The following is a 244,689-nucleotide window of genomic DNA, read 5'->3' as shown; positions in this document are numbered from 1 at the left end:
AGTCCAACTTGGAACTAAGCCATTTTTAGTGGAGGCCAGGGGAAAATGCTCTAGATGCACATCTTTGTAATGTTTTCTTTTTTTTTTAACATTAATCTTTCAAAAAATAAAAGCTTGGTTAGCTGTTGAGCACAAAGGGATAAAACTCTGACTGTGACCCTAACAACCTGTGATTGATTAGTGACCTTGGCGCCGGGGATCTGGCTGGAAAGGATAGCAGTGAGGCACAGCTGGTAGTGTGCTTATCTTAAGATGAAGGTAACTTGGTCTACAGACCTCTCAACCAATCCGGGACAAATTTCACCAGAATCAGGGACAAGTCAAGAAAAAATCAGGGATAATCAGGGACACTTTTAAAATATTAGTGCTATTAACTTGAAACATTGACAGAACCAGAGCATATGAATTAATACACATTTTCTGAAGTAAAAGAAGTCTATAACTTAATTATTGTCATTATTCATTAAGTGTAATTCACCACCTTTCCTCCAAAAGTCACTAGTTTTAGAAGGGATTAAGAGGGACAGAGCTAAAATTTGAGTCAAAATCAGGGACGTCCCTGAAAATCAGGGACAGTTGAGAGGTATGCTACTTACATCTAACAAAGCCAGACATCATGGTAAAGGTCTGACATCTAACAAAGCCAGACATCATCTTAAAAGTCTGACATCTAACAAATTCAGACATCATGGTAAAGGTCTGACATCTAACCAAGCCAGACATCATCTTAAAGGTCTGACATCTAACAAAGTCAGACATCATGGTAAAGGTCTGACATCTAACAAAGTCAGACATCATGGTAAAGGTCTGACATCTAACAAAGTCAGACATCATGGTAAAGGTCTGACATCTAACAAAGCCAGACATCATCTTAAAGGTCTGACATCTAACAAAGCCAGACATCATCTTAAAGGTCTGACATCTAACAAAGCCAGACATCATGGTAAAGGTCTGACATCTAACAAAGCCAGACATCATCTTAAAGGTTTGACATTTAGCAAAGCCAGACATCATCTTAAAGGTTTGACATCTAACCAAGCCAGACATCATAGTAAAGGTCTGACATCTAACAAAGCCAGACATCATCTTAAAGGTCTGACATCTAACAAAGCCAGACATCATCTTAAAGGTCTGACATCTAACAAAGTCAGACATCATGGTAAAGGTCTGACATCTAACAAATTCAGACATCATGGTAAAGATCTGACATCTAACAAAGCCAGACATCATGGTAATGGTCTGACATCTAACAAATTCAGACATCATGGTGAAGTGCTGACATCTAACAAAGCCAGACATCATAGTAAAGGTCTGACATCTAACAAAGCCAGACATCATGGTAAAGGTCTGACATCTAACAAAGCCAGACATCATCTTAAAAGTCTGACATCTAACAAATTCAGACATCATGTTAAAGGTTGCATCAGTGGTTGAGATACTGTCCCACCAACCAGTTTATTAGCATTGTGTTTGGAGTTAAAGGCATGTGAACATATTCATGAACCAGTACTATGGGACCCCACACTTTAAAGTTGCTGAAGGGGTGGGAACTGGACCATTCATTATTTCCTGAAAAATGGCTGCATTCCATCAGCTGTGGCCAACAGTGAAAAAAATGAGCCAACCTAGTATGGGAGGACTGATTTAAAAAAAAAAACATAAAAGTAATTACTTCAGTAAAATAAGTCTGAAAGAAGATTCAGTATTTATTAGATTGGAAAGCTGTAGTACTATTTTTCTGCCGAAGTCTCTCTCTTTCTGATGAACTAATTGTCTTTGGTTCCTCTCCAGTACATGTAGAAAGTAAGATTTTCTAAAGCATTTTGCTGCCTAGTCAGTGGATTTCTCAATTATGACTCAGCTGATATAATTAATTAATGTACAAATCCATTCCTATGGAGTAAGCTTCTAGTGCTGTTCTAACATAGAATGCTGACTGTTGAAGATTAACATTGCATGCTCAAATCTAACAATAACTGAACTACTGTCATCTGACTTATGTTATATAGTGCAACAATTTTTCAGTATGACACAAATGATGTGTTTATTTATTTAAAATGAATAGGCTCAAATTGTCCTTATTTTTCTCAACAAGTGTCCAGTTGACAATAATCAGATTTATTTGGAGACAGGTTAAAGTGTCATATTTTCTTTTCCATTGTTTCTCAAATTCCCTGATGAAGAGTTATTGTAATATTCTGAAATGGAAAAAATGTGGTATAGACATTTTTAAATACTAACAACAATTTATCCACTATTAAGATATACATTTTCCACCTTCTTCACTTATCTCACTCTTCTAATAATTTCAAAATTACATGGCAATGATTTTTAAAAATCATTACCAGAATAGACTCCTAAGTGGCTAAATATCCTGTTTGCCTGTTCTGAAAGATTTTTATAATATTCTTTCATGTGATGTAATGAAGTGTAATACTTTCAGCCTGTTAGATAACTACATATCAAGAAATTTTGAAAGTGGGCTAGTATAAATTCATATTGCTGGTGTTTATCAATATTACTTAAATCCATTGACTGGGCAGCAAAATGCTTTAGAAAATCTTACTTTTTTGAAAACATAAAGGTATGACAAAATAAAAGAATTTTAGTGGTAACCATTTCAAAAATTGAATGATTTCAAAGCCTGAAATCATTTGAATGGTAAAGTTATTGGGATTACTAAAAGATTAAATAGAAGCTTTTTTAAGTTATGACATTAGAAGTAATATAAATACTAATCAGATTTAATGGAATTTTAGAAGTGAGTGCCAAACATTCTTAGTCATATACAATTTCCATATTAATACTATTGTTACTCTAAAATATTTAAATTACGTGTGACAAATTTTTGCAAGGACAGAAGATTAGACTCCAGAACAATATGTCAAGTAGAGGTAGATAAACTACACTGCAATCACATATTAAGACTTCAAATATCTAAAATCACTTATTGGTACACATGTTTCTAAGACTAAGAACCAACATTTTTATACACTTTCTAGGGTTATTAAGTCATAGAAAATTATAGACTGTTGATATTAGAGATTTAAGGGCATTAAAGTAGACTCCTACCTTCATGGATACCATACATTCCCAGTTTATCTTATTTCTGTTTTGGCATCACAAAAGGGTTGCATGTTTTGGTCCTTGGTATTATAACAGTAATTGCAAGATTAATGCTGCTATCAGATGTTACTAGAGACAAAATAGTAGATGAATATGAGAAATATTGTTATTGTTACTGTTTAGAGTCAGGAAGTCAGAATATAAATCCTGGAATCAGTATATGGCTCCAGTGATTAGGTAACGGGAACAAAATCTGCATGACCAGCTTAACTTAATAACTCTGTTTTGAATTATAATAATAATTAATTAAAAGGATGTAGGGCATAGTCTATTATAATTTTTAAGGAAATTAATATTGTTGGCCTGTATTTTGTTTAATTAAAGTAAAGAATTTGTCTATGTGATATATGTCATTTGCTAGTTTCTTATTTAAAAAGATTATTGTTAAAACATGCTTGATAATTTATGACAATGCTTAATAAAAACATTATACTTAAAAGGGATGGGCGACGTAAAAGGTAGGGATATGAATAAGTGTCAGGGTGGATAAGGGGTTAGACAGGGGATACATGTCACTGGCAGAATGAGAAGACAGTAGGTAGGGGACTTCAAACACTGGAAAGTTGGGAGAAAGGAGAGATGAGTGGTAAGATAAAATGAGGTGCTAATCATAGGCAAGACTGGAGAAGGAGGGCAGGTGAACCATTTTCTATACAAAATGAGAAGACAGATACACATGCTATTGAAAGAAAGTGAGGGGTAGGGATGCCTTCAGTCAAGGACTGGCCAGACTAGCATAAGCGGGGGACTTCATTCATAGTCACATAGGATGGTGTAAGAGGCAGAAGGCTCTGGTCAGCAATGAAATAAAATATGGAGTGCATGACAAGCCTGCATATAGTCTATTTTGATCAGTACACTACCCTGGTAAACCAAACTTAAATAAAATAAAAAATGGAGTGGTCCATTTACTACTTGCCAAAGGGCAGTAGACTGTTCACCAATTGGGAACTGACACATTTGAAAGGGTTGTAGGCAAATTACTCTAATCACCAATAAAATCAATTATGGTTGTGGATACAGAACTGTGGTAAGTCATCATCTTTATAAACCCCCTTTTCCCCATTTTCTACAAGGGGTTGGGGTGTCATTTCAAATATCACCATCTCTCTCGATTCAGCACCACTCTTCTACCTTCATTGACAATCATGTCTGACTGTCGCTGGTTTTCTCTCCTACAATCCAGCCATCTCTTTGCTGGATACCCTCTTCTCCTCTTGCTTTCTTCTTGACTGTCACAAATCTTCTTCACCAGATTCTCTTCTGCTTTACTGCACATGTGACCAAACCACTGTAATCTGTTTTCTTTGACTTTGTCTGCAATTGGAGCTACTTTGGCTTGTGTTCTGTTGTCTTCATTTTCCATAAGAGTGCATCCTACCACCTGTCTCAGTCACTTCATCCTCATCACCTCTAGCTTCCTCAACTGCTCTTTACTGCCCAGGTTTCTGTACCAAATAGCAGCACTGATCACATTACTATTTGGTACACCTTACTTTTCAGCTTCTTTGGCATTCTTCTGTCATATACAACCCCTAACATGGTGTACCAGTTGTCTGCAGCCCCTCTGATTGTAGCTTTGACCTCCTCTCTCAGACGTCCCTTCTCTTGAACCAATCTTTCCCCAGATTCTTGAAGCTGTTACCTTGTTCCACTATTTTTGCATTTTTTTCAGTTCTCAGCTTCTTCTGATTTCCCCCATTTGTTTATCAGCAGTGTAATGAATTAGATGACAGAGGGATTTTCCATTACTGTTGTGTATAGAGCAGCACACTGTTTACCAGCATGGGGGATGCATAGTGGTCAGGATCAAGGATTACTACAATTAGAGAGAGAGAGAGAGAGAGTGTGTGTGTGTGTGTGTGTGTGTGTGTGTGTGTGTGTGTGTGTGTGTGTGTGTGTGTGTGTGTGTGTCAGTGCAGGCTGGGGATGAGGGTTGGATGCTTTAGGAAGCTGGTTTATACATTATATATTTTTTTCAGGTCGCTTCATCTGGACTTTTGCTAGAGTCAGTGAGTACATTTGTGAGTTACATTTGGCAATCATTTGCTTATACTTCATAGTACTTTCCACATACTTGAGTCTAGTGGTGATGAAGGTATGTATAGGTTAAGATGGGAAAGATCTCTGAATCAAAGTTCTACATGACATAAGTTGCACTGGTGTAGTCAATGAGCTGAAGATTTTTACTAGGCAGAAGGTATTTATGAATTTAACCATTTTAAAGATTAGCAAGGTAAAAGCAGCATTCATTTTGTCAAGGGCTTTTAACCAAGACATCAAAACGTACACAGTGACAATTAGGGCATTTTTCAAAACATGTCTCTGTTAAACTGCAAGTCTGTCGGATAATAATTCAGCTGTATTGTTAATCTGTGCACTAACCAACAAGTACCATATCTCTGCAGTGGTGTCATGGCATAGATAGAAATGGTTTTGTGTGTGTGTGTGTGTGTGTGTGTGTGTGTGTGTGTGTGTGTGTGTCTATGTCTGTACATTTCCGTGTTTACAAATATTTGTCTTTGTGATCACATCTGCGCATGCTCACACATCTCTATGCACGTATGTCTGTGTTTGTGTGATCATGTGTTTATGTATGTGTGCCTGTGCATGTGTATGTTTGTGTGCGTGTCTGTCTGCATGTGTGTACACGAGTGTTTGCTTGTGCTTATGTGTGTCTGTGTGTATGAATGTGCATATGTGCTTTCCTCTGTATGATCTTGAATTATCCATTTATGTGTATGTCTGTGTGTGTGTGTGTGAGAGAGACCGAGAGAGCATTCCTCTGAATGATTTTCTAATATCCCTTCCTTAACATATGTATATAGTAATTTTCAAAGCATTTTCATGTTTGCATTCCTCTGGTTTTAAAGGTTAATAACACAATTAAAATAATTCTACTCTTATTTGGAACAGATTTCGATTTTATATATACCAGTATGTTCATGCTATGATATTTGCTATTGATGAAATCAACAACAGTCCAAGCCTGCTATCAAACACTACCCTTGGATTTGAGATTTACGATTCCTGTGGGATTTCTACAAGGGCCATTGAGGGAGCCATGAGGTTAATGACTGGATTGTATCAGCAAATCCCAAATTACCGCTGTGAAATGCAGAAGTCCTTGGCTGCTGTAATAGGTGATGCTGCATCAAGGAACTCTATTCCCATAGCCCAACTCTTGGGGCTTTTTGGGCAGCCTCAGGTAAGAGAGACCAAAGGTATGTAACAAATCATGATGGGATTTCATCTTCTATACCCCAGACAGATGTCCTGTCACCAACCTAATACTAAACTTATGCACCAACCCCCCCCCCCCCGAAGAACTGCGTTCATGAAATCAACAGTAGTACTCATTGAAAAATCTAAAAATCATTATGGTGACTCCTTCTTATTCTAACTCTTATCCTGTCAATAATTTGCTATCCTAGTGAAATCATATCGGGCAATAACAAATTAAAAAGCAATCAAAGAGCAGCATTAATCAAGTGGGTATTCAAAAACACCTTTCACCACTACTACTACAATACACCTCCTTCTTTAAAGACCACAGTAAAATTACTGTAGAAAAGAATCTCCACGAGTTACAGTTCTTTTACATATTTTCAAACCTGCTCACACCTAATACCAGAAAAGGACTTACAAATAACTTCCTTTTGCCAAAGTCAGAGTACAGTCTTCCTGTAAGAGTTCTCTGCTCAACACTTGAATACTGTCACCATAAATAAGATCTGTAGGTTTATCTAAAACTCGCTGGCTACCTGTGACAGATGTAGCCACCTTACTTCTTGATAAAGAATTATTTAGATCCCACCCTTTATGTTGTAAACTACCTATTAAACCATCCACTTACACTTTATGTAACGACAAGGATACACTCACACTTATAAGATCCTGATCTGGACAGTAAATAAGAGTTTTTCAGCCTTAGAAACATTCCCTAAAACTGGGCCTGACTGTTGGACTGTTGGACTCAACTACTTGTTAAAATAAGAAACAAGAAAGCACTTTTACAATTACACTCCAACCTCAAAGAATATCTCTTTGCTGAACAAGAATGTAAATGTGCACATTTTGCAAGGATAATAGTTAATGTATAAAAGCAAACTAAAATAAAATAAAATAAAAGTATATTCAGTATTTCCACAAAATATTTACTTCTGCTGGACCATAACAAACTGCGGCCAGTTCTTGGAGAAATGGAGATACCAGGTCACTGAATTTGTCTCCTGAGGAATCGGTATGCAGAAGAAGTAACTGTTAGAACCAAATATGGAAAAACTAACTGGTTTAGTATTAGGGAAGGAGTGGGATAAGAATGTGCATTTTTCTACTTATTTAATTTGTGCACTTAATGTATCATGACAAATTCAGAGTTAGATGAATCAGATGCAGGAATTAGTATTACTGAGAGAAATATTAGCAACCTCAGATACACAGGTGATACGTCTCTGATGTTTGAAGTGAGGAAAGGTTGAAGAGCACCTTGATGAAAGTGTAAGTAAAAAGCATAAAAGCTGGCTTGTTGCTCAACATTAAAAAATAAAACAAAAATGATGTCATTTGTTACTATCTATTCTTTGCAAATAGATGAGGAAAAAGAAGAGACAGTAACAGATTTTATTATCCTGTACTCAAAGATCTCTACAGATTGTGTATGAGCTATGAAATTAAAAGTTGCCTACTTCTTGGAAGGAAAGCCATGGCAGATCTGGACAAGATTTTGCTAGTGGTATGGTATGGTATAGAGAGATTAAACCCTTACAATGGTCCAGGGTACAAGGATTTGATTAATGACTTTGTCACATGATGACACTGTCAGTAGAGGCTGGACATACCATCCTTGGGGGATGGGTAGGGTGAAGCAGGGTATATGGATGCCATAGGATATATGGATGCCATAGTTTTGCAAAAGAGGGATAGCATTGCAGTGGGCATTCTGATGGTGGGCTTTCAGCTCACCAAGCCAATGCCATATATGCCCTTTCATTGTTGGGTGCACAGTTGCATTCACTTGTAGGGAAATATATTTTGAGAACTCATAGTAATGCAGGTAGACTGCCCACCCAAGGGTGAGAATAGGGTGGGACTAGGAGTATACACAAATGCTCTTATTACCCTGATGTCTGCAAGAGCATATTCTCTCAAAAGTCTGATCAAATGATGAACTCTGCAGACTGTTGTTGTCCTAGGGGAACTGGAGAATTCCCACTACTAGAGAAGGAATGGGCTTAAGTCCGATGGGGCGAAGGTGATTGATATTTATCCTAGAATAAACTCTGGATATGATTTTAAAGAACAAGTATGGTTTTCCTAATAGTAATATATGGCTGTGTGAGCAGAGACGTAAGGGTGTGTTCTGGAAAAATATTTTTGAAATATAGCACTGGAGAATACCTTTGGGGAGTCCATGGACTGCAAGATGAACAAATCAGACAATACTTAAGGAAATAAGTCCTGTCTATTCATTGGAACATCTGATATTAAAACTAAAACTTAAATATTTTAGTAACATAATACAAAGCAGGATTCTCCAGCTCATTAGCATCTATATGAGGCATTGAATCATTGAACGTCTCCTTTCATGGCCTGCATATACATTTAATCAAGAAACTATCATCCTAGGTGACTTTACCCTTGACTGACTTTCCTGCTGCTCAGACTCCCCTACTAATTTTATTAACCTGTACAATTTCTCACAAGTTGCAAACTGTCCCACTGGCACTGACAAACACTCCAGAAAAGAGTCACTACTGAACTGGATATTAATAAACAAGTCAATCCTGAGTGACCAAGCCGGCTGCCTTCCTCAATCTTAATGACCATGCCGCTACATTTCTACTTAGAAAAAGAATTCAAACTCAGTCTGAAAATTCCTTCAAATACATCTGCAGTAAGAAATGTTTCTCACCTGAACTATTTGATCTATTACTAAAACATTATGATTGGTTCCCTTTACAAAGCCTAAACCTGGACCTTGCAGTTGAATTTTTTAAAGACAAATTTCTTGAAATACTTAATAGCCTAAAAGGTGGAACCACTGTTACCATCATTGACTGGATCTTAGTGTCTCCTCATAACCTTATCTCATATGCTGGCACCTTTCTTGACTCTCTCAGCAACCATGAAACAGCAGTTCTAGTTTATGCAAATAAGTTTACTGATGCTACATTATGGTTGGAAGTAAGAACCAAAGTGGGACATATGATTGGATGGTCTTGACTATACTGCCAAATAGCAGTTTCCATCTATGCAAATAAGCTTACTAAGGCTATATTGTGATTGGAAATAATAACCAATGTGAAGTATATGATTGGTTGTCAACAGAACAGTAATTCTGAACCCTTAGTAGAACATAAAAGCATCTTGATTGGATATAATATCATTAGTTAGACAAATGATTGGCTAACATCAAAGCACCAGTTAAAAGATCTTGTTCTCCTTAGCTCATGCAAATAAGTTCACTGATGCTACATTGTGATTGGAAGTAAAAACCAATGGAAAAAGGAAGTGACTATAGCCTCATTATGATTGGTTTTTCAATGCTATTTAAACCATTGTTGGTCTTTACATTACATGAACAGGGCTTCCAGGTTGTGCACGGAAGAAACTACATACAATGTGGAGTGTTCCACACTAAAAACAAATATCTGAGAAAGAGGCTACAAGGATAAAAATTTATCTAGTAAGCCAAACCTGCAGACCAATGTTTGTAATAAAGTACGTCCTTATTGTCTTCAAAGAAATGAAAAAATAGAAGCTAATAAACCAAATGAATGTGTATTTAGTCAAACCAGGAAGGATAATGTCAATTGTGTTTTGACTTATAGTACAGACCATGTGCAAATCTATAATATCATTAAACAATTTTGGCCGATCCTCACTGAAAATGAAAAAAATCAAAAGCATTGTAGGCGATCAACCGAGATATGTATTTAAAAATAAGAATAATTTGAAACAACTCCTATGCAATAATGATGGTCTCAAGAAGAAGACACCCGCTATGAGGGAAGGCACCCACAAATGTGGGAGATGTAAAGCTTGCCAGTTCATTAATCGAACTATCTCATTTGTGCATCCGAACACGAATGAAATGTATTACTTCAGGGCAGCAGCCACTTGCAATACACAACATCTTATATATCTTGCAACCTGAAGCAACTGCCCACCTTTTCATGTGGGTAAAACTGGCCAACAATTTAAAATAGTATTTTGCGCCATATGGGGGATATCTCTAATAGAGACCCTCACAACAGCCTTGCAAACCATATAGCTTTCTATCAGTCACATAAGTTCACATTTAAAGCCATAGAGACAATTTGATTCAATCCCAGACAAGGCGATGTCATGAACTGAATAGAACTATGTGAAGTTAAATGGATTACAAATTTGAGAAGTACACGTCCTCCATGTTGGAACAATATGATCCCTTTAAAACCAATTCTGAAAAACAGACATCTCACAATCAATAAGTAATTTTAATGCATTGTTTAATAGTTTTAATGCTTTTAAAATGAAGGTTTGTTTCTGATTTTAGTCATTCAACATTGTCTTTTGTGTTATGTTTCATACCATAGCTATGGACTTATTGGTTGCAACTAGTGACATTGTTTTTTAATAGATGTGGGTATAGTGAATACTTAATATTACTTAGTCTCTATTTAAGGTCTGACCTATATGAAATAGCATAGACATGTAGTATGTCTTTCTTCAGTTTCAATTCAAATAATTGGTAAGCTGATATAACTTATGCAAGCCCGAAATCCAATGGTCTTTTCATTATTATTAAGATAATCATGGACACTCTTTTGATGTCATAAGGTTGTTTTATTCACAGGTTCATAGGTTCATAGGTTCATACTAGGCTATCTGCCCTAGGGCATTTATAAGCCTAGCCAGAGTGTGTTTGGCTTTCACCATCCATTTTAAATTAATTTTGCTATGCCCTTTTTCGAGGTTAGTATACTGTGCCTTTGTCTAACAGTGACACAGAAGTGATACCCGGGGTAAACCTACGATCTCCCATCCATTCCTCTTGAGGAGAGTCAATGAGGGACTATGCCGAACCTGGACTGGGATTTTATTCCAGAGTGAAGGGAGCCTCTGGGTTATGAATCTGTCCCTCCAGCATGTCCTATTTATTTCAGTGCTGAGGTTCAAGTCTCTTGAACGCGTAGCTCGATGGGATTTGGATTTTCTGAGGTGCAGCATGTCCATTAATTCCGGGTTGGACATGGCTTTATATGTCAGGCACAGATCGCTTCTGAGCAGGTGGTATGCCACTGAGTAGAGCTGGAGTTTCTTTAACCGGGCAGCATATGGCATCTGTTTGAGCCCTTTGATCCTCTTGGTGAGGTACTTTTGGGGTCTTTCCAGTTGCTGCAGGTGTCTGGTAAGGTACATCCCAAAAGGGGCATTGTACTCAATTATGGGCCTGATGAGGGATGAGTAAAGAGGCAAAATGACCTTCCCTGATATAGATGTGAATCCCTTCATGATTAAGTGGGCTATATAAAATGTTTTTCTAACCACTTTGGCCACGTGGTTGTCAAATGAGAGATTGCTATCAACTTGGGTCCCCAGGTCCCTAATTACTTCTTCTGTACTTAATGGATTACCACCTATGTGGTAATTTGTGGGCACTTTGTTTTTGCCAAAGGGATGACTATACACTTTTGGCGTTTAGCTTGAGGCCATGGCTCTGGCACCAGTTGTCTGTTTCTATGAGGCCCTTTTGGAGGATGCTTGTGTCAGCTGGAGAGTCTATTATGGCACCCAGTTTGCAGTCATCTGCGAACTTGGTCAGCCACAGTCCTTCCGTGTTGGCCTGTACCTCTGAGAAATATATACTGAACAAGAGAGGTCCCAGGACTGAACCTTGTGGGACGCCACTTGTAACTGGTTTGGAGTCTGACATGGTTCCAGCAATTCTAACCATGTGGGTTCTGTCCTTGAGCCAGTTTGCAACCCATCTAGTGACATAGGGGTTTATATTTAAGCTTGTGAGCTTATCTATAATGCCCGAGTGGGGTATTGTATCTAAGGCTTTTGCGAGGTTCAGGTAGGCTGTGTGGACCACCTTCCCCTCATCAATAGCCTTGGTGACTGTTTCAAAGAAATTGACCAGGTTTAAGAGGCAGGATCTGCCCTTAACAAAGCCAAACTGGGTAGGATCCAGTGTCTGTAGGTCCCCAATATCTTTATTTATGAGGTCCATGATGATCCTTTCCATAGCTTTGCAGACAAAGCTAGTCAGGCTTATGGGGCAATAGTTTCCAGGATCCATTGAGGCACCACCTTTGTGGAGAGGGACCACTGTTGCTGTACGCCACTCTTTGGGTATATATCCTGCAGTAAGGCTGAGATTGAACAGTAGTTTTATGTTTGGGTTTAGCTCTTCTTGGAGTTCATGTAGGACACAGCCCGGGACACCGTCTGGACCCATTGATGCTGTGTTTTTTACTTTGGAGAGGGTGGCTCTTACTTGAACATCTGAGATGTCAGAGGGGCAGCACTCTGCTGGAATAGATATTTTCCCTTTTGGTGGGGGGGGGGAGAAGTTTGCGCTGAACCTGTCAGCTAGGATGTTGGCAATGTCTGTGGGTTCGGTGTATTTTTGGTCATTTTGGACTAATTCTGAGCATATCTGGGAATTCCCACCCAGGTTCCTAACATAACTAAAGAAAGCCTTGTGATTATCCTTACTGGCCTGTGCAATTTTTCTCTCGAAGCTGGCCTTAGACAATTTTATGGTACCCATAGTTTTTTGCTAATACTGATCAGAGATGCCTTCCCTTTTTGGGATTTTGCTGTATCATGTAGTAGCTTCCTCCTTCTATTGTATAGTTTGTTTATGGCTGGGGTCCACCAGACAGGACGTCTGCCTTTGGAGGATTGGGTCTTGGTTTTATCTGGGATTGCATGATCCATGCATTCCTGTAGGTGTTCATAGAATGCGTTTACAAAGGATTCTGTGGTCTGGGCCATATTTTCCACAGGCCCAGGGGCTTTGAAGGATTCCACCTCAGTTTTGAGGAGTGTGAAATTTGCTTTAGAAAAGTTTTTCACTGTGGTTTTCTGGGCAGGGGGTGGGGTCGGGATGTGAATATCCAGTGAGATTAGTTTATGGTCTGATCTTACCAGTGAGGGATACACTTCTGGTCTGGAGCATAGAGTCCCCATGTTGGTGATGATCAGGTCCAGTATGTTTTCCCCCCTTGTGGGAGTGGTAACAAGTTGTTCCATAGCATTTGAGTTTATAAATTCTAGGAACCTTTGGGCTAGGGTGTTGGAGCTAGAGTAATGCTCCCAGTCTATGTTTGGGTAGTTGAAGTCACCCAATATAATGGTGTTTGGAGAGACCTTCATATTTTCCAGTGTTCTCAGGAAGGCCGAGTGGGAAATTTTTGTTTACGAGCAGATTCACTGAGAATGCTTTCTCTGTTGCCGTGAAAGCTGTCAGATTGCTTGTGATTGTTAAATTTCTTGTAAAGTTACAGTTGAGTTTTTATATATATATATATATATATATATATATATATATATATAAATATATATATATATATATATATATATATATATATATATATAAATATATATATATATATATATATATATATATATATATATATATATATATATATATATATATATATATATATATATAAATATATTTTTTTTCTCCCCAAGATACTCATCTACTGATAAGATTTCAAGCTTTAAATAAATAGCTAAAATGTGCAGAAGGTATTAGAGATATCCCTGCAGCCGCGAAAGTGGGTGGACCCCCTTTTTTGCTAACCTTGGCAACCAATGATGTTTGTTTGTAGGTGAGCTATTTTGCAGTTTGGTTTTTCCAATGCAAAAGCTTACCTGAATAAGTCTCCTTTGAGACATCTTTGTTATCTTTCTGCAGCTGTGAATGCGGGCAGACATTCTAACAAATTCAGTCTTGTTTGACCAATGAGCGTTTTAAAATAAGTCATCCTTTTCTTAATAAGTCTTTTGACCAAAATGGTGAGCAATATATTTTCACGTATATCTGGCTTGCTACTTCCCCCTTTTTTTTTTTTTTTTTCAAACTGACATGAAAGAACACTCAGACTTTCATGTTGTCATACAATTTTAATTTTAATAATAATAAAATAAACTTAATAATAATAATTTTAATTGGCAACAAGCAACTCTCTGAGCTGGATATATGTTTAGTTAACTTACTTTGCAACTGAAGCTTTTTTTATGTTTTTGGATATCTTAACTTTATATATTTAGTTTTATTTAAATTGGATACTAAGTTTCTACGCAATTTAAAAACATTGTGCTAGTACTTACTAACTAACTATGAGTGTTTAGTTATGCAAAGTAAGAATGTAACTTAATATTTTAAGGTGTAAAGCTTGCTTTTAATGAAAATACTGGAAGCTTTGCTTCAGATATTGATATTTGCAGTAGAAATAAGGAGAACAGGATGAAACTATATTTATCAAGTACTTACTAAGTCTTGACATGGGTATTAACTTTACTGACATACAAGGATTCGTAGTAATTCTGACTATAGTATCAAACCGCAGTTCTCGTTTATGCAAATACGTTTACTAATGCTACTTTGTGGTTGGAAGTAAGAACCAAAGTGGGAGATATGATTGGATGGTCTTGGCTATAGTGCCAAATAGCAGTTTCAATCTATGCAAATAAGCTTACTAAGGCTGTATTGCGATTGGAAAACCAATGTGAAGTATATGATTGGTTTTCAACAGAATAGTAATTCTGAACCATTGGTAGAACATAGAAGCATCTTGATTGGATATAATACCATTAGTTAGACAAATGATTGGCTAACATCAAAGCACCAATTACAAGATCTTGTTCTCCTTAGCTCATGCAAATAAGTTCATTGATGCTGCATTGGGATTGGAAGTAAAAACCAAAGGAAAAAGGAAGAGACTAAAGCCTCATTATGATTGGTTTTTCAATGTTATTTAAACCATTGTTAGACTTTACATTACACGATCTGAAGAAGGCAGTTTATGCTGAAAACGCTCATCGTATTTTACTTGTTTTATCAATAAAAGCTCATTTTCTTCTTAATCAAGTGGAACTTGCTCGTTCTCTGCTGTGGTGGCATCTGCAGGATTTTGCTTCTTTTGTTTTCCCAGCCTGAGATGCTTCAATGTGAGTGGGATATATATTCCCATTTTACTTGGTTTTGTTACCTACTCATCACACATGGCGGAGAGTGCTTCTGAAATCAGAAATAGCACAAGCATGCATGAAAATAACAGGAATACCAGATTATCTGAATTTTTATGTGAATCTGACAACCCATTAATACAACTTACTTTAACAATGTATTTTACAACAGTGAATAGGGCAATTGAGACTCCTGCCCACTTTGAGACTATTTTGCATGACGTGGAGGAAGATGCATTTTGATTAAAGAAGCTACAATGGCAACGCTTCCATTTTGAAGCATGTATACATCACAAGGTAGTCCCAAGAGGCATGAAAGTGAAATGCCTCCCTAGTTATGGTGATCACTACCCTGACTGGGTCTATATTACATTCTCAAAAGCCGACAATGTCGAATCTGACATTGTCGACATGAGAATAGCGAAACTGCAGAACATCGAACAAGTAAACGGAAATCTCTGTAAGGGAAGAATTCTGTTTACTTCAATGTAGAGTGGTCTCGGAGTTGGTATATTTAAGTAACGGGGGTGTGGGGATGCAGTAGGGCTTGCCCCCTACCTACACTGTTTAGTTTTTTTTTGTTATTTTTATTTTTTTTTCTGAACATTCGATGTTTTAACAGTTCAGTCACTAAAAGTTGACCTTTAGTGATTTGATCTTTTAAATATTCAATGATCTAATATAGACCCACCCTGACTTACTAGCCAAATGGCAATCTATTAACCTGGAAATCAGCTTTAATTATATGCGTCTCTTGATTGATTACTTTAAACCGGAGGAAATTTCAGCCTCTGACTTAATAAAGATCAAGCAGTCACAACTGGAAGAGATGGAACTTAATGAAGCCTGCTTTCAGAAGCTGGAATCTTTATAACATAATTTAGCTTTGTATGAGAACAAACTCAAAGCACAAAAGACTAAGATACTACAGAGAGATTTCCAGGGCTTCGCAAATGGAAATGTTTTTGAATGGCCACGAAGTAATAGTCTCCCCGGTTGACTCCAATAGGGATACCAACAAATGATGTGACACATTGAGGGTATCTACCAGTGTTGATAACTTACAACTTTTGACTTTTGAAACTTCAGAATTAAATAAACAGAACAATACCACAATGGCTGTTACAACGCCTAGTAATACAACCAGTGCACTACAGAAGAGTCAACCGAACCTCAGTTCTGACCATATAAATGGTGCTAGACCAAAGGAAGGCTCTTTAGGTAATTCTTTAGTCTTCCACCCTTTTCCTATTCCCATCACAGGGAATCTGCAGAAATGTGGCAGGACACCCAAGTCAAGAAAGAAAACGCAAGAAAATGAACTGGTAAATGAAACAGTTAATGCTTTAGTCATCAACATGTCTCATTTTCCACTCAGTCAAGATCATATCAAAGTGTTAGAGAAAGGATTGACTTTTGTTCCCTCTCTCCGTTCAGATCTCCATGAGTTTGTTGCTGATATCAAACTCTTTGGTAGGAATGTGAGCTTGAGAAATATATTCCCTGAAAGTAATGCTGATGGTACACAGAGATTTAAGAAACCTAGTACTTTTGTGCCTATGAACCATCCTTCACTGGATCTACTTATGCATTTATGTGAAAATTAAGTCCTTAAACTCAGCATAAATTGAAACAAACAGAAGCATTTTCATAATCTAACAACTAATGAGTATCAAGCTCTGATGGAATTGAGAGTTAATGTAGACATTGTCATAAAACCAGCCAATAAGGGTGGAGCTACAGTGGTAATGGATGCCTCTTGGTATAGTAACAGAATGAAAGAAATGTTAAGTGACCATAAAACATATGCAATTGTCACCCCAAAACTTTTGGAACAGAGAGTGAAATATGTGCATGGTGCATTGAATGATCTCCTATTACAGAGACATATCAGTGAGGACCTCTTTAATTTTCTTAACCTCAAACCCAATGATACCAGCAATAAGTGGCATCCCCAAGATCCATAAAGATCCTGTTAATCCACTGCTAAGACCCATAGTAGCAGGTCAAGGTTGGGTAACTGAACCTCTATCCATATATGGAGGAGCTCTCTGATCACATAGCCCAGGCTGGTATGACCCTGTCGCTGAGTAGCATCCTGCCCTCACCAAGAATGATACCATGGTATAGAGAAAAAAATTATCAATTTCAACAATTGGCTAAGCTTCTGGTATCATTCAAAGGGGATCCAGTGTCTGTCAGCCTGGGATGACATGCTCTACAAACCACGCTGCTTTGCTAGAGATGGCTTGCACCTGTCACCCTTAGGCTTTCGAATACTGGCCAAGGCTCTTGCCACCCCCATTGTGCCTTTTTTATGCAAGGCTCAAAAGACAAACCCACTGCCATAAATAGCACAAGTAACAAAAAACTGAGGGTAATGCTGCTCAATGCCAGAAGTCTAAACCTCAAAATGCACGCACTCGAGGCACTCCTCAGTATGGAGAAAATCGATATATGTGCAGTAACAGAAACCTGGTTTAAGGCTCCAGAGAGCACCCCAGCACTACCAGGCTACAACTCATACCATACAGTTTGGCCACAAAACCCAGACTGAAATACAAAAGGCGGGGAAGTATCCATATTTATCAAGGATACCCACACCTCCAGGTTAATGGCCCAGCACAATGCTTCAGAGATCATCCACGTGCAACTAACAATGGGCAAAACTGCTATTCAAATTATAGTTTGCTCCAGATCACCCCCCATGTCCCAGGACCCCCACTCCACATCCTGGAAACAGTGGGAAACATAAAGGTCCTACCAAACACCCTGATATTGAGTGATTTCAATTATCCAAACATTAACTGGGAGAACTACTCATGTACGAACTCCCTGGCCCAACATTTCCTAGAATTTATAAACTCAAATGCCCTGGATCAACTGGTTAACACCCCCTGAGAGGTGACAACATATTGGACCTGGTCATCACCAACATGAGCGACCAGTGTTCCACACCGGAGGTCAACCCCTCACTGGTTAGATCTGACCATAAACTAATCACTCTGGATATCCACATTCCGCCACCACCCCCAGTCAAAGAAACCACCATGAAAAACTTTTCAAAAGCAAACTTCATGTTACTTAAGACTGAGGTGGGAAATTTCAAAGCCCCCATGCTAAAGGGTAACGCTGTCCAAGCTGCAAAATCCTTTACTAATGCACTCTACGGGTACCAACAAGAATGCATGGATCATGCTATCCCAAACAAAACCAAGAGTCACTCCTCCAAGAAAAGGAAACCAGTCTGGTGGACCCCTGCCATAAACAAGCTATACAATAGGAAGAAACTAGTACAGAAAAGAGTAAAATCCCAAGAAGGGAAGACATCCCTGATCAGTATCAGCAAGAAACTACGTTCCCTCATAAAATCATCCAAGGCTAACTTCGAAAGAAAAATTGGCATTCTTTAGCTATGTCAAGAATCTAAGTGGCAATTGTCAGATCTGCTCGGAGTTAGTGCAGAATGGCACAAAATACACCTAACTGACTGATATAGCCAACATCCTGGCAGACAGGTTTAGTGCAAACTTCACCCCCTCTCACCCCCAAAAGGGCCCATAACTATACCAGAAGAATGTAGTGCCCTGAAACCACAGACACTCAGGTTAAAACAGCCCTCTCCAAAGCCAAAAACATAGCATCAATGGGACCGGACGGTGTCCCAGGCTGCATCCTACATGAGCTCAAAGATGAACTAACCCCTCACCTAAACACACTGTTTAAACTCAGCCTCTCCACAGGCTACATGCCCACAGAGTGGCGCACAGCAATGGTTATTCTGGTCCACAAAGGTGGAGCCACAACAGACCCCAGGAACTATCGCCCTATAAGCCTGACTAGCTTGGTCTGCAAAGCTATGGAGCACATCATCATGGATCTCATTAACAGAGACATTGGAAACCTCCAAACACTGGACCCAACCCAGTTCGGCTTTGTTAAGGGCAGATCATGCCTCCTAAACCTGGTGGACTTCCTTAATACAGTTACCAAGGCTATAGATGAGGGAAAGGTGGTACACACAGCATACCTAGACCTCGCAAAGGCTTTTACATCATTCCCCACTCAGGTATTATAGACAAGCTCACCAGCCTGAACATAAACCCCTACGTCATGAGATGGGTTGCCAACTGGCTCAAAGACAGAACCCACATGGTAAGAGTTGCAGGAGCTAGGTCCGACTCTAAACCAGTTACAAGTGGCATTCCCCAGGGCTCAGTCCTAGGACCCCTCCTGTTTGGCATATACTTCTCAGAGGTACAGGCAAGCACAGGAGGACTATGGCTCACCAAGTTCACAGACGACTGCAAACTAGGGGCTATAATTGACTCTCTGGCTGACACAGACATCCTCCAAAAGGTTTTCACTGAGACAGATACCTGGTGTCAAAACCATGGTCTCAAGCTAAATGCCAAAAAGTGCATAGTCATCCCCTTTGGAAAAAACAAAGTACCCACAAACTACCACATAGATGGTAGCCCCCTAAATACAGAAGACATAATAAGGGATCTGGGGATCCAAGTAGATAGTAACCTCTCCTTTGATAATCACATTGCCAAAGTGGTTAGAAAATCCTTCTATGTGGCCCACCTAATCACAAAGGGGTTTGCATCCAGATTGAAAGAGGTCATTGGGCCCCTCTATGCATCACTCATCAGACCCATCATAGAGTACAATGCCCCATTTGGGATGTACCTTACAAGACACATGCAACAACTGCAAAGACCACAGAAGTTCTTCACCAAGAGGATCACTGGCCTCAAGCAGATGCCCTATGCAGCTCGACTGAAAAAACTCCAGCTGTACTCGGTTGCATACCGCCTACTCAGAGGTGATCTCTGCCTGACATACAAGGCCATGTCCAACCCAGAATTGATGGACATGGTCCACCTAAAGAAAACCATATCCCCTCAAGCCACATGCTCCAGGGATCTAAACCTAACCACAACAATAAATATGATGCACTGGAGGGATAGATTCCTGTCCCAGAGACTTCCCATGCTCTGGAACAAGATTCCAATCTACATTAGGCAGAGCTCCTCACTAACCCTCTTCAAGAGAAACCTTGATGAGTTGATGGGAAACAGAAAATTTACCCCAGGGATCACTTCAATGGCTATGCTGGACAAAGGCACAGGGAACTAATCTAAGGGGGCGGCGAAAGCCAGCACATTCTGGCTAGGCTTATAAATGCCTTCAGGCAGATGGCCTAGTACCTACCAATGAACCTATGTAGAAAATGAACTTAAACAACTACTGACCACAGTTGACACGGTACTAAAGGATTCAGGAGATTTTCTAACTTCTCTTAACACAAGCATAAAAGACCTCACTAATTTTTCAGACCTGATCTTGGTTACCATGGATGTAGTCAATCTTTTTACTGTCATCCCACATGAATATGGCATAGAGGCCATTAGAACCCTAGGAATGTATAGAGACCAAAATGTGGAGGTAGTTTGCTACCTCCTTGAACTGATTTTGGAGAATAATTTCTTCATGTATGGGAATTTGTGCTATAGGCAAACATGGGGTGTAGCGATGGGCACCCCATGTGTGAATAGTTATTCGAACCTGGTTCTTGCTCAGTGGGAGATGAATCATGTCCATAATATCAGCAATCTATGGCACTGATGTATAGTGTATTATGGTCGCTTTGTTGATGAGATTTTCCTTCTTTGGCGAAGGAGTGAACAGGACTTAGCTGACTTCAATAATTTTTTGAATTCCATAACAACATTTCTGAGGTTCACTGTCGAATCTGCCAAGTATGAGAAGTTTTTTGGATATCACACTAACTTTAGATAGTGGCAAAGGTGTGCACATTAGAATCCACCATAAGTCAACTTGGTGGAACCATTACTTGCACCGATTCAGCATTCATCCCAGACATGTTTTTAAAAACATTATGGAAAATCAAATGAGCATGGCTTCCAGGTTGTACACGGAAGAAACTACATAGAATATGGAGTGTACCACACTAAAAACAAATGTCAGAGAAAGAGGCTGCAAGGATAAAGATTTATCTAGTAAGCCAGACCTGCAGACCAGTGTTTGTAATAAACTACGTTCTTATTTTCTTCAAAGTAATGAGAAAATAATAAACCAAATGAATGCGTATTTAGTCAAACCAGGAAGGATAAGGTCAATTGTGTCTTGACTTATAGTATGGACCATGTGCAAATCTGTAATAATGTTAAACAATTTTGTCTGATCCTCACTGAAAATGAAAAAAATCAAAAGCATTGTAGGCGATCAACCGAGATATGTCTTTAAAAATAAGAATAATTTGAAACAACTCCTATGCAATAAAGATGGTCTCAAGAAGAAGACACCTGCTATGAGTGAAGGCACCCACAAGTGTGGGAGATGTAAAGCTTGCCAGTTCATTAATTGAGCTACCTCATTTGTGCATCCAAACACGAATCAAACGTATTACTTCAGAGCAGCAGCCACTTGCAATACACAGCATCTTGTATATCTTGCAACCTGCAGCAACTGCCCATCTTTTTATGTGGGTAAAACTGACCAACAATTTAAAAATAGAATTTTGTGCCATATGAGGGATATCTCTAATAGAGACCCTCACAGCAGCCTTGAAAACCATATAGCTTTCTATCCGTCATGTAAGTTCACATTTAAAGCCATAGAGATGGTTCCATTCAGTCCCAGACAAAGAGATGTCATGAATCGAACAGAACTTTGTGAAGTTAAATGTATTACAAATTTGAGAAGTACACGTCCTCCAGGTTTGAACAATATGATCCCTTTAAAACTAATTCTGAAAAACAGACGTCTCACAATCAATAAGTAATTTTAATGCATTGTTTAATAGTTTTAATGCTTTCAAAATGAAGGTTTGTTTTTGATGTTTAGTCATTCAACATTGTCTTTTGTGCCATGTTTCACACCATAGCTATGGACTTATTGGTTGCAACTAGTGATGCTGTTTTTTAATAGATGTGGGTATAGGTTATAGTGAATACTTAATAGTACTTGGTCTCTATTTAAGGTCTGACCTATATGAAATAGCATAGACATGTAGTATGTCTTTCTTCAGTTTTAATTCAAATAATTGGTAAGCTGGTATAACTTATGCAAGCCCGAAATCCAATGGTCTTTTCATTATTATTAAGGTAATCATGGACACTCTTAAGATGTCATAAGTTTGTTTTATTAAGAAGTAACAAATATTTTTGTTTACGAGCAGATTCACTGAGAATGCTTTCTCTGTTGCTGTGAAAGCTGGCGGATTGCTTGTGATTGTTAAATTTCTTGTAAAGTTACAGTTGAGTTTATATATATATATATTTTTTTTCTTCTTCTACTCCCCAAGATACTCATCAACTAATAAGGCTTCAAGCTTTAAATAAACAGTTAAAATGTGCAAGAAGGTATTAGAGATATCCCTACAGCTGTGAAAGCGGGCAGATTCCCTTTTTTACTAATTTTGGCATCCAATGATATTTGTTTGTAGGTGAACTATTTTGCAGTTTAGTTTTTCCAATGTGATAGCTTACCTGAATAAGTCTCCTTTGAATCATCTTTGTTACCTTTCTGCAGCTGCGAATGCAGTCAGACATTCTAACAAACTCAGTCTTGTTTGACCAATGAGCGTTTTAAAATAAGTCATCCTTTTCTTAATGAGTCTTTTGACCGGAATGGTCAGCAATATATTTTCACATATATGTGGTTTGTTACTCCCTTTTTTTTTTTTCTCAAACTGACATGAAAGAACACTCGGACTTTCATGTTGTAATACAATTTTAATTTTAATAATAATAAAATAAACTTAATAATAATAATTTTAATTGGCAACAAGCAACTCTCTGAGCTGGATATATGTTTAGTTAACATACTTTGCAACTGAAGCATTTTTTTTATGTCTTTGGATATCTTAACTTTATATATTTAGTTTTATTTCCATTGGATACTAAGTTTCTATGCAGTTTAGAAAGTATTGTGCTAGTACTTACTAACTAACTATAAGTGTTTAGTTATATAAGGTAAGAATGTAACTTAATATTTTAAAGTGTAAAGCTTGCTTTTATGAAACTACTGGAAGCTTTGCTTCAGATCTATTGATATTTGCAGTAGAAACTAAGGAGAACAGGATGAAACTATATTTATCAAGTACTTATTAAGTCTTGACATAGGTATTAACTTTACTGACATACAAGGATTCTTAGTGATTCTGACTATAGTATAAAACAGCAGTACTAGTTTATGCAAATAGGTTTACTGATGCTACATTGTGGTTGGAAATAAGAACCAAAGTGGGACATATGATTGGTTGTATAGTGCCAAATAGCAGTTTCAATCTATGCAAATAAGCTTACTAAGGCTGTATTGCAATTGGAAATAACAACCAATGTGAAATATATGACTGGTTGTCAACAGAACAGTAATAATGAACCCTTAGTAGAACATAGAAGCATTTTGATTGGATATAATACCATTAGTTAGATAAATGATTGGCTAACATCAAAGCACTATTTACAAGATCTTGTTCTCCTTAGCTCATGCAAATAAGTTCACTGATGCTACATTGTGAGTGGAAGTAAAAATCAAAGGAAAAAGGAAGCGACTAAAGCCTCAATATGATTGGTTTTTCAATGTTATTTAAATCATTGTTGGTTTTTACATTACACGAAGAAGGCAGTTTATGCCGAAAGCGCTCATCGTATTTTATTTGTTTTATCAATAAAAGCTCATTTTCTTCTTAATCAAGTGGAACTTCCTCATTCTCTGCTGTGGTGATGTCTAGAGGATTTTGCTTCTCTTCTACTATGTACAATCTCGAAACCTCTCCAATTTCAACTCACAAATATTCATAAACTGCCTAAAAGTAACATATTGGTCACCCTTAAAAACCTTGCCTCTCAACCATGCCATTGATTACTTTAATAAAACCTTCCTGAACCTTCTTAACAATCTTGCTCCACTAAAAACTAAAAAGTTAAAACTTCATCCTCCCCTTGGTTAACCAAAGAAACTAAACAAATCATGCACCTAAGAAACATAAAGTGGAAACTTTGCCTTAAAAATAATTACCCCATGTTCTAACAGAAGTCAAACAACTCCGTAACACTGCAAAAATGCTAATAATCAGGGATAAAAAATCATACTATAATAAACTTCAATCAGAAAACTTATCCAACCCAAGAAAATTCTGGGACTCTATCTCTTCCCTTCTCCACCCAGGTAATAAAGATAATCCATCCCGTAACCTAAACCTTACTAATCTAGAAAATGCCTCTAACTTCAATACCTTCTTCATAGAATCCATAGCTAAACTCACCACCAGATACTCTCACCACTCTCAACCTCCTCTCCCAACCATCACCTCTACATCTTCACACAATATGACTACCCCTACTCCTACTTTTAACTTCTCTTCTGTCTCTCTATAAGCAAAATAAAGAAGCTCCTCCTTCAACTCAAACCATGCTCACCTGCCCCAGATAACCTACCCACAACTTTCCTCAAATTGTCTGCAGACAGCATTGCCCATCCCATCTCTATCTTAATAAACTCATCTATACTAGAATCATATGTCCCCTCACTATGAGACACACTTTTATCATTTCAGTCCATAAAGGAGGCAAAAACACTGACACTTCTAATTTGCAACCCATAGCTATCATATCCCCACTATCAAAAATCATGGAGAAATGTATTCAATCCCAAATGATCCTCTATGACCAAAAACAACCTATTAACCCCTACAAAACATGGTTTCCATCCTGGGCATAGTAACATCACTGCCCTCCTCTCCTTTCTAGACTCCATAAACCTTACTTGTGATTCTTGCAAAATAGTTTCTACTCTGTTCCTTGACTACTCCAAAGCCTTTGATACTGTTTCTCACCCCTTACCCCAACTCTCCTCAATCAACCTCTCCCCCCCACCATCACCTGGTTCACCAGCTGCCTGTCTGAAAGACAGCAAGCCGTCAAATGGAAAAACTCACTCTCTTCCTTTCTACACACCCCTACTGGAGTTCCCCAGTGTTCTATCCTAGACCTCCTCCTCTTTAATATCTTCATTAATAACTTCCACCAGTCTCTCTTCGATGCCACACTAATTCAATATGTCGATGATGATTCGACCATTATTTGTACAGTAGACAACCCCTCTGACCTACTTCTCAAAACTCAGTTATCCTTCTCTAATACTGAATCATGAATGCATAGTAATCACCTCACCTTAAATGCCAATAAAACAAAGTTAATGATCTTCTCCCCATCCAAAAACACCAATATAGACAAAAACTCTTTTACAGTGACTGCTCAGAAAAACAGCCCCGTAGAAATAGTATCACATACCAAACTGCTCGGTGTCATAATTGATGAAAATCTAAAATTTGACATCCATATCCAAACTAATATAAAAATCTCACCAAAAACTAGGTTTCCTGTATAGACACAATCATTACCTTACCTCCTCCACCAGACATACTCTTACCTCTACTTACCTTCTTCCCTCTCTAATGTACAGTGCCCCCCTATTCACTAATCTTCAGCTAGGCTTACAGGCCAAGTTGGAAGCCTGTTACAATAAAATCTCCAAATTTGCCACCAACTCCAGAAACTCATCGCATCACTGTCTCTCTCTCTCCAGTCCCTGAAATGGCTTGAACTTCCTAACTACCTCAAACTCCTTAGACTTACTACTGTTCACAAGCTCATATTCAAACCTTGCTGTCGTTCTCTGTCCATCTCTTTAACCCCCTACATTCCCAACTGCTCTCTAAGATCAGAAAACCACAATCTTCTAAACATATATAAGCCTTGTCGACCCCCAGGCCACCTACTATTATCCTGCTCCCTAGCTAAATTCTGGGATTCTCTCCCTACCACCCTTCAAAATACTTAGAGCCACTCAAACTTCAAAACTCTTCTCCAATCTCACCTCCTTTCAAAGTGGGAATGTTCCTGTACCCCTACCACATAAACTCTTTAACACCATCTCCCATGCACTATATACCTCATCCTTCTATCACTGTGCTCTCTTACCCTTTGCCTCTACTTCCTCTCCTACCCTATACCTCATAAACTTCCCCCAACCCACTCCCTTTCTCCACTACATACCACCTTTTACCTCTCCCACCTCACCTTCTTCTCTCTGTCCTCTCCTCATATTTCTAACTTCAAAAAAAAATTTTTTTTTATCTGTACATAAATGTTTTACTTACTTTTTTTTCATCTGAAATACTTGTACTTTTAATATGTTTAGACTACATGAATCTCACTTTTGTAAATCATTACCTAGGATTAGAAATGTTATGATTTTTTTTAACAAATTGTATATTATCTCTGTATTTGTCACTGTTCTACTACTTTATTTACTTTTGTATAACTATTGTAAAATTGTCTATATCCTGTGGAGTTTTTCTCCCTGGCTCTTCAATGAAAATGGGCTCTTCCAGGCCCAGTGGACTATCCTGGTCATCAAACTGTAATAAATAAATAATAAGATAAAATAGTCTAGCCCCCACCAGGAAAATATGCCCCAAATCCAAACAACTACCATGGCTTTCCCCATGATGCTAAATAACTGATTAAATAAAGGAACAGAGCCAGAGTCCTATACCTATCAACCAAAAACAAATCCAACCTCACCTCTTATCAGCAATTAAGAAAGCAAACTAAAAAAAAATTAGCAGTGATAAAAAACACTACTTTAAAACCTCTCAACAAATGTTCCTACACAACTCACAAAAATTCTGGAAAACAGTTAACTACCTCCTCACCCCCAGTAAATCCTCCAATCCCTCTCCTTCTACAGCTAGTACCTCTGAACCCTTAGCCTCTCAGTTCAACTCACATATTATTAACTCCATCTCCTCACTCCTTGACAACCACAAACAACAGCCTCTTACACTCTCCTCCTTTGGCTCAAATTCCACTAACTCCTTCTTTAAACCAATTCAAACATCCTACATTAAAAAGCTCCTAAGTAAACTAAAACCTTGCTAGTCACAGCTAGATCACAACTTCTCCCTACACTTCACTACTGCTCTCACATATTCACCAACTTACACAAGGCCGACCTGCATAACCTTGAATCCCGCTACAACACAAAAGTACAAAAAATAAACAATAAACAAAATAAATAAATAAACAAAAAATACAAAACAAAGTTTGCCACTAATCATCCCCATAAAGCCTATCATTGTTCCGTTCTTCTGCAACTTAACTGGCTAGAACTTCCAAACCTGCTAACCTTAAACCAACTTACCCTCACCCATAAAATCATTCATAACCCTCATAGCTGCCCCGTAATTTCAACTCTTCTTCAACTACAGGTACACTGCAGGTCCCTTAGGTCTTCCAACAGGCCACTGCTCAAAATAACACAATCACATAACTTCCATGAAGATTCTCTCTACTCTAACAAAATACCCAAGTCCTAGAATGCTCTTCTGCTAAGCATACAATGCACCCCCTGCTACTCTTCATTTAAAACAAAAAGAAAAGAATATCTTAAAAGCAACTGGCTTTGCCTGTATAACCCCCTGGATAACTCCTCTCGCCTACTAATTTCCTCTACTATGCTCATATCACCTTTTAAGCACAATTGCTATTTTTTATTTATTTATTCTTTTTTTTGTTAAATGTTGCAATTGATTTTTTTCCCTCACTACTTATTGCACTGTAAATTATATATCACGGTATATACATGCCTTGTCAGTTAGGTCTGATAATTGCCTGTTTCAGTCTTTCTGTTTTTACTTGGTTATCTAGATCCCTGTGGTTTACATTTCTAATTTTGTAGCTATAATGTAGGAATATTATCTAATCTTTTGTTTATTGCATATATTTTTTATTGTATTTTTTATTCTTTCTGATGTCATTCCTGTATTTTTTATCTGTTTTGTTTTTTCTGGCACTTTTCTACCTGGGTCTCGATTGGTATGAGGCCCGACCTTAACAATTTTTAAGCATCCGCTGTTTATGTTGCTATGGTCAGGTCTGCTGCTCTGCAGTAAAATCTGCATGTACTGACTAGCAAATTACTGCAGCAGAGCTAAAGATCTGTTTCTGCCTGCTTTCCATACCCTTAACGTTTCCCTAACTTATTGTAAAAAAACTTAGAAAATTGCTAGAATAACAGCATGTGTTCACTTGCATAATGTGAAGGGTACAAACTCTGAAACTCAAATTTATATCATTATTTGGTGACTTCAGCCCTCTGTGGCTTGTCTAAAAGCCACAGATTTTATGAGGAACATGCCAAAAATATAAAGCAATAATCTGGTTGTTCTGTGAAAATCTAGACAGTAGAGAGGCATTAAAAGTAAATGTAACTGTGAGGGACAACATTACACTGCCCTTCTGACAAGGGTTTCACAATTTTGAAAGCCAACAAAACACTTAGAGATTTTTTTCCCTTTAATTGATAAAACATAGAGTGGATAAAGCTCCGTGCACTACAAAGAATTATGATCATCTCACCAATTATAACCCTGTGCTATGTGGTCTTGAGATGGATGTCAAGATTCACTGGAGCTGCTCTTCTTCTTAAACAATGCCTTTGTGTAAAAACAATAATCCAGTCCTTTGTGAGGGTAATATGGAATTTACCTATGATGGGTTTTGTTTAATTATGCTGGCTTCTCCCTTGTGATCAAACCAAGACAACTGTGGGTAAATCCTTCATTACCCACATCTAGTCATGATTACTGCTAAGTTAGAGTTCCATTGACTTAACTGTATGACTCCACTGAATTCAGAGAAATGGCTAAAAATGTGTGTGGTCTGGCCTACTTACCCAGTTAAGAAACTGTTACATCAATAAATGAAATAAATTGCTTGTAATTTATAAATATCTGCTCTGTAACTGTAACGTTCTGATGTGTGTTTGTGTGTGTAAAAAAAAAAAACAATAATGGGGTTGATACCAACACAGCCCTTATTATACCCTGCAAGGTGTCTACTCAACCCTTAGAGACCAAAGATTTACAGGCAGGCCATGATTTAGACAAACTGCTGGTGGGGTTACTGTTATCAATACATGGTCCAAAGTGTACTTACAGACCTGTCAGGCTGACTGCATGTTACAGAGAGATAAGGCCCTCAATGTGACTAAGATGACTTGGGTTCAGCTAATAACCACTAAGCTGGGTGCACTAGCTAGGGAGGGTGAGAGTGAATAATCACCATCTGCTTACCTGCTGTGGGGAGTGGAAGCAGTGCACTGTACTGCAATACCGATATTCACTGGAGACATAACAAAGGATCAGGTCTTCGACCCTTAGCTGTTTATGTTGTAGCTGGTGTGAAGCATGCATGGCAACGAGGATGCATAAGCATCTAGTATTATAAAACATTCATTAGGGATGCTACATTAAGAATGGCAGTTAGGTTGTACGTGTAACCTATAATGATGGTTTTAATGATGGTCTCCCAGTGCTATGGCTGGCTCTTGCCCCCTTGAAACAAATGGACTAAGTGGTCAATGGAAGGAGTAGTGGTTTACAGGCAAAGGGAAATAGAATATGAGGGAAAATATAGACCTGATGGCACTCTAGATAGATAGATAGACAGATATGTTTTTTAACTTCAAATTTTGCAATTTATTATTTACAATATTAAGAAGCTGTTTATTCTTTCATGCTGGTGAATTGTTGTTTGAACTGTATAAAATCCCTAATTGGTTATTTATAAATGTAACCATGTTAGCTACCCACCTCAGCTCAGTCTACAGCCTGCACTCACACAAGGCCAGTTAGGAAGTGCTCACTTATTTTATTTTATTTTACATTTTGTTGGCCAGGTTAGTTCCACTAGGCAAATTCAATTTTCAGGCAAGACCTGTGGTGGTATTCATTCTAACAAAGAGAACCTTTTCCATGAAACCAGGGAAATCCCTCCATTCTTTGTGGGTTAGGGTAATTTAATGTATGCCACAAGATGGCTGACAAAAGCAATACTTGAGAACAGCAGACAATGAGGCAACAGGATGAGTTGGAGAATACTGTGACTGAAATGAATGACTTAGAAAAAAAAGGATTAATGTTTTGGTGGATTTCTTAAATAAAAGAAAACCTTATAGACCCTTTTTATAGTGCAGCTACTTTTTTGGATAAGCTTATTGAGAGAAAGCTTCCACTGGGAGCTGTGCATTCACAAATTAATCAACTTGTATATGCCACAACATCATGTAATGTTCCCAGTGTAAGAGTAATATTAATCTGTTCCATTTAATATATTTACTGTCTCATCAAAACTATTGCTAGCATGATTATTAATATAGAGCAAAATGAAATATAAGGAGTTAACTTAGAAGTAGTACAAATGCTGAAAAATAGTTTAATTAGATATTGGCATCCATGCATAAAGGAGTATGTTATTGAGAAACAGAGTTTGTAAAAATAGCTGTGTGCAGATGGTGTTTGGAAAATGATTAAACAGAATGTCACTGAGAAAAAAATATGTAAAATCAAGGACTGGAACATCAACAAGATAATGCAAAGAACGCAAAGTTTCCAGATAATGTAAAGAACACAAAGTTTCCAGATAATGCAAGAACACAGAGTTTCCAAGGACCACAAAGTTTCCAAGGACCAAGGACAATCATAAATTAGAAGAAACAAAGAGAGACTGTTATACATCAGACTTTGGGGGAAAAAAATCAGACTCTGTATAAATATGAGTGTGGAAAAATAAACTTAGGGAATTTGCCATAGAGAGCTGAAAGCATTATTTCACATGCTGTGGACCTGAACATACTATTCTAACAGTAAAGTTGCTAACTGAAACAATTGGTCTCTGTGTATTTATTGTCCTTAGTACAATGCAGTAGCTAAGTAGTTGGTCACAGTAAATAGCTAACTACTGTGATATGCATGTGTACAGATGCAAGTAACAGCAAAAAAAAAAAAAAAAAAAACAAAAACAAATGGAGAATAGAATTTTTCACCCAGCTCTCAAGGTTCATGATATGAACATGCTGACTTGAGTGAGGCATTGAGGGAAGGCTACTAGGAAGCAGAAAAGTTATATGGTGGCAATGGAGAGTCAACAGTAAATTGTTCCTGTAACTGCAACACAAATAAGACACCTAATGATATGGATAAGAACATGAAAAGAAGGACTTGTAGATAGATTCTGATATGGGATATGATGATAAAGACATTTGGCTTTAATCAGCACTAAATTTGCTCCATAATTCACATGATAAATAAGGCCTTTTAGATGTCATTTTTGAAATACTTTAATTGGCATCAAGGTTTATTGCTTTTGATAGAATGTACAACAGATATTCATAGATGTATTATTTAATGAAAGACTGTAGCCAAAAGAATTGATGTTGAGAATAAATAAAACAGTGGAACTCTATTTAAAACACTTGTGAGGCATGGTTTATGAAGTCAAGAAAGTTGATAAAAAATATGTTGTAAATAGAGACATTAATTGTAAGTGCATGATGAAGAACAGATATGATTGTGGTGTGTATACATGCAAAGGAGGGGTTTCCATTGTTTGAGGACCATAAGTAATCAGTAAAATATTGAGGTGTCTGCTAGAAGTGTTCATATGATATATGCAAGTGATACACTTGCTTTATGCCATTTGATAGAATAGGCAAGTGCTACAGTTCACACACCACAGATATATGTGCTTCAGGGAGCAAACTCCAACCAAGTAGAATGAAAGAAGCACCAGCAGCCATAAGAGTGGCAAAACACCAAAACCTTTAATGTTAACAACGCAAACCACAGTTCCCAAGTACTCCACACAGAACACTTAACTGTCTCACCATGTTTTTCGTTCAAACTGAACTTCATCAGATGCAGATAAACACAATTAATTAACCCCATCCTTAAATATAAATTTAAATACCTTTACACCAATCACAACCCTAAATAAAGCATATCTCATGAATATTAATGCTTTCTTTCAAATTTAAAAACTACATACATAAGACTTACTCATTATATTAAAAAATCTAAAATACATAATAAAATATACGAATGTAAAAAACATAGCATTTCTATGACCTGATGTGCAAAATTTAATATACAAACTTTAAAACTGAGAACTAAAAACTGTTAAACAAAGCATTTTCATTCATAAAAACTACATAAGAAATCTTAAAACATGGAAATAGTACCATTTAGTGGATGAATTAAAATCAATTTCAGTATATATAATCAATGAAAGCTAGTGTAAAATATCAATATATTATTGTACAAAATGTTAAACAATTTTTCAGATACAATAAAAAATATTTCAATAACCCTAAAATATTGTTAAATGAAGAAGGTAGACCACCACCACGAACAAAGTTGAAGCTTTATTTCATATAAAATCCAAAAAGAGTAAGCGCTTTTGCGTGCTGCCAATGCACGCTTCTTCAGACAAATTCAAAACATTGTAGTAAACCATACCTTTATATATCTAACGGCAACAGTATTTAATCAATTAATCAATTAGTTAATTATACCATTAAATTTTTAAATCATCAAATTATTTAAAGCTATATAGTGTAGACTACATTCTGTGATATTTAGTCAGTAAAAAAAAAAAATATATAAACATATAGACAACAAATTTTAATATTCATTTCGTTATATAAAAAATAGCGTTTCTCACTAACATCTCTCAATACTAATGCTGTATGTGAAATCGATGTATAAATACATCTTCTTGAGAAAAGAAGATGAAAATAAGATAGAATGCTATTCATTATATATAAATTCTCCTTATGTTAATTATGTAATCTGCCCAATTGTGTTCAGGATGTTTACCGTATCAGTAATAGAAACTAAATATATGGCAGACGAGGGATATCTCGGAACGACCCGGTGTATTGTATGTTATATAAGGAATTAAAACTACTATTAAAACTGCTATTACAATATATATGTATCTATTAAAACGTATGTGCATACATATAATATATATTTAATGTCATTATTATTATTTATTGAATAAATATTAAATAATCAATTAAAAACTAATTATAATATAAATATAAATATAAATATCAAATAAATATAATTTATATATATATGCAATAAATAAATAGTATATAACATCTATAAATATTGTAGAAAAAATACTCAGAATAATAGAAAAATGTAAAAAACTAGTAACTATAGCAATTTGAATAGAACATATGCTATATAAAAATATACAAATGAAGAAATATATGAAAAATATATATTAAAATACTGCATCACATTATGCTGAAATACTCATTTCCTATATATTGGATATGAAGTGGCAAAATGAAGCCTAAATATAGATATACAAACATCATAGAACCAAAAAATGCATAAAAATTCATTTACCACTCATTCTGAAAATTCATTTCTAAAAACATAAACCTTATTGCTCATAATAAGACCTGCAGAATAATAGATAGAAAGGATGGATGAATATGTAGGACACTTCAACAAATATTCATAGTACTATGTAAAATGTATCTAGATACTATGTCTAGATTAGACATATACGGACATCTCAAAAGATGCCATATAGAATGTATGATGTTAATTGAGAGCACATTATGATATTCATGTATATGTGTATCTGCTCACAAATATAATATACAGAGCTCATGATTATACAATGCAATGTACATGAATTGGACAAATCAATGATATTTCCTTTTCTTCAGATGTGATCTAATACTAATGTAACTATTAAGGCCAGGATGCTTTTGTGCTCTGATCCTGAATATCCAATCTAACTCTAAGTTCTCTAGGTCATTAAAATTATCACCTCTTCTTATGTTAGGCATTCTTTTTTGTAATACCCTGAAAACAAAGGTATGATTCGGACATTCAGAGATATGTTTAGATAGAGCATTTTTATGATCCTTCTTTTTTATAGCATATAAATGCTCTTGTATCCTGTCCCTAAGTCTTCTTGTTGTCATGCCCACATAAAAAGCCGGGCATAACTCACAGGTCGCTAAGTAGATTACATTGGTGTCATCACAACTAGCTGGACAACTAATATCAATATCTTGTAGTAATTCAGGATGTAGAAACTTCTTGTTAGTAGATATCCATTTGCATGAAGTGCATCCTCCACAAGGGACAGTGCCCATGGTGGCTATATTATTACTTGCACTATTAAACTTTTCATTACATAGAATTCTTTTTAAGTTCTGCATATTTTTATATATGTAAAGGATGCTCTACTTCCTATTAGTCTCTTTATTTCCTCATTAGTAATTAATATTGACCAGTTTTTGCTGATAATATCAGTAATATGTTTGCTGTCACTAGTGTAACTAATAATGCATCTTATTTGCTTATGCTCTTGATGTTCTAGATACCTATTACCATCCTTGTGTTGAAATGTAACCCTTGGTTTATAACTATCATCATTCATGAATTTTTCTTTTACACATGCTATATCATATTGATTATAACCTCTATCCAAGAGTAGTGATTCTAGTTTGTGAAAATTATTGTTGCGTTCAAGTTTATCCTGGCAAATCCTGTTTATCCTTGTAAACTGCCCTTTTATAATGTTGGAAAAAGTGAATCTGGGGTGCATACTATCGTGTACTAGTAGCGTGTTTTTCCAACACTCTTTTCTATAGAGAGATGTAACTAGTCTACCTTTATTCTCTTTTCTGATATTGAGGTCTAAAAAATTAACATTGGAATAAGAATATTCCATTGAAAATCTGAGGAAATCTGTGGTTTTCTCTAAATCTTTGACAAAAGCTTTAAGTTCCTCAGGGGTTCCATCCCAAATTAATAATATGTCATCAACAAACCTAAAATACGCCAAAACTTTGTGATATGCCATGTGTGAAAAAAGACATGTGGTCTCCCATTTATATACGACCAAATTAGCATATGAGTTAGCGCAGGGGGTGCCCATGGCCACCCCCCACTGTTGTAGATAATAAGAACTATTAAACATCATAGCATTCTTGGTAAGCACTATCTCTAGTAATGCATTTATTAAAATCTGTTCACTATTGTTATAAGTCCCACATTTATTCAATATATATCTTATGGCCTCTAAACCATATGTGTTGGGTATGGCCGTAAAAAGACTCTGCACATCTAGTGTAACTAGTAAGTGTTTATTAGAGATCTGTTTCTGTATATTATTAAGCTGCTGAATCAATTGATATGAGTCTTTTAAAATTGTAGTGATGCTATTCACTATAGGTTTTAACTTCTTTTCAATAAATATCGAAATATTTTCCGTGACCCACTGATGTCCTACTACTATGGGACGTAGGGGTGGTGGTGTTATGCCCTTGTGCATCTTAGGTAACCCCTTGATGTAGGGTATCAGTGGGTGTTCTATTAGCAAAAATAAATAAAACTCATGACTAATTTGTCTAGTGACCATCATGTCATAGATGTCATGGTGTACCTCGTATATTAATTTATCTATTGTCTTTTTATCTATCTCCTTATATGTAAGATCATCATTTAGAAGAGTAGCCATATATTCTATATAGTCTACTTTATTTAGTATAACAATCCCCCCTCCCATATCTGCAGGTCGAATCGTCACAGTTCTATCCTTAGATAGAGTATTCATTGCTAGCCTTTCTTCCTTAGAAATATTATGGAAGAGTGCCTTTGTACCTTTTTCATGACTTGCATAGTATTTATATAGATCGTTTTCACATGCTTTAATAAAGCATTCTATGCACGGGTGTAAGGCAGGTGAAAAGGTGCTTTTTCTTTTATAGCATTCAAAGCCATTCACTCTCTCATTCAAACTATTACTATTCTGAGTAGTTTGTTTAAAAAATAGCGCCAAGGCTATATTGCGAGTAAAATAACGCAACTCTGTTAACAAAGTAGAAACATTACTGACTTGAGCTGGTATGAAGCTCAATCCCTTATTTAACAGTTTGTAGTCCGTTTCCGTCAATCGTTTTTCGTTCAAACTGAACTTCATCAGATGCAGATAAACACAATTAATTAACCCCATCCTTAAATATAAATTTAAATACTTTTACACCAATCACAACCCTAAATAAAGCATATCTCATGAATATTAATGCTTTCTTTCAAATTTAAAAACTACATACATAAGACTTACTCATTATATTAAAAAATCTAAAATACATAATAAAATATACGAATGTAAAAAACATAGCATTTCTATGACCTGATGTGCAAAATTTAATATACAAACTTTAAAACTGAGAACTAAAAACTGTTAAACAAAGCATTTTCATTCATAAAAACTACATAAGAAATCTTAAAACATGGAAATAGTACCATTTAGTGGATGAATTAAAATCAATTTCAGTATATATAATCAATGAAAGCTAGTGTAAAATATCAATATATTATTGTACAAAATGTTAAACAATTTCTCAGATACAATCAAAAATATTTCAATAACCCTAAAATATTGTGAGTTCATCAATTTGAACCCCATCAAAGCCTAGCCAACCTTAATTTCAATATAGAGACTATAGAGACATTTTCTTTCAGTCCCAGGGGTCTACAGGCTTCCAAAACCAATTGACAATATAATTCTCTCACTTCAGTTTTGTTTTCCCAATCCACCCAACAAATGTCATGTGGGATACATTCAAGAACAAAAAATAGAAAAAAGGATTCTTTGCAAACTTTTGTGTATTTAAATAAAGCATTATTAGGGTCTTGCTTATGAATATCATTATGTACCATGGTATACCCTTCTTTTTAGAGCCATCTCTGTTTTCCCCACATAAAAGGAAGGGTATTTCCTGCAAACTGCCAAATAAATGACTCCTTTAGTATCACAGTTAACAAAAGAGTTACAGGTCAAAAGTATATTCCTGGTTGTAGAAACACACTTTCACCATTAAAACATTACTACATTGTGCACATTTTCCACATTTATATGTGCCATGTTTTGTCCATGCTCTACCCTTTCCACAACATTCCTTTCCAAAATTTCTTTAATATTTTTGTCCTTCCTATAGGAAAAAATAACTGGCTGTTGGAAAATATTAGTAAGGTCCAAAAAATTAGAAAATAAATTCCAGTTCTTATTAATTATTTCTTAAATCACCCCTGAATCACTGTTATAATTTAAAATGAAAGCGCCACTAAACTTTTCTTTGTTCCAAACAGACAGGAACAGGCAACATCAGAAGCCTTCACATTCAGGCTATCCATAAGGTGTGGCAAGTACAATAGCATAAAGGATTACATTTGTATAGTTTACTTTCAATCAGAAACTAGTTCAGGCTGAAAGAGTTTATATTTTACTACCAGAAACTTCCTAGGCTTGGTCTAAAATGGGTCCCAAGTGTCCTTTCTTTACAGGCAACTAGGTAAAGCCTAAAAGAAAATAATTTCCATTGGTCTGACACTGGGAATGCCTTCTATGGCTGCCGACAGGGGTGCTTTAAGGCTAACCCTGCCAGAGACATCTGATCGAGGGAATGGAAGGCATTCCCTTGCAAGATGAGACTGAAATTTTATGTTGTATCCATCTATGGACTGCCTGAATTATGGGGTTTTGAAGTGAAACAGCCTTCTGGTGGGACAGGGGGAGGGAATGAAGGGAGTGTGTACTCAGAATGGGAGGCACCCTTTGGCTGAGAGGGGAACTACTGTTTTTGCCCAGTTACCTGCTTTAGCTATATTGCCCACATTTTCAACCTTAGAAAGGCCTCTTGCATAAATTGATAGGTATGTAAATGTTTCTCGTAAGAGCCTAGTGCTTCACAGAAAAGACCCTTTATATTTTATCAGAAATCAGTTTTGTTATATAATCGCTTTATTTTTCCTCCAACTTTGCATATTGTGTGAGATGGCAGACCAAACAATACCCTTTTCTGGGGGAAAAACTGAACAAGCTGCCCATAGATATTCTTCAGCAAGGGCTGAAGTGTTCAAAATTCCCACATCAGTTTGTGTGTATGTCTATGTGAGATCGCATGCTAGCAGACTTCTCTTTTTTCCCCACTGTTGTGCTATCTCAAAATTAGTATATATTAAGGTGCAGAGGATTGGTAACATACAGCTCCCCTGGTATTAATTTTGTTTAATAATTTGAAGGAGCATACTGTTAATGAGTGGAGTCTGATAATGTTTGCTCTGATGTAGGTTTCTTTCATGGAAACATATTAACTCCATTCTTTTTCTAATAAACATTTATTTAGCTAGTTATTATTTTCATTTATTAACTGGGGTAGTGCACTAATTCATATGAAACTTTTTGAGATTCAGCTTGAAAGTACTTTTTAATTAAGCAACTTAGAGTCACTTGGCTGTGTTTCACCTCTTATTAAGCAGTCCTGAGCTATTAAGTTATTCCCAGTTTCTTATGAGTATCACTGAATCTTGGTGTATATCCATTTTGAATATTTTGAATTTCATCTCACTCGATGCTATTTATAATTTTTTATTTGCTTTTAATGTGGTGGGTGGTCTGGTTATAACCGGGCCACACACAAAACAATTTGAAGATTGCATTTGGTTACATGACAGCACCACAATAAGGAGAATATAAATTCAGACAAATTATTAAAATAGAAAAAAATATATTTACAACTCTTTATAAAGCATTTGTTATGAGATTAGGAAATGTTTACTGAACACTTTCTTTTATTCAGTAAGGGCAAAGAAGAGTATAGCATATGTAAGGGTTCAAGCCTCTTGATCCAGAGATCTAAGTAGGTAGTTGTAACTTTTAGCTATTAATCTTTTGGCATGAGGGGGACAGTATTCTGTATGCAGAAAGTAAAAGTAATATAAATGTTACTGATGTGTGTTCATATTGTGCTTATACTTTTTTTCTAACTTAAATGTTGTCTGATGTAAATCTGAATTATAATTTGTTGAGCTTATCTTTCTGCGCCTCGACTGAAAGTGGATCTTTGCTCACTTGGATTAGTCCAGTTAACTAATAGAAATTAATAAATAAATAATAAGTAAAAGGTCAAAAGCGAAAGAAGTAAGATGTCCTTCCTGTAACTGGTAACCTCTGTATCTTGTAAACTACAAGGCAGTGATGTTTCTTACTATCTTGAAGAAAATATCTCAACCTATCATATTTACTGTAGTTTGGAGCATAGAAGTGTTGTGGGAGGAGCTAAGTGTAACAGGTGAAGGACAGTGTAGGAATCATAACATTAAAACTTAGTACTTTCCTAGTGCATGGAGGAAGTAAGTTAGTAAATTATAACTGTCTTTTAACAGCGTCAGCATGGGGCTTAAAGGAAAAGGTCTACTCTAATCATCTGTGCTGCATCATATACCCAGCTAGATTACTGAATGTATCAGGTAGCTGTACTAGAACAATATCTTTGAGCCATTAAAAGGTTTCAAAGGTCATTAACAAAGATTCTTTTAAACTGATTGAAACTAATTATTTGTCTACTAGCAAAGCCTGTCAGAATCTATTTGAAGGTTGCCTAATTGAGTAGAAGTCCTCTGTGTTGAGGAGCCAATGCAAAAAGACAATTGGGGTATAAAACATGATTTGTTTCTCTTATGACAATAGATACACCCCTCAAATTCATGTGTGTGTGTGTGTGTGTGTGTGTGTGTGTGTGTGTGTGTGTGTGTGTGTGCACCATTCAATATGTAAGCAGTGCTGGGGTCCTAACCATATTAAGGTATTTTGGGAGATCTTGTTCTGTTTGAACTCTGATTAGTGGTAGCTCTACTGCATCATGGGTGGAAGGGACAAAGTAGTATCTGGTAGCAGCCATGCCTGCGTTATATGAAACTCCTTTCTGTGAATGTACTTTCCAATCATACAATAGAAATATAAGGAGGCTTTTTAATTTGTTTGTGCTAGTATGTTGCTTAATATTGTCTGCGGACCATGCTAGAAGGAGAGGGGGATTTTTGTAGCTGCTATTTTGCAGGTTGTTTATCCAGCACTGGAATACCATACTTTATTCCATTGGACTCAGCATGTGTAACACTGTTGCCTGGTTTGTGGATGACATACAGCTGCAGGGTGGGCGCGTTAGCGAAGCAGGCTAACACAAGTTGCCTCATGTGCTCCTGCTCCATTACATTAGACAAGCTTATGAACTGATTTTATATATATATATATATATATATATATATATATATATATATAAACTGCATATAACTGTAGCTTGTTTCCTAATCTGACCTTAATATTTATCTAGTTCTCCTAAGGTAACCTCCTTTTGCTGCAACTGCTGTTGTATTAATTAACTTAAGAAGGTCACATTTCTTCATTGCTTATAACCCTTTTTGTATAACTCCTTAAAAGAACCCTACTGGAAATTTGAGACTGTTCAATACAACTCCCAAAAATCTAAAAAAAAAATCAAGTTAAACACAGCCCCTTATTGACCCTATTTAAGCATAACTTGGATGATTGGATGGGAAACTACAAATTCACCCCAGGGGGTTCACCTGTGTCCTTCTTGGATAAGGGCAGTTGGTACTGATTTAAGTCAGCTTGTAATCATTGACCATATTTCTAGGCCCTATAAGGAACAACTGTTGAACTTGGCTAGGCTTGTATGGGCCCTACAGCCATTAGCCTAGTAACCTCCTATGATTCTATGATCCTATGAAAATGTGTGATCAGGAGAAGAAATGTTTGCAGGCAGGCAATGCTCCTTGTAACTCTTGATGTAAAAAACTGCACCTTTTATACCCATACTACTTAGATATACTAACTCCAAGATCTTGCTCTATGTCAGATAAAAGGAAATCCTCTGCAATACGGTTATTTCAAAGTTAAATATATATTTCCTTGTAATTGCACTTAAATTATTTTTAAACAAATGTTGTTAAAAGAATTATTCTTTATCAAGCAAAAGAACATTATATATATATATATATATATATATATATATATATATATATATAGGCGGATAGATACTGATAATCTTACATTTTATTGTACATTTCCAAAAAATATTAGAACCTTGTATATCTAATATTAATTTTTTTACTAATTTATAAATATTTTTGGTTCCTATTAACCTCATTCAACTGGCCATGTTCCCCAGTGCCCCATCTCCACAAGAGATCCACCAAATCATCTCCTAGCCCCAGACCTACTGTGGTGTTGTTGGGTTTGGTTGTGGATCCTAAGGGTGTTCCGGGGGCTTGGACATCTTTGCATCCATCTTTGGGTTTATATGCCTGACCACTCCTTTCTCCACCTCCCATATCTGTCCAAAGGCAACCCTCTTGTTTGGACTATACCTCTCCTTAGGGAGCATCATCGATGAACACCCTCTCACACAGAATAGGCACACCCATTCCTCCCTATCCGCCACTCCATAAGTCATCCAAGCTGCTAATCAGATCCAGGTCACCCAAGAATTAAAGCAAAAAAATAATTATATATTTTAAGATAATGGAATTATCGATACACAATACTTTTAAAATTATTTAATTTTGTTCATCTGTCATTTATTAATTCACAATTATAAAATCCATGTTTCCAATTTGCCTTTAATTGTTCTCCACCACATACTTTTTATATTTTATATACTTTAAACATCTAGTAAAAGACCTATGGTGTAGTAAAAGATCTAGGAAGAAAGGTTTATGCAAATATTTTACAGAATAATGAAGATGCATTTTTGGGATTTTAATGTTAAGATTTTATTATCAGTATCGAGATTTGGAAATTCCTCTTGATGTATATCATTCCAATAATTATCAACTATCTTATATGTGCATATTAACATTAATTTATAAAGTTTAGGTAAGAGAAATTTAACTTGACTTTCTCAAGTATGGCTGACATTAACAATTGTAATAAATCTGGGTAAAATTATCTTTTTTCTATCACCATTCCCTAAAATTTTATGTATATATCGTGTATATATATATATATATATATATATATATATATATATATATATTTGAACCGATATATGTCTGTTTCATAATTATTTATTGTAATATTTGTCATATATCATAGCTATCCTTTAAAACAATTTAATCAAAACATAAATATTTTTTCTTTTGTTTTACCACATTATTTATATTAGTAAGCTTGGAATGTATATTATAATGTTATAGAAAAAAAAAAAATATATATATATATATATATATATATAAAACTTTTATTAATTTATCTAACTTTTATCAATTTATTGTAAATCTATAACTAAAAATTCTAAACGATTTTAAAAATATTGTTTATATTATTGGAGTTTGGTTTAGTACAACAACTAAACATATAATTATTGGAGTAGAACAATGTTTTTCTTTACAATGTTTGTAGCTTTAACTAGCATTTTTAATTTAAATTCATTATAACAATTTTTATGAAATCATTTCTTATTAGCCTCATAAGAAAGATCTAACCAAAACATCATATTTTTAACATAGTAGCAAATGAATGGGATAAGAAAACCCTATCCTTCCTCTTCCCATGATCTTATATGATTTCTGAAAGCTTTTCATGGTTTATTAAGATGCCACAAATGATTAGAATATTTTATTTTATTTTTTTGGTCTTGCATCAATAATGTGGAATTTATTATAAATAAGATTTAGGGAGAAAATTCATTTTAATTGTAATATATTAGCTTCAAAACTGAAAATAAATCTATTTATGTAATAATACTAATGCTATTTAAATCTTTAGTTAAAATAATTCCAAAATACTTTATAGTGGATTCATCCCATTTATAATTAAATTGCTATTTACAAACATCATTAATATTAACATTTATCAAAATGATTAGTTTATCCAATTTGATTTTTAGATTAGGAAGTTTTTCAAACACATTTAGAGATATGTTAATTGAAGTTAATATACAGAATGCCTTTTCTACCATTAATAAATACATTGTACTTAATATTGCATTCATTCAAAAAACACTGTCTTAAAGCCAAGGACTTCAGTGCCTTCTAGCTCGAGTAGGCAGCTGCTCTTGCTTGAACTCAAATATGAGCAAGCAGCTGTGGGGAGGGAGCTGGAGAACTTTGTTTAGGAATAGGGAGGGGAATGCTAGGGTTAGGGAGCAGTAAGGCAGTTTTAGGTTTAGGAAGGGAGTTGGAGTTGTATGTTTATGGAGTGGAAAGGAGTTTTAGGTTTAGAGAGGAGATTGGAATTTTGGGGTTAGGAAGTGTGAAGGATGTTTTAGGATTAGGGAGCAATCGTGAAATTTAGGTTTAGAAAATGGGATTGGAGTTTCAAGGTTAGGGAGTGGGGAGGAAGTTTTAGTATTAACATACCTATGGGAGAGTAATTAAGAGGGAATTGTAGCACTTGTAGAATGAAAGAAGCACCAGCAGCCATAAGAGTGGCAAAATGCCAATGCCTTTAATGCTAACAATGCAAACCACAGTTCCCAAATATTCTACACAAAATGCTTAACTGTCTCACCACGTTTTTCATTCAAACTGAACTTCATCAGATGCAGATTAACACAATTAATTAACCCCTTCCTTAAATATAAATTTAAATACATTTGCACCAATCACAACCCTAAATAAAGTATATCTCATGACTATTAATGCTTTCTTTCAAATTTAAAACTACATACATAAGACTTACTAGTTGTATTAAAAAAAATCTAAAATACATAATAAAATATATGAATGTAAAAAACATAGCATTTCAATGACCTGATATGCAAAATTTAGTATACAAACCTTAAAACTGACAACTAAAAAGTGTTAAACAAAGCAATTTCATTCATAAGAAGTCTTAAAACATGGAAATAGCACCATCTAGTGGATGAATTAAAATCAATTTCAATATATATAATCCATGAAAGATAGTAAGGAGATTGGAGACTGTAAAGTGGTGGCAGGGGAAAGTGTAGTTAGGCAGCATAGGATGGTGGTTTGTAGGATGACGTTGGTGATCAAGAATAGGAGGATGAGTGTGAGGGCAGCACCAAGGATCAAATGGTGGAAATTGAAAAAGCGTTATTGTGATGTGATGTTCAGGGAAGAGTTAAGACAGGCACTGGGTGGCAGTAAAGATTTACCAAATAGCTGGGTAACTACAGCAGAGCTAGTAAGAGAGATGGCTAGAAGGTTGCTTGGTGTGACATCTGGAAAGATGAAGGAGGACAAGGAGACCTGGTGGTGGAATGAAGAAGTACAGGAGAGTATACAGAGAAAGAGGTTGGGGAAGAAGAAGTGGGATTGTCAAAGAGATGAAGAAAGTAGACAAAAGTATAAGGAGATGAGGTGCATGGCAAAGAGAGAGGTGGTGAAGGCTAAGGATAAAGCATATGAAGAGTTGTATAGAAGGTTGGACACTAAGGAGGGAGAAAAGGACCTGTACCGATTGGCTAGACAGAGGGACCGAGCTAGTAAAGATGTACAGCAGGTAATGGTGATAAAGGATAATGAGGGAAATGTACACACAAGCAAGGAGAGTGTGTTGAGCAGATGGAAAGAGTACTTTGAAGGGTTGATGATTGAAGAGAATGAGAGGGAGAGAAGGTTGGATGATGTGCGGATACTGAATCATGAAGTGCAGTGGATTAGCAAGGAGGAAGTAAGGATAGCTATGAAGAGGATGAAGAATGGAAAGGCTGTTGGTCCTGATGACATACCTGTGGAAGCATGGAGGTGTATAGGTGAAATGGCAATGGAGTTTTTAACTAGATTGTTTAATAAAATCTTGGAAAGTGAGAGGATGCCTGAGTAATGGAGAAAACGTGTTTTGGTACCAATTTTTAATAATAAGGGTGATGGGCAGAGCTGTAGTAACTACAGAGGGATTAAACTGATCAGTCACAGCATGAAATTATGGGAAAGAGTAGTGGAAGCTAGGTTAAGAAGAGAGGTGATGATTAGTGATCAGCAGTATGGTTTCATGCCAGGAAAGAGCACTACAGATGTGATGTTTGCTCTGAGAGTGTTGATGGAGAAGTACAGAGAAGGTCAGAAGGAGTTGCATTGTGTCTTTGTGGATTTAGAGAAAGCATATGATAGGGTGCCTAGAGAGGAGTTGTGGTATTGTATAAGGAAGTCAGGAGTGTCAGAGAAGTATGTAAGAGTGGTACAGGATATGTACAAGGGTAGTGTGACAGCGGTGAGGTCTGCGGTGGGAGTAACAGATGTGTTTAAGGTGGAGGTGATGCATTGAGTAGACCGTTGGTCTGTTGCTCAAACTGTACTCAGTTCTTTGCTTAAATTTCACCAACCTCAGGGTCAGGGGCATTCATATTGCTAATACCTGGATGCGTAGATGACGCAGGCCAAGTCTCAACAAGAAAGGGTTTAAAAATACTGCTGTGAGGGAAAGATTAGTTTGTTTTTCCTTACATTACTTTCTTGTAATTAATTTGTACTGGTTTATTGCTTTCTCCTAGTTCATATATGGTGGTGTATTTTCATTGTGCTGTGTTTTAATTGTGTTCTATTTTGTATTACATGTTTAAACTAGAAAACAAACCACAGCTGTGTCTCTTGTGAGTAATTACAGAAATTAAATTTCCTCACCTTCCCAGTCTAGCGGTGCTGTGTTTTAAAACTCACTGTCTGCCTACGTACCCACCCCTTATGTTAATTTGACCACATATTTCCCTCTTTCTCTTTCATTGGTTATAGTCAGTAGGCACCACATTATCATTTTGTGAAGTCACTCCTCCTTTAGCTATTTAAATTTATTGGCCCTCTCACTGTATTCATAGAGACAGAGTACTAAGTTCCCACCCCCATCCAATCTATCTTGCTCTCTTAAAAGTAGTGGCTCTCCCCTTAGATTCCTAAAGCTTGAGTTTCCTGCTCTTTCATATCCAACTGTTTAGTGCACACTGCAATCCTTAGGATATTATTCTAATTTTTCCATCCAAATCTGCGACATCTGGTCCAAGACAACCAATCATTGGACAGCCCACATTCTGCTTCTCAGTAGTCATCTTGGGATTAGTGCTTCTGTTTTGTTCCTGGTGAGAGAATGAACCTATGGACATTATTTCTTGGAGAATGCTAATCACCAGAAATCCTAATAACTGCTTCATAGGTGCCAGTTTGGAATTTGTGCTTTTGTTTTGCTTCTGGTGAGAGAAGGAGCCAAGTGCATTGATTCTTTATTGTCTCTGGTTGGTCTGTTGCTATTAAAGGCATCTACCAGGGAAAAAGCTACAACAAGCTTACAGACCCCTGCTTTTCATCTTGGGATTAGTATTACTGTTTTACTTCAGGTGAAAGAAGTAGCAAAGGTGCATTGTATTCCAAAAGTGTGAAGCTGTGGTGAGACCAGCAGTAATATTAGTCAGGTAGTTGCCAATTAAGTGAATCCCCATTATTCATCTTTCTTGACAAAGCTAGTTTTTTTCAGTAAGTACAGCTTGATTAGTTACTGTCTAACCTAACTTCAGAATATCTTCGCAAAGACTCCATCCATAAATTGTCAGGGTCCACTTTAGTAATTTTCCCAGTGCCCTGTATAGATTCAGCCACATTGAGTTGGCATTTTTCTGTAAAAACACTCTTGAGAGTTTACCAGCATCTGGTTGCACACACGGCAACTAGTTTTCAGTGACAAGCACTGCCACCAAAGTTGCAAACCAGATACTCCTGACTTCATAATATCATCACAATCATCTAATCAATAAAAAAAAGCCTGTTGCCATGGATATGAACTTTCCTACTGTCTCCTTTACCAGCTTGGTGGATATGGGCATCCTGAGGCAATGTAGAAATTGCCTCATGTTTACTGACAACCAGCTATTTCTCAAACAAACTCATACCTTACTGGAAACACTCTCCATCCAGCCCAGTCCATATTCATGGGCGACTTTAATTACCCGGCTATGAAGTGGGAAATATTTTATATGTGACACCAAATTTGCAGGCACGGAAATTCCTGGATTTTATAAACATAAACTCCCAAATCAGATTGTCAATACACCAACCAGGAGTGCAAACGTACTGAATTTGGTCCTCACTAATATGGGAGAGTGTTGCACACACCCAGTGCAGTGTCCTCACTGGTAAGGTTAGACAACAAAATATTCTCATTTGAAGTAAAAATAAAACTCAAAACCTAAACTTACCCCTGAATGTTCAGTAAGTACTGTAAGGCCTAACATTCTATTATTAAGTGATAAAAGTGGCAAAATTCCAATCCCCACTAAACCTTGAGAACACTGCTGCCTATGCAGAACTGTTCACAGAAACCCTATACAAGCATGTTAATAGCTGCATACAGGTAGCTGCACCCACCAGGAATAAGTACAGTACTAACTCAAAAAACAAGCCACCCTGGTGGAATCACATCAATGGGCTGTATAACAGAAGGAAGACAACCATGGCAAAAATTAGGAGATGTAACATTCAGCAGGATAAACGTAATCTCATTAAACTAAACAAACAACTCAGAGGACAAATAAAGTCTTCCAAAGCCAGATTTGAGCTATATTTGGCCTCCAAGACAAGGACAACCACAAAGCATTCTTTAGCTATGTCCACAATGCAATGCCTTAAAGGCAATATACATTTGTGTGCAGCGCTCATTGTTAATGGAGCCAAATATACTGAGCCAGAAGATATAGCAAACCTACTAGAAGAAAAATTCAGCTCTGACTTTACCTCTATCTCTTCCTCCAGCCTCCCCTCAAGAAATGCCATCAAATATAACTCCCTCAATATCATTAAGGAACAGGTCCTCAATGCTTTTACTAAGGCCAAGAATACTGCATCAATGGACCCAGACAATATCCCAGGATGCCTTCTAAATTGCATGAAACATGACCCATCAGGCCCTCTGGAATCACCTGTTTAATTGTAGTCTCCAAATAGGTTTCATGCCTCACAGATGGAGAACATCAACTGTCATCACACTGTACAAAGGCATCTACAGACCATGGAAAAAAAAAACAGACAAATACATTTCACTGGTCATGTATGTGATCCTTCAAATTATAATGTAAATGATCAATAATGACATAGACAAGCCTCAAACACTGTACCAGTCACAGTTTGGTTTTGTCAAGGGCAGGTCATGCCTACTCAGCCTGGTGGACTTCTTTGAGAAGGTCACCAAACCAATGAAATAGGTAAAAATGGTTCACACTGCCTACCATGACCTGGTCAAGGCATTTGACACAATAGTCAACTCCGGCATTGTTGACAAACTAAAGAGGTTATGTGCAAACACTTATATCACCCAGTGGATAACCAGCTGTCTCACAGACAGATCCCAGGAAGTTAGAACTGAGGATTCCACATCTACAAAGAGGCCAGTCACAAGTGGAGTCCTTCAGGGATCAGTCCTGGGACTGATCCTTTTTAGCATCTACTTCTCTGAAGTCAATGCCAATGTCAAGGGCCTCTGGCTGACCAAATTTACAGGTGATTGCAAATTAGGAGCAGTCAAAGAATCCCTCACTGACACTAATATTCTCCGGGAAGGGCTGACACAGACAAATAACTGGTGTCGGAGCCATGGAATAAAACTAACTGCCAAGAAATGCATAATAGTATCCTTCAGGAAGTTGTCCACCCCTGGTAACTATCGTATTGACAACACACTGCTAAGAGTCGACCCTGTAGTCAGGGAGGGACATGAGGACACAAATAGACAGTAATCTAGCCTTTGACCATTATCTGTCTACGGTAAAATGAGGAAATCGTCCTGTGTTACTCAAATTATAAGCAAATGTATGGAAGAGGTTATTGTTCCACTGTATACGGCATTCATCAGACCTATCATTGAGTACAATGTCCCCTTTGATATGTACTTAAGCTGGCACATCCAACAGGTGCATCATCCATGGAGGTTTCTCACTGAAAAAATACAGGGCATAAGTAATGTCCTATGCAGATCGCTTCACAGCCCTATTCCTCTATTCTGTCTCCTACAGGCTGTTTTGGGGGGATCTATGCTTGGCATAGAAGGCAGTGTTAACCTGATGGACTTCCTGCAAAAACACAAAACCAACAACACCGGAATTACCCATTCTAAAGACTTAAACTTAGCCTGTGATATAAACAGGATCTGCTGGAGAGACATGTATGTATCCCAAAGACTTCCCCCTTCTTTGGAATAGGTTCCCCATCCACATGAGGCAGAGTTACTGTCTAACCCAATTCAAGTGTAACTTAGACAATTGGATGGGGAACAAGAAATTCAGCCCTGGTTTGGTACTTATGTCTTTAATGTACACAGGCAGCCTGTAATTGGTTCATTTCCCAGGTCTCTGCTTGTAAATATTTCATCTCAGAAGGCTCTGCTTACACTTTTCAACAGTTCCAGAACTTGTCAGATATTTGACATGCATGGCTAGCCTTAAAAAGGCCCCAGTGGTTGTTTGCCTAATACACACTATGAACCTATGAACATGTGAACACATTCACACACTCACACATCGCTCTCGCATTCACAGATATATAAGCTTCACTCATTGGATCTAATTCTCACACACAAACTGTTAATGAACAATCTTGCATTCAGACATATATATTTTCATCAATCAATGCCACCCTCACAAAGACAAATCTTTAACAGAATATTACACACACACACACACACACACACACACACACACACACACACACACACACACACACACACACACACACTGCCTTACAATAGCAATCTTGCAAAAACATGCACAGACTTTCACCAAACAGAAATCAGTGAAACGTACATGTACAAATGTACATGTTTTTATGTTGGCAAAATGAACTGCCCTTTCAGGGTTAGGATACAGGCACATATAAGGGATATTAAACATAATGTTCTTACTAATGCCCTGTACAAACATATCAGCGTGAATACAGATCATATTTTTCACTTTATGGCTCTACAAGTAATAGATCCCAGTATGAGAAGAGGGGATCTTAAAGGTCTAACTGAACTTGAAGAAACTTAATGGATTGCTAACTTGAGGGCAGATAAAGCACCAGGACATAACGAAGTGCAACCTATGAAACCTATTCTGAGAAGGCATCAGCTTTCACGATGACACTGATTGGGCATGACTCACTTTTTGCCTATGTGATGAACAGAAGTGAAATCTGCATAGGAATTTATGTCAGTGGTGATGTAACTTCCATAGGAAATGATATTAGTGATGATGCATTTTGAATTTTATTGATGATTTTAGTATTTAACTGAGCATTAAATTTGTAAATGCAGATCTAAAGAAGGCGAAAAGCTAAAAGCACTCATCTCTTGCTTTTAGTGTGTTGGAATTTTAATAAATACGTTTTGCCATGGTATCATCTTCTGTTTTCTTACACTTGAATTTGTTTTTCAGGAGTGATTTTACTGGCTTACTTGGATTCATTTGATTATAGGAAATTACTAGGCTATTGGCCCAGAGGCCTAGAGCTTAGCCCATGTATAGACAAATCAGCACCCAATGCCCCTGTCCAGCAGGGACATGGGTAGAATCCCAGAGATGTATTTTCTATTTCCCATCTAGTTATCCAGATTACAGTTAAAAAGAACAAAGAGGTACTCTGCTTGATATGGAGAGGGAGTCTATTCCACAGATAGGGGAGTCTCTAGGACACAAATCTGTCCCACCAACAAGTCCTATTGATGTCACCAACCAGGTTGAGGCCACGTGTGTGGGTTACTTGAGTGGAGCTTGACTTGCGGTTATGCATCAGTCCCATCAAGGCGGAGTCCAAGATCACTTTGTAAGCCAAACAGGTCACCTCTGAGGAGTCTGTATGAAACAGAGTAGAAGGATGGGGCTTTTAGCCTGTGTATGGTAGATTTTTGAGACCCTGGATTCTCCTGGTGAAGAACCTCTGTGGTCTCTCCAGCTGCTGCATGTGCTTTGCGAGGTACATGCTGAATAGGGAGTTGTACTCAATAATGGGCCTTATAAGGGATGAATACAGGAATGTTATGACCTCCTTGTCCCTGGATGAGATGCCCCTACTTATGAGGTGAGCCATGTAGAAAGCTTTCCGTACAATGGAAGCAACATGGTGGTCAAACGTCAGTAATATAGGATCATTGGATCATAGGAAGTTACTAGGCTAATGACCCTAAGACCCTTAGAAATCTAGCCAAGTTCTACTCTTATTTCCATGATTAGTACCTATTGTCCCTGTCCAAGAGCAACACAGGTGGAACCCCTGTGGTAAATTTTTGGCTACCCATCCAATCTTCCAAATTGTATTTGAAGAAGGCCATGGAGGTGCTCTGTCTGACATGAAGTAGCAGTCTGTTACAAAGATGTGGTAACCTCTGGGAGACAAATTTGTCCCTACAGCAGGTTCTATTAATGTCACATGCCAGGTTTACGCCTTTAGAGTGAGTAACCTGTATACCATTTGACTTACAGAGATGGAACATTTCCAATAAAGCAGAGTCAGAGATTGCCTTGTACACAAGGCAGAGATCACCTCTGAGTAGTTTGTATGAAACAGAATAAAGTGACAGTGATTGCAGATGATCCACATAGGATGGATGCTGAAGACCTAAAATTTTCCTTGTGAGGAACCTTTGTGGTCTCTCCAATTGCTGCAGGTGCTTGGAAAGGTACATTCCAAATGAGCATTGTACCCAATTATTGGCCTGATAAGGGAAGAGTAGAGGGAGGTTAGAACTTATTTTTTTTCTAGAGGCAATGTCTTTACTTATGAGATGAGCAATATAGAATGCCCTTCTTACCACTGTGGAGACTTGGTAGTCAAAGGTAAGGTTGCTGTCAACCTGTGTACCCAAGTCTCTCACCACTGAGTGCATACTTAAGGTGTTGCTATTGATGTGGTAGTTAGCAGGAACATCGCCCTTAGTGAAAGTGATGATAATACTTTTTTTTGCATTGAGTTTAAGGCCATGACTTTGGCACCAATCATTTGTGTAAGACCCTCTTGTAGGATGTTGATATCATTTGGGGATTTATGACCATTCCCAATTTGCAGTCATCAGCAAACTTTGCTAGTCACAGACCTTTAGCTTTTGCTTGTACTTCGGAGAAATAGATTCCAAACAGTACAGGTCCCAGGACTGATCCCTGTGGAACACCACTGGTTACAGGTCTGCTGTTGGAGTTTGAGTCCCCTATTTTGACTATATGGGTTCTATCAGTGAGGCAGTTAGTGACCCATCTAATGATATAAGGGTTGATACCTAGCTGGGTGAATTTGTCAATGATGCCTGAGTGGGGGATAGTATCAAATGCCTTGGCTAAGTCTAGGTAGGCTGTATGCACAAATTTCCCCTTGTCCAGGGCATTGGTGACTGTCTGGAAGAAGTCCACCAGGTTTAACATGCATGATTTCCCTTTGACAAATCCAAACTTGAGTAGGGTCAAGTGTTTGGAGATTACTTATATCTTTGTTGATAAGGTCCATGATGATTCACTCCATGGCCTTGCAGATAAGGCTAGTCAGGTTAATAGGTCTATAGTTCCCAGGGTCAGTGGAAGCAGTGGGTGTGCTACAGTGGTTCCCCATATTGGTAAATACCAGATCCAGGATGTTGCAACCCCTTGTGGGGGCATGTCAATCAGCTGGTCCAGGGCATTGGAGTTAATGAAGTCAAAGAACCTTTGGGCAAGAGAGTTTGAGTATGAGTAATTTACCCAGTCAATGGATGAGTAGTTAAAGTCACCCAAAATCATGGAGTTTGGCTGCATCTTGATAGACTTAAGTAGATCCAAATAGGCAGTGTGGGTGTTCTGATTCATGAAGGGGGGTCCTGTAGCTGACAATGATTTAAATAAGTATCCTACAAACAGTTAATTGATCCTGAAGTATCTCCAGGGAATCATGCTGTTTAACCAATCTGGAAGTGTATTTATCTTTAATGAATATTGATACACTGCCTCCTTTAGTTTTCATGCCTTTAGTTTGTGGTCTAAACATGTGGAAGGAGGTGTAACCTGGTATGGTTGGGATGCTCTCCACAACCTTGAAACAGGTCTCCATGCCTGCAGAAATATCTGCATCTTCCAAGGTGAGGACTGCTTCCAGTGAGTGCAGTTTCAGGTTAAAACTCCTAGCATTTAGCAGCATAACCTTGAGGTTGTTTTTAGATGGACTTTTTATGCTAAGAATTTTATCCTTGAGATACTGCGTAAAAAAGGCACTTTGGGGGTAGCAAGAGCCTTAGCCAGTGCCCAAAATCTTAGGGGTGACAGATGAAGACCATTTCTGGCAAAGCATCGAGGTCTGTTGATCATGTCATCCCAGGCTGACAGACACTGTATCCCCTTAGAATGACACCAGAAACTAAGCCAATTATTGAAGTCAATAATTTATTCTTTGTATTGAGGCATCATCCTAGGTGAAAGTAAAATGCTGCTTAATGCTAGGGACATACCTGCCTGAGATGCACAGTCTGAGAGCTCAGTCATGTCTCTCTTCATATAGTCTAGAAAGGTACATCTAATGTTGTTCACAACAACATGGACTATGACGGAATCATAACAGTACCTGCTGTTGAGAGACTTGAGTGCATGTGTGATGTGCTGTATCCTGGCACCTGATAGACAGCTGACTGTAACCTTTTCCTTATTCAGCCTAGTGGGAGGGACATCTGTGTGTCTCACAATGGAATTGACTAATATGTTTGGTTTTGTGGTTTGCATTAAGGGCTTGACAGGTGAGACACTGGTGCATAAGCTATTGTGTGTATTGTGTTCTGCAGATGAAGTATTATGTGTAGCATGATTGTTTGTGTTTGGAGGTCTCTGGTGTTTAGGTATGTTTCTGGTGAGGACCTCCGCATATGTAGGTATGTGTGATGTGAGTTTGGGTGGAGTAGGAGGTGAGGTGTGCATGCTGACAACCCACTCATTGTCATATGCACTGACTGGTGTATGAAAAAGTATGGATTCAAGGTTTTTAATATAGTTGCATCTATCACATATTGAGTTTGTGTGGACTAGGAGTAGAGGGTTGTTGGTGAACATGAGGCAGATGCTACACTGCCTCAGCAAACCTGTGCTTAATAAGCTGGGTGGAGAAACTGTGGGAAATTGTCCGTCCATAGTATTAGGTAAATTTATATGATCAGGAAATGAGGTTGCACTTAGGAATGGCTAATGGGTGACTGGTTGAATTGGTACCTCTGAGGCTTGGCTTATTATATGCACATTTAATAAGGATATTAGTAGAATTTTTGGTTTTAATACTATAATTGTGTTCAGAGAATCTATTTAAAAGATCCTAATAATGCCCTTAGTTTATATTTTTTTCATGACAGAGCAACTTTCTTATCCAGTATGATATGAAAACTGGGAAAACATTACTGAATACAGGGATTTGTTGGTACAAATGAGATTAAATTGTACAGTGTATGCAGGTTTAAATGATGACATATCTATTAACTGAAATTGTGTTTTAAAATGAGGGTTACCAAACTATAAAACTAAATTTTTCTATTGCTGCATATTTTATTGGTTTATGTATATTTTATGTGCTATGTAACTTTTAAATGTTTAGTCACATGAAGTTTTGGTCACATGACCTAGATCACCTGGTTTATATGGCTATTTAAGAGATTTTGTAGTACTCTTATTTATATTCTTAAGAAATCTCTGTTAAAAGTGAGACAGAAGCACTCAATTTCACTGAAAAACATTTGGTCTGTGTTCTTTTTGTTTTTGGTTTCTTGATGTTAGAGTCAAATGTTGGTCTAAAAGAGAAAAGTTGAGTAGAGATTGTTTGAGCTGGGAAATGAGGAAAGCTAAATGGGCAGTGATCACTCAGTGATGGAGGATAAATTGTGATATCTGAAACTAGACAGGAATTGTTGATTATAAGTAGATATGTTAATGATTTTTTTGTTTTGTTTTTAGGTTTGTCATGAGTGGGTTGATCCACCAACTGCTTTAGCGTGTAGTTGGTTAGAAGGTATATGACATAATAGATGGGTTTCCAGGTTGAGGTAAGGTCACCAAGTAGTAAGAGGTTTTTAATGTGTCTGCTTGTGGTGATGATGCTATGTGAGAGAGTTTTGAATTTTCTAATGGATGGGGGGGGGGGGGGTGAGGCAGATATCTGTGAGGTTGAGACCTTTGTTATTTTTGTTGAGTATTTTAACTAGTAGCCAGTTAGGAAGAGAGATGGACAGTGGACTGCTTGAGCTGTGAGTTGAACATTTAAGTGGGATTTAAAATATAGTATGGTTTCTCCTCCATTCCTAGGTCCATGTCTGGCATCAAAGTGTACGAAGGGGAAAGTGATGAATAAATATATATTTAATATAGTTATACTTACTTTAATAGACATACCAAAATTTCAATTTTACCAACAGAGCAAATGTTGGCAGGCCACTATTTATGTGCAAGAAACACCCTCGTAGCATCATAGCATGCAAGAAAAAACAAACAAAAAAAAAAAAAAACCAGGACAACATTGTCTTTGCAGGGCAGCAAGCCCCCTTGCACCCTTCCTGGTAATTATATATACTAATTCTGTGATCGCACAATGTCTGGGAAAGGGGCATATTCACCAACTGTGGAGAATGTCGATCATGCACACCTAGCAACTGTCTGTTTTGCTGACTAAAGTATGTCGACGAAACAGATGTCAACATTTGGGACTTTTGATCACCCCCCCCCCATCTAGCTGTCTATCTATCTACAGTATATCTATATATATGTATATACAAACTATACTAGAGCTAGAGAATCTACTGGGAGTGCAACCAAATTTATAAAAGTTAAAGTACTTTTTATATAGTTTTAAGGCACTCAAATTTAGAATTATATTGTAGGAAATTAAATATAGAGGAAAGGAAGGACAAGGGCCAATGGCATATTGCTACTTTTATTTAAAGTGTGAAAATTATCATTATGAGCATGTGCAAAAAACATCCTAGTAGCATCATAGCATGCAGGAAAAACTACAAAAAAAGCAGTAAAATGTTTTTGCAGGATCTTCTTCTTATGGTATTCACTTTACGAATTTTACTCATCACAGTTTCTCAGCCCAACATTATATTTTTGGATTTTTTTGTGAAAATGTTTACTGTTTAGCAAAGTTGTGTTTAAAATATGTTTATCATAGTGAAAATGTTGTCTATTCAGGATAAATACTTGGGGTTAAAGTAGACATTCCACAAACTGTGAACCAAACAAACCCAAAAGGAGAAGTACCACACACAAGGGTATCAGACAAAAAAGTTTTAATAAAATAGTCTAAGCACTTTCGTCAGACTGTATCTACAGACTTTCTTAGAAACAAACACAACATAACTCTTTTAAATATCTCTCCAAAAACATGTGACCATTAATTAATTAATTAATTAATTAATTAATTAATTAATTAATTATTAGTATGGCAGTATTATGAATGAATTAATTAGTACATTTAAAAACATACAACATATTGAATGAAGTTAATAATATTGAATGAAGGATGTTAAAAACCTAAACAATCAAATAATATATGAACAAAGTTTAAGAGCACTACCAATGGATATGGAATCGTTCAATATGTTATGTAATTATATAGTTATAAATTCAATTTGTTGTATGCTTTTAAATTTACTAATTCATTAATTAATTATTTAATGGTCACATGTTTTTGGAGGGGTATTTAAAAGAGTTATGTTGTGTTTGTTATTTGTTTCTGAGGAAGTTTGTAGATACAGTCTGATGAAAGCACTTACACTATTTTATTAAAACTTTTTTGTCTGATATCTTTGTGTGTGGCGCTTCTACTTTTGGGTTTACTTGGTGTTAAAGACCAGCTGGTGTCCAACTCCATTTACTTGTGATGGAACACTTAGGATGTGTTAAATAAGAGAAGAAAATGCTGGCCAGTGCAATTTCTATTTACAGCTGCATTTTCAGGAATAAAATGATTTGTTTACTGTACTTTTAACAAGCTTGAAGATGCAGTATGTGAGTTAGATAAGAAAAACATTTTACAACTACAAGATCCAGGAAGTGCTAAACTACAAACACCAAAATATCTGATTACTGAAAAAATATTGAATACAATTCACAAGAAGGAGAGCTACAGATGGATAGTGTTAGAAACATACTGTAAGTTTGAATAAACAGTATACAAGAGGGCAAAAGAGTCATAGGGAATGTGATTTTAATTTAGCCATCAGTTTGCAGAAGTAAGCAGGAACATTGGGTCAGTTGATGATGAATATTACAGTCTTTGTAAACTCCCTCTTGCAATTGGAAATTTTCAGCTATTAAGCCCTCTCGTCTATAAAAAAGGATGTTTCTAGAGGAGTATTCATTGTCAGTATGTGTTATGGACATTGATAGGCTTTCAATAGAAGAAAGAATATCAAAGCCATAGAATGGGATAGAGTGATGGGGAAGGTTTGCTTCTGTTAACATGTAGAATGCTAAAACATAAATGCATGTTAAAATTTCTGATTTAATAAGAAAAGCAAACATTCAGTGAACTCTCTTGTAGTTTAAACAATGACTGTTGGTATAGTTATGGGCCAGATTCATTAATGCCTATATGAAGTATACACTAAATGTTCACTGTGTGTACACAATCTGTTATCAAAAACATCCCTACCACATTTTTCTGCTTTCTAGTCACTCAGAAAGATTAAACTAAGTGTACATGCAGTCTATAGTTTGTAGTAACCTTTAAGAATCCTCCTTGATATTTAAATCTGCAAGACAACCAGTAGAAAAACTAAAATTGGGAAGAAGGTGTGAGTTATGCTTGTTTGTTTATTCATTCAGAAAGGTGTACATTTAGTGTAGGCATTTATGAATCTCAGAAAATGTCTAACACTGTCTGTAGTAATTCACTTTGAGAATTGTGTATTTTATGGAGAACAGTTAGTTTGTGACTTGAGGGGTACTACTAACAGATGGGAGATATTGGAGAGTAATATGCATTTTTTTAATGGGAAAGTCTGACTTGGAACAAAGCCAATTTTCAAGTGGAGGCCTGGGGAGAAATTCTCCAGATGCATGTCTTTGTAATGTGTGAGGAAACTGGAGTATCTGGAGAAAACCCACATGAACACTGGGAGGACATGCAGAAGGCATTCCAGCTGAGAATCAAACTGGAGAACCTCTTGCTGTGAGGCGACAATGCTACCGCTGCACCACTGAGCCGTATCATTAGATTGCTTCTGATTTTCAGGGGCGCCTTTGAATTTGGTATAAAGATAAGCTCTAACCCTCATGATTTTCTGCTCTTGTGGCAGAACTGTGATAATTATGGTAGACATGTGGGGCTAGACACTGTAGGTGTGTACTGCATATTCCTCAGGAGATAATTATTAATCCACATAATTTTATATTCTATTAACTGTATAATTGAACAGCATAGTAGTGAGTAGGTTCAGAAATAATCTACAGTTCTGTATTGAACTGATGTTCAGTAGTACCTCTTTCTCTGAGCCAAAGGACATTATTAATATTGTTTCACTCAAATTTTCTTCCAATGTCCCTCCACCCACTGTCCCCTATGTTTCCCCCATTCCCCCAGACATCCCACTGAGATCAATTTAATCTAAGTCCTTTTGTCACTTTCCAAAATTAAAAACACAACTTCCATGGTTCCAGACAATATTCAAGTTCCAGCAGCACAAAATCCAAAAGGCAGAGCAAAGTCAAAGTTCATGTACTGGAAATAGTAAATAAAAACAAACTCAGCAATGCAAAATTAAAATGAACGTATAAGACAACAACAAAGCTTTCGGGAAACCTGCTCTTCCTCGGTGTAAATTAAATATTCAAGTTTCACCTTTAAAAACCCCTATGTCAGCTGTTCAACCTGAGTCTCTCCACTGGTTATGCCCCTGAAAAATAGAGAATGACAGTTGTGGTACCCTTGTGTAAAGGTGGACCATGTACCGACCCTGGGAATTACAGACTTATTAATCTTGCTAGTATTATTTCAAGGTTGTGGACTGTATTATAGCTGAAATAATAAGCAATGATATAGGTTAAATTATATCCTTGGATACATACAGTTCATCTTTGTAAAAGGCAGATTATGCCATTTGAACTTGGTTGAGTTCTTTAAATGGGTTACTGAGACCATAGGTAAGGGACACATAGTCCACACTGGTTATCTGGACCTTGCCAAGGCCTTTGAGATGAGAGGTGCGACCTGGGCAGTTACTGGAAACTAGTTTGTTTTTGAAAGGGTATTACAGTGATACTTATCTCTGGGATGGATTGTTGGATGGGTCATTCCTCAGTAAACCAGTAGTTTACAAGGTTTATGGATTTTCTGAACAGCTGTGAACAGTCAGTGGGAGTCTGGAGTTAAGAAAATTCTTGATGACTGCAGCTCAACAAGAATTTGTTTAGTGGATTAATACTGAGTAACAATCTTTAATTTGTTGTGTAACTTCATGGCTCCTATATGAGCTTTATGGGTAAAAGATAATAGATCTAAAGTTTGTCACAGGTATTTGTATTAGTTGACTCTGTGAAGCTATTTGTTATTAAGGATGGAAAGGCAGAGTTGGTTAGAAATGTAGAATTTTGATTGGGACTGAAGGGCATAGCTGCATTCTTTGAAATATTCAGGGTAAGTTTGGAAGTAGGTAGCTATTTGCAGAGAAAATTTATTTATTTTTCTTTGAGGACTGATTTCGGGTCTATATTATAACATTCAAAGTTTTAAAACTTTGAATGTTATAATATCAAACCATTTAGAGCAAAAGCTGACAATAGCGAAGCCTCGGAACATCGAAATTTTACCTAGGGTAAGATTTCAGTGGTCCGTTCCATGGCTTCGTTATTTACAGCACTGTGGTGTGATGGTTACAGACCAGGTTTAGGGAAGTGAGCGAACAGAGGTTACGGATTGGGTTCAGGTAAGTGTGGTGCGATGGTTACAGACCGGGTTAAGGTAAGTGAGCGAATGGACTGGGGTAAGTTGAGTGTGCTAGGGACTTTAGGGTTAGGGCGTGGGTGAGGTGAGTGTGCGGTAGTGACAAACTTTAAGGTTAGGGGCGGGGTAAATGAGTTAGGGTTAGGCCACGGGTGAGGTGAGTGTGCGATAGTGACAGACTGTAGGGTTAGGGATGGGTTAAGTGAGTTAGGGTGAGGGCGCGGGTGAGGTGAGTGTGTGAGAGTTACGGACCTTAGGGTTAGGGTTTGGGTTAAGGTAAGTGGATAGATAGTAGTGTATGTACAGTTTAGTGTAGGGCTAGATGTAGGATTTTAAGTGTATGTTTGTGGATTGCAGTTGTTTTGGTGTGCTTGTGTTGTGTGTGTGTGTATGTTTCTTGGAACAGCAATTTTTTCCCTGGGAAAAAATTTGCTGTTCTGAGTGTTCGATGTTATGATTGTTCGACTGAAATGGGTCGATATTATAACATTCGGAATTTTGAGCATTCGATGTTATAATATAGAGCCCTGATTTACCATCTATGAGTGGTAAGGACAGAGTCATGCAAAACAGTGACTTCACCATGAAGGGTAATGGAAGAGAAGAGAATAGTGTGGATTGTTAAGAGTTTGTACTATTAACAGAGATAATAATAATAATGGGTTCAGCACAAACCTTGAGAAGCACCAAAGTAGAAGGTGACCAATTCAGAGATTAAGTTTGAACTAACAATAAAAACTAAAAACTATGCCTTGGATGATGTTCTGATAGGGTAACTATGAAGCGTAAACAACTTTTATAAATAAATTGTAAACCAAACACAGGCTTAAAAGCAAAATCAATAATAAGACCACAAGAGGCCATAACTTTGCAAAGTAGGTGCCCGATTCAGAAGTTATGTTTGAACTGACAATACTGAAGATCCTTTGGATGAGATAGCAAGCAAATCATCCTAGAGAAGAGAAGATGAAATCAATAACCTATAGCTTGTTTAGATAATGTTGTGGTTGACACTCTCAAAGGCTTGATTTAGAGATATAAAAATTACTTCAGCATAGTAGCTGTTTTCTGTAAATGCATTTATTGTATCAGTGAGAGAGTATATGCAGCCAGAGTGTTGTGGTCTGACCTGAAGCCATGCTGGCAGTTAAAAAAAGATCCCATATTTGACTTTTAAGCCCTACTATCCTGGACTCATGCTCATACAATTTGTCTGATTGCACTCTACTTCACATTATTGTCCCATTTATCCTTCCAATGAAGGGTGTGATCCAGGCAAGGTCAATTCCCAATCAGAGTGACAACCTTAAGACAAATTCATTCCCTGACTAAGACAAAAGCCTAATTGTCCAGACTCTCTCTAGGATGCAAGATTTAGGTTTTTGGAATGGATCATCATGTCACTCAATGGGTCTGCACTAATTCCCCTCCTGTAGGTGCTTTACAAGCTATGTCAATATTACAGCCAAGGATGTGCATATGCAAACCTTTCTGGCTAAGTGGTGAACAACTATTAATGCAGGCTTGCTAGATTCATTACTGTGGGTGAAAGCCTTCCCATTATTAGGTATCACCAATGCATCACTGTTTTCCTTGGGACTATCAAGGCTGGTGATATCTTTGATATCTTTCCAGAGGATTTTTAAGATTAGAAAATATAACCATTTTTTTTGTAGGAAAAAAGTTTAAACTTTGGTCTGAGTGTTAGGTAAGCTAGATTGTCTAAGTGACCAGATTTCCTCTTGCTCTATGTTTTATAGTATAAAGGTTTTCTTTAGTTTTGGAGAATGATTTGTAGTAGATGAAAACTGAAGGAGTTTTTGGGAGTTTGTAGGACATGACAGCATGACTGGAATGGTGATTGATCAAGTGCATTTGGAGGGCAGGTAACATGTCTTAAACTAGGAGGAATATTTGTGATAAAGAGATCCAGAAGCGGTAATTTTTGATGAAAAATTGCTTCTAGTTTAAGGGTACAATTTGTGAGACATTGCATAAGGAGAGATATGTGTTGATTTGGAGCTTTCTGGACCAAGGCATTCCATGTTAAGCTCCCTGTAAGTATCTGTGTTATTTCTGGGTGACCACGGATATATGGAATGTATAGCAGACTGGAAAAGATTAGGATTTGAAGGAGGAAGGATGTAAACAACTGCTATGCACAGTTTAACATGATTATTAATAATTAGTTTAACAAATTAGTTTGGAGAAGCCTTTGTTCTCCGAGTTAACACATGCTATAAAAGAGGTATTTATCTTTTGAGTTTTCATTATTACAAGCATGGCTCCCCACTTATTTTAATACTGATTCTGTTACTGTAAACAGTTTGACACTCTTCATGTAAGAAAAAAGGTCAGGAAAGGACTTTTAAACAAGATTCAGTCACACCAAGAATGTCAGGGTTGTACAAGGCCATATCGTCCTTAATCCATTTATTGTTAGGACTTTGGACATAAGGTGGAGTATGTTAATGCCTTTATTTTGATTTATATTTATAGTAGATGTAGCCTGGATAGGAGAGGAAATCTGGAGAAGGGAAAAAGGTAAGGATGGGTAGGAAGATAAGGAAAAAGAACTTAGTCAAGGGTCAGAATAAATGCCTCTGGTTAATATTATTAAATAGAGGTAAGTATAAGAGACAAACAGGCCTTCTGACATATGTTGGTGGCAGCATCTCTTTCATCAAAAGAGTCCCTAGTCTGAAGTAAAACTGGTGAAAAGAGAGACAGGCATCATATGTAATGTTTCATAGCTGAGTAGAGTATATTAGAGAGAGGAGAAAGTTGAAATACCACAGAAAACACAGACAAGTATAGAAAAGAGAAAGGAGAGGGAATACGTTGCAGAAGGAAGGGATGTCTCTTAATATGTGATAGCATGGTAAATGAAATATACTTATTAGAGCAAGAGAAACATTATATTAACCACATCTTACTACAGAATCATGCAAGTCATCAGATTTGTAATCTTTTTGTATATTATCTAGTTCAATAATATAAACATCTGTAAGGTCTGTAGGGCCTTGTGTCATTCAAAGAACAAATATCTAATAAATAGAAAGTTCCTTTTAGGTCTGGCAATAGTTACTGAATTTGTTGCTAAATACTGCCATTTTACCCTTCTACTCTTCAAGAAAAGGGTCAATTCCTAACTCCTTGATCTCCCTCTCTTAAAACCCGATTGCCTCATGAATTTGGCGTCTTTTTGGACTTGTTGGCTGTTGGTGAAGCACCCACCAAGAGGAGAAAACGCTGAGAGAAGAAAGGAGCCACTTTTGAGATTTTAAGTATTTTGCTTCAGATTATTTGTTAAGTTTTTCTGCATTGCCGCTTACTTTTGAGCATTTCCTGGCTTGTTAAACTTTATTTCTGTGTTGGTAACTGTATTTAGAACACAACCTAGAGCTGATTACTGAATTTCCTGCCTGCACTTATTTTTAAAATCGTTTTTTTCTTAAAACTTGCATTTTATCTGTCTCTGGCCTAGCACTCAAGTGTGGGGTCATTTGCTGCACTGTTCTAACTTGTTGATACTTGTGGACCTCTGCTTTCCTTAAAAAAAACAAAAAAACAAAAAAATCTTGCTTTTTTCCCACCTTTCTGAGATTTAAAAAGTTCAGTTACAGATTTGCTGTTCTGAACTGTTTGTAAGTTTCTTGGAGGCCATTGTTTGCTTGGGCTAAAGGGAAGTCTCTCTGTTCATCAGTAGCAGTGATAAACATTGAACAGCCTGCCTGCCCCTGTGGGAGTGGTTACTGCCTTGAAACTGTAGTTTTATTGGCCATTTTGGGTCAATTCCTAACTCCTTGATCTCCCTCTCTTAAAACCCTCTTTTGTGCGGTTTTGCACGTTTTTGCGCATAGCGCAACATCGGGCAGCACCACCTAATTGGGTTTAAACTATTCCTGGCTCCACAAAGTCTGCTCTTCACTTTACCCTTAGAACTGCTCTATCTCTCAAATTAAACACCATATTCTCATTCTAAGGCCCCTCACTGGTCCAAATAAGTAATTTTACAAGTTAGCGCTAATAAACCATAAGCACTACTTACTCTTATACTCTCTATGATTACCTTGTCCCCTACTGGTCCATTTTAATTCAGTTCCCTATATTACTCTAGCATGTCCAAAGGTCAGTCAATGGTTTCCTCTCCAGTCCAGCTGGTGAATCTGGGAATTTTGAGGCAATGTTACAACTGTCTCATGTACACGGACAACCCTCTCCTCCTCCAAACAGGTTCAAATATATGTGAGAGATGCAACCATATAGCCAAACTGGAGGCTGAGCTCTCTCATCTCAAAACTGGTGTAACCAGTCAGGAGGAGAAGGTAACCTCACACACCACAATTCCAGTATCACATAGTCCCACCACAACAGCAAACCAAACACATAAAAACACAAAAACATACTCTGAGGCTCTAAATAATAATCTACCTAAGCAACAAAGACCTCCAAAGCAGACATCCAAGCAAACGCTACCCCAAAACAAAACACGTACAACACATAGCACACAAAGTCAGTGTGCCAAGCAGTCACAGCCCTTAAGGCTGAATAACACACCTGATACTCTTGTAATAGGTGACTCTATTGTCAGACACACTGACGTCCCGCTCACCAGGCTGAATAAAGAAAAGGTCACAGTGAGCTGCCTGTCGGGTGCTAGGATCCGCCACATAATGCAAGCACTCAGGTCACTCCAAAGCAAATACAAATATGACTCAGTCATTGTACATGCTGGCGTGAATGACCTGAGACGTACCTCCCCTGACTACATGAAAAGAGGCATAGAGGAGCTCTCTGTTCATGTAGCCCAGGCCGGTATGACCCTGACCTTGAGCAGCATCTTACCCTCACCTAGAATGATGCCACAGTAGAAAGACAAAATGATCGATTTTAACAATTGGCTAAAATTTTGGTGTCATTCAAAGGGGATCCAGTGTCTGTCAGCCTGGGATGACATGCTCGACAAGCCACGTTGCTTCGCTAGGGACGGCTTGCACCTGTCACCCCTGGGCTTTCAGATATTGGCAAAGGCTCTTGCCACCCCCATAGTGCCTTTTTAGGCAAGGCTCAAAATTCAAACCCACCTCCATAGACAGCACAAGGAACAAGAAACTAAGGGTAATGCTGCTAAACACCAGAAGTCTTAACCTCAAGATGCATGCACTCAAAGCTCTCCTCAGTATGGAGAACATCGATATCTGTGCAGTGACAGAAACCTGGTTCAAGGCTCCAGAGAGCACCCCAGCACTACCAGGTTATACCTCATATCATGCTTTTCGGCCCCAAAACCTGGACCAAACCACAAAAGGAGGGGGAGTTTCTATCAAGGATATCCACACCTCCAGGTTAGTGGCATTGCACGAAGTATCGGAGACCATCCATGTGCAACTGACAGTGGGCAAGACTGCTTTTCAGTTTATAGCATCCTACAGACCACCCTCTCAAAGTCAGGAATCCCACTCGGCTTTCCTGAAAACATTGGAGAACATGAAGATCTCTCCAAACACCATTATATTGGGTGACTTCAACTACCCAAACATAGACTGGGAGCATTACTCAAGCCCCAGCACCTTAGCCCAAAGGTTCCTGGAATTTATAAACTCAAATGCTATGGAACAACTAGTCACCACTCCCACAAGAGGGGAAACATACTAGACCTGATCATTACCAACATGGGGACTCTATGCTCCATACCAGAAGTATATCCCTCATTGGTAAGATCAGACCATAAATTAATTTCACTGGATATCCACATCCCGACCCCACCCCAGCCCAGAAAACCACAGTGAAAAACTTCTCAAAAGCGAACTTCACACTTCTCAAAACTGAAGTGAAATCCTTCAAGGCCCCAGGGCCAGTGGAAACTACGGCCCAAACTGCAGAATCCTATATAAATGCATTCTACGGACATCTCCAGGAATGCATGGATCATGCTATCCCAAACAAAATCAAGACCCAATCATCCAAAGGCAGGCGTCCAGTCTGGTGGACCTCAGCCATAAATAAACTGTACAACAGAAGGAGGAAGCTACTACATGATAGAGCAAAATCCCTAAAAGGGAAGGCATCTCTGATCAGTACTAGCAAAAAATTACGATCCCTCATAAAATCCTCCAAGGCCAGCTTCAAGAGAAAAATTGCACAGGACACTAAAGACAATCATAAGGCTTTTTCCAGTTATGTTAGGAATCTGGGATGCAACTCCCAGACTTGTTCTGAGTTGATTCTAAGTGACAAAAAATACACTGAACCCACAGGCATCGCCAATATCCTGGCAGACAGGTTCAGTGCAAACTTCTCCACCCCCTCCTCCCCAAAAGAGCAAGTATCTATCCCGGCAGAGTGCAGTCTCCCAAACATCTCTGATGCTCAGGTGAAGGCCGCCCTCTCCAAAGCAAAAAAAACACTGCTTCCATGGGACCAGATGGCGTCCCGGGTTGCGTCTTACATGAACTCCAAGAAGATCTAATCCCTCAAGTAAAACTGCTGTACAATCTCAGCCTCACTACAGGATATGTGCCCAAAGAATGGCATACAGCAACAGTGGTCCCACTCCACAAAGGTGGTGCCTCTGCGGACCCTGGAAACTATCGCCCCATAAGCCTGACTAGCCTAGTCTGCAAGGCTATGGAGAGGATCATCATGGAACTCATAAACAAAGACATTGGGGACCTACAGACACTAGATCCTACCCAATTTGGCTTCGTCAAGGGCAGATCCTGCCTTTTGAACCTGGTCGACTTCTTTGAAACAGTCACCAAGGCCATAGATGAAGGGAAGGTAGTTCACACAGCCTATCTGGACCTCGCAAAGGCATTTGACACAATACCCCACTCAGGCATCATAGATAAGCTATCCAGCCTAAATATAAACCCCTATGTCACAAGGTGGGTTGCAAACTGGCTCAAAGACAGAACCCACAGAGTCAGAGTTGCTGGAGCCATGTCAGACTCGAAACCGGTCACAAGTGGCATCCCACAAGATTCTGTCCTGGGACTTCTCTTGTTTGGTATTTACTTTTCTGAGGTACAGGCCAACTTGGGAGGACTATGGCTCACCAAGTTCGCAGATGACTGCAAACTGGGCACCATAATCGACTCTCCAGCTGACACAAACATCCTTCAAAAAGGTCTTGCAGAGATGGATAACTGGTGCCAGAGCCATGTTCTAAAGCTAAATGCCAAAAAGTGTATAGTCATACCCTTTGGCAAAAACAATGTGCCCACAAATTACCACATAGGTGGTAACCCATTAAGTACAGAGAAAGTAATTAGGGATCTGGGGACCCAAGTTGATAGCAATCTCTCCTTTGACAACCACATTGCCAAAGTGGTTAGAAAGACCTTCTACATAGCCCACCTCATCATGAAAGGATTCACATCTAGATCAAGAGAGGTAATCATGCCCCTTTATTCATCCCTCATCAGGTCCATCATAGAATACAATGCCCCCTTTGGGATGTACCTTACCCGACACCTGCAACAATTAGAAAGACCCCAAAAGTACCTCACCAGGAGGATCAAGGGACTCAAACAGATGTCATATGCTGCCCGGTTAAAAAAACTCCAGCTCTACTCAGTTGCATACCGCCTACTTCGAGGCAATCTATGCCTGACATATAAAGCTATGTCCAACCCAGAATTAATGGACATGCTCCACCTCAGTAAATCTAAATCCCTTAGAGCCACGCGCTCGTGGGACTTGAACCTCAGCACAGAAATAAACAGAACATGCTGGAGGGACAAATTCATAACCCAGAGGCTCCCTTTGCTCTGGAATAGAATTCCAATTCATGTTAGGCAGAACACCTCACTGACTCTCTTCAAGAAGAATCTTGATGAGTGGATGGGGGATTGTAGGTTTGTCCCAGGGATTACTTCTGTGTCACTATTAGACAGAGGCACAGTAAACTAAACTTTAAAAAGGGCACAGTATACTCAAATCAAGGGGTGGCGTAAGCCAAACACAATCGGGCTAGGCTTATAAATGCGCCAGGGCAGATAGCCTAGTATGAACCTATGAACCTATGAACCTATAAGTTAAATAGTTTTATAGTTTGTTCTCCAGCAATTTACAGGAATACTGCACATTAAACCTTTTTATTTTTCAGCTAACTCACTTTCAGTGAGAAATAAATCCAATTTTGAATCCTAAGCTTCCATTTTTCTGCCAAATTTCTTTTTGAATTAAAGAATTCCATGAGAGTGAAGCTGAGTAGCATTCCCACATAAAATTGCACTTTTTCAGATTCAAACCTTGAAAGTCTTGACTGCAAATCTAATTAATTTAAGCACATGTATTTCTTCAGTTTTGGCAAACAGTCCTTTACTCTCTTATATTATACCATGCTAGGAGGCTTACTAACTAATATACAGAGGCAGCAAATTTGCTGTACCACCCATGAGGTGTATATTCCACAATATTCTCAGAAGCACGGGTGCACCACCCGAAATTGTAATCACTATCGCTTGCTCATTAGCATTAACAGCACGGATCCATGTAAACAACAGATACATTTACACTGCAGCTCTGAAATGCTGTCACTATTACTGATGCTTTGATCTCTCTGTATAAAACTACATCTGAAGCGTTTTCACCAACATTATTCAAAGTCTCAGACTGCTCACTGCTCGTGAGTTTGCTCTGATGTATGGTGTCAGGGTTATGGCCTGCTCAAGCACAGCTCTCTAGTCACTTCATTAAAGGACACTGTTACATTCTTATCTATTTCCCCATCACATAGTGACACATGCATTAATAACTCATTGAAAGGTGAAGATCACTGGTGTTAACATACTACATTATCCATCTGGTGAATATATTCTGTCTAGTCCAATGTTATAACTATTATCAGAGCAGCAACTTATCAATGCATATTGATCTGTGCATTCACCAATGTGTCGTCTACCCAACGCTGATCCTGCAGTAATGTGTACCCCTTTTGTATCAGTTATCCTGCACCAAAATGTACCCTGCTGTCAGCAGTGATCCTGTACTGATATGTACCCCACTCTCAGCAATGATCCTACACCTCACTCCCAGCAGTAATTTTACACAGATGTGCAGCACTCTTCCAGCTGTGGCCCTACACTATGTATACCCACTCCCAAAAGTTATCCTGTACTGATGTGTACCATTCTCCCAGCAGTAATCCTACACTGATACCTAGGTCAGTCCTGGCAATGATCCTGTACTGATGTGTACCACTCCCAACAGTGATCTTGTACAGAGTTATACTGCTTCCACAGCAGTACTCTTAACATGTGTGTACCCCTCTTCCAGCAGTGATTGTACACTGAAGTCAACCCAATCCCCAACAGTGTTCCTCTTTCAGTCTGTGTCACTCTCCCAACACTGATCCTGTAATGATGTGTGCTATTCCCCAAGCACTGATCCTGTACTGATGGGAACCATTCTGCCAGTAGTAATTTTACAAAGATGTGCACCGTTTTTCCATCTGTTGACTACACTAATGTAAATCCACTCCAATCACTGATTCTGTATTGATGTGAATCCAGTCCAAACATTGATCCTGTACTGATGTGTATTCACACCCAAAAGTGATCCTGTACTGATGTGTGCCATTCTTCCAGCACTGATCCTGTACTGATGTGTGCAATTCTCCTAGGAGTTATTCTGTACCGATGTGTGCCATTCCACCAGCAGTGATCCTGTACTGATGTGTGCCATTCTCCTAGGAATGATCCTGTACTGATGTGTGCTATTCTCCTAGGAGTGATCCTGTACAGATGTGTGCCATTCTCCCAGCAGTGATCCTGTACTGATGTGCATTCACTCCCAAAAGTGATCCTGCACTGATGTGTGCCTTTCTCCCAGCAGTGATCCTGTACTGATGTGTGCCATTCTTCCAGCAGTGATCCTGTACTGATGTGCATTCACTCCCAAAAGTGATCCTGTACTGATGCGTGCCTTTCTCCCAGCAGTGATACTGTGCTGATATGTGCCATTCTCCCAGCAGTGATGCTGTACTGATGTGTATTCACTCCCAAAAGTGATCCTGTACTGATGTGTGCCATTCTCCTAGGAGTGGTTCTGTACTGATGTGTGCCATTCTCCTAGGAGTGATCCTGTACAGATGTGTGCCATTCTCCCAGCAGTGATCCTGTACTGATGTGCATTCACTCCCAAAAGTGATCCTGTACTGATGTGTGCCTTTCTCCCAGCAGTGATCCTGTACTGATGTGTGCCATTCTTCCAGCAGTGATCCTGTACTGATGTGCATTCACTCCCAAAAGTGATCCTGTACTGATGCGTGCCTTTCTCCCAGCAGTGATACTGTGCTGATGTGTGCCATTCTCCCAGCAGTGATTCTGTACTGATGTGTATTCACTCCCAAAAGTGATCCTGTACTGATGTGGGCCATTCTCCAGCAGTGATCTTGTACTGATGTGTGCCATTCTCCCAGCACTAATCCTGTCATGATGTGAATTATTCTCCCAGCAGTAATTTTTGCTGTCTCTTTCATCTTTTCCGATGGTCTAGTTTTACCCCCAAACTAGGGCCATCCTCATTTAAGGCTAGATATTATTTATTATCAGCCTACATAACCACTTAACAGCCTCAGCTTAAAGTTTTGTATACTAATGAGGAGTGATTTATTTTAATATACCTAACCTCTCCAGCTGACAACTGATGTATCTTGTGCCTTACACTGTTTTCCCCTGCATGCACTGACGTCTACATGTGTGCCCATGAAAGACAGCACGGACAGGCTTGTAGACCAACCACACATCTGTTACACATAATGCTGCATGCTGTTCAGTTACTTCTCCCAAAAGTGTCTGCATTGAGCAGATTAGACCATGCACCCTCACTAGCTCTTTCAAGGCCCAAAAGCTAATAAAACTTGACTCATCTGGGTTGTAGCCAAAGCATAATCTCTCTGTGCTGAAAAAGTCCTGCAGTATTGTATGTACCATGCTTAAGATTAATAGAACAAACCATTATCTCAGAAGCATCTGGAGTGTGGAAATTTTCATTGTAGTGTGGAAAATGTCATTTCTCAGAGCAAGATTAAAACTCATGTTATAAACCCTGTTTCGAGTAATCATACAAACTTATGTGAAAGTAAGCTCTCAGAAATTCCAAACCAACATTTCTCTTAGGCTTGTTGTCGACCGAACACAGTACAAGTCATTTAATCCTAACAATAACTGCCCCAGACAAAGGAATCACCGAATCCCCATGGTATGTATTAATAGGAAAGCTGACAGAATCATAGAGTCCAACATGGCATGCATTATTGTGAATGCTGACGGATATCACTGTTATAAGAATTCTACAATTGTTAAAGACTGCTAACAAATGTATGTTATTTACAGACATGAATATTAGACATTAATGCAACTGCTGAAATTTAGAATGCTTTCATGGCCGGCCTTAGGCATAGGCCAACTAGGCCACCGCCTAGGGCGTTGCTGTAGCAGGGGTACTTTTCCAGTAATCTGGAGGGTGTAGGCAGACCAGGATAGGGGCACTAGGTGGTGTTGGTAGGGGCATCGGTGGAGACCTTTTGTCTAGTGCACCAGTTGACTAAGGGCTAGCCCTGAATGCTTTGATACTGTAGTATACCTTATGTAAACCTTCCATAACAGTATAAGGGCATTTACAAGCATCCATGTTTGAACCAAAATTCTTAAAGTTCAAATGTGGAGAAACTATTATGTTAATTCTTTTAGGACAATTCCTTTTCAGATCAGTTATGGTTCAACTGTGGCAATGCTCAGTAATAAAATACAGTTCCCTTCATTCCTTCGTACTGCTCCCAGTGACAGATTCCAGTCTATTGGCTTAACTCAGTTGCTAATATATTTTGGCTGGACCTGGGTTGGAATCCTGGCAGAAGAAAGTGACTATGGACAGCAGGGCAGCCAGATCATTAAAGAGGAACTTATGAAGTCTGAAGCTTGTATTGCATTTTTTGAATCAATTCCTGTAATTTACAGTGCAACAAAGATCCACAGAATCATTAATGTTATCAAGGGATCATTTGCAAATGTAATTTTGGCCTTCTCAACTGATGACATCCTGAATCCTGTAATGGAAGAAATCGCCAAGAGCAACATAACTGGCAAAACCTGGATAGCCAGTGAGGGATGGTACTCCTCTCCCATCTTTTCCCAAACAAGTTTCCACAAAACTCTGCAGGGTACTATTGGGTTTCTGTACCACAAAGGAGAAATGCCAGGATTTAGAAGATACCTTGATAGCATTCATCCATTGATATTCCCTGATGACATTTTTGTGAAGACATTTTGGGAGATAGCCTTTGGCTGTATGTGGCTAAGTGCTAATCTGAGTCAAATTACAAAAACATCTTTATATGAAGGAATAAAACTTTGCTCAGGTAAAGAGACCCTTAAAGATCTAAACATTCCTTTCTTGGACGTTTCTTCTTTGACAACCACCTACAATGTTTATCAGGCAGTCTATGTAGCTGTTCATGCTTTGCATGACATGTTTTCATGCTCATTTGGAAATGGGCCATTTCAGAACAGGTCCTGCACAGAGAATCATAACTTTAAGGCTTGGCAGGTAAGTTTTACATATTAATGTAAGTTAAACCTTACTTACTACAGATCTGCATAGTTAACAAGCTTATTCATATCAAAAAGCTCAACATGACTGGCATAATTCACATGAGTTTTTAACAAGCTCTGCTAAACAGGTTTTCATTTATTTATTGCCGAAAAAAATCAAAACTGAAAATGCTAGAAAAATGATTTTCTGATTTTTCATTTTTTTAATTTCATTTAGTGGTAATGTTCTTTCATTTTGATCCATTTCATCCATGGTATCTGTTTGGGCCATCTCTTTATTCATTTATTTGTTTGTAAATTTGCATTGGTTCATGAGGGTAAATCACTGATCCCTGTGGATATTTTCCAGACTCAGCCTGGGAAAATGGTCTTGCTTAGTAAATTGTTCAGAATCGTAGGCAAGTGGAAGCAGCGAGAATCAAACTCACTGGTACAGGCAGTAACAAATTATCAACTGATAGCCTTAGTGCTCTGTGCTATTTGCCAAACAAACTTTGTTTCTCAGATCATGGCTTCTCATAGCCAGATCACAGGACAAGACTGAAGCTACATATATTTTAGTTTCAGTGAAAACATGAAGTTAACATATTCCTTCTAGGTGGGGGTAGGGTTGCCACCTCTCATTTTGCCTAAAACTGGAGTAAGGCCATGCCCCTTGCATCACCCATAACTCTGCCTATTCCCAATCCCTCTCCCGCCCATGCCCCACCTATTTTGTGATGTCAATATGATATCAGTTGATGGGGAACACCCACTTTTTCCCATTACTGACACTTGCTTTTAGCCGATTTACTATGCTTTTCTCTAAAAAAGCATAGTAACTCAGCCAATGTAATAAACTCCGGTAGTCTGTTTCCATTTTGGAGTTTGTACAGTGTTTACCAGACTACCAGAAAAGCAATTTGATTTCCAGATAATCCGGAAAAAACGGAGAGGTGGCAACCCTAATCACTAATAATACATTTCAAAGACTACCAATGGTTATAAAAACATTTTAGACTACATCTGTCAGTACTATATCCCATAATAAAATAAAGACAACTCAAGAGATGGACAAAATAGATACAAGTGCAAAAGACAGACTCATTGAAGCTCTAGAATCCAGACAAAGCAATGTGGTATAAAAAGCTGCTAAAGCTGCTGTTATTGTACAAGTACAACATTGCTGTCATTGTTTAAAAAATATACAACATTCAATACAGCCGTTGCACAATTTATACTTTATTTAAGCAAAATTTGCATACCCTATTTCCTTTAATTCTAATGTGAAAGCATTTCAACAAATAGAACTCAGATCTTGTACTAGTTCACGTATCATATATCATTAATATACTAATTTCACCATTGTACTCACAGTCTTTATCAAGTGATGGTATACCCTGATATATATCACCTACACTGCCCTCCCTGAGTATCTCCTAAGCCCAGACTATCACACTCTCTATTTAATAGGCACCAGTATAGACCACACTTTGTACAATGCAGTACAAACCAGATAAATTAATTTAAAAGAGAAATAATTATACTCTGTATAATAAGATGACTGTTCTAAAATGTCAACACTACTATTACTTTGCTAGATACACTACTCAGAGACAGATTATACTGACACAGCAAGCACATTGTACTACATGAGCTGCTGAGAAATGTATCTGAGGGTGCAACATGTAGGAAATAATTGCCTTCACTTAGGAGAAATATTTGGAAAATAGCAGGAAGGTCAAAATGGAAAACTCACACACACACACACACACACACACACAGACACACACACACACACAGACACATATACACACACATATATATATATATATATATATATATATATATATATATATATATATGTGTGTGTGTGTGTGTGTGGTGTGTGTGTGTGTGACTGTGAGTGCAATGTGTGAATGAATGTGGGTATGAGGAAGTGTGTGTGTGTGTGTGTGTGTGTGTGTGTGTGTGTGTGTGTGTGTGTGTGTGTGTGTGATTGGGTAACCCAGAACTGTATCAGTATAATCTGTCTCTGAGTAGTAGGTCTAACAAGAAAGTGAAGTAGTCTGCACATGTCACAGAACAGGTCTCTTATAAATTTGAAATATAATTATTTCCATTTTGTACTGGAATTTATCTGGCACATATAATAAGTATTTGAAAAAGATTAATCTGTACTGGTGCCTAATTAGAAGCGGGAAGTGGTGGCCTTAATGATGGGGTAACTTAGGGACTACCATAGCAACCGTAGACACTATGGCAAGTAAGGTATATTCAAGTATATTCAAGACTATGAGTACACATCTGGGAGATTTCTTAGTGAGATATGCAGTACATTAATTTTAAAGGAGATCCTGGGTTCTAATTTTGTTGAAGTAAGCCATTAGATGTGTCATAAATGGTGCAAAGACTGTAATAGTTCAGTAAAAATTACAGAAAGGGGTGTGTACAACTGCTGTTATTTTAGTAATTTAGCAATATCACTCTGCAGGCCACAGATGCTGTTCAATACAAGCCTAGTTTGTTTAATGCACAAGTACTGTGCCTGCAATCACATATACAACAGACTCAACCTGTGTTGTCTACAATAAGTACTGCGATCTATAGTGAATAAAATAGATAGATAAGGGTTCTAATCTCACTCTAGGCTACTTGGTGTGTGTGTGTGTGTGTGTGTGTGTGTGTGTGTGTGTGTGTGTGTGTGTGTGTGTGTGTGTGTGTGTGTGTGTGTGTGTGTGTGTGTTTGTATCCCCTACAAAACCATGGGTTATGCACCTGCAATGGTTATGAACATTTTTGGCACTGTAACTTACTTCTGGCTTCCAAACTGCCATCTTCTACAAGGCCTGATGATGTCATCCACCTTAAGACTACCATCTGACAGTGCAGTATCAGACTTAAGCCATGGCATATGCAATAAGTACTGGGCTCTATAATGAGTAAGACTAGACAGGTAGGGGTTCTAATCACATTCTAGGCTACTTGATGTGTGTGTGTATGTCCATATGGCATAAATATAATCACCTAGGTAACTTAGGAATAAGTAAGGTTTTGCAGTGTTTTATTTGTAGCGGGTGATGTGGCCCCCAAAGGAATAACCACAACAAGGCCTCCTGATATCATCAATCATAATATGTCCTAAACTGACAGTACTAGCAGACATGAGGTGTGTTGTGTGCAACACATACTGTGACCTGTAGTGTGTACCATTACATAGGTAAGTATCTTCATCTACATATAGCCAACTTGCACTATGCATGTCCTGTATGCAGTGATTGGAAGTGGTGCTAGCCTCAATGTAGCTGTGTTTGTGTGTGAACCTTTTAGAGTATTTTACATCATGTTATGGAACCATAGGACATTTGAACTTAACTAAGCATAATAGCCATACAGCCCACATAATCATAGACATCTTTATACCCGTAGTTACAGAATCAGCACATATTGCCCCAGTCCAAGAGGGACACAGGCAGATACCCTGGGTTGAGATGATGGTCACCCAGCCAATTATAAAAATGGCATGTGTTGAGGTGCATTGTGTGCCATTAGGCAGGGTTCTGTGTCAAGGGTGTGTTTACATCTACTAGACAAATCTCTCCCACGAGCATGTAGTACTAATGTCACATACTAGGTTAATGTCCATACAGTTAGTTATCTATCTACTATGCCACCTGCAGATAGGCAGCATATGCAGTCAAGCAGGGTTACACATTGCAAGGCACAGATCATCTCTGAGTAGTCTATATGGCACAGGCGACAATGACTCTCATTGCAGACTATCCCCACTGAACACATACTGAAGACATGAAGTGTCATTGTGAGGGTCCATACTGTTGTGTGCAATTGCCAGTACTGCTTGGAAAGGTATGGCAACAAATGGCCATTGCACTGAGAAACTGGCATGCTGAGGGTAGAGTACGTTGAGGTTAAAAGTATCTCACAGACTGGTGACTGCGGCCTGAGCTATGCCATATGATTCCTGCCATACCACTGTAGAGACATGTTGATCTCAGGCATATTAGGTGTAAACCTGTGGGGCCAGGTTTGTGTGCCTAGTTTACTCACCCCTGAGTATGTATATCACATGTTGCAACTGATGTGCTACTTACGAGCAACATAGGTCTAACTGATGGAAATGATATTATGTATATATTTGCATGGAGTTTATGGCCATAAGTATGTCAACAGGCATGTGCTCACAATACCCTCTTGCAGGCTAGTAATGTACCAGAGAGACTCTATGAGTGCTCACAATTTGCAGGCATCAACCAACATTGTTAGCCTCAGTCAGTCAGTAGTTGCATGTATTGTGGTTAAATGGATTCCAAGCAGTTGAGGACCCAGGACTACACCCTGGTGAGCACTGCTGCTTACAGATCAGCTATTGAAGGCAGATGTCTCTATGTTATGTATGTGTGTCATCAATGGGTCACTTATTGACCCCTACAATGACAGTATCCTGGATGCCTTAGTGGGTGCTTTGTAAATGTTGCCTGAGCAGGGAATATAGTCAGATGGCTTGCTTTAGTCTCCAGGTTGTATGGCCTGATGTACACTCACCTAGGTCCTTCATGATTGGCTTGGACATGTCCACCACATGTAACACTCATGCTCCCCCTGTCACACATCCAAACTGTGTACAGTTAACTGTGTGTAGATCACATATATGTGTGCTGATCAGCTCCATGATGATTGCCCCTACTGGCATACTGATATGGATACATAGACAAAGAGATCCATAGTTCTGCTGCTCAGTGGATGCAATGCCTCTGTGCAAGGGTGCAACAGTTGCCGTTGTCCAGCCAGCTGGTGTGCAGCCAGTGGTGTCAGTATGATTGCATGGGTTGCCCAATGGTGTTAGTAATCCTTGTCAGATCACATGTAGGATACAGCCTGGTATGTTAGCATATGCAATAGATGCTGTGTACTTCCATTGAGAGGCCAGTTATGAACTGCTCTGTAAATATGGACATTAAGGGACAGGTTGCTGGAATGTCATGTGTCACATGTGTTGGAGACAAGAAAGTGTAGTTGACATAGACAGTGTGGGAGTACAGGTTAGGTATGACTACAGACCCACCATATCTGGCATCATGACGTATAAGGTCAGAGATAATCTGAGCCTGTCTTTTGAGGCCACACATGTAACTACACTGTCCCTTTTGGTTCTGCTTTGTGTGGGTGGTTAATTTTGCCACTTACCATGTCTACACAACATCACAACAACACTATCTGCTTCTACTAGATGAGAAGGTAGTGCTTCCATGTTGGGGGGGCACCCTCACCCCAAATGTCACGCTGAGTTAATGCAGTTGTAATGCTGCTGACATAATGCATGAGTGTACAGTTCTGCATACCTGACTGTCCCATCTGAAGGGGGAGGTGCAGTCACTCTATGTCAACCATCTAACAGGTGGTAATAAATGGTGTTCTTCACATATATGTCTTTATTGTCTGCAGGGGGGATACGTGCTGGCTGTTCTAAGGTGACTAATCTGTGGCTAGATCCCACCAGGGAGTACCTCACATTGGGGGGCTTTAGGGGTCACATATATTTTTAGACTCATGATGCAATACATTGATTCTCCATGTGGGGATGTCACGGCACTGCTCCAGGGCATGGTAGGTAAGGACCTGGACCATCCTTTGGGCCAATGAGCCACAGCACAACTAAGCAACACAGTGATGTTCTTCGTGTTTCACTGTTGCAGTCATTACAATTGGGTTATCCTGCTGGCAGGCTGCCCTCAGTTGGCCTGAATTCCAAAGTCTAGGTCCGGCGTCGGTTGCTGTCACCTCTTCCCTGACATCAGTGCACCAGGGGTATAAAAGATGTAGCCGACACCATTTTCTCCAGTCTTTCTTGACGCACGGTGCCCAAAGCAAAAGCAGTTCGCAAGTGCCGGTCGGCCGACTCCTGAGTTTTTCAAATTTGAAATTCAGATCCGAAGTCTTCATTAAAGCTAAGTACCCCATTGGGGAAACTTTTTTCTTGCTCCAGACTGATGTCAGAAAAAGTTAACAATTGTATTTCTTGTGGGAAGCAAATACCTCATAAGGATTTTCATTCTTACTGTATTCCTTGCCTAGGCCATGATCATAATGTTGCTAGTTGTCAGTTTTGTGCTAGATTTAACCAATGCACTATTAAGAGTCGGTACGATTTTGCATTCCATTACTTTGGCAGAAGATTTAATTACATAATGCCGTCGGAACGACTGACTACTGGAGTTTATAAAAAGCTCAAGGAAAAAGAAAAGGACAGGCATCCAAGATCCAAAACCGATGACAAAGCTTCTGCTAGGCCTGTCGCCGGTTCGCTGGTTCTCAGTGATGCGCTTTCGCAGCCCCTGACGCCCGCTACCACAGAGCCACAGGCCGCTTCCGACTCCCACGTGGAGCCGACAAGGCTGTTGGAAACTCAAGGTATTGGACACTCAGAAACTATTCCCTCAGATGGGTCCGGAGCCGCTGAGCAGGCATCGGCTTCTGAGGGTGTTTTCAGGCCTACACAGTTATATGTAAAACCTACTTCAGCTTCAAAAGCAAAGACTACAGCAACTCTAAAGACAAAGAAACAAATACAGTATTCTCCTGGACAGGCCTCCATGCCTAAGAAACAGATGCTTAAAATGGCTGAAGACCTAATTACTTTGATCAGGGGTTCCCATCTCCCTTCTGATAAGAGGCCTAGGCAAGAGGTAGAATATGAATCTTCAGACCAGGTTTCCATTTCCTCTGATTCCTCATCTGAACAGGAATATTCTCTTCCTCCCTATGAGGACTCTGAGAAAATGGAGGACAAAGCTAAGTCTATGCAAACAGTCAAGGATTTCTTGCAGGTACAGCCTCCCAGATTTAGCAGGAACTGGCCTACAAAGATTTGGTCCTTTCCAATGTCCGATAGGCCACAAAGTGGCAGATACAGACCCCCCAGAGGCAGATCACAGCTCAAGGGCTCATACAGGCCTAAACAATGGGGTGCTTCTACTTCCAAGAGCGGAGAGGAAAAATAACAGCCATACAGGAAACAGTCTCAATGACTTTCCCCTTCCAGCTCCAATCACTTATCTTTTGACAGCCCCTTTAGGGGGAAAACTAGCACTTTTTTCGCAAAATTGGCACATGATCACCCAGGACAAATGGGTTCTAAATATAGTATCACAAGGCTACAGGTTCCACTTTCACACCCTGCCAAGGCCAAATGGTATGCCAGACCTGCCACACAATCAATGGGCAGAGGCACAAAAAACAGTTTCATCCCTCATGGACATGAGGGCCATTCAACAAGTACCAGAGCAAGAGCAGGGACAATGATTCTATTCAAGACTGTTCTTGGTACCCAGAAAGGACAAAGTCCGGAGACCAATACTGGACCTATCTATTCTAAACACATATATGGACATTCCAAAATTCAAAATGTTGACTCTACAGCAGCTTCTGCCCATGTTGAGCAAGAAGGCTTGGCTTGTGATGTTAGATCTAAAAGAGGCATACCTGCATGTCCCAATCAGACAAACATGCAGAAGATACCTCAGATTCAAGGCTGCACTACCAATTCTCTGCACTGCCCTTTGGCTTATCTACTGTGCCCAGGGTCTTCACAAAGTGCCTGGCACCAGTAATTGTATACTGCAGACAAAGAGGAATACAAATATATCCTTACTTGGACGACTGCCTCATTCAAGCAGAGAACAAGAACATTCTACTACAGCATCTGGCATTTGTAAAGAGATTACTATCATGCCTAGGGTACACAGTCAACGAAAAGAAATCAAAACTACTACCCTCTCAAGAGATAATATTCCTGGGTGCAAGCTTAAATACAACTGCCCAGATGGCTTATCTCACGCCAGACAAACTAAGACAACTGACTACCTATTTCAAACTGTTGGCAACAAAGGCCCAGTTATCTGCAAGAAAAATTCTGCAGGATTTGGGCTTCATGGTATCCTGCATTCTACTAATTCCATATGCAAGACTGCATATGAGGAAACTTCAATGGTACCTAAAAAGTGTTTGGACTCAACATTGCCACAGCCTGGAAACAATAGTTACTCTCATTCCCTGCCTGCAGCAGGAGTTTCGATGGTGGGCGAAGGCCTGTCACCAGAACAAGGGGCAGCCATTCACTCAACCCCCAGCCACACAGATATTAACAACGGATGCATCGGATTATTCCTGGGGAGCCCACATGGCAGGAAGATGTATTCAAGGCACATGGTCCACAAACCAAATGCATCTACATATCAATCAAAAAGAGATGCTAGCTGTTCAAAATGTCCTGACAGCCTTCAAGGACCTACTTCATCCGGGACAACTACTGATAAAGACAGACAATACCATGGTCATGTGGTACATAAACAAGCAGGGAGGCACTCATTCCTACCCCCTTTGCAGACTAGCCATGACTTTGTGGGACACAGCATTGACTTACCAAGTGCATCTGCAGGCACAATTCCTGCCAGGAAAGATAAATACTCTGGCAGATGAACTAAGCAGAAACCTCATGGATCCCCACAAGTGGAAATTGGATCCACAAGTCTTCAGCATGATAACAAGGAAATGGGGATGCCCGGACATAGATCTATTTGCCTCACCCCACAACTGCCAACTAAAGAGATTCTGCACAAGGACTTATCACAGACAAGCATGGAAAGTGGATGCCCTATCTTTCAGCTGGAAAAACTTAACAGTATATGCCTTTCCTCCTCTGCCTCTCCTCCCTAAGGTACTCCTAAAGGTCAGACAGGAGAAGCCAAAAATTATACTGATTGCCCCAGACTGGCCACACCAGTACTGGTATCCAATCCTAAGAAGCTTGTCTCAATGCCCAGCCTGGGCCTTACCTCAAGTACCTCATCTACTGTCCCAGCAGAACAATCAGATCCTGCACAGCCAACTCAAGACCTTAAATCTGGCAGCATGGCGGATAATGTAGTCATACAAAACACACCTCTCACTAAAGCGGTGATGGATGTCATTTTGGAGGCCAGGAGGCCTAGTACTAGAAAATCCTATGCTGGAAAATGGAAGAGATTTTGTGCTTGGAACCAGGCACAAGGAATTGACACTGCTGTACCAAACATTCCTCAGATTTTGTAATACTCGACTGAGATGCTGGGCAAAGGCCTATCTTTTTCATCTATAAAAATTCATGCCTCTGCCATTTTGGCTCATTACAATACAGAGCCACCAATCTTTTCTCATCCTTTGTTAAGGCAGTACCTCAGAGGGGCCAAAAATTTAAGGCCTCCAAGGAGATCACCAATACCGGCATGGGACCTCAATTATGTCTTGGAAAACTCACCCTGCCTCCTTTCGAGCCAGCCGCTGCAGCTGATATAAAGTTTTTATTTTGGAAAACAGCTCTGCTCCTAGCAATAATGTCGATGAGTCTCAGAGCTACAGGCACTCATGGCTGTGGAACCTTTTATCATTTTTTATCCAGGCAGGGTTTCTCTGAGGACAAACCCGACATTTATGCCTAAGGTAGTGTCCAGTGTGGCCCTTAACCAAACTATTCATCTGCCTACCTTTTATCCAAACCCACAGAATAAGGGGGATAGAATTATGCATTCTTTGGACATACACAGACAGCTACACTTCTACTCGAACAGAACCAAAGCTTTCAGAAAGACAGTGCAATTACTGGTGGCATATGCCACAGGATCACAAGGAAAGGCTATCTCAAAGCAGACTATTTCAAAGTGGATAGCTCACTGCATTCGTTTCTACTATTCTCAACATGACAAGCCTGTGCCTAAGGGTATTAGACCACATTCAGCCAGAGCAGCAGCCACTTCAGCAGCCTTTCTCAGGGAGTACCAACCAAAGACATTTTAGAGGCTGCTACTTGGAGTTCAGTGCACACCTTCACAAAGCACTATCACTTACCACTCTATTCTAAATCCAGGGCAGGCTTTGCCACTGCAGTTCTGCAGGGCCTAATAGCCGCCCCTAATGCTATTTAGCTCCAGCCTCCCAACCTTAGCTTTGGGATTCAACCCAATTGTAATGACTGCAACAGTGAAACACAAAGAACATAGTGCAGTTGTGTACACTTACCATAAATGTAGATGTTTGAGTGTATTCACTGTTGCAGTCCAGGTTACCCACCTGCCATCCCCCTTTTCTTTGCTGGAACTTATCTGTACTTCTCTATTCTATACAACCTATGTGGTGTATTTGCTTGTAGATGAAGGCAAAATATATACTTTGGTGCATGCATGACATATTTTTAGTCTACCCTTTTGGGGGCACCTGACATCTGAGGCAAGAAAAACTGAAGAAAATGGCGTCGGCTGCATCTTTTATACCCCTGGTGCACTGATGTCAGGGAAGAGGCGACAGCAACTGACGCCGGACCAGGACTTTGGAATTCAGGCCGACTGAGGGTAGCCTGTCAGCAGGATAACCCAATTGTAATGACTGCAACAGTGAATACACTCGAACATCTACATTTATGGTAAGTGTACACAACTGTACTTTGTACATATTACACTTCCCTAACGTATTTGTCTGTGCTCTGAACAGACACCTTGCATGACTCTCTTGTTGCAACATGCTTGATGTAACTGCAATATTTATGTGCACAGGGGACAACTAGCATATGGTGCCAAGAGATGTCCCCAGATTTCTGAGTCATGTCACCTGAAATGCCATGATAGGAGTTAGCATGTATACGAGCAGTAACACTGTCATACACCTACTGACACTGGATCAAACACTGTTACTTTTGGACAAGGCCAGATCATGCCTACCAACTGTGACTGGTAGAGTCCATTGACTGTTACATTATGCAATGGATGCCAGACATCAGTCTCACCCCAGAAACCATGGCATGACAAGGTGTATGAGAACATTAGGCCAACAGTCCATGGTGGACACTGTGTACTTCATGTACAGAGTGTTATGTCAGCTGGTAGATAGGCAAGTGTCTGTGAGTCATAGGGAACATAGCATTGGGAGACCTATGCTCCAGTGATGCCAGTCAATTGTGGAGTTCACCATCCTCCATTATTGGTGTACCCCTTCTAGCTATTTCCTCTTTACAGTCACAGCCACTGTCAGTGACCTCTGACTGAGTACATTAGCAGATGATTGCATATTAGCAGCTGTCACAGAATCCCACACAGAACAAACTGTTATCCAGGATGGCCTAAGACACAGTCCATTGTTGAGCCAGTGACAAATACTAAATGTCAACAACTGCACAATACTATCCTGTGGGAAATCATCCACCCCTGCAAAATACTGTAGTGTCCACACACACCACACACAGTTGAGCCATTACCCATGAAGTTATGGACATGAGTAATGTAGCCTTTGCCTTTCATTGGTCTGTATGATGCGAGGATGCATTCACTGTTTACTGACAGGTTTGGGATGTAAATCTCAGACTGTCACTGCTATACTGAATGTGGCAGTCATCACACCTCTTATTGTGTGCAATGGTACCCTTGCCATGTCACTACACAGGCATATTGTATGACTGTAGCAGCTATACAGGTTCCATGATACACTAATACACAGTGTAGATAACATGTTCTAAGGAGTCTGTGCCATGGACACACATGTGTAGTCTGTCTTCTAAATGCTTTGAAGCAGATGTGTATGGATCCATACAAGGAGGTGTCAAGTCCCACTGTGTACCTCCTGTGTATCCAAGACAGGACTAACACATGTCTCACCTGCTCTAAACATGTGCAACATCACCGTGGTATGCATATTGCATGCTGGAGAGACAGGAATGTAACACAGACAGTACACTCCATACATGTAAAGCACACAACTGCTGTGACACACATCATGTGCATCATTTTCAAATCTAGGTGCTTAGGATTTCCCTGTTTCTTCCCCCCTTGGCTGACTTGGTGTGACTCAGATTGAACTCTACAGTACCCTACAAAATGGTGTCTACAGGACTGCAATCAGTTTTTCTCAGCATTTAAGCAGATTGAACTCTACAGTTCCCTACAAAACGGTGTCTACAGGACTGCAATCCGTTTCTCTCAGCATTTAAGCAATGTAGGTTGCACACAAAAAGCATTTGTTAAGCTTTCACTTACAGTGCTGTGTAATTAAGCAGGTCACCATTTTGGTCAGCCATAGGGCTCTTTTTTTCTACTTGAGTGTTTGCCTCCTTCCTCTGTAACTTAAGTAAACTGACTGTTACATTAAGAGCTATAATACTTACCTTATAGCTTTAGGACACCTTAGGAAACCTTGTAAACTTCAACCCCAATCCCTGCTGCTATTATTAATAAAACCTCTGAAGATGTTTCTCACAGTTTTAACCGATTCTTTACTGAGACAATTCAAGCCCTAGCTAGCCAACTACCTCCTAGCTCCCCTGGTCCTGAAAGTAGCACCCCTAGAAACCTACTCGCATTCAGCTTCCAACCAGTTGCCGCTTCACTTATCCATACCTTGATCAAAAAATTAAAACCCACTACGCTTTCTGCTGATCAACTCCCTGCCGAGTACCTACAAAAATCAGCTGATGCTATTGCTTACCCCGTCTCAATACTAATCAATCAAACCATAGTAGAAGCTAAAATTACCACCATCTGGAAAATATCCTATGTAATCCCACTTTACAAAGGAAGCAGCTCTACTGAATTCTCCAATTATAGGCCAATAGCTATACTCTCTCCACTTGCAAAGATTATGGAAAAATGTATTCATAGACAACTCATGCACCACCTAATCCAGATTCACCTTATGGCAGACACTCAGCATGGCTTCCATCCTCATCACAGCACTACTTCAGCCCTTCTAGCCTTTACCAACACCATAAACCATAATCTCAACAATAATTATATATCCTCAGCCCTCTTCTTGGATCTTTCGAAGGCATTCAATATGGTTGATCACCAACTTTTAATCCACACCCTGCAAACATTCTGTCTAGATACTAGAGCACTTCAATGGTTTCAATCCTACGTGAATGGTCAACAGCAAGCTGTCCTGTGGCAGAACAAACTCTCTAACCTTCTACCTAACACCCTTGGCGTACCACAAGGCTCTATACTAGGGCTCTTGCTGTTCTCCATCTTCATTAATGACCTTTATACTGGCATCCCAAAAGTCAGCTGTATCCAATATGCTGATGACTCTACTCTGATTTGCTCAGCCACATCTCCAATAGAGTTATGGTCAGCTACCCAGACCACCTTTAATGCAATAGAAAACTGGCTTTCTGAACGTCGTCTGATCCTAAATCCCAAAAAAAACTAAAATGCTGTTATTTTCGCCAACACGTAGGTCTACCGCTTTCACCTTTACCATAAATTCACATGATGGCACAATAATCTCCCCTGACCCCTCTACAAAACTATTAGGTGTCATCATAGACAATAATCTAAAATTTGACCTACATGTTAACCAAACTATCAAAACCATCAATAAAAAAACTAGGGTCACTTTACAGAATAAAAGCCTTCCTAACCACTCCAGCTAAAATTGCCATAGCTCGCTCTCACATTCTTTCAACCCTTCTGTATGCATCCCCTCTACTCTCGAATTTAAACAAGACTGTCCTTAACAAACTCTCAATTTGCTACAACCACATTGCCAGGTTTGCCACTGGGCTGCCTTTTAGGACACATCATTGCATCAGTCTAAATCAGCTTGGGTGGCTTGAGCCACCCAGCCTAATCCAATATAACCAACTGATTATGACCTATACAATCCTCTATAATCCAGACAATACTCCTGCACTTAAAAATATTATCAACCCCTATAACAATCCTAGACCGCTTCGATTCTCTAACAAACTACTAATTCAGACTAGCAAAATTTATAACACAGCTGGTGACTCTCTCTTTGCAAACTCTGTAAGTAGAGCTAGGAACTCTCTTCCAGCTGATATTACCTTACTTTCCACCTTAGGTCAATTTAAAACTAGACTCAAACAACATTTGTCACTTAACTGGCTATGTCAATGTATCAAGCCTGGCTAACTCTCTCTAGAATGTGTAAAAATCTGTTAACCAGTTTACTATGTAATTTAATTTAATCCTGACTTGTGCTCAGGAATAACTCTAACCTGTGGAATTTGTTTAACTTGCTTACTTATGTAATCTCTGTAAATAGTCTGTTTGTAATATGTAATGCTGGTATTATGTAATGCTGTATCTGCTTACCCATGGAGCTTTTCTCCCCGGGCCTCCGCTGAAAATGGACATGCATCCAGTCGGACTATCCCGGTCAACAAATGTAAAATAAAGTAAAACAAATAAATAAATAAATGTATAGGTTATACAGTGGGATGCAGAACACGACAATCATAACTGGTGTCAGGCTACTGTCTGTACTGGACGAAGGATGTTTGTAGATGGGTCATCTCCATCACCACAGCTTGTTGATGTGTTAGTTCCTAAAACCCTGGTGACATTTATCAAGCATAGCAGAGCTTATCATAGATTAATGATGCATGGGTATACTGAATGCTGCCATTGTCCTTTGTTAGCCTGTTATACACATATGAACCTATGGAGCCATGCACTTATAGTGCTGTACCTTGCTGAAGACATATTTATGCTTTGCTGACATACCACCCTGTGCTGCTTTATTGCTGCTCTATATCCACAGGTTATCCCAAAAGACTCCTGAAGCAGAAACATAAACAGATCCATGACCATTGTGTAACTATACAGCCAGTACAACATCATACAACATAAGGTACACAAAAGTATGTGGCGTACTCATGACAAATGCCATCATACAGTATCTGTTGTTAACCACTACAAGTGGCATGGCAAAACAACACTGCATTACACAAGCACGTTAACTAATATAGTCACCCTGTGTCAGACACATAGCTTCATCTCCCTGCATTGATGGTGAGGATGACAGGGATGTGGTAAAGGTATCATCACTTGCACAAGGTGTTGTGTGGGGGTGCAGGAGTCCTAGGCTGACCCAAATGGTTAACAGCATGTGTGTAAGTCAGGAAGGGAATCATGAAAGATGGACCATGGGAGGTGCCATGTGTGTCTGTAGGTGACCTGCATTTGATAGTGGTGTGTGAGTTTGTGCATGCACACAGTCAAGCTGAGTGCTAGTCCTACAAATATGTATGTTGGACAGCTTTGGACCATATATTGTAGAGTTGACAATTCACCATTTCTGGCCACGAACACTTGAATTGGCTCTGCCAGGAATTGCACGAACACCTCCATGCTCAAGGTCAGATTTGGTGCTAGTACCTGATGGTGTCTGCTGTTTGTTGTGACTATGTCCCCCACTGGACTGCCCAGAACCACAAGACCATGGCCTGCCATGTCTTGGTGTGGACAGCACACTCCCCTCTGTAGCTCTGGATGTACTGCCACTATGGGAGCATGATTGTACAAGGCCACGTGGACACTCAGCAGAGGGGATTGCTGACCTACATCCATGGGTCCAACGCTCAACTCCAACCAGGCATTCCAGCACAGACAATGTGCAGTCCAAGACAGATACTGTCTCAACCCACCTTCTGTCCATTGCATCAGTGAACCAATCCAGGGTGTGATTAATGCTGTGGAGGCAGTCACAGATGTCAGGCTGTGCTGTATCCATAACTCTAAGCATACGTCTGGTATTCCATTCAGAACATACATGTGCCTCTATAATGTCCCAAAATATGTGTAGAGTGATCTGTGATGTGACACCCGCAACAGGTGGTGATCGGACAACAGGCCTCCTACAAGCACTCCTGTCAGCACACCTGTGTGGGACTTCACCAGCTCTGGCTATGGCCAGTTACTGCACTCACTGGAGCCATAGTTGCCACACTGTCCTGTTCAAAGTCCCCACCCTCTGACTGTCCAATATCTGTGGCCTCTGGGGACTGTGTGCAGTGACAATAGAGGCAGAAGAGGGATGTCTACCTTTGGGATAGATTCAACCCCCACATCCCCCACCTGTGCCTCACTGTGGCCATCATCATCATCAGAGTCTGAAGAGACACTGACGTCAGGTTGTGTAGGGGACAGACACCAACCCCCCAGTCACTTGTGATAAGAAAGAAAAAGTGGTGCATGAATATCTGCACTATTGTGTATGAAAAATCCATCAGTACTCATAATAACGAAGACCCACCACTGGATTAGCAGTCAAACATTTTTCTTATCTCCTTTCATCCAAAAAAGACTTCCTCAGAACAAAATGCACATTCAGCGTAAGAGTTTTATAACAATCACTTCAAGTAAATCAAGTAAAACTTGACCAGTACAATTTACCTTTTAATTAATAAATATGAAACTATACTTGCTAAAACAGCAGATAAAAAACCAGTACACCTATCTTAGCAAATATATTGAAATACATATTTCACTGCCTAATTTATTTTCCTTTCAACCTTTTGTTTTTAAAAGGCATTTTAGAATAATTGCCTCATTTAAACCAAGAAGCTTATCTGCTCTTAACTGTCATTGCCAAAGTGTTTCTTTTTGTTCATCTAGACTCCTGTGATTACCCCCTCTACGATCCTTAGGTACCTGTTCCAGAATGAAAAATACAAACATTCTACTCTGTTTACACATGGAAATATGTTTAAATAGGGCATTATTCTGGCCCTTAACTTTAATAGAATATAAATGTTCCTTAACAAAATAATGTGATGCTTACTAGGAGCAGGGCCATGGCCTTGGCCAATACCTGACAGACCTGTGAAAAGTTGAGGGTAAGATAATATCAGTACCAAGGCATGTTGCAGCACAGCTAGGTAATACATCCCTATATCTCACATTTACAGTAGCTACTGTGTTACTCTTTGTATTGGTCACATTCTTAGCATGAGAGTACAACTGAGGTTAAACACTCCCCTCCCCAAAGAACAAAGACCTGACACCCACGTAAAAGTATGTACAGCCTCACACACTGACTGCTAGTATTACAATGCTGATTACAGTAAACCTACCTGCATGCTTCTCTGCTGTAGAAACTTTGGCACCTGGCTCCATGATGTATGGTGTGATGGATGCCTGGAAGCTGTTTTGTGTGCCTAGGTTCACCAGGAATTCCTCAGTGTCTGAGAGTGGTTGCTTCACTGTAGGCCCTCCACCAATGATGCCATGATCCCTGGCTACATCCACTGCCCTTCATCATGCAGCATTGATCATGTCTGTTATGTGGTGTTGAACCTACTCATATGTCCTGCCTTGATGGCCTATGCCATTCACATCACGGACAAGGTCTGTCCACAATGCAGCCTGCTGTTCCCTGTTTTGTCTCCCCCTGGACAGTGGGATGTGATGATGTTGCCTTAGTCCTTCCAGTATAATTTAATTTTCTGCATCCAAGAACGGTGCATATTGTCTAGGGTACATGATTCCTGAAAGCCAACAAAAGGGGAACACATTACAGGATCACATACGTAGAACTACACTATGTAGAGATACAGCAAGGACAAAATGGCTGACACTATCCACTGCTTGCTCATGCATGTCATAGTCCACAGTGTGCAAACATACTAAGTGTGTGGATACAACTGAGATAGTAGCAATAGTCAGGTATTCCCATATGTGCCATGACAGACACTGCTGTATGATCATACACCCAACACTTAAGTATACTGTGGTGTGTCTCCCAGATGCAGCCACTTGATAATATGTCATAAAAACAGTGCCACACAAATAGCAGTGTGCTATTACATCCACTATAAAAGGACAGTCCAATGAGACCAGTGCACCACAATGACAAAAGACAATGCAGCCTTGATGTACTGTATATCCTGGTGTAAGGTGTAAGACAGCAGGAGATCAATGGCATGTCATTATCACAGGTCTAAGACAGGCTTAATGCTGTAATCCCTATTCTCCATAAGTCTATTCACCCATCTGCATCATGTTGTACACGGAATCAGTTACATACCTGATGGAGTGCAGTACTCCCCTGTTGATATGTGGTGATAATAAAGTTTTCACAAAGCTGTACTCTGTGTGAAGAAAGTTTCATACATAATGCTTCCCCATAGCCAGCTGCTTGCCTTTTAAACATGCTACTCATCAGCAGGTGATTACCTCTAAACCAATCTGTAGGTCTGAAATGCCAACACAGCTGATTTGCGCTATCATCAGCCAATGATATGCAACCACTGTACAATATATAATGCCTTCATGTAGATTAGGGCCCCTTGCTGATATGTTGTGCTGGACAGTACTGGGGTGAGGAGACTACATCATCTCAGAGGCTAGGCCTGTAGCAGAAACCTTTACATAGAGATGTATGTGCTACAGACTAAAGCTGCTGCAGGTAATAGACATAGGCAGAGAATGTGAACACTTTGGAGGACAAGAAGCTGTAGGAGTAATTGTGGGAGCTGTGCCAGCCTTGTGTAGAGGCAGAGCCAGTGTGAGGCTACCCTTTCCCCTCCAATTAAGGCATGCATTTAAGATATGTTAGGCAATGGTATCACTAACAGAGTACTAGGTAACATGTTTGTTGTGTCCTTGAGTATGATGGGGTATAAATATAAGGATATGTCCACCATTTGGGGAACTGCCAGACCACGTGTTACAGTCTGGTAGTAATTTGCAGTAAGTATGAGGGCAGGCCTTGTTACAAGCAGGGACTTCCAATGTGTATGTTAGCTGTGCAGCTATGATGATCTGCACAGTGACTTTGGAAGGATTGTGTGATGCATTCTGATATTAGTGGCCCTCATTTGCAGTACCTGCATTGACATTCTCTATAAATGCATATTACTGCATGACATGACAAATTATTTACATACAGTTTTGCTATAGGGATATGTGAAGTGTGTTCCTACCTGCAGGCCTGTGACTTCCATCAGTGAAAAATAGACATGTTATTTGAAAAGTATTGTGTGGATAAAAAGTGCATGACTTGGTCACTAATTGCTGCCTTCACGATACTGTAAATTCACTTCTACACACCACTAGGTTTGAACGCAGGACAGTGTGTGTCAAAATGTAGTGTCTGTAAGGCAATTAACAGACTGAGCTAATGAGTCACTGCTACATCAGGTGTATTTGCAAGATATATGTACATACATACTGGCTGTGACATACATTTTATACATCCATTAGTATATGCATGGCTTTATATGTATGCATTTCTGCACCGGGGTCCCAGTTGAAGAAGTATTTTGCCATTAATGCCTTAGCAGGTGTCTTTCTTCATGTTGCTGATGAATGACACATTTTCCTGCTATCACAGGCCTCACTTACATTCATTATTATGTCTTTGGCTTTCTAGTGGTGTACTATTGCAGCAGAGTCCAAGGCACACTCCCATTTTTTTTCCATTACTTTTAATCAAGTTTGCACGGCATGACAGGTGATACAGCTCTACTGAAATATACTTAATGACTGTAACCTGCAATTATTATGTTTGTTTAAACCACATGCTTTAATTAAGAGTTGTGTGGTCTAGCAGGTTAATGCAGAAGTCTGCACGTGCAATGGTCTCAGGTTTGAAATGTGGAAAGGTATTTATTTTGTAAGTGTGTGTATTACAAGTTTAAAAACACATATAGTCAATATAGTTGTATTTAGCTGAGCTTAGCGAAGCTGCACAGCACAGCACATTGCACAGCAATGCACTAAAAAATATAAAGATAAGAAAAATAGGGAGATAGGAAAGTGGTGAAATTGGGTGCAAGCAGGGGGAAAATGTAGTGAAAGGCAGGTTGGAATGTGCAGGAATGGTGTAGGAAAGAACCACAGCTATTCATTTCTTGTACAGTTACAACTGCGCACTTTGACAGAATTTGTACATGACTTTGAACTCTCACTGCCAGAGAAAAGGGTGAGGGCAACATAACTGTGATATCAAGCCAATTGGACCAAATTACATGTGTCCTTGTGCAAAATGGAGAGCTATGCATGGGAAGATATTTTTGGAACAGATACCCATTTTTTTAAGGTGAGAATGGAATGTTGGGGAAGGGAAATAGATACGTATGTGGGAGGTAAGTTGGGTCGGTGAGGATGCATTTGCAGACAGACAAGACAAACAAGACAGCAGACAAGGGGGTGTAGAACACATGAGAGGGGTGAACACATTGAATAGGGAGGGTGTTGTGGAATCCAAGTCTGTTGTGCCTTCACAAGGCATCAGCATGACTCACATCCCCACCCATGGGACTGTTAGCACTGCTGCTTCACTGCCCCAGGGGTGGCAGTGCTGGAGACTGGGCACCGGGGTGAGGCAACCAACATGCTCTCAATCTGGTGCAGGCAGTGGTCAAACCCACTGTAGACTATCCTGTGCACCAAGACTGGCAGCTCAGCCCAGGTGACAACACCCCCTCTATCACTGCTTCCAGAGGGGGACCTGTCCCTGTTCTGTGGGGCAGTACTACCCAACTCCACAGGTAGGACAGGGGCAGCAGACGGTCACCACCAGTCTGGGTCATAGCTGCGCTGGGACCCGGTACAATGGCCGGTTGAGGCAAGGTTGGTGGATCAGCCAGAACTGGCCTACTTTGACATGCTGTAGTAAATGAGGTATAGCAATACATTAAGGTTAGTAATAACCAAACCATTGTTAGTATTACCAGAATGGAACATCATTTTAATTAATCCAAATACATATTAATGTATATTATTTGTAACACAACAGTAAATAACATAATAGTCAGTATATTAACAGCATGCCAGTAAGAATAAAAGCATAAGGCTAACAAAATAGTTTAACAAAATGTCAATACTGAATCATAATAAAATGTTTTCCAAAATATAGTTAAACAACATATGTTAATACCTAATCATAATAAAACATAGCAATAATAAACCACATTGTTCCAAAATATAGTTAGGTTAACAAAATATGTTAATATTACATCATAATAATAAATAGCAATAATAAATAAATGAAGATAAGGGGTGGGGAGAGAGAAAAACATTCCATTACTGACATTGCAAATTATATCCCTGAAAACACTATAAATAAATGCTCTACAAGTGTGTAGTGTCAGTTTTGAGTACAGTGATTACAATTCTCTTATAGCTGATGTAGCACATACATACCTCTCAAGCTGTTAGCATGGGCCAGTATGGGCCAAGCAGTAATAAATTCAGGTACAGAACTACACAGAACAGTTTCACATATTGTGAACTTATATAACTACCAAGATGCTCTGTAAGTGGATTTGGTAATACACTGCCTTCCAGGTAATAATTTTTCTGGTAATCCTGTGACAGATGGATTAGGCAGTTTTAATTATGGAGGGTGCAGTGGTGCAGCGGTAGCATTGTTGCCACACAGCAAGAGGTTCTCTGGTTCACTTCTCGGCTGGGGTTCCTTCTGTGTGGAGTCTGCATGTCCTCCCTGCATTTGTGTGGGTTTCCTCTGGGTGCTCCGGTTTCCACCCATGTTACAAAGACAGGCATCTGGAGCATTTCTCCCTGGGCCTCCCCTGAAAATTGACTTTGTTCCAAGTCTGACTTTCCTGGTTAACAAATGTTAAATAAATAAATTATATTACGTAAAATTGTGACACTTGAGAAGCATGTTTGTGTACAGTACATAAACTAGACAGCTGTCATGCCAGGCAGGCATGGGAATAGAACCCAATAGCTGTGACTGCAGAGGGCATCTGCAAATACTGTAATAATTGACTGCAGCAACTTAGTACAGACATGCAAGGAATACAGCCTTACTGGAAATTGTTACACAGATGTATTTAGGAATCAACAATGCTGATTAACACTTTATTGGTATTGCTGATACAATGCTGATTAACACTTCATTGGTATTGCTGATAAGTGTCTGTGAAGTCTAAACATAATTTCTGCTCATAACCTACCTTACCCATATTCCTTTTGTTCCTGGGGTAGGTAAAAATGAGAGCATTATGTGACTGATATTGGCCTGGAGATAGCCTTGTACTGTACTATGAGTTACACAGTACAGTTTACAGGCCATTAGTTTTGCATTCTCTAGCTATTGCAGTGTTAGACTTGACTGCAGCAACCTTACCATAGACAAGCAATGCATACAGCTCTACTGTAATGGCTATGACAACACAGTCCTGCTGTACATCATTTTGCTTACTGTTATTTGTATGTTTTATTGTTTATTGCAATACAGTTGTTATTAGTTATTGCTTCATAGCTCTAATTGCCCATTTATTGCACTACAGTTCTACTTGCCCATTTATTGCACTACAGTTTTTGTTGTGTATACTTTATTGCAGTAAATGCTTTACTCTTTCTTGCTTATTGCATTACAATTAGCATAATAAATCCATACATACCACATTCACAGTGCAACCTGGTCAGGTGCCTAGCTTGGGATCCAACATTGCAAGTTCTCTCAGCTGCAGCTGTTGGGAGAGAAACATACCGTTATGCAAACTAGTTTGCAGATATTCAGCTTACATATTGGTAAACATACTTACATATTTATGGGGCATTCCCATCTCTGGCTTCTTGGACCCAGGTGTCCAAAGTTTCCCTCTTTCTCCTCTTCAGGTCATCATAATGGTGGCAACACTGCTCACCTGTGCCGGGGATACCAGTAGCACTGGTGAGTTCCCTGGCCAACCAGTCCCTGGCCTTTGCCTTACATTCCAAGTCCTGGGAACCACCCTTCAACAGCCTGGGTTCATGATTTTTTACCAGGAGCCCAAACAAAGACCCTGGACTCCTGAACACCCCATCTCTGAGCCTGAAAGCATGCACCTTCACCAGCAGCACCTCCCATATCCACAGTCGATTAGACTTCGAGGAATGGTGCAGAATTCCTGCCTATTGTGCATAATAAAGGCAGTTTTCCCACATTATTCTTCATTGAGCTACATTCAAAAAAGTGCCACATTGCTTAGCAGTGCGCAAACCAGCTAGGCAGAGCTAAGCAGCATGAAAACTTGAACAACCGAGGTTTTAGCAGAGCTTAGCACCGCACAAACTATAGTAGCCATTAGCATGTTTAAGCAGCGTTTCACACCATGCAGCACTGCCATATTTCATAAATGTTTTTATTAAATTAAAAAAAGCATATTAAATTACAGACATGTTATGACTGATATGGACTCAAACCCTGGACCTACTACATATTAGACCATAACGCTATCCGTTTAGCTACTTGGATAGCATGATAACTAGTAGACCTTAACATACACTACTAGGCTGCCTGTGAGCATTGTTGAGCACAGCGCCATGCAAACAAGCTTAAACAAACCTAGACATAAATAATAATATCCAGTTTCTATTTTTAGATGTCTGACAGGTGTTGGCTATGTACGTATGTGTGCCACTCAGCTCTGCTGCACTTCACACCCAAAAAATACATGATAATTAATTACATCTGTTTTCTATTTTTAGATGCAGGTGTCAGCTGTCTATATGTGAGCACAACTTGGCATTGCTGTGCTCTAAGACATGCCATGCAAACATATAGAGAGGAAAAGAAAATTCATAAAAATAAAACATTACTCATTTAAAACAATTCACAGCATTTTCAACAGTAGCGGGAAGCATTACAGGGAGCCTCACCCTGTACATTATATCTGATCAGGCATCCACAACCATGGGTAGCCTCTACACTTCTCCCTACATAGATTGAATAATCATGTTCCTATGCTTTCCCTCAAAAGTGCACCATCATTAATATGCATAGTGCGCTGCTGAGGAGGAACTGTGGCTGTGTACACAGATACATTCCATTTAGGCTCTACAAGGTGCCTACACATATTTTATTAAATCCTGGGGATAGTCTAAAATCTGATCTTTCTTTACAATTAGTGTAAGCATATAATGTTGTAATTCTGTAGACTTGTTCTTTCCATTTTAAATCTACAGTGGTTAACCTTCCCATTTTTGCTAAGTTTATATCTAATATCTTTACTATATCTTTACAGAAGACAGCTAATCCAGAATATCACTCATTTCCCAAATTCCATGTTATCTTTCCTCTCCATAATTTCTCTGTTTGTAATCTTTCTTCATTTGTTAAAAATCTTGTGTCTTCAGAAATAGTTACATCTACAGCACATTTATTACACCACTCCGAAGTCCCTATTCTTCTAACTATATTCTTAATACTATTCACATTTACAGAAAGCACTCTAAAATGTCCTTTTTCCTTAGATTCATGGTTTTATAAGTTCATAGCTAATTGATAGGTTAGCTTTCTTAATAGGCCATTCAAGGCCTAGCCAATTTCCCTCTCAAAGATGACAAAGGTTAGACTCAAACATCGTACCTTGTGTCTGCTATGAGTCAAACACCTTAATCATTATAGCAACCACAATCATTAGCTATATATATATATATATATATATATATATATATATATATGCGTGTGTGTGTGTGTGTGTGTGTGTGTGTATTCTTTTTTATCCCTTTCCATTTTTTGTACTTATCCCTTTACATTTTCTTTTTCTGTCTTTTACCCTTTTACCAATAGAATTTTTCTTTTGCTACCTCTCTCTCAATTTATGTCTTCTTCATCACTTATTTCAGAACCTTCTTCTATGTCCTCTTTATTATTTTTTTCCTCATCTAGTTTCTCTTCTATTTCTACAACTTCTAAAATTTCTTTTCTTTGTTCATTTTCATCTCTTTCTTTTTAATTTCCCTACTTTCATTTCCATTTTGCAAGCCACACATAAATCCCCAATTTTGTTACATTTATAACATTTCAGTTCACATTTTTAAGCATCACGTCCCATTTTCTCAAAAATATAACATTTTCTTTTGTAATAGTTAGTTATCATATGTCCTTATTTTCCACAAAAAACATGTTTTGGTTTGTCCCCAGTGTTTTACAGCACCTCATTTCCATTCACATTTATCATATTTGGTATATGCATAACTTTTTCTATTTCTATTTTTAACACAATATTATAATCCCAGTCACCAGTCCATAAACCCATTTTGTCATAACCTGTTGCAATGTCCAGTACTTCTTAACATAAAGTTTTCAAATATTCTTTCAAAGTCTTTCTTTCTATCTCTGTTCAAAATTGTACATTCATTTTATTTTTTGTTTCCCTGTTAAATGCTTTTATCATATAAAGATTCCATGGGTTACAATCTTTCTTATTTTCATATTCTCCAAGAAAATTTTCCATTGAAAAAAACAGTCTCAAATTTAATGTTGCAAAACATCTCTTTGTTACAAAGAATAAATGCTCTTACCTCTTGTGCTTTTACTTACAAAAGAGCTATTAAATTGCCCCACACTTCATACCAGTCCACTTTTTTTGTCTTCTTTACTATGAATCCATATCACATACTTCCATTTTTTATTTTCTTCTGCCCCCTTTTCTGCTACTCCACTTTTGCCTTGTTTTACTTTCTTGACATATGTTTTATTTTCTATCTCACCACTATTCTTCAGGATTGTATCTGAATCCTCCTTTTGTATTTTCTCCATAATGTCCCCTCAGGAAATATCTCCTTCATTTTCTGCCTAACTCTGCACCACCATTTCTTTAAGTAAATCATCCTGCAACCCTCCCAACTGGAGGGTTGCAATTACACATTCACTGTTTGCTGACTCATCTCCACCAAACAGATTTCTTTGTCGCAATTACTCAGAACCCTGCACCACATTTTCTGGTCTCATTGTTTGCATTCTTCTCCACTTTATTCACCACTTCATCATCTCCTCTCTCCATCTGCCTCCCTATTTCTCCAGGCCACCTCTGCCCTTGGAATGGAAACAGGAAGTGCTCCTCCAAAATGGGTCCCACTCATAACAATGACAGGTAGAGGAAGTTCCCCAAATGCCCTTGCCAAATTTCCCCTAATAGGATAAATAGCTGTTAACTTCCCTGAGAAAAGGCTGCTAACCTATTGGGATTAACCAGGTCAGCAAAAAGAAAAATAAAACAAGATGCATTTATTTTATTTATCTATGGTCTCTTAACTAGAGGAATATACTGATTCATTTAGGGACTTATTTCAGACTTTGCTCAGATGCAATTTACAATTAGTAACACAGGACAGAGCTACTTTAGAGAATAAAGTACATGCATCAAAACAAAACACAAAATAAACAGAGGCAGGATCAGAACATCACAACAAGCATATGAAGGTTCATATTATAAATAATACTTCTGAAATAATATTTTTCAGCAGAAACTTCAGAAAAAGGTGCTGTAAGAAGAAGGATGATAATCTGGTAATAGATGGGTGTTTTATCCATCGGGATTTAGATAAATCTTTTAGGTACACCCCAGTAGCCAATTGAATTCTTTGTAATCTGTAAATCCCTGATGATGGAGGGAAGAGTACCTTACATTTTGTATCAGTTACTCAAAAGAACAGACAATTATACTGAATTTTATTTTGTGGGTACGTCAAGGCTGTGACTTTATCTGACACTGAAAGTTGCATTTGGCAGTTTCTAGAGTTAATCTGCATGGAGAGTCAGTTTTAAAGAGTTTGAAGAAGTAGGCCAGATAGGCATTTGATGTTTTATATCACCATGCAAATATATTCAGAAAAAGTTGCTACAGTAAATGTGCAAATTCTATTCTCTTTGACTTGGAGGTCAGGTAAATATGTTGGCCATATTTTAAAATGTAGGAGGAATACAATTTCACATTGGCTTCTTTTCTTCAAGGGAGAGACTTTATACAATTGCCCATGCCTAGAAAGGTTGATAGCTAATTTTAGTAAATGATTAGGCTGTTAGATCATTATGAATTTAAAGTTTATAGTATTTTCCAGTTGTTGAGTTGGAGATAAACCATTTATGAGGACATGTTTGAGCCTAGGCCATAAACCAAAGATCATTGCTATGACTACTAGATTTATTTTTGACTCAATCTAATACATTTTCATGGTCATGTTTAAGTAAGTTTTTTGATGAAAGAAGTAAGAATTTGTTAATGATAATGTCACTGGCAGAAAGAATTGTATTAAGACTAGAGAGGTCAGAATAGCAGGTTTCAATAAAATAGAGTAGTGGGATTATGACAGAGACCTGCAAGAAACCATAGTCTAAGGCTTCTGCAAACAAGATGAGACCGCTTTTTATACAGAATGATCAAGTACATCAGAAGAGTGAGAACAGTTAAGTTATCCTTTACCAAATCCTGAGTACTGACCAAGTAGAATGCTTTGGTTGAGGCAACAAGCATTGCTGCTGTGAGTTGACCTTTATCTATTTCAAATGTTAGATTAAAACTGGAAACAGGTATGAGGGTGCAGCAGAAATGCATTTAAATTTTCCACAAGAGAAAAATGCAGAGATGAAGGCACAATGGAAAACTGGGAGCAGAAAGATGACAGTATAAGGATAGAAGAGCAAAACTTCATGGGGTTTAATGTTCAGATCACAGAAGCTCCATCAAGTTATTATGAAATATGACACACTCTGCTAGAAATACCAACTTGATGTCTCTCTCTCTCTCTCACACACACACACACACACACACACACACACACACACACACACACACACACACACACACACACACACACACACACTACAAAACAAAGCATGACACAAACCAATCACTACTCAAATACCTTGCCACCAACTTCTTCTCTATGTGGTAAGCTTCTTTAAAACCGTACTTCTCTGGTCTCCACATATCATAGCTGAACAGAAACCATAAGCTTCTCTGTGGCCCTCTCCCACTCATTCATTTCCACACTGGAAACCATCTTCTGAAATTCCATCCTTTGCATTTCTTCAAACCACGATACTAACCCCAGTATACAGTACCTCCTTGTCCAATAGCCAGCCTAGTTCCACTGTACCAAAGCCATTCTCAGCAATGACCCTCAAAACATCATGTACTATTAATATACCCAATACCCTCCCCTACCAAAACTTACTCTCATTATAATGATGTCTTCCATGAAGGCAGTACTACCCAACATGACCTTATATTACCCTCTTGATGTCTTATACTCTGTTATCCTTTGAATATCCTTTCAGACCATCAGACCAGCCTAAAAAAAAAACTTGGACACAGATGTTTTCCTACTAGTAAAACAGCTAAAGAAATTAAAAGTTCTCCAATGGGAGGCAATTTACTTAAAAAATAGCCTGGAAAAAAGCTAATACTGAGAGGACTGAGACTCATCAAAAAGCCTATCTAGGACAATGTACACAAGGACCCGAATGCAGAAAGGCATAATACCTTGGAAGAAAAAGCCCTTAAATTAATAGGGATCCTTATTAAACACAACAAGAACCAGCAGGAAGCAACCACCAATAGCACATAAAACATGAGGAGGTATGCAAAAACAGGAATACATGAATGAATAAAGCAAAGGAACTAGAGGGCAAGGTCACAGTCTTTGAAAAGTAAACAAAAGGGAAAAAGGAAAATGAATCAGGACATCAAAGATTACAACACAGCTAACAAGGAAAAAAGCTCACGCAAACCATTTACGTACAGGAGGTTCCTTCTGAAAAACCAAGGAAAGCAAAGGAGGAGCCACAATAACGTTATGGACACCTGCCTTGAACAGGGATCAGTGGACAGAGGCAATCAACCAACATGGTCAAGACTTAACAACACACCTCACTCCATCAGGACAACAGGCAGGCAACCAACCAGGTGAACACAAGGGATCTCACCACCAACACCAGCCACAACCAAGTGCCAGCAGAGATGCTTAGGGAACTGCAAGGTACACCCAGAGGGAATCACACCATGGATCACCATTTTCAGACACTTCAACAATCCCTTCAGTCACATGATCACTAAAAGAACAGAAGTGGGAAAAGGAAAAGAAATCTAAAGAACCTGAAAAATACCCAGTAGGATGCATGGAAATGGGAAACACAAAACAGGTCTTGGACTACTCAACCAAGCCTTTCACAACAGTAGAGGAAAGGGTCTCAGGTCAGGACATGACTTTCATTCCTCATTCTCATAGTAATCGACTTATCCTCAAATACTTAAGCCTTGTTTGTTAGAAAGCTGAATTTAGAAGTTTATTTTAATGGCGAAGAGAAAAATAATGACAATAACAATGTTCATAGTTTAAAGAAATGGTAGCAGCCTAGTGATTTCTGCCCCTATGCACCCCATCCTGGCTGCATATGAGAAAAATGTGAAGTAGACATAAAAAGAATACTAACAAAACTCTCTAAAAAAGATTTTATAATTTAGACAAGAAGAGACAGGGGCATTGATGGAATTAAACAATAATAAAGCACTCAGAGAAATGAAAACAGATAAAGGGTGAGGCATTCCTGTAATAGATGTAGAAGCCTATAATTCAGAGATAGAATCTGTATTAGATAACGTCAGCCTCTATGACAAAACAGTTTTGGCAGGGGTAGAAAATGCTTATAAAGATACCCATGAACAACTTAAAAGTTTAAATGAGAAAGACCTACTCAATGATAAGCTGTATGAGTTCTTAACAATAGGTCAGCTTAGAGTACCAACATTTTTTGGTATAGCAAACCAGACAAAAATGTTCTAGAGCCACCCAACAGGCCTGTAGTTGCCATCTGGGATTCCATCATGGAACCCACATCAGTATACCTTGAGGAAAAGATCAAACTTTTTGCAGGGAGACACAAATAATTCACACTGGCACCCTCAGCTTTTTGGAAAAATCAGCAACATCCCTGTCAATAAGGAAACAATCCTGGTTAGAAGAGATGTTGACACATTTTAGCTGTGCTTCAGCATGAATACTGTATCCCAGCAGTTAAGGAGGCCTGCCTTAAAGACATGGAAGCACTCCTTGGGGAAACAGAAATCCATGGAAGATTCCTAACTATCCTCCTTGACCACATCTACTATATCTTTAATCAGAAATATTACAGACAGACCACAGGCATAGCTGTAGGGGCAGAATGCTCCCAGCTTAGCAAATTCTACACTAGCAAAATTGGAAGAGAAAACCATCTACAGCTTAGAATTCCACAGCTGGATAAAATGTTGCTTAGATTTTATCATTGACATATTTATTCTATGGGAAGGATATTAAGAAAAGTTACAGGCTTTTTATGACCTCATTGATAATACAACCAATTTCCTGAGGTTCACAACTACCCATAGCAAGAACCCTGTTCATTTTCTGGCTCTCATGGTTTCTAAAGATCTGGACACAGGCACTTTAAATAACATCCTGTACCAGAAACCCACTAGGTTGAGCTTACTGCTGCACAACAGTAACATGTACCTCCAAATTATGAAAAGAAATGTGATTATCTTTGTGTATGTGTGTACATGAATGTGTGCTTCCTTGTGTTTGTGTGTTTCCGTGTGTGCTGTTCTATGTTGAGAATGCACCCTTAATTTAGAATAATGAACCTCTCTGTATCAAAAAAGAATAATAGGTAAATGTGGTTTCTAACACCAAAAAGTAGCACATGGACTTACGGGTGCTGCATCTGACATCATTCATAAATAGCTATACTCCCTTTATGCACACATGCAGATGCCTGCAACAGACATCATTAGGAGGAGTGCAGGCCCCGATACAGTTAGACTTACTATCAGTACATATGGGAGTTCCTGCACAGGTAAAATCACCATCAGTAGTTTGCAGGTCTCTGCATAGTTAGATTCACCATCAGTAAGTGAGCAGCCTCCTATACTCTTTGAGTCACTATTGGCATCTATGCAGGTCCATGTATAGTTAGAGTTACTGTCAGTATGTATGTATGCATATCCCTGTAGCAATTCACCATCAGTAAGTGTGGAGTTTCCTGTACAGTTAGATTCACTATCAATACATATGGTGGTCCCTGCATAGTTAAACACACCATCAGTAAGTGTGCAGATTACTGCACAGTTAGATTCACCATCAGTAAGTGTGTTCTTCCCTTCAGTTAGATTCACCATCAATAGATACAGAGGGTCCTGTTCAGTTAAAATCACTATGTCCCAAGGTCCCTGCATAGTTATATCCATAATCATTAATTGTGCAGCTTCCCACAGTTAGACTCACTGTTGTCTGACAGACAGTGCAGATGATTAAAGCTGTGAGCTGTTAATGAGATGTTTCTTACAATCCTGATACTTGGCTTAATTACTTCTACCTCTGTTTACTTACTGTGTGAGTGTGAGCAATCATATGACCTGACAGTGCACTTTGATCACCCGTGAAAAGGAACACCTGTGTCAAGTGGGCTTGCCCAGTTAACAAATGAATAACATACATACATACATACATACATAAATAAACAAAATAAATTAAAATAAAAGATAAAAAATGGTTAGGTCCTTACACAATTTGACTCACCATCACTGCATGGGATTATTCCTGTACAACTAAATACTCCATTTGTGTATGCCAAGGTGAGTTACTGGACTGCCAGACTGCCCATCCGTAGGTCCCTCTATAGTCAGGTGGTATAGTTTCATAGTTTCATAGTTTAGGATCTCTTGTAAAATTTTGGCTAATTTGTCTATGAATTCAACTTGATCAAGAGTACAAAGTTTGGGGCATTTTATAACAGCTCATGTTGTTTAGTCTCAAAGTACTCAAGTCCCACTCATGGATAATTCAGTCATTATAATCTCATGATTGGTATTAGGAAAAATTAACTTAGATACTTATCAGACACAAATACGACTTCTCCTCCATCCCTCCTATCACGTTATAAGTTGGAGTACTTTTGTATCTTGTCAATACTAGATTTTCCATGGCTCTGTTAAGGTTAAGATGTCATAATCACAGTTATAACAAATTGATGAAAATTCCAATAATTTGTTTAATAAGCGTTGTGCATTAGCAAAATATATTTTAAGCTCACCAATTATATTTTTAGTCCTTCTGATAGCAACGCTTGGTAAAAGTCTAAAAAATGTTATATCATGTCGCTAACCTTATCTGAGAAAACCTTGCTTTCTTTAAAACTAAGATGATATATCTGAATATCAAATAAATCTTTTTTGCTAAGTAAATTATTCCACGTTTTAATTAGACCAATTTTATAACCAGAACAGAAAGTACCTATTTGTTAAACAATGAAGCTTTTGTAAAATGATAGTCACTGAAAGACAATGATGAAAGTATCTCACTGAAACAAAGACTCACATTATATCTCTGTCAGACATGAAAAATGTCAGTAGCTTAGCGGAGCATATGATATATATGAGTATATTAGCACAGGTGCAGGTTCTTGCACAGCTAGCTATTCCTATCAGTGCATATTTAAGTAGTTATATTCCAGCACAAGCAGACTGCCCACCAACCTATGTGCCATTCCACACTTTATACATCGATCAAATTAAGTTCAATTACTTAACATATATATATATATATATATATATATATAGAGAGAGAGAGAGAGAGATGTAAATTTAGATATAGATCTATATATTTATATCTATCTATATCTTTATATATATATCTATGGCTCTACTTTGTTTGGACAAAAATACATTTGGTCGAAACTGACTTCACTAAACACACTTGACTGAAAGCTCAATTCACTGAAAACTCATTTGGTCGAAACCCATTTTGTCAAAGGTTATATATAGCCATTTCCTCACTGTAGTGCGATCCTAGAGTTTCTTTTGGAAAGAGTTATTTATTTAACTTAGAAGTATACATGTCTATGGTTTAAAACGTTTAACATAGGTGGGGGGCTATGCCTCCCATACCCCCCAATGTGGGGTGCTGTGCCCCCCACCCTTACTTAATATTCTAACTCCAGGTTCACACTATAGTGGTGAAAAGGCCATGTATAACTTTCGACAAAATGAGTTTCAGTGAAATAAGTTTTTGATGAAGTGAGCTTTCAGTGAAGTGTGCTGGGGAAATTAATCACACACACACACACACACACACACACACACACACACACACACACACACACACACACACACACACACACACACACACACAATATTTTTGATTAAAAGGAATCAGGACTTACGCATGTGATGAAAAGGTGCTACTGTCTCATAACCCACAGAGCTAATGCCAAATAATATGCAATGGATAGATGGCCTTATGAATGAATCACAATAAATATGCATTGCTGCCTTGGCTGATAACCAAAATCTACAGCACCCAAAGAAGTTTTACACTAGCAAGCTGGAGAGAGAAGTTATAATCACTAGCTACCAAGGATATTATTTGTTCTTAGAACAACACTTTGAATTTTATTTGACCCACAGTAACTAAAACTTGTTCAAGACTATTTTGTTCATGTAGACACATACACACATACACACACACACACACACACACACACACACACACACACACACACACACACACACACACACACACATAATGTTTTCCAGGAGGGCTTAATGGTATTTCTCCAACACCAACACCACTCCCCTTCTGTGACTTCATGGTGGCATGCTACCACCAGCCAATCCAATCTGGCACACTTCTTCTTCTTCTTTTTCTTTAGGCTGTTCCTGTTAGGGGTCACCACAGCGGATCATCTATTTCCATTTCTTCCTGTCCTCTGCATCTTCCTCTGTCATATCATCCACCTGCATGTCCTCTCACCACATCCATAAATCTTATCTTAGGCCTTCCTCTGTTCCTCTTACCTGGCAGCTACATCCTTAGTATACTTTCGTAATATACCCAGCATCCCTCCTCAGCACATGTCCAAAGTAATGCAATCTCACCTCTTTGGCTTTCCTTCCAAACTGTCCAACCTGAGCTGACCCTCTAATATACTGATTCCTAATCCTGTCTATCCTCAATACACCCAGTGCAAATCTTAACATCTTTAACTCTGCCACGTCCAGCTCTGACTGCTGTCATTTTATCAATACCATCTTCAACCCATATAACATAGTTGGCCTCACTACCCTCTTGTAGACCTTCCCTTTTACTCTTACTGGTACGAGTCTGTCACAAATCACTCCTGACACTCTTCTCTACTCACTCCACCCTGCCTGTGATCTCTTCTTCACCTCTCTTCCACACTCACCATTACTCTGAACTGTTGATCTGAAGTATTTAAACTCATCCACCTTTGCCAACTCTTATCCCTACATCCTCACAATTCCTCTATCCTCCCTCTCATTCACATAAACATATTCTGTCTTAGTCCTGCTGACCTTCATTCCTCTCCTCTCTAGAGCATATCTCCACTTCTCCAGGGCCTCCTCAACCTGTTCTCTACTCTCATTACAGATCACAATGTCATCTGCAAACATCAAAGTCCATGAGGACTCCTGTCTGATCTCGTCTGTCAACCTGTCTATCACCATTACAAATAAGAAAGGGCTCAGAGCTGATCCTAAATGTAATCCTATCTCCACCTTAAATGCATCCATCACTCCCACCACAGACCTCACCACTGTCTCACTACTCTTGTACATATCCTGTACCACTCTTACATACTTCTCTGCCACTCCTGACTTCTTCATACAGTACCACAACTCCTCTCTAGGCACCCTGTCATATGCTTTATCTAAGTCTATAAAGACACAATGAAACTCCTTCTGACCTTCTCTGTACTTCTCCTTTAAGACACTCAGAGCAAACATCGCATCTGTAGTGCTCTTTTCCAGCATGAAACCATACTGCTGATCACTAATCATCACCTCCCTTCTTAACCTAGCTTCCGCTACTCTTTCCCATAACTTCATGCTGTGACTGATCAAGTTTATCCTTCTGTAATTACTATAGCTCTGCAATGGGCAGCCACAGTGGTGCAGCGGTTAGCATTGCTTCCTCTCAGCAAGAGGTTCTCTGGTTCGATCCTTTGCTGGGCTGCCTTCTGTGAGGAGTCTGCATGTCCTCCCTGTGGTCGTGTGGGTTTCCTCCGGGTGCTCCGTTTTCCTCCCACATCCCAAAGACATGCTGTAGGTGGATTGGATACTCTAAATTGGCCCTAGGCATAAGTGTGTGTGTGTGTGCCTTCTGTGGAAGGTTGGGTGCCGGGTTGGCAACTCAACACCATAAAACTCCACTGCCAATCATGAGCGGACAGGTGATCTGCTGTGGCGACCCCTAACTAGGAAAAGCCAAAAGAAGAAGAAGTTACTATAGCTCTGCACATCACCCTTATTCTTAAATTGGTACCGAAACACTTTTTCTCCACTCCTCAGGCATCCTCTCACTTTCCAAGATTTCATTAAACAATCTAGTTAAAAACTCCACTGCCATTTCTCCTAAACAGTTCCATGCTTCCACAGGAATGTCATCTGGACCAACAGCCTTTCCATTCTTCATCCTCTTCATAGCTGTCCTTTCTTCCTTCTTGCTAATCCATTGCACTTCCTGATTCACTATCCTCACATCATTCAACCTTCTCTCTCTCATTGTCATCATTCATCAGCCCCTCAAAATACTCTTTCCATCTGCTCAACACAGTCTCCTCACTTGTGAGTACATTTCCCTCATTATGCTTCATCACCCTTACCTGGTGCACATCTTTCCCAGCTCGGTCCCTCTGTCTAGCCAACTGGTACAGGTCCTTTTCTCCCTCCTTAGTGTCCAGCCTTTCATACAACTCTGCATATGCCTTATCCTTAGCCTTCACCACCTCTCTCTTTGCCAAGTGCCTCATCTCTTTATATTTATGTCTACTTTCTTCATCTCTCTGACAATCCCACTTCTTCTTCGCCACCCTCTTTCTCAGTATACTCTCCTGTACTTCCTCATTCCACCACCAGGTCTCCTTGTCCTCCTTCCTCTGTCCAGATGTCACACCAAGCACCTTTCCTGGCTGTCTCCTTACCACAGCTACATTGCTTTGTAGTGCCCAAACTGTTGGTAGCTTTTTCACTGCCATCAGTGCTTGCAACTCTTAACTCTTCCCTGAACCTCCCTCACAGAATCACCACCACCAACTTCCACCATTTTGATCCTTGCTGCCCTCACACTTGTCCTCCACTTCTTGGTCTCCAACCCCATCACCACAAACCGCCATTTCATCTTCCCTAGCCACACACTTTCTCCTGTCACACTTTGGTCTCAATCTCGCTAGACTGGCCCTGCCACATGAATGAAATCACTGTGTCTTCATCACTCTTTTGTGTCACCCTATGCTCTCCTCCTCTTCTTAAAATATGTATTCATCACAGCCACATGTCCATCCTTTTTGCAAATCCACTACCATCTGACTTTGCATTCCTCTCCCAACCAATGCCATAACACCCATCACTTCTCATCCTCTGTTCCCTCACCAAATACTTACATTGAGTCTGTCCCAATCACCCACTCTCTCCTCTTGCGTTGTACTCTGCCACTTCATCCCAACTCACTCAAAATTTCTGTAATGTCCATGTACACCTAACTTTGTGGAACATATTATAACAACATTCATCATTGCTGCCATCAATTTCCAGCTTCATAAATGTCACTCTATCCCAACACTGTTTCACCTCAAAACACTTCTGTCATGAATTTATTCAGGATAACCCCCTACCCCCCATTCTCCTCCATCACCCTGTATTAAAACAATTTGAACCCACCTCCGATACATACAACTTGCCTCCCCCTTCCATCTGGTCTCCTGCATGCAATACTCAACCTTCCTTCTACTCCCATCATATCCAGCTAGCTCTCCCTATACCTGAGTCATACTGCCAGCTTGCATTCAAAGTTCCTACCCTCACTCCTCCACTTCTAACTTTAGTCCTCTCTTCTGTAACCCGGGCATGCCTTCCCCCTCTTCTTATCCTTGACCAGCAATTATTGTTCCACCAGACACCCTGTTGTGCTTTCAGAGCTTCAATAAGTGGTCATTGTTAACCTAGGCCTCAACTGATTTCGCATAGGTTCATGGGATTTGGTACTATTTCCAGCCTGGGGAACCTATACAAACCTATACTAACAATTCCTGGCTTTATTTCTTCACATTATTTACTTTCACTGGACCCCTGTCTGAGGGCTGACTGACGTGATCCCTGGGGTGAACTTCCTTTTCTCTCCCATCAATGGTCAGTTCCTCTTGAAGGTCTGAGGCACTCTCTGCTTGACTTGTGTATGGGCAATCTGTTCCAGGTCTTAGAGGAGTCTCTGGGTCAGAACCTATCCCTCCAATGTTTGTTGTGTAATGACAAGGTTTGGTCCTGGGAGGTGCAGCTCTGAGGGATTGGGATTTCTCTTTAAGTGTAGCGCCTCCCATGGCTCTCTGGGTTTACATGGCGCCTTGTGTGTTAAGCAATCGCCTCCTGGAGTAGGCAGTGCGACATAGTATAGGCGGGTTTTGCGTGATCGTGCAGGACATCTCTAGCTGAGCCCTCCAGTTCTTTTAGTGAGAATGACTTCTGAGGCCTTTCCCAGTTGTTGGAGTGTCTTGAAATTACATACCAAAATAGAGGCATTGTGGCTATAATACTGGGTCCTGTGAGGGATGAGTACAGTGGGACAATGACCTCCTTTTTCTGGATGGCATACCGTGATGGTGTGCCACATAGAAGGATTTTACAACTGGTGGCGGAATGTGGTTATCGAAGGTGGACCTGTCACCTGTCCTAAGTCTCTTATCCCTTTTTTTCTTGTGTTTGGTGTGCTACCCACCTGTATGGTGATTCCTTGGATACATGTTTTTTTCCCAAAGGATAACATACATTTCTTGGCATTGGCTTGAGCTATGGCTCTGGCACAACATCTGTTTCTGTAAGGCCCCGCACAGCCAGAGTATCCACGTCATTTGAAGTTCAATAATGGCTCCCCAGTTTGCGGTCATCTGCAAATTTGGTAACCGGTCTTAGTGTTAACCTGTGCTTCAGAGAAGTAGATGCCGAACAAAAGCGACCCCAGGACTGAACCCACTGAGGTGCTCCACGCGGTCCCTTGTCTTGGAGCTGGATTTGGGTGACTACTTTTGCAGTATGGAGTTCTATCAGTAAGCCATTTAGCAACCCATTGGGTGACGCTGCATAAGGATTAATACTTAACAGTAGTTTATCTATGATTCCAGAGTTAAGGTGGTAATAAAGGCGCTTGGCAAGATCTAGATTGACTGTGTGGACCGCCACCGCGATAAAAGCTCTGGAGACTTCAATTCAAAAAGTCAATCAGGTTCAGGAGATTGAATCGGCCTTCTGAAAAACTCCAAGCTAATTTGGTCAGTGTTTGAAGGATTGCTGTGTCTTTGTTTATGGATTCCATGATAATACGGCTCCATGGCCACCAGATAAAACGTCGAACTGATGAGACGATAGTTTCGGGATCAAGGTGGATCCCCGCAATGAATTGGGATAACTGTAGCTCACGCCACTCGAGTGGGCACGAGCCTAAGTTGAGGCTATGATTAAACACTTAGGTGATGCCGAGTTCATATTGTAGTTCATGTGGTACACAACCCCGGGATGTCTCATCTGGTCCCATGGATGCTTTATGTTCTTGGCACACAAGTGCGTTTTTGTACCTGTGTGGTCGTTATTGCACAGATTTGACGTCTTAGTGTGAGATGAGGCCATTTTAGGGGGTGAGAGGGGGCAGAGGTTGGCACCTGAATGATCTGCCAGGACTGTTGGCAATATCCTTCGGATCAGTATATTTAATGCTCATTCTGTTGTTTTAGCTCAGAGCGAATCTGAGCATTGCCGTTTAGATTAACGATCCGGTAGTAAATCTGTGTTGTCCACATATGTCATTTGACAAAAGTTTTTACAGGATGCCCTTCTGAGCATAACCCTACCCATGTATCTGGAGCTTGGGACTACAGCATGAAAAAAGAACTTTAAATGTTTGCCCTTAAAATAAGAAACTGGTTAAATATTTACATGGTGGCAATAACTTTTAGTCTGTTTTTACTTTGACAAATTAAATACATAAGTAAATAAATATTAAACATATTAATAAATAAAATAGCAGACACTTTGTTCAAGACATATGCCATCAATTGAGATGACACCAGTTTAAAATAACGCACCCTCATAACCATATATAAACCAAACCACCCACCACCAAGATTTTAAAATTAAATCAATAAAATCTTTAGCACTTTAAATAAATATTAAACAATGCTAACCACAATTAAATACTCAAGCAGTTATCTTTGCCTATAATGGGAAATACAGAATGAAGAAGGTTAAGAAATCACAAACAGAACTAATGACAGCTTCCTTAATGGTCTTACCACTACTAATAATAGGAAAAAGTGCTGAATCTTTTCTACTTTACTTGTGGTACATCACTAACAGCCAATCAGTTTTAACAAGTAAATGGATTCTAGATTTTTTGATTCTGTCTTAGAGCTGTTTGTTCACATCAATTGACAGGTGACATTCTCAAAATTTTCAACGATGGATTCTATTTGGGTTGTCTTAGATTTAACTGAACAGTCTTCCTTTATTCACATGCATTCCTGGAGATGTCCGTAGAATGCATTTATATAGGATTCTGCAGTTTGGGCGTAGTTTCCACTGGCCCTGGGGCATGAAGGATTCCACTTTGGTTTTGAGAAGTGAGAAGTTTGTTTTGAGAAGTTTTCACTGTGGTTTTCTGGGCTGGGGTGGGGTCGGGATGTGGGCATCCAGTGAAATTAATTTATGGTCTGATCTTACCAATGAGGGATATACTTCTGGTGTGGAGCATAGAGTCCCCATGTTGGTAATGATCAGGTCTAGTATGTTGTCCCCCTCTTGTGGGAGTGGTGACTAGTTGTTCCATAGCATTTGAGTTTATAATTTCCAGGAATCTTTGGGCTAAGGTGCTGGGGCTTGAGTAGTGCTCCTAGTCAATGTTTGGGTAGTTGAAGTCACCCAATATAATGGTGTTCGGAGAGATCTTCATGTTCTCCAACATTTTCAGGAAAGCCGAGTGGGATTCCTGACTTTGAGAGGGTGGTCTGTAGGATGCTATAAACTGAAAAGCAGTCTTGCCCACTGTTAGTTGCACATGGATGGTCTCTGATACTTCGTGCAATGCCACTAACCTGGAGGTGTGGATATCCTTGATAAATATGGAAACTCCCCCTCCTTTTGTGGTTCGGTCCAGGTTTTGGGGCCGAAAAGCATGATATGAGGTATAGCCTGGTAGTGCTGGGGTGCTCTCTGGAGCCTTGAACCAGGTTTCTGTCACTGCACAGATATCGATGTTCTCCATACTGAGGAGAGCTTCAAGTGCGTGCATCTTTAGGTTAAGACTTCTGGCGTTTAGCAGCATTACCCTTAGTTTCTTGTTCCTTGTGCTGTCTATGGGGGTGGGTTTGACTTTTGAGCCTTGCCTAAAAAAGGCACTATGGGGGTGGCAAGAGCCTTTGCCAATATCCGAAAGCCCAGTGGTGACAGGTGCAAGCCGTCCCTAGCGAAGCAACTTGATTTGTCGAGCATGTCATCCCAGGCTGACAGACACTGGATCCCCTTTGAATGACACCAACATTTTAGCCAATTGTTAAAATCGATCATTTTTGTCTTTGTACTGTGGCATCATTCTAGGTGAGGGTAAGATGCTGCTCAAGGTCAGGGTCATACCAGCCTGGGCTACATGATCAGAGAGCTCCTCTATGTCTCTTTTCATGTAGTCCAGGGAGGTACATTTCAGGTCATTCACACTAGCATGTACAATGACTGAGTCATATTTGTATTTGCTTTTGAGTGACCTGAGTGCTTGCGTTATGTGTCAGATCCTAGCACCCGACAGGCAGCTCACCGTGACCTTCTCTTTATTCAGCCTGGTGAGCAGGACGTCAGTGTGTCTGACAATAGAGCCACCTATAACAAGAGTATCAGGTGTGTTATTCAGTCTTAAGGGCTGTGGCTGCTTGGCACACTGACTTTGTGGGTTATGTGTTGTGTGTGTTTTGTTTTGAGGTAGCGTTTGCTTGGATGTCTGCTTTGGAGGTCTCTGTTGCTTAGGTAGATTTTTATTTAGAGCCTCCGAGTATGTTTTTGTGTATTTATGTGTTTGGTTCGCTGATGTGATGGGACTATGTGATACTGGAATTGTGTTGTGTGAGGTTACCTTCTCCTCCTGACTGGTTACACCAGTTTTGAGATGAGAGAGCTCAGCCTCCAGTTTGGCTAAATAGTTGCATCTCTCACATATATTTGAACCTGTTTGGAGGAGGAGAGGGTTGTCCGTGTACATGAGACAGTTGTAACATTGCCTCAAAATTCCCAGATTTACCAGCTGGACTGGAGAGGAAACCATTGACTGACCTTTGGACATGCTAGAGTAATAGGGAAACTTAATTTAAGACAGACCAATAGAGGACAAGGTAATCGTAGAGAGTATAAGAGTAAGTAGTGCTTCTGGTTTAATAGTACTAACTTGTAGGATTACTTATTTGGACCAGTGAAGGGCCTTAGAATGAGAATATGGTGTTTAAATTGAGAGATAGAGCAGATCTAAGGGAAAAAGTGAAGAGCAGACTTTGTGGAGCCAGGAATAGTTTAAACCCAATTAGGCGGCGCTGCCCGCTGTTGCGCTATGCACAAAGCGCAAAACCACGCAAAAGAGGGTTTTAAGAGAGGAAGATGAAGGAGTTTTGGAATTGACCCAAAATGGCCAATAAAACTACAGTTTCAAGTCAGTAACCACTCCCACAGGGGCAGGCAGGCTGCTCAATGTTTTTCACTGCCACTGATCAACAGAGAGACTTCCCTTTAGCCCAAGCAAAAAATGGCCTCACAGAAACTTGCAAACAGTTCAAGAACAGCAAGCCTGTAACTGAACTTTTTTAAATCTCAGAAAAGTGGGAAAAAAGAAAGATTTTTTTTTTTGTTTGTTGTTTGTTTTTTCAGAGATAGCAGAGGTTCACAAGTATCAACAAGTTATAACAGTGCAGTAAATGACCCCACACAAGAGTGCTAGGCCAAAGACAGATAAAATGCAAGTTTTGAGAAAAAAAACAATTTTAAAGATAAGTGCAAACAGGAAATTCAGTAAACAGCTCTAGGTTGTGCTCGGAATACAGTTACTAATGCAGAAATCAAATTTAACAAGCCAGAAAATACTCAAAATAGGCGGCTATGCAGGAAAAACTTAGCAAATAGAGGAAATATACTTAAAATCTCAAAAGTGGCTCCTTTCTTCTCTCAGCATTTTCTCCTCTTGGTGGGTGCTTCACCAACAGCCAACAAGCCTGAAAATACACCAAAACCATGAGGCAACCAGGTTTTAAGAGAGGAAGATGAAGGAGTTTTGGAATTGACCCAAAATGGCCAATAAAACTACAGTTTCAAGTCAGTAACCACTCCCACAGGGGCAGGCAGGCTGCTCAATGTTTTTCACTGCCACTGATCAACAGAGAGACTTCCCTTTAGCCCAAGCAAAAAATGGCCTCATAGAAACTTACAAACAGTTCAAGAACAGCAAGCCTGTAACTGACCTTTTTTAAATCTCAGAAAAGTGGAAAAAAAGCAAGCTTTTTTTTGTTTTTTTGTTTTTTCAGAAATAGCAGAGGTTCACAAGTATCAACAAGTTATAACAGTGCAGTAAATGACCCCACACAAGAGTGCTAGATCAAAGACAGATAAAATGCAAGTTTTGAGAAAAAAACGATTTTAAAAATAAGTGCAAACAGGAAATTCAGTAAACAGCTCTAGGTTGTGCTCTAAATACAGTTACTAATGCAGAAATCAAATTTAACAAGCCAGAAAATGCTAAAAATAGGTGGCTATGCAGAAAATCTTAGCAAATAAACAGAGGAAAAATACTTAATCTCAAAAGTGGCTCCTTTCTTCTCTCAGTATACTCTCCTGTACTTCCTCATTCCACCACCAGGTCTCCTTGTCCTCCTTCCTCTGTCCAGATGTCACACCAAGCACCTTTCTAGCTGTCTCCCTTACCAGCTGTGCTGTAGTTACCCAGCTATTTGGTAACTTTTCACTGCCATCCAGTGCCTGTCTTAACTCTTCCCTGAACTCCACCTCACAATCACCCTTTTTCAACTTCCACCATTTGATCCTTGGCACTGCCCTCACACTTGTCCTCCACTTCTTGATCACCAACTTCATCCTACAAACCACCATTCTATGCTGCCTAACTACACTTTCTCCTGTCACCACTTTACAGTCTCCAATCTCCTTCAGACTGGCCCTCCTGCATAGAATGAAATCCACCTGTGTGCATCTTCCTCCACTCTTGTATGTCACCCTATGCTCCTCCCTCTTCTTAAAATATGTATTCATCACAGCCATGTCCATCCTTTTTGCAAAATCCACTACCATCTGACTTTTTGCATTCCTCTCCTTAATGCCATAACTACCCATCACTTCCTCATCCCCTCTGTTCCCTTCACCAACATGCCCATTGAAATCTGCTCCAATCACCACTCTCTCACTCTTGGGTACACTCACCACCACTTCATCCAACTCACTCCAAAATTTCTATGTCATCCATCGCACACCTAACTTGTGGAGCATATGCACTAACAACATTCATCATTGCACCATCAATTTCCAGCTTCATAAACATCACTCTATCCAACACTATTTTCACCTCCAAAACACTTCTGGCATATGTTTCTTCAGGATACCCCCTACCCCATTTCTCCTCCCATCCACACCATGTTAGAACAATTTGAACCCACCTCCGATACACCTGGCCTTACTCCCCTTCCATCTGGTCTCCTGCATGCACAATATATCAACCTTCCTTCTCTCCATCATATCAGCTAGCTCTCTCCCTATACTAGTCATACTGCCAACATTCAAAGTTCCTACCCTCACTACCACACTACTAACTTTAGTCCTCTCTTCCTGCCTTCGGGCATGCCTTCCCCCTCTTCTTATCCTTCGGCCAACAGTAGCCCAATTTCCACCAGCACCCTGTTGGCTAACAGAGCTGGTGGTGGTCATTGTTAACCTGGGCCTCGACTGATTTCATAGGTTCATAGGTTGGTACTAGGCTATTAGCCCTAGGGCCTATACAAGCCTAGCCATAACAATTCCCTGGCTATTTCTTCCCACATTATTTACTTTCCTGGACCCCTGTCTAGCAGGGTGACTGACGTGATCCCTGGGGTGAATTTCCTTTCTCCCATCCAATCGTCAAGGTTCCTCTTGAAGAGGTCCAAAGAGGCACTCTGCTTGACATGTATGGGCAATCTATTCCAGAGTCTGGGGAGTCTCTGGGTCAGGAACCTATCCCTCCAGCATGTTTTGTTTATTGTAATGACAAGGTTTAGATCCCTGGAGCATGTAGCTTTGAGGAAGTGGGATTTCTTTAAGTGTAGCATGTCCATCAGCTCTGGGTTTGACATGGCCTTGTATGTTAAGCAGAGATCGCCTCTGAGTAGACGATATGCGACAGAGTATAGTGGGAGTTTTTTAAGGTGGTCAGCGTAGGGCATCTGCTTTAGGCCTGTGATTCTTTTAGTGAGGTATTTCTGAGGCCTTTCCAGTTGTTGCAGATGTCTTGAGAGGTACATACCAAATGGGGCATTGTATTCTATAATGGGTCTAATGAGGGATGAGTACAGTGGGACAATGACCTCCTTTTTTCTGGATGAAAAGCCCTTCGTGATGAGGTGTGCCACATAGAAGGATTTCCTGACTGTTGTGGCGATGTGGTTATCGAAGGTGAGACCACTGTCCACCTGTGTCCCTAAGTCTCTTATCACACTTTCTGTGTTTAGTGTACTGCCACCTATATGGTAATTCATGGATACATGTTTTTTCCCAAAGGGGATAACAATACATTTCTTGGCATTGAGCTTGAGCCCATGGCTCTGGCACCAAGCATCTGTTTCTGTAAGGCCCTTTGTAGAGTATCCACATTATTTGGGATTCAATAATGGCTCCCAGTTTGCAGTCATCTGCAAACTTTGTTAGCCAGAGTCCCTTAGTGTTGACCTGTACTTCAGAGAAGTAGATGCCAAACAAGAGCGCCCCAGGACTGAACCCTGAGGTACTCCACTTGTCACTTGTCTGGAGCTGGATTTGGAGTCAGCTACTTTTACAGTGTGGGTTCTATCAGTAAGCCATTTAGCAACCCATTGGGTGACATAGGAATTAATGCCCAACTTAGTAAGTTTATCTATGATTCCAGAGTGGGGGATGGTGTCAAAGGCCTTGGCAAGGTCTAGATAGGCTGTGTGGACCACTTTACCCTTGTCCATGGCTCTGGAGACTGATTCAAAGAAGTCAATCAGGTTCAGGAGACAAGATCGGCCCTTCACAAACCCAAACTGGGTGGGGTCCAGTGTTTGAACGTTGCCAAAGTCTTTGTTTATAAGTTCCATGATAATACGCTCCATGGCCTTGCAGATAAGGCTTGTCAGACTGATGGGACGGTAGTGTCCGGGATCCAAGGTGGATCCCCCCTTGTGGATTGGGATAACTGTAGCTCTGCGGCACTCAGTGGGCACGAAACCTGAGGTGAGGCTATGATTAAACATGACACTTAGGTGAGGTGCCAGTTCATATTGTAGTTCATGTAGTACACAGCCCGGGATGTCATCTGGTCCCATGGATGCTGTATTCTTGGCTTTAGAGAGTGCGTTTTGTACCTGTGTGGTCGTTATTACTGGAATTTGGCAATCTTCCAGTATTGAGATGGGCCATTTAGGGTGTGAGAGGGGGGTGAAGTTGGCACTGAATCGATCTGTCAGAATATTGGCAATATCCTTCAGATCAGTATATTTAATGCCATTCTGTTTTAGCTCAGAGCAGATCTGAGCATTGCCATTTAGATTCTTGATCCAGTATGGAAATCTGTATTGTTGTCCACATATGTCATTTGACAAAAGTTTTACACCGGATGCCCTTCCTGACATAACCCTACCCATGTATCTGGGCTTGGGACTGGCATGAAGAAAAGAACACAAATATTGTTTGCCCTTAAAATAAGAAACCGTTAAATATTTATATGGTAGCAATAGCTTTAGTCTGTTTTGCTAAACAAAATTAAATACATAAGTAAATAAATAATAAACATATTAATAAATAAATAAATAAGCAGACACTGTTCAAGATACATATGCCATCAAATTGAGATGTTACCAGGTTAAAATATATGCCCCCTCATATATATATAAATAAACCACCCACCACAAGATTTTAAAATTAAATCGATAAAACTCTTTACTTTAAATAAATAATATTAAACAATGCACAAACACAATTAAATACTCAAGCAGTTATACACCTGCATAATGAAATGCAAATGAAGAAGGTTTAAAAAAGAGAAATCACAAACAGAACTGTATGAAACAGCTTATGTGGTCTTACCACTACTAATAGGAAAAGAAGTGCTGAATCCTTTCTACTTACTACTTGTAGTACATCTAACTAGCAGCTAATCAGTTTAACAAGTAAATGGATTCTAAGTTTTTGATTCTGTCTTAGAGCTGTTGTTCACAGTGCACATTTCAACAGCTGAGCAAACCTACTTAACAGATTTTGCTTAAGAGTTGCAAGTTCTATATTACCTGTTTGACTTTAATTTTGAATTTTGAATTCAGACTTTCCTTTTTCTATACATACATAACTTTAATGGAAAGCTAGAGTCCAAATGAGGTAACACATCTTTTGACTTAGAATAATATTTCAAGACACTAACTTCAGATGCTGCAAATGAGCACACATTTGTGAAACCAGTTTCACTTTTTAACAGCACTGCTGCTTTTCCACAGAAAGCAATGGCATTTACTATACATCCCGTGTTTTACATTCTATGCATTTTACATGTTGCAATGTTTACTGAAAGCAGCAACCACAGTTTATATGAATACATGTCTCATTTAACTTAGTTTAATAGAGCTTTTCTGTATGGTCGTTTAAAAACAATTTAGACTTCACTCAGTTCTTCACAGCATAACATGAAGATCCTGTATTAGTTTTGCAATACACAGCTGCATAAACTTTAGTGCCATATACTTTATTTCCTTAGCTCCTGTATTACATGAAGAAGGTGTATTTCAGAAATATGGCAGGTGACATAATCTTCTTTGATGTGAATGGTGATCCACCCGCACTGTATGATGTTGTAAATTGGCATGTTAACCAGGAAGGCTTGTCAAGATATGAAGTAGTTGGACGTTATGACACAAGTACATCCCCTAACTTGTTTATAAATGAAAGTCAAATCATGTGGAATGGAGGACACACCCAGGTGGGTAACAGCTTATTTAATGGTGAAACTAAAACATCTACTGTCTTTAAGATTTGTTTATTACCATACTGCAACTACATGACTATAATATGTTATGCTAATGACCTTCTTGCAATACAAGGGGATAAATATCCAACAGAAATAAATAAATCTTTGCCTAGTTCTCAGTAAATCACATACAGGGTAATATTTCTATAGTTCACAACTACAAATATTTAGACCTTAACCTTGACACTCTATTGCACTTTTCTTTCACAGTCAAAACAGTGCATCTATTAGAAAGATGCTCTGTGTCACCAGTGTTGCTGCTCTGTCATTAAACTACTGAAGCAGATGAGAACTGGTCAGTGTTCTGATGCATCCTCTCTCTCTCTCTCAACAAATAAATGAACTAGGAAAACCAAAGTAACAGGAAAGAAGGCAAATATGGTGAATGCCCCCTCCCAAAATACTTTCTTATATATTATAGTTATTAGCAATGCAAGATCATTTATGTTTCTAAATATATATATATATATATATATATATATATATATATATATATATATATATATGTGTGTGTGTGTGTGTGTGTGTATATATATATATATATATATATATATATATATATATATATATATATATATACATACAAATATACACACACACATATGGGTCTACTTCAGATGATCGAAGTTTCAGAACATCAAACATCATATGGTTGAAGACCTGATGATCAAAGTTTTGAAACATTGAACATCAAATTAAAAAAACAAATCTAAAAAGAAAAGAAGTCTTGTTTTACATTTTTGCAGGGGGTAAACCCCGCTGCACCCCCATGCCCCCTGCTACTTAAATATACCAACTCAGAGATCGTACTGCAGCAAGGAAAATGGTAAATTTCCCATTCAGCACTGTACAGCAATCTTCATTCAGAACATTCGATGTTTCAGAACTTTGATCATCTGGTCTTCGACTATATGATGTTTGATGCCCTGAAACTTCAATTATCTGAAGTAAACTAATATTATATATCAAAAATAGATACAGGACGCTCCAGACCACGGCTGTATGTAACATAAAATACTTTAATAAAACAAATCAGACGCCAGGTGAGTACTTTCGTGCCCAAGCCACTTCGTCAGATATCTATATATCTATATATATATATATATATATATATATATATATATCTATATATATATATATATATATATATATATATATATATATATATATATATATATATATATGCACAAAATAACTTCTAGCATTAAGGAATAAACACTGAGGCATAAATCGGTGAGTGAGCACTTTCATTCTTTATTCAATGCAAGAACTTCTTCAGAATAAAACATACAGTGGAACCATTTAGTTAAATACTGTAAGCACACAACAGGTAATTAAAAATCTCCTATCAGTAAGCTACAGTGAAATGGAGCTAATGTAGAATGTGTAGTCGTCAATCAAACCATAAGCAAGCAAAAATTGCAAGAAGCCAATCACAAAGTCAAAAACAGCAAATCAGCCAATCAGACATATATATATATATATATATATATATATATATATATATATATATATATATATATATATATATATATATATATATATATATATATATATATATGTATATATATATATATATATATATATATATATATATATATATATATATATATATATATATATATATATGTATATATATATATATATATATATATATATATATGTATATATATATATATATATATATATATATATTCATGGTTGCAGATACTTCAGTCATCACTATGTTTGGTCAACATCTGCTTAGTCAATTGCTTTTGGTCAACTAAACCGATGGCATCAGGTTTGCAAGATTGCACAGTTATCAAGGCTTGGGAGTATTACCTTTCTCCGTTTTGTGCTGTCTGTATATTACTATATTATAATCTGCAGGGACAAAAAAATGATAGTTTTTAATATTATTTGTTGTTTTCAGTATTGTGTGCACCAAAGTTGTTTCTTGGCACATGCATACTAATAGGTTGACGTTCTTATTCTCAACATACTGTGCTGTTCTTTTGGGATATTGATGAATCTGAATGATATATATATATATATATATATATATATATATATATATATATAGTTCCCCTTCACAAGATCGAATGGATGGAAGCTCGAAATTCACAATCTCGAGACCAGAATCTCAAACTTCCATTCACTCGAAATAGTGAATGGGAGCCTTAGGTTTAAAAAAATAAAAAGTTAACTTACCTTTTTGCAGGGGGCCAGGTCCCCCTGTGCCCTAGCAGTTTAAATGTGAATGTTCCGTGACCGCACTATAGCGGAGGAATGGAAAATCTTCCGTTTTGCGCTTACGCATATAACGTGGAATGGGAGATTTCCCTTTGCTTCACTATAGTTCGATCTCGGAGTAGGTATATTTAAGTAGGGGGGTTGTGGGGGGCGTTATTTTTTTTTTGTCCCTTTCATATGTTCGAGTTTCTCTAAATTCAAAATTTTGTTTTCGACTTTATGACTTTCAAGTTTAGAGAAATTCGATCATATGAAGAGAAACTATATATATATATATATATATATATATATATATATATATATATATATATATTGTTTTAATGCATTCTTGACTTTATTTACAAACTCATTTGACTGTTTCCTACTAATAACAAAAATAGTTTATATCAAAACATATTCATACGAATAACGTAGAACTGCAAGTCAATAATGTACAGGTCTATAACATGCTGAATAAAATACACCATTCTTCTTCTTACACATTATCCATGTGCAAAAACATTTCCAGAAGGGGACATGTTAGATAAAATATATAAATTGCTCATCTATATAGAAATGTGCTTGACTGTTGTTTGAAAATGTTCAGCAGGCAGGCTACCAGGATTAGAAGCTTGAGTCTTTATGGAATTTTTAACAGATTTATAGAATACTATCTGAGAAGAGTCACATTTCCTTTTACATCTTATTGAAGTAACTTTGAGACAGCAGCACTTTCTATATTATATTAATATGTTATGACCAGTATATTCTCAGCTATTTCATATCAGTTTTAGTTGGATTTGTCAAAATGCGTCTTGCTATGTTTGATTTCAAATTGGTAATAGGGTATCATACTTAAAGTATTTTTATTCATTCTTATCAAATCTTTAATACCAGAAAATTCTAATTTTTACAGCCCGGTAAACAGAAAGTAGTTAAGCTTTAATATTATACCATGGTACCTCAGCAGTTCTAATTTCACTGAATGTTGTCCTGATCAGTGTTTAATTTATCCCCAGGATTCAATAACACCTCCACTAAGTGTGCATCATTCTGAGTGAACAGACAACACAAACATAACTTACACCTTCTTCCTCCTAATTTTAGTTTTCGTGCTGATATTCTTGCAGCTTTAAATATCAGCAGGGATTCATAAAGGTTACCACAAAGTGTAGACTACATGTAGACTTAGTATAATCTTTCAGAGTGACTAAAAAGCACAAAAAATATAGTAAGGATGTTCTTCAATACATATCATGTACACAGTGTAGGAATTAACGAATCTTGCCCTATGTCTTTATATTGAATCAGCATTTAGCTATTATGTATTATAACTGATAACTGGTCTTGTCAATATTAAAATGTTCACTAATTTTATGCAAGTTAGCACTAAAAATGTACTACAGCTTACCTATCAAGCCTTTATTAAACCATACCATATCATGATATACGTGTATTTTTAATTATATTGGTATCCATAATCTCTTAAACCTAATATTTAGGCTAATAACTGATAATATTGCAATTGACCAGAATTGTCTGAAGTGTCCAATCCCTTGGGATGAAAACTTTTGCATTTGGAAATAAAAATAATAAAACAAGTGTACAACATGACAGTACTACTGTCAGTATGTAACTTTGTTAACAGGATACTGATAGACATGGCAGGGGGATTGGGTGAGGACTAAGGTTGAGGAACTGTATTACTGCATTTTAAATTGTAGGTCATAGGAGGGTAATTATCATATGATTTGTCCTGACTTTGGTACATTTTATTGTCTCTCAGACACATCTGAAAGTACAGACAACAGGATCAATCTCTTTGTTGATGCCACAAAGTTACAGCGAGGAATGATGGTTGAAGAGTCGAGGGTAAGGTTGAGCAGATGAGAAGAAAGCAAGCAGTTGAAGTTCAATGAAAACAAATAGAAAGTTTTACAACTGGGCCAAAAACTCCCAAGCTGTGAAGTATCGGCTTGGTATAATAAATCTGAAGCAACAGAGTAGGAAAAAGATCTAGACATGTATATCACATATATAGCATGAATGTACTAAGCAAACACTGTAAAGGAAAAGCCATGGGCTTTTCTTAAATCAGTCTTGGCGTTGGGCTGGCAACTCGGCAAAGTAAAACTCCATTGCCAATCATTACCGGACCAGAGTTCTGCTGTGACGACCCCTAACCGGGAAAAGCCGAAAGAAGACAGAAGACAGACAGTCTTTAATAAACTAAAATTGTTCCAAGAAAATATTAAAAAACACCATAAAAATAACAAACACTTAATGTTATCACTGCGTTTTCTTCCCAAACCTTGGGAGTTCCTCAGACAAATTATACACAAACATTAATCATTTATATATCAGTTCCATAACCCTATTACATACTCAACTGTTTAAAATTAATTGCAACTGTTCTTAAACTAATTAATGTCTAATCAGAGTGCCCTTCAGTATTTAACTCTACATAAAAACGGTTCCAGCTTTTATATTATGTAGTGTTGTTATAAATGAACATGTTCAAATTATGTTGTAAAATGTTAAATAATTAAATAATTTATTTTCAGAAACCCTTTATGTTACACAAAATGATGAACTGTATAAATATTTCCATTGACATTCAATTCTTCTCTTATGCTACCCTCTAGTGGTCAGTGTTCAGTAATCACTTATAAGATACTGCTTTGTGATTAAAATATTATTCTTTAAAAAATCTATTATATTCTTATAAAATGACCAAAAAAAAAATCTAATGTGCAATAATGGTTAAAATGTATGATATGTAAGCATTTTTAAAGCTTATAAAACTTCTCTTTAAAACACTTAATTCCATAAAATTCAATACGTACAAATTTTTATTTGGCAGATGAACTACAGACTTGTTGTCAGCTTTAACACTGGGACTAGGGAAATATTCTCATTTAAAATCGGGGTCTTGTTTAATTGCAATACTAATTGCCAATATATTTCCCTGTACTCTATCTTTTCTTCTAATAGCCCTCCTCTAATATCCTGGGCCATCATTTCTAACACAAAACATTGAAACCTAGCATTTTTACAACCTATAGTGTATTTGTTTAAACCATTATTAATGTTTTTGGTCTTAATATAGTATAAATGTTCATATATTATTTGCTTTATGGCCATTGCTGTTTTCTCTACATAAAAGGCCCTGCATACCACACAGTAAGCCAGGTGTATCACCCTTTTATTGTCACAATTATAGTACTCCTTAGCTTGTATAAATCTGAATGCTAGGAATATATATATTACTTGTATTGGTAATGAAAGTACACTGTCTACACTTGCCACACTTATAGGTACCCACTTTTCCTATCTTATAATTTTGACACTGGGTTTCTTTCCTTTTGTGGATTGTTTTACATCTAGCATGAGCTTACTAGGATGATAATGACAGGCTACTGGCAACACAAACCAGAATGTTGGGGGATATTTTCAAGGGTCATACTGTATAAGAAATGGAAATGAATGCTTCTGGGATGTATCCAGACAAATTTAGATGAAATTCAACCAACTAGCAAAAGCATAAATATTATCACGTAGATTTCAATACTGCTGCAAGCAAACACCCTTTTAGCATCAATACATATGCCTGTTTCTCAAATTTTCGTGTGGGATAGTAGATTGCTAAATTGCCCCAGCCTACTGGAAATGACATACTAGAAGATATAAAAAAACCCCAACTGATTTACCATTCTTTATGAAGACATTGAAAGCTCACTTGCTCAGGATACCTAAATGCTCATACTGTAGAGATTTAGTTTGAATTTCATCTAACTTTGTCATCATCTCCTGTGATAATTCTGTTCACTCTGATTAGGTGCTCTTACCGTCTTAATGTACTAAATGCTTATATTTCTCTCTTAATTAATCTCATTATCACAACTCATACATTTATCATACTGACTGCAGTATTGCTGACTGCACAGCCATCATTTTATATAGATATGTATATATATATATATATATATATATATATATATATATATATATATATATATTTATATATGTATATATTTAGAGGTTTACTATTGAAATCGTAAAAATGCATTCATCGAATAGTCACAATGTTGACCCAAAGGCACTTCGCAATTTCAGTAGTAAACCTATATATATATATATATATATATATATATATATATATATATATATATATATATATATATCTATATATCTATATATATATATATATATATATATATATATATATATGTGTGTGTATATATATATATATATATATATATATATATATATATGTGTATATATATATATATATATATATATATATATATATATATATATATATATATATATGAATATCCCCTTCATAGGACCGAAACCTCAGAACATAGAATCTCTGATCATCACAGACCAGAGGATTGAAGTTTTGAAATATAGAACCTTGTGAATGGAGATCACCGTACAGTGTGGAATGGGAACTTCACCATTCCCTTCACTGTAGTGTGATCTAGGAGTTCGTATATATAAGTAGCATGTGGCAAAAATCTGAAATTAGAAGTTTTCATGTTTTAGATTTTTTTTCATAGGTTCTATATTTCAAAACTTCAATCCTCTGGTCTGTGATAATCAGAAGTTCGATGTTCTGAGATTTCAATATATATATATGTTTGGGCAGTCATTAACATTGTATATATCTAAATACGTTTATATAATTGATGTTAGTATGGATATTGTTGATGACTAGTCCTACCAGAAGGCCTTTAAATATCGATTTTACTGTATATATGTATGCAAGCTACCTGTCTGCACAACCTATAGTTTTATACTGTTTTTAATGTGCAGCTTACATACCTAAGGGTAAGGCAAATACCTCTCACAAATACAGTATTAGAAATGAGATTGTTAGTAGTAAGCCAGTTCATACATCATTTCCAACCTCACACAATGCTCACACTAAATCTTATCCTAAGGTATTAAACTTGAACCTACCAAAACCACAAAGACTAAGGCTTCCTAAATGGTACACAAACAATATGCCTCCTCAGCATTACCTTACAACACACAGAAATAACATTAATGTAAAATGTTATAATATACGTGGAACAGGAATCAAGAAGCTGCAGGAACTAAGCCTACTGGGCAGGCAACCTCTACATCTAATATACTAGTCTTAGGTGACTCCGTAGTTGTATTCCTCACCAAGTTGCGCAAAGAAAGTGTGACAGTTAGCTGCTTGCCAGGCACTAGGATTTGCCAGGTCACCTGTGTGCTCATGTCATTGCATGACTTGTATGACTGTCATAGTACGTTAGCATAAGTGATCTGAGATCTACTGCACAGGACTACATGAAGTGAGACATGATAGAGCTCTTGGATTATGTGTCTCAGGCAGGTAATAGTCTAGCACTGAGCAATATTTTATCCTCTCCAAAGATGATGCTACAATAACAGCAGAAAATGATTGAGTTTAGCAATTGGCTTAGTCACTGGTGTCATTTTAAGGGGGTAAGACATCTGTCATTTTGTGGCAACTTAGACATGGTTTAAAGCAGCTGAAAACACCCTGTCAGTACTGGGCTACAATGCCTTCCACACCTTTAGACCAGTTGCCATTCAGGAAGAGAAACAAGGTGGAAGTGTCTCAAATGTTATTAGAAATAACCACATGTCCAGACTGGTAAAGCAGAGTGACGATCTAGAAATTCTCTGTATCCAAACCACCATAAGCATAACCCATTATCATATCATTGCTAGCTGTAGATCCCCCTTCATGAACCAGGACACTCACACAAGATACCTAAATAAACATGAGTCACTACACACGGAATTTTATCATAGAAATTCTGGGAAACTTCACTATCCATCAATTAACTGAGAAACATACACATCCTCAAATGAGCAGGCCCAGAAATTCCTGGACTTGGTTAACACAAACATTCATTAACTACTTGTTAAAACTCCCACAGTGGGAAACAACATGCATGACTTGATCCTGTCAAATATAAAGTGCCCCTACACCCCCTTCCACCTCTGTTAAGATCAGACTAGAAACTAGCATCTTTCAAAATTATACTGGAACAGGGTGATACACTGGCAAAATTTGCACTCCTTCATACCAAAATACTATACTGAAGTCTTCTCCCAGGAATTCTACCATCACTTACAGCACTGTATGTAGGTGTCTATTCCTGCTCAAAAGGGTCAAAACAAAACCTCCAAAAATAAACCAACTTGTTGGACTCCAGCCATAAACAAGCTGTACAACAACAGGAAAAAAAATCATGGCTGAATACAGTAAACATAACAAACACATAATCATAAAAACTAACAAGAAAATAAGGAGTCTAGTCAAAACCACTAAAGTCAAATTCAAGTTGAATATAGCTTCTCAAGCTAAAGACAATCATAAGGCCTCCTTTAGGTATGTTAAGAAGCAGAAAGGTAATACATGCAGTTTTCCAAACTGGTAGTAAATGGCACAACGTTTACTGCAGCAGACAACATTACAAACCTTCTGGTGAATACATTAAATGAAAATTCACTCCACAATACCCCTCAGTTGCCACTATGGAGATACTAAAATCCATACCACCACCTGTTATCACAAGAGTCCTAGAGACACTCTCCAAGTCAAAGAGCACAGCATCTATGGGGCCTCGTAGCATACCAGTGTGCCTCCTAAATGGCTTGAAACAGCACTTGTCTGATCTCCTAATGAAGCTGCTTAATTTCAGCCATGAAACTGTATTTGTGCCCATAAACTGGAAGATGACAACTGTCATTCCACTGCACAAGAGTGACTTCACTACTGACCTGGGCCATTGAAAGAATTGTCATGGTTGTTATATGCAAAGATATAATAAATCTACAAGCACTGAACTTGAGACAGTTTGGGTTCGTCAAGGGGAGGTCATGCCTGCTAAACATGGTGAACTTCCTTGAAAAGGTCACAAAGTCTACAGAGTATGGAAAATCAGTTCATGCAGCCTGTTTGGACTTGGCCAGTGCATTCTTCACTATTCACCACTCAAGTATAGTAAAAAAAAAAAAAAAAAAATACAAATAAATCCTTATGCCATCCACTGGGATGCTCACAGGCTTTAATAGAGGATACAAGAGATAAGAATAAGCGGCTCCATACCCACTAAAAGGCCAATCACAAGTGGAGTTCACCAGGGATCAGTATTGAGACCATTTCTGTTTGGCATTTACTTCTCAGATGTTCAGGCAAATACAAATAGGCTGTGGTTAACCAAGTTTGAGGATGACTGCAAGTTCTGGGCAGTCATAGAATCCTCTGAAATGCAAAACATCTATCAGGAGGGTCTCACACAAATGAAAAATTGAACCCCAGTTGAAAGCTAAATGCAAAAAATGCATAATCATCTTCTTCAGTAAATCATACACCCCCCACAAACTATGACATTGACAACACATCTCTTAAGGTAGAAATGGTCGCTGGGGATATGGGGACTTGTGTGGATAGTCATCTGGCTTTTGACCAATACTTGTTCACTACAGCTAGGAAGTCTTTTTATATAACACAGCTTACAAAAAAGGGCATTACATTCAGGTCTTGGAAGGCTATTGTCCTGCTGTACTTGGCCCTCATTTTCATTACGTACCCCCTTTGGCATGTACCTGCAAAGGCACATGCTTTAACTAGAACACCAACAGAAATTCTTTACCAAAAGAATCCAGAGAGTCCAACACAGTAATAATAGGGGCTGCCTTAGATCATTGTCCTGATTCTCAGTCTCCTATGGACTGCAAACGAGTTGCTTCTGCTAACCTTTAAGGTCTCCTCAGACCCTGTACTGGTGAACCTACTCCACATCTGCAAAAAAATAGTATAAGAAACACCTGCTCTAACTCTTTCATCCTTTCCAACAAAGTGAACAGGACATGCTGGAAAGACAAATATATCTCACAGAGGCTTCCACTGCTCTGGAACAAACTTCCCATCCACATTAAACAAAGTATTTCCTTGACCTAATTCAAACACAATCTGGACAAATAGATGGGAACTGCAAATGTATCCCTTGGGTGACACCTATGTCTCTTCTAGACAGAGGATTCTGATGTGCTACAAAATTGTAATTTGCCTATTTCTTATCTACAAAAGGAAACAAGTAGTATTGGGGAATTCTGCTTGGCTAGGTGCAAAAAGGCCCTCAGGCCATTGGCTTAGTATCTTTCCGTATTTCTATGTTTCTGTCATACCCAGATAGGCTGCTCTTGCAGTCAATAAACCTCATGATGTCTGACACAAAGAAGATCAGCCCTACTGGAACCCCATTAATCACTTTACTTTATATTGATAGAATCCCTATAACTATTAATGATTGTTTTCCTGCCACATAGTCACCTTTCTGACAATTTATTAGGGCTCATTCAGTTTGTATACCATTCTGCTTTGAGTCAAAAGCATAACTGAGGCTATCGCATACAACATCAGCTTGGTTTCTTTTTTAGTTTCCGTCATAAATTATTTATAAAAATGAATTGGGATAAACTGACAAGGTGTTACATATAAATCTGTGTTGATAGTAATCTTGTAGTTTACTAGTCTGCAGGAAATAATACAACCTTTCTCATAGTATCTTATCCATGACTTCCCTGGTACGTGGGTCAGGATTATGGATTTTTAACCTTTAAGGTCAGTTCTATGATTCCACTTCCCCTTTTGTCAGATGACATCACCATATCCTCTCTCTAGCCCTATGAGCCCTCTCTGCTGATGACTGATCTTTGCAGAATTCTGTTAGGTGATCTCTAAGTACATGCACCAGGTTTTGAGAGATGTTGGGAGAGAGGTATACTGCAAGGACCTTGTACCTTGGATTTCCTTCCTAAAATGTTCCTCAGTTTGCATTGTCAGTCAGAAGTCCTCCCTCTTCGCTTGTCCCTTTTCAACCTAGTGCTCTACCTTTATTCCTTTTGTGTAGATAGAAGTGAATAATTCATTGAGAATCTCTGCATTTCCCTACCCCCACTGTATCCTTCCTCTCCTTTATCAGTCTCTGCAGCCCTGTCTTGGCATTCCTTTTTTTCCTTTATGTATCTAAATAATTCCTTCTTTTAGATCTTTGTCTGGATTTGTCCTTGTCTTTCTTATTACATTGTTACACCTCGTTCAGATGTATATCAGCCAAACAAAGCCATGACTATCAAATGCATTAACAAACAAAAATACGTCAACACTAACTAAACAGATGTGCTACCCAAGTACAAAAATAACAAAAACAAATAAAATGCATATTTTGTAGGGGAACAGACACCCTGCACCCCCCACTGTACCCCTCCTCACTTATATTGAATGACAGCATAACAGTGGAGAAAAGGCAAGCACCTACTACCTTTCTGCAGTAACTGTCTGTAGAAGAAATGTAATCAAACTGTACCTGCAACCCAGAAACAGACATCATGAACAACAATGCTATGGCCTGTCCGCCTATTCCCTCTAACCATCCTGGCAAAAAAAAAAATGCATATGCAAATAGAGTATAAATCATGCACAAATCATACTAAACATACAAAATAACTAGACTCTCAACATAACAAAATCCTCTCTAGATAAACTCAAGGTAGGGCTAATTAATGCTAGGAGTTTAAACAAGAAACTGCACTCCCTAGAAGCACTCCTCACTTTGGAAGATGCTGATGTCTGTACAGTCACCAAGACATGGCTCAAAGATGCGGAAGCACTCTGGCTTTGTAGGGCTTACAATGCCTTCTATATGTTTAGACCACAAATTGACTGTGAAGGAACCAAAAGAGGAGGAGGTGTATCCATCTTTAATAAGGATAAGTACCCTCAAGACTGGTCAAACAGTATAACTTTCTTGAGCTGCTCCATCTACAATTAACTATAAGCAAAGCCCCCTATCATATCATAGCTAGCTATAGGTCACCCACCATAACACAGGAAAAGCATGCCACATACCTAGACTTATGGGAGTCACTTGCCATACAGACAAACACCTTACTCATGCGTGATTTTAATTATCCTACCATTGACTGGGAATCTTACTTGAATTCAAACATGCTGGCTCAAAGGTTCTTGGACTTTGTCAATGCAAATTTTCTGGAACCGCTATTCAGCACACCCACAAGAGGCTCAGATGTCCTGGACATAGTACTCATTAACATGGAACAGCATTGCAACCCCCCCCATGTGATATCCTGCTTGGTAAAATCTGACTATAAATCAGTCTTGTTCGGTGCAATTATAAGACCAGATACCCCTTCAAGCTTAAAAACACTTAAGAATTTTTCAGAGACAAACTACCTCCTACTAAATGATGGTATAATAAGTTTTAAAGTCCCCTTGAATGCAGATAACACAGACTCCTATGCAGAGGTATACACCAATGCCCTGTATAACCACTTAAGCAGTTGTATAGAATCAGCTGTACTTCATCAAATTAAAAACAGGTCTTGCCGAAAAAACAAGCCACCTTGGTGGACCCCTGGTGTAAACAGGATATACAACAAAGAAAGAAACTAATGTCGAAGAACAAGAGGGAACTGGCTAAGCAGAGGAAGAAATTCCTCTCTAGCTTAAACAATTAAATTACAGATCTTGTCAAGTCCTCCAAAGCTAATAATGAAGCAAAAACAAAGCAAAAATAGCTAAGGATAATCACAAGACATTTTTTAACTACATCCAAAATCTAAAAGGGAATACCCAGCTATGCGTTGAATTGGTTGTGGATGGCACCATCCATAATCAGCCGGAGGTAATAGCCAACCTGCTAACTGACATATTTGGAACAAACTTCACCCCTCTGTTCCCTCCTGTCATCCCCCAAAGTATACCTGCCACCATTCCTCAGCCTATTATCTCAAGAGAGCAGGTCATCTTGGTGCTCTCCAAGGCCAAAAACACGGCATCAGTGGAACCAGATAATATCCTAGATTGTCTTTTAAACAACTTAAAACATGACCTAGTATACTCACTTAGATCTCTGTGAACCACATCCTGTGAACTGGCTATTTCTGGCAGAATGGAAGACATCAACAGTAATCCCTCTGCATAAAGGGGGACCGTCAACTGATCCTGGGAATTATAGGCCTATAAGCTTGACTAGCCTCATCTGCAAGACCATGAAAAGAATCATTGTAGACTTTATTAACAAGGACATAGGTACTCTCCAAACTCTGGACCCAACCCAGTTCAGATTCGTTAAAGGTAGATCATGCCTGTTAAACGTGGTTGACTTCTTTGAGAAAGTCGTCAAGGCCCTGGATGAGGGAAAAACAGTGCATACTGCCTATCTTGACCTAGCCAAGGCATTTAACACAATCCCCCACTCAGCTGAAAATTAACCCCTACATTAGCAGGTGGGTAGCCAGTTGGCTTACCAACAGGACACATACTGTTAAAGTATTGCTGTAATTAAATCAAAAGGTGCTTCAACAAAGTATAAGTTTAAGGGTGTGCACACTTATGCAACCAGCTTACTGTATGTTTTTTATTTTTTATATTTTTCCCCTAACAGATTTGTCTGTTTTCAATTGGATTATACAGGTTATAGCTCACATTAAAAGTGGGAAAATTTTGAAATGATTTATTGTGGTCTCATTTTTTATATCACAAAAACCTGGCATTTTAACAGTGGTATGTACACTTTTTATATCCACTGTATAAATATCTAAAATAAAAACATCCTTTTTTGTACAAAAGTTATGAGATGTGTATAGTTTAATGCAGACGCGATATACAGTATGACAATCTTGTATCACATATGCACCTCTTTGAAAGCATTTAACAAAACACAAACCTGTAGACATGATAAACACATGCAAAGTGATTCAGTTTTTTAATAAGGTCAGCAGAAACAGTAAAAACATCTTATTGGAAAATATAATAATATGTGGCACTTGTCTTGCACGTATTACAAGAGAAAAAAATAATTACATTTTCACAGTTATTCTGATGCTGTTAAAGATAAAACTGAGTATGTTGTCATATTTTGTCTTGAATAGTTTACTGTGCAACCCTTTGCACACTGAAACTTATGAATTAATGTCTCGTGATACATTTTCCTAACATGAATGTTGTGGTAAATATGACTATACATAGGTAACATTTTATAAAGCACTAATGCCACCTTTTTTGAAAAAATAGTCTTTCTGTTGCTCTGACCAGTAATCAGGCTTTAATGACATTTCTTACTTAATATTCTAATGCTATTCACAACTGATGACCACATAGCGTTTAATGTTACACTTTCTGGAACATATCTATATTTCCCCTCCATTCACTCCGATGATTATTTGTTCCATTATCCAGGTCCCACAGTCCGTGTGCAGTGGGAGCTGCCACCCTGGTTACAGAAGATCTAGCCGACAGGGTCAGCCCAGATGCTGCTATGATTGCATTCTTTGTCCCGAGGGAGAAGTCACAAACCAAACAGGTGAGTACAAGTGACAGAAAGATCATACAGTGCCAGGCTGGAATCCAGCTGTGAAATCTGTTTGAAAACTGACATAGAAATGAATCACATTATATTATACTACTTCAACCATCTCCATGCAGCTGTATAGTGCTGTGTATAGTATAAAACCCTTAACTGTACTTATTTCAAAAGTAAAACATGAAAATGCAAAGAGGGACTCTGTGAGTCATACTTTCAAATGCAATCTTGAGTTATTTTATCATTTGCTAGCATATATATATATATATATATATATATATATATATATATATATATATATATATATATACATATATGGGTCCCCTACACATGTTGGAAATTTCAGAATTTTAGAAAGCCGAAACCATATGATCGACTTTTGAAATTTTGACCATGCAGAATGGGCATCTCCCTATAGTGTGGAATGGGAAGATTCCCATCTTCCACACTTCAGTGCAATCTCTGAGTTGGCATATTTAAATTGCAGGGGGTGTGGGGCGTGCAGTGGGGCTTGCTCCCCTGCTAGCAACATGTAGGTAAGTTTTTTTTTTTTTTTCATGTTCAAAATTTCAAAAGTTGAACATATGGTCTCGGCCGGGTTTTGGCTTTTTGAAATTTCAGTCATGTATAGTAGACCTATATGTGTATATATAATTATATATATATATATATATATATATGTGTGTGTGTATATATATATATATATATATATATATATATATATATATATATATATATATATGTGTGTGTGTGTGTGTGTGTGTGTGTGTGTGTGTGTATGGGTTTGTGTGTTTTGTGTGTATCCATGCACTGACAGATGCTCTGAATGAGTGTATTTGTTTGTTTATTTATTGCATTTTACTGACTAGATTTTGTTTTATGTAACAGAGCCCATTTATAGAAATCTGGGAGTAGGTCTCGATTAAAACAAAGTTTGTCATAAACTTAACAGTTTACTACTTGTGTTTTAATGAGCTTTGTAATTTACAACATAAACTAAATAATTCAGTATTGCAAAAAATGTTGACAAACCAAGTACATTATATGATGGAGTCTTGAACTAGAGTTTGTTTAATATACAGCATTTGTAATAAAGTACATGTACTTAATTCAAGTTAAATTGACCTTTGTTATGGTTGTTATTATCTCACAGGTTGGAAGGACTCTATAGCTAACTCAGGCAGTGCAGGTAGCTACTCCATGCCACTGTGATAGAAGTAATATTTTTTATGTAATCATTAAAATAGTTAAGGGAAATTTATGCAACAGACGTGGAATGCCATTACTGTATGCGGTATCACAAGATGGTGAGGACATCTGAATGGGGTCCATTATAAAAATATATGAGATTGGAGGATTTGCACAGAAAGACTGGTATCTAGAAAGCCAGGTGGTAGAAATAATGGTACACAACAAAAGGTTAAACTGCTTGTGCATCAGAAAATAGAAGCATAACAATGCGACAAGGACTAATGCCTTAGAATACATATTTATTGTCGAAAAATAATCAGCCTATTTTATTATTTTAAACAATATTCTTGCGTAGCAAGAGTGCTATCTGTTGCATCATTTTCTCCATGTTCTAATGCGCCAGTGACTAGGTTAAATATTTTGTTGGAATTCTTGAGTCAGATGCAAAGTAAAAATAGGGGTGAAATTTGTACGGTCCCTATCTTCCACACAAAGATAATTGTTTAGTCCCACTCAGGTGGCATTACTGTAGTACCCCAAAATGAAGTGAGTCTGAGGCTTCTAATGAGAATATTCTGAAGGTTTTTGGGCATATCTAAAGACAATTGCATTCATATATCTATTTAATAAATTGCTGTATGTTGATGTATGATTATCGATCTATGTTGCCATATGAAAAATCATTTTCTATCATGTCAGCTATAACTTTTTTTAACTAAGATTGCTCTATTCAGGAGTTTTATTTTCTCCGGCCTCCAGTGACATCAGAGTTGCAGTTAAAATTTTATGAACTGGAAGTATAGACTTGCAGGATGTATATAGAATTCTAATCAAAATAGAAAAAGGCATTTAGTTGTTTTGGAATATTGATGAATGATGGGTTAAATAATACCATTTCCATAAAGAATAATATAACTTTATTAAACAGGAAACTGCTCTATGATTACTGTATTCCATATGCATATCCCTTTAATTTTCTACAGATTGCTATACCACATCACAGGGAAAAGTAGTAGAAACTTACATCAGTGCAAAAAGTCCACCTGAATGGTAGCTTTAACTCTACATTTAATTATCACAGCTGGCAGTCTTAACATTTAGAAATGCAACATTTATATCAGTTCTGCAAATTCTGGGCTTTTCATATCTGTCATATAGCTACTGTTATAGACGGTAGGAGCTAGACACAATGTATTTACCAAAATGAATAACATGAAAAGTGTAAGGAGATATATCTACCACTTCTAACATTTTCTTTATATAACTAACTATATATATATTTATGTGTGTGTGTGTGTGTGTGTGTGTGTATATATGTATATATATATATATATATATATATATATATGTATATATATATATATATATATATATATATATACACATATATATATATATGTATGTATATATATATATATATATATATATGTGTGTGTGTGTGTGTGTGTATATATATATGTGTGTGTGTGTGTGTGTGTGTGTGTGTGTGTGTGTGTGTGTGTGTATATATATATATATATATATATATATATATATATATATATATATGTATTTATATGATTCCCCTTCACAAAGTTGAACGTTCAGAAACTCGAAATGCAGACAGCCTAAGCCATATGCTCAAATTTCTGAAGCTCGACTTCATGAAAGGGAGCTGAAAACAGAAAAACGTAACACAACAAAGTTTTTCTGCAGGGGGGGGCAAGCCCCCCTGCACTCCCCACACCCCCCGCTACTTATTTATTCCAACTCCGAGATTGCACTACAATGCAGAAAGGGAAATCTCCCATTTTGTGCTGTATGTCGTTCCCCATTCACATAGTCGAGCTTCCACAATTTTGAGCATATGGTCTCGACCATATGACTTTCGAGATTGTGGCCGTTCGACTTTGTGAAGGGGAACCATATATATATATATATATATATATATATATATTTATGTATATAAACACAATGAAAACAAATGTGGTCACCATGCTGTGACTACTCAATATAAACTTTAATATCCAAATAAAAACAGTAAAGAAGTAAAACCAAGTATAAAATGATGAGCACTTTCAGGTTACACTCAACCCTTCCTCAGATTTGCCATCACAATCAAAGCATCACTATTTAAAGTTAAAATTCACAAATCATGTTGAACTTCAAGGCACACACCTCCAGCAATAGTCCAGTCATGTTTATTAATAAAGTTAATGACCCTTTAGGGCAGGCTTCAAAGGGACATTCATGTTTAAACCAGGAAATTTGTCAACTTGGAACTCAACTATACATCTCATTTCTATTTGCCCAGTTCGATCTATTATGTTGCCACCATGATACTTCTCTTTTACAACTTGTAGTACCATGAAGCGAAACTCGTGTCCTATCATCAACATGATGTGTCTAAAGAGAGGCTTTTTGTTATCGCCCAACCTGACATCAGTCTGTTTTCCCTAGGTAAAAACAATCACAAGACCCACAAATGGTGATGTATATAACGTCTTGTATTATAGTTAGCAAGCTACTTAGCAAGCAAGCAAGCTGACAGATTTCCTGGTTTAAACATGAATGTCCCTTTGAAGCCTGCCCTAAAGGGATGTAAACTCTATAATAAACATTATTAGACTATTACTGGAGGTGCTCATCTTGAAATTCAACATGATTTGTCACTTTTAACTTTAAATAGTGACACTTTGATTGTGATGGAAGATCTGAGGAAAGGGTGAATGTAACCAGAAAGCGCTCATCATTTTATACTTTGGTTTACTTCCTTACGGTTTTCACTTGGATGACTGCACTTGTTTCTTTTGTGTTTTTAGCTTATTTTTTACAGTGCAGTTCTTTAATCATTGTCCCATACTTTTTATATATATATATATATATATATATATATATATATATATATATATATATATATATATATATATGTATTACACACACACACATATATGAGTATATGTCACTCCATTATATACTCATATATGTGAACTTCAGAAGATTGAGGAAAACTCTTAATCCAAAAAAAAAAGCACTGTTTTTTTGGAGGAGGATATAGCCCCCAGCACCCCATGTGAGGGGTTGTGCCCCCCACACACCCCCTGCTTATTATATCTTTCAGCTCTGAGATTGCTGTACAAATTCCCAAAATTCCCTGATTGCTCATATATATATATATATATATATATATATATATATATATATGTTTATGCATACAGATATAGTGGCTTCTATAAAGTATAAGCACCATATGATTCTTTTATGAGCTTGCATATTTTTTTTATTTCATAATCTCAGGAATCAAAGTAGTGTTTTAGAAGAACTAGTTAATAATGACTGTGATGCCCCACCACTGGTCCAGTAATCAAGGAGCCTCAATCCTCACCACTAGCACCAGTAGGGGACATACATTGGGAGGATGACAGGTACATACACAGTAGAGTGCAATTTCCCTTAAGACCACACAGAGACCACAGTCAGTTTGGGGCTGGTTTCTTCCTCTTTTTCCACATCCCCAGTAAGACTCTCTACTGGCACAGCTATAGAGTTGAGATCTCAGTTGAGTGGCCAAGCCAAGACCTCCAGCACCCTCTCTGTCCAACCAGTGCTTAGCATCCCTGCCCAAGTAGCTGACACACACATTCTTTGAGGTTTGATTTATATACACACACACACACACACACACACACACACACACACACACACACACACACACACACACACACACACACACACACACACACACACACACACACACACACACACACACACACACACACACACACACACACACACACACACACCTGGGAAAGGCTGGCACAGGTTTACTAACTATGCCAAGAGAAAGACAAAAATACTGGTACCAGATGAACAGCTTAGTCTTCACCTCAGATCCAATAGTATGTATAAAAGTCGAACTGCCACAGTAGAAGGAAAATTCTTTAAAAAGTATATATATATTCTTTGAAAGTATATATATCAAGGAAGGCATGGGATGTTTTATTAAGTCTGATGAAGTGACCTGGAAGGTCGTGAAAGACCTCACTTTGTCCTTTCAATAAAGAAATTTCCTTCTACTGTGGCAGTTCGACTTTTTATACATACTATTTATTAACTATGCCCCCTTCTGCCCAGACTATAAGGTAGTTATTACTGCCACCAGCCAACTCTTTTGTCAGCTACTTTAGGGCCCTTAACAAAGGGCATCCAATCTTACTGTGTAATGTTACTATCAATACAAATGGCAGTTTGACTAAGAGCAAGGCTATTAGGAGTGGTCCGCAGCATCACCAAATAAATATGCAAGTACTCTCAGAACTTAAATATTTCTAAACAGAACAGCCACAATGAAAGGCTTAAATATATTTAATAATAAATAATAAAAGAACAAGACAATTCTAAATATATATGTTCAGTGACATCAGAGTTCAAAACCACATGAAATATTTAAAAGAACATTGCAGGACAGTCTCAAATAAATAAAGAAAAATATCTAAGCTAAACTTTGCTATATTCCTGACTATATCTAAGAGAATTTTTATACCCTAGTACACTTACTTAATTAGAGCGGCAGATGTGATGAATATATCCTCTAGCTGATGTTGTCAGGTCAAAGACAGAATGCAGAATTCTGAGTCTCACTATAAGAGAGTTCTTAAAATTAATATCTCAAATATTACTGCTGGGATAGTTTGCAGAATAACATAATTTCTTTTCATCCGACTCTATCCCAGGTAAACCCCTCACTGCTGAAAGCTTGCAATATTTACATCTGCCTGTGAAAATACACACACAAGGACTTTTCCTCAGATCTTTGCAGATCCTGGAAGTCATAAAACAATAAAATATTTCTAAGACAATACAGACAACTTCTCAACACAGACATTGTGTCTGTTGTTGCACTGAAACTGAAGGCGAAAGATAACATCTTTTTTTTATGTCCCAGCCATAAGGTAATTTAATTTCAGCTATTTTTCTGAAGTTTTGCAAATTAACCTTCTGTATTCCAGTTTCCACTATTAAAATATATACATGTAAACAGTTACAATAGTGTATGTACATTTTTGTTCTTTATCAGTAGGGTAAACCGTGGATACATTTCAAACAGCACTTTGTAAAATACCTCTTCAGTGCACGTCTATACAAACCATCTTATATGACATATAACTCTAATACATTTGTAACAAAAACTTCTTATATAAATCATATTGATATTCACAAATGGTATATAATTATTTACAAAATACCAGATAGCTGGACTGGCAGTATCCTCCTTTGTCAAAATGACATGACTCTGTAAAATGTAGATTCATAGGTGATTACTAGGCTAATGACGCCAGTGGACCTTTTTAAGCCTAGTCATGCTTCCTAGAGGTAAGAATCAAACCCCATATTTTGTGTTTATAAGGTAAACACCCTAACCATTATGTCAAACTCCAACCCCCCAACTTACACTACACTTGACTATTCCTTGTCAATGGAAGTTGAAAACTTTACTAAGGTCCTTGAAAATAAAATATGCATTGCAAGTTATTGTCAGATGGTGCACAGACATACTTTTAATCAGATTAATTAGAGTACCTCTGGAGGCTTTGGAAGATGCCTAAAGAGAGAAGTATATGACAATAAATTAAAGCCTCTGGTAAACTCTAATGCTGTTTTATCTTTAGATGTAGATACTTAAGTCATCTATTTCCTCACACATTTCATTTAATGGGGGATTGTCCAAAGATTATTATGTCATGGAATAAGATGAAAAAAGAGATTATTGAAGTGTATGACTTAAGTCTCATGTGTTTGTTTCATAATTATAATATGAGGCATTTTATAGTGTCTTAAGATTGCAGTCTTACATGCAAACAAATATAAGTAAACCGTAATTTCCTCTGTGAAAGGTATTATAAGGAAATAATGGAATGTACAAGGGTATTATAGGCCAATGGTACTCCCAGGCACTTAAAGGCCAATTGTTGCCCAACAATACTCATCTTGTGGGCATTTTTCCACTGAGAAAATAGCCTCTGTATTCGTACTGTATTTTTTATTTACAAAAATGTTTTATTTGCATCTTAATAGTTTTCTCTTTCTTTTTTACAGTAGAATCATTTACATACTGTACTTTTAGAAGTTGCTAGGTAATGGTGAGTAAATGTATCAGTAGATGTGTGTGTGTGTGTGTGTGTGTGTGTGTGTGTGTGTGTGTGTGTGTGTGTGTGTGTGTGTGTGTGCATGTGTCGGAATTAAGCCTTTTTGATAAAAAAGTATTATTAACACAATGTTGATAAACTTCAAAACTAAACATATAAACTGGACACTGTCCTGCTGTGGGAATTTCAAGTGCCAAGAGATCAAAAAAGGTAGTAAAAGATACAAAATGTTGGAGGAATATCAATATGTACAATTCCAATCCTTTCCGCCCTCAAAATATATATTTTTTGTCAAAGTGCAATAAACTTGGGCAGAGAGAAGTACACTGTGTTTTCTAGACTTGACACTGAAAAAGTGTTGGTGTGAACAGCTGAAAACAACAGACTGCAGTCAGAGAGTTCAAAGAAATACCTAAGCTTGCCTTCTATTTTGCAAGAGACATATAGAAGAGACAGTGGACCTCCCACATTGTGATGTCAGAGCTGCCTTGCTCAGCCCACTCTTAACTAGCAAAAATGTCAAACTATAATCTCACTTTTCGTCCTACTGATATGTGACAAAGTACAGGCAGAAGCACAGTAACAGCTGCAAAAACTAAGAGCATAAATTTGCAATGACCATGAGTAGACATTAATTGCAAGTTTTTACATAAGAATCAGATGTCTGTCACAATTAACCGACAGCACTACATCAGATTGCAAGTATGCAATATTGTAATTTTCTTAAATTACCACTTAAAAAAAACATGTGGGTGCTGTCATGCAAGTCTGTCAAATATTTTGGGTTTATAGTGCATCATTTGTTAGCTATTTAACCAAACAGGAAGGAAAAATAAGTGGGAGGTTGATGCTTTGCAAAACAGTGATTATTCCCAGTGCTATGGAGCTTGGTTCTAATTTTGACAGGAGTGCAACAAAACATCTCCCACTGTAAGGAAGGAAAGGCTGACAAGAAAACAATACATTAGTCTAGTCACCTGCTGTGAGCTGTCAATCACATGCAGATTATGGGTCAAATTACCCTTAGTTCTTTGACAGCTAGGGAAGGTAAGTGTGAAGGGGGAGGGGAGATAACTTGAAGAACTAGATTTCAGCCTTCACAAAAGAAATCAAGTTAGCATTTCTAAGAAGAAAGAGCAATAAAATGCACTTTTCAGTTCTGTTCTGTAGCATTTTCACTGCTTGTGTTTGAAGTAGTCATTGAAAAAGGATACAATTTTAACCGAAAGTAGGTGACTATAACACAGCAGTGAATGGCTGTAAAATCAGTACACTGACAGGAGCTTTAAAGAAAATGTGGCAGATCTGATGCAATTTTTTGGAGGCAAACAATGCATTCTGGGATACTTAGAGACAGACTAAACAGTCAGAATTATTTCAAGATGCCAGATCTCATGTGGTCAGAGCCAGAAATTGTGTATAAAAATATCTAAAAAGCACTAAATAGTCCCAGAGTGGTGTTAAAATGTAGGAAACACCAAACCATGATGAAATAAACATGTTGTTTGAGTCTGTGGGTGTAGTTGTCCTTTAATTAATGTGTACTCATTATATTGATTTATTTTAATAGTGTAATAAATACACCCCAGTATTTAATAAAATCCATGTTGGCACCGTGTAGAGCCAACATGGAATGTATCCATGTACACAGGCACAGTTCCCCCTATGCAGCATGCCATGCTTATTAATGATGGCGTGCTGCAGAGAGAGAGAGAGCATAGGAAAAGGGATATTGAATCCATGTAGGGAAAAGTATAGAGATCACTTATGGTTGTGGATGCCTGGTCAGATGTTATGTACGGGGTGAGGCTCCTGTAATGCTCACTGTTACTGTTGAAATATGAATTGTTTTAAATGTGTAATATTTTATTTTTATGATTTTTTTTCCCTCCTTGTATGTTTGCGCGACGTGGCGTGGAGCACAGCAATGCCAAGTTGTGCTCACATATAGATAGCTGACAGCTGGTACACATTTAAAAATAGAAACTGGATGCAATTAATTATCATAATTACATATTTATTTATTTATTTTTTAAATGACATTTGGACATTGAAAAATAGAAACTGGACGCAATTAATTGTCATAATTACATTTTTTTTAAATTGCAATTTTTGCAGCACAGCACAGAGTACTGCAGAGCCGAGCAGAGCTTATACATACATAGTGAATAGCTGCCAGACATCTAAAAATAGAAACCAGATGTAATTAATTAATTAATTATTCATGGGTCTATTTAAGTGTGTTTGCATGGCGTAGTGCTCAGCAATGGTAACAGGTAGCGCAATAGTATATGTGAAGGTAAACTTTTTTCATAATACCCAAGTAGCTAAATGGGTAGAGTTACAGCTTAATGCTTAGTAGATTCTGAGTTTGAGTCCATAGCAGTCATACGATGTCTGCAATTTAATTTAAATAAAAAAAATGTGAAATATGACACTGCTGTGCTGTTTTGAGCACTGCTTAAATAAATATGCTAACAGTTACTACTGTTTGTGTGGTCTTAAGCTTTGCTAAAACCTTGCTTGTGTGTGTTTTCATGCTCCTTAACTCTGCTTAGCTGGTTTGTGTGCTGCTAAGCTATGTGGTGCTTTTTTGAATGTTGCTGAATGATGTGTAAGGGTGGGAATACAGCCTATATTATGCGCAATAGGTAGAAATTCTGCTCCATTCTTTGGTGTGTGGTTATCTTTGGATATGCTGGGTGGTGTTGGAGAGGGTGCACGCTTTTGGGCACAGAGATGGAGTGTTCAGGAGTCCAGGGTCTTTGTTGGGATCCTGGTAAAGAATTATGAACCCAGGCTGATGCAGAGCAGTTTCCAGGGCTCAAAATATAAGGTGGAGGCTTGGGACCAGTTGGCCAGGGAACTTACCAGTGCTACTTGTATCTCCTGCACTGGTGAGCAGTGTCATCACCATTTTGATGACCTGAAGAGGAGAAAGAAGGGAACCTTGGACACCTGAGTCCAAGAGACAAGATATGGGAATGTCCACAAATATGTAAGTATGTTTTCCACTGTTTTATCAAACTGAAAGCTGAATGTCTGTAAAACTGGCATGCATAACGGTGTGCTTCTCTCCCAACAGCTGCAGCTGATAGGGCTTGCAATGCTGAGTCCCATGCCAGGCACCTGGCAAGGTTGCTCAGTGAGTGTGGTAAGTATGGATTTATTATGCTAACTGTAGTGCAATAAGCAAAAAAGAATAAAGCATTTACTGCAATAAAGTATATACAATAAAAGCAGTAGTGCAATAAATGGGCAGTTAGAGCTATAATGCAATACATGAACAATAACAACTATATTGCAATGAACAATAAACAATACCAATAACAGTAAGAAAAATGATGTGCAGCAGGATTGTATTGTCGTAGCCATTGCAGTACAGCTGTATGCATTGCTCATCTATGGTAAGGTTGCTGCAGTCAAGTGTAACACTGTCTCCAGGCCAATGTCAGTCACATAATGATATCTGTTCCTCCTATTCCAGGTAATAAAGGTATATGGGTGAGGTAGCCCACTCTATGGGCAGATATTGTTTGTGGACTTAATAGACATTTATCAGCAATACCAATAAAGTGTTAAACAGCATTGCTGATTCCAAAAGAAATCTGTCTTAATAAATGCAGTATGGCTGTATTCCATGCATGTGTGTTCTACTGTTACTGCAGTCAAGTATAACAATGTAATAGCTCTACAATACAAAATGAATGTCCTGTAACTTGTATTGCTGAACTCATAGTATGGTCAAAGGTTGTCTCCAGGCCAATATTAGTCACATAATGCTCTCCTTTTCTCCCACTCCAGCAAGAAAAGGTATATGGTTGGGGTAGCCCATGTTATGAGAAGATATTGTGTTTAGATTTCATAGACACTTATCAGCAATACCAATAATGTATTAAGCAGCATTGTTGATTCCTAAATAAATCTGTCTAAATATTTCCAGTATTGCTGTATTACTTGCGTGTCTGTACTAAGTTGCTGCAGTCAGTTGTTACATTATTTGCAGATGCCACCTGCAGTCACAGCTATTGGGTTCTATTCCCATGCCTAGCACTGAAGGCATGACAGATGTCTAGTCTATGTACTGTACACAAACATGCATCTTATGTGTCATGATTTCTCATAATGTAATTAAAACTGTGTAATCTGTTTGTCACAGGATTACCAGAAAAATGATTACCTGGAATGCAAGGTATTACCAGATCTGCTTACAGAAGGTAGTTATAGAAGTCCACATTATGTGAAACTGTTCTGTGTAGTTGTGTACCTGCATTTGTTATTGCTTGGCCCATATTGACCCATGTTAACAGCTTAAGAGGTATGTACGTGCTACATCAGCTATAGGAGAATCATAGTCACTGTACTCAAAACTGACACTACACATCTGTAGCGTATTTATTATCTGTGTTTTCAGGGATATAATTTGCATTGTCAGTAATGGAATATTTGTCTCTCTCTCAACCCCCACCCCTTATCTTCATGTATTTATTATTGTTATTTATTATTATGATTTAATATTAACATATTTTGTTTAACTATATTTTGGTAAAATGTGATCTATTATTGTTATGTTTTATCATGATTCAATATTAACATTGTTAAACTGTTTTGCTGGCTTTATGGTTTAATTCTTACTGGCATGCTGTTAACATACTGACAGTTGTGTTACTTTAATTTTGTGTTACTCATAATATACATTAATATGTATTTGGATTAATAAATATGATGTTCCATTCTGTTGATATTAAAATGGTTTGGTTATTACTAACCTTAACTTATTGCTATACCTCATTTACCACAACATGTCAAAGTAGGCTGGTTCCAGCTGATCCTCCTACCATAACTCCTCCAGCCATGGTACCAGGTCCCAGCACATCTGGGACCCAGACCGGTGGTGCCTCCTCTGCAGCCCCTGCACTACCTGTGGCATTGGATAGTACTGCCCCATGGGAGAGGGCCGAGCCCTCCTCTGGAAGCGGTGCTGGAGGGGAAGTTGTCACCTGGGCTGAGCTGCCAGTTGTGGTGCACAGGATAGACTACCGTGGTTTTTGACCACTGCCTGCACCAGATTTTGGACATGCTGACCAACCTGATGGGCCAGCCTCACCCCAGTACCCTGCCTCCACCACTGCCACCCCTGGGCAATGACAGAGCAGTGCTGACAGTCCCATGGGTAGGGATATGAGTTATGCTGCTGCCTTATGGAAACACATGGGGCTTAGATTCCACAACACCCTCCCTATCCAAGGTTTTTACCCCCCCATGTGTCACACACGGCCCCTGTCTGCTGTCTTGTCTATCTTGTCTGTCTGCAAATGTATCCTCACTTACGCAACATACCTCTCCCACATGTGCCTATGTCCCTTCCCCCAACATTCCACTCTCACCTTAAAAAACATGGGCACCTGTCTGCTACGCAAAAAATATTGTCCCATACATAGCTCTCCATTTCACACACATGTCCACTTGACACACGTAATTTGGTCCAATTGCCTTGACAATGCAGTTATGTTGTCCTCACCCCTCTCTCTGGGGGTGAGAGTTCAAAGTCATGTACAAATTCTGTCAAAGTGCACAGTTGTTGCTGTACAAGAAATGGATAGCTATGGTTCTTTTCTACACCTTGTTTTGCACATCCCTACTTACCTTTCACTATGTTTTCTCCCTGCTTGCCTTCCATTTCACTACTTTCCCATTTCCCCATTTTTCTTTTCTTTATATTTTTAGCACAGTGCTTAGCTAAATAGAGCTATATTGATATGTGTTTTTTAAATTGTAATACACAGTCACAAAACAAACATCTGTCCCATATTTCAAACCCAAGACCATCGCATTAACCTGCCACACAACACAACTCTTAATTAAAACAAGTGGTTTAAACAAAATATAATAATTAGCAGTTAACAGTCATTAAGCATGTTTTCACAGAGCTGCACACTGCACCGCACCATGCAAACTGGAATAAAAGGTAATGGAGAAAATGGGAGTGTACCTTGGGCTCTGGTACTATAGTGCACCACTAGACAGCCAAAGACATGATAATGTATGTAACTGAGGCCTGTGATAGCAGGTAAATGTGCCCTTTTATCAGCGACATGTAGAAAGACACCTGCTAAGGCATTAATGGCAAAATACATGTTCTACTGAGACTCTGGTGCAGAAATACATCCATATAAAGCCTTGCACATACTGATTGATATAGAAAATGTTTGTCACAGCCTGTATGTGTGCACATATATCTTGCAAATACACCTTCTGTAGCAGTGACTCAGTAGCTCTGTCTGTTAAATGTCTTGCAAACAGCATATTTTGCCACACACAGTCCTGGGTTCAAATCCAGTGGTGTGTAGCACTGGAATTATAGTATTGTGAGGCCAGCAAATAATGACTGAGTCATGCACTCTTTATCCACCCAATGCATATCAAATGAAATGTCTGCATTTCACTGATGGTAGTCACAGGCCTGCAGAAAGAAACACACTTCACTTATCTCTATAGCAAAAGTATAAGTGCATAAATTCTCATGGCATGCATTAATGTGCATTCACAGACAAATTTAACTCAAGTCCTGCAAATGAAGGCCACTAATATCAGAGTGCACCACACAATCCCTTCAAACTCACAATGCCAATTAGCACCACTACACACCTAACATACACATTTGAAGTACCTGTTTGTAATATGGACTTCACTTCTACATGATCCAAATTACTACCAGACTGTAACACATGGCCTGACAGTCACCCAAATGGTGGACATATTGTTATATTTATCCCCATGTTGCTCAAGGACACAACAAACATGTGGCCTAGTACTCTGTTTGTGATACTATTGCCTAACATCCTTACCTTAAATACATGCCTTAATTGGACTGGAAAGGGTAGCCTCACTCTGACTCTGCCTCTTCAACAAAGCTGACACAGCTCCCACAGTGCTCCTACAGCTTGTTCTTCTCCAAAGTGCTCACACTCTCTCCCTATGCCTACAGCCTGCAGCAGCAGCTACAGGCTGTAGCACATCCATCTGTATGTAAAAGTTGGTGCTACAGACCTACCGTCTGCGATGAAGTAGTCTCCTCACCACAGTAATGTCCAACACAACATATCAGAAAGGGCCCTTAATCTGCATGAAGGCCTTATATATTATACTGTGGATGCATGTGATTGGCTGATGATAGTGTAAATCAGCTGTGTTGGCTGCAATTATCATTTCGGTACCACAGACTGGTTAAGAGGCAGTCATCTGCTGATGAGATGCATGTTAGGAAGGCAAGCAGCTAGCTATGGGGAACCATTCTGTATGAGACTTTCCTCACACAGACCATGTGTATGCAAAGTATTACCTACCAGCACATATCAGCAGAGGAGTACTGCACTCCATCAGGTATGTAACCATCTTGTTTACATTAGAATGCAGATGTCTGACTATACTTACAGGGGATAAGGATTACAGCATTAAGCCTTTCTTAGAATTGTGATAATGACATGTCAATGATCTCCAGATCTGTTATACATACAGAGGATATGCAAGACTTCAGGGGTGGAATGTATATTATCAATGTGACACACTTGGCTCGTGGAATTCACCTTTTACAGTGGTTGAAATATCACACTGCTATTTGTTTGGCTCATTTGGTTTGACATATTATCAGGGAGGCTACCTCTTGTTGACACACTACAATAGACTCCAGTGTTAGCTGTATGAACATACAGCAGTCCCTTCATGGCACACATGGGAATACTATCACCAGAATCCTAGTTGTACCCACACACCTAGTATGTTTGCACACTGTGGAATATGACATGTGTGATCAAGCAGTGGATATTGCCAGCCATTCTGTGCTTGCTGCATCTCTACATAGTGTATTTCCACGTATGTGACCTGACGTGTTCCATGTTATTGTCTTTCAGGTAACAGGTATGCAAGACGCCATGCCGCTTTCACAAATGCAGAAAATTAGTTAATACTGGAAGGGCTATGTCAACACCATGAACTTCTACTGTCCAGGGGGATGCAAAACAGGGAACAGCAAGAGGCATTGTGGGCTGACCATGTCCTTGATGTCAATGCCAGTGGTTATCAGAGCAGGACATATGAGCAGGTTTGACACCGTGCAATGGACATGATCAATGCCGCATGCAGAAGAGCAGCAGATGTAACCAAGGGTCGTGGCACCACTGGTGGAGGGCCTCCAGTGGCACAACCACTTTCAGCCACTGAGGAACTCCTGGCAAATCTAGGCACAAACAAAAGCTCCCAGGCATCCATCATACCCTACATTGTGGATGTGGGTGCCACAGTGTCCACAGCAGCGGGGCAAGCAGGTAAGCTTAGTTTGATCAGCATTGCAATACTGTAGCATTCAATGTGTCAGGGAGTACATAGTCTTATGTGGGTGTCAGGTCTGCCTGCTTTTTTGGGGGAGAAGGGTTTTACTGCAGTTTGACTGTCATGCTCAGATTTTGACCAGTATAACAATTAACACAGTAACTACTGTAAATGTGAGATATATGGATGCTTTACCTTGTGGTGGTGGTGGAACATACGATGGTACTGACATTACCTATCCCACAACTTTCCACAGGTCCATCAGGTATTGGCCAAGCCTGTGGTTCTGCTCCTGGTAAGCATGACACTGTTTTGTTATAGATGTAGGTTTACAGCAGTGTAATCCCTAGACTGCCATCCCAGGCCTGCTGCCTGCATTGCTGTATTGTAAGCATGATTGCCAACTATACACAGATATTCTGACTGTACACATTAGACTAATAGTTATGTCTTGTAGGTGCAATCACACTGATAGATGTGATGATATTGTTAGGACATTACAGAGTGTCATATGTGTCAACTGTGCAGAGTCTACACAAATGTAAACAGTGTCCCTCACTGTTGCTGATGAGATTGCAGTGTAATGAGATATTAGTTTCAAGAAACTACAGCTGTTAGTGGTAAAAGTACTGTCTTCATGTCCTACGATATGAGGTTGGGTTTTCAACACGTCTGTCATAGTGACGACATGTATATAGCATTACATATAGCACAACATAGTACAGCAGAGCATAATAGTGCAGGTATTAATGTACTGCTTTTTCCTTTCTTATCACAGGTGACCAGGGGGGTTGGTGTCTATCCCCTATGCAACCTAATGTCAGTGTCTCCTCAGACTCTGATGATGGTGGCCACAGTGTGGTACAGCTGGGGGTTTTGGGGCTGAATGTGTCCTAGAAATTGACATCTCTTTTCTGCCCTGATTGTCACCGCACAGTATGCCCACACATACCCAGTCCCTGGATGCCACAGATATTGGACAGTCAGAGGGTGGGAACATTGAACAGGAAAGTGTGGCAACTATGGCTCCAGGGAGTGTCTCAGACAGATGGATTGACAGGAGTCCTTGTAGGTGTCTTGCTGTCTGTCCACCACCTGTTGCAGGTGTCACAACAGGGGTTACTAGCTGCATGTTTTGGGCCATCATGGAGGCACAGGCACTTTCTGAATGGAACACCAGATGTATGCTTAGGGTTATGGATGCAGCACAGTCTGATATCTGTGACTACCTCCAACACATTGGAGACACCCTGGAATGGTTGACTGATGCAGTGGACAGAAGGTCGGCTGAGACAGTGCCTGTCTTGGACCGCACATTGTCTATGCTGAAACATGTGGTTGGAGTTGAGCATCAAACTTGTGGATGTAGGTCAGCAATCCCATCTGCTGAGAGTTTACATGGCCATGCACAATCACGCTCCCATAGTGGCAGTAGATCCAGCGCTACAGAAGGGAGTGTGCTGTCCACACCACGACATGGCAGGCCATGGGCTCATAGTCCTGGGTGTTCCTGTGGGGGACATAGTCCCAGCAGACAGCAGACAGCAGTCACTGTTGGGTACTAGCAACACTTCTGATCTTGGGGATGGAGGTGCCAGTGCAACTTCTGACAGAGCCAGTTCTCATGTTTGGGGCTGGAGACAGTGAACTGTCAACTCTACCATGTACAGTCCAAAGTTGTCCAACATACACACATGTTGGGCTAGCACTGAGCTTGACTGTGTACATGCACATGCACTCACACACTACTGTCAAATGCAGGTCACCTAAAAACACACATGACACCTTTCCATGGTCCATCTTACCTCTCCCCTTCCTTACTCACACATATGCTGTCATCCATTTCGGTCAGCCTAGGCCTTCTGCACCCCTACACAACATCCTGTGCAAGTGATGAAACCCATGCCACATCCCTGTCATCTTCGTCATTGATGCAGGGAAATGAAGTTATGTGTCTGATGCACAAGGTGACTATATTAGTTAACAAGTACTTGTGTAATGCAGTGTTGTTATGCCATGCCACTTGTAGTGGTTACCGACAAATACTGTATACTGGCATTTGTCATGAGTGTGCCACATACTTTTGTGTACCTTATGTTGTCTGATGTTGTAATGGCTGTATAGCTACACAATAATGGTGTATCATGGACTTGTTTTTGTTTCTGTTTCAGGAGTCTTTTGGGATAACCTATGGATACACAGCAGCAATAAAGCAACACAGGTTGGCATGTCAGCACAGTAGAAATATGTATTCAGCAACGTACTGCACTATAAGTGTATGGCTCCATAGGTTCCTATGTGTATAACAATCTAACAAGGACAATGCTGGCATTCAGCATACTCATGCATACCTAATCTGTGAAAAGGTCTGCTACCCTTGATAAGTGTCACCAGTGTTTTGGGAACTAACACATCTACAAGCTATGGTGATGGAGATGACCCATCTACAAATATCCTATGTCCAATACAGACAGTTGCCCGACACCAGTTATGATTGTTGTGTTCTGCATCCCATTGTATAACCTGCACATGATGTGTGTCACAGCAGATGTGTGAATCACATGCATGGGGAGCCTCTTTCATGTAAGGTGTGCTGCCTGTGTTACATTCTTGTCTCTCCAGCATGTACTATGTATACCACAGTGATGTAGTAGGCATGTAGAACAGGTGAGACATGTGTTAGTTCTGTCATGGATACACGGTAGGTACACAGTGGGATCTGACACCTCCCTATATGGAGCCATATGTATCCCCTCCAAAGCATTTAGGAAACAGACTACACATGTATGACTGTCACTTGGACTCCATAGGACATGTTATCTATACTGTGTATTGGTGTACCATGGAACCTATGTGGCTCCTACATTTGTACGATATGCCTGTGTACTGGCAGAGCAAGGGTGCCATTGCATACCATGATAGGCGTGATGACTGCCACATTCAGAATAGCAGTGATAGTTTGGGATTTACATCCCAAACCTGTTGGTATGAGTTGTACAACAGTGAATGCATCCCCACATCTAACCGACAAGTGAAAGTCAAAGGCTACATTACTCTCTGTGTCCATAACTCCATGTGTAATGGCTCAACTGTGTGCAGTGTGCAGACACTACAATATTTTTCAGGGGTGGATGATTTCCCACAGGATAGTATTATGCAGTCACTGGCATTTAGTCTTTGTCAGTGGTTCAGAAAACAACTGACTGTGTCTTAGGACATCCTAGATAACTGTTGTTTCTGTATGGGATTCTGTGACAGCTCCTAATATGCAATCACCTGCTAATGTACTTAGTCAGAGGTCACTGACAGTGGTTGTGACTGCAGAATGGGAATAGGTAGACAGGGTACCCCAATAATGGAGGATGGTGAACTCCATTGGTGACTGGTATTATTGCAGTGCAGGTCTCCCAGTGCTATCTTCCCAGAACTTGACTGTCAGACACTTACCTATCCACCAGCTGACATAACACTCTATACATGATATACACAGTTTCCAGCAAGGCTTGCTGGCTTAACATTGTCATACACATTGTCAGGTCATTGTTGGTGGAGTGAGAAGTATGTCCGACATCCATTGCATAGTGTAAGAGTCAATGGGCTCTGTCGGTTACAGTCAGTAAGCATGATCTGGACTTGAGAAAAGTAATAGTGTTTGGTCCAGTGTCAGTAGGTGTACAACAGTATTAGTGCTCATATCCATGCTAACTCCTATCATGGCATTTCAGGTGACATGACTCAGAGATCTGGGGACAAGTAAGTGTTGCATTTACTTCCAGCATGTTGCAGAAAGAGAGTCATGCAAGGTGTCTATACAGAGCACAGACAAATACATTAGGGAAGTGTAATATGCACACACTGTGTTGCTTAGTCACGCTGTGGCTCACTTGCTCAAAGGATGGTTCAGTCCTTACCTACAATGCTCTGCAGTAGTGCCATGACAGCTTCACATGTGGAACCAACATATTGCATCATATGTTTACCAATATGGGTGAACAGCACAACCCCCCCCCCCAATATAAGGTATTCCCTGGTGGGATCTGTCCAAAAATCAGTCTCCCTAGAACTACCAGCATGTACCCCCCCTTGCAGACAATACAGACATATATGGCAAGAAAGCCATTTATTACCTCCTGTGGGATGGTTGACATAGCATAACTGTACCTCCCCCTTCAGATAGGACAGGCAAGTATGCAGAGCTCTACACCCGTGCATTATGTCAGCAGCATTACAACTGCATGAAATCAGCTGTACGTGACAGGAGGGACACAGGCTTGTCATGGCTCAGCAAACCTGACTGGTGGACAAATGCCATTAACAGGCTGTACAATAACAGGTGGACAGTGCTGGGTGACAGTTGAGGTGAGTGTGCCCCCCCTAACATGAAGGCCCTTCATCCGCAGCTAAAAGATGCACGTAGTGTTGTTGTGCTGTTGTGTAGACACAGTAAGTGACAAAAGTAGCCACCCACACAAAGCAGAACCACAACGCACAATGTAGTTACATGTGTGACCTCAAAAGACAGGCTCAAATTGTCGGTGACTTCATATGTCATGATGCCACATATGATGCTCTGTACTCATACCTAACCTGTACTCCCACACTGTCTGCGTCAACTACACCCCCTTGTCCCCACCACATATGACACATGACATTCCTACAACCTGTCCCATAACTTCCATATTTATAGAGCAGTTCATAACTGGCCTCTCATTGGATGATACACAGCATCTATTGCACATGCTAACATTCCAGGCTGCATTACACATGTGATATTATGAGGACTACTAACACAATTGGTAAACCCTTGCAATCATACTGACACCACTGGCTGCACACCACCTGAATGGACAAGGGCAACTGTGATACCCTTGCACAAAGGTGATGCATCTACTGATCAACATAACTATACACCCCTTTGTCCACGTATCCATATCTGTATGCTATAGGGGCAATCATCATGGAGCTGATCAGCACGCATATATGTGATCTACACACAGTTGACTGTACACAATTTGGATGTGTGACAGGGGGACCATAACTTTTACACATGGTGGATATTTCCATGGCAGAAACCAAGGACCTGGGTGAGGGTACATCAGGGTGTACAACCCCTTAGCTGAGCCAAGCTGTCTGGCTATATCCCCTGCTCAGGAAACATTTACAAAGCACCCACTTAGGCATTCATGATACTATCATTGTAGGGATCATTAAGTGGCCCATTGATGGCACACATACATACCATAGGGACATCCACCTCCAACAGCTGATCTGTAAGCAGCAGTGCTCAACAGGGTGCAGTCCTGGGTCCTCTACTGCTTGGAATCCATTTAATCACAATACATGTGACTACTGACTGACTGTGGCTAACAATGTTAGCTGATGCCTGCAAATTGTGTGCACTCATAGAGTCTCTATGGTATGTCACTATCCTGCAATAAAGTTTTGCGAAAACATACCTGTTGACATACTAATGGCGATAAACTCTGTGCAAATATGTTGTTGGTTATCATTTCCATCACTTAGACCTATGTACCTGGTAAGTAGCACCTCAGTCGCAACATGTGATGTACATACTCAGTGGTGAAAGAACTGGGCATACAACCTTGCCACACAGGTTTCACCTAATGTGCCTCAGATCACCATGTCTCTATAGTGATATGGCAAGAATCATGTGGCATAGCTGAGGCCACAGTCACCAGTAAGTGACAAACTCATATCTTCAAAGTACTCTTCCCTCAGCATGCCAATATCTGAGTACAATTGTCATTTGGTGATGTACTTTTCCAAGCAGTACTGGCAATTGCACACAGCAGTATGGTCCCTCACCAGGACACTTCACATCATCAGTATGTGTTCAATAGGGATCATCTGCAATGAGTGTCATTGTCACCTGTGGCTTATAGACTACTCAGAGATGATCTGTGCCTTGCATACGGGGCAATGTGTGACCCTGCTTAATTGCATATACTGCCTATCTGTAGGAGGTATAGTAGATGGATAACTCAGTGTTAGGACATTAACCTCGTATGTGATGCTAGTACTACATGCTTGCGGGAGAGATTTGTCTAGCAGACTTAAACATACCCTTGAAACAGAACCCTGCCTAATGGCATACAGAGCACATCAGTGCACCTCAGTACATGCCATCTGTATGATTGGCTGGGCGACCATCATCTCAACACAAGGCATCTGCCTGTGTCCATCTTGGACTGGGACAATATGTGCTGATCCTGTGACTATGGGTATAAATATATATATATGACTGTAAGGGCTGTATGGCCATTATGCTAGAGAAGTTCAAACATCCTATGGTTCCATAACATGATGTAAAATGCTCTAACAGGCTCACATGCAAACATGGCTATATTGAGGCTAGCACCACTTCCCATCACTGTGTATAGAACATGCCAAGGGACATACATAGTGCAAGCTGGCTGTATGTAGATGAGAACACTTACCTATGTTATGGTACACATTACAGATCACAGTACGTGATGCACACAACTCACCTCACATCTGCTAATACTATCAGTTTAGGACATATTTGCTTAATGACATCAGCAGGCCTTGTTGTGGTCAGTCCTTTGGGTGGGGCACATCACATGCTACAAATAAAATGCTACAAACCCTTCCCATTTCTAAGTTACCAAAGTGATCATATTTATGCCATATGGACACACACACAAACACACACACACACACACACACACACACACACACACACACACACACACACACACACACACACACACACACACACACACACACACACACACCAAGAAGCCTGAAGTGAGATTAGAAGCTCTACCTATGTAGTCTTATGCACTATATCTCACAGAACTTATCACACATGCCACAGCTTAAAACTGGTAATACCTCTTAGCTATGGTAGTCTTAAGGTTGATGACATCATCAGGCCTTGTAGAAGAAGGCAGATTGGAAGCAAGCAACAAGTTACAGGGCCAAAAAGTGCATAACCATTGCAGGTGGATGGCCCATGAGGGCATGGCAGTTGTTCTGCAGGGGGATACACACACATGCACCAAAGAGCCTAGAAGGAGATTAGAAACTTATCTATCTAGTTGTACACACTATAGATCAGAGTATTTATTGTACACACCACAGCTTAAGTCTGATGGTACACTGTCAGCTGGTAGTCTTAAGGTGGATGATATCATCAAGCCTTGTAGAAAAGGGCAGTTTGGAAGCCAACAGCAAGTAACAGGGCCAAAAATTTCATAACCATTGTAGGTGGATGGCCCATGAGGGCATGGCAGTTGTTCTTCAGCGGGATACACACACATGCACACCAAGTAGGCTGGAGTGAGATTAGAAATCCTACATATCTAGTTTTACACATTATAGATCACAGTACATATTGCATGGCCCACAGGTTAAGTCTGTTGTATATGTGATTGCAGGCACAGTACTTGTGCATTAGACAAACTAGGCTTGTGTTGAACAGCATTTGTGACCTGCAGAATGGTATTGCTTCATACTGTTATCTGGATCTAGTGTCTTAGCAGTGGGATAACTGTTATTATCCTAGCTATGTGCCTACAGTTACCAGTATGGCCATATGTGGCTGTTTGCACTTAGACAGGCAAACCTGTGGGCAGAAACAATGTGCCCTGTCCATGAGTGCATTGACAACATTATATATTACACCACCTGCTCACCTGTGTCTGTCTACATGGTGACATCCAGCAGGCACAAGTGTCTGTAGCTAAGTGAATTAGGTACTGTTGTGCCCTTAGTTTGGCTCCTTTGAGCAACAGTATGGATGTGTGATAGTACAAATTATGTAGAACAATACAGACTTCCACACACATATTTATGTATATAACAGAGATGGATATATACGTGTGTGTGTGTGTGTATGATATGTATATGTGTTATGTAGATATATAGAAAGAGTCTATGTATCACTTTAATATATATATATATATATATATAAATAAATAAATATATATATATATATATATATATATATATATATATATATATATATATATATATATATATATATATATATATATATATATATATATATATGTATTGGTGTATATCTATTTAACACTACATAGAGATAGATATACTATGTATGTGGAGCAAGATAGTGACAGATAGATATGTATGCATATATATCTGTATGTATAGACATAGCTATACATAACAGGTCATAGGTTCATAGGTAGGTACTAGGCTATCGGCCCAAGGGCCTACGTAAGCCTAGCCAACAAGGTTCCCTAGCTTACGCCACCCAAGAAAGTTGGTTTCCTGTGCCACTGTCAAGCAGAGACACAGAAGTGATCCCTGGGGTGTATTTCTTATTTCCCATCCACTCATCAAGATTTTTCTTGAAGAGTGCTAATGAAGAACTTTTCTTGACATAGATGGGTAGCTTGTTCCAGAGTATGGGAAGTCTTTGGGAAAGGAATCTATCCCTCCAGCATGAACTATTTATTGTGGTGACAAGGTTCAGGTCCCTAGAGCGTGTAGCTTGGAGGGATTGGGATTTCTTTAGGTGTAGCATGTCCAACAGCTCTGGGTTTGACATAGCTTTATATGTTAGGCAGAGATCACCTCAGAGTAGGCGATATGCTATAGAGTAAAGCTGGAGGTTTTTTGAGGCAGTCAGTGTAGGGCATTTGTTTGAGGCCAGTAATCCTCTTTGTGAGGTACTTCTGTGGCCTTTCCAGCTGCAGCAGATGTCTGGTGAGGTACATCCCAAAAGGGACGTTGTACTCTATAATGGGTCTAATGAGTGTCGAGTAGAGGGGAACAATGACCTCTTTTTTCCTGGATGAGAACCCTTTTATGATGAGGTGTGCCATGTAGAAGGACTTCCTGACTACTGTGGCGATGTGACTATCAAAGGAGAGACTACTGTCCACTTGGGTCCCAAGGTCTCTTATCACACATTCAGTGTTACGTAGATTGCTGCCTATGTGGTAGTTCATGGGTACAGAGTTTTTACCAAAGGGGATGACACTGCACTTTTTGGCATTGAGCTTGAGGCCACGGCTCTGACACCAGGCATCTGTCTCAGCGAGGCCCTTCTGTAGGATGTCCACATCATTTGGGGACTTGACTATAGCTCCTAGTTTACAGTCATCTTTGAACGTTGTTAGCCAGAGGCCTTCTATGTTAGCCTGTGCTTCAGAGAAGTAGATACCAAACAGGAGAGGTCCCAGGACAGAACCCTGTGGTACTCCACTTGTCACTGCTTTGAGGTCAGATTTGGAGTCTGCAACTTTTACAGTGTGGGTTCTGTCAGTGAGCCAGTTGGCAACCCATCTTGTAATGTAGGGATTTATACCTAGTTTAGTGAGTTCAGCTATAATTCCAGAATGGGGGATGGTGTCGAAAGCCTTGGCGAGGTCAAGATAGGTTGTGTGAACCACCTTATCCTCATCTACGGCTTTGGTGACTGCCTCAAAGAAGTCAATTAGGTTCAGGAGGCATGATCTGCCTTTCACAAACCCGAACTGGGTGGGATACAGAGTTTGGAGGTCATTTTGACGAAGGGGCAACAGAATTGCTCTCATTTTAACTAAGTGTATGGTCATGCCCAGTGGGACTGTCAGTACTTATAAAGTGTCTCCAGGCCACACTTACCTGTACTCCAGTCCGGGATTTTGTGTGTTACATACAGTGGCATCTGTTCCTGTTTCTGCAGTACTGCACTTCATTCAAAATGTCCATGGCATTCCTCAGTTGTCTGCTGTACTTAATATGTGACAGATGTTCATAATGTTACAACACACACAAACTGACAGTCTGTGAAAACACCAACATCATAATATCTCACATGCAAAACATGTGACTACTTCCAGATTAGAACCATCAACACCATCACCCATGTTAACTTTTCTAGTCAACTGAGCCACACAGGGTGCCAGAGAAAGAGGAGTCATTCATCACATAATCAACATCATAAATATGTACATTGTTATTCCTATGTTATGTGTGACATACAATGTGTGATCGAGTACTATGTTACTGCCCTGAGATTGCCTGGTCTGCTGATATACCATGATGACTTACTGTTAAAGCGGTTATATGGGAACACTGCTATGTTGGGGTGGGGGATCAACAGCACATGATCTGCTGGGATATACAGTTGTCCAAATGTTATGTCAACCCACTGTTTAACATCTCCCTTGACTGATGTAGTGAATATTCCAACTATGAGGCCTAGTAATTATTAGGGAACACATACTATTGGACTGGGTATCTGTAGTCCTATGTGGATGTTACTCCTGTCCACATAGCCCATAATATTTCCTTGCATAAATGCAGCAGAGCCATACATACAATACCATATTACAATAATCCTTACAAGTAGTGTGTAGGTTAGAGACTTACCTTGCAAAAGCAACAGTTGACAGAACTGTAGTTCAAGGCTAACACTGTGTGATGCAAGCAGTACACAGCCAATACATGGATAGGTACAGGTTTTGTGGGTTGCCTGACATCAACAATTTTTATATATGTATGTGAGTAGGCGTAAGGTGTCAGTCCCCTAGGACCCTAAATTGTCAGTGAATGTGCTATGCATTGTCTCTTAGCCAAGCCCAAGGTGTACTGGGCATGTCTATGTCTTCCTACGGGGACATCATCAGTGGGTTCCTCCTCCGAGTCCTCCTTTGACTGTAACTGTGGTTGTGGTGACCTAGGCACTGGTGGGGGGTTGTGTATCCCTTCCTTTGCTGATCCTGCTGCAGCTGTTTTCACAGGATCATATTATGTAGTGTGGCATATACTACTGTGAACATATGTGCACATGTGGCTGGAGAATATTGCAGGGCTCCACCAGATATATTGAGCCACCAAAACCGTGACTTCAGAAGCCAAAACACACACTCTATGATGTTCCTAGTTTGTGCATGTGCCTCATTATGGCTTTCTTCCTTGGGTGTGTGTGCATTTCTGATGGATATCATCATCCACAAGGCGTGGCCAACATTCCCCAGTAAATGGCCATGTGGGATGTCCCCCCTAGCAAACATCTGCTACTGACAGCTGTGATGCATGCCAGATATGGACGTTGTGATAACTGCCAGGGCTGCCAGCACACACATTCATGATAATCCTCTGGGCATTGCACATGGTCTGGCAGTTGATGGAGTGGTACCCTTTGTGGTTGATGTACATTCTACCATCCTCACTGGGTGGTGACTTGATGTGTACATGAGTGCAATCGATGGCACCCAGTACCTCACAGTAGCAGTGTTGCATATTGCTGGACCTCACCTCAAGGGTGAGGGGAAAAGAAATTTGCTCACTGGCATGTAGTAGCGTGGCATCAATGAAATGGTGGAGTACCCTGGATGCTGATGCCTGTGAGACCCCCATCAAGTCCCCAGTTAGTCTTTGGAAAGTACATGTAGCTAGTATCCTAAGGGCTAGCCATACCTTTTTTCCCAGTGGGATGAGTTCCTCTTTGTTGGTTCTGGGTATGAGTTGAGGGCGGCAGAGCTCAGTGAGTTTTTGTAGTATGTCCTTGTCCACCCTGTAGTGCTCTACAATCTCCAGCTGATGTAGCTCCTGGAAGGTTACCCTGGGCCTGAACACTCTTCTCCTTCTCTGTCTAAGCCTATTGTCAACAGCAGCAGCAGCATTGACTTCTGCATCTAGCACATACAGGTGTAGCAGACATGCAGCAGCCCCTGACAGCCCCTAGAATTCTCTCAGTTAAAATCCTCAAGTGTGTACTCTAATGGTGCAGAGTATGGGAGACAAATCAGATCATAGGGTGTGTGCATACTTTATCATGCTCTGCTGTAGGTGCTGATTGTGTGATTGGCTACCTATGATGCATTCCACCTGCCTAGTATATCATTAACATTATTTAATGGCCCTAGTTTAAGTTAAATGGGGGTCAAAACTAATTAATATATCATTGGCTTTTAGAAACACTCAGCACTGCATCACGCCATGCAAGCACATGCACCATAGGTAAACAGAACTTAGCACTTAGTGTACATACCCCCCAGACTTCCACGCTTAGCATAGCAGTGCATTGCTCAAACATACAAAAACATCTGCCCCTTAACTAAACAAAGCTAGCAAGTTAATGCAAGAACACAGCATGGCGGCATACCATGCAAACAGGTGCAGCTAAGCTGAAATAAGCTTAGAAGTCATTAGACACACCCTTCCTTGATGTCAGCTACCTCCTCTGTAAACACCTACATGGTTCTCTGCCTACACAAAGGGGATATGCGGACACGATTACCCCTTTATGTTATTCAGTAATTCCACCTCATTTGCATAGGGATACATGCTCACAGCCTGGAAACTACACACTTCATAGTCCTGCCACATTAGCAACAGCACCAATGCACCACTGTAGATACTCCATGCAGGGTCCTGTAACACATTTCTGTCACATAAAATTAATTTTGTTTTTTTTTTCAAAATTTGTTTCAATGTTTGCACACTAACATACCCAAATTATTAAAAAAAATTAAATTAATTTAACTTCTTTCCTTTAATTTTTCAGACACACAGGAGAATAGTTCTGCTCATATCTGTATGTGGTATGACATTTCTGTCCATATATCTACATTTTTACAGCCGCTTCTGTCTATCTACACTCCTCTACACAGATTTTTTCTGTAAACACTACAGCACTGACACAGGGTCTGAAGAGCTATCTGTTAGCTTGATCACTCTACCTGATTCCTTTGCATGAGATTCACGTGCTTATGAGGTAATTTGCATGCGTCTATTAGATTTGAAAATAATGAGGGAAGTGTTTTGCTTTGCAGAAAGTGGGAGTTTGCTCCGGAGGCATAGGATTCTTTGGGAAAGCTATCTGTCATTCCAACTACAGTTTTTTTATATATTTTATGTTATGTATTACATCGATACTGAGGTCTAGCGGTGTTATCCATATATATATGTATTTGTTACATTTGTATATTGTCATCAGTATAACATATATATATTTTTTACATTATTTATTTTTATGACCAACATCATCTTTTTTAGATATGTTATTAGTATATACTCTTGAATATAAGTTATGTGGATTTTTTTATCATATGTGGATTTTGTACAGTTCCTTTTGTACATTTTTGTTATGTTTTTTTAAAGTTTTTTTAAAGTTATTATTGGGTAGCTTTTTGGCGCCAAACAGGCTTTTTAATGAACTAATTAACTGTTATCATGTGGTTCTGAAGAAGTCTGCTTTTGGCAGATGAAAGCGCTAAACCTGGTATTTCCTTTTGGAGCTCCGTGTAATTTTTTATTTGCTTTATATTAAACAAGTTTATATTGCCTATGTGGTCTCTGATTTTTGGAATTTTACTCTTGGATTTGGACTTTCACTTTTACTCGAGCTACTGGGATCACTGTTTGGCCATTTGTTCCTGTTCTTTGGTTTACAGTTGCTTGGTCTATTCCAACAAGTCCTATTTATATTGCAGAATAAATTTTGGTCCCTAGATCTACTTGTTTTGCTGATGTATAGTAGATCAAGCAAGACTGGGTCTTTTGAAGCTTTGTAAACCAGACATAAATCACCCTGCAGAAGTCTATAAAAGTCAGAGGAAACAGACAAGGGCTTTTAGATGCTCTTTGGAACATAGAGAACTTATACCAGAGACTTTTTTAGTAATGAACTATTGGGGGGTTTCTGATTGGGTTAGCTGTTTGGATAAGTACATACTGCATGATAAACTATATTTTAGTGATGGCTTGGTAAAGGATAACTGGAGGGGAATGATGACTTATTTTGATCAAGTGCCAATGTCATTAATAATCAATTTTGTAAGACTGAAAATATGTGGGGGTTATACCAGAGTTAGTTTTCCATAAAAGTTCTTGGGTTTGTGCTGATAGTGCCAATTTTAAATCTGGGTATTATTATTATTAAGTTTCCCACACTGTATAATTCTACATTTATCAAAGTTTAGCTTTAACTATGGCACCATGAGTTTGCCCAAACTAGTCCCTCTTGGTGGAATGTAATGTATTCAGGAGAGTTGATGATGTCTCTGGGCTTGTGATCATCTTGCAAACCTGGTCAGCCAGAGGACTTTAATGTATATACCAATTAGAAGTGGGCTCAAAACTGAACCCTGGGTTATGCCACTGGTGACAAATCTCTTAGAGGTTAGAGTGCCATTTGCCTCTAATAGAATGGTGTCTGTCAGTGAACCATTTGGCAAACCAGTGGGTTACATGGGGATTTATATTGCATTTGACCAGTTTATTGATGACTGCAGTGTTTTTACTTACTGTACCAGTGTATTTATTGATACGCATGATTATTCCTACACATGAAATTGTGCTTCATAAGGATTCTTTGAGTGGTTTATTGTTATATCTAAAGACCCTAGAACTGAAGATAAGGAAATCTGTCCCTCCTTGACTATGGTACCAGCCCACTGTGGACAGTCCGTTCTTGCTTGTGGAGTCTACTCATTTTAGACATCTGTCATGAAGCTGAAAGTGTATATTCCTAATCCCAGATGATGTTCCATTCATAAGATTTCCAAAAAATGTATATTATTATTTTGCTAGTACGCATTAATAATTCAGGAAGTTTCATTTGGAGAATTAAAGCTATGAGCTTTATCATGTGCTGTATGGTTTGAGTCCTGCAGTCTCTATTTGCCTCCCATGTGACCCTGAGTTGATTACTTGCCCAGAAAGTGCTCCTAGTCAGTGATGGCGAACCTAGGATACGCGTGTCAAAGGTGGCACACACCACAACATTTTGGGTGACATGTCAGCGATCAACAACACCCGAGTTATCACACACACTGCTTTTGCATTTGTTGCTCATGTGAAGTGCACTGAATTATTTTGTGCCAGGAGGTTTTGACATACCACACCCAAATGGTTCACCATCACTGTCTAGGTCAACCTAGAAAAAAAGGCACTTGTGCTTTGTATATCCACCCAGTTAATAAAATAAAATCAATAGGGTTATGTGTTCTTTCCAGAGCACCTAGAACTTTTATTGCAAGTGAAGACCCATAACAACCAAATGGTATTACCATGTTGCAGCTTCCATTCATTATCTTAAGAGTAATTGACAACTGTGTCATAACAAGAGTGAATCTTTTGAATTTAGTGCAGTTGCTCTAAGGACTGTTAGCCAAATGCTTTTCTGAACAGAATTACAGAACTGATATGCCAATCACAAAAAAAATAAATAAATAAAATCCCAGACATATTGTGTGAATGACGAAAGTACCTACCCATCTCTTTCATAACCTGAACTATTCCCCTTTCTAGTTAATCATTGCATCTGGGAGAAAAGGCAACATTTCCTCATGACTCTAGAACAATCAGTTTCATGCATTCTTCCATCTGTCTCACACACACACACACACACACACACACACACACACACACACACACACACACACACACACACACACACACACTATGAATTTTGCAAAGTCCCAGCTACAATCATCTCACACCCTGACTTTCATCAGGTGCTCATTAGACACCCCACTCCTTGACAAGTATATCTTTCCCAGATCAGCTACCATTCTTCAGTCCACAGTATCCCAGGTCATTGCATCCCATTTGGTTTCAGCAAAATTCTGCTTATGACCTTCATATCACTGCAGCAGACATTATAATGGCGGTTCATATGAAGGCTTTCAAGAGGACAGTTCAGGTATAGTTGTCTCAGACTCTGGATACCATTTACTATCACATTAAGATCTCCAAGTTTTGCATGTCTCATTTAGTGTGGTATCTGAGCATTGCCTACATAACAGCAAGAACTCCCTTCCAGTTATGAACCCCTCAAGCATCAGTCTGTGGATACATCTGCTCTGGGGTGCAAAGGGCACTTACATGGGAAGACAACTCTGTCCATCTGTCTGTATATTTCAAGAGCATCAGCTTCACAGCCATGTTCTGGAAAAGTGAGCCATTCTTCTTACCTTCACAACCTTTTAGGATTCCCTCACAATAGCCCTGATAGTCATACACTGAGCACATGATAGTAATATGACATTTCAACAAACAGCAGGGGACAAAATAAGAGGCCACGAGAGTCTGGCCATGGAGTATTCAGTCCAACCATTTCCTCATTCCCAGCCACATTCCATCAACTGCTGTCTGCTGATGCCACAGGAATGGTTTCTCAAACAACAGTTTTTATGGAAACTGTTTAATCTGTGAAGCAAACAACAGTGTTCCTTTTTTGTATTTGTAGCCAGTGCCTAGTGCAACAGCAACTTTCCTTCACTCCAGAGTCACTCCCTGATCTTCTGCATTTTTTTAATCTTATATGTTCCACAGATTTTGGAGTTGCCTTCATTATTTAAGTTTATGGAAACAGTTACTTGGTCTACTTCTTGTATGGCTGTCAAACTCCTGTGCTCTGCTAATAAGTAAGTCATTTATGTACATTTACCTTGGAAACATAGCTTTTGCTATGGATTTTGCAGTCATTGCAGTTATTAACTCACACTGGAAATATACCAATGTGATTATTTTACATAACTTGGAGAGAAAGATTTTATGGTACAGACATCCTATGAGTTGACTGCTAAGAGGTCTGACTCCAGCTATTATAATGTTCTAGTGCTATGGCAACCACCTATAAATAAACTGTAGCATACATTAAGGGTGTTTCTACAGTTATAATGACCTTCATAGCATGTTAGCAAAGAAGGCAGGTGTTAATAGATATAGCATGCAATGTCTTTTTATGAATACATTTCAAAATGTACTCATTGCTTATGTTAAAAACAGTTATGTTTTTCTTATTCCTGCTTTTGAATTATTAATAAAGTTGTGGCATACAAAATATGGTGAGTCACTTGCAAGTTACTTCACACACTGATTACACTGAAGTGTCACTTCCTGTTAGTTTTTCCATATGCCAGTATCTGTGCAGCAGCTACCTGGTCTTTGTTTAACACTGTTGCAGGATACTGTAAACTAGATATTACGGATCCAGCTTTTCATTTGAGACCTCTGTTATCTGTGGGATATTCGCATCAGGAGGTCCACTCAGAAGGATTAGGTACTGCTTAGATAGGACAGAACTCTTCTTAAAAGATACAAAAATTATTCCATAACCATAATGATAGGTGTTTAAGAAGGTCTGTTCTCTGTAATATACCTTCCTTTCATCTCCCAGTGTTGGAGTAGTTTGTCCAGTTTTCTTTCCTTTTCTCTTTCTGTTTTATTTTCTTATGTTGTTCAGCTGGTCCTAGACAAGACCTAGAAGGGTAGCCCTTCACAGTGAATAATGGGAAAGGAAAGTGTTTCAAGCAGCCTGTGAAAGTTTTACCTCCCAAAAAAGAGTAAAGCCTGTGGAATTAGTCCTACTTTTTTCAGTAGATGGACCTTCTTTTCACATATCTAAATATATAGTAGTAGATCAATCTCAGTTTTCTGTGGTGCTATAGAACATCATAAGTTTCATGCAGGGGAACATCATACTACACCTCTTACTTAAAGATAGACAGCCAACTCTTAAGGTCACTGCATCTCATGGAAAAGGATGGAGCAACCTCAATGAAATGGGAATGTTGTTCAGTCAAACACTTGGCTGGATGAACCGCCATTCAACAAACTCAGTCTCTGCAAATGAAATTAATCCCCAGCAACACATATGCCCTACATTTTGTTAATTAACTGACTCATTACATTAAAAATTTAAGTAATGATTTCATCTATGTATCTGGTGTTTCAAAAATGGTTTTAAACAATAAATATTATTTTTGTTCTGCCATAACCATCTTTTCAATTTGAATGCTTAGCTTCTAAAATTAATCTCAGGTGTTTGTTTTGAGAGAATGAATATCTTGTTAAATTATTTTTTTTTGAGAAAATGAATATCTTGTTGAAATTGACTGTATTCTCTAAAATCATTGACTTTTTCTGACATAACCAATCACACGTTCACTTGCAAAGGCCCAAACACCCCCCCAATGCTAAAAATGTAATTAAGTTTGGTAAGAAGAAATTCCCCTTATGGTTACCTCCCAAGTTAAGCCTCACTTAAACAATTGGTTGAAAAAAACTGAAAAATTGAGCCTGCAGTTTTGTTCAGTTACCTTCTCCCAACATAAATTTAGTTTCATGGTTGAATGCATTCCTCAGATTATACATGTTTAGAAGGGTTGAAGTGTCAACTGGTACTATGTATACACTCTTTCTCAAGTTGCTGACATATGCAGATAGACAGCTAGGTAGAGAAAAAAATATATATGTGATAATATGAGAAATATTTTGAATGGTTATTTAAGCAATAACCCACGCCTGGGTGTGGGTAATGCTGGATTTACTCACGGTTGGTGTGGTTTGGTCACGAGGGCAAAGCCCGAGTGGCCAAACAAAGACAACCCTGGGTAAATCCAGCATTACCCACACCCAGAAGTGGGTTATTGCTATTATACAATGACATTATTTAAGAAAAATAATACTTACTTTTTTTAAATAATGGCATTGTATAATGCTTCCATGCTGCCCTTCCACAGTTGTCTGGTATTCTGCGGCAGTTCTGATGTACTGCACATGTGTATGCTTATGCAGTACATCAGAGCTGTGGGTGGAAGCAACGGAGAAAGCAAGATCTCAGTTGATTTTTACAAAGTGTCTCGCTATGTTAAAGGAGTTTAACATAGCGAGTCAGCTTTAAAAAAAGCAATGGAGAAAGGAAGATCTCTGTTACTTTTTTTAAAGCTGTCTTGTTAAGTTAAACTCCTTTAACATATAGAGACAGTTTCTAAAAAGCAACAGAGATCTTGCGTTCTCCATTGCTGTAAAAAAAAAAAAAAGACATACTAATGGAAAAAGTCCGGGCGACCGGACATTTTTCCATTAGTATAAGTCTGATTTACAATGTGCACACTGACCATTCAGTGTGCACATTTTGGAATATTAATGGGGGGTGGGTCATTGTGTAATAATTATTTATACATTAGAATTTCTTGAAAATACAAGCTTTATATTTTCTGGTTATTAATTAGTTTCCATTGGGATGTCATGCCATGTAATGGGGACATCTTTTTTTTCTTTTTTATGAGAAAAACTGAAGGCAGTGAGAAAAAGGTCAGGTAAGCTGCAGAAACGTTTTTATGAAAATAATTTTTAATGCATTCTTTATTATTTTTGATTTAGTGTAGCTCCCTTGAATGTGTAGCTGGAGCATTTATTTAATTCATGGAGTGGTCTATAAGAGTGATTTAACTTATTCATCTTGTTTGATAGCTTTGAATTTACTTACTCAAATGAGAATCTTCTAGCAAATTATTATTGGCCTAAACTGGAAGTCCACTTCCAGCAGCCCAAACAATCTATAATGCCATGCAATGAGGCTATCAGGGATCACTGAACTCAGTTTATAACTGAAGTGCTTTACAGCAAAATTATTGTGACCTTGATGGGGGAATATTTAAGATGAGTAGGTAGGAATGGGACAAGCCCCCCTCAAGAGTTATAGGATGATAGTGGTGTGTGTGTATGTGTGTCCAGCTTCATTTTATTTTTTGCCTTTAGTAATTTTCGGTTTACCCATTCAAAATTCAGCTGTGGGTATACCTTTTTTAAGTTATTGAATGAAAAAAATGAAAAAAAAACAATGACAGGCTCCGTGATACAGTTTGCAAAAATAAATACATAACTAAATAAAGGGCAAGCTCTGTGATGCAATTTGCAAGTGTATTTTCCTAAACACAGCCAAAGGAATGGACTAATGCAGAGAGACTTGATGAAGATTATTTTGTATGTTTTAAGATTTATTTTAGTGTCTTTTTGGCCCCTGTTCTCCCCAGTGACACCCATGCTCATCCTCGTATATGCCAGTTCATTCTTCCACACTTCTTTTTATCCAGGGACTCTGGGAGGGGAAGACAAGAGCTGGGATAATAGCTGTAATTCATTAGGGCTTAGGAAATGTATGGTGCTTCTAACTCCCTTCAACTGATGACCAGCAAGTATGATTCAGTGCCTGCTACACTGAGCAAGTGAATGTGTGTGCTTCTGCACATGTGCTATGCTAAGTTACAATGTAATAGACGTTTTAGCAGACTTACACCCCCAAGTCCTACCCTCTGTACACAGTAAGCATATGTGAAGCCTCCCCAGGTAGTCCTTCTGCAGTGGAACCTTCCGGACCATTTACCCGCTAGGCCAGCATTAACTGCTTATTCTCATTTCTGCCCAGGTAGCTACAGCGGTGCTCAAACTGTCAATCAAAAACAGGCTGTCTGTGGCACAATCATGGCTCTATAGCTGCATGGCTTGGAGATGTTTACTATATTGTAAGTTTGTTAAATTCCCATCTTCAGCTTCTATCATCTGTAAAAATATTTTCTTATATCACAAAATACAATATGTTATACTTTAGTATTCATGACATCTTCAAGAAACCAACACAAAAGTATTTGCCTGTGTGACAACCGTCATCAAACAGAAATGTCAGAGTTTCTGATTAGATTTCATGGAAAAATATCAAACATCATGGGTGTTGCAGCTCCCAGACATATCAAGGCCCCAAAGAGATAAAAATAATTCTCTAATTGACTGTAGTATTTCTTCTTAAGGCTTAGCATGATAAGGAAGCATGTCTCTAATAGTCTTCTATGGTATTCAGATTGTATCTTACCTATATCTTTATCATCAGCACTGTGAGTAGGAACATTAAAATATTAAGGAAACTGACATCACAAAGTATGATTTTTAACAGTAAATGAACTTTCAAATTTTTTGATTTTTACTTGTTCATAAAGGAGTAGCTTAAACAACAGTTCTGACTACTTTTGTCAAGGGTGTTGGCTTTTTTACTTTTTGAATCTGTGTTATTTTCGATTATATTCAAATATTTTGTCATTGCAATAGAAACATAAGACCTAACATTGCATAAACTCTTGTCTGTTCATTTTTAATCTCATTACATATAACCCTATTTGTCTTTAGATTCTGACAACTGTTGGAGATGCCCAGAAGACTATTGGTCTAACACCGTCAGAGATGGTTGTTTTACAAGAGTTGAAGAGTTTCTTTCCTATAATGATGCCATGGGTTCAGTCTTGGCATTCATTGCTGCTGTCAATGCGTTGTTGCCTGCTACAGTACTACTCATCTTTTTAAGATATAGAGACACTCCGATTGTAAAAGCCAACAACCGTAATATCAGTTACCTTCTGCTGTTTGCTCTCACACTGTGCTTCCTCTGTTCTTTGATATTTATAGGTCATCCAGTGAGAATAACATGCCTGTTACGACAGGCCACCTTCGGCATAGTCTTCAGTCTGTGTGTATCCTGTCTGCTGGCAAAAACTGTTACTGTAGTGATTGCCTTCAATGCAACAAAACCAAACAGTAGCTTAAAGAAATGGGTTGGGCCTATCCTGCCTAATGCTATTGTACTTGTCTGCACCATGTTTCAGGTTATTTTGTGCATTCTTTGGTTAAACATTTCTCCTCCCTTCCCAATAAGAAACAGAAATGTACAACATGATAAAATAATTATAGAATGTGATGAGGGGTCAGTCATTGCCTTCTGGTGTTTGCTGGGGTACATGGGGCTTTTAGCCAGTGTCAGTTTTGTTGTTGCTTTCCTGGCTAGAAAACTACCAGATACTTTTAATGAGGCTCAGTTTATCACATTCAGCATGTTGATATTTGTAAGTGTGTGGCTTTCCTTTATCCCAGCATACCTGAGCACCAAAGGGAAGTACATGGTTGCAGTAGAAATCTTTGCAATCCTTTCTTCCAGTGCCGGGTTATTCATTTGTATATTTCTGCCTAAATGTTATGTTATTCTGTTGAGACCTGAGATGAATACAAGAGAATATCTTATGGGGAAGGTAACAGTTAATAAGTAAAGACAGGAATATGCCATGCAGGAAAGTATGATTGTGTAGCATTCAGTTTTTGCTTCCTTTTAGAATTTAATCAGTTGTCAGCAATCACAGTCAAATAAAATCACCATTTGACAGGTATAATTATATGTCTTCTATCAAGAAATTTAGCACCAGACTTTCTTTGGTTAATTTATATTATTCATAGTATAAATTATAATGAAGAAACAACAGGTCTATAAGCAGTAGTGTCAAAGAATATAGATTATGTAATAATAAAAGCTAAGAATTAAGAAAGTAGGTAAATGCCATGCTCTTTTGAATATATAGAGAAGTTCATAGAAGTTTCAGAGTAATTAACAAACTTGTACCTCATTATAATGTAACAGGATGCAATGCAGCAGGTAACATGTGAAAACATTACTTGGCTTGAGTATTGCAAGTTTAGTAATGTCTGGGTTTCAATGATACCACTGCTGGTCTTGTGATGATTTGAAATGGCTTTGGGGGATGCTCCTTTTATCATAAAAATATTACTTTGAGAACTGAGAGAATTTAGATTCTTAAAAGATTCTTTTAGATGAAAAGTTAGTCCAAAGGAATTTGCTTTTCAATACCTTTAATTGTAAAAAAAAAAAAAAAAAAAAAACTGTCAAAACTGACTCATGAATCATGAATGACTAGATCACTCCAGTCAACAATGGTGAGTCAGAAAAGAAGTTGTAAGCACCAGTATGCCAGATATGACAATGGTATGGCTAGTGACATGACACAAATAAAAGTTCTGCAATATACAAATTAATAGTGGCTCATAAACTCTCGGTCTACTTTAGATCGACGAAAAATTAATATATCGAACGGTCACATGAGCGTAAATGCAGGAAGACAATATTAATTTTTTTTGGATCGCAGTACAGTGAAGATCGGGATATTTGCCCTTTTCTCACTGTAGTGCGATCTCGGAGTTGGAATATATATTTAGTGGGGGGGTGCGGGGGGGGGGCACAACCACCACAATAGCGATGTAAACTTCCTGAATTTGCGCTCATGTGATTGACATTTTGCATTTTCATTTATATAATATAGACCCTAAACTCCCTGGCACTCTAGTCTGTCTGTCTCTTGCAGCCTTGGACTCTGCCTACCCTAGATGCTACCCTAGATAATGACTACACTTCTCAATGGGGCACACATTCAATGTACCAGAACACAAAATAAACACAGAGCTGTCCTATTCTACATCTGTGTTCCAAAACTTTGAAACGTATTGTCCTATAAAATTAGGTCACAGATCTTTTCTAATTGTTTATAATGACATCAGCTCTACAGATGATGTGAAATTACCTGATATAATGGCCATGACAGTCACTCCAATGCCCTTATCCTTTCTAACCAACCATACTGCCTCCACACCTACATTGTTCTGCTCTGATAGCAACTATAAACCCCTCTTTACCTACATTCTAACATCCAGTAGCTACTACACACCCCCACAGCCAACTAATAAGAAAAAATCTACAACACTGCCAAAAGATACACCAGCCGTTTATTACATCAAAGACATACTGAGCACTTTCACCCATCATTCCGTGATCTTCTTCAGAGTAAAGTGCATTGCAGCTCAAATTCAAAACCACTGTTTATTCACATGCATGTGACATAGCTCTCAACTTTCAACTTTTTTCTTCAGCAGTCAAGTCCAGAAAATGAAACATTTTTGGGGGGGCACGGCAAAAAAAAGACTGATGTATAGTGTTTTATAAATGTATTAATATAGCTTATACTTCTGCTGTTCACACTTTGTACTGTGAAGCTTTTCTCCCTGAGCCTCCACTGAAAATGGGTTTCTGACCCACTTGGACTTTCCCAGTCACCAAATGTCAATAAATAAATAAAATACATAAATTATTAAGTGTTCTTAACATGGATACCAAAATACACCTCTCAAGCTTTGCTCAGGAGGTGAATTTCTTGACATCCATGTCTCAAACACATAATAACCAGGTTATAAATGGTGACCCAATCATAATCCTTTGTTAGGAATAGTGGATGTAGCTTGGTCCGTAAAACTTTATTTATTTATTTATTTGCCATTTGTTAACTGGGATAATTAAATTGAGCTAAAGCCCTTTTCAGTGGAGGCCCTGGGAGAAAAGCTCCACAATTATACACAGAAAAAATAATACAACACTCTCCAATTTTCTGAAAAAGCCACACCAGTTAAACATTAGAAGGGTGCAGGACCAGAGCATAACAAATTTTGAGCACTCCCTGTGAAAGTTGTTAAGGTAGGGTCTCACTCTAGGCAGTAAAATCTGCCTGAGCATATATAGAAATTATGACAGTTGAGTGGTCAAAAAGAAAGAGATAGGAAACAGTCTCATGATCATTTTGAACAGTGGGTTCATTTTTTTCATGAAGACCATATAACTGAAATGGTAAATGATGTTTGTCTTATACCAGAACACTCAGAAAAGCTGAACATCTTTTGTAGTGCAACTTATCCTTTCAAATATGTAATGAAGAACCTTGTCAGAATAAGAAGGGAGAGGTATTTTATGATTATATGGAACTGGCTATTAAAAAAACAATACTAAAAGCTATCAGCACTCTCCCCCCAAAAAACAGAAAGATGCAATGAGAATAATTTTCAATATCTGGCAAAATAGACTGCATAGAGTCATAGACTGTTATTAGGTTAATGTCCCAAGCTGCCTTTCTAAACTTACACAAGTTTTCCCAAAAGAATAATGATGCTCTGCATCCAAATAGGACACTGAGGGTCAGGCATTTATAAGCTAGTTCTGTCCATAAGGAACATGGGTGCCAGGCCCAGTGTAAATGTCCTATTCCTCAGCCACATGTCTAGGCTGTGCTTAAACTGGGTAATGGACAACTCAGCTTCACATGGATGGGAAGCCTTTTCCACATGAAGGGCAGTCTCTAGGACACATATCTGTCTCTGTAGCATGTTCTGTTTAAGTCACAGACAAAATTCAGGTCCCTAGACCTTGTATTTCTGGTACTTTTTGAAATACAAATATGTAGGAAATTCATAAGTGTGGGGTTTGTGGATGCCTTGTAAGCCAGACATAGATCACCCCTCAGCAATCTATAGGAGACTGAGTAGAGGGAAAAAGCTTCAAGATACTCTGTATAAGGCAGGTTTGTTTTGCCTTGTATTCTTTTTATAAGGAAAATTTGAGGTTGCTTTAGTTGCTGCACATGTGTGTTCAGGTACATACAAAATGGAGAATTGTACTCTACGATTGTCTGATAAGTGCAGAGTACAGTGAGATAATCACCTCTTTGGATCTAGATGCCATACCCTTACTTATAAGTTGTGCAACATAAAATTATTTCCTCACCACTGTAACCACATGGTGGTTCAAGTTAAGGCTACTGTCTACATGCATACCTAGATACTTGACCAGAGGGTCAACTCTTAGGGGTGTATTATCAACATGGTAATTATCCAGGACAGCTGATTTCCCAAAGGGTACAATTTTGCATTTCTTAGCATTGAGTTTAAGACCATGGCTTTGGTAACATTTATTAGTCAAAGACAAAACTTCTTGAAGAGTGCGAGTGTCTGCAAAGGAGTTGGCAATAACCCCCAGCTTGCAATCATCTGCAAACTAAGTCAGCCATAAACCTTCAGCATTTGCTTCCATTTCAGAGAAATAGATGCCAAAAACGAGTAGGACCAGTATCAAGCTCTGGAGGATTACTCTAGTGACTGGCCTCTTGGTGGAGGTGATTTCACCTATGTTGACTTCATGGGTCCTATCAATAAGCCAGTTAGCTATCCAGCAGGTGATAAAAGGGTTTATACCTACATTAGTGAGTTTGTCTATGCCTGAGTAAATATTGTATCAAAAGGCTTGGCCAGGTCGAGGTAAGCTGTGTGCACAGTCCTATCTTCATCCAATGCTTTGGTGAACCCTCTCAAAAAAATCCACCAGCTTTATTAGGCATGACCTTCCTATAATAAAGCCGAACTGTGATAGGCCCAGAGTTTGCAGGTTACCTGTGTTCCCATTTATCATGGAAAAGACAAGTACTTAGATTTAAGTTTAAGAATAAATCTAATTTTAGAGAAAAATCCAAGGAGTGTTATGACATTGCTAGTCCAGTATGTCAGTAAATTATATGTCTGTTCTGAAATGAAAAAGGATTGTAACAATGCATCTGTGTACTTTAAGTCCTGTTATAAAAGAAGAAATGCTAGAATAAGAATTATTCACCAAGTAAAATAGTAAGTGGCCCTAACAGTTTTCCTCATGTGATTGCTTGACATATACAGAGACATACACACATACTCACATGATTATACTTGTGTATATTTATATCTATCTATATCTAGCCATCTATCTGTGTGTGTGTGTGTGTGTGTGTGTATATATATATATATATATATATATATATATATATATATATATATATGTTAAACAAGTTTTGGGAAGGTGTCACTTTCCTTAATTGTTTTCTTTTTATGTATTTATCCATTTTGAACATGAACTACAGCAATACAAGTAGAATTTGCTGTGACAAAAGGAGATACAGCCAGCCCAGCTAGTTGGAATTTTTTAAATAATTATATGTCATTGGTGAATATCAAAATGATTTATGCAAGATGCTTGTGGTAAAAAAGTATTAGAACTCTATGTCACGTGTATATCAAACTGCTTGTCCAGACGTGTGTTGAAAAGGTATTTGTAGAGTACTGTGTTTGAAATGTAACCACCTACTGGAAGATAACAGAAATGTACATGCACTATTGTAACTGTTTAAATGTATATATTGTACCAGTGGAAACTGGACTACAGGAGGCTAATTTTATTCCAGCAAACTTCAGAAAAATAACTGAAATTAAACTACTTTATGGCTAGGCTATAAAAGATGGTGAGGGGGATTCAATAAAGCCTACATGGAGTGATTTTTCCATGTAGGCAGAGTGACATGATCTAACACGGAAACCAGCAGCTGTACAATCCAGTAAACAGAGTAGAGGGGTGTGTATGAGCGTGTGGAAAACAGAAGTATCCATGGCATGCAAGTCACCCCATAAGCAGGTTAAATGCATGCAAATGAGGGTGTTTTGCAATCCAGGAAGCAAATAGGTATCCTTGCAGAACCCGTGTTGGTGTCAGAAGTGTACACGGAAAATATCCATGTACACAAATTTAAAAATTGAACAGGGGCTATAAAAGCCCAATTACAAGGTCAGAAATGTCATTGCAGGCACTCATATGTACAAAACTATTCCCCGTGAGTCCAAAAACGAATGCAAAATAATATGCAATAATATATTTTTTAATACCCATGTGCCTTCTTTGAAGGTTGGGCGCTGGACTGGCAACTTGACACTGTCAAAATTCACTGCCAATCATTAGTGGACCGGAGGTCCGCTGTGGTGACCCCTAACCGTGAAAAGCTGAAAGACAATTTATTTTTTTAATAGCCATATTACATTTACGCAGCAAGCAGCAATGTGCAAACATGCTGTTATGCAATATATATATATATATATATATATATATATATATATATATATATATATATATATATATTTATATTAAAATGTTTAAAAAGTGAAAATAATACATATGTGAGAATAATGCAGTATGTGCAATGGTAGATTTCAGTGTTTGCTAATGCAGTATGTACAATGATAGATTTCAGTGTTTGCTAAGGAGGCAGGTCCTAGAATTGTGAAGTATTCAGGGTATGTGCAAGGATCAGTATGCAAATGAGCTGGGGTTACTGAATAGCAAAAATGTGCCACTGTGTCTGCAGATAAAACCCATGTAGCCCCAGAACCTTTTTGGTGTCAGTAGAACAGTTAACAGACATGAAAATGGGGTATGTTACTATAAGTTTAAGCGGATTGGAGCCTTAGCACACCGCTCAGCTCAGCTAAGCAGGAAGGTATGTCCTGTGCTGCTAAGCTTTGTTTAGTTGCAGGGCACATGTTTTAGGTGGTTTAAACTATGCTAAGCGTACCTGTGCATGGGGGTGTATCCAGGCTGGTGAGCAGTGTTTACACCAGCGCAGCAGGTTTGCATGCCATGCAGCAGTGCTTAGCAGGCAAGACAGTTTAAAAAAAAGGAAATAGTCTGGGAAAGCCAATCATGTATAAATTACTGATAAGCCCTGTTCCACTGACAATGGGCCATTCAAACCCCCCAATGATCTACCTGGCAGATGGAAAGCATCATAGTTAGCCAATCACAAAGGCTGCATCTGCAGCACACCACTATAAAGTATGTAACACCCTACAATCTGATTTTTCCCCACATGCTCTGCACTCCTGGAGTACACACTTAGGAATTTTAACTGACAGAACGATAGGGATTGCTGATGCTCTGCTACATCTGTATGTGCTAGAGGCTGAGCTCATTGCTGATGCTGATAATAGGCCTAGACTGAGAAGTAGAAGAGTATTCAGGCCCAGGATAACCTTCCAGGAGCTACATGAGCTGGAGATTTTAGAGTGCTACAGGGTGGACAGGTCATACTACAAGAACTCACAAAGCTTTGCTGCCCTCAATTCAGACCCAAAGCCAACACAAGGGAACCCATCCCAGTGGAAACAAAATTATGTATAGCCCTTAGAATACTAGCTACAGGTACTTTTCAAAGACCAAATGGGGACATAATGGGGCTCTCACGGGCATCTGCATCCAGGGTACTCCACCATTTCCTGGCTGTCATGCAAACACATGCTAGCGAGCACATTTATTTACCCCACACCCCTGAGGAGAGGGTCAGCAGTATGTGTCTCTTCCACCATGTAGCACATTACCCTGAGGTACTGGGTGCTATAGACTGCACTCATGTCCACATCAAAGCACCACCCAGTGAGGAGGGTAAAGTCTATGTCCACCACAAGGGGTATCTCTCCATCAACTGTCATGTCATGTGCAATGCCCAGGGCATTATCATGATTGTGTATGCTGACAAGCCCTGGCAGTTATCATGACTCCTAAAAAGGCACCGGAAACCAGCTGGTCCACTCAACAGAAGTTTAATCCAAAATGCACACAAACACAGTAGTTTAAAAGCACAAAGCACATCAAGCACATTGATGTGCTTTGCGCTTTTAAACTACTGTGTTTGTGTGCATTTTGGATTAATCTTCTGTTGAGTGGACCAGCTGGTTTCCGATGCCTTTTTACAGGTTATTAGTAACTTTTGGGCATTTTCAACCACTTTTATATGTTTATAGTTATCATGACTCCCATATCTGGCATGGATCACAGCTGTACCAGATGTTTGCTGGGGGGATATCCTGTATAGCCATCTACTGGGGGATACTGGCTACTCACTGGAACCGTGGATGATGACACCCATCAGAAATGCACAACCCACCTATCAAAGAATGCTAAAATGTGGCATATGCACAATCTGTGAACTTCATAGTGTGTGTGTTTGGGTTGCTCAAGTCATGGTTCCACTGCCTCAATATATTAGGTGGAGCCCTGCAGTATTCTCCAGCCACATGTGCACAAATGTTCATGGTATGTGCCATGCTACTCAATATGATCCTGTGGAAACAGCTGCAGCAAGATCATTACAGGGACGGGACACACAGCCCCCCACCAGTACCAAGGTCCCCACAGCCACACCCACTGGAGGACATGGCGGAGGAACCCCCTGAGCCTGTCCCTATAGGCAGATGTAGACATGCCCAGTATGCCCTCACCTTGGAAAAGAAGTAATGCATAGCACATGCACTGACAACCTAGTGTCCTAGGCACTGACATCTCACTCTGACTCACATACATAGTAAAAAGGATGCCAGCCACACCACATAACCTGTACCTTACCAGTACTGGCTGTGTACTGCATACATCAGAGTCAGCCCTGAAGCACTGTTATCTCAACTGCTGAATTCACAAGGTAAGTCAGTCTTCTTTACAACATATGTATGGGGTACTGGACCATGGTAGCATATGTATGTACCTGCTGCATGTACGTAAGGGAATAAAGTGGGTTACTGGACTACCTATAGAGAACTAACAGCTATGTGGGACAACAGGAAATGTCTGTCCAATACTGGTTGTCCCATAATATGCAGTAAACCACAAGGCAGCAAAACACACCGCAATATGCAAGGGAAATGCTAAAGAGCAGTGTCATAGGACAGATGCATGACTATCAATGCTAGAGTCCCCTACCCCCAACACAGCCATGCCCCTATACAACTGCAGTAACAGTATGTTTGCAAGGTTATAGCAGCAGACCACACAATCCCAAGGCTGTCCCAAACAACCTGGTGACATGTTCTATTTCCCCAATATGCAGGGATCAAAGTTATGTCTGTCTGATGTTGATAGTGTCAGGACTTAAACTTCACTTTCTGGTGGCTGGTGTGTCTTAGTGGGCTAAGTACATTAACATGGTTGATTGTGTTCATTGTTTGAAGTTGGCTGCATCTACAGTTTTGCATGTGAGGTATTCCTATGGTAAGAGTCCCACAGACTGTCAATACATCCCTATTTGTTACTGCAAGAAAGCTCAACAAAGCCAGATACAATAGAGAGACAGTGGGTCACAGCTATGGACATTACACATGCTCTGTGTAACCTAGAAGGTGGTTAGTATAAAAGCAGGTTGTAACAAGTCAGAGTAGCAGCAGGATGTAAAGGCCATCATGTAACTGTGTCAGTACCTACATGTTACTGGGCACCATGTAGTAGTATATTACCAAAAATACACAACTGTCTGAGGAGCAGAGCAGACATATAGGGTGGAATGAAGGACATCCTGCTAAACATGTACAGTCAGAGGTGTGAAGGCTGTAACCCTGTGTGTGGTGTTACATCATGTACCCCAGTCACAGCAAACCTACAACTACTTAGAGCAGGAAATATGGAAAAAGCTATAAACAGGAGTGGGACAAAGGCCCACATATAAGGAGAATGATTAACTAGTGCCCATACAAGTGTAGAAAGTGCAGAGAATAACAGGTCTTGCAGTAACATGGGATCCCTGCTGTGTATGGAGTCTGTAACTCACATGTCTCTCATCAGTTCCTAATGGCAATCAATAATGATTTGCCAGTGATGTACCAGAAAATCACAATGCTATGTAAAACATACCAGACATATGATGCAAAACCCTGTACAGTCTATTACAATCTGTACACACACTAGGTATGACTCAGATATTATGTGCAGGTCACAGCCAGGGAATACCTTGGACATAATATCAGGGAGGTGCTGGACTGTTGAATCAAGTGCAGCAGCCAATTGGCTGTAGCACACAAAATCCCAGACTGGAGTACAGGTAGGTCCGGCCTGGAGTCACCTTGGAAGTACTGATGGCCACACTGAGCATGCTCCTACACTTAACTAATTTCGGCCCATGTCTGATACCTCATTTGCCTAAATAACTGAGATGTGAATATATCTCTGTGCATACAGACAGTTATGTATATGTACCTGTCTCTCCGGTATCCCCCTCAGGCATGATTACCCTTATCTATCAGTATACAAGACACACACACACACACACACACATATATATATATATATATATATATATATATATATATATATATATATATATACATAGATATATAGACAGATGTAAATAGCCACATAAAGGTGTAAAGTGATGCAGTGCTGCAGCGACTTGTACACTAAATGTAACCGGTGGAGCCTGCAACTAGTGTTGTGAGCTATAGTGTATAAAAGTATGTAGGTGGGCATTCTAGTCTGACATAAGTCATCTTGTGTGTGTGTGTATATGTAGACAGTTCCCATACAGCAGTACAGACATGTCAATCAGGCCTATGTTTGTGCAATGGCCAATCATTCTATGGCCATGTGACTAGCATCTTCCACAACAGTGGCCTCCCTGTCAACAGCTGCTGATATCATCCACCTTAACAGCACTGGCAGACACATTCAAAACATATAAGTTCCATGGTGCATGCAATAACTAGGGCTATAGTATATACTACTAGATAGGTAGGAGTTCTAATCCCAAAAAGGGTAACTCTGTGTGTGTGTGTGTGTGTGTGTGTGTGTGTGTGTGTGTGTGTGTGTGTGTGTGTGTGTGTGTGTGTAAATATATCCATTTGCATCAGTGTGCCTATCTGTGTGCAATGGTTATACATTTTAAGGCCCTGTGCCTACCTGTCAACCCCCCATTGGCCCCCTTTACATGGCCTGCTGATGTCATCCACCTTAAGAGCACAGGCAGACACTCTCAAAACGGATAAGCTCTGTAGGGCATGTAATAATTTTTTAGTGCTATAGTGTATACTACTAGATAGGTAGGAGCCCTAATCTCAGAAAGGGCAACTTTGTGTGTGTGTGTAAATATATCCCCTTGCAACAATGGGCCTGTCTCACCTATCTGTATGCAATGGTTATACATTTTAAGGCCCCGTGCCTACCTGTCAACCCCCTATTGGTCCCCTTTACAGGGCCTGCTGATGTCATCCACCTTAACAGCACGGGCAGACACTCTCAAAATGCTTAAGCTCTGTGGTGCATGCAATAAGTACTTAGTGCTATAGTATGTACTACTAAATAGGTAGGAGTCCTAATCTTAGAAAGGACAAATCTGTGTGTGTGTGTCTAAATATATCCCTTTGCAGCAGTGTGTCTGTCTTTCCTATGTGTGTACAATGGTTATACATTTTAAGGCCCTGTGTGTCTCTGCTGGCCCTAATAGCCCACATGTATGTAGGCATACATGCTCTCTGCCACCACCTACATTTGTAGGTACAGAACACACAGGTGACACATATCAAGGGTAGCATGCCTTGCCATGTGGTATGTATGCAGGATTACACTGTCTACCCCATTGTTCCTGACACACTGTTCTATACATACTCACCTAGGTAACCATGCACATATAAAGCTGTACCTTGCTGGTGTCATATTTTCTGCTTTGCTACCATACCATTCTCAGCCACTGTATTGCCACCAAGTCTCCACAGTGTAGCCATACAGACTCCTGGAACAGAAACATACAAAGTTCTGAGAGACACCTGTCAGTCTGCAATACTTCCTGCCAATCTAATAACATGTAACAAACATACAATCTTTTGATGTGTACTCATGACACATGCCAGCATACAGCACCTGTGTTGGCATAACACTACCACACTAAAAAATGTCATGTAATATACTATAGTCATCCTGTGCAACAGACACATATTTGCATGTCCTTGCATTGATGGTATGGATGGCAGGGATGTGACACAAGTATCATTACATGTACAGGGTGTGGTGTGGGGTGCCAGAGGCCTAAGCTGTTCCAAACAGGTAATCTTGTGTGTGAGAGTCAGGAAAGGGTGCTGGTCAGCTGGGCCATAGAGAGGTGCCATGTGTGTGTTGGTGACCTGCATGTGAGAATGATGTTTGAGTGTGCGTATATACACATTCAAGTCATGTGCTAGCCATACATGTGGGTATATTGGACAGCATTCAACTGTACATGGCAGAATGGACAGTTCACCATCTCTGGCCATGAACACAGGAACTGGCTCTGCCAGGAGTGGCACTGGCACCACCATGCCCAGGGTCAGATGTGGTACTAGTCACTAATGGTGACTGGTGTCTGCTGGGCCTGTGTCCCTCACAGGACCACCCAGGACCATGTAGTGCTGAAGGTACTGCCACAACAGGAACGTAAGTGTACACAGCCACGTGGACTGTCAGTGGATGTTGTTGCTGACCTACGGCCATGTGTCCGATGCCATACTCCCACCACATGCTCTAGCAAAGGCAATGTGCAGTCAAGGACTGACAATGTCTCACCCTACTGTCTGTCCACTACTTTAGTGAAATGCGGAAGCCCTTACAAATGCCTTCTATGAACACCTCCAGGACTGCATGGATTAGGCAATCCCAAATAAAACCAAGACTCTTTCCACAAAGGGAAACGTCCAGTCTGGTGGACCCCAGCCATTAACAAACTTTACAATAAGAGGAGAAAGCTATTACATGATAGAACAAAATCCATAAAAGGGAAGTCACCCCTGATCATTATTAGTAAAAAATTACGAGCACTCATAAAATCAACTAAGGCCAATTTTGAGAGAACAATTGCCATGGATTCAAAGGACAATCATAAGGCCTTTTTCAGCTATGTTAGGAACCTGGGTGCAAACTCCCAGATATGCTCAGAAGTAGTCCAAAATGATACAAAAATCACTGAACCCACAGACATTGCCAACATACTGGCAGACAGGTTCAGTGCAAACTTCACCCCCCTAAAGGAGAGATAACTATCCCAGCCGAGTGTAGCCTCCCAGACATCTCAAATGCGCAGGTGAAAGCTGCTCTCTCTAAAGCTAAAAACAGCATCAATGGGACCGGATGGTGTCCCCGGCTGTGTGCTACACGAGCTAAATGAGGAATTAACCCCACACATAAGGCAGCTGTTTAATCTCAGCCTTACCACAGGATACGTGCCCAAGGAGTGGCGTACGGCAACTGTGGTCCCACTCCACAAAGGCGGCACCTCTACGGACCCTGGTAATTACCGCCCCATAAGCTTAACAAGTCTAGTCTGCAAAGCTATGGAGAGGATCATAATGGAGCTCATAAACAAAGATATAGGGGACTTGCAGACATTGGACCCGACCCAGTTTGGCTTTGTCAAGGGAAGATCATGCCTTTTGAACTTGGTCGACTTCTTGAAACAGTCACCAAGGCCATTGATGAGGAAAGGCAGTCCATACAGCCTACCTTGACCTTGCAAGGCTTTCGACACAATACCCCACTGGTATTGTAGAAAAACTTACCAGCTTAAATGTAAACCCATATGTCACAAGATGGGTTGCAAACTGGCTTAAGGACAGAACCCACAGGGTTAGAGTTGCTGGCGCTGTGTCAGACTCCAAGCCGGTCACAAGTGGTGTCCCACAGGGCTCGGTCCTTGGCCCCTATTGTTTGGCATCTACTTCTCAGAAGTACAGGCCAGCATGGGAGGACTTTGGCTGACAAAGTTTGCAGACGACTGCAAACTGGGCCATAGTGGAAAGTGCATCGGACACGGATATCCTTCAGAAGGGACTCACGGAAACAGATAGCTGGTGCCAGAGCCATGGCCTGAAGTTAAACGCCAAAAATGTATAGTCATACCCTTCGGGAAAAACAAGGTAACCCCAAGCTACCATATAGGTGGCAATCCACTAAGCACAGAAGAGGTTATCAGGGACCTGGGGACCCAGGTTGACAGTGGCCTTTCTTTTGACACTCACATTGCTAAAGTGGTTAGAAAGACCTTCTACATTGCCCACCTGATCATGAAGGGATTCACATCCAGATCTAGTGAGGTCATTGTTCCCCTGTACTCTTCACTTATCAGACCAATGATCGAGTACAATGCCCCATTCGGGATGTATCTCACCCGACATCTGCAGCAATTGGAGAGACCCCAAAAGTTCCTCACCAAAAGGATAAAGGGACTCCAAAATCTGTCATATGCTGCCAGATTGAAGAAACTCCAGCTCTATTCAGTCGCATACCGTCTGCTCAGAGGTGACATGTGCCTGACATACAAGGCCATGTCCAACCCGAATTAATGGACATGCTCCACCTCAAAAATCCAAATCCACCAAAACCACTAGAGCAAGCGACTTAAACCTTAGCACGGATATAAATAGGACATGCTGGAGGGATAGATTTATCACTCAGAGACTCCCTATGCTGTGGAATAAAATCCCGGTCCATGTGAGGCAGAGCACCTCGCTGACTCTGTTCAAGAGAAATCTAGACCTGTGGATGGGAGATCGTAGGTTTACCCTGGGAATCATCTCTGTGTCACTGCTGGACAGAGGCACAACAAACTAATGGGCACAGTATTTTTTCATATAAGGGGTGGCATAAGCCACAAAAATTTGGGCTAGGCTTATAAATGCCTTAGGGCAGATAGCCTAGTATAAACCTATGAACCTATGAACTTATGATGCATGGCATCACCCATGTGCTAGAAAAAGAACTGAGACAAATGAACACGCCCTCACTGCACCACTTCTATTAAAACAAACCAAATGGTATTGATATCCACCTTCAATGGACCAAGCAAAACATAAAAGTTTTAAAAGGTAAAGCCTTCAGTTTTAATTTCTGCTTTTTGTCCTGCTCCTAGCAGGACTTCTTCAGACAAACAACAAGAATCAACAAATTTCCACTTTTTAAAATAAAATCACATTTCAATTACAGTTGAAATCACATTTCAATTAAAATGCTTAGTTCCCCGTAACGGGATTTAAAAAGGCCAACTCCCCAAGAATAAAAGACACAGCACATTTTGTACTTTAAATAGTATTTGACTTTGTAAACAAGTAAAACATGAAAGTAAGAAATGAAAAATAGTAAAAACAAAAAACAAAAGAAAGAAATATTCCCTTCTATATTGACAAATTTTAAATTTTTCTTCATTAATTATTGACACCTTGTTGGCAGACTTATTAGCAAAAGGACAAACTTTTGTACCATCGAGAAGGGCGTCTGTTGCTGAAACAATTCTGGACCTGAAGTTGTTTACTAAAAAACTTAATCTTGGCTATATTTTTGGCTCAAATAATCCAACAAATGATCCATTTCATGTTTCCAGTACATATTGTCCACCAATGCACCATACTTTGGGTTTGTTCGAACGTGTTTGTGAGCTAGATTTGTTTCAACTTCTGTCACAAAGACAAACTAGGAATAATATATATAATATCACTAGTGAAGAAAAACAGGCCCTACTCCTTGTCAGGGAGGCACATGTTAGAGTTATGCAACCAGACAAGGGGGGTGGATTAGTCATCATGGACATTGATGACTATATGGAAAGAATGGAAACACACACACACACACATGCATACAGGTGAGGTGCCACAACTACATTACACATATCACATCGTATTTCTGATCCCATGCACAACACACGAGCAGACTACAACATATACAGACAAGACAGGCCCTTTATAACAGGCACTGCAGCTATGTCCAGTTAATGGTGGCACTATTATACACCTGTAAGATAAGCAATATGTCAGTGTATATGATAGACCTACACCTAAACCACAGTGCACCCATCTTGACCATACTATTGTCACTTGTATAGCAGACTGGATAGACCTTCACAAAAATAAGTGCAAATATGTTATAGCTCCTGCAAATGCACTACTATGATTAGGGATTCAATGCACTTCTGTTAACCCCTCGGAAAATGAACAAACAAGTATCATACTCTGGCTAAGGATATCAGTTGTGTCTATAGCAAAATGGCAGCCCTTAACATTCTTAGGGTATATATGATCCATACAAAAGCAGTTTCACACTCACTGGCCACGGGACATTGGACTCCGGCCACACCTGATGTACCTATGGAAATGTGAGGGAGAGGTACTGTCAGCAAAAACAAATGTGGCATTGTTACAAGATAACATGTGCATATATCAGCATGTATACTTGGAACTGTGATCCTGCCCACATTGCTGACATTCTGAGTATGTCTGCACAAGTGTGCATTACAAACAACATGCAGATTGATCTGACATCCATGTACTAGTATGCAGAGGCTGCCACAATGACTGATACAGTATTACAGTGATGAATACAGGAGGCTTACCTGGATACTCCTCTGCTGTGGAAGCTCTGACACCCACCGCCACAATGTATGGGGTGATGGATGCTTGGGAGCTGGTGGTTGATCCCAGGTTTGCCAGGAATTCCTCTGTGGCCGAGATTGGTTGTTTCTGCTGCAGTACTTCCACCGGAGGCAGTGCGATTCCTGGCCACAGCAGTGGCAGTGGCCCTTTGCCATGCAGCATTTATTATATCTGTTTCCTGGTGTTGGACCTGCTTGTAACTTCTTTCCTGTAGCCCTACTTGGTTTACTACTGTGATGAGGTCAGTCCACAGTGCAGCACATTGCTCACAATTCTGGCAACTCCTGGACAGCAGTATGTTGTGATACAGTCTGAGGCCATCCAGAATCACATAATTTCCCACAGCAGAAAACAGCGGGTGCTTCCATCTATACATCCTTTCTGAAAAACAAGAAGAGGGGAAGACATCACAGGACCACATACATTGCTCTCCACTATGTACACACTCTGCACATCCAAATTGTCCTGCACTATCCTCCGCTAACTTCCACATCATACCCCACCATCTATCAACACAGTATGTATGTGGCTATCAGCAACATAGTGGCAATACCAGTTATGCCCCTGTGTGCTATGATGGAGTGTGTTGTATGTCTCCACTCTCATCAATGCCATCTACTGTGGGGTGTCCCCTATGGACAACATCCCAGTACCATGTCATACAGCCACTGTCCAACAAATATGTGTGTGTTACTACAAGTATTTGGGGACAGTCCAGCAGCATCTGAGTGATGCAATGACAGACAGCACTGCAAACATGCTGTAGGATATCTTCACTGTAGGTGTCTGACTTCTTCAGTACACATATGTTTGGAGAATGTGTATATGTGCCTAATATATGTGGACCCTTTGCCAGAAACATGTGGCTGTCTGGCAAACATTTGTACAATAATTAATGGTTGTTCTCCAAATGTAGGGAATCTGGCTGTCACATGCCATAAGCCTGAGGAAACAGTTATGTTACGGTAATATCTGTTACTGTATTCATTCCCTTACTTTGTAAGATCAATATGTACATTCTGTCACTTAGGTTGGGACTGTGTTCCCCCACTACTACTAGCTATGACCTGAAGTCCAGCTGTAGGGGCTCGCCAGGTATGCTAGCCATAGCAATCAAGTGATGAGATATGAATGTCAACTAAACAGTGACATAGGCAGAATACATCAGGGACAGTCAGGGACACCTCTACAATGTTTGAACTATTCCTGTGTAACATTCACAGACTGAAAGGAGCTGAATGACAGCACATCATGTGCTATGCCAGCTGTGTCCACTGTTACTTACTGTCACTATTGTCTAACATACAATCCAATATCATTTGTACAGGAGCCAACCATTGTAGGAGGGAGTGAGAGGGCTACAGCTGTGATCAAAGTCACAACAGGCAGAGTTGCAGGGCATGCCTGTAGGTGCTGGACAGCAGACTATCACCAACATGTCATTCCCAGAGATGTACTACAGGCCTAATGTTATAATCCCTATTTCCCATAACTGCATCCTCCCATCTGCGTCCCATTAAATGGGGACTTATATTACATACCTGGTAGAGTGCTGTAATCCTTTTTATGCAGAAATCCTGAAGAAAAATGCTTCTGAAATTGCAGCTTGTCTTGTTAAAGCAAGTTACAGACCTGTTTAACATAGGAAGCTACTTGCCTTTTGTAGGTAATACTCATTAACAGATGATAGCCGGTGCACCAGTCTGTGGCTCAGACTTGTTAATTGCATCCAGAACAGCTGGGTTGCAATTTCATTAGCCAGTGGCATGGCACAACAGTGCTATATTTAAGGCCTTCATGTAGGCCTTGGCCCCTTTCCTAGTCTGTGAGATGGACATTATGGAGGTGTGGAGACTACAGCATCGCAGTGAGTAGGTAAAAGTACTGTCCACTGTTGAGATTTATGTGGCATGTCCACAGTTTTGCATGCTATGTTTGGCCATTGTGAAATGATTTTCTGGTTATGAGGCAGTTCAGTATTAAACAATGTGGGTTGAGGTCAGTAAGGGGGAAGACAGATGTGAGTGTCATGCATCATATGCATCAGAATATGCATGCTGCTGCAGTAGCTGTTGGTCTATCAGCTGTGTATGTTTGTAGGGGCAGACTGTGACACATGTCCCTGTCCCCTGACCTTTGTCCCCCACCCCTTTATGTATAGGTGTTGTTTAGATCCCTTATTCTAGGGGGTTGTGAGGTATGGTAGGTCTTTAGCAGGTAGCTAAACATACTGCTGCATATGCTGCAGGTTGCAGCTGCTGCATTTTGTCCAGGAGTCATACTGGAGAGTGTGAACACATTTAGAAGACAGCAAGCTATATATGTCAGTGAGGGAGCAGTGTCAGCTCTGTCATTACAGCAGAGCCAGTATACCCATAACAGTCCAGGTGAGGCATGTGCTTAAGGTACATATGTTATGTAACAGTGCCAATCAGAGAGTAGTTGGTGATACTTAGGTAGCCTATACATATTTGTGCAGTGTGTCCCTAGCTACAGGCCTTTGATGTGTTAACATGGGTAGCAGTGAATACAGTAGCAGCAACCTGTTCTGCTTAAAATTGCAGATACTCAGTCATTATTTGTTGTATTCACAATCATATAATTGAAGTGCAACACACTGGATTTGAACCCAAGACTGAGGGTGGCAAAATGTACAGCATGCTAAGAATTTAACAGACTGAGCTACTGAGTCAATACTACAGCAGCTGTATTTGCAAGATATATGTGCATGCATACAGCCTGTTACACAGGATTTGCATTAGCATGTGTGTTCTGATGGGTATGATGTGTCACACTGAACTGTCTGTCATGATTTTCTAACCTTAGTCTGTACTGACTTGCCAGTGCTTCAGCACACAGAATAGATTTTGTGAAAACCGTGCCAAAAGTTGGTATCACAACTGTGGACATTCTGCAACAGTCTATGCAGTTGACAGCTATACCTGCTACCATAAGCATCATGTACATCCATCATTATTTATTTGGCTGTGTACTGGTTTGGTGTCTGCATGACAGTCCCAAATACACTGCCAATTTTCCCATTGTATGTACAAGAAGTTTGTCATTGGCAATCAGGATATGTTTATGGAAACACCTCTTTTACTGCAGAGCTGAGTGGCCTAGTGGTTTAATGCACTATGTTGTAGTTGACAGGACCCTGCTTTCTGGACTTGGCAGGGGTGATTATTTTGCAGATGTGCCTAACACTGTCAGAAACACAGAAGATGATTAAGGCACTATTAAACAGTTTTAAGCATGTTTGAGCGGCACACTGCACCACTTAGCTCTGCTTAAACCCATGCTAATTTTAAAAAAAGAAAAAAAAAAAAGTGCAATAAAAAAGTGGTGAATTGAGGGCAAGCAGAAAGAAAAACAATTTGAAAGGCAGGTAGGGATGTGCAGGACAGATGTAGGAAAGGACCATAGCTCTCCATTTCTTGTACAGCAACAGCTGTGTAGGTTGTAGAGAATTTGGAATTTAGAGCCTTACACCTCAGAGACAGGGGTGAGAGCAGCATAACTGGGGTCTATATTAGAGCATTGAAACAGCAGAATTTTGAATGATCTAATATCGAACCCAATATCGCGAATGCTGAAAACAGTGAAGCTGCACAAAACCAAATTCTTTCCTAGGGAAAGAATTTGGTTGGCTGTTGTTGTGGCTTTGCTGTTTTCAGTGATGTGGTGGAAAGTTACAGGTTGGGTTAAGGTAAGTGTGTGATTGTGCGGCTGTTCGGGTTAGGGCTCGGGTTGGGTGAGTTAGGGTTAGGGTGCGGGTCAGGTAAGTGTGCAATTGTGACAGAATTTGGGGTTAGGGGTGGGTTAAGTGAGTTAGGGTTAGGGCATGGGTGAGGTGAGTGTGTGATAGTGAGAATTTGGGGTTAGGGGCAGGTTAAGTGAGTTAGGGTGCGGGTGAGGTGAGTGTGCGATAGTGACGGACTTTAGGGTTAGGGTCTGGGTTAAGGTAAGTGAATAGATAGTAGGGTATGTGCAGTGTAGTGTAGGGTTAGATGTAACTTTTAAATGTATGTGTTTGCTGCTTTTTAGTGTGCTTGTGGTGTGTGTGTGTTTCTTGGGACAGTGAATTTTTTCCCTGGGAAAAAATTAGCTGTTTTGAGGTTTCGGGTTTTGCAGTTCAGTGTTACAGCATTCGATAATGAGCCATTTCGATGATCTGATATAGACCCACATAACTGTGTTGATTAATTTGTGTAATAATTAAGTATGTCCAGTGGATGTGAGTGAGAAATGGAGAGCTATGTATAGGGCGATGTGGGACAGGCACCCTTTTTTTTTAAAGGTGAGAGCAGAATGTTGGGAAAGGGATATAGGTACGTGTGGAGAGGTAAGTTGTGTAGGAGAGGTTGCATATGCAGACAGACAAGACAGCATACAGGGACTGTGTGTGACACATAATGGGGGTAAACACCTTGGATGCAGGGTACTGTGGAATCATAGAGCCATGTGCCCCAAGACAGCAGCAGTGAGACTGATCTCCCCACTCATGGGCAGTTAAGACTGCACCTTCTCTGCCTCAAAGGTGGCTGTGCTGGAGGTTGGGTACCGGGGCTACCTTGCCCATCCAGGTTGGCCAGTCTACCCTCAATCCAGTGCACATGATTCTCATAGCCATGATGCATGATCCTGTGCACCATCACCGGTAGCTGATACTGGGTAACAACCCCCCTCCCCTGCTCCCAAGGGGGGATGGGCCTCATCCCCTGAGGCAGTTCCACCCGTAGGTGTTGCAGGGCCAGTGGAGGGGGCAGCACCGGCTTGGGTCCCAGATGTGCTGTGACCCAGTACCATGGCCAACTCAAGTAGGGTAGGTGGATCACCAGGCACCGGCCTACCCAGTCGAGCTATGGTGTTGAGGTATTTTAAAGTATATAGGTTAGTCATGAATATAACATTTTGTTAGTTATAACAGCTTGCCAGAAGGTTGCAAATAACCCAGTAACATAACATTTGCATAGTATATGGAACACAACAATAAGTGAGATAACAGTCAGTATAGTAAAAGCATGCCAGTAACAATTACGGCATAAGGCCATCAACATAGGTAATTCAACAAGATATGTTAGCATGCAATCATTGTGATACATAATAATAAAACACAAGGCCAAACATACCATTTTGAGAACAAAATTTGTTAATAGTAAGCCATAACCAATGTATAAGAACAATAAATTATGATGGAGATAAGAGGTGGGGGGAAGAGAAATACAATCCATTAATACCAGTATAGGCTAAGTAGTTTGCAACAGTACTCTCATACACTCTACAGGTCTGCCCTTCCTTTATGTATACAAGTGCCCTATAGCTTCTGTGGCATGTACATACCTCTCAAGCTATCTGCATGGAACAGTATGGGCCAAGCTGTAACACCTACAGGTGCACAACTACAGTACACTATTACATGTTAGGGGGGCATAGATATGACTACCAAGGTGTACTGATGTATGAATGTGCTATTGACATAATCATGTTGATGATAGATCTGTGAGAGAGGGATTAGGCAACATTGATCACAGTCCGTGACAGTGTGAAACTTGAGAGACATGTATAGTGAACACTACAGAGAGTGTGCAACTATCATGCCATCCTTGGCAGGCATGGGGTTAGACCATCATCAGACATTCACAGACAAACCAGGCATACAGCCATACCAATAATACATATTTTATTTATTGTATTAACTTTTATTAGTATTGTACTTGTTGCCTTTATTTTCTGAACTTATATCACATTCCTGAGCAATGCTGTTAACACTTTGCTACATCTGAACACAGAAAGTTATAACCCATACTAAGGGCTACTGCACCCATTTACCTGTAATTCCTGTGGGGAGACTATCTGTTAATAATAAATAACCGATTCAATAATATTTAGTAGCATTTGTCACTGGATTTGAACCCTGGTCTAGGTGTGACAAAAAGTACATCAGACCTAGCATTTATCAAACTGAGCTACTGACCCACTGCTTAATATTGATTGACTGATATTTGCCTAGAGCTTACCTGGTAACAAAATATGACCTAGCAATAGAAGTAGAGTGTTGTACAAGACTGCACTGACATTTGAACACACATGCATGAGATGCATGCATGGCAGAGATAGTAGATGAAATGTACATTAATACACAGAATGCAGGTGTAGACATTATATCCTTAATGGGTGGAAATATCTGTGATGTGTACCAACCAAATCTGAGTGCTGGGTTGGCTACCTGACCCATATACATTTACAGATGGTACATATGCAGTCTACAGCTATTACAGCTTTGTACTTTCCTGCAACATCATAGCTTAGAATATGAATGCATATATCTGAAATGCAATGGTTAACACTAGACAATCCTGATATACACAATATACCATGGGTTTTCCTATTATTGCTTCAGATTGTAGTGCAGAACAAATATAATGCATATCTCTTGTAGTACAGCTCTAAATCTACAGTTCAGCAGAACACTATTTTTTAGCTACCCTTGAGTCACTTAGTGTTAATTTTTGTGTTTTCAGTTCAGAGCAGATGTAATACTCAATTTCATGAACAGCCCAAAAACACACATACTGCACAGCACAGCTTTATTGTGGGTGACTTAAGGCAATTGTTAGTATATTTACAAGTCTTTATTGCAAAACAGTTCATATAATGCAGGTATTACAATACAGCTGTAATTCTACAATTAATGCAGTAGAAACTTTTATTTCCTTAACATTATCAAGTTTCATGCTTTCATCTTTATTGAACTGTATGTGGCACTACTCACTTATTTCAGTCCAGGTCTATGACCACATTCATTGCAGTACAATCAAAACTGAATATACTTACTGGCAGTTACTAATTTACTTTTTCTTGTTTATATGACTATAGATTGCAAGATACATCTGTACTCACCACACATATGGTGCAGCCTGGCCAGGCATCCTGCATGGGTCTCTAGGTTGTGAGCTCTCTCCTCTGCAGCTGTGGAGAAAGAAACACACCATTATGTGTTCTGTTTTTCACACATTCAGATTAGGTTTTGGTAATACAATATCAATACTTACAAACTCATGGGGCATTCCCATCTCGAGCATCTTGGAACCAGGTGACCAAGAGATCATATTTCTGACACTTCAGGTCATCATAATGATGACACACCTGCTCAACTGTGCAGGGGATACCAGATGCACTGGTGAGATTGCATGCCAACTGGTCCCAGACCTCCAACTTGTACTCCAACCCCTGGTACTGGCCCTGCAGCAGCCAGACATCATGATATTTAATGAGGAGTCCAACCATGACCCTGGAGTCCAGAATGACCCATTGCTGTGCCCAGAAGCACACACCCTCTCCAATTTCTGCAATAGTTCCTGCCAAGTTCAAACTCCAACAGGTTATGGCTGTATTCCCACTGTTGCACTTAAATAAGTCTGTTTTCCCACCCTTTACTGCCATTGGGCAATTTTTAAAAATGGAGGACTCCACTTAGCACCACACAAACTCACTAAACTCAGCTGAGCAGTGCTTAAACTGCCAATACTTAGCAATGCTTAGCAGTGTGCAAACCAGCTTAGCTGGGCTGAGCAATGCTTAAATGGGCATTGCCTAACAGTGCTTCACACCGCTTAGCAATGTACAAACCAGCTAAGCCTGCTAAAACATTCCTGATGTAAGCAGTGCTTGACAAGGCTTAGCTGTGCTTAGCAGAGCTTAGCTGAGTGCAGCAAATCAGGATTTAACAATACATTTCATAATTGTGTACTCGCAAACTAAATGCTTTTATTACATGTTTGTGCACACATACAATATTCAATAAAGGGTTTCAACATACTTCTCATAATGTGTATTTGCAAAATAAATGCTTAATAATCTGTCTATGTATTCATACAAAACTCAGTCAAGGTTTAATAATACTTCTCATAAATGTGTATTTGAAAAATAAATTTAATAACCTGTCTGTGTAATCACACAAAATGTAATCAGGATTTAAAATAAGTCTCATAATGTCTATTTACAAAATAACCTGTTTGTGTATTCGAACCCTGCACCTATGGCACATAAGGCTATCACTCCAACGATTTGGCTACATGGCCATGTGAAGTACTGCTATATTTTTACATCTGTCTCTCCACTACATTTAAGCACCACTGAGCACCACGGCACACAATGCAAACACGCACAAATAAATAAATAAATAAAATAATAAAAGAAATGAACTTTTAATTACATATACATACATTGATATTGAGCTCTTTGACACTGCAGGGTAATACACTCCCTACACTGATTCAATAACCGTGTAACATGGCTGTCCCTCCGTAACATGCCATTATTAATATGCATGGCACTCTACCAATGGAGTACCACATACACGGCCATTGTACCTTCCATGTAGGCTTTACACTATGGCTTCATGGATTTTATTAAATCCTTGAGGGTATCTTTCAGTTTTCAGTGCAGCAAGAGTCACAATGTCTGTAGTAAGAAACTTTCTGTATTGTCTTTGGGCTGAACTAATTACTAGTCTTGAAAGCATGAAGGAATGTAATTGTTATATGACTTCTAGCATCTACCAGAGATCTAATGAAAAGCCCTTGTCTGTATATTTTTACAGGTAGATGCTAAATACTGCCAGCTTCATCAATGGTTGTTTTGCCAGGAAACTAGGAGTCAAACGACAAGAAGTGATGTCATTCTGCAAGCTATCCCATTAGTAATATTTTAGATATTATTTTGAGAAATCTCTTAGTAAGACAGAGCATTCTGTATTTGGTCTTGGACCTGACAAGAACCATTCTCCAAAACAGTTGCCTTGCTCTAATGAAGTAAGTTTCTAGGGAACAGTATAACTCTCTTAGATATAGCCAGGAATATAGTGAACCTTAGTTTAGATATTTTTCTTTATTTATTTAAGACTGCCCTGCAATGTTGTTTTAAATATTTCATGTGGTTTTGAGCTATGATGTCACTGTGAATATATATATATATATATATATATATATATATATATATATATATATATTGTATTATCTTGTTCTTTTATTATTTATTATTAAATTATTTAAACCTTTCATTGTGGATGATCTGTGTAGAGATATTTAAGTTGTGAGAGTATCACTCTTGGTCAAACTACCATTTATATTAGTATTAATATTACACAGTAACATTGGACACCGTTTGTTAAGGGCCTTAAACTAGCTTATAAGGGGTTCTGCTGACAGTGATAACTACCTTATAGTCTGGGCAGATAAACCTGTGCCTGCCTTTCCCAGGTGTGTGTGTGTGTGTGTGTGTGTGTGTGTGTGTGTGTGTGTGTATCAATCCAAATCTCCAAGAGTGTGTGTGTGTGTGTGTGTGTGTGTGTGTGTGTGTGTGTGTGTGTGTGTGTGTGTGTGCGTGTGTGTGTGTGTGTGTGTGTGTGTGTGTGTGTGTGTGTGTGTGTGTGTGTGTGTGTGTGTGTGTCAGCTACTTGGGCAGGGACACAAAGCACTGATGGGACAGAGAGAGTGCTGGAGGACTTGGTTTGGAGCCCTGGTTAAGGACTCAGGTCTACAGCTGTGCCAGTGGGGAGTCTTACTTGGGGATCTGGAGGAAGAGGGAGAAATCAGACCCGGACTGACTGTGGTCTCTGTGTGGTCTTAAGTGAAATTGCACTTTGATGCAGAGAGGTGCATCTGGAAATACTGTGTGTGTACTTGTCATCCCCAGTAAATGTCCCCCACTGTTGCCAGTGCTGAGGATTGAGGATCCTTAATTACTGGTCCAGTGGAGGGTTGTCATACCTGCTTGTTAGAATATATGAAAAATCAAGCAGAATTACTTGATGTTGTTTGACTCTAGCTTTGTGATTAACAGAGCTGCTGATTCAGTACAGGAAAATAATGAACTTAATGGTGGAGAAATAAAGACAAAATGTAAAGTATAATTTGTGGAACATTTAATACTTAGCTTCTAAGCCTAAAGATTCTACAAAACAAGAATTTAAATGTAGGGTTGGGAGGGTGGCCTAATGGTTAAGGTGTTTGCCTTTTAGACACAATGCAAGGTTTGAGTCTCGCAAGGGATAATTGGCTAGGCTTAAAATGGCTCATAAGGGCAGTTAGCCTAGTACTAATCTATGAACCTATGAACCTATGTATTTTTGAGAATGCACCAAATTCAATATAAATATTCAAAAAACAACCTATTTTTAATTGCAAAACATCAGGAAAAAACTGGATACAAATGGATACTAATTTTCTTTATTTATTTGATTTATTTAGTATTTGTTAAATATTGACTAAATAACTAAAATCATATATAATGACCTTCTTTTAATGTATGTGTGAAAATATGGTTACATATTTTTAACCTTTTTTAAAACTTCAGTCATAATACTTACATAAAATGTATATTAAGGAAAAAGTACCTAAGATAAAGTTTTGCTGGTATCAACAGCCACTAATTACTATGTTCACTGTTTGTATTTAATGTGAAAAAATAACAATAGCATGAAAATACAGGAGAACCACTGATTTAAAATATAGAAAAAAATTGCACACATTTATTCATAACTACTTTCACCTTGCTTATACATAAAAGTATGGAGAAGTCATCAGACTAGTGACATAAATAATTAGTCCTGATTAAATAATCAATAAAATCACATGACATTAAAATCTGACCAATGAAATGAAGATACAACTAAAATGTGTCTTTTCTAAAACAATGCCTATAACCACTACATAAATATGTTATAAATACTTTAAATCATTAATGAAAATATATATGTTTTCTTCCACTGTTGATAACCTTCTCTTCATAAGAAGACTTAAAATTCACACTGAAGTTTTAAATCTGGGGGATATAGGCTTCCAGCAGTATTTGCCAATGACATTCATGACACTGTAGCATTAAATGTCTGTTTATATACCTCTTATTCTCTCTGATATGAATTATAACAGAAAGCAAACATTTTTTTAAATTTCCAAATGATTTTATGTATGTACAATGCTTTAACCTGACTTTTGTTATTTATGTTATATATAGATATTTGTAAATCCTATGTTTCAAGTTCCATTTTGGTTTTACCAATGTAAAAAATATTTACAAATGAACAGGCTCCAGCATAAGTCACAATTTCTGAACTGGAAGTAAAAAACCTGGTGCGTGGGCACTATACATGGATGATTTCCTTATAAATCACAACATACTACAGGAGAGGTATTTGTAAGTTCCCCACCTAACACACAGTACTACTAATATTTGCTTCCTTGATGTTTCTGTCCCACAAAGCTTTAAAATAGTTCTTCCTGTTAATAAAATGAGGACATCCCCCTATCTTTTCAAAATAACAGAATTTACTCTAAAAGTCACCAACTGTTTGTAATATTTTTCCCTAACATCCAATGTGTAGGTCAAAGGTGTTGTTGTTTTCCTAGTTTTATTATCATGTTTCTTATCTCACAGGCCAAAATGGAGTTTTTGATATTGTAGTGCTATGATTGTGATGAATGTCAAATCACATAATAAGCAAATGTTTAGTGTATTGTCTGATGGGATATTTTATAAAGACTATAAGATATGTTAACAGCTGGCTAAGTAAAAGCTGATATTAAGTGAGTTGCATTACTTTTTGTCAGCACCTAAACTTTATATTGGCATAATTTTTGGCATTCCTGGGGTACACAAAAACCAAGATGATCCATCATTAAGACCCACTGTATCAAGAGGGTCTTTGATAGAACCTTTTTCTCCTATTTTGTAGACACAGTAAAAGAGTCGTTCCAGAAACAAAAGTCTTACACTGAAGACGCTGTTGATTTTTTGAACAAAGTTAAGGCTGTTAGAGTGGACTCACTGGATATTCTTATTACTATAGAAATTAAATATTTATACATATATTTTCCACATTAAAAGTGCTAAGAGTGGGATGGGAACATTTTGTTAGAAGATGGACAGTGTGCTGTGTCTGAAATTAAACCAGTAGTGGCTTGTATTAAACAAGTGCTTCCTAACAATTCTAAGAACATTGTAAGCCAATGTGTAGCAGAATACAGTCAAACTATACCAACCAAGTTATGACTTACTGGGAAATTTATTTTGTTAACAATAATTTATTTTTATATGTGTGTGTTTTGTCCTTTTGTTGATGACATTTTTTTAATATGGAAAAGTGTGGGGGGTGTGGCCAAGATGCCAGTCTGATAGCAGAAATCCATAGCTATGCTTAGATTTTAATATCCTAACAGGAAATGTACTTTAATTTTTTGAAAAATTGAACTAAAAGTATACTAAAAGTTAGATTAACATGAATCTTTATTATTTTTAAAAAATTAAGACATAGTCAAGAGAATTTTTTTAATTATTCCTGTCAAGACGTTTTTACGGGAGATCTCAAGATGAGCAACTCGAAGAACCCAGACCAGGAGAGTGCAGTGAAGAAAGAACTACATCTTATAATAACAAACATCCAAGAACTGTCACTAAAAACATGAGCAACGTGAAGAACCCACACCAGGAGAGTGCAGTGAAGAAAGAACTGCATCTTATAATAACAAACATCCATGAACTGTCACTAAAGCATGAGCAACTCGAAGAACCCACACCAGGAGAGTGCAGTGAAGAAAGAACTACATCTTACAATAACAAACATCCAAGAACTGTCACTAAAAACATGAGCAACGTGAAGAACCCACACCAGGAGAGTGCAGTGAAGAAAGAACTACATCTTATAATAACAAACATCCAAGAACTGTCACTAAAAACATGAGCAACGTGAAGAACCCACACCAGGAGAGTACAGTGAAAAAAGAACTGCATCTTATAATAACAAACATCCAAGAACTGTCACTAAAAACATGAGCAACGTGAAGAACCCACACCAGGAGAGTGCAGTGAAGAAAGAACTACATCTTATAATAACAAACATCCAAGAACTGTCACTAAAAACATGAGCAACGTGAAGAACCCACACCAGGAGAGTGCAGTGAAGAAAGAACTACATCTTATAATAACAAACATCCAAGAACTGTCACTAAAAACATGAGCAACGTGAAGAACCCACACCAGGAGAGTGCAGTGAAGAAAGAACTGCATCTTATAATAACAAACATCCAAGAACTGTCACTAAAAACATGAGCAACGTGAAGAACCCACACCAGGAGAGTGCAGTGAAGAAAGAACTACATCTTATAATAACAAACATCCAAGAACTGTCACTAAAAACATGAGCAACGTGAAGAACCCACACCAGGAGAGTGCAGTGAAGAAAGAACTACATCTTATAATAACAAACATCCAAGAACTGTCACTAAAAACATGAGCAACGTGAAGAACCCACACCAGGAGAGTGCAGTGAAGAAAGAACTACATCTTATAATGACAAACATCCAAGAACTGTCACTAAAAACATGAGCAACGTGAAGAACCCACACCAGGAGAGTGCAGTGAAGAAAGAACTACATCTTATAATAACAAACATCCAAGAACTGTCACTAAAAACATGAGCAACGTGAAGAACCCACACCAGGAGAGTGCAGTGAAGAAAGAACTACATCTTGTAATAACAAACATCCAAGAACTGTCACTAAAAACATGAGCAACGTGAAGAACCCACACCAGGAGAGTGCAGTGAAGAAAGAACTACATCTTGTAATAACAAACATCCAAGAACTGTCACTAAAAACATGAGCAACGTGAAGAACCCACACCAGGAGAGTGCAGTGAAGAAAGAACTACATCTTGTAATAACAAACATCCAAGAACTGTCACTAAAAACATGAGCAACGTGAAGAACCCACACCAGGAGAGTGCAGTGAAGAAAGAACTACATCTTATAATAACAAACATCCAAGAACTGTCACTAAAAACATGAGCAACGTGAAGAACCCACACCAGGAGAGTGCAGTGAAGAAAGAACTGCATCTTATAATAACAAACATCCAAGAACTGTCACTAAAAACATGAGCAACGTGAAGAACCCACACCAGGAGAGTGCAGTGAAGAAAGAACTACATCTTATAATAACAAACATCCAAGAACTGTCACTAAACATGGACAAATTCAAAAACAAAATGGATATTATCAAACAAGAATGCAGTAAACAACTGGAACTTCTAAATGGAATAGTAAAAAAACAATCTGAACAGATTCTTGCCTTAGAGGAAACAGTAACTGATCCAGATACTAGAGTGACAGAAAATGAATATCACAATGAATTTCTTCTGAAACAAAACACCAGGCTGATTGAGAAACTGGAAGACCTTGAAAGTAGATCAAGGAGGAATAACATAAGAATATATGGAATTCCTGAAAAAGAAGAGGGTGCTAACATGATTCAGTTCCTCAATAAATGGTTTTCATCAGCACTAAACATGCCTGAATCCATCTCTTTTGGAATTGAGAGGGTTCATCGTTCCCTGGCAAATCCAGCTTCATCTCTGAGTTCATATAACCCCAGATCTATAATAGTTAGATTTATTTCCTCTCAAGACAAGGACTTAGTGCTGAAATCAGCTTGGACTAATTCCCCTGTCAAGATGGGTGAACAAGTTATTCATTTTGACAATGACTAACACCCCTACAGTCATATCCAGAAGAAAGGAGTGTGTTCCTCTAATTAAGTCCTTAAAAAAAGCCAATATTAAAGCTCAAATTCTTTTTCCTGCAAGAATAGATATCACCTTTTCAGGAGTGAATATCTTTGATTTCCTACAAGAACCATTAGAATTTATCCAAAAGAAGAAAATACTGTTGGACATAGAAGAAATGGAATGGTCATCCCAGAGTTTGAAGAGACAGGCAACAAAAAATGGATGGTCTGTGAAGGAAGATGCAAACAAAACTAAGAAACTAAAGGACAAATGAATAAATTCCTTCTATATTTGATTCTGGAAAGTCTCTATGCTGTAAGGTAATGTGAATCATTTTTATTATTAACTTTCTCTGTTCCTTTCTATATCTACTTCTTCTAATTACATATAGTACTAAGTATTTAAATGACATTCTGTCTCTTTCTCTCTCTCTCTCCTTTCTTCCTATTCTTTTTTTGTTGCCACTGTTCCTTTTCTCTCTTTTCCCCATTATAAGTACTTTACATACTTTTCCCTTTTAAATAACCACAAATGATATATGTCTTCTAATTCTTCAGTAATAGTATAATTTGATTTAATACCAAAGTGCATTTTTTTCTAGTTCATAGGTTCATAGGTTCATAGGTTCATACTAGGCTATCTGCCCGAGGGCATTTACAAGCCTAGCCCATCGTTTTGTGGCTTACGCCACCCCTTTAGTATGGGGAACTATACCCATTATTTTGCTGTGCCTCTGTCGAGCAGTGACACTGAGGTAATCCCTGGGGTATATCTGCGATCTCCCATCCATTGGTCAAGATTTCTCTTGAACAAGGCCAGCGAGGTGCTCTGCCTCACATGTACCGGGATTTTGTTCCACAGCATAGGAGTCTTTGGGTGATGAATCTATCCCTCCAGCATGTCCTATTAATAGCCGTGTCGAGGTTTAAGTCTCCGCCCTTGTGGCTCTGACGGATCTAGATTTTTTGAGGTGAAGCATATTCATCAAATCTGGGTTTGACATGGCCTTGTATGTTAGGCAAAGGTCACCTCTGAGCAAGCGGTGGCGACTGAATAGAGCTGGAGTTCTTTCAGTCGGGCAGCATAGGACAGATTTTGAGACCCTTTATCCTTTTGGTGAGGAACTTTGTGGCCTCTCCAGCTGCTGCAAGTGTCAGGTCAGATACATTCCGAATGGGGCATTGTACTCAATCATTGGTCTGATGAGTGATGAGTAAAGGAGACTATGACCTCCCTTGATCTAGATGAGAATCCCTTCATGATAAGGTGGGCAATGTAGAAGGTCTTCCTAACTACTTTAGCTACATGGGTGTCGAATGACAGACTACTATCAACCTGGGTCCCCAGGTCCCTGATAACTTCTTCTGTGCTCAGTGGATTGCCACCTATTTGGTAGCTAGGGGTAACCTTGTTTTTCCCGAAGGGTATGACTATGCATTTTTGGCATTTAACTTTAGGCCGTGGCTCTGGCACCAGTTATCCGTTTCTGTGAGACCCTTCTGAAGGATATCTGTGTCAGATGTGTTTTCTACTATGGCGCCCAGTTTGCAGTCATCTGCAAACGTTGTCAGCCATAACCCTCCTGTGTTTGCTTGTACTTCGGAAAAGTAGATGCCAAACAAGAGTGGGCCCAGGACTGAGCCCTGTGGGACACCACTTGTGACAGGCTTTGAGTCTGACATGGCGCCAGCAACTCTGACCCTGTGGGTTCTGTCACTCAGCCAGTTTGCAACCCATCTTGTGATGTATGGGTTAACATTTAAGCTGATGAGTTTTTCAATGATACCCGAGTGGGGTATTGTATCGAAGGCCTTAGCCAGATCGAGGTAGGCTGTATGGACTGCCTTTCCCTCATCAATGGCTTTGGTGACTGTTTCGAAAAAGTCACCCAAGTTTAAAAGGCATGATCTGCCTTTGACAAAGCCAAACTGGGTTGGATACAAAGTCTGCAAATTCCCTATGTCTTTATTTATGAGGTCCATTATGATCCTCTCCATGGCTTTGCAGATAAGGCTTGTCAAGCTAATGGGCCGGTAATTCCCAGGGTCGGTGGAGGCACCGCCTTTGTGAAGTGGGACCACAGTTGCAGTGCGCCACTCCTGGAGTGCGTATCCAGAGGTAAGACTTTGATTAAACAGCTGTCCTAGCTGTGGGTTTAATTCCTCATTGAGTTCGTGGAGCACACAGCCGGGACACCATCAGGTCCCATGGATGCTGTGTTTTTGCTTTGGAGAGAGCAGTTCTCACTTGGGCTGGAGATGTTTGGGGGCTGCAATCGTTTGGTATAGATATCTCTCCTTTTGGGGAGGGGAGAAGTTTGCACTGAACCTGTCAGCCAGTATGTTGGCAATGTCTGTAGGATCAGTAATTTTCACATCATTTTGAACTAGTTCTGAGCATATCTGGGAGTTTCCTCCTAGGTTTCTAACATAGCTAAAGAAGGCCTTATGATTGTCTTTTGAGTCTTTAGCTATTTTTCTCTCGAAATTTGCTTTGGATGATTTTATGAGAGCTCTTAGTTTTTACTTATAGTGATCAAGGGTGTCTTACCTTTTAAGGATTTTGCTCTATCTTGTAGTAGCTTCCTCCTTTTGTTGTAGAGTTTGTTTATGGCTGGGGTCCACCAGACTGGACGCTTGCCTTTGGTACAAAGAGTCTTTGTTTTGCTTGGGATTGCCTTATCCATGCAGTCCTGCAGGTGCTGGTAGAAGGCATTTGTAAGTGATTCAGCGGCTTGAGTACTGTTTTCCGCCAGCTCGTGGGCCTTAAAGGAGACCACACTAGTCTTTAGAAGTGTGAAGTCGCCTTTTGAGAAGTTCTTTACTGTGATCTTTTTATTTCAGGTGGGGTGGGATGAGGACCTCCAGCGAGATTAGTTTGTGATCTGATCTCACCAGTGAGGGGTATACTTCCGGTGTTGAACATTGTGCTCCCATGTTCGTGATGATGAGATCAAGTATGTTATCTCCTCTTGTGGGGATGGTGACTAGTTGTTCCATGGCATTTGAGTTTATGAATTCCAGGAACTTTTGGGCTAGGGTGTTTGGGCTTGAGTAGTGTTCCCAGTCTATATTAGGGTAATTGAAGTCACCTAGTATGATGGTGTTTGGTGATACATTTATCCCCTCTAGTGTTTTCAGGAAGGCCATGTGAGGTTCCTGAGTTTGTGAGGGTGGCCTGTAACATGCTACAATTTGCAGAGCAGTCTTGCCTATGGTTAATTGCACCTGGATGGTCTCCGATGTATTGTGCGTTGCCACCAGTCTTGAGGTGTGGGTGTCCTTGATGAATATGGATACTCCCCCTCCTTTCTTGGTATTGTCCGGATTTTGGGGCCGGAACGCATGATATGAGGTAAAACCTGATAGCGCTGGGGTGCTCTCAGGAGCCTTGAACCAGGTTTCTGTCACAGCACAGACATCGATGTTCTCCATACTGAGAAGGGCCTCGAGTGCGTGCATTTTGAGATTTAGACTTCTGGCATTGAGCAGCATTACCCTTAGTTTTTTTTATTTTTGTGTTTTCTAGGGTGGTAGATTTAGAATTTGAACCTTGCCTAAAAAGGCACTATGGGGTGGCAAGAGCCTTTGCCAATATTCGAATCCCAGGGGTGACAGGTGCAAGCCGTCCCTTATGGCAGCGTGGCTTGTCCAGCATGTCATCCCAGGCAGACAGATACTGGATCCCCTTTGAATGACACCAGTGTTTAAGCCAATTGTTAAAGCTGATCATCTTATCTCTGTATTGTGGCATCATTCTTGGTGAAGGTAGGATACTGCTCAGGGTCAGGGTCATACCTGCCTGGGCTACATAATCAGAGAGCTCCTCAATGTCTCTTTTCATGTAGTCCAAGGAGGTACGTCTCAGGTCGTTTACACCAGCGTGGACAATGACTGAGTCATATTTGTACCTGCTGTTGAGAGACCTGAGTGCTTGCGTTATGTGGCGGATTCTAGCTCCCGACAGGCAGCTTACTGTGACCTTCTCCTTACTCAGTCTGGTGAGCGGGACGTCAGTGTGTCTGACTATGGAGTCACCAATGACTAGTGTGTCTGGCATTGTGTTTGGCCTTAAGGGCTGTGACTGTTTGACACTCTGACTGTGAGGTCTATGTGTTGCAGGTGTCATGTTCTGAGGTGGTGGTTGTTTGGGTGTCTGCTTTGGTGGCCTCTGCTGTTTTGGTAGATTTTTGATCAGAGCCTCCGAGTATGTCTTTGTGTGTTTATGTGTATGATTTGAGGTTGTAATGGTACTATGTGAGACTGGGTCTATAGTGTGTGTGGTAACCTTCTCCTCCTGACTGGTCTTGCCAGTCCTATGTTGAGAGAGCTCAGCCTCCAGTTTGGCCGTATAGTTGCATCTCTCGCATGTATTTGTGTTTTGTGGGAGGAGGAGAGGGTTGTCTGTGTACATGAGGCAATTGTAACATTGCCTCAATATTCCCAGGTTCATCAGCTGAGCAGGAGAGGACACTAGCAACTGATCCCTCGACATGCTAGAAGGATAGACAAAAAACTTTAAAAAAGATTCCGGGGACGTGGGTGACCGAGAAATGGGGGGTTGCCTTTTTGGGGTACTATCTATGACAAGAGTGCCGTATCAAGGTAATAAGTACTGTAGGGGCAAGTGCTAGGTTTAACAGATAGAGAATAGTCTACTTGGAGTCAAGTAGAGATGATCTTTTTAGTTATAGGATACGCTGATTTGATCAGTAGTATAGTTCGAGGAAGGTAGTTTTAAGGGAAAATTTGAAGAGTGGACTTTAGGTAGCCCGAATAGTTTAAACCTGCTTAACCGCAGTGGGTCAATGGTGGGGTAACAAGGTGTTTCTGATTAATGTTTCTAACTAGATGTTTTAAACTCTTTGTTTAGATACATTTAAATATTAATACAGTATATTAATGGTGTTTTATAGATAGCTAAATATATATATATATATATATATATATATATATATATATATATATATATATATATATATATATATATACACACACACATACTAGGTTCCTTTTTTTCTCTCTCTCTGACCTGGTTAACTGGTGGGTAAATGGAGTAAATGGTTGAAATGTTATAATATGATTTCTGATTTGAGGCCGCTGTTGTTACTTCTAAATAGCTGTTTTTATATGAAAGGGTTAATTTTTTCATGATGTTGAAGTTTTGTGTGGAGAGGAAACTGGTGGTCTGTGTGACTTTTCTCATCGTGGAGATTCATGACATGCAATGACAAGGCAGCTTGAGCATTATTTTTTTGCTTTCTGTAAACTCTAAAAGCTTCAAGATCTGAACTTCCCACCAAAAATGCTTTTTTCTTCACTAAAGACAACTTCTTTTGTGCATGAGCCTATTTAGATACTTCTAACAAGTTTATGAAGCTGCAGCTTGAGGAAACAACAGTGATAACATCATTTGACCTTTTGAACTTGTTAAATGGTTGTACTTAGAATTCTTTTTTCTTGAAATTATGTTATTATTCACTAGATACTTTAAATGGTAAATAATTAGTTCTGATAAAAGTGTTTAACTCCTTTGAAAATGCCTATGTTCTCTTATAGATGCATACATTCTGCAGATTCAATGACACTATTAGTAACGAAATGACATCAAGTGAACTAGGAGCTGCATTAGAAAACTCATTATGCATATTAACATCAAACTTATGTTATATAACTAAACCTTTAGTAACTAAACAGAGGGTTGTGAGGCCCCCCTTTTTTCCTCTCTCTCTCTCTCTCTCTCTCTTTCTCTTTCTCCCTCTCTTTCCCCTTCCTGATAAAAAATGTCAACATAGATATTGTTAATATATATGTAATATGTGTATAATTGCAAAATATAATAGTTATGTTGTAGAACGTATTTTATATATGTATATATATATATATATATATATATATATATTTTTTTTTTTTTTTTTTTTTCAACAGATCCTTACATATAAAATGTTAGATAGATGACTGATAAAATGATTAAATCATCTAATGTTTCTTGAAAAGTCTTGGAAATATTGACAATCTTCTTAATCTTCAGCTTCTAATATTTAGACATACTTTGATTTGATGTGTATTTCTGGCATATCTACATATTAGAGGTGCTATTATCATACGTGACATATTCATATAGCCTTAGATATATTGAACATACTCATTCTAATGTATATTTCATGGATTCAGATTTTTTTAATTGCTTTCATAATGCTTTTTTTTTTTGTTTTTATACTATATTCTAAGCAGAGATGGATAATTTGTATTTTGGTATTGGAGAGGTGGTGGATGGATGGTTTAGTTAAGTTTTTAACTAAACCAGAAACTTTATGTTTCATGTATGTGTTTGTAAATAGTTTTGGGTTTTTGAAAGTAGTGCTTAATACACATTATGCATCCATGATAAGTAAGTTTTCAGTAGATTTCAAGTCAACATGGAAGAAAGGTCTTTCAGTTAATAATAACATACACATTATAGTCAATGGCTTATAAATGTTTATCATTAAATATTAATGGTTTGAGCAATAATGTCAAAAGAGCTGGTTTGCTTAAATATATCAAAATGTATAAAGCCCAGCTCATCTTTTTACAGGAAACCCATCTACTGAAAAATACCTACAAAAATACTCATTTAATGGCTATACCATTCTGGCTGATTCATCTTTTAAGACTAAGAGAAGGGGCACTCTTATTCTACGGAAAAATACTTATACAATGCCAAGAATTATAGATACAATTTCAGATAAAGATGGGATGCTAAGCATGGTTATTTTGGAAATCAATAGGAAGTATTATACTTTGATTAATACATACTGGATACCAGGACTGAGTACTAAATATGTTGACAAATATCTGGACCTGATTACTTTAAAGGCAAAAGGGGAAATTATAGCAACAGGTGATTTTAACTGCCTGTTATCAGGCAATGATACATCTAAAAATGGTAAAATAAAACTAACATCTCAAGCCAAGAAGTTAAATGACTTTACAAACCAGATGAACCTTAAAGATATACATGGTCTAAGAGAACATTATTCCTTATCTATACTCACTATTCATATCGGTTTGGTACACAAACCAACATTTATAAGGTCTTTGTATCAAATAATATATACTCTAAAATAAGTGACGTATATATAATGACTTGTCCACTTTTGGAACATAATGCTATAAACTTTACATTAACTACACATACAAATGATTTCTACAAAGAATTCCTGCTTACATAACTAAGTTAAAAGACTTTAGGGAATGGATAATGAAAGAAATAGACATGTTTATGGAAACAAATGATAATAGTGAAGTGACTGATACTATACTATGGGACACCTTTAAAGTTTATATATATGGTAGAATAAAATCTTGGTACCTTAAAAAAAGGAGAGAGTGGGACAAAGAACTTTTAGACTTACAGAAAAACATAGACAAGATAAAAATGGATGCAAAACCAGATAACAAAGCACATAATGAAATTACTAAGTTAAATCAAAAATACTTAGAAGTTCTGAATCATAAGGTAGCCATAAACCTGAAAAAATTGAAATTACAATCTTATGCTGTAAATCCCAAATATCTTCAGAAAATAGCGGTAAGATCCAAAAAAATAAACAATCAAAATCTTATTAATGAGATTAGATATAAAAGTGATGGTTCAGTTAAGAGTACATCTAACTTAATGGGCATATTAGAAGTGTTCAAAAACTACTATAAAGATATAAATAATAACACACCATGTTTGGAGACAGATAATGTAATAAATACTTTTATTCAAGAAAATATAAGTACTAAGGTGTCACTGCAACAAAATAACATATTAAATAAACAAACAATACTAACAGATGTGAAAGAGCAAATAAAACAAATTAAAAGATAATAAATCACCAGGACTGGATAGAATAATTCCTGAACTATATAAGATTTTTCCTGAATATATAATGAAGAAAAAGATGAGTGCCTTTAATATGGGTAAGCAAAAATGTATAACACCCCCATCATGAAAATACTCAATTATCTCCCCCATATTAAAACAAGGTGAGGACCCCAAATCTTATGATTCATATAGGCCAGTTTTGTTACTAAACACTGGTTATAACATTCAGTGTCAATCCACTGTCCTCCCAACCTTTTGTTTTACTACCCTTGTTTGTCTAAGTCTGTATTTTATGTTTGTTTGCTCCTGCTACTTGTCTTTTTACCACTTTTCCATCTACAACCTTCTCTCACTATCTTTCCTCCTACCTTTATTTTCGTTATATGAAAACAGGGTCCTTTTTCTTAGAGATAATTACCACCCTTTCCCCTGCCACCTTTCATAAGTTAAGGTTGTCCTTGTATATTTTCATTTACTTCTCGTTCTTTTCTTTCCTACTTTCCTGTCAGCCACATTTTCTCCCCACTTATATGAATAGCAGGGATGGCACTTTGATGTGCACGCATACAATGGCCTATCTTATGGCCAATATGCTGCAACCAGCATTGTGCTGGACCCGAGTGAGATGCAGCCGTGTGGTGCTGTATTGCAAATGTGAGCTTCCATTGACCTGGTTGCACACACCTGCTTACCTTGTGAGGTATGTCATTTTGGTCACATGGCCTACTGTAGCACTGTTCCTGTTATCACACAGCTCAATACTGTTTCTACAAGTAGTACTATGTTTCTACTTATTTAAGCTGTCATTTGGTAGGGCTGCTAATGTTATTACTAACTAATACTTTTCCGATTAACTGTCAGCTCGCTGTGCAGCAAACCGCTCAAAAATGAGCATTGTGTAGACACATAGCATTTGTCTATGAAACACAGCCACAATTAACTCTAACCAATCTACTCATTAATTGTTAAATTTGGGAGTAAATAAATAATACTTGTTTCATGGGACTGAGTCTGATTTTCAAAGTAGTAGTTAGGTTATATGTTTATCAGTTTATACACTGTAATCGCTCCAAATTATTTCATTTTTCAAATGCACAGTTTCAGTATATGTAGTTATACATAGTTGTTGAAAGAGCGGCTGGTATGCAAAACAACTATTCCTCAGTCACAGCCTGTTTACCAGGTAAGCCCACTGAATATAAATATCTCTTTTCAGAGATGACGTGGGAGACAATGGCTGAGTGACTTTGTTTGAGTCACTCAGTAAGCAAATGGAGGCGAATGGACTCAAAGCATGGATTACACGACATAGCTTATAAAGATCTCATAGGATTAGTCTTCAGTGCTACCTCCCAGATAAAAATACTATCCATCACATTACACAGGTATGCTATGCAGCCAGGTGTACCTCATGTAAATGACTGAACATTTGTAATTTAAATATGCAAACAGTGTTAAACTGAAGCAGGTATAACTTTTAAAGCAATAATATATATGAACTTCACACAACATAACATCATATTTATTTATAAGTCAGAAGATTTGCCAAAGATACCACCTGTAATAGCTGATAAATTAACAGAACTGTCATTTGCAAATTTTATAATTATCTCATTTTAACATTGTAACCATCTGTACCATACATGCACTAAAGACAGCCTTCAGGCAGAAGCTAGCAATACAGTTGCAGCTGTAAAGTGTTATACCTAGGGGACTTAATAAGGGATGTCTAAGCTATTTGTCAGACATGAGTAAATGCCAGATATATCCTGTGGCATAAATAAAATAAGCACTTTAAAATTACTAAACAGATAGGTTCATAGATTAGTACTAGGTTAAGATCCCTTGTGGGCATTTTAAGCCTAGCCAATTACTCCACGTGAGAATCAAATCCCGCATCTTGTAATTGTAAGGTAAACACCTTAACTGCTCTGCCAACCTCCCCATTTTGAAATTGCAAATGGAAAGAGAAAAAAGACTATGCTTCAGTAAATCTGCAATACAATTTATTTTAACATCACATGAGCATTATACATAAAGAAGCATGTATTCTTTATTACAATTATTTATTCAGCTAATAACCTACTAGACTGGCTAATCCAAGGTCCTTTTCCAGCACCAAAATGGACTGCCTACCACCCTCTTGTATAATCAGAGGAATATGTATTCTTTGAACTGCTTTGAAGGTTTCAGACCTTACACTCGCTGTGTATCTGTGAGTATAATAGATAAGTACGTAACAGCAGACTGGGTAACAGTTTGATGCTGGGTCTCACTTGACTGAATCCCAAAATACAAGAACTGAATGGCTGTAAAAATGAACTTGCACATATCAAGTCCAAGCTCTCGATTTCAGAATTGGTATATATAAGTTTGGGGTGTATGTATGGGGGTTTATCTCCTCATAAATGGGGGTGCAGGGGGGCTTGTTCCTCTAAAAAACAAGTCTAAAGGAGAAGAGTGATAGTCAAGATTCACTCTTCTCCCATTTTTTTAATAATTTTTTTTCTGTGTGTCACTGATATTTCAATAGAGAGACACATACTGATGACACAGGAGGTGTGATGTCATTCTTATGCTTTAGTCACAAAGCATTCCTTATTTGTTATTTGGGTAGGATGGTGATTTACAGGCAAGACCTCTACTGCATGGATCCAAAGTTCAGTCCTGGTCCCCAGTCATTATCTGTGTGGAGTCTACAAGAAAGATCTAAAAAGGCCCAGTTTACTTACCTGGAAAGCAAAGAAATGAAAAAACAAAGGCAGTTTGAAAAATAAAATCAGTGCAGTTTAGTAAAATGCAAAAAACAGATGAAGTTTCTTCATACAAGCCTACTTCTACTGCAAAACACACATTTCTAAAGAGCAATTATATAATTATTTACTCAATGGTCTGGTTTTAAAAATGCTCTTAAATTATATGGATTCATTAAACCCAGGTCTGTTTATAGCTATCAGCAAAATTTGACATCAGTGCTTTGACATTTCTACTCAGGCTTTAATGTCATCATGCCTCTTGTTGCATACTTAAATAGTGGCCTTGGTTATTTTTTTATGTATTTATTTTTCTTTTTTTGCCTTTTTCTCCCATCCTTTTTTATTACTGGCTTGACCCTCATGGCTTGTCTATGCTTGGTCAACCAGCTACTTCATGCCACTCTGGACTTATTCCGATAATTGCTGGGGTCAGTCACAGATTGCAGGAAATGGGGCTCAGCTTGTCTGAGGTCTGTTCAAGGGGATCTTACTTTGACCTACCCTGTGACTCCCCCAAATCCTCTGTGGCATCATGGTATGGTCCTGCAGGGTGTGCAGTGTGGGATCTGTGGCATATCACCCCACTTCCATGGCAGTTCAGTCAAGCCCAACTACCCCCCACTGGCCACACCTCCTCTGGTGATATCCCAAGCCTTCACAAGGGATCATTGTCTGGAGATTCTCACATACCACTTTCCCCAAAGGATAGGCACACCCACCCCTCTCTGCCACTCCATCAGTCACCTGGGAAGCTAACTGAACATGGATTGCCTAGGTGGTATTCAAGGCTTTATCCTTTTACATCATTGGATAGACTAACATATATGTTTATTTAATGCATGTGAATTTATTTCATGTCTCATCTCAGAAAGATACTATCTTATTTTGCCTCCCAGTCTCTTGTTTTTTCCTTATATAAAAACTAGGGTAATTATCACATACTGCACAATATATAACATGAGCTGTTTTATATAATAATTCACAGGCCTATATTTTAAAAATGGGATCTAAGGCAGATTAGTTAACTTACCCAATTAAATAAATACACTAAAATAATAAATATTAAACAGACACCAGTATTTAACTCAAACATCATAAAGTAACTGCAAACTAAATCATTCAGAAGCAGTGTAATTAATATTGATTAATACGTAAATCAGTAAATAATATAAAAGTGGAAAATGCAGTATAGATTGCTAACAAAACATGTGCACATATGCTGGTACTTCAGTGTGGATATAAGCCCTCATCATGGTCATATATTAGTAATGACTGTACCTCTAAACATTCCAGAATTTTACAGAATGTCCACATTTTTGCCATATTTTTGGTCTGTTCTTTGCAATATCTGCAGTTTTGTAGCAAATCATTGAAGACTACAGACAAACATTTGAATTTCAGATATCATATCCTTTAGAAAATGCATGCAAGTGAAACATTTTTTATTCTAACAATGTCTAATTTTATAAGAGCAGTGTTTAAAATCTATCCTTTATTTTGGGCCTTTATGCTCTCATTATTTTTTGCTTTGCCTAAAAGTCTTGAGGTTTGGTAGTGACACTATAAGCTGAAACATCAGATTCACTTCACTTTACAAATCAGATTCACTTCACTTTCAACTCATATTACACTTTGCTGACAATGTGAACCAAAATACAACTGTCTCATTCTAACAAGAATATTTCACATTTACAAGCAGGAAGAGCATTTCTCTTTATGTGTCATATCTTAAAGTTTTCCTACATTTCATGTCTTAAATTTTTGCCAAGACAATAACTTAGACTACGTTTTTCACAAATACTAAAACTGTATTGTAAAGAAATGATGTCAAGCCTTTTGAGTTGCTGCCTTCCTTTGCTTTAAGGGTAATAATAAGCACAGCCAGGTTTTGGGAGAACAAAAATGGACAATGGGCATCATGTTCCCCTCCATTCTACATGGTATTTTTAGGACCACTGGATATTCATTCTACTAATACTCCTTCCCCCCCTCCTTTTGTTACTTTTTAAGGGTGAGAGTCAGATAGCAGGCTTAATTCATTTCATGTGGAGAGAGGTGAGTTGTTTTGTTGTTTATCCTTTGTTTCAGAAGTTGTCCAATAATAATATTCTTTCTGCCATACTTGCATGGGCTCATATCATCTTTCATATTATCCTAACTCCATTCCAGTCTTAGATCTCTGCAACTGATTTAAGAAGTTAAACATTCAAGTAAACACTAAAAAGGCACATAGAGTGCTTTTCGTGTAAAGTCAGTGGCGCTTAAAGGAAAACTCCACCTTAGAACTAAAAAAAAAATCTATTTTGTGCTCTATCTTTGTTTCCTGTGCTATTTTAACACGATTGCTTCTTATAGAATTTTAATATGTTTTCTGCAAAATGGCTGCCAATAAGCCTTGTCATATCAATGTGATCTTGTTTCTCTTCAAGTCATTCTCCTTCCTATAATCCATTTCAAGTCTGCTTTATGTGAGTTATGCTAGACATAAGGAAGTATTGGGGTATTCCCATGCCATCGACATATAATGGGATTAGTGTCAGTCACTGTCATGTTATATACCTTCTGTGTAGGGTCATAGGTTCATAGGTGGTTACTAGTCTAACTGCCCTAAAGTTCTTACAAGCCTAAGTTGTATTTATCATGAATTGCCCCAATTGTCAGTGGTTAGGTGAGTGAAGTTTGCAGAGGTAAGGGTTTATGATAGTTAATATCAACCTCCACTGTCCAGGAGGGAAATGGACACCACCCCAGGGTTGAATTTGTAGTCACCCATTCATTGATCTAGGTTGTATTTGAAGAAGGTCAGGAGGTGCTCTGTTTTGTGTGAATTGGAAGCTTGTCCAGAGAAGTGGCAGTCTCTGGGATATGTATCTATCTCTCCAGCATGACCTGTTGATGTCAGAGGCTAAGTTAAGATCCCTGGAGAGAGAGAGAGATGCTTCTGCAGTTTGATTTAAGAATGTGTAGCACTTCCACCAGTGCTGGTTTAGTGACCGCCCTGTAAGCCAGGAACAGGTCACCCCTTAGCAACATATAGGAGACAGAATACAGTCACAGGGCTTTCAGACTTTCCATGTAAGACTTGTTTTGTGTACCCTGTAATTTCTTGGTGAGAAATCACTGTGGTCTCTCCAATTGTTGCAAGCGCCTGGTAAGTTACATGCAAAAGGAAGCACTGCACTCAATTATTGGTCTACTGAGGGCTGAATATAATGGACTTATAACATCCTTAGATCTAGTTGTGATGGACTCTTATACCCTAAATAACACAAGTTTATTAAGCACTTTCATCAGGACATAATGTAAAACTTCTTCAGAATACACAACAAATTAAATAACAACTGTAAAAAACCCTCTTCTTAAATCACATGATCAAAATGAACCAATGAAGGCACAGAGCACATTGATATTCATTAATAAAATAAATTGGTAAATTAGAAAACTTGAAAACATGCTAGAAGGACTTAAAAAAGACCACTAGAGCCGGATAATAATATTTAGTTCTTTCATTCATTTTAATGTCACAAACTTCTTCAGAACAAATGACCAACCTTACACAGACTTTTTAAACTAAGCAATAAAACTAAGAGCAATAATCAATCATGCAATGACTAGCCAAAGCTAATTGATTAATGAAAACTAATGAATAATTAAAGAAATAATACTTAAAATGTTATTTTATATATATATATATATATATATATATATATATATATATATATATATATATAAACATTGAAGTTTAAGATGTATGACATTTTCAGACTGTCTTTTTAATGTGTCCAAAGTAAATACTTGTTGCTGAATCAATAAATCTACATTGTTTGCAGTTATAAAATGGGTACACCCCCCTCGGATCGCAGGTACCACTAGAAACAGATGATTCACCCAGTTCCAGCATGGATTTAATACTTGCCACTTTCTTACAAATAAAAGAAGGGTGCTCTCCCAATATTCTTGCTAGGTCACCGTTTTCTAAAATGACCTTCCAGTTGTTAAATAATACTTGTTTGACTTCCTGTGAGTCAACACAAATAGGAACATGGAAGGCACATTAAAACGTTTACAGTAAGGGTAGATTTAATTGTAAAAGTTCAGGGATAGTTTATTTAGCTTCCTGCAGAAATTGTAACAATATGTTACTACTAATTTTATGTTTTGATATATCTTCAACTTCAGTGTTTTATATATATATATATATATATATATATATATATATATATATAAGTCTACCCGATAACACCGACACGCGAAAACACTGACAACCAAATCACCGACACCACAAAACTGAAAGTTCAAAAACATGAAACTTCACATGCCCGACAAACCGCAATCCCGACAATCAACAAACAAAACAAATACCCTGTCCAAAAAGCACACACACAACACAAGCACACCAAAAACCTTACAAACGTACATTAAACCTTACATACACAACTCTCTATGCACTAACCTTAACCCAAACCCTAACCTTAAGGTCCGCCACTATTGCACACTCACCTAACCCACGCCCTAACCCTAACTCACTTAATCTGCCCCTAACCCCACAGTCTGTCACTATCGCATACTTACCTGACCCGCACCGTAACCCTAACTCACTTAATCTGCCCCTAACCCTAACCCCATACTTACCTTATCATGTCGGTGTTCTCAGCGTCAGGATTTTCAACCGTCGATCATCTCCACTCCATTGTCAATCTTCGTTGTCGGCATTTTGCAGTTTCAGCATTATCAGGTAGACCCATATATATATATATATATATATATATATATATATATATATATATATATATATATGGTTTACTATCAAAATGCCGCCGTGCAATTGCACGGCTATGAAGTATTCGAACAACATATGTTCGAATACTTCATAGTTCGGCAGGTTATGTGAGCGAATGTTATCATTGCGAATGGACTGTGCATTCGCAATTATAACGTTATAAAGTTCGCTCATGTAAGGGGATCGCGGTACAGTGCGGTTAGGGAAATACATCCCTTTCTTCACTGTAGTGCGATCTCGGAGTTTGAATATTAAGTTGGGGGTGTGGGGGCGCAGCCATTAGGGGTGCAGGGGGGCTTGCCCCCCTGCATAGATGTGAGTTTAAGCTAGTTAGGTAGGGAGTTAAGGGAAGGGTGGGAGTGCTGTTAATTGTCCAAAATGTCGTGAGCGACATTTTCAACAATTAGCTGTTTTTGACATTAGGTACATACGGAAATGTTCATTTCCGATGTTAAAAGTCGAAGTTTCATACACTTTTTTTTTCATTTTCGATTTTTTGATAGTAAACCATATATATATATATATATATATATATATATATATATATATATATACATATATATTTTTTTTTTAATAACATTTTAAGTATTATTTCTTTAATTATTCATTAGTTTTCATTAATTAATTAGCTTTGGCTAGTCATTGGATGATTGATTATTGTTCTTAATTTAAATAAGTCTGTGAAAGGTTGGTCATTTGTTCTGAAGAAATTTGTGACATTAAAATGAATGAAAATGCTAAATATTATTATCTGGCTCTAGTGGTCTTTTTAAAGTCCTTTTAGCACATTTTCAGTTTTCTAAGTTTTATTTTATCATTTTGGTTGGTGGTATTTTTTTCAGTGTGTCATTTTTACCACTATTGGGACTTTTCACGGCTGCTATGGCTTCTGGCAGTGGGTTTATTGGGCACTCTACTGCGATGTCACTCGATGTGAGTGGTTCAGATGACAGCCTTGATTTGAGTGTGCACAGTATTCCTGAAGAACTGACTTCTGTTTTGTCAGAGTCTTACTACAGATATTAATAAGGTGCAAGCCTTACTTAATAAGATCAATGGTTCTTCTATTAACAATGTGCAGCTTGCTCAGCAAGTTGGTGCAGTGATGCAGACTTGGAAATGCTCTTCTGACAGTTCCAGAAGTGATTCTATTAGAGGATTTTGGCTTGTGGAACAGAGATTTTTTTCATGCCAATTTGGTTAATCCTTTTGAGACCATTGGAAATCTTAAGACAATCCTTTTACAAATGAAGCACAACGGACTGTTGTGGTACATCTGAACTGTAAGTCTAATATTTTTCAACTTGAAAAGAAACTTTTTAAGCTGCATTCACTCGAGTATGACAATTTTTATTTACAGACTTGTGTTGAACATCAGCAAGTTCCTTTTGGCCTCAGATGTTATCATTTCGATATGGGATCACTTTTTCTGACTGCATCTATATGGAATTGGTCGAAATATATAATAAAATGGGCATCAAAGCCCTGAAGCTGTTAATTAAACAAAACCCCCTCAGCTAGACAGAAATTCCTAGAACTACGCAATAGAGTCAAAAAGCTAATAAAACAGGACAAATTCCAGTACTACCAGTCTGCCCTAGACTCCTGACAACACAGCCCCAAACAATTCTGGTCCTCCATAAACTCCATCCTCCACCCAGGTAAAGTCAGTACCCCTCCTCCTAACATCCCTCACTTCTCAGAAAATATTGCTACCTCATTCAACACACTTCACCCAAACCATACTATCACTAGCTAAACAACACAACCCCCCTCCCCTCCAACCCACACCTTCAACTAGTAATCTCCCCACTGCCTTCTCTTTTTCTCCTGTACCTACCTCCAACATAAAAAAACTCTTAACTAAACTTAAACCCACCAAATTAGCAGCAGACAACCTCCCAAGTGAATATCTACAAATCACAGCTGATGCTCTGGCCTACCCAGTATCTATCTTGATTAACCGATCTCTGTCAGAAAGTTACGTTCCCACACTGTGGAAAGTATCACATATAATTCCCCTCTACAAAGGCGGACCTTCCGCAGAACTAACCAATTACCGCCCCATAGCTATTCTCTCTCCACTCTCCAAAATACTAGAGAGATGCATACACTCTCAGGTCTCAGACTACCTCCTTACTAACAACCTCCTTTCCAGTACTCAGCATGGTTTCCAACCAAACCATAGCACCACCACTGCCTTACTCTCCTTTACTAACACTATCCTTCAGCATAAAAACAATGGCTATCTCTCCTCTGCTACTTTCCTAGACCTATCTAAAGCATTTGACATGGTCCCACACAAACAACTTATCTCTGTCCTCAATAACCTATCCTTCTCACAATCAGTCACCAACTGGTTTCAGAGTTACCTGTCTGACCTCCAACAATCCGTTGTATGGCAGAATGACATATCTCCCCAACTACCTGTCTCCATAGGGGTTCCCCAAGGATCCATCCTTGGACCCCTACTCTTCTCTGTTTACACCAATAATCTAGCCTCTGCCACCAAACATGGCACACTCATACAATATGCAGATGACTCGACCATCATCTGCTCAGCCCAGTCCCTACCCAAACTGCAAAAAGTCACACAGGAAGCCTTTTCCTCTGTTGAAACATGGTTATCCGATGCCCAATTAATACTCAACCCAAACAAAACTAAACTACTCATCTTCCAACCCACCAAACATACTCAAAACAACTCTCACTTTAACATCACAGCAAATGACAACACCACTATATACCCAACTGAACACACCAAATTGCTAGGAGTGGAAATAGACAATAAACTAAAATTTGACATTCACTTATCCATGACCACAAAAAAGTCCACAAAAAACTAGGAGTGTTATACAGAAATAAGCAATTTCTCACCAAAGCCGCAAAGATTTCAATAGCAAATTCCCACCTTATCTCCACCCTACTTTATGCCTCTCCAATATATACCAACCTAAGGCAATGTGATCTAAACAAGCTAGAGACCTGCTACAACAAAATCGCCAAATTCGCCACAGGGGCATCCTACCCTAGTCACCACTGTCTCTCACTTGCTAAACTGGGCTGGCTTGAACTCCCTCACCTCCTTCAGTGGTATCAACTCTCACTCGCCCACAAACTAGTAAACCATCCACTAAATGTCCCATCCCTCCAGAATCTACTCCAACCCTATCACACCACCAGACCACTAAGATCCAGCAACAAAAATCACTTGTAGATCACTAAAGCCAATAACTCTGCTGGTGAAGCACTATTCTCTTGCGCCATAGTCAAATTATGGAACTCACTCCCACCCACAATTACCTCCGTACCATCATGCACCCACTTCAAAACTTTACTAAAAGCGCACCTAAAAACATGCTGGCTATGCCCTTGCAATTCCCACTCTAATATCATCCACCCCATCCAACCACTACCTTTCTTTCCTCTCCACTAACTACCTTGATTATAGCAAGCTCAGATGCTCATAAGCCTAGTACTTATTATACAGCAGGAACTTCTCATTGTAACAATGTCTGTTATGTACTTCACAGATAAAGATTCTAGTTGTCTACTGATGTACTATGTTCTTAATCTGTAAATATGTTGTAAGTAATTGCTATGTTAAATTGTTAATCGCTATGTAATCCAATGTAACTACTGTCTGTTTATTTTACTGTGGAGCTTTTCTCCCCGGGCCTCCGCTGAAAATGGACCTACATCCAGTCGGACACTCCCAGTCAATAAATTTAAATAAATAAATAAACAAATAAATAAATAAATTAAACATAATTGTTTGAAAGTTGAACAAGTAAAAAAAAAAAGAAGTGACTGATTTGAACACTTTAATATTAAATGATGGAAATTTTGGTTGTTACAAAGCGTTGTATAACAACATTCAACCAAAACTGCAGAGACACATAGCTACTTTAATATCCAAAAAAATGTAATAAGCTAGCACATGATTCTGCTGCTTATGCTAATAATTCAGCTTACAATCTTAATAACAAAAATAATGTTGGTCTGTCAGTTTTAAATAACTGTGGAAAATGATATGGTTCAAGAACATGGTAATGAATTAAAGAACAATGGGGGCTCTATTAATAACAAGAGAGAAAGTGTTGAATCAAATGGTTTTAATGGAGATATTGAAGGTGGGGGTGTTCCCAATCTTCTTTTCAGCCAACGTCATCAGTGGAGAACAGCAATGGGAGGAAAAACAAGGAAAAGGGGAATTCATGCCCCAAGAAGAAAGAGAAAAGCCACAAGAGGTAGGCTCTTTAAGTAAGGTATATAATCTTAGTGATTTACAACTTACAGATGAACAATTGAAAGTACTAGAGAAAGGTTTTTTGTTTGTCCTCTTAGTTAGGGTCCCTTTAACTGATACAGTCATTGACCTCAAATTATATTTTAGAAAGCTGAATCTTAAGTATGATTTTGATGGTTTTAATGTGCATGAATTTTCAGCCTTGAATTCCCTAAGAAAATGTCACAAATATCGGTTTATGAAAGCTGATAAAGGGAATGGTATGGTTGTTATGAATGTTTCTGATTACAATATTTGTATGAACAAATTGTTAAAAGACAAAACAATTATCACATAGTCAATAAAGATTTGGTTAAGAAATGTTTGGGGCATACTGATAATTGTTTAATGGATTTATTGAACAGAAATTACATTACGTTAGCCACTTTTGAATGGAAGAACCTTTACTGGGCACTTTATTTGGAGTATCAAAGATCCATAAATATTTGAATAATCCACCTTTTAGACCTATAGTTTCAGCTAAAAAGGGTAAAACAGTGACAATATCATATTAGATAGAACATTTATTGAATCCCCTTGTATCAAAAACACATTATTTTTGAGAGATTCATGGCAGTTTTTAGCTTTGTTGAAAAATTACGATTTTTTTTTAGGTTCTGAAACTTTATTGGTCACTATAGACATTACTTCACTTTATATGTCAATTGACCAGGCATTGGGTACCAAATTTGTTAGGAATTTCTTGACTACTCATACCACATTTGGGGATGTTAGGATCAGCACCATAGATCTTCTGTTAGACTTGGTGTTGAAAAACAATTTCTTCCTTTTTAATCAGAAAATTTATCGACAGACATGTGGGGTTGCCATGGGTGTGAAATTTGCACCAGCTTTTGCTAATTTAGTTTTGAGCTGATGGGAGTTGTCAGTCTTGACTAAATTGGAAGGGTTCAAACATGTCTTTATACAGGCGATATATATAGATGATTTGTTTTTCATCTGGAATGGGTCTAGTGAACAACTACACTCTTTTCTAGATGATTAACTTTAATGGTGGAAAACTAAAATTAGAATTGAACAGTGCAGACAACAAAGTCAATTTTTTAGACCATTGTATTACAATGGGTGTTGGTAATAAAATATTTTCTAGTACTATTTATAGAACAGACACTTATACTAATCATTTTTTGCACTATCATAGTAAGCATCCGACATTCATGAAGATTAATTTGGTATATGGGCAAATCATCCATCTGAGTAGACTTATTTCTGATGATGTATTTTTCACTGAGAAGATAAACTGATTTCTATGTTTGTTCAGAGAGGATACCCATATGAGAAGTTATTGTCTATTAAAGGTGAAATCAGAAAAGCAAGAATAGACAGATTTTCTTCAGTTTTAATTAGTGGGTTTACTGCTAAAGATCTCAAACAAATGGATTGTACATCCATGAATTGTGTCTTCCCTGTTTTTGTTTGTGTTGACTCACAGGAAGTCAAACAAGCATTAATTAACAACTGGAAGGTCATTTTAGGGAACAGTGACCTAGCAAGACTATTGGGAGACCACCCTTCTTTTATTTATAAAAATGTGGCTAGTATTAAATTCACGTTGGAAATGGGTGAATCATCTGTTTCTAGTGGTACCAGCAGTCTTAGGGTGGTGTAGCCATGTTATAACTGTAAACAATGCAGATTTATTGATTCATCCACAAGTATTTACTTTGGACACATTAAAAAGACAGTTTACAGTAAGGATAGATTTAATTGTAAAAGTTCAGGGATAGTTTATTTAGCTTCCTGCACAAATTTTAACAATGTATATGTGGGGAAAACCACCAGCACATTATAAAAAAGGATATATAAACATCTTTTAGCTATAAAGAAAAAAAGACTTTAACAATGCTTTAGCTAAACACATTAATGAATGTAGAGATTTTATGAAATTTGTTTTCTTTGTCCTGGACTTTGTGAGCCAAGTACCCTATATTACAGAATTTAACGCTGCCTTAGAAACAAAAGAGCTTAAATAGCAAGTGTTTTTTAATGCAGAAAGGATTCCAGGTTTGAATGAGACATTAAACATTAAATGTCTTTTAAAAGACAGATGTTAGTACTAATTTTATGTTTTGATATATCTTAAAACTTATATATATATATATATATATATATATATATATATATATATATATATACATATATATATATTATAACATTGTAAGTATTATTTCTTTAATTATTCATTAGTTTTCATTAATTAATTAGCTTTGGCTAGTCATCGGATGGTTAATTATTTTTCTTAGTTTAAATGAGTGTGTAAGGTTGGTCATTTGTTCTGAAGAAGTCTTTCTTAAGTTCTTCTAGCATGTTTTCAGTTTTCTAAGTTTTATTTTACCATGTTGGTTGGTGCTATTTTTCCCTCAAACTGGTAAATTACTTAGTATAATAAAAGTTTCACAGACCTTAATAGAATATAATAACCTATAATACCAATAGTGAAATGTTTAACAAAAAATAAAATGATGAAAAATTTGCATAGTTTAGACTTCATATGAGTGAAGCCATAATACACTGGTAATGGATAAATGATCATTCAAACCTGGTGGTAGGTAGGCATTTAATTTGATCTGCCAAACTATTCCTTGTATTTAGTTAAATCAGTCCACAGCCCCCCTCTAGGATCCTTAAACACTTCATCAACTACAAAAAATTGGGAAACAATTTCAGAGGAAACATGGTGATGTGTTTGAATAGTGTGTTGTTGACATTTTTATTTTTAATATCCAGCGTATGCCCGTAAATTCAATATTTTTGTTTTCTGTAAGGCTTCCCAATATAAAAACTATTACATTAATTACACAAAGCTGCATATATGACCCCTGTGGAGTTACAAGTGTAGTGACTTTTGGACTTAATAGTGCAATTATTAATCAAAGCACTTTCTTTGTTAAGATATGTTTACATCCACACTTGAACCCCCCCCCCCCAGTTTATTTGTGTGAGCCATCTCTGAAGTTAATTTTTTTATTGCTAGTGCCTACTGACCAATTGGGCTGAAAGCTGGCCAAGAGTGGTCATTATTTAGGTGGAAATATGACCCCTATCTGTTTGGGAAGAGAAGCTTATAAACTAGGATACAGCATTCATGTAGCTTTTACAATCATTTAGAAAGTTCTACCAAATGAAGTGCAAACATATTACGCCTTAATAAGCTTTAAGAAAAAGAAACAAAAACATTTTAGTGCAAGGCAATTTAACTGTATATATAATATGATTACTTATATCCATATATGCTTATTGTAATGTATTCCACTGTTCCTGATGTATAACTTCTACAGCAAAATTTGAATGGCATATCTCTCCATTTGCCTTTTCCAGATTAGTTTTTTCACTATCAATGACTCCTTTCACCCCAATGCAGTTTAATGTTATTTGAACATTTGCTCTCATTCTGTACTTCCTTTTTACAGATATACTGCAATATGAGTAATAACTTACGTTTTTTTTTTTTTTTATGTACAAGTCTGTCATTTTGCATCAACATGAGTGTGACTTCTCACCACTGGACCAGTAATCAAGGAGCCTCAATCCTCACCACTGGCACCAGTGGGGGATGTAGATTGGGAGGATGACAAGTACACACACAGCATTTCCAGATGCAGCTCTCTGCATCAAGTGCAATTTCCCTTAAGAGCACACAGAGACCACAGTCAGTCCGGGGCTGGTTTCTTCCTCTTTCTCCAGATCCCCAAAAAGACTCCCAACTGGCACAGCTACAAAGCTGAGTCTTTAGCCAGGGTTCCAAGCCAAGTCCTCCAACACTCTCTCTATCCAACCAGTGCTTTGTGTCCCTGCCCCGGTAGTAGATACACACACTCTTGGAGAATTGTTGCACACACACACACACACACACACACACACACACACACACACACACACACACACACACACACACACGCACACACACACACACACACACACACACACACACACACACACACACACACACACACACACACACACACACACACACACACACACACACACACACACACACACACACACACACACACACACACACACACACCTGGGAAGGGCTGGCACAGATTTAGTAGCTACATCCCCTTCTGCCTATAAGCTAGTTATCACTGCTACCAGAACCTCTTATCAGCTACTTTAAGGCCCTTAACAAAGGATGTCCAATCTTACTGTGTAATGTTACTATTAATACAAATGGTAGTTTGACCATGAGCAAGGCTATTAGAAGTAGCCAACAGTGTCACCAAATAAATATGCAAGTACTGCCAGAACTGAAATAGCTCTACAAAGATCAGCCACAATGAAATGTTTAAATATATTTAATAATAAATAATAAAAGAACAAGAAAATACTCAGTATATAATCACAGTAGCATCAGAGTTCAAAATCATAGGAAATATTTAAAACATTGCAAGACAGTCTCAAATAAATAAATACAACTAAATTAAGCTTTGCTATATTCCTGACTATATCTAAGAAAAATACCATACCCTAGTTAACTTACTTAAAGCAAGGCAAATGTGATGAATGGATCTTGATGTTATCAGGTCCAAGACAGAATGCAGAAAGGTGTCTCTCTCTCAGAGAGTTCTGAAATTAATATCTCAAATATTACTGCTGGGATAGCTTGCAGAATGACCTCATTTATTGTCATCTGACTCGATCCCAGGTGAAACACCCCACTGCTGGAAGGTAGAAGTATTTAGCATCTACCTGTGAAAATACATAGATCTCAGATCTTTGGCAAATGGTGGAAGTCATAAAACAATAAAAAACTTTCAATACAATACAGAAAGCTCCCTAGTTTTTGACCCTGTGTCTCTTGCTGCACTGAAATTGAAAGATATTGCCCTCAGGCAGATAGCCTAGTACTTACCTATGAACCTATACAGAGGCACAGGGAACTAATCTAAGGGGGGCAGTGAAAGCCAACACATTCTGTCTAGGCTTAATGATGCCCTCAGGCAGATAGCCTAGTACTTGCCGATGAACATATAACATCTTTTTATGGCCTGGCCATAAAGTAATTTAATTTCAACTATTTTTCTGATGTTAACCATCTGTATTCCAGTTTCCATTGTTAAAATATATATACATCTAAACAGTTACAATAGGTAGGGCATGGTGTCATTACATTTCAAGAACTTTTCAAACACCTTCAAGCAGTTTGATATACATATGACATACAGTTATAAATTTGTAACACAAGCATCTTGTAAGAATCATGTTGATATTCACAAATGAAAAATTGTTATCTATAGAATTCCAAATAGCTGGGCTGGCTTTATCTCCTTTAATGACATTTCTTCCCCTCTAGAAGACTCAAGCTAGTTTTACAAGTGACCCTTGAGATATGTTGCTTGAGATGGATGAACCTATCTGTGAATACACTGCCCCATTCCCTGTCTTGAGATCCCATCTGCCTTTGTATTGTTGACCCCTTTACAGTGAGCACTATCATATCATATGCCTGCATTCCTAGGCTCCACCATACTAATTTGGGATTTTGCTGGCTGGTTCCCTGCAGCCATAGATCCCCCTCAGACTTCTCCTGCCTTCTACTGCAAATATTTAGCACCAGAGCCTCCCTATCATGGTAAGGCTTCATCATGTTAACATGGTAAAGTTTGGGCCCCTGCCTCCTGCCTAGCAGTTTTGCCATGTAGTTAACATCACTGACCTTCCTTTACCACTTTGAAGGGTCCCTCCCAAGCTGCCTGCAGCTTGTTGTGTTTGACAGGATTGAGAACCATAACCTGCTGCCCCACAACACACTTTCTAGCTCCAGCATTCCTGCCATACCAGACCTTTTTTCTGTTGTTGGGCTTCTGTCAGGTACTCCTGGGACAAGCCCATGTGTTCCCTGAGCCTTGTCCTGAGGTTTAGGGCATATGCCACAACAGACTCCTTGTGGGGTTCACACTCACCCTCCCACTCATCATAAATCAAATCTAGAGGTCCCCTCACCCTATGCCCATACAGTAACACAAAGGGTGAAAAACCTGTGGATTCCTGGGGTACCTCCCTGTAAGCAAACAACAGATGGGGCAAATATTTGTCCCAGTCCCTCTTAAACTAGTCTGCAAATGCATGTAGCATGGTCATTAGTGTAGAGTTTAACCTCTCCACCAGACCATTAGTCTGGGGCTGGTAGGGGTGGTCTTTATGTGCTTCACCCCACACTGCTCCCACAGACAAGCCAGCAGGTCTGACATGAAATTGGTACCTCTGTTAGTCAGTCTTTTTGGAAACCTACCTTGCTGAAAATCTCTAACAAAGAATTGCCACATTTTCTGCTCAATGGGGACAGGGCCACCACCTCAAGGTATTGGGTAGCATAATCTACAATCACTAGCATATTCCTCTTTCCTGTGGAACTTGGGGTATTCAGAGGCCCCAGAATATCCATAGCTACCCTCTGAAATGGCTCCTCAATCACAGGCAAAGGCATCAAAGGAGCTTTGACCTTGTCTCCTGCCTTGCCTACCTTTTGGCACTGCTGGCAGGTCTTGCAGTACCTTGTTACATCTCTAGAAATCCCAGGCCAATACAAGTTCTGCATAATATGTCTCTTTGTATGATTTATGCCCATATAACCTGCAGAGGGAATATCCTGTGCTATGGCTAGAAGTGCCAGACATAGGCTCTGGGAACTACCAACTTCTGTATTCTCTCACCCTCTAGCCTGCCCTCTGGAGTCCACTCTCTATACAGTAACCCTCTGGCCTAGTATACAGATTCCACTTCCCTTGAAAATCAGGTGCCTCTCTGGCTACCTCCCTCAAGTCCTATAATGTAGGGTCTGAGAGCTGAGGCTGTCTCAGTACTCTCTTTGTAACCCTTCCCAGCTCCCCTTCCACAGGGAGTCTGGTATTCTCTGGCAGTGATGCCTCACTGTCAGCCTGGATACTGCTACTCATGTCTGCTCATGCAGTCCCTCTGTCCAAGGGAAAATCTATACCCACAAGAAACTGTGGCTCACCTTCAGTCTCACTGCTAGAGGGTAGCTCCCTCCCTGAAGTAGCCACCTCACCAGTCTTGGCTTCAAGTGTGCAGTCTGCCTGGGTCCCCCCGGGCTACCAGACCCACATGCTTGTCTCCAAGCCTGTCTGTGTGTAACCGCATGCACACAGCTTATTACTGCTTGTTAGTAGCCTGTTTACTATTCTGAGCATTTTAGTTTTGGTTGTAGCACTTGTACTTCAGGAATTTATTTTACATTTAGGGTTTTTGCAGACAAACCCATTATCAAACCGTGTTCTCCATAAGTCTGCCAACTACTGAGAACACTATGTCTGGACAATTCCTATCAGTTTCTCCTGCCAGCCTGGTTGACATGGGCATACTGGGACAGTGTGGCAACTGCCTCATGTTCACAGACAGTCCTCTTCTCCTAGCATATAATTCTTCAACTTGTGAGAGATGCATCTACATCAGTAAGCTGGAATCCATGCTGTCTCATTCCACAGTCAGTACTCCTGACAAAGAGGAGATTGCCAGTACAAGCACCACATCACCCACATCACAGAACCACATACCCACCTATGCAGGGGTCCTCAACAAAAACTTACCTAAACAACAAAGACCCCCAAAACACAAATAAACTCACAAACATTCCACACACAACACCAATCACGTCACACACAGTAGTCAGCGCACCAGTGTCCCACAAGCACAGACCAATAGGCATAACAATAAACCAACACAGCCCATAAGGCATATCAATAAACCAAACATACTAATCATTGGTGACTCAATAGTGAGCACACCAATGTGCCCCTCACCAGACTCAACAAGAAGGTCATCATCAGCTATTTGTCAGGCTCTAGAATCCGACACATCACACATGCACTCAAGTCTCTCCACAACAGGTACAAGTATGACTCTGTCATTGTCCATGTTGGTGTGAACAACTTGAGACATACCTCGCTGGACTATATGAAGAGAGACATGATTGAGCTCTCAGAGTATGTGCTCCAGGCAGGTATGACCCTAGCCCTAAGCAGCACTCTACCTTCACCAAGAATGATACCACAATACCAACAAAAAATGCTTGACTTCAACAATTGGCTTATTTTCTGGTGTCTTTCTAAAGGGATTGAGTATCTGTCTGCCTGGGATGACATGGTTGACAGGCCACGATGCTTTGCCAGGGACGGCCTCCACTTGTCAACCCTGGGGTTCCAGATCTTGGCCAAAGCTCTTGGCTTCCCCATCATGCTTTTTTTAGGCCACATCCCAAAGACAAATCTTCCAACATAAAAGATCTGTTAAAAAACAAATTGAAGGTCTTGCTGCACAATGCTAGGAACCTTAATCTGAAAATGCACTCAGTAGAGGCTCTCCTCACTCTGGCAAGATGCCAATGTCTGTGCAGTCATGGAAACTTGGTTCAGGGATGCAGAGAGCACCCCTGCCTTACCAGGCTATACTTCATTCCACACTTTCTGACCCCAGAATGAGGTTGGAAAGACTAAGGGTGGTGGAGTATCTATCTTCATTAATGACAGGCACACCTCCAGACTAGTTTACCAACATGATGCACTGGAATTACTCCAGGTGCAACTGATAGTTGGCAAAACACCCATCCAAGTTATAGCCAGCTATAGAGCCCTTTCCATGTCCCATGACACCCACACCTCCTACCTGGTCCTACTTGACCCATCAAGGTACCCCCTAAGACCCTGATCCTTGGTGACTTCAACTACCCCACCATAGACTGGGTGAACTATTCCTGCACTAATGTACTCACCCAATGATTCCTTGAATTCAGTTGATCTAGTGCATTAGAATTGATGGTCTTATCCTCCACAAGGGGAGAAAAATAATGAACTTTGTTCTCACCAACATGGGTGACCACTGCACCACTCCCATAGTATGTTCTTCCCTGTTGAAATTAAATCATCGGTCTGTCTCATTTGAAGTTTCTATCCCACCCAACCCCTCCCCAGCCATAACCAGGCTAAAAACTTCTCAAAAGCTGACTGCAACCTCCTAAGGGAGGGTATCAGCAACTTCACACCACCGCTCCCCTCAGATGATGCAAACAACTATGCTTAACAGTACGCCAGTGCAGTATACTAGCACCTGTACAACTGCATGGACTCAGCCATACCCAACAAAACTAAAATCTGCTCCTCAAGGAAACACAAACCTGTCTGGTAGACATCCTCTATCAACAGGCTTTACAACAAAAGGAACAAACTGTTGTCCAAGGGTAAAAACGAACAAATTCTAAATTGAAAAATTCCCTCCTCTGTCTCAACAAGCAAATTAGATCACTAGTGAAAACCTCCAAAGCCAATTATGAGTTGAAGCTAGAGTCCAAAACAAAGGGAAACCACAAGTCCTTCTTCAGCTATGTTAGGAACCTCCATGGCAAAGCCCAAGTTTGTTCTGAACTAGTACTTAATGGTACCACTTATACTGATACTGCAGACTAGGCCAACTGCTGGCTGATAGGTTCACCACAAACTTCACCTCTTATCATCCCCCAAAGTCCCAGTTGACATCCCTGATACTTGTCCCATACCTCGCATCTCTGTAGTTCAAGTGTTAAAGGCCCTATCCAAGGCAAAGAACACAGCTTCCATGGGACCTGATAGTATCCAGGATGTATTCTACACCATCTCCAGAAAGAAATAGCTTCACCATTGTGTACCCTATTCAACCACAGCCTAACTACAGGCTTCATTCCAGCAGAGTGGAGAACTGCCATTGTCATCTCTTTGCACAAAGGTGGTGCCACTACTGACATGGGTAACTATCAACTCATTAGCTTGACAAGTCTGATCTGTAAAGTCATGAAGCGCATTATTATGGATCTCATAAACAAGGACATAGGCAATCTCCAACCACTCAACCCCACCAGAATTCGGATTCATTTGGGGCAGATCTTGCCTATTGAACCTAGCTGACTTCTTTGAGACTGTCACCAAGGCCCTGGATAAGGGAAAGTTAGTACATACAGCTTACCTTGACCTGGCTAAGGCCTTTAACACAATCTCTCACTCAGACATCATCAAAAAGTTAACACAACTTCATGTTAATCCCTATTTAATCAGATGGGTGGCCAACTGGCTCACAGATATTACCCACAAGGTCAAAATCGGTGCTGCTATTTCTGACAGTGGACCTGTCAGTAATGGTGTTCCCCAGGGATCTGTCCTGGAACCCCTACTGTTTGGCATATACTTCTTAGAGGTCCAGGTAAAGATAAAGGGCCTGTGGCTGACCAAGTTTGCTGATGACCGTAAGTTGGGTGCTGTCATTGATGCCCCAGTTGATGTTAACATAGTGCAAGTGGGTCTCACAGCTACAAATGACTGGAGCCTAAGTTATGGCCTTAAGTTAAATGCAAAAAAGTATATTATCATACCATTCAGCAAATCATGGCCCGTACTGATTACCACATCAGCAGCAAACCCCTAAGTGCACAAACTGTGGTGAGTGACCTGGGTACTCAGGTTGACAACAATCTCACATTCAACTATCATGTGGCGACTGTGGTCAGAAAAGCCTTTTACTTGGTTCATCTCATAAGTAAAGGGATTGCATCCAGAAAAAAGGAGGTTATTACCTCTCTGTACTCCTCCATTATTAGACCAATAATTGAGTACAATGCCCAGTTTGGTATGTACCTCTCCAAACACCTGCCCCAACTGGAAAGGCCACAGAAATACCTCACAAAGAGAATCCATGGCCTCCAACACCTATCCTACATGGACAGGCTTAAATCATTATCACTCTACTCAGTATCATACAGATTGCTAAGAGGAGATCTGTGTCTTGCCTACAAGGCAATCTCAGACCCTGCCCTACTGGAGATGCTCCATATCCGTAAGTCTAACTCCTTGCGCATTACCCACTTGGTAGGCTTAAATCTAATATGGGACAATAACAAAACCTGCTGGAAAGACAGGTTTGTCTCCCAGAGGCTGCCCAGTCTCTGGACTAGACTTCCCATACATACATGTCACAGAGTACCTCACTGACCCTCTTCAAACACAACCTTGATGAGTGGATGGGAAACCATAAATTTGTCCCAGGGGTTCCACATTTGTCCCTCATTGGCAGGGCGACAAGTGCTGATTGAGGTTTCTTTTTTGGGGATAAACTCTTGGCCAGACTTGTAAGGGCCCCAGGGTCATTAGCCTAGTAATCTCCTATGATCCTATGATTATCAAAATCATTCCATATCAGGACATCTTCAGGGATATCCTTAAACACACCTACATACTTGCTTCCTTTTCCACCCTCCCAGTCAAGGTGACCCCTAGACAAAGGTATTTGGAATGGGGGTCCCTCCTAAAGCTCTGACTGGAGTAGACTGCCCAAGCAAGTAGTGCTCCTCTTACCATTGCAGGCTTCACAATGGTTAGGTCAGAGGATGAGTCTCTCTTAGCAGTGGCCTGTTTCTCATCTACTAAGAGAGGATATAACCTCTTGTGGTGGTTTGGTACCCTTGTTGTCTCCAGACAACTTACTGCTGGCATTCTGTCATTCCCACTTACTGGATCTCCCATCTTTTGTTCTCAATCCTACTTCCATGGACATCTGTATGCAACATGGCCCCACTGTTTGCATTTAAAACATTTAACCCTTGGTCCTGGCTGTGTACCTGAACTAGTGGCATGTCCTGCTACTAGTGGACTTTGTTTGGGTGGTTTAGGCTGCCCACCATGGACTCCCTTAGACTCATGAGCAGCACTGGGTATCCCTTTCCTGTGTAGTGATGCTCTGCTTGTTGCCTATCTTTTGGCACTGCTAACAGGTCCTGCAGTACCCTGCTACATCCGTGGAAATCCCAGGCCAATAAAAGTTCTGCATAATATTTATCTTTGTATGCTTTATACCCATATGTCCTGCAAAGGGAATATTGTGGGCTATGGCTAGAATTGCCAGATGGTAGGCTCTGGGCCCTACTAACTGCTGTATTCTCTCACCCTCTAGGTCTCTAGGTACAGTTCTTCCTCTTTATCCCAACTCATCTGCTATATTACATTCCCTATCTGCTACCCAGATTCATATGTCCTCAGGCAAAGTTCTAAGGGCTTGTTGACTCACCAAAAGGTCTGCTAGCTCTTCAAAAGTGGAGACCTGATATCCACTCACCCATCTATGAAAATAAGTGCTTAAGTCAGCAATATATTCAGACACACTTTCATCTGCCTTGCATCTATGCTCACAAAACTTTTTTCTATAAGCTTCAGTTGTTAACTTAAAGCACTCAAACAATTTTAACAGTATTATAATTTAAGCAATCAGTATCAGACAATTTAAAAATAGCAGTTACAGCTTTATCATGGAGTAAGGGGGTCAGGAGCTGTACCCAGAGCCCTTGGTCAACATTATACTATTTACATACCCTTTCAAACATATGACTAAAACTATCAAAATTATCACCCTCTGTAAATTGTGGAAAAAATTTACTGACCTTTGATGCTTCTGGGGTTCAGTTACTCCCTTCCCCATTATCTCCATAACTCTGGTGAAGAGTCAGTATCTCTTTTTCATGTTGCCTCCGCCTCTCATATTCCTCATCTTCCAGATGTCTCAGTCTCTCTGCTGCTTCTAATTCCATTTGTTTCTCCTGCCGCAATCTCTCATTTTCTTCAGCCACTAAAAAACACAGTCTGTCTACTGATTCTATTTCTAAATGTTTGGCCTCCATTTCAAGTTTCTTTTACTCCAAATGGATTTTTAAGTCCTATGTTGAAAGGTTGAACTGTCCATTTTCTGAGAGTTGTACATCCCCAAGGCCAGTCTGGTTGTTCTCCTGGTTGCTGATCTGTGATGTAGCTGTGGCTAAGGCTGCAATAATTTCTGCTTTAGTCAGGTTGGCATGCACCAATCATTTGGCTTGGCACATCTGAAGCAATTAGCTCCTTTTCGGCTTGTTATACTACTCTGCTGACATCCTTGCCTGCTCTCCCTGACTAACTAAGCTAATAAAAAAATAAAACTATTGTGATATGAAACTCTGAATGTTCACTCTGTGGCTGAATGAGAGTATAAACACCTTCTTTAGTGATCACTGTTTACAGACTACAGGAATTCAATATCCACACCACTGAATCCCAATATGTGGATATCCCACACTGCCACCAATAAATGTGGCAGCCCACCATTGTACCAGTAATCAAGGAGCCTCAATCCTCATCACTGGCACCAGTGGGAGACGTACATTGGGAGGATGACAAGTACACACATAATTTCCCTTACAAGCACACAGAGACCACAGTCAGTCTGCGGATGGTTTCCTCACTTTTTCTCCAGATCCCCAATAAGACTCCCCACTGGCAGAGCTATAGAGTTGAGTCTTTAGCCAGGGTTCCAAGTCAAGACCTCCAATACTCTCTCTGTCCAGCCAGTGCTTCGTGTCCCTGCACAAGGAACTGACACACACAATCTTGGAGATTTGTTTTACACACACACACACACACACACACACACACTTGGGAAAGAAAGGCTGGCACAGGTTTACTAGCTATGCCCCATTCTACCCGGTCTATATGGTAGTTATCATTCCCACCAGAACCCCTTAAAAGCTAACAAAGAGTGTCCAATCTTACTGTGTAATGTTACTATTAATACAAATGGTAGTTTGACCAATTGGAAGGCTATTAGGAGTGGCCAACGGTGTCACCAAATAAATATGTAAGTACTTCCAGAACTTAAATAGCTCTACAAAGATAATCCACAATAAAAGGTTTAAATATATTTAATAATAAAAACTAAAAGAACAAGAACATACTTAGTATATAATCACAGTAACATCAGAGTTCAAAATTACAGACATATTTTAAACAACATTTATTTTATTATTTTATTTATTTTTATTTTACATTTGTTGACCGGGCTAGTCTAGCTGGATATATGTCCATTTTCAGTAGAGGCCCGGGGAGAAAAGCTCCACTAGTTGTAACAAGTATCATCATAATAAGGCATTAAAAGGTTACATTAGAAACATAAGTAGTTATAACAAGTTAAACAGATAATATAAATTGAACATAAGGTTTTTTTTTTTTTACTATAGTCATATGACAACATATATTTACAAGGTTTTTTTTTTTTTTTGTGCAGTGAAAGTTAACAAGGGAAAGGGTGAAGGAAAAAATGAGGTTAGTCTGGATTAGTGCAGGAGCAAAGCCAATGTTTATTGAGATAAATTTTCAGCTGTCTTTTAAAAAGTAGGAAAGAGGTCAAAGATGTGATATCAGAGGGCAGGTTATATGGAGAATAGACAGTCACCTGCATAATTGTTGGGTTTGGTAATATTAATCTGAAGTTTATTTGAAGAACGTAGTTGCTTCAGGTTATTGTATGGTGAAATAAGGCTAGAAAGTATTGGTGTGTTGGCTGGCTGATATAGAATCTTATAAGCTATTAAGAGCTGTTGAAGTACAAGTTGGTTAGGAAGTTCAATCCAGCCTAGTTCTTTTAAGTTCAAGCAGTGATGAGTTTGAAAAGGAGATCCTACTGCAAATTGAGCTATATTATAATAGGATGTTGCTAGTTTTTTAATGTTGTTTTTGGAGAGATTAGTGTAAATGGGGGAAGCATAGAGAAGAGTAGAGATTAGGTGAGATCTAGCTATGGTGGACCTTGCTGTAGGTGTTAGGAAAGGTTTGATTCTGTAAAGGGATCCTATTTTTTTATTAACTAATTTTATTGTGTTGTTGATGTGAGAGTCAAAGTTGAGTTTATTATCAATAGTTATTCCTAATAGTTTTGTGGTCAAGTCAGGAGAAATGAGAGTACCGTCAGAGGAGGTAAGAGTGAAATATGGTGGAGTAGATTTACGAGTATGTGAAAAAAGTAACAGTTTGGTTTTCTTGGGGTTAAGGAGTAGACAGCGGTGAGAGAACCAATGTTCTACAGCGTTAAAAGCTTTTTGAGTAAGAGACTGGAGTTCTGTTTGAGAGGTAGCAATACAGATTATAGTAGAGTCATCTGCATATTGTATGCAGGTAGTATATGGGATAGCAGATTGTACGTCATTAATAAAGATTGAAAATAGAAGAGGGCCTAGGATAGAGCCTTGAGGTACACCTAAAGAGATAGGTAGAAGATTTGAAAGTGAATTTTTCCAGAGTACTGCCTGCTGACGATTTTCTAGGTAAGATGCAAACCAAGATAAGGCAAGATGGTCAAGAGCAAGAGATTTTAGTATGTGTAGTAGAAGTTTATGATTCACCATATCAAAAGCTTTGGATAGGTCGATGAAGACTGAGGATGATAGATAGTTGTTGTTACGGTTAGTGTTGATGGAGTTAGTAAAGGAGAGTAAAGCAGTAGTGGTGCTGTGTGAAGGTCTGAAACCATGCTGACAGTTAGAAAGTAGGTTGTTGTTGAGAAGGTGATTAAGTATTTGTTTGTGAATACATTTTTCCATGATTTTAGCGATTGGTGAGAGGAGTGCTATTGGTCGAAAATTAGAAAAATCATTGGACTTTCCCCCTTTATGTAGTGGGATGATATGAGATATCTTCCAGATAGAGGGGAAAATTCCTTCCTTTATAGATCTATTAATCAGGATGAAAATAGGTTAGGCTAAGACTTTGGCTCCTATCTGCAGGAATTCTGCAGGCAGTTTGTCTGCAGAAGGAGTGGTAGGTTTTAACTTTTGGAGCAGTGATGAAATAAAGGAAGTAGAAACAGGTTGTAAGTGGAGGGTGGGAGGTGGATTTGATGTAGGTGGAAGTAGGTTAGAGGTATCAGGAGATAGATGACTAGCAAGAGTTTGGATAGTATTCATGAAGAACGAGTTGAAGTCATTCGCTATTTGTGTAGGGTTCTCTGGGTTAGAGTCCTGGGGGTTAGGTATAATAGAATGACCAGGAGATAGAAGATTATTAATACTAGCCCAGAATTTTTTAGGTTCCTTATTGGTGGTTTGTTGCAACTGAAGGTAATAGTTCTTTTTGTCTGTCAGGATAGCTCTTTTTGTGCTGTTTCTAAGCTCTCTAAAGTTTTGGCGATCAGTTAGATTTTTAGTGGTACGCCATTTTGCCCAAGATTTGTTCCTAAGAATGATTCTATGCCTAATATTATTAGTTAGCCAGGATGCTACTTTTGTTTTGGTTCTGATGGTATGACTTGGGGCATGTTGGTCCAGAATAGATAAGAATGTGGAGTTGAAGTAATCTACTGCTTCATTAAGGGGGAGATATTTTAGTGGGGACCAATTGCATTGTTTTAGTTCAGCTTGATAATGTTCAGAGTTAAAATGCTTTTTTGTTCGTAGTGTTCTATAAGTGGCAGGTAAAGTTATGTTGGTTTTGTCTCTAATGACATAAGTTAATGAATGGTCACTTAGATCATCTGGAAGGGTACCAGACTGGTAGGTTTGTTGGGGAGTATTAATCAGAATCCAGTCTAAGATGGATTCATGGTTGTTGGATTTATTAGTTCTGGTAGGACAGTTAATGAGTTGTGTGAAGCCATATAGGTTTATGTGGGAGGTGGGGTTTATACTATTGCAGGAATTCCAATCAATATTAAAGTCACCTAGGACTAGTGTTTCTTGGGGGAGGTTGTTCGACAGCAAGCTAAGGATACATTCTAGAGTGTTAGTGTTATTTCCTGGGTTGAGATATATACAAATGATATTAACAGCTTTACTAGGGTTGATTTGAAATTTGGAGCTGATTACTTCTGCATTATTGTCTAGAGGAAGATTCAGATTTATTATACTAATTTGAAGTTGTGCTTTGTAGAGAATTGCTACGCCTCCTCCCTTTTTAGTTTTGCGGTCCAGTCTAAAGATATTATACCCGGGAGGGGTAATTTCATTATCCTTAATGGTAGGTTTAAGCCATGTTTCTGATAAACATAGGATATCAAATTGGTGAACATCTAAAAGGGTATGGAGTTGAGAAATTTTGTTACAAATGCTTCGTACATTAAGATGAGCTATTGTGAGAGAATTGGTAGAGGTGATAGATGATATAGAAGAAGCTTTGTCATGTTTTTTGTAGCTATTGGTATTTGTGCAATGTGGGCCAGGGTTAGGGTGAATATCCCCATCCAACAGTGATTGGAGGAGTTTGAAATATTGGAGCTGGAACTGTTTATGTAAGTTGTAAATTAATTTTTTAGTTTTTTGTTTGCTTAGCTTAAAGTGTGCAAGTCTGTGGTATCTGGCAAGTAGGTAGTAAGGTTTGGTAGTGAGATTTAAGGTGGCTGGAGTGAAAGGTGAGGTAGGTGAAGAGGTGTGTTTAGAGGGAAACACAAGAGTAGAGAGGAGTGGGTGTTCATAGGAGGTTAGGAGATAAGTAGTTACAAGAGGAGGTAAAAGTGATAAGCAGATAACTATTCGAAGGTATACAGGGAGGGAGGAATAATGTAGACATTTTGTAGGTTAGGGAGGTGAGAGAGAAAAAGGAAAGTAGCTAGAAAAAGGAAAGTAGATAGAAGTAAAGAAGAGAAATAGTGTTATGACTTTAAGTGGTAGAGGGGAAGATAGATTTGAGAAAGGTGGGTGTGGTATGAGGTGAGAGGGGTTGGGTATGCAAATGAAGAGATTATGTCTGATTAGTTGGGGGGGTGTTTACCGGTAGTATAAGTGTAGGTCTACTGGGGGCGGGTGGAAACTGGGGGCAGGGTAGGGGAGCAGAGTGAGCCCGAAGGGTGAACGGAGCGGGTAGAGACAAGAGAGCAGAGTGTGGATGAAGACAATCAGCAAAGTATGAAGAATTCAGCAGGTAAGTCTGGGAGTGAGAGAGTGTAGCCACAGGTTTGGACACTGATAGCAAGATGGTCAGGATGTTAAAGGAGGGGAAAGTAGTAGGAATGGCTAGTGCAAGGAAAGAAGGAGTATAGGCGAGACTGAGAAAGCTAGGAGCAGAGTAAGGCAAGCTGAGAACAGTGTAAATAAGGTAAGGAATTTAGAAATAACGTCTGAATTATGATGCAAGGAACTAAGTTTGAGACGACACCAGGAGGTCTGATACTATGGAGCAAATGGGAGATGCCCAGTTAGAGACTGATAGTCTGAGTGGAAGTGAGGAAAAGCAGAAGAGAGAGAGAAAAGGGGATTAGAAGTAGCTTTTGAAACAATACAAGACAGAGAAGAAAGGCTTTTGAAATAGTATGGCTGCTGGCAAACCTGTCAGAGAGGCTTGGTTTTCCAAGCAAGGGTCTTTGCAACCATTAGATAACAGTTTATGTGTACCAGTGTCAATACATACTTTCACTGTCTTTCAAAAGCAAAGTGTCTCTTTGGGAGCTGTTAGAGGTTTTCTTTACTTTGCCCTATTGTTCAGTGGTGTCCAGCTGGGAGATAGCAGGCATTTGGTGCAGAGACAGACTGGAACACAGTTTTAGTACTATAGATAAGGAGAAAGAGAAGGTAGTAAGGTAGACAGCACAAAAAAGCAAATGTGGAAGTTTCAAACACTCTACAATAGTAAGCAGTAATACTACATAGTATTCATGACTCTATACAATTCAAATAGTATCAGGTACTATTGTAAAAGCAGAGCAATGTATAGCCTAAACAGTGGACTAAATTTATATAAGGTTAGATAAGGAGCTGCAATAATAGCAAGGGAAAACACTATGTTGAGTAACTTGACAAAATTATATTGCTATATTAAAGAAAATTGCCTAGCATAAGTATTGCTTAAAGTCACTATATCATACAGTTAATACTGTACAGGTCTTTGAGAGAAATACTGAGACTGTTTAAAATTCCATACAATACTTAACATCAACAGTTACATGGGTACAAAATAAATAACTGTACCAGTAATTGTAAGGAAAAATCCCTTAGCTGACATACAATACTAGACAATGTATCACTAATAATTTTGTAACAGATATTCTTTAGTAGTAGCAAATTTTGTCAGGTTATTATTTAGCAGGACAGCGGTAAGAAAGCTGCTTGGTTAGACCACTATGGACATGTTTTAATGGCTGAGCAGTTTATACAGGAGTTCTTTGTTCTAATGAAACCTATAGTCTAAATATGTTAGATTATTATTTAGCAGGATTTGATACGAATTCAGCTGTAAAAATAGCAACTTGATTAGACCGCTATGGGCATCATATTGATGACTGTGTGGTTTATAAAGCAATTTCCTATACTCATGGAGCCAAAGGTTAGGAATGAGCGGGTCAAGAGGATGTGGAGCTAGGTGCCAGATACTCTGAGAGTGTGTTCAAATTCATGGAAGATGAATACTTTTTAGGATAGGGTTGACTTAGAGGGAAAACATTAGGAAAATAGATAGTACTAAAGCACGGAGGTCACTATTAGCAACAGAAGAAAGTTACACTTAAAGTAAGGAGGGTTACAGTGGCAGGCTCCTGGGCCTTTGGGAAAAAAACAAGGCAGGCACCACATATCAATTGAAAAAGAGAAGTTAGCGTACTACAAGATTAGCAACACGCCTTCGAGGTTAGTCCGCTGTTCAGAATAATAAAATAGAAAGCACTCTAAAGCAACAAGGCTCTAATTCAAGTATAATACGGAGAACAGCTACTTTGTAAATCTAAGCACATTCTAGCCGAGTATATCGAGCAACAGTAGCAGTAGCTAAAACTATATTTTTAAATATGGAGAGCAGTTACTTTGTAAATCTAAGCAAATTCTGGCCGAGTACATTGAGCAAAAGTAGCAGTAGATAAAACTATATTTGTTAAATGATATGTATACTAAGGTAGTAATATAGTCACAATACATACAGGTCAAATATCAGGACATCTAAATTATAGGACAGCCCTACAGTAGTAGGGATTTAGGGGGAGTAGCACGTGGCAAACGCTATAGCAGTGCTAAGGTCACGGAAAGGGGTTCAGCCTGAATAATAGCATATATACACTACAAGATGTAGTTTAGAACAGTAACACATGTAATCAGTCTGGCAAGACTCAGTAGTCGACATAGAGCAATGTGCAGGTATAGTCTGCAGTATTACACGAGCAAGAAGCCACAAATAATATATGAGCGGCAGATTCAGACGGTATTGCTTAGGGCTATATTGCTTGGACAACACTTCAAACAACAGCAACAGTTAAGCCAGTTCTTGTTATTTATAAAAATAAGACATATAATCCATCTGGCGAGACACTAATTGTCAACACAAGGTAATTTGCTGATAAAGGTAACAATTCACACCAAACAGCAAGCCGCGAGTTAGTATGTATGCGGCAGAGGCAGAAAATTAATGCTTAGGGTTGTATTACTTAACAAACAGTTAAAACAGCAGTGAGGTAACATAAGGTAACAAAGATAATAAGCAGAATAGGCTAAATATGCAGTAAATGTATACTCATTAACATCGCTGACTATGCGAGCGTTTATACAGTGTATCAAGTCGCATAACAGGGAAAAACACTTAAAATACAATGTAAAAACATATAACATCAAAGAACAAGCAGATTACCCAGACTGAGCATTTAGTTACTTACCCAGAATCAAGCTCTGGAGCAGGGAGCACAGCAGCCAGAGGAAGGGTAGTACAAAAAAGATGGCGACCCTGAGTACAGGGTATACTTATAAGGTGAGATAGGAGGTGAGGGGGGAGGGGAAAAGCCTAGAGGCAGGAGTAGGGCAGTAGTCGTAAGATAAGAAGATGATAGACAGGTAGTAGGTATGAAAGGATTAGGTTGGAGGAGGAGCTAAATGGACACGATAGCAGAGTATATGGGGTAGCAGAGAAGATAGATAGGGAGATAAGCAGTATAAGATGAATAGGTGGAGCAGGAGCTAGTATATGATAAGACTCTAGTTAAAAGAAGGGGATGATAAGATAGCATTAGGTGAGTTAGTGAACAAGCCAGATAAAAAGAGTAGGACAGAGACAAGACAGCAGAGTGTGGATGAAGACAATCAGCAAAGTATGAAGAATTCAGCAGGTAAGTCTGGGAGTGAGAGAGTGTAGCCACAGGTGTCGACATTGATAGCAAGATGGTCAGGATGTTAAAGGAGGGGAAAGTAGTAGGAATGGCTAGTGCAAGGAAAGAAGGAGTATAGGTGGACTGAGAAAGCTAGGAGCAGAGTAAGGCAAGCTGAGAACAGTGTGAATAAGGTAAGGAATTTAGAAATAAGGTCTGAATTATGATGCAAGGAACTAAGTTTGAGACAGCACCAGGAGGTCTGATACTATGGATCAAATGGGAGATGCCCAGTTAGAGACTGATAGTCTGAGTGGAAGTGAGGAAAAGCAGAAGAGAGAGAGAAAAGGGGGTTAGAAGTAACTTTTGAAACAATACAAGACAGAGAAGAAAGGCTTTTGAAAGGGTATGGCTGCTGGCAAACCTGTCAGAGAGGCTTGGTTTTCCAAGCAAGGGTCTTTGCAACCATTAGATAACAGTTTATGTGTACCAGTGTCAATACATACTTTCACTGTCTTTCAAAAGCAAAGTGTCTCTTTGGGAGCTGTTAGAGGTTTTCTTTACTTTGCCCTATTGTTCAGTGGTGTCCAGCTGGGAGATAGCAGGTATTTGGTGCAGAGACAGACTGGAACACAGTTTTAGTATTTCACTGTCTTTCAAAAGCAAAGTGTCTCTTTGGGAGCTGTTAGAGGTTTTCTTTACTTTGCCCTATTGTTCAGTGGTGTCCAGCTGGGAGATAGCAGGTATTTGGTGCAGAGACAGACTGGAACACAGTTTTAGTATTTCACTGTCTTTCAAAAGCAAAGTGTCTCTTTGGGAGCTGTTAGAGGTTTTCTTTACTTTGCCCTATTGTTCAGTGGTGTCCAGCTGGGAGATAGCAGGTATTTGGTGCAGAGACAGACTGGAACACAGTTTTAGTATTTCACTGTCTTTCAAAAGCAAAGTGTCTCTTTGGGAGCTGTTAGAGGTTTTCTTTACTTTGCCCTATTGTTCAGTGGTGTCCAGCTGGGAGATAGCAGGTATTTGGTGCAGAGACAGACTGGAACACAGTTTTAGTATTTCACTGTCTTTCAAAAGCAAAGTGTCTCTTTGGGAGCTGTTAGAGGTTTTCTTTACTTTGCCCTATTGTTCAGTGGTGTCCAGCTGGGAGATAGCAGGTATTTGGTGCAGAGACAGACTGGAACACAGTTTTAGTATTTCACTGTCTTTCAAAAGCAAAGTGTCTCTTTGGGAGCTGTTAGAGGTTTTCTTTACTTTGCCCTATTGTTCAGTGGTGTCCAGCTGGGAGATAGCAGGTATTTGGTGCAGAGACAGACTGGAACACAGTTTTAGTATTTCACTGTCTTTCAAAAGCAAAGTGTCTCTTTGGGAGCTGTTAGAGGTTTTCTTTACTTTGCTCTATTGTTCAGTGGTGTCCAGCTGGGAGATAGCAGGTATTTGGTGCAGAGACAGACTGGAACACAGTTTTAGTACTGGAATCAAGCTCTGGAGCAGGGAGCACAGCAGCCAGAGGAAGGGTAGTAGAAAAAACATTGCAGGACAGTCTCAAATAAATAAGGAAAAACATCTAAATTAAGTGTTGCTATATTCCTGACTATATCTAAGAGAAATACTATACCCTAGTTAACTTACTTAAGAGCAAGACAAATGTAGTGAATGGATCTTGATGTTGTCAGGTCCAAGACAGAATACAGAATGCTGTTTTTCTCTCAGAGAGTTCTCAAATTAATATCTCAAATATTACTGCTGGGATAGCTTGCAGAATGACCCATTTCCTTGTTATATGACTCGATCCCAGGTGAAACTCACCACTGCCGGAAGCTAGAAGTATTTAGCATCTACCTGTAAAAATACATAGACCTCAGATCTTTGGCAAATGGTGGAAGTCATAAAACAATAAAACACTTCGAATACAATATGGAATGATCACTAGTTTTAGAAATTACGTATCTTGCTGTACTGAAACTGAAAGATAACATCTTTTTATGGCCTGGCCATAAAGTAATTTAATTTCATATAATTTTCTGAAATTAACCTCCTGTATTCCAGTTTCCATTGTTAAAATATATACATCTAAACAGTTACAATAGTGCAGGTGCATTTCTGTTTTATTCCAGTAGGGCATGCTGTGGTTTCATTTCAAGCACTTTGCAAATACCTTCGAGCAGTTTGATATGCACATGACATACAGTTCTAATACATTTGTAACATAAACATCTTGTATGAATCATGTTGATATTCACAAATGACATATAATTATTTACAAAATTCCAGATAGCTGGGCTGGCAGTATCTCCTTTTAACCTATAAACAGAGGCCTTCATTACTCCTTTTTAAAATAACTTGGACGATTGGATGGAAAACCACAAATTCACCTCAGGAGATTCCATAGGGGCATTCAGTGTTGATTTACCATATTTCTAGATCCATAAGCGAACAAGGGTCGAACTTGGCTAGGCTAGTAATCTCCTATGAACCTGCTGTGGTATCACTATGATTTGTAATATAATGAGTACATTCTGG

At 39.0% G+C, this 244,689-nt stretch overlaps 1 protein-coding gene across 1 annotated transcript; it reads left to right on the top strand.

Moving 5' to 3' along the window:
- Nucleotides 1–3,286: 3,286 nt before the first annotated feature.
- LOC122790582 (extracellular calcium-sensing receptor-like) lies at nt 3,287–171,611 on the top strand. The gene is made up of 6 exons (XM_044058107.1): nt 3,287–3,303; nt 6,043–6,334; nt 71,672–72,511; nt 119,115–119,336; nt 133,876–133,999; nt 170,560–171,611. Exons 1-6 carry the CDS (start codon nt 3,287–3,289, stop codon nt 171,468–171,470), a joined length of 2,406 nt encoding a protein of 801 aa, XP_043914042.1. The 3' UTR covers nt 171,471–171,611.
- Nucleotides 171,612–244,689: the final 73,078 nt, after the last annotated feature.

This window comes from Protopterus annectens, chromosome 16.part0 (genome assembly GCF_019279795.1).
Source record: "Protopterus annectens isolate FY-2018-M chromosome 16.part0, PAN1.0, whole genome shotgun sequence".
NCBI classification, from domain to species: domain Eukaryota; kingdom Metazoa; phylum Chordata; order Ceratodontiformes; family Protopteridae; genus Protopterus; species Protopterus annectens.
This window is presented reverse-complemented; position numbering and strand designations above follow the sequence as displayed.

Coding starts and splice junctions, on each gene's coding strand:
- LOC122790582 (XM_044058107.1), top strand. Junction 119,337..133,875: donor GGAATGGAGGACACACCCAG/GTGGGTAACAGC, acceptor TCCATTATCCAG/GTCCCACAGTCCGTGTGCAG. Junction 134,000..170,559: donor AGAAGTCACAAACCAAACAG/GTGAGTACAAGT, acceptor ATTTGTCTTTAG/ATTCTGACAACTGTTGGAGA.